This window comes from Struthio camelus, chromosome 5 (genome assembly GCF_040807025.1).
Source record: "Struthio camelus isolate bStrCam1 chromosome 5, bStrCam1.hap1, whole genome shotgun sequence".
Lineage (NCBI taxonomy): Eukaryota > Metazoa > Chordata > Aves > Struthioniformes > Struthionidae > Struthio > Struthio camelus.
Genome location: NC_090946.1, coordinates 44,702,884 through 44,907,202, shown reverse-complemented (window position 1 = coordinate 44,907,202; position 204,319 = coordinate 44,702,884). Strand labels below are relative to the sequence as shown.

The 204,319-nt window shown below is 41.7% G+C and overlaps 5 protein-coding genes across 10 annotated transcripts; all 5 read right to left on the bottom strand.

The window, feature by feature from the left end:
* Window positions 1-7,252: 7,252 nt before the first annotated feature.
* Window positions 7,253-54,521, bottom strand: COX16 (cytochrome c oxidase assembly factor COX16). Its single transcript, XM_068946140.1, has 4 exons — window positions 54,148-54,521; window positions 41,649-41,726; window positions 20,320-20,382; window positions 7,253-7,599 (listed from the first exon to the last, which is right to left on the bottom strand). Exons 1-4 carry the CDS (start codon window positions 54,205-54,207, stop codon window positions 7,483-7,485), a joined length of 318 nt encoding a protein of 105 aa, XP_068802241.1. The 5' UTR covers window positions 54,208-54,521; the 3' UTR covers window positions 7,253-7,482.
* Window positions 54,522-58,766: 4,245 nt separating this feature from the next.
* LOC104153826 (deubiquitinase DESI2) lies at window positions 58,767-121,580 on the bottom strand. The gene is made up of 6 exons (XM_009689874.2): window positions 121,562-121,580; window positions 120,043-121,384; window positions 82,722-82,794; window positions 79,271-79,364; window positions 78,103-78,244; window positions 58,767-61,589 (listed from the first exon to the last, which is right to left on the bottom strand). Exons 2-6 carry the CDS (start codon window positions 120,079-120,081, stop codon window positions 61,347-61,349), a joined length of 591 nt encoding a protein of 196 aa, XP_009688169.1. The 5' UTR covers window positions 120,082-121,384; window positions 121,562-121,580; the 3' UTR covers window positions 58,767-61,346.
* Window positions 121,581-128,663: 7,083 nt separating this feature from the next.
* Window positions 128,664-161,428, bottom strand: SYNJ2BP (synaptojanin 2 binding protein). 6 transcript variants are annotated; one of them, XM_068946136.1, is made up of 6 exons: window positions 160,803-160,960; window positions 159,718-159,871; window positions 158,910-159,022; window positions 156,661-156,797; window positions 155,042-155,137; window positions 151,163-154,028 (listed from the first exon to the last, which is right to left on the bottom strand). In XM_068946136.1, the coding sequence occupies exons 3-6, from the start codon at window positions 158,914-158,916 to the stop codon at window positions 153,888-153,890; spliced, it is 381 nt and encodes a 126-aa protein (XP_068802237.1). In that variant the 5' UTR covers window positions 158,917-159,022; window positions 159,718-159,871; window positions 160,803-160,960; the 3' UTR covers window positions 151,163-153,887. The 6 variants fall into 6 exon arrangements, with proteins under 6 accessions (XP_068802236.1, XP_068802237.1, XP_068802238.1 ...); XM_068946137.1 differs by having other exon boundaries at window positions 159,686-159,871; window positions 160,803-160,957; XM_068946138.1 differs by having other exon boundaries at window positions 159,714-159,871; window positions 160,803-160,957.
* A 3,061-nt stretch (window positions 161,429-164,489) lies between these two features.
* LOC104153841 (disintegrin and metalloproteinase domain-containing protein 20-like) lies at window positions 164,490-167,395 on the bottom strand. Its single transcript, XM_009689901.2, has one exon. The coding sequence runs from the start codon at window positions 167,385-167,387 to the stop codon at window positions 165,177-165,179; it is 2,211 nt and encodes a 736-aa protein (XP_009688196.2). The 5' UTR covers window positions 167,388-167,395; the 3' UTR covers window positions 164,490-165,176.
* An 8,446-nt stretch (window positions 167,396-175,841) lies between these two features.
* On the bottom strand, window positions 175,842-187,454 carry MED6 (mediator complex subunit 6). Its single transcript, XM_068946133.1, has 8 exons — window positions 187,391-187,454; window positions 182,870-183,029; window positions 181,767-181,858; window positions 179,106-179,188; window positions 178,318-178,426; window positions 177,749-177,864; window positions 176,945-176,972; window positions 175,842-176,330 (listed from the first exon to the last, which is right to left on the bottom strand). The coding sequence occupies exons 1-8, from the start codon at window positions 187,410-187,412 to the stop codon at window positions 176,200-176,202; spliced, it is 741 nt and encodes a 246-aa protein (XP_068802234.1). The 5' UTR covers window positions 187,413-187,454; the 3' UTR covers window positions 175,842-176,199.
* Window positions 187,455-204,319: the final 16,865 nt, after the last annotated feature.

The window sequence follows — 204,319 nt, the reverse complement described above, 5'->3', positions numbered from 1 at the left end:
GGCATATGATAAGGCTCTTTGAACGTTTAATACAAAATGACACTACTTAAGACGAACTACCCAGAAACAAACATATCTTGCAGCATTAGAGAATGCAGGAAGAAAAAAAAGGCTTGTTTTCAGAGGCAACTTCATCAGTTTATGATACAAAAGTTATAGTGTCATTAGCTGCAATAGCTAATGGGGTAGATCTCTTCTTCTGATTTACTGAGTAACAAAATCCTATCTAAGTTGTAAGCATGCAACTTATAAATACATGCACGTGCATCTACTGGAGACAGCAATGTGCCTGCGTCCACAGCAACAGAAGTGGGCAATTCACCAATATCTGAACATTAAGGACACAGGTTCACTAATTGATTAAGGAATTGATCGGTACAGCTGATAAGGATTTTTTACAATCAATTTTTTTGAATCTAGTTGTTTGACACTTTCCATTCTGTTCATCAAGAAGCATGTATTTTGATAAATTCCTCTTATTGAGAATATTTTGGGGAAAAGTTTTGGAAACTGCTGAAATAGTGTTTTGACAGTCTCTAAGTGAAAAATGTGCTTTTAAGATCACTGGTGTTTTTTCATTTCCAAAGTCAAGCTACCTGAGAAAAAAGAATCAAGAAAATGGAAAAACAGGAAAAGCAAAATCAAATATCTCCATTCACCCAAATTAAAATATTTCTGAAACGATGAGCTTGCAAAATATTCTATTTGACTTTTCATTCTGATTTGGGACAACAGTATTTTTTGAGCACAAAAATGTTTCCTGAGATGGAAACAAATTTTCCTTCCCACTCTATCCAGAGGGAGCAGTACAGAAAGAACAATTTGTTTTACGATTTTTGTCCCTAAACTTTCTCTTTTCCACTTCTTCTTTTCCGTTATTTCCTTTTTTACTTTCATTTCCCTTCCTTTTCTTTCTTAAAATGTCCCATGTATTGCAAAATAGAGAAGAAAGTTGAGACTAGAACCCAAGATTCTTTGCTCTTGCTCTCTTCTTTTCAACCCTTTATTTGCAAGAAGTATGAAAAAGAGCTATATTAAGCTGAAATCTTATTCTGCTGTCCTCTGTTCAACAAAAGCCATTAAACCACAGGTAACATTCTTCTGGGAAACGTTATTAGCAGCTGACACCTGGTGATGGATTAAGATCTCTTTTTTTAAAGAAAAAAGTACATTTAATTTCCTTTTTACATAGAATAGAGAGCACAGCATTGTGTATTAAGAGGTAGTAAGAAATCCAGTGTACACTAGGTGCCATACATAAGGAAATATAATACCAGGTCTGCATTTCTGAGCTTGCATTTTACAGGATATGTTCAAATTAATTTAGAAACCACTGTTCTTCAGCTCTCAGTAGACAACAGACTCTAAAAAAAAGAGGGGGACACTTTACAGTCAGCTTCATTTGGGCTGAGGAGCTCAGGAATTGAACTGTCACTTTTTAGGAAAAATGTAAGACAGGGGACCAAGAAGAGAATGGAGTTACAGGGCACACATTTGGGTTTCCTCCCTGATTCTTCCTGGGGTTAAGAAATACTCTTCGGAGTCACTGGGTCTCCCTGAGATTTAATACCATAATGGACTTGGTACTGAACCAGCACAATGGAGTTGGTATTGAACACCAAAGATTTCATCAACTACCATCAAATTTCTCGTTCCTATTTTACAGCCAAAGTGCAGGAGATGGGGAGATTACTTGCATGCACCATGAGTATACAGGTATGGAAGAACAAGGCTACAATTTTTGCATGTTGCTGTCCTTTTAAGACTAAAAGGTCTGTAGAGACTGTTCCATTTTGTTGTTAGAAGCGGGGTCACTGCTCTCCCATGCAGAAATTTTTATTAGTGTTTATTCTTTTTCATCACAGAAATGAAGAGTTACTCAATCTAAGCCAATTTGCTTTTTTCCAGGCAGCAACAGACATGATGCTATGGATAGATTCTTGATAAAATATGGAAGAATTGCAAGATACTGAAGGTTTCTTACCAAAACTAGAAATACTCCTACTCCCACCCATCCCTACCCACCTCCACTCCAACCACAATTTAAGAAACAACCAGTGACCTGGCCTTATTGTCATATTTGAAGAGATATGTTAAATTAAATATGGTAATTTTTCCCTCAACTGAAGCACAAGAAGCCAGACTCCAGAAACACTGGGTGAAGGAGCATACATTTCTTGTACACAGGCACTAGCAATTACTATATAGTACTCCCCTATTTCTTGTTCTCTTTTTCTCCAGTGACTTGTAACTATGACACATATTGTAGTTTTCTTCTCATATTTGCAAAGTATATCCATATTTTACATGTCCTTTTTTGCAGCAGTAACTGCTGCTGCTTTGGTTGAATTTAATTTTAATACACCTCCCAGGCAGGATGGAGATGGCAAGCGTGAAACTTTAATTACCTGTCGGTGGAAAGTAAGACTTTAACTGTACATGTTCAACAAGAAAATATGGTTGGTCTGATTCCAGTAGTATGAAAGACTGCTTTGGTCTCCTGAGGTGAGGAAAAGTTTAAGAAAAACATCTGTATGGAATTTTTGTTTCTAAGTCCAGAGACTATTTGCGCATTGGGTGAGTCTGACTGCAACCTCTTGTAGGTAAAGAAGGTTTAACACTGAGCAAATACCTTTCTTTGAGTCTTAACTTCTAGTTTAAAATACAGTGGCATTTTTTTGCAAACCTTACCCACTGAAGGACAGCAACAAAATTTCCACTGCAAACACTGACAAAAAGTGGCCTTTCGAAAAATAATGTTAATGGAAAATTCTGTGACCATCTTCACGTCTTTCCTAAGGTTTTTGATCATTCCCTTCTTTTCTCTTTCTTTTAGATTTTTTTCCAGTGGACATAAAAAAAAATGAGTTAGTAGCAAAGGATATTTAGGCTCTCCTGTTTCTTACAGAAATAAAACCCTCTGGAAAATTCAGGAAACGAAAATGAAATTTGCCGTTGACTTATGCTGGTAATTCAAAGGCAGCAACTCAAGAGTAAATGAAAGACCACTGAAAAGTACAAGAGACTGTGTAATTATTCCAGAAGGTGAAATCTGCTATTTAAGTCTCACTTTTACACAGGTACATACAGTTCAGCAAGAAGTGTCCATACAAAAAATCCAAATGAGCAGTGGCACTTAAATCCCTCCAAATTGCTTCTTCTATGTGAAGAAATGGATTTCTCTTGATCTAAGCGCTCAGCATTGTGGATACATATCCCTGCACGCCCATCAGTGTTATCAAACCTCTCTTTGTGGGATTGCTCCTCAGCTGACGATGGGATATATATCAGAAGCTTCTCAAAAGTTCCTTCATTCTCTGTTCTGGACAAAAATTTCATCATTCCTCCCTCACTGTGCCGCAACCTGCCTTTTTGGGGTATCTGGAGCCATTTTAAAGACCTTGGAGGACCACTATTGGCAAGCTACTCATCCAGCTGTATTTAGGAGCTTTGAAACTCAACTACTGAGCAGGTTTGGAAGCCTTTTTTAGACCACAGTAGCTACAGCTTTAAATTCCTTCTTCATCTGTGCTACAGCTGAATTAAGATATGGAGCGTTTTCTCCTTTTGGTCATTCATGAGTCTGAAAATTCAAAGCACTATAGGACCAGCAAACTCAATTAGCAGAATCTACAGGGCAGATCTCATGCAAGGAGCTGGTGTCCATTTTGGGCTGCAGAGAGCAGAGGCTGGGAACCCACTGGCAGTATACTGAACTCTCCCCATCCTTGGAGGCAAGTGCCCCCGGTTCCCACATAAACAGCTACACTTTTACGCCCTACTCATTTTCTTGTTATGCAGGACCCCAAGGACCAGCCTTTCCATACCTTCTCTGAAAGACACACTTTTTCCTTTAGCACTGTCAAAACAGGGATTTTAAAACTGATTGTTTAGTCCCTACGCCCAGAGACACCTAGCCAGACTTCCTTCTGTCTTCTATTTTTAATTTCAACAATACTGAATTGAAGAGCATGGCTTCTTCAGTCCTCTCCCTTTACCCCTTTAATACTTCACAGCTCTCACTAAAGCCTTGTTTCCTTTCCCCTCAGACTGGTATGCCACTTACCAAAGTGGACGGAAAAACATCAGTCAGTGACTCAGACTGACAATTGTAATTCATTACCTCTGACCTCCCAGCCACAGGTCCTGCAAACCATCCAGAACATTCTCTCGGGGCTCTTAATAGCTTTCCTTTGTTCAATCATTCTGTTTTTATCTTATCTTTCTGCTGGCTGCCAGTGAGCTTCCACATTGATTTTACAGTGTTGCCACATAACTGCGTTTAGGCTGATACTATTGAAACTGCTTACCTTCCCAGCTTGCTTTTAAATTTCACATAGTGATTTTTTTTTTTATGACAATTCAGGAATTTAACAAGGTTGCCCACTAGTGCCTTAGAAATAATCAGAAGTGCTATAACAGGGCTTTCAAAAGGATAGTTCAAATAAGCAGTTAAACTAAGCACAAGTCCTGAGCCACTTCAAGTTTGCCTCTCCCTAGTGGCGTGAACAACAATTCTCCATACTTCTGAAGTGCCTTCTACTTGGGGATGAATGAGAACTTAAGAAGACCTTAATTAACTCTCTCAAGACATAAGTAATATTTCCAATTTTGCAGCTAAGAAAAGCACAACAGGAAAGGTTAAGCAGTTGTCCAAGTGCAGGACAAAAGGAGAAACTCCTGAAACAGCTCTCCCCATTTTATGAAGTACATAATCTCTGTACTTGCCAAAAGTTGTTGCTGTTCTTAAATTATAACTGAGTCAACAGCATAAGAAGAAGGTGGGAAAATTTCTCAACTGACTGTCAATAAATAGTCTCATTGCGGGGATATCTCTTCATGGGGCAGTTGAAGAGATGGTGCAAGTGGAACAGATCTCCACTGCATGTCAGTTTTTCTCAGAGATGCATAGATAATTCCCTCCCTTTCCAGAGACACCATTTCAAAGGCAGTTGCAAATATGCCCTCAGAAACTACAGGAAGTTTAGTGCCTGAGTTTTAGAAGGGAAGCTACTAACAGCTGCATAGATTTTGCACATGCAAAAAAAAAAGAGGGGGGGGGGGGATGGAGGGACACCCACGACCAGCAGGCAAGCAATGAAAAAATATCAAAGGGCAAAACTGAGTCCTAAGTTGCTACAGGAAAGTGTTTTCCCTAGAACCAATTATTTACAACCACATCCCAAGATTGTTGAAATAAGATGACCATCCCCTAAATAGTCTTTGAAGAATATCAAATCGCTAAAATAGAGAAGTTAGTTCAGTGAGTGTTTCGTTCATCAAGAAAAGTGATAAGCATCAGGGCTTCACCAAAGAGAAACAGGTAAAAATATTTTGGCTTCTTCCTCTAGGAAGAGGGGTGAATTTGCCCACAGACACTGTTCCTAGAAAGCTGTGTGTTTACTTCAGGAGCAGTGTTGGTCCATATTGTGAGCCGTTTCAAGACTAAACATGCCTTTCCCTATAAAAAGTCATGGCAACTTCCCTTCTCCTTTAATCAATGCTGGGAAAAGGAACACGTGTATCCTTTGGGAAAGGAATAATGAATTTGCCGAATCCACACAAAATGGATATATACTAGCGAATTCAAAGGAACATCTCCAGTGGTCCAGCTAGTACCTTAACAGTAGCAGTGATACTAGCATCAGCGAGAGCCCTAACTCAGAGAAGACTTTGTCAGTGTAGTTAATGCACTGATGTCATTTGAGCAATCATCACGCTGTTGCCAGTGAGTGGCACTGCACCAAAATTTGAAATAGCTAGAACCGAAAAGATGATTAGCAAGGTACATAGGAACAATAAAGTAACGAAACCCACTCACCTCTTCTCTAGTTCTAGCACAGCTTAATGCTTCCATATTCTAATTTTTCAATTGTTTCATTATAGCATTTATGGTTACATTGCTGCTATATTGCTTCTCTTGTTCCTCTCCTAGATGTCTGAACTGGTCAGCTTTTTTTTTTTTAGAACCAAACATATATATAACACTGAACAGGGAAACACACACACACACACACACACACACACACACACACACACACACACACACAGAGCTCCAGCCTCAGTCCAGACTAGATACTACATTTTCTGATGATCTTCACAACCCTAGCAGGAGAAAGCCTGCACAAATATGGCTAAGATATTTCATTTAATGCTGTATGAATTACTTTACAACTTCTCTAAAAAACAATGAAGATTCCTCTTCCTGAGCAAAGAACTGGACCTCATAACTGAGAGACTGAAGAAAAGTAAGTGCTGAGGGATGATTTACATGAGGACCAGGAGGCTACCCTAAATAAAATGTCAAAAAGGATATTCAGATTTGCACGTGACACATCTCTTGTAGAGAGGAGTGAGACCACATATCTGTGAGTTCCAAAGCGATTTACATATAGGTGTCACTGCTTTGAAACTAGCATCTACTGTTAATCTATGCTCTACTACTTCATTCCCCAGAAGAGCAGTTTTAGGAGACTGTTGAAACACCCTGTTAAAAGATTCATTTTATCTGAAGAACTGGCTAGATGTATCTTTACGGACTCTCTGAGCAGAACGGTACTGAATGTTATCATGGCTTCCTCTAACAGCAAAGATTTAGCACAGAAAGCCAGACATGAAAAGCCAAAGATTACAGAAGAATCCATCAAAGAGCAAAAAACCTCTATGCATGTGTACAAATATATACATAACAATACTTATAGAAATACGTATTATAATAATATATAAATAATATGTAGAGAGAGCTTTGCCACTAAACAGAGAGTCAAGAAGATGCTCACACAGAAACAGCATAGCTTTTAGTGAGGAAGAATTCTTCCAAATCAAACTGAGAATTCCACCGCAAACATCCCTGCCTGCACCAGGGTATCAATAAACTAATTACAGACATCTGACCATGGCTAAACAAATGTTATTGAAACAATTACCGCCTGACACTCTGCATAGGCCTGTGCATAGGCAAGTTCCTGGAAATGAAACACCAGACCATTATTTAGCCAAAAATGGGCTCACTGTTCCTGAACAGCTCATATCCCTGCGGAGTCCCTTCTAAGCTTAAGAGCCTGAAGTCATGCAGGGGCTCTCTGAAGCAGCATTTATCTGGTCACACACATCTAGTTGACAGCACTGTTATTCTCATTAGGGTGACAACTTGTGGTACTGACAAGCTGACTCTTGAGATGTCACTCCTTGCTGAGGCATCTTAGTTTTGAACAATAGCTGTCGAAAAACAGTGGGAAAGGAAGACTGATAGTTTCAGTGGAATAATCAGCTATTTTTTTAATTGAGAATTCATATATACAACCTGTGGAGCTCTGTCCAAATGGATGCAAAGAACTTCATAAAATACAGTGTCTTTCTGATTGATCTCACAGTTAATTTATGTTTATATTGGCATGGATTGCTCAGTGCAGATTCCTCTTCCCCCCTCCCATGTCTGTTCCTGACATGATTTTGCAGAAACACCGAAGGAGGCTTGCTCAGTCACTCTGTCTTCAGACGGCCAGCCTCCCGCCGTTGCTTCTGAACAGTCTTGGAATCTTCCCACGGACGGGGTCCTCTGATGTTCTCCCAGTTATCCAAGTCAGACTTTTCCAGTTTCTGCAGGTAAACAACAAAAACAATTGTATCAGCTTGAGTGTCCCCTGATTTAAATTATATATTATTCTAATTTGTTTCCTTTTTGCACAAGAAATTCAGTAGCACCACTGGGCTGACCAACTTTCACCCACCCTGAATGAAAAGTTCAATAACAAGGAGAAAAAAAGTGGATGTTAGCCAGATAGCTGAATAAACGCCTAAGGTGCACATTACTGTAACTGCCTATCCTACATGCCTAACACGCCTATCACGCACCTGACCATGACCGGAAAGTATTTTGCATTCAGTCTTTCTTTCATTTCTCACCTTGTTTTCCAGATCAGTTCTTCAGCTGCAACTCTGCCTGGTACCAAAGTAGAAGGAGTGATAAGCATCAGTACAGCTCAACCAGAAGATTAGAAATTAGTGACCTGAAGTATTCTGCCTGCACATATGCAAGGCATCCTGGAAACGAAAAATTACCTAGCACTAAGAGAGTCAGTTACAGCACAGTCTCCTTCAACACACACTATTTTAACTTGAGAGAGGTATACAGTGCTCTCTGCTGCCTATTTTCATACGGCACCCAACCGTCAAAGATAGGTCTCTCACTAAGACACACACGGGATATGCTAACTGCTCAAACTGCTTAAAAACTACCTAAATTGTAATTACCTCCTAACCTGTTCCCATTATCCTCCCTCCAGAGTACCAACGGCTGCGCTCTTTATCCAGCCTCAGAGGTGCACAAAAAAGAGGAATAGGTGCCCTCCTGACCTCACCTACAAAACGTTGCTGTCAAAGAAGACAAATGTATAGCACGATCCTCCAAAAAGTATGTCTGAGGAAACACTCAGAACAGCTTAGTTAGCCCAGCAGGCAGCACTATAGCTATAGAGGATTCAGGTAGATTCTACTGCAATTTCTTAAAGCTGTACAGTTCCCGTTACAGATCAAAAAAACAATAAATAAGAAAAGCAAAACAAGATAATATACATCTTGCGCACATAAAGTCTTATTTTAACTCAGACACACTGAAACATGATGTGAGAGAACTGCTGAACTTGCTTTCATTTAAGAGCAGCAGAGAAGGACAAAGGTGCTTTTCCATCCCAAACCTAGCTCCTGATGGCTACTAATATTTTCCTTTTTCCTGGAGATGACACACTCTGCACCAAGCTCCGTGGTTTTTTGAGTAGGTGGTTCTCCCATATGGTGCAAAATGACTTATATTTTCTTGCACAACAGCTATACCTGAGCTAGTCCTGTCTTCACAGTCCAACTAGCAGAGATTTGGAAGTCTCTTTTCCCACCAGGCACAGACCTCAAATCTCTTTGAACCGACCTGAAGAATGTAACTTCACATGAGACTCAACAGGACTCTGCCAGCAGGAGACAGATGAGGGTGGCTGTGCCACTGCTGGAACTAGGGACATTCTAAGTCTTACTGAAGTGGACAATATTGCATATTATTAATGATACGTACTGCAGTGGGTTTAAAACCCTGATCAGGGGGCGATTAGGGCCTCATCTCAGAAAATGCTGTGAAAACACGCCAGAAGATGCTTAACCCTCCCCTGAGCCTGCAGTCTAATTTGCCTACTATCAATCATCCAAACAAACGACAAATTGAAGGACTGAGGGACTTGAATAATAGTTGCAGAAAAATTCAGCAGCTAAAATAGAACAGGCTTGGCACAGTTTATGCTATGTAAAACTTTTCTGTCACTTCTGTAACGAGAAGAAACTGCAATGAGGTTAGTCAGATATCAAAAGAAATTAGGCAACATTTTGCAGAAGATGCCTGAAAACACATGCACAAACACAGCAGACTTTCATAAGGTAAGAGCAGCTGAATTTTCCATACAGTGGAGTTAGCACAAGTATTTCTGAAGAATTGTCTTTGCTACTTCATACATCTTACGATTAGTTGGTCCTTCATTTCAACTGGAAGGGATCGAAACTGACACAGGAGGGGAAAGGACAGTGTTTAGGGAAAGTACACATCATCCCATGCATCAGCAACTACCCACTCCGATTGCAAATTCAGAATTTAACGCCTAATTCAAATGGAAACTTCAAGGAAACTACACAGAAAGTAACCTTGTGCTTCAACAGAAGGAAAGCATCCTGTTTTTATGAAACACAAAGGCATCATGCAGCTTGCGAGGATCTAAACTTTTATCTTCCAAAAACTGCTCAGCTCTCAAAGTCTGAACAATAAGCAATATTTAAAACATATACAACAAAACTTGTAGTAACCAAAGACACTACCTAAAGGAGTCTACCAAAAGAGAGATGCATAGTGGGGATAATTAACAAAAGGCCACATTAATCTGTTCCTGAGACCTCATAGAGGCTTTTCAAAGATCTTTCTAAGACAAGGTTTGTTCAAAACAGGAAATATTTCAAAACTATACAATCGAAAGAAACTAACACAAGATGCAATATTTTGTCAGTTTCAAACAGAAATGCGTAAAGGTGCCTGGAAAAGGCACCACGACATACTGACAGAACTATACAGCCAAGGGGTATGCTTTGGAAATGGAATTGCTGCAAACTACAGAACAGATGAGATCTATTTACAGAGTAAGTTTTTGTCAACTAAAAAAGAATTAAAGATTCTATTGAATCCACAGAGATATTGCACTTTTTTTTTTAACTCACGGTATATTCACAGAGATCATTTACATTTTTTGACATCTGTAAAGACTGTGTTTGATAACTTGCTGCAAAATTTTGTAGTTCAGATGGGACAGACAACTGTCCAGTCATCAGAATGCAGAATGATCAGACAATTAAATTTCCTAAAATGATGCTGCCAAATTTTTGAAAGAAAAGAGGACTCCTGTTGCATCAGATAAACTTAAGAAGGAAAATCACTGGCTAAAGAGGACCTGAAAATTCCAGTTCTTCAATGCTTTTGTCTACTTCATATTTATTTTCACATGTATCTACCCCACATACAACTAAACAAAATCTAACCTTTCCACTTAGTCACCATGATATAAATTCTTAAAATAGTGTAATTCCAGCATGAATGATTACATTAGGTGTAGACCAAAACCTATGTGGCTACATTTTTAAGTAATCTTAGTGCTGAGAATAAGGTCAAGCTGATCGTCCCAAAAAGGGCTGTTTTCTTTCCCTCCTCTGATTAGATACAGCACAGGCAGAAAAGTTACAAAGTTCTTTCACATTGCTCAAACTATTGTATACAGTAAGAGAAGCTAGTACAGCTCCCAGATTAAGTCAACCGCTTTCATTCTAACGGAGAGTGCCTTTCTACTTTTTTCTTTTTAGCCACCTGGACTGAGCCCACATTATTTCACAGAGGTATCACATAATGATGGTAAACTACTTTCAGCTTCTACTAAATTGAAATCCATACAAACTGGCAGTCTTACAAGTGAAAAGCTTTGTCTCCTAGATCAAATGTACTAAATAGTCAATCATTGGAGACTACAATGAAATGTAATCAGATTAGACCAGCAACACTTTTCCTGCTTGTCTCAAATAACCCAAAGGATATTGCAAATTAGCTTTGTAAACTAAGATCAGTGTAGTGCATTAAATCTACTGATTCACTTCCTAAATCAGTGCTTCTGTCAGTCCAGTACTTTTAAGAGGCAGTTTAACTGATTAGGCACAGAGAACAAAAAAGAACATTCAACTGCTTGCCACACACTTGATTGTGTTAAGATTGTTGTTAAACAGCTTGCCTGGCACAAAGGGACCCATAAGGATGTAGACAGATCTTTGCTTCTATATTGCTGGTTCAAACAGATAGTTGACAGGAGGCAAAAGTCACAACCTGTGTCAACCTTAAAAAAATTTCTTTACTGAGTTCTACTCTTGCAGAATAACTATTCATTTCACAATGAACAAACTGAAATCTTCAGAAATTAATTTACAGCTATTGGTACTCAGACTGAGTTAATTCAAGGTAGTCACTTGCAAAAATTTTTGGCTTTAGTCTCTGTTTCCTATCTGTGAAAGGGGGGGTAAGAAAATCCTGTTTACTTCGTGGTTGGACGCAATAAATTCTGTGATGAGCACCACTGAAAGAAATTCAAAAGAAACCATTATTTCCCATTATTATGATAAGCATGCCCATTTGCAGCTAAAACATTAGCTAGGGAAGAAAGTCTTCAAGGCTGAAAGATGCAGGGAAAGAAGTGCATCAAAAGAGTCTATACTTGCAAGAGTGTCAAAATAGGTTCAAGACCATAAAAGATACATTGAAGAACTCTACTATGACATTTGGACGCAGAGGTGCAGAATTAAGAATCTGCTGTATGACGGAATATCTTCATTTTGTCATCACACTAATCAGCCCTTATTGGGTTTTGTGCAACTCTTTCCCAGAGCCACCACTCTGATATCTCAATTTCTTAATAAAACCTTGCTGCTACACACTTTTTTTTTAGAATCTGGAGAAAGGAAGGCTTTCCCTTAATTGAGGAGGATTGGGTTAGAGATCATTTAGGCAAACTTGACACCCAAAAGTCCGTGGGCCCTGAGGCAAAGCACCCAGGAGTGCTGAGGGAGCTGGCAGAGATCATTGCTAAGCTGCTCTCAATCATCTTTGAAAGGTCATGGCAATCAGAAGAGGTGCCTGAGGACTGGAAGAAAGTAAATATCACCCCAGTATGCAAAAAGGGCAAGAAGGAGGAGCCACAGAACTACAGGCCGGGCAGCTTCACCTCAGTCCCTGGAAAGGTGATGGAACAGCTCCTCCTGGAGGTCATCACTAAGCATGTGGAGGACAAGAAGGTGATCAGAAGCAGTCAGCATGGATTCACCAAAGGGAAATCATGCTTCACCAACCTGATAGCCTTCTATGATGGAATGACTGCCTGCGTAGATGGGGGCAGAGCAGTGGATGTTGTCTACCTGGACTTCAGCAAGGCTTCTGACACCGTCTCCCATAACATCCCCATAGGCAAGCTCAGGAAGTGTGGGCTGGGTGAGTGGATGGTGAGGTGGATGGAGAACTGGCTGAATGGCAGGACTCAGAGGGTTGCGGTCAGTGGCACAGTCTAGTTGGAGGCCTGTAGCTAGCGGTGTCCCCCAGGGGTCAGTCCTGGGTCCAGTCCTGTACAACTTATTCATTGATGACCCGAATGAAAGGACAGAGTGCACCCTCAGCAAGTTTGCTGATGATCCAAAACTGGGAGGTGTTCCTGATATACCCCAGAAGGCTGTGCTGCCATTCAGAGGGACCTGGACAGGCTGGAGAGTTGGACAGAAAGGACCCTCATGAAAGTCAAGAAAGGCAAGTGCAGGGTCCTGCACCTAGGGAGGAAGAACCCCATGCCCCAGGACAGGTTGGGGACTGACCTGCTGGAAAGCAGCTCTGCCGAGAAGGACCCAGGAGTCCTGGTGGACAACAAGTTGACCATGAGGCAGCAAGGTGCCTTTGTGGCCAACAAGGCCAACGGTATCCTGGGGTGCATTAGGAAGAGCACTGCCAGCAGGTCAAGGGAGGTGATCCTGCCCCTCTCCTCAGCCCTGGTGAGGCCTCACCTGGAGTACTGTGTCCAGTTCTGGGCTCCCCAGTACGAGAGAGACGTGGCACTACTGGAGAGAGTCCAGCCGAGGGCGACAAAGATGATGAGGGGACTGGAGCATCTCTCCTCTGAAGAAAGGCTGAGAGAGCTGGGCCTGCTCAGCCTGGAGAAGAGAAGACTGAGGGGGGAATCTCATAAATGTGTACAAGTATCTGAAGGGGCGGGGGTGGGGTGTTGAGAGGATGAGGCCAGTCTCTTCTCTGTGGTGCCCAGTGACAGAACAAGAGGCAACGGGCACAACCTGAAACACAGGCAGTTCCATCTGAACGTGAGGAAAAACGTCTTTCCTGTGAGGGTGACTGAGCACGGGAACAGGTTGCCCAGAGAGGTAGTGGAGTCTGCTTCCCTGGAGATATTGAAAAAATCCGCCTGGATGCGATCCTGGGAAATATGCTCTAGAGGACCCTGCCTGAGCAGGGGGGCTGGAAGAGATGATCTCCAGAGGACCCTTCCAACCTCAACCATTCTGTGATTCTGTGTTTATCTACAGTATAGTTTGAGCATTACATAAAGATGTTTAACCATCATTTGAGAAACAAGCAAAGAACATGCTTGAACTATGTAAGAATCCTTTAAAATTATTTCAAGTACTGCTTGAGAGTCCATGTGGGAATCATCAGAAAGTACACTGGCAATCACAGAATGAACATTCCAGATAGCGTTTATGGAATTAAACCCCTCCCCCCCCCCCCAAAAAAAAAGAGAGAAAACAACAGGAATATATTCTTGTAAAAAGCCATTTACTGAGTTGCTGAGACAAGAGCTTCCTTGGAAACTATCTGACTGCCTCTTAGGAGGATACACCATAACAATGAGAGGAATGCATACAGCCTCAACTGTGAAGCTAGAATCACATACACTGCACTGAAAGTTTACTTCAGAGGTATTTCATATTAAAGAACTAGCAACTCCCCACTGGGGGCCCATTAGTGTGACAGATGTGCTTAACAATTCTACGTAGGCAGCTGCATAAGAAAAGGTTCCCAGTGCTGCCGGGCAGAAGCTAGCAGCATCCCTTAGGACAACAAATGAAATAATTCAGTCACGCTGTGTGGATGCCATTTTCCCTATTCAAAGCTTTGTTTCGTGATTGAGAAAATGCAGGGTTGGCTCTAACATGTTAAGAGTTGGTCAGTTCCTCTAGGATAAAAAAAAGCACGGGGAGATTATTTATTGCAGGCATTTGTATGGCCTGATCACATTTGCTGTCTGTTTGCACTGTTAACTTCCTTTCTCTGTTTTTTTTAAAATCAATGTGAAACTAGTGTGTTCTCTTCATATCTAGGACAGGGACAAGAAAAGTGCAGAAGCAACATAAATGGAGGAAACAGCTCAAAGTTATAGAAAAATCTGTACAAAGAGATCTGTTATAATCGTGACCAGAAAAGAATTTATGGGACTATTTAGTAGTGATGAATTCCAGAAATAAGGCCAGTAAAAAGTGATGTCTTGTGACCTTTTGCTTGGAGGGTATCCTTCTCCCTGCATGAAGGCTTTTCTACTAGAACTTTTCCTAAGATCCTGTGCCATACCTTCCAGCCAATTCCACCTTCTTGTGTTTCTTTGACTGTATGTTGAACTATGACACATAAGAGTTTGAGAGGGTAAGAAAAAGAGGAGCAAATGGTGGACTTCAGATTGACTGTAGATTGTATATGCACTCAGAATAAAATGTCTAACCAACTATTTTAACTGAAATCCTTCCCCCTTTTACCCATGGCAGCGTCTGTTTGTGAGAAACTAATACCACTCTGTCTTCCTCTGCAAAACATTAACTGATGAAAACTCACAGTGAAATAAAAATTCTCAAGACCATTTTACATTTGAGTAAACTGAGGCTCAAGAAACTTCCTGTTGGACTTGTCCCAGATGCAACCTGAAGAACAGCCAACATCTAATGGCTAGCTGTAAACAGCATTTCTTAACAACACATTAACAAAGAGGAGGAGAACATGAGAAGGGACAGAGTGATTAAAGGAGGAAAAAATAATATCTCAACCTCATTCAGCACCACAACAGTCACTCAGGATGGATTTTATTCCAACATCTTTGTCTTCTCCCAAACAGCTCAAGTTGTTTAGCTGGTAGTATTTTGCAGACATCGAAGTAAAACAATTCAATAAGCTAACCTGTTAGTGGCAATTACTAAACAACAAAATCAGCAGTCTTCTGGTACTGATAATGGCAAACAAGATGTTTGCAGGTTTCAACTACTGGCATTCAGGAATTATCTTCCAGGATATTTCCCATGTCTGCACACTCTGATTTATCTTTTCTAAACTGTAAATTGCTACGCTGCTCCACTGTCACTTCCTGAAAAAAATGTTTTGCCCATCCTGCTGTGCCTATAATCCCCTAGGTCACTTTAAATTAGCATTAAGTGGCTTGCATCAATTTTAGAAGAGCTTACTCAAATTCCATTTTCTTTTACTCTTAAGACAATAGATATACAGGTAATATTCCCACACCACCTGCTTCTACTTTTTGAATTGTCCTGGATAATCATTGCAATTCGGCAATTCCAATACTTCTGTTACAATTCTCAGAGTAGTTACAAGATGTTTACCCAGAGCTCACGTTGACCTCTTGGGAGCTATCAAACTGTAAGAGCAAAAACTGACTGTAAACACTTTAAGTCAAGGAAGGACTATTCTCTAGACTGACTATTCATAGACCACTCACTTATCCCATGCTGAATCCAACAGTTTGCAACAGGTCGAAGAATGTGAAAGTTTTGAAACAAATATGCCGAAAGACAGAGAACCCATTTTTCTTCTTGTTGTGTTCAAATGATTAATTATTTTCTCTGTTAATATCTGGGCTTAGCTTCTAATTAGAATGTCTTTGTTGCATTAGACAATTCTTCAATAGCTAGCACTCACTTCTTACAAAGGTATTTATATACCATAATTAAAGTTTTCTTTGTTACCTTAAAAAAAGATTAAAATTTTTAAGTTTCTTCAGAGGCATTTTCTCTAGCTCTGAGTTAATACATTCAGCTTGTTCTGCAGCCTATCCCATTTTTAAAGTCCTGTTCAAAATGTGGACCCCAGAACTAGATCCAGTATTTCAGTACTAGCCTCATCAATGCCACATTCAGAAATAAAATCACCTCCTGCTATTTATCGTTCCTTTTTTATATGTATAAAGATGGAATTAGCTCTTTGCTCCACACCATCACAGCAGATTTGAATTATTTATTCACCAACTCCTAGATCTTTCTCAGACTTGCTACTTTTCATGATGCAGTCCATTCTGGCCTGCGTTTTCCATTTATAAACAAATAACTTTGGCTATTTTAACAGGCACTTTGCTCATTTGCCTAGCTTACCAAGTAATACCAAGTATTCTGTGTGCCCGCCTTTCTATGCTTTTACCACATCAGTACCTTTGTGTCACTTACACACCAGGAATGATTTTACAATTCCTTCCAGATAACTGAAAGGAAAATCCAGCAGTGCCTAGATATGATCCAAATCTCACAGAATACTGTTAAAAATCTCTTCTTCCTGCCCACTGATAATTCCCAAGGACAACCACACTTTGAGATTTCCAGTGGCCATAGAAGTCGTCCCACTGTTTTCTTGGAACTCTTGAGTATAAATCACCAGAGCCCAATAGATATTAACTAACATCTTGTTTGGTTGTTTGGAAGTACAACCCTTCTCTTCTGATATGAATATAAAGGATATTTTCTTCTCTAAATAGAAAAAAATATTTTTTTTGGAATGTTTCTACTCTGTCAATGTGGTTAGTAATGATTTTACACCCCTGCTAAGATTTTATTCTTACTTTACTGCACGAAAATCTTATTATCCATATCCTTGTCAGCCCTGCTACCAAACAGCTCTCTGGCATCCTTAGCCTCCTTTATCAAATTTCTCTGCCTTATAACTTCTCACTTACTGTTTTCAACTGTTTTACATTTGTTAGTTATTGTAATTTTTTCTGCCTTCAATTCCCCACTGGTTAAAAACATAGCTGATTCAAAGTTAATCGATTTTTTTCAGTGTAAAATGTTAATTCTTTAAGTTACTAATAAATGTTTAAGACACTTTTTATTTGGTTGAAAACTCCTAAGCAACAATTATTTATTTCAGGGTCTGATGCGACCTACTGAGGCCAGATGTTTTAATCTGTACTAGACCACAATCTTCACAAAAGTACAGAAACCAAGAGCTAGAATAAGTAATGTTGAGATTGCATTTAAACCAATGAAAACAAACGTCTGCAATCACTAAACATCCAGCAGAATGTTTGTTATTCATCAGGATAATCATTTTTTTATCCTCCTCTTTCAAACAACATTTTTGTGCTTTCAAATAAAATACTGTAGACTTTTGCCTCAGGTCAATACCTCACTTTAAAAAAAAAAAAAAGAAAGAAAGAAAGAAAGAAAGAAAGAAAGAAAGAAAGAAAGAAAAATCTGTTCTACAAGGCCCAGCTCGGCAGTAGAACTACACTGATATTACTACCCGTGCCAGTTGCAGATAGAGCCATGATTTATTAGGCAAACGGGAGCAGCATGGACTAATTGGCCATATGAGGATATGACCATGTGAGAGGAATGCATAAACAATAGGGAACACATGCAAAGGCAGCTTGCTGCTTTGGCACATCCCAGGGCACAAGATGAATGGCATCATTAACAGATCTGAGATAAGAAATGCAGTATGTATTACACATGCAAATTTTTTCCTTCTCAAAATAATATCCTGGCCAGAAATACTCCTGTATGAAATAAAGTAAACAGTGTATAGTTTCAGATCATAATATTTAGTGAACCAGAAGATGAAAATATCTTTATCTAATTTCATCACAATAAATTAAACGGTTGATTACATGTTTTTCCATCCTCACCATCACATTGGAGACAAGTGAACTCCAGTATGTTCAGAATATCAGAAACATCTTTATCTTTTGTAACAAGCCCAAAAGGGTGTAAACTTTTAGTAGAAACTCACCTTCTAAATTCAGTATGCACTCAATATGGAATCTTGTCTTATTCTATAAGGAGAATAAGGTATTTTTTGAAAGTCTTGGGAGACCAATGGGAGTTTTGCATGCGTCATGTAACCATACTTTGAAAGGGTAGGCTTCCTATCCTCAGTAACAGCTGCAGAACTAATGCTAATAATACTGTAAAATAAGGCTTTTTCATATCAAAATAGCAACATTTTCTTAAACTGTCCTTGATCTATTATCATAGTACATTTATTAACAGCCACTAGTGTAATCCTCCAACGTGACCTATATATAGAATTCCAAGATGTTCTTAAGAGCTGTATAAGCTGTATGAGCTCTTAAGTATCGAATAAGTAAGGGAATAAAGTAAGGAAAAAAAATCCACTCTGGAACACACGGGACCCAGAAAACTATTGTCCTAAATGTCAGCAGTAACTCAGTGATAGGTTAGGTTTCAGAAGAGAGAGGTATTGTTGATTAAAATTATCAAACGCTCACACAGAGCCTGTTAAGTGCATGCCTGCTGAACTGCTGGTGGCTCCTCAAGTTTCACTGAAGGAAGAAATGAATATGCCTAGCGCTTGCACACCAGTGCTCATAGTAAAGCATACATGGAGGTTACAGTTTAAAACAATCTGAATCTATTCTAACTATGTGGAAATTCAGTTACGTTTGAACTGCTGAAACGGTCTACCCTCTCTACCACCCAAACTGTACTTCGGTAATGTTTCCACCTGGGGACTCTCTGCAGTTTAGACCAAGAAAAAATAAGTTGTTTCTGTCATTTCTGTCCATCAGGAGAAAGCCTCATTACATAAGTAGGCTCGGAATATGTTGTTATGCCAATTGTATTTTATTGCTATTGATTTCCCCATGAAGCCAATGCAATTATGGCCATTTAAATATTATCCTTCAGCTATTTACTTGTCTTGCTGGAGAGAAAACAAGGCATTTCGGAATACAGAGGTTAGGCAGTGAGTAAAATGGAGGTATGTGGTTCTTTTCACTGCTTGCGGTCCTTCCATATAAATAAATCAGAGCAACCTTACACAGTATGTTCTACGGAAAGTGAGACAGAAGAATCCCAGAGGTGATTAGAACTTAATGCTTTTGTATGTTTTGAGTTCCAGTTGAGCTTTCCATATGTACTCGGAGAATAAATCTTTTTATTCCCTACACTATAAATCACAATTCTTAGTGGAAGGGGGATACCTCAAAACTTTCCAATAATTGTAGATCACTATCATAAACCTGACAGGTAGGCAGATGTTCTGTGAAATTACATATGTAAGAGTGCAAAAGGTAAGTTATTTTTATTTCATAGACAAGTCACAAAAGAGTAATGCAATGGAAAAGGTTTAATTAGCAAAACCATGTATTGCCATTTGGACAACTAAGTGTAAGAGCTATGGGTGCAATCAAGCTCTTGAAAGGCCTGTGGTAGTAAAGTTGAATTGAAAGAAAAAGAAAACCTGTGTTCAAGATAAAGAGCACAGAGATACACGAAGCGTTAGTTGGACATTTGATCCAAATAATTTTAAAATGTTGCAAGTTATCTAAAATAGCTCTCTCCTTCGTTTCTGGATACAGGGAGGTTTTTTCCAATTTTCCTAACAAGTTTTTTTCCAGGCCTGAAGATTTAGGAAACTGGATATTAAACTGGCCAAAACAACCATTCTGGAGCTGAGTAACATTTGAGGAAAATGCATTGTTCAGAAAAGGAGTAAATACTTCTCTAGAGAGTTTTCTGAAATGGAGAAAAGGGAATGACAGCTGTTTGAGAGCTACACAGAAGCCTGAGAAGCAAGAAATAATAACAGGCAGCATTTAATTGTATTGTTCTGTAATTTGCTCTAAAGATCGTTACAACTCATGCAATAGAGGCGTTAACATAAGCACGTACACATTCCAACTAAGGGCAACATCAGCTCTACTTTATTACAGACTTCGTTACCCACAGAACTAGTGGATTTTATTTGTACCACTGTACTTGGCACCTGGACATCAAAGTAAAGCTGTGTTAGAAAGAAGCACTACATGTTCAAAAATGTTTCTTTACATAAAAACTTGTTTTTATTGGACATCAGTGAATCAAAGGCAGATGGCTGATCTAATTTTAGTTAGGGACAGACACACCCCACCAGCGGCCAGGGTAATCAAGGGTAGACAAGGTTATGAGCTCCGAGCAACAGATTTATTGTACCTGATATTCAGATTCCAGTGTCACATTTTTCTCTTTTAACTTTTCTTTCAAAGCGGGATCAACCTGTAAGACAAAAATATAGCCAAAATTTTTGCTTTTAAGAAAAAAGTTTTTTTTTTTTAAAGAAAAAACCTTAACCTCAAATAAACTAAATATTGGTGCATGCAGACCCTCCTCTCCTCTAAAAAAGCAGAAATTGAGAGAAGAGTTTATGTACCGTTTGTTCAGATGCTATGATGATGAACACAATATAACAAGATGGATCAACAGCCATTCTTCTCAAATCAAAAAGGAAGCACATTTTAAACTAGAGAATACCCTGCACTTCCATTACCCTAGAACCGTTTAGTTTGAATCTGTCAAACAAAACCTCAGACAAATAAAACAAATAGATCAATAAAGAGAAAAATGCAATCAAATTGAGTATTTTATTCCTGTATGGTGTGTTCAGTGAATAGACATGCAGTATATTCTGGTTTACAAATACTTAACATGAGTCATACTTCCAATTTTTTAGTGAACAGACTGTTCTTTCCTACTTTTGATTCTGTACCAGAAAACGTTGGTGATTCCTGCTACCTTCCAGAGAACAAGGTCTTCCTTTGGTCTTCAAGGAACAAATCTAAGAATATAAATATCAGTGAACCACAGCAGATGAATTTTGCATAACTGAGCCCTGAGGAAGTTATGTTCATCCCTCCATTTGCTAAAGTCACGTCTGTCCTGCACCGGCCTGAGAGCAGAAGCAAAGGGAAGAAAATAATTACCTTTCTCCTTCATTAGAGAAAGCATCTTACGTTATCCTCAGACAAACAACAGCTAAATATGCAGCATCTCGATACTGTCTTTAGGCTAATCAATTGAAATATCAAATAGATTTACCAGGAATAAACATTCTCATTTTTAGACCTTAAAAACCAGCAATGTAAACAAACTAGGTGTGTAAGGGCACTGTGTGTAGTTCACTAAGTACAACTATGACTAGTTTAGTGAACAAAATCTGTTATTCTTAATTAGCTGCTTCTTGATCTCTGTGAAAAGGGCTCTGTGTTTTATCTAGTTTTTATTGGTCTGGTATCCTCATCACAATCAAACTCAAATTTCTATGAGCAGTCTAAAAAAGAAAAAAAGAGGTGACATGAGTTAGGGAATTTCCCTGGGCTGTGGGAGAATCCAGCTTGAGATTCTGCCCCAACATAAACATGCAACTATGTGAAAGTCGCCTAGCTTCTGATCCTCAGAGATACTTAAAATATATATCTACCATCTTATATTAATGGGAATTGCTCTGAGGAACTTCGCTAGGCCATAATGCCCCTCTTGATCACAAACACTTGCCTGCTAGTTAGTATGCAGCCTGTGGGACCTCAGTTCCTAAGGATGCTCAGACAGCCAAGTCTAACACCATCTGTGCATGGCCAGAGGTCGGATTTCCCTATTCAGCCAGAAGTCTGGCCATAGCAACACATGCATTTGCAACTCTCCTGCAACTCATTATGCTGGGTAAATAAGCCAGAATGCCTACAAACGTTTAAAGTTTGTACAGAATACAGCTCTCACTTTCTCTGCAATAAAAAGTTTTGTAAAAAAGGTACTTCTGTCTATATTAGCATGTCATTTTTGTTTGATGTGGAGGGCCATGTCTCCGCCTTGGTATTCAAGACCTCCACAGAACTGCCCCTCCTTAAAGACAGATTGCCTCTCTCTTTCTGGGATCATGACCTCCAACAACGGCTCTGCTTCGGCAGAACAGTGAACCCATACATTACAAGTGCATAAATGGGAAATCTCTGGGGATGCAGACACACTTTGGGACATGCTTCACACAGACCTCCACGTATTCAGAACTAAATGCAAACACTATCATTACAGTTGGCATTCTTGCAATAGACATACGGACAACGGGAAATAAATGATATAGATTTTAAATGCTTCAGCAAGTACAGAAGTGAGTGTCAGTCTTATTTCCTCCTGATGTTTTCCTTTCAGTTAATAGTAAGGCAACCAAGATAACAAGGTTGGAGCAGCATTTTTAATTAATCAGTCACAGCCAGAATTTAACTTACACAGACACCTCAATAGTCCATTATCAGGTTTTATTCTAGCAATTTTGAGTGTTTATTCGATGTGTGGTGTTTGCATGGCTGCACTTGTACAAGCTAAAGGGAAACAAGCAGGGAAGTTACTGCTGCCCTCTCCCTCCCCTCCAGGCCCTTTTGTTCTCACCCCTCTTCCTTGTGTATTAATTCTCCTCTGCCTGCAAAAAGGGAGGAGACTAGCTAAAACTGACACACAGAATCCCAATACTCATAACTATTTCATGCTGTAGCTGTAATATTGACAAAAATGAACCTCAGCAATCAAGGAGGCTAGTTGAGAATTAACAGGGTAACCTTTTTCTCAGAAATTTCAATGAGAAATGAAGAACAATTGCTTTTTCTTCAGAAGCACGAGTTTTATCCAGCAAAATAACCTGAAGTAAAAGCCAAGTTAAACCCTGTTTTTAGGACAAACCATATGTGCACCTTGGCAAGCTCTGAACATTTACTATACAGACACACGAAAGACCTAAGTCCACTTTGCAGAACATTCTATTTCGGTTGAAGTTCCACAAAAATTCCAGAGAGGGAATACATATTCCTTTTTATTCCCTACATACTTAGCCACACAGAAAAACTGAAACATGCTCAATCCTGCACAGAAATGGAGTCATCTCCATGTTCTAACCCTTGGTTGCAAAACCCTACTTTTCAGTTGCCAAAACTAAACAGTCAAGTTACAATTTATTTTCAGAATCAATATCATACTTGAGAAAAAAATACATTGCAAAGTTCTGTCTTCAAAGTTTGTGATCTTTGCAACACCACAAGAACAAAAAAGAGAAATTCAACGGTCACATTTTCATTCAGAAAAGGCAGGCAAACAAGTATCAGCCATGATCACAGACCAAAGCAGGGAACACTTAAAAGGTAGGCAGATCCAGGAAAGTGACCATGCAAAAGTGGTAACTCCTTTACCTTACACATCTGCCACATGATCCAAATACAAACATATGCATTTTGCTTCCATGATGACTGCCATGTCAATATACATACAGCTGAGTGAGTGAAAAGTATTCACCTACATACTGGCAAACAAATCATCAGATATATTATGAATACAAATTTTATTATTAGTGATGATGGGGGGAGCAGACAAAGACCAGAGACAGAAACAACCTGGCAGCGTCCTCTGCACCGTTATTTAGGAGGCAGGAAGGAGTAGAAGACAATATTCCTATTCTACTAGAGGAATACCTCTTGTTAAATAAAATCTCAGAAGCTCCTTTAAGATCCATTTAAATTCAAGCTCTGCCTCTAAAGATGGAATTCAGGGATGTGTGTCTTTTTTCCAATTACAGCATAACTCCACATTAAGCTCTGAAAAACTATTGAAATACTTGATGCAAGTATTTGGACAGCTTCCATGAGAAACTGTCTGCAAGGCTTGGACCACAATACTGTAAATATCATTTTTACTTTTTTTCCTGTTTTTTTCCTATGTGGCACTTGCAGGAAAAAAAAAAATCAGTGAAACACTATCTTCAAGATCTTTTGCACTATATAGGTTTAATTAATATTACATCAGTTGGAGGTGTGAGGGTAGGTATACAGACAAGCCTCAAAAGAGGTTTAAGAACAAGTTATTTAATTAGAACCCTGTCCCATTTCATCCTTTATTATTCCCTCAGATTTACCCTTACTAAATTTTCAAAGGTTCTCAAGGTTCCTCCCCCTCCAAAAAAAGGACTTAGGAAAAAAAAATTATCAGATGGCTAAATTTAACGGAGCTAAGCACCAAAATAGTCTTTAAAATCTTGGTAGGCAGCTGCCTGAGGCTCTAAGTGCCTAGAATCCTTTTAAAATGTGGCTGTCATTTCTCACCTGAAGGCCAACATTTCAGTTTTCCAATTAGAATCTTTTGACAAATTTACTTCTAAGATAGACTATGTGGTGCAGAAAAGGAGTATCACTTCAGAACAAAGCAAGAATACCTTGTGCTGGCAGGCCCCATCAAACCAGGGACTCATGCAGTGTGGTGTGATGAAATAGTGGCCTCTCAACACTCTTTTGAGTAAAGGGAAATTTTCTGTTTGTGACACATATTTCTGGCTCACTTATAAACCAAAATCTGCTGCTGCTAAGAAAAAAAAAAATTCTCTAGCTAACAATTTTGCGTCGCTCCTCAGGGACCACAATTCATTTTGGTTTAGAAGCAAATAATACAGACAGAGGATGATTGTGAAATTTGTGAATGCCACTAATTTTACCTCAAGGATATGAAACGGATAGTTTTTCAATGGAAGAACCCAAAGTAAAACAACACTATCACCTTTAGACACTAAACATAGGAATACATGGCAGATTAGCGCTTGTTACTCCCATTCAGCATTCAGAAAGGATGGGCAAGTTGATTCACATTCTGATTTTCAGAGTTGTATCCCAGTCATCAACAATAAATACATGCCTGGACTTGCAATTTAAATAGCCCACTATTACAAGCAGTCACTCCCTCTCAGTTTTAACTGTTACTTTTTATTTGTCCACATGTACTTACTATTTGTGGCCACAGGTTTCAGCACAAGCCTAATTTGGAATGTATTATATCTACTAAAATTAAAGGCTCACCCATACTAAAAAACAGAACTGTCAGGAGACAACTATATCACGAAGAAAGGACTATGCTAGTAACAGTCTCCTCTCACACAAGTCAGTACAATAAATTGCATACTTGTGTCACCAAATACTTGTATGACAAAGTCTTACAGCCTACAAAACTTTCCCTCTGATAAACATTTCCAGAAGGCAATAGAAGTTTCTACCCTAAAACTAGGTTAGTTACTTCTATTAAAATATAAGTATTACTATACACAAAATAATATCCCACTGAGAAAGATTTCAGCTTTTCCTTTGAAAATGGAAAAGGGAGACGGATTGGTGCATTTCCTGAACATGAATTAAGCTATGTTTTTTTTCTTCTGCTTACACCAGCATAAACAGATGGGATGCAATTCTCCTGCAGTATCCACAACACAAAGTCCACAAAATGACTACTTACATGAAACTCTCTGCTTTGCTCTCCCCACCCATTTTTAAAATCTAAAATAACCCAGTGCCACAAGTTCTAGTTCTCTCGATAGAAGAATACCTTCCTTGAAAACATTCACCATATGCCTACTCCTCTGAATGGAAAGTCAGCAATCTTGCGTGGACCAGTCAGCTTCAATCTTCCTTGAGAAGACTCCTATAGATTTTTTGTAAAAATCTGTGTCATAAATATTCCAAGCTGTGGTTTATGAGCAGGTTAAGAAGCTTTAGACAAGAAGGGATGAATCCCAGGAGTATGGAAGCGCAGTGCAAACTACCGCTAAACCAGGTCCCGTTTTACTTAAAGAATTAAGGGAAGAAACATAACAGGGAAGGGTATGGCAAAGCATTCCATTACATGCAACTTCATTCACAACATCCTTTGACTGTATTATCTAAAATATTTAAAAACTTATAAAACACTGAGGTAAGGCTACTGCATAAACTTGGATAGGAATGCTTCCGAACACTGGGGAAGTCTGAGACCAGATCTGAAATCTGGGTTTACGTCCTCAGGCCCTTTCCTTTTTTAAGGTCTACCCAGAACAAACACTGCTGTAGTAGAACAGAAAAATATTTTATCCAGCCTGACAGAAATCAATGCAGACATTTCCAAAGGAGGTATATAAAATTCTTATTACAGCAGCAATTCCTAGAGTATGGTAGATACCTAGATCACTGCACCAGTGATCACTCAACATCCAAATTTGCTATTTGTTTCCAGATAGATTAAAAGACTAAAAAGAAAGAGGAAAAACAAAAGAAAAAGATTTAAATAGACCTATATCCCACACTCTGGACCAAATGTTTGCACATGATAATGCAAGTTGTTACAGAACTTATGTTAAAGGCTGCTATTACAACCAAACCATCCTCTGGTTTCTCATTCTAATGGAAAAAACAAAAAACTGTGCAATAAAAGCTAGACACTCAGTGTTTTCTAAAAGATCCTGCAAGAAAAGTTAAGCTTGCTGCATGCCTGAAGGTGGACCAGTTCTAAATATAGACCCAACCATCTATCTCAGCTTAGAGTCAGGACACAGCTCTCCAATACAGGATCTCAAAGCCAGCATTCCTGAGCTTTGCTACATCTTGATTTCCCTGCAACTCAATAGCACAAAGGGAGGAACTTACTAAGTATCTTGTGCAATTTTTCATCTATTTCTAGATTCTTCGAAACACGAAACAAAAGTTTAAGATCTCTCAAGTCGATTAGATAGAACTTGATTAGACACCCTTGGTGTAAATTGTGTGAGAAAGGCAAGAGTGGCTCAAGCCTGCTTTACCATCAAAGGATTTAGTGCTTTCGTTCATCATCACAGAATGGGACGAAATAAGGCAGTAACATGTTCTTTCCTCTGGGCCAAAACGTGGCCCACTGATTACAAACTCACCCTGGAACAACAGAGTTGCAGAATTTGCTGTATCAGGATACCACAAAGCATTAACAGGTGGGTGAAACAGCAAGAGGAATAAGACACCTATTTTTAAAGTACTGGAAGACCATTTCCCAAGGTACCTTTTTAAAGCCTCTTTAGGATGCTATACCTGTCCTGTTACAACCACGTAAACATCCTCAAGTACAGCATATAAGCTAAATGCCCTTAAGGTATCAGTTCAGAAAAAGGAAGCGTTACAGAAAGCAGTACTTCAAAACTTCCTTTTGTTCTTCTTCTCTTCAAAGTAGGTACAGCTTATGAAAAACTCCTAAAATCTGCTAGAAGATTTTAAGTCCTTAAATATGGTCTCATCTTACCCTAACGTATATGCAAGTACTTTGAACTAATCTAAAAAATTTCTCAAAATTCTTTATGATGCTTCTGCTATTAACATGTGCATTTGACATTTACATTTTCAAATGTTTTCAGCATACTTCAATTAGCCAATCATCATGTTATCTAGCTACTATTATTAAGGTATTAACTAATGTACACAAAATAAAAGTTCTTAAAGTCCAGTTTTACACTCAAAATGTGGAACTCCTGCATTTAGAATTATATGTGATCTTTGCTGACAAAAGCAAAAGCTTTTACTTTGGAGAAAAGTTGCATAAATACAAAAGGAACTGAAATAGGTCTTCCTGACCATTCACAAAATAATCATTTGCTATATCCTAATTATAAGGTTAATTGGTTCCATCTGCATAAACCTTCTGAGAGCAATGTACATGCTACTGAAAGCATAACATATATGCAAGGACCTTTGGAGTGTGACTTTGTAAGGCTGATATTTAGGGGAAAAAAATTAAGCATCTTCCATTTAGAGGCAAAAATAGTTGCAAATAATAATGACAAAATGCAACGTTTGGATATAATTATTGCAGAGATACCATTTTTTATTTTATTTTTAAAACACTGCTTTTTAATCGCTACATGCCTGCAACTCAAGTTAAAGCTGGAAAAATTGTGCATGTACAGTTTAAGATTTCCTTTCCACTCCCTTAGTCACATCCTAGCTCTGGATAGAACCAATCTCTCTGCGGCAGCTCCAAAACCCATAAAGGTCATTTAAGTTTATGTTAGAAGCAAGCAACCTCAAGACAGAAATTGTGAAGTGGCAGATGAAGCCAGCATAGTCCAAGTTCCTCTCTTGGCTCAAACCATCTTTTTATTGCTGTACTAGCAGTCAAAATAGGATCACAGAGGGTGCGCTCCTTATTAGTTCTGTGCTACTGCAGAAATATCTCTGTTTTCAGGTGTTCGCTTATTGTTCCATTAAGCTAGTATTAGTAAGCTAGGACTGGTGGTAGCAGCTTACATGAGCAACACAGCAAAACCAAAGGCACTGTACAATACCTAAGCCACTGTCTTTTGCGCTGCATATCAGTTCAGAAATGCAAAGGAATTCATTTAAAGGGAAAAATTTAACAAACCCACAGAAGACCAAACTTCTAGGGTACTGAAGTTTCAATTAGGAAGGAAAAAAAAAAAAAAAACGCTCCCCCCCAACACTTTACCATTTAGGAGGAGGGTTAGACTGCTTCTTCAAACATCAACAAATGTGTACTAAAGTTATATGTGCACAAGACAAGCACACCTACAGATTATATCTCTATATACATATAACCAGTGTATATATATTTTTTTTTTCTCTAAATGAATAAATAAGTGCCTAAGCCCTACTTTGAGCAATGTGAAAGTATACTTGCTAATTAGGTGGGTAACAAAAATAATTTTCTGCTGTCCTCACATGAAAGATTCCAGCTTTCAGAGAGCAATAAGAAGAAAATATATATAAAAATTTTTGCTCACTGGAAATATTCAGTTGAACAAAACCAAAATATTTTGGGTTTTTTTTAACTCTTCAGAATTGTTTTAAAACATCATCTTGATTTATAACAGAAATCTGAAAACTTTCAGTAAATAGAGAAACAAATTTTCACTTTTATGTCTATTTTAACAGAAACAATTTGCAGAATTTTATGTGAACTTAACAAAATTCCTTTGGTTGTCATGAAACTGCTTTTTTAAAAATGAATTATCTATTGAAAAAACCCAAAACATTGAGTTCTAATAACTGCCACCCTAAATCTGTATATTTTAAAGGCATTATACCTGTTAATAAACCTTCTCACTCTTAAGCTTGCATAGTATTTAAGTAGAAATACTTTCTACACTGACATCTAGTGAAGTTTTACAGCAAGAGGAAAAAAGCTATTCTAATAGTTCACACTTACAGAAAGAAAATTGCCAGTTCTGATTTGCCAGGGGGTGTTCCAATCAGTTGGATCTTAAGCCTAAATCTATTGTTTCTAGTGCAACATATCTATCTATAGCAAAGAAAAATAAAAAAGAAACATGCCATACTTCCAGTATTAAAAACATAACAGATCCTTATGCCCTCTGGCTATTACTGTATTTTTAAGGGCTAAATGTCTTAACACCAAGCAAAGCAACTCTACCAAATTCAGTGGGAGTTTTGAATGAAAATGATTTTAGTTCATAGGTTTTAGATATTCATAAGACAAATTAATCTCTCTACTCTGTGTCGTACCCACAAAGCTTATATTCCTACACTCTCTCAATAATCAATGACGAGAGAAAGCTTTCTCTGGGAATACCTAAATGAGCCTCCTGTTCTGAATCTGAGATGACACTCTCTAGGGTTTATGAATAGCATATAGTCTCTGAGGGTTCAAAAGTGGAGGAATTGTTAGAGTCTCTGAATTTCTTGACCCCAAAAATGCCAGTCTATCCACACAGGGACAGCAAATAAACAAATACCTTCTCTCCTTCCTGAGCTGTACTCCAGGGAGGCAAGACATGATGTGGTACCAGCCACAACACTAATTTCAGGACTCATTAAGGTTCTAAAAGCAAAGCCCCAATTTTATACCTCATCAAAGAAAGGCAGTTAAGCACTGCCTGACACAACGTACAGGAGGTTAGCATTGACTCCAGGGGAAACGTATCACATACCGAACCGCAAATGAAACTATAAATGCTTTGTATATTGACAGATAATTTGAAGAGAGACATATTATGTGTTTTCCTCTCTCATTAGTGATTGCATTCTTAATATGAGTTTGCATCCTGCTATTTCTAACTGCTGCATAACTGTAGGCAGTAACAAAACCCATTTACTTGAGTCCTTTTGAGTAGCCTCAAAACATAAAGAAGAAGAAAGGAAAGGTCCATTAGACAAGACATCACACTTAGAACAGCAACATTCCAGGGCAAAGGGTTTTCAACCAGAGATACTTGGGCTACTCTGAAGAAGTCTGTAAAAGGTAGCTGCGGAAGAACAAGGGTGTCAGTAAGTTTAAATTTACACACAGAAGTCCAAATGTTCTTGGTAAAAATTGTTGATATCTACAGTTGAGAGTTGAAAATCCTGGCGTTTGAGGGAGGTAAGGGAAAAAACAATGGGATATTAAATTATGTTTTTAGCTAAAAGCTGTCTGAAGATAAATTACACACTTGTAACCGCTTCAATTGCGAGACAAAAATCCTAGTAATTAACTGTGTTGATGTGACAAGATTTAAAACAACTAAACAAAATTCTTCGTACTGTATAAAACATAAAAATTTGAAATCAACATTTTATATACTGAAATTAGATCCACTTGCAATGTGGAAAATAAAAAATGAACACCTCCAGTTAATAACTTTCTCTTGATCTGAATCTATTCTTGACAACAGAAAAAGGCATACCATAAAAATTATGAAATGAAAAAAATTGCTTCTGTTTAAAAAAAAAAAAAAATCAAGAAACTCAGAAGAATTGCACTCTATTTTGAATTCTGTCACAGTGTAGCTCAACAATCTGAGGTAAAGCTGCCAGATGTTCAGGTTTCTCCAGACATGGCCCTTCCCCCCCCCGAAATTCTATCTCTGTAGAAAAAGATAAATTTGGCCATTCGCCTGGAATTTCCAGATGCTAAGCAGCACAGTCAGGTAGTAACTCTGATGCGCCTGCCAGATGCTTGGAAATCCTGGACAAAGTATACACACAGGGAGTTTACTGCATCTGAACAAAGAATTACTTTGCGTACAACTGCGCAGAACATCCTAGTATACCGAGCACGTTGGTCTTACTGAGTACATCTGAGTAAGATATGCCAGAAAGAAGCCAATTTCTGTCCTGAATTTTCTGGACAGAAATATGAGAGCCCTCACATAAAGCACTCACTCTAAGGCAACCTTCTAAGTGCACCCACAGTTTGTGTATGCCTGTGAGAAAGCTGGAACAATGCATAGGGCCACCAGGGTATTTACTAGTTTGAGAGAGGTAAAACAGCAGTGAGCACATACGTATTAGTAGATATGTCTGAAGATTCAGAACTAGATTCACAGCAAAATCCACAGCCCTAAATTAGAGGCCTGGACTCTAAAAAACGCAAGTGAAAAATCAGATGCTTAGAAAGAGGGGGTGGGGAAGATATACACACTGGGCAGCAAATAGAGCAGCAGTCACTACAGAAAGACAACAGGAGAAGCTGAAGAGTTTAAGTCTTCCTCCCACATTTCTTTTAATTATCAGATAAATTATTCTGGGCTTCAAGAACATGCCTCCTTTCAGGCAGGATTCATAACCTTGAGCTGTCTCAGAGGGAGGTGGCCAAGGTTTTTTGCTCGTTTGTGTTAAAGAAAAAGAACAACCCTTCATCTCAGAGAAGGGTCAAGTTGACCTCATAACAACAGCATTGCCCTGAAGAGGAGGCCCAGCTTCAATACAATTAATATCACATACTCATTTGATAAAATTACAGAAACTCTAAATAGCATAGGAGTTAAAAGCCGGGTTTCTTCTGCTCCACATATATAGTCTAACCTCCGGTCCACGATCACACTTTCTCTCTCGTTCTTTCAAATATATAATCATTCCACACAAAGAAGAGTTTTAAAAAGGAAGACCATTAATGCCTGCAATCCCAGACAATTTACATAGCACTTTGAAAGCTGAAGCAGTAGAGCGCGTGGCCAAAAGCAGAATTTTAAGCGCCTAAGGGACCTATAGTTTGAAAGTAATATGCAACCAGGCAGCTGCTGAATGGAAGTTTTAAGAATCAAAACTTTAGATTTAGACAGACCTTAAGTATCCATGCTTCCTTCCAGGCCTAGCCCCTGAAACTTAAAATGCAATTTGTATAACAGGCACGTTACTCCTATGCCTCTCAGAGATGTACCGCATTTCATTCAATAATGTTTGTAAGGTTTTTCTGATATTCTAGCATGGATGGTAGAAAAAAAACCTGTGACTACTACAGTATCAGCAACTACTGCATACATGAAAACACTGATAGATAAGTTTAGGGCTTTCCTTCATAAAACTTACAAAAAAATTTTTGATAAGGGTTCAGTGAAAGACATCATCATGGGAACCCTGAAGGTTATTATTTAGGGTCTCTATCCACATTAAGTATCATTAACGATACATCTTTATATTCACTGCCAAAAAAGTATGCTGACCCAATTATTACAAGATTGAAACTAAAGATTCACACAAGCCTGATATTAACAATATATACAACTTTAATTCTTCCCCGTTGAACACATATATTACCAAAGGAATTTCAATATGATTATTATTATTATCATCACCACACCCTAGCTTAATGAGATTGTCTCAACTTTAATAACCATACTGGGATTTTAAGATGCCATATCTGCTTTAGGTTATTAACAGAAGTCTTCAGGTACTGCCAAGTCTCCTAGTTTCACCAGGACAGGCTAGATGGCTTTGGTCTGTCTTCTTCCCCCCGCCCCGCCCCCAAACTTGACATAAGATAGTATGAGGGGGCAGGGATGGGGCAAAGTCTCATCTCCAGATTGTGCTACAGTGCTTTGAGCTCTTTGTGGTGATAATAAGCAGCAGCTCTATGTGGATCGAATCATTGAAAACCATTCGATAGCACATACACAAGATCAGCCTCAAAAAACAGAGCAATAACATCTTATTGAACCTGAGACTAACTACATATTGGCCTTGTACAGAAGAATGCTGGTTAATATGCTAAAATGAAAGGATGTCTAAAAATGAAAACATACACCTCCATCCGGTGTCAGAGCAAATTCAGTAAGCAGCTGTTCAGAGACAAAGCTCGGAAGTTATCTGAGGTCAAGCAAAATGGATCAGTTTTTGCAGAAATCAATGCTAAATACATGAATCCAGCAGCTGAACCTCAAAATCTTTAAGGACAGCATAGATAGAAAGTTTATTTCCATACAATCCCTCTGTGTGGAACGAGAGAAAACTGATGTCTGAACAAACATCTGGTACCATCATAATACACACTGTGGAAAGCTCTTCTATCCTTTCATGTCTGTGCCACGTTGTAAAATTGAAATTACTGATTCTGAACCATGGTCAAAAAGAAGTAACAAATTCAAAGTTCCCCCTGCCAACAGAAACAAAGCTAGTATAATGGCACCTGCTTAGACATTAATCAGGAGCCAAGCTGCTTCATTTTATAGCTAAACTCTAAAACCCTCCACTAAGCAGGCCATCCTTGAAAGCAAGGTCTGGTTTAATTCAGTAAAATGTGCTTCATTATATACAGATAAGTGACTGACAAAGTTTTTTTTTCCCCCGCAAGCAAACATAAATGTATGCTTCTCAAGCTCTTAAAGCACCAAACAATATTTTAGGGTATTTTTTTCTTATTTTTTGGAGGACCCAGGGCCAAGCTTATTAATGAATTCAGTCTTTGAGAAAAAAAATCAACTTACACAAGGAAATTAACCAAAGTTTCTGCACATTAGACTGGAGACTCAAACCAACTTGACCTGCTGGGGCGAGGGGGAGAAAAGAACAATCATCATCATCAATCCCTTGCTATGCAGTGCTAGTTTAATAAGCTTACTGAAACCAATTAAATGCATGAAGCTTGGCTAGATGAAAAGACTTAATTTTTCTTCTGAGCTCAGTGACAGATACTACAGTGATTCCATATTCCCCTGCTGACAAGTTTAGAAAAGATACATTCCCCATCCAAAGAAATTCTACCAAACACCCATTACAGAGATTTTGATTTAATTTTGATCAAATCCAAATCAAAGAGAACTTTTAATACTGCTTTCTATGAAATCATGGGAGAGGCTGAAAGAAACTCTTTCCAGAATCATAGAATATATCCAAGAGAAAAGACAAATAACGGATTAATTAAGAGTTCCTTTACCTTCTACGCACCTCTACTGTTTGCCAATAAAGCTTCATGGAAAGAATACTTATAGTGTGTTTTATCTTATCTAATTTTAGCTATTTAAATTTCTGACTTGGAGTATAAACTCTCTGTTTTGGCTCCTCCTACAGTCACTGAATAGAGACAGGTATCTCTAAATGGCAATAAATCCCATTTTAAGATGTGTGTCCAAAATCCTAGATAGCACTTCTCCACCTAAAGTTAGCTGGAGGCTTATCTCACCTACCATTCACTGGTCAAATTTAAACTAAATTTATTCATACACTAAGGATGCCACTCATCTCACTGAAATGTTATAACAATCAAGCGATGAGCTCAATCTCCCTACTTTTCCTGTAGCCAAAAGAGAACAATGCCTTTCTCAAGCATCTGTTTCAAAATGGAATAAGGCATGCTTTGCAGGAATTTCTCACTCAAACCACCCATACAGGCTGCCTGGACAGCTATCTCAAACTAGTTACTTCATTTAAGATAATGGAAATGTAAGCAAGATAAATCCCAGACTTAGTGCACAGCAACACAATCATTTAGATTAGATTCAGCTGAGTGGGTATCAAGTGTGTAAATTTTACTTACGTAACTCCAATAATATAAATAACTGAATTTAGACTATTTTAAGTACTAACAGTGTTAATTTGTATTAAACTTAACATTCATAGCGGGCGTTGGCATACCAGGGAGTCCAGAAGGTAAGTCTAAGTCGATTTGAAACAAAATCAAGCGGAAATTCTACAGAATATAGATGATAACTGAGCATATGGAATGACCTGGGCTCTGGCAGTAACAGAGAGTTATGTCCAATGGGTATCGTTAGGATAAACTATAACAGCATGTGCTTCTCCAGTTCAGCCCAATCTAATCACAATTACCTGGCCTATACAGATTACTCCTAGATATGGTGAACTCTGTTAAGTTTTGGTCAGACTTACGATCTTGGGCAACACCAAGGTGTAATCTGATTTCAAGCGTCTACCTTTACCTATTAAGAACTGCAATAAAAATATCGTGCAGTTTTCAGTCACTGATCAGTGAGGGGGTGGGGGAGGAGGAAACAGCCCTCTATATCCGGTTACAATACTGTGTGCTATTCCAGCTAATATCTTTGTTAGTTTCAGTTTATATAACAATGCGCAAATAGCATTTGCTAACACAGCTGCAGGTCCTCACATAAAGAAAGACAAGACAGCTTGGAGTAAAGTAGCTTTATCTAACATTAGCAGCTACCAATATCTTTTACGACAGGAACAATCTGTTGATATTCTAGAACTATTATAAAAAATAGCGTTATTTATGTAATTTTAAATGCTATAGACCTTCAGAGATTTAGGTGATTTTTAAAAAAAATCTTCATCTCACATGAAATACATGATTTAAAAGAAGACAAACGGCATGTCTTACAGAAACCTAACTGACTGTTCAGAAACCATACAAACTTTACTATAACTACTTAAAGTACATTTAATTCTTTAATGCTTCTTTTCCAGTAAAAACAACAACAACAAACAAAAACAACCCCTTCTCCTCCCCACCAAAAGCCACTTCTCTTATTTAGAGGATAATTTCAGTCTGCTGGGCACAGAAATTCTATCCAGCTCTAGTTCATAGTTAGGTAAGACAGAAGCAATAACCAACAGACAATTTTAGTGGTGATACTTTAAGGCATGCCTGTGACTGCAGTTCCTGTAGACATACCTGAGCTAGTTGATGTAATGCCAGCAAGATGAGCGTGGCAGCCAACAAAACAGCACAGTCTTGTCCAGTCACTTGCAAATTTATTTCCCTTTTGGGTAAATATTTCAACCTCATTCAAATACTGTGCTGCTGCAGCAGTCATTATCTCAACTCAACAGTTTGTTTCAAGCTACAGTATGTCTGTGAACTGGAGCAATATGTTTGACTACAACATAGATGCATTCTAGCAGACAGACACCACTTACTTTTTGGCACTCCACTTAAAATAAATAGAAAACGCTGGACCCTCCTGAGGCAAACCCTACATTCTCACCAGATATAAAGGCCTCATGGAAATGAATCAATTTTCTTTTCCCGTTTCCTCATTAACTATTTCACCGTGGCCCAAAACATTTGAATTAATGGATCTCACCTGAGAAAAAACTTTTTTAAATACTTATTTGAATTTAAATAATGCCTTCTATTTTAATTAATTAACTTTCCTGTTCCCTATGAAAAGCAGAGCAGCAGATTAATTATCTCCACTTTATAGAGAAACTAAGACTCACTGAAATTCAGTGACTCCCTGACACGCACAGAGGAGTTCCATGGTAGAGGAGGGAATAGAAGCAAGAACCTGAACAAGACACAAATAGGATTTCCAGTTCTGTCCACAGAAGCTGTTTAAATCATATGCTGCTATGTGTCCCCTGACACCCATTCTTGGGCTTCAAACCACAGTAAGAAAGGCCAACGCTGGGGACCCATCAACAACATTCTAAAGCTGAATACCAAGTATAACCAACCAACCAGTCAATACAATTAAATCACTATCAAGCTCAATTAAGAGAACAGTTGTAAAACAATAAAATGTCACACTGTCATCAGTCATAATATTAGTCATCAATTCTCTTCTGTTTGGATGGACTACAGAGCTCCCAGGAGAATCCTCCACCCATCACGTGTGCTCTTCTTCACAACTCCCAGGAATAAGATTATAAAATGAAAGCTGAGCTCTTCACAATTACATCCTTTCATGAGTTAGGACTTCACAACACCAAGTAAATACAGTAAAAAGAGAACTGACAACGGCAACGCTAACTCTTTGCACGTGCCTATGAGCCATCTCTCATGGGTAATTATATGCCAATCAGTTGGTCAAAAGAGATTAGCTGAGGAGCTTAAAACATTGCCATTCCCTTTACAGAAATTTTAAGGCACTCTATTGAGACTGCATAAAGAAAGCTTTATGCTCCTAGCACACTTCCTAACGAATATTCTTCGCAACATCACCATCACTCTGTTACTAAGTTAGGCTTCCGTTACACTCCTTTTGTAATCTTTCCAGGTTTGCTGTTTTAACGCTTGTACAAGATGATGTTTTGAAAGAATAGGTCAATCCTTTATTCTCATGCATAGTACACAACTTGGATTTTAACTTCTAGAGTGCCACACAGTGGCCACACACATTCGAATGCACAGCAAATGATTCAAGGGTAAAAATCATACAGGAGAAAAGACTGCATTTCTGTCATCTTGACTCCGCCTTTACTTTCTGCAATCATTTACACCTCAGTAAGACAGAAAACATTATTCTTCCGATTTGTTTGCATTTCACTTTTGGGGTGCCACTCACTTTGCAGAGGACAAAGTACAAGGAGAAGTTGATCAGGATCTACATATTTTGTGAACACTGAAATGTCAAGATAGTGACATTATTTTACACTCATACTCCACACTAGGAATTATTTGCGGACTTCCAAGGCTATGATATTTCGCTTCTTGCCAAAATGATGTTGAGATTCTAGCTTTCTTAGAAGTGGCTCTAGTGCTCAGAGCCATTCCATCTCCATGTTCTCCAAGATTCTTCCTGGTAATAATACTTCTGGAGCTTGAAAGTTCTGTTTTATTAGTCAGAAGGTTTTGCTGATGGCCTTAAAGCACAGATTTTCCCAGATAGCTAATATCCTGCTTCACTTCAGCCTTCTGCAGTAACTAATAGGCCAGGAGCACAGACAAAGACATTCCCCATGTTAGACCAAAATTTGATCAAAATAAGTAAGCCTCTACCATGCTTTGGATGACAATAACGGACACAAACAAAAAATTTGGGGACTATGTACTTCTCCCTTTGGAAGGATTTTCTGTAAATTTAATAGAAGTTAACATTTCTATTTAAAAAAAGCTTTTTAAATAGGCATCTCTGTTCAATTACATATACAATGCTAAAATAAGACAAAGGAATATAGGCTTTTAGAATCATCTCTAATACAAACCTACTCATTTTTTTTTTTCATTAAATTTTACATGATTTTTCCCATAAGCATACCTGGCTTTCTACAACCAATTTTGATCCGCATAAATTCTTCCCAGAAAATGAAACAATTACCTACTTAACGATTTCTCCATTAACAGGCATTTTTGCAATAATAGATAATGGAGAAGTCCTTGACTAGCTTGAAGAGAATTCTGACTAGCATAAATAGGCATTTACATCAATAAAAATCTCAGCATAAGTTCAATGTAAATTTAGAACATTCAGTGTACTGAGAATATGATTGATATAGGTATCCTGGGTAATTTAAGGTACACCTGAAATATTTCTTGTTTTTGAAAGAGATGGACATATACTGTGCCCTGATATCCAACGATGGTATTCTAAACAGATAAAACATCTGTTCTTGGGATGCTAATAACCCCACTCCAATTGCATACCTAGGCTGTCTCTCTCCCAGCTCAAGCCCTAGTCATCAGCAGAGCCCTAATCCAAAACCTCCAACCATGGCCCAGATGAACAAGTTATGAGGGCAGAATACTTTCTGCAGCCTGCCCTTGGCAACCACTTCCCAGCCCCACTCCAGCAGAACTCCAGAATCTCTCTTCCAACCCGAATGCTAGCCCCAGCCCTATGCATTGCCACCAAACCATACTCTCGCTGTCATCCAAAACACCACTTTCTCTTGAATTTTACTTCTTTATCAAATGGTCATCATGTCACACGGCAAAATTCTTCAAAACATTCTCGTTTTGTACCAAAAAACCCCCACAGTTTGACATTAATAATATGGGCAATATCACTACTGTGGTTATTGCTCATTAAGTCACAAGACTACAAAGTAGCAATTAACCCTACTAGTCACTGAAACACAGATATTCATTCTACATATCACTGTCAACTGAGAATTGGCCTACTAATCTGGTCTCCCTCTCAGCACAGTGCAAATGGTTAGACTGAAAAAGGAAAAGGAAAAATATTTTTGAACAGACAGGATCATAGTTTAGCATTTGAAATGTACTAGAGATATACCACAAAAGGAGCATCTAAGTCTTGTCCATCTAACAGCTGAAGCAGCTAGGAAACAAATCTAGTAGCAAGACTCACAGAAGGGAGTATACTGGAACTTGCACATTCTTAAACTCAGTCCAAAGGGATGGCCTCTCAGGTATTTTGAATCCTCGCTTGCATTTGGATGAGTTACTTAACTTTTGTAACCACCATTTCTTCAGCAGTAGAATAGAAATGATAATCCTGCCTTTTCTGACAGTGAGGCTATGAAGTTTAATTCATTTAAATTCTGTGAAAACCTTTTGAGCTCTTTATAGGAAAAGCGTCACTTAATTAAGCTTTGTTATTATTCCAAAGGAGCAACTGTCACAAAAAATCCTATTTACTTCATTGTGTCTATTCCAATTTGCACATTACTGCCCGTTGCCCCAGAAGGAGTGCTTGTCCCTTCCTTTTCTGACAAGGACTTACGCTGGTCTAAGTGTGTTATACAATAATATACTCTACTTAACATCAAAATGTATTTTAAATAGTGACAAATGGATGTTATGCTCATCAGGATTTTCAATATTGTTTTTCATTACACAGCTTACTGTTCTTTTCCTGAGTTCTGTACATTTTATACCAGGTTTGCTTCTCTTTATCAGTTGCAATATATTCAAATCTCCTCTCCTGTCTTAGTTTATAAATTAAAATGGTTCTTAACTATTTTTATGAACACAGAAAAAGAACATATAGCTTTGATTTGTCTGTCTACAACTAGGCCAATGTTGGTGTTGCTAGTTCTCAGCCAATACTGCACTGTTCTCTATTTAACGTCCATCTATTCCTAAATAAAATAATAATGGAAAGAAAAAGAAAACACAAGAGAGATGTGGCAGCCCTTAAGTAATACAGGCTATAGTAGAACCCACCTGTCCTCTTTTAGATTTTCAGAGCTTAAGAACTCGGGTGTAGTAGCTTCCCCTCAGAGCTTTCATGTAGTACTGTCTAATTCGATGATGCCGCCCCTGATTATAAACGCTGGGACAAGGAGCCTCATATATCTGAACAAGCACAACTATTACCACTATGGGCTGTGGACAAACTGCAGATCATAGAAGTCAATTCACAGAGCATGAATCTGAGCAAGGAACAGACTAAAACACAATAGGCAAGTTCTTGCCTCTGCTGTGGTCCCTATCTGGTTTGAGAAAAATCTAAAGGATCCAACTAGTCCAAAAGGCCCAAGACTGGCAGAGAGTAACTTCTCAGAAGACAGCCACTGGAGAAAAGAGCTGTAAGTACCCTCACCTATCTGACAGCTATGCCAAATGCAGGCTGTGAGCAAGAGTGAGCCACGTGGCGCTTCAAAGGCCATAGTTATGCATGAAACCCAAAGAAAATGGAGAGTATTTAAAGGATTTTGGCAGCCAACTACAAATGTCTAAGACAAAGCCAGGGGTTCCCCAAACCCTGAACAGCTCAGGATTTGACAAACTCGACCACAGTGGAAAGCTACAGTAAGCCCACTGCTCTGTTGGTTACAAACATTGCAATGGACCGCTTAAGCACTCTGTGTGGAATTTCACACAAAGACTTTTTATATGAAGTGCTGCGTGGTCTTTACAAGTCAAAGGGCCTTGTATCTCATGGCTCCACGCCATCTGAAAGGCAGCAACACGGAAACCAGAAAGCCTCTGCGCACAGCAATGGAAGACTCAGATATTAAAATGTTAGAGAAAGCAAATCAGTATTACTTTTTGCTGAAATGATATACTCCTAGAAAATTTCATAAACAATTTGGCACATTAATCAGATGCAACAAGATTAGGTCATTACTAGTCAGACTGGTCATAACAACACTAAGTTGTTACGTTCAACTCAGAATGAGAACAAGGGCCCTGGAACTGTAAGTACATCAGTAAGGAAGCTATTTTCCCCAGTCAGAAGGTTTCCAGTCCATCTAAAGAAAGGCTTCTTCCTTGAGAAACAAAGAAAGGCTTCCTCATTTTGGCATACTGAGTAAAGATCTGATGAAGAATGGTAGGAGAAGGCAGCTCCTGCTTCCTTCACAGAGCTTAAAGAACAGGATATAGCACAACATTAAGGAATCTGTTTATCTCGGGCAACTCAAAGCCATCTTTTCAAGCAGACCACAACTACCTAGCCTCAACACCTGGCCATCCCCACTAACCCACTTTTAACCTTATCTACTTAAGATCCCAAGTGTTGTTTGAAAACAGAATTGAAACATTACTGGGCACCTTTTAAAATATCACTGTTATCTTAGTCCAAATCACATATGAAAACTTTGTAATAACCTCATTCTAAATGTGACATACCTCCTTTATCTGGATTCAGGATCGCCACTTATAATCAACCAAAGGGACAGAACTTTTGCAGTATTGATGTTCATCAGTTTCACAGACAGTAGAAAGATCTATCACCATTTCAACCTCTTTATTGTTATCTACACTACTCACTACCTAAGAGATCCGGCAGTGAAAGGCAAATCCCCAATACCAATACTTTGTTTGTTCTCGCAATTCTTTACAAGTCACAATATATATGGAAAATGAAATGAAGAGAAAACAAAAATAAGAAAAGCCATTTTAATTACCTTGCCGTGAAGTTTGTGGACATCATATCTTATCTGAGCAAATTCACGGAGTCCAAAAGATCCACCAACAAGATACAGCTGAAAAGCAATAAAATAAAAACAGATGCATCTGGACTATTTAAAAAAAAATAAATGCTTTGCATACTGACTGCACTGCATTTACAAGGGACCCCTACTATTCTTCCAACAGAAGCACCAGGAACTAAAGATAATAACCTCAGTGGAATACGTGTATAACAAGGAGAAAGGGGAGTACATGGGGTGTGAGGGCTCTCTTATACTTTCTGGGCCTACAGATTTCACAAATTTCTTCTTTCATACAGAAAGAGCTGCTTCATGACTCGAATTTTCCAGGGACTTCCTCCCCTACCCCCTTTTTTTTTTCTTCCCTTATGGCTTCCTGACATAACTGCAGCACGGGAACCTTGACCTCACTGCCATGGGATTTATTCTCACTATTTTCAAACTTTAATGGAGAAGTAACAACACCATATTGACTTATACTGATGTCTGTACATAAAAGATCCAATTAAGCTTCTGAAACAAACTAGCTGATTGGAACTGTGGTTCAATGACACATTATGTAGGCAAAGAAATCAAATCCAGCACATCTGCATCTTTAATATTGCCTCATTAGCTGCCTTACAATTACCTCCGCTCCCGTGATGCTTATGAAAAAGAATAATAAAGGGAAAAATGGGAGAAGGCAGAAGTTCAAATCTGAATAAAAAAATTCATTAAACTATTCTTTCTTATGACAGAGGGATATCATAAATCTGTCTATGTATCTTTATAATTAAAATGCACAGATAAACCAAAAGATCAAGTATTGTTAACAAATACCATTAAGGACTTAGAAATTAGCTTAAAAATCTAGCTACTGTGTTGAAGAATTGGGGTTCCTGCTCTTGCTCTGATAGGACAGGCTCCATCTGCTGTTCTCCACTAAGGCCCCCTGGCAAAGGTACAGAAGGCCAAAAGGCTTCAAAGAAATGCACATCTACAGAAGGTGGAAACATGAGAAAGCTTTAGGGATCTAAGCTATTAAAAAAATACCCTATTTTATCACACCACATTGCTGCTATGTTCCTTCATCACAGGCTGTTGCTGCAACTGCTAGGTGTTTTCTACAGAATACTGGCTAATTACATGAAATGTGTAAGGCTATATTATAGCAACAGCCTGTGTTCGGTAGCTGTTATAATTATTCTGCACAGAGAGTCAAAACGTATGCTCTTTCCCAACAGCATGCTATCCCAAGTTCAGGTCAGTGAAGCCACAAAGCCTCACAAAGCCTACGGACTGGCACCTCAGAAACTAATGTTCTCTGTTCACACAGTAGGGAACCCTTGACCAGCAGCCAGGTGTTAAAGGCTCCACAATCTCTTACTATCTTGGCCATTTGGACAAGACTGAGAATGCAGTTAACCATTAGAAACAAATAGACCAAAATTTTGTGATATGAACATCTAGCTGCTAGGTCATAGAACTGTAATTTCATGTGACAGCAAGCAATTTTTCGTGATTACAAATTTGACCTGCCCGAAACTGCACGGCACCATACTGGTACTATCATTATTCAAAGAATTAATGGTGCTCTTGCATACATTCAATCACCAAAACACAGAATTGAAAAGAAGGTCTTTATAGAAAAGAAAAAAAACTCTCCCTCATGTGTCAATATTTTGATAAGAAAGAGTAATAGGAGATAGAAAATAAAAGTATTTAAAATTGTTAAAATGAACCTGAATATTACTCAAGATTTATTTAATCAAAGCAGAAGATTTGTCAGCTGAAGATACGGTAACACAAAATGCTCAAAGTCTCAAGGATCAGGCAATAATTGAATCCTGATATGGCTGACATCTAAGCATAAATTTTCATTGACTGGTCTTCTTTAATTGCTAATGAGTACTATGCTAATTAACAGCCTAAGGGTTAACATAACTAACGTCATGCCCTAATGAACAGAAATCAGAAGTAGTAGAGAAAAATTTATAGCTGTCACAAACTACAGTTTATTGTCTCTGTGTGTATTAGCATGTTTTCATAGAATGGCTATAGCAGGGCAAAAGCAGCTGCGCTAGAAAGGGTTTCAGTACACAGCTATCAAACTAGGTAGAAAGCAGTAATTGCTCATGACACCCATTAAAAAATAGCTTGCCCAAAAACAAACTTGCATCAAGTATACCATTCTGAGATGCAGTATGAACAGACAGAAGATCTTTAACTGAGGATCCTATTCCTCATAACCAGCTATTATTTAACATAATGAAAAGATCCACTGTTGCTTAGGGAGGCCACTTTCCAACTAATAAAGAATTACCACATTCTTTAGCTTTGACCATTCAAAACCATGTTAAGGTTGTTGCATGAGGTAAGTCATCCCCTCCCTGCTCCAGGTATTTTTCTCATCACATCCTGTCACTTGTTTGACAACAACTTATTATATATTGCATTTCACATTTGTAGCTATATACACGATAAAGAAGTTGATACACACACACACACCTCTGTTCCTTAGGACGGGTTTTGGCCTGAAACTGTAATTTTACTCATACTACCTTCATGCTACTAACGGCATAAAAAGCTTAGATTCTGATTTACTTTTACTCTTCCTATCACATAGGTAGTCTTCATAGCCTGGTAAGTTGCACATTTTGCTTACTATGCATTATGAGTATGGTTGCCTTTACGCTTTACTGCAATGGGTGATTTTTATTACGATGAAACATCAGTTTGGCTGTATCAGAATCAAAGCATATCAGTGCTGGAAAAAATTACACCTATCACTAAAATATTACACAGAAAATGCTGGAAGGTCAGAATTACGATTCTGTGATACAGTATAATTTTCAAAAGCACAGAGTATGTATAAAAACATAAATAATGTTTTGTAATTGTATTTGACCAATGCTCTGAAGAACCAAACATGATGTCTAAGATTTTATTGCAAAAGGGTATAAGAATCAGCTGTATTCAACGCTTCTAATCAGCCAACAGCACATCAATGCAGTTAGCTGACAATACTGAACAGGAATTGCCTGGATCTACACAAGCTATAACAGCAATGGACAACTATTCAATCAATTATATTTTTGGAAACTGTGTTCAAAGGCCATTAAAAAGAAATTAAGATAAAATAAAGTTGTATCAATGAGTTTACGCATTAAAGGTATTACAGGTAAGTAAGGTATTAAAGTACTAAAGGCAATTAAAGGTATTAAAGGTAATACAGGACTTGGTGATATAATTTGTCGAGTGGAAATGCTTCTCTTGGTTTAAGTAGTTCCTCTTCCTTTTGCATTATGAGGGACGATGTCCTCATTACCTTCACTTTACGTTAGCTGTATTTTATGGAAGAATAAATACATACAAACAATATTGAAACATTAAGATTCAGCAGTCAGAATAATTAGAAATGCGTTAAGCCTCAAATGAAATATTCCAGCAATATTATTAGCCTGTCAGCTTTATATATGCTGTATGTTCACATATATTTCTAGTTTCCGTATTTGTAAGATGGACATAACAATTTCTAAAACCTTTGCAAAACCCTCTGAAGTTAAAAAAGCAGTACAGGGGATGGATTTTCCCAATATCTCATTTTAGGTCAAGGACAAAGGCAAAGTCCAGTATGTTCCATCCACTAGTTCAGACATAAAAAAAAACCACAGGACAAATCCTCATAGAAGTTATTCAGGATGAAATACAAATAAAACAGGCCGAAAAAGCTGTAATGAAGCTGTACTGGACACAAGTTAACACTCCAGTTAACTGAAACTGGAGGAGTAATTCCACGTATGATGAATATTAAGAAGTATTTTTATTCACTCCAATGTTAGAATCATACAGATAACCTTACTTCATAAACTGACAGGACATATACATCTAAAGACTACCCAACATGGAAGGGTCAACTATACTCATACTCTTTACTGTGAGGGAACTGCTACTGTTTTATACGATATAGAATATGGAAAGAAAAAATGTTATTAAGTAATTAATATTGTCTGCCTAGTTATTTGAATGCATTCAGCAGATGGATGAAGTGATAGCATTTTTTCACTTTTTCCTTTATACCTGAAGTTTACCTTAAAAAGGTAAAATCATAAAATTTAGTAGGCAGTCAGCACTTAACACTATATAGTGCAAACAGCTTGACAGTACTGCTAGCACAACCCCATTAAAGACCTTACCACTGGATTATTCCTTTATGTCTCAATGAGTACACAACCCCCCTCCCAATGTTGTAATGGGATTATGCATGCATGGAAGACTTGCATGTTGCAAAATAAAATGAAAGATAGGATGTGACATAAGAGTACCATCTGTCACATATATTCAGCAACCTCAATAAATGTTTTATATTAAAAAAAGACATAAAATTCTCTTTAATAACATTCTTCTAAAAATTCTCCACTGGGATGTATGTTATGCAATCAGTCATGGATGGCATCAGACTGATAACTTAGACGCACCTTAGACTGGAGAACACTCGTGTTTGTCACCAGCTGCAATGAGCTGTTCACTGAGGACCCCACAAGAACCTGCATTTACAGCAGATCCCTGCTGCTTTAAGTTTCCGGTATAATCTGAAGCAGCCATCTTCAGCCCCTTGGGTTAACAAAATAACAAGAAACTATTTCTCTAGCATCGCTAGCAATTTGCTGTATTAGAGTATCCCTGTTGCTAGAGAGACTCATCCCTGCTGTAGCGCTGACTGTGAAAGCCAGATTACAAAACTGCATTACTTTCAGCATAAATCCCTAAATTAATCATATCACAATACTCAGTGCTGGTAACACAGATTATGCATGGGTGGAAAGAAAGCAGGAAAACATTACGATATATATCACTGGAGAAGGAACATGATAATTTTCTAGCCTCTTCTTCAGTATGGCTGCAGCAAAACCCTCCAGCTATTCACCATGCAGCTTCAAAACCATAACAGTCACGTGAATGATTTTATTTTAGTTTGCAGTGATCACAGTTAAAAGGTCTTTGGCGTTTCCTTTTTAAAGAACTGTCATATGTGCAGTTCAGGGCTGGTGAAAGACGCCAATGTGAATGCCCAGAAGACTGAAGTCTCTTATTTATTCCCTAAATAAAGCAGCTTGGGCAGTGGCACTGCTAACTGCGAGTCCCGCAAAAGACCTAGGCAAGCAACTTTGACCTGAAGCGCCCCCATCAGAGAGTCCTAACTCTCAGTGCTTATTTTCCACAGCCATTTCCACACTTGGCTCCAACACTGAAACTGCTAAGAAAGGATTAAAATAGTGCAGAGTCTTTTCTCAGAAACTTACTAAATCCCCCCCCTCCCACTACCCTCTTCCTCAAGCAAAATAGGGTCTCCTCTTTCTTTTGGGCAGCAGATGGAAATTATTTTCAGTTCAAGTCAGAGGCCTCCTTTGGAGGAAGAACAAAACAAAAAACTACAGATGCCTTAATATTGATTTGGTTCAAATACAGGAAAAAATATGAGATCGCACTGACTTACGTGTATGATAGAATCTACAAATTGCAGAAGGACTGAACTGTATTACGTGGCAAAAGCAGCAAATATATGACCACACTGATACCATGCTGGCAACCCCAGGAGAACAGCTGGTACAAACTGCAGCCACTGGTAACAGCATGGTAGGAGTAGAATAATGCAGTTTTATAGAATATGGGACTTTGTGCAGAGTATTAAACTTGATCCAAGGTATCAGGTTATTTGGATCAATACAACGTATGCTCAAAACAGTGATGATGAAGACTGCAAATATGAATGGCTACAGGCCACAGAGTAAAACAGAAACAGGCCATATACTTTCAGTGCTACTATTCCACGTCCTAGGAAGAAAACAAAGCCCTTGTTCATTAAAATGTCCATTTCATAACAGGTTGCAGAGCACAGAAAATGCATTTAGTAGAAACGAATCTGAGAACAATGCAGAAGAGACCAGAAGAGACAGCAATCCATATGTTCCTTAGTGTGAGAATTAGCAAAAATGGGCATTTTCAGCCAGTGTTGTCATTTTGCATTACATACAGCACTTGGACTGGTCAGATGACAAGGGAATTTCACTCAGCAGCTGCAGCTGTTTGAAAACCAAGTGTGTTATGGCAGCCAAGCTGCAGTTTCTGAACACCACTATCCCCTTCATAAAATTCTAAAAAGCAAGAGTTCCACTCCTTATAAAAATTATTGTTCCCATTACTCATAGGTTCGAATCTAGCCAAAGTACACTGTGATGAGAAACCGTATTCATACGATGGCAACGTGATGTTCTTTCTCGAAACAACGATACACTGATATCTGCATTAAGAAACACAAAAAGAAACTACTACTGGTCAAGAAACACCTCCCCGTTGACAGCGCTGGTCTGAGGCTGCAGACTCAATGCACCATACAATTAATGTTAACCTTACAACTTTACATTCACTTGCCCCTTAAGAAGGTAGAGACTTACAGCAGGACTTTACATATGGAGTGGAAAATAGGGAACTCCGTGCTTATGTTTCTTTTCTGAGGCTCAAAAAGGAACTTCAGTCCCCCAAATGCCAGATTAGTCCATTCTAACAGCACTAAACAACATGAATATATTTTTATGCTTTAAAATGAAATAGAGAGGAAATCTGGAGTACTAAAAAGTGCCTATTTGTTCATCAAATGTTTATCTGGAAAACAGTACTCGAAGACTAAGAATAGAAAAAAAAATTAAGGCATGGATTCAAAAGATAAGCTCAAAAATTTGAAGACCTAACAGTCAACTGAAAGATGGAAGTCAGCTAATTCAGATTGCATAAACCAGAATCCACAGAAGCCCATTCAGCTTGAGCATGCTGGCTTCCACTCTGACACAAACAGTTCAGAGGATGGTTTTGTCTGGAACTGTTCCACACTCCACTATGGATTCAAATGCACACAGATGAATAGATGCGAAGCAGAAGCACAGCAGAAAATGAGGACATATCTCACCATAAACTTAAGCAGTATTTAGAATATAAGTCATAGAAATATGACACAGACAGTAGGTGTATCACTGATCGGAAGTAACTATTTTAAAATTCTAAAAATAGTTTGGTATTTATTACTTTTCTAGGCTACGGATGTAATACTAGTGGGCTTCTACAGGCGATCACAATTCATCTTCAAATATTAGAAGCCAGAGTTTTCTTCTCATGGGTAAATGTTAACTTCTACTTATCTCTCAAAAGCATAATAAGATTTAAATTAAGCATTCTCAATACGTCAAATTTTATTGTAAAGTTACATGAAGTAATGCATATTAATAAAAATCTTGTAATTCAACATTATGAATTGTTCAAGGTGATAATGTGAATGATGTTAACAATGATAACACTGACATCTAAGAGTGAAAAATGCTGACTGTAGTAATCATTCTTCATATAGTATCAGAAGATAATGTAATAGCAATCTTTATACACTGATGGCAGCAATAGATCTCAGAAACATGATTACTCCTAGGAAGAGCTTTCCTTATTTCTAAGTTTTCTTATCTTCTTTTACGGCCAGATCCTCCAAAAACACTGGGAAAAAGTATGCCTACTATTCAACAGTAAGCAAGGATTGAGAATTCATCAGCTTTTAATGAAATGAATTAGGAATGTTAAATTTAAAGAAATCTTTGGGCACTCAGTTATTTAAATAAATTGAAATGATAATAACCTAATGAGTTTTCCTACATACTAGCCATGTAAGACTTTCAGTAACACACAGCAAAACAAAATACCATTTCAAAACATTTTTAAGCATCAGTCATTGCTTCCAGATGACCCAGACTTTACCAGCGAACAGAATGAATCCAAAGACATAATATATTCAGGTTCTGATGTTTGGGAGACGCTTTTTTCTTCCCTCTGGTCAAAAAAACTGAGACAACTGGATCATTAACAAAAGTGTAAGATGCCACTGTCATTCTCTAATGGTGCCTGGGAGCACTAACCACATTGCTGCAGCACTGTTAGCGTTTCGTTCTACTCTGACCTTTCTTCTTGTCCCATATATGACATGCACGAGGGGCAAAAGGCTGACTGAAGTAAGCTTGCATTGTTCAAGCAGTAATGTAGATGGCAACGTAGTACAGTCTGTGCAAATAAACACTGATGGAAATAGATTTTAGAAACATACTTATTCACAAAAAAACTTGATGCAGTTCCAAACTAGCCAGTCTTCTCTTAGGGCAACAGTTTGAACAGCACTTAAAATATCAAAGTCAAGATCCTAATGGAGAAGAAAACACATGACGGAAGTACTTCTAAAAACATGTTCATTACAGAGTGAGGGAAAGAAAATAGCAAAATGAAAACAAGTCAAATCTACAACTATAGATATAGAGACTGCTGCAAGATGCTGCAAGTTTGAAACTTATGACACTACATATAGCAAAACATATTTATTTCATTGCGTGCATAAAATAAAAATCAACAACCAGTATATTTTCTATCTGCTAAAATGCCACTTTAGACCCTAAAGATTCAATTTTTTCCCTTATAACATGTTCCAGTAGAACTGGAATGGCATTTGTACGTTACTTTTGCAGCTTAGAGAGTCTTAAAGACCCTTGGCTGGAACAGGCCAAACATGGAACTACAAATCCAAGTGCTGGAAAATGCGAGCTGAGCAGATAGGGTCTTTCAATGCATGCTTTAAAAACTGTTATTGGCTGCAGTTTTGAAGCTTAAACAGGTTTCCTCAATGATTTGGAGTCACAATTTATACTTGTCTGAAAGAATGACTTCCAGCCACCTTCAAATGTTTTAACTGCACTACAGAAGTAACCTTACACGTTCAGTGTCTCAGAAGACCACTAAGACAGCAGATCCACCAGCTGCAATGCCAAAGGGCCTTGTTGTCTCAGGATCTTACAAAAGAGTAACAGCAGTAACAGGACATTGGTAGACACATCCCTTTTGGGCAGGCACAGTTGATTGTGGAATGTAAAGCAACAGTGCCTAAAGCACTCCTTCTGAAAAAGAAGCAAGCATCCTTTAAGTCTAGCTTCAGGTAGTAAGGGAAAAGTTCACATTACCATAGTAGGAAACAGAGAAATGTGAGTATAGCTGACACAAAGATGTGCAAGTTACCCTATCACAAAGACAGTACTGCCCTCCAACACCACAGCCAGTTTTACAGATACATCTGTAAGGTCACTAGAGTTCATCCCAACATCTACACAGATGTCATCACCTTAATGCTTTAGGATTACACACCCTGCAGCGCTCAAGCTGTTAAGATATTCCATGCCAGGTTACACCACTCTCCTACATGCATCCTGGTATGCCATTCAGAGATACCCTATGTGCAAAGTTTACAGAGTTAAAGAAAACATCACTCATTAATCAAAGTTTCTGGCAAATTTAATTCCTAGCCTCTACAGTACTGTTGGTACTCATAAAAAAACCACTCTTACCTTCTGAGAAAGCATGACTGAAAACTGTGATTTACACATCTTACTCTGAAAGCTGTTGTCAGTTGGAGGTTTTACAGATCAACTAGGAAATTCCCTTCTACGCTTAAATATTCTAACCATGCCAACTCAAATGAATACAGAAAAAAATGATCAAGCTAATTTACACTAAAAAGGAAGAAATATTTTTAATATACATTTGTGCACATGCTCACATGTGTGTGTATAAAGACACCCTCAACTGTCTTTGAACTACAAACTGTTTAACCTTGGGGCCTTTAGAAAGAGAGGCACAGAGATTTTTCATTCTAATATGCCATGGAAGTAAGGAGGGCATGAATGCTGTTTGATTTTTTTTTAATGTTTTTAGTGAACACAGTACAGAGGAAAAGTCCAGCAATACTGAAGAATTAAGTCCCTTCCCCACCTAGTGAAGAAATTCTGTACAGGGTGCAAGAATCTAGTAGAAACTAGTGTTTATAGTACTATCAACAAATTCAGCAAAATTTAAACGGAAAAATCACAAGTTTCTATGCTTTTTGGTTACAAAGGCATGCTCCTTCTCTGACTCTATGCACAGATTCAGTGCCTTTTCTGCTGTAATTGATCTTTCAGCATGATTCTGTCCTACTTCAGAGATGCTTTCAGAACTCAATAAGCAGCTGGGCAACTGGTAAGAACTGCATGAATTTTCTTCTTTCTTATGCCTGGGGAAGCCTTTGGGCAGCACCACAGAAACTTTCTGGAATATTCACAGAGGAAAATAATCTTAAGGTAGGACATGAAACCTCAGAAAGAAATATAATAGAATATTTCTCTAAATAATATTGTCTCTGGAGGAAATAAGTCTGTAGTAACTGGAATAAAGTGAAGCATTACAAAGTCAAAAGAAGCTAATGTCAAAAATTTCTGCTACGACCTTGGGCAAATCACGTAAAAACATCAGAAGGGCCAAAAGGACAAGCATAAACATACTTTGGACCGGAAGGTTGAAGTCCTAGCTCCAGCACCGAAGCAGAACTGAGAATATATACAACACCTCTGACAGACAGTTGTTTGACCTCTTCTTGAAAAAAACTCAGAAGCATGGATTATGTGTTGTACCCTAACAAAAAGAAGTGTTTTCTTAATGTCTGAACTAACATTGATTTATTTGGGTACTTCTTTCACAGGATATGAAAAAACAATCATAACTCTCCATACATGAAGAGTTGTACCGAACTTTTCAAACTTCTCTAAAACAAACTAAGCCAATTCCTTCAAGCATTCCGTCACTGGTAGAATGCCTTCTACAACTTTTATGTTGCTTTCCTCTAGACTTTCCAGAGTCTGTCATCGTTTTCTTTACAACGGTACCGCAAAGCTGAAAGATAATTCCAGCTGACAACTTCTGAGTAGACTAGAAGAGTCTTGTTCCATGTTTTATTTTACTTTTGACATCAGTTTCTATATCTTACAAGGACATTTCTATTTTTTCACAACATTACAACTCAAATTATTTCCTGCATTCCTGCTACCTATACCTTCCCTATTCTTTCACATATTCTTCCTCTCCTTAAGTTTAGCTCTTTACACTTGTCTTTGCTGTATTTCATCTTAATTTCAGAATTTTTTCAAAATTCTTCTGATCATATCTACCAAGCTGCTTACAGTACTACCTCTAAAATTTATGCCATCATCCAAGTTGTCAATCCAAGAGAAGCAGGCCCCCAAGACAGATTCTGCCAAGACCTACAACACACAAGATGCCTTCTCAATTTGGAAGACAATTAATAACTACTTTTTATAACGTTGTTTTAACCCTTTGAGAGCACAAATGAAAAGAAGTACCTCTTTGCCATACTTTCTCCAGTATCCAATTCTCATGGGGAAGGTAAAGTCAGAAGCTTTATCAAAGTCAAGAGCTAACACAAATTGCCTTCCCTCACCTATTTACACTAGTTAACCTATCAAATACCAAATATGATATACGATTGCAAAACTATGGTGACTTTTTTCCCCACCAGATCATCACATTCTAAGGACCTACAATTCAATCATATAACGGATTTTTTTCCAAATCCTTTACAGAATTAAATTGAGCTGAACAGTATTAAATCGCCTGAGTTCTCCTCATTTTAAAAGATAAGTAGTGAACCTCAAAAGAAGAGCCCATAATAATCTGGCAAAGAACAGGACTGTGCCCTAAAAATACATTCAGTATTAAACATCCAAGCAGGGTATTATTAAACTAAATAGTGTCAGATCACTCAAAAAAATGCACAAAAAATTAGAGAACAAGCTAATTTCATTCTAATTATCAAAGAAGCAAAGTTCTGGACATTCTGTTAGGTATACATACACACAGCAGGGTATCTAAGCAGCTTTCACATTGTGCCTGGTCCTGTGAGCGACTTACATCACTTTGGAATAAATAACCTTAATCTTTTCAATGCATACTTAAAATAGGATGGTCCTAACTTTAACAGGTGCCACTGTGCCACTGTCATTCCTTGGACCGCTTTATTTTTCTGAGGTGTCCTGCTCAAAATTTGAGGATGCCATTAATTTCTATAACAGTATTGTGAAAATAGTGGAATTATTCTTTGCCCTATTCTTCATCCACCTTCAAATCTGCTTACTTTTTATGAACAAATTGTTTAACAGGAAAAAGGCATGAACTTCAACAGAATCTTGTCACCAAGCTGTCCTTGCTGCTGCTTTTACTTAAGAGCATCTGAGTTATTTAATTTTTCCTCTAATATGCATACTGAGTTATTTAATTTTTCAAAACACCAACCTACGTTTTGCGCACGGCACGGGGCAGGTCCTACCGGCCGTTGGGGCGTGGCTGAGGGCGGTAACGGCAGCGCCAACGACTCCCCGCCGGAAGCGGCCCCGCGCTGACGGCAGGGGGCGGGGCCTGCGGCCGCACGGCGCCGCCAAGAGCCGCGGGGCGGGGCTCGCCCGCGGCCACGCCCCCGCCTCGCCCCCCTTCCCCCACCCCCACCGCGGGAGGAGGCGGCCGCCGCGCCGGGCAGTCACCGCCCCCTGCCGGCCGGCTGGCCGCGTCGCCCCCCTCCCCCCCCCCGGCTGCTCACCAACAGGGGGATCCCGAAAGTCATCGTCCGGCCCCTCCACAGCCTGCGGAGCCGCTCCATGACCCCTCCCAATCCATAGGCCCCCAGCGGCTCCTTCACGCCTCCGCCTCCTTCCTTAGCACTTCCGGGAGAGCGCGAGTCCGCCCGCCACAGCAGTCCCCCTCCCCGTCCCCGCCGGGGCAACGTGCCCGGAGAGCCTTGGTTCCGCTGTCGGCGGCGGTCCCCGCGGCGGGGGTGGCGGGGGGAGCCCCAAAGCGGGGCGGTAGCGGGAGCTGCTCCTCACCCTCTTGCGGTTGAAGCTCTGCGGCGTCCCTCCTCTTCCTCCATGCCGCTGGACGCAGCTGGCAGCCCGCGGCCGGGCTCTCCAGGGCCGCGGCTGGGGGGCCCCGGGAGCGCGGGGCGGGGCCGGGCGGGGCCGGGCGGGGCGCGAGCCGCCGCCAACGGCCGCGGCGCCTCGGGCGCCAGTTGGGCGCCGCTCTTGCCCGCCCGCTCGCCCGTCGGGGCCGAGCCGCCGGTCCCGGGCCCTTTGCCAAAATGCTTGTGTGAGGGGGCGGCGGGGCGACGTGTAGCAGCCGCAGCCGCAGCCGCAGCCTGGCAGCCGCTCGGCAGCCTCCCCCTCGCTGTTCCTGGCGGGGAGGCTGAAGCCAGGCCTAAGCTGTGTGCCCAAAGACGGCCGCCCCAGACCCTGCCGTCTCTGGCCTCCCCTCAGCCGTGAGAAACTTTGAACACAAGCTTTGTGAGCGCCCTCGTTCCCTTGTAACGAACTGAGTCAGGTCCCCAGATTCAAGCACTGCCAAAACACCAGGAAATTTCAGGTACAAAGTGAACGTTGTTCCTGAGCCAGAGCATGCACTTCTGGAATGGGTCAAATGAGAGCCGTTCACACTAGTTTCTAACTGACTCCCGTTTTTAATCTCACAGTTTTCCTGTTTGGAGTCAAGTCTCTTTTAAAAAAATCATTCTGCCAGACTAACTGGACTTCTCTGCGTTACACACACTCATCCACATATATATATCATAAAAGCTGTTTGAAGTGAAGGACTTTTTTTGTGCATACGCAACAGGTGTGCTGGGTACCTAATGGTAGCACAATGCAGTCCATGGACTGGTCCGTGGACAATTTCATCCCCCCCCGATGGCTTTCCTCAGGAGAGACATGGAAGGCTTGGCTGGGGAGCACGTCCCCACGTCCTACAGCAGGCATAGCTGAGTGCTTAGGTCATATACACCTTCCACTGTACCCACGGGAAAGAAAGGACAGGTCTGGAACCACAGCATCTGCTGCGTAAGTAAGCAGCTAGGATTTAGAGCCAGGAGATGCTAGTAACAGCGTATGAATGTTGAAAAGGGAAATGAGTCTTGAAATGAGCTGGCTGCAAGGTTGCCAGACCTAGACTACCCTCAGAGTTTTCTGCTGCTTTTCTTGCTTTCTTTATTTGTCACCTGTGGCATGTGGAATGAAATCTACCCACCCTTTATTTCTCCAGGAAACTTGTTTGTTCAGAAATCCTATTCTTGCTATGTGTTTGGACCACAGCTAGCACAGTGACATCCTCATCTTCGCAGGCTGCTAAGCACTACACTAGAATTCTTAGTATTGATTATTTTGGCACCTATGAAGACCTTATTACTAATATCACAAATCATTGTGTAAATATACTCTACTATTATATTATAGGGAATGTAATGCTGCAGTAATGACTGGTAGTTCAGTCTGTATTCTAGGACAGTGAAAAAACAGTTACTCACTACAGCATAATCCCTAAGGGTGAGATGGATACCGTCCACAAAACTGCAGTAACTCAGGCCTGACTCTGAAGTATCCTACTAAGATAAAATTCCTTTTGGATGTGTGTGTGCAGAGAGAGAGAGAGAGAGAGAGCGAGAGCGGAGTTTTCTGTCCGTACAGACACCTTTGAAGCCATAGAAATTAGAAAACAACAACAAAAGACTAGAGAGAAAAAGACTCTCCAGATAATCCCCGAGGCTGAAGGGGAACTCAGTGTTACCATGTGGCCAGATGGTTTCTTGCAGGGAGTCCCTCAGAGAAGCTCCCTTCAAAAACCTTGAAGGTGAAAGAAAGAACACGTTTCCCCAGGCAGATCCAGGTGACAGAGAATGGTTGTCAAAAAAAAAAAAAAAAAAAAAAAAAGAAGAGGAAAAGCCTGCAGCAAATCATTTGGGAAGAAACAAAGGCTCATGCTGTGCACAATGAAGAAAAATCCCTGTGAGCATTGAACGTTGCGGCAGTGTTCCCAGCAGTGAAGGGAGTGCTGTTCCATCTGTCAGCAGGGTGAGGATTGCCTTTTCTTATTCAGTGAGCTCTAGATACTGTGGTTTGGGGGCCAGAGAAGATTGAGCACTGTACATACATACATACTACGTAAAGACTTCCAGCAACAGAGACGTGTTTCACACGTGTAGGGTTAATAGTGTCTTTCATTTTGTCTGGTTTCCTAAGGAAATAAGACTGCCACGGTCATACTGTCTGTTTGCTTGCGTCGTTTTCTCTTATCCCAATTACACTGGATTCTCTGGTTCATTTCAATTGTACAACAGAGGAGTCGAGCTCAAAAATCATAACGGCAACTGGATAGAGGAAAGAGCCTGCAGATGGACTCTAGGAAAGGCTGCACTATGAGTCCTGCTCTTCCTGAGCAGCCAGGTTAATCAATTGTGGGACGCAGACACAGCCTTAAGAACCATAACCCCATGCATGAAGCGCAGCCCTATTTAGCCTGCAACCAGAGACTGTCAGAATTAGTCACTAAAATAAAATACTAAACCAACAGGTGCAGAAGCTTTTATAGCGCCTTGAAAACTAGGTACCTATGACAGCGTTAATGGACAGTCTACTCTGAGACTCAGAACCGTAAGTCATTCCTTCCTGGTTGTAATTGTATGTGCCCTGTCATCCTCTAAAGCGCTTCTCAGCCACAGCTACATGCACAGCTGTAGAGTGCTGAAGTTTGGAGGATAAGAGGAAGTATCCTCCAGAAGCAAGTTGTGACATTTTCACATATTACTGCAGCCAGAGGCTCTGCCATGTGCTGGTAGCCTGTGGAAATGGCAGAGTAGAACCGGGAGAATGAAAGCTCCCCTTTTAACAAAGTGGAACGGGTCACCTGCTGCCTCAACACAAAGAGTAATTTAAAGCCTTTTGGAAAAGGAAACACTGATGATTACTTCCTTTGGTCTTCTCCATTAATCAGGGGTACAGTAGGGCTGCTTTACTTAAGTTTTTTGAATATGTCAACAAGCCACCACACATACACAAACCAAAAAGGAAAGTCATGCATACACACAAAATAACAAGCCAAACTAACATTGTTGCAATCCAGGGACCGCTAACTTTTTATGGAAGCCTCTCCACACTACAGACAAATAAACAGAACTGAAGAATAAAAAAAATAATATAGCAGGAGATGATTGCTTCTTGCCTACATCAATAACATGAAGCCAATATGGGTCTGAATTACAGAAACGTGAACTCAGCTGGGAATGATGACAGCTCTGTGTTCTTCTCTGCACTGTGCTGAGACTGGGATGAACTCATCACAGAGCATAGGTTTGGGGACTAACTCACACAGGAGCTTTGAAAGAAAAGTTATTCCTTTCTAAACTTTGTAAGCATTTGAGAGCTGTAGGTCTCAAATCACACACTCAAAAGGAGGAACCCAAATGACAAAAACATCCCCATAAGAATAATATCCTGAAATTAAGAGAGTTGCTCTTATAGAAGTGTTAAGAAAAGAAGTTATTACTTACATCTTTCCTCTCAGTCTAACTTTCCCTAGAATCAGTTTGTATTTTCTCATAACTTTAATATTCTGCCTTACCTTCATTCTTACTGTTTCACTTGGATACTGTTAGCTCTCTATAAGTACAATAATCCACAGCTGCTCATGCCCATGTGCAGAGTCAACAGCCTCCCCCTCCCCTTTTAAAAGGGCACAAAAAGTCCTGGCAATGGGAAGAAGGGTTGAGTGTGTATTAATGCCGTTGGGAGCTCTCTTCAAGATTCACAAACCGCTCTTTTATTTTCATTGATAACTGTTGATATCTAAAACTCTCCCATGGTTTTAGAATCTAAAACAGCAGAATTGGAAAGTGTAAGAGAAAGGAAATGTGAGGCTAAATATAAATAGTCCAATCAATGTCATGTTTGGAAGGATGAGAGAGGTGCCTGAAACAGTCTGTGCCAGAGATGAACAGTAGATTAGACTTTAAAAATGTCTTAATTTTTAATAATCTAAAATGCTGTTAAATTACAGAGATAAAGCTATTATCAATGTATGTTTTACTTCCACAGTGTCCCCTTGTTCCTGTCAGTATTGGTCAATAACCTTGAACACAGAGGAGTGGGGAGAAACTCTTGTGAAGATTGGAACATATTCTGGTTTTGACTTACAGCAGAGGTTTTATGTTCGCCCTCCTTGTTGTGGCTCCCATTGTTGTAAACACTGACAAACATAGAAGAAGGCAAACAAACGTCTGTTTTTTGTGATGCTGACAGCTTGCCCCAATGGTTGCTCCCAATACTTCAAGCGCATACTCCATCTCCCCAGGGGTGCTGCGTGCAGCTTGCCTGCATGGGTTACAGTATAGCCAGTTAACTGCTTTACTTTCTGAAATACTGTGAGAGACTTTTCCTTGTGAAACACATGCCCCTGGAGCCCTAGTTCTGCCCTCAATACATTATGTTTTTTGGAGCTCAGGTGCGGAATGGAAACGTTAGGGTGATGGCCGGCTGGCTTTTGTTACATCAGGTGCTAGCTGTTTATGAGCACAGTTTTCCCTGCCTACACAAAAGCTCTGGGAATGCCTCTTCTCACCTCCCTCCAGAGACGGACGTAAAAAGACATTTTAAAAGTCACGGCACGTGACGCGCCTCTGGTTATTGGCAGGCACCTGGGAACTTCAAAAAGTGGAGCTTGCACTGCTGGTTTAGGCTACAATGGCCATGACTGCAGGGATATAAAGAGTGCAGCAGTACGTTGTGTAATGTTGTTTCTGGGCAGCAGAATGGAGAACAGGAGGGAAATCTTATTAAACTTCCCTGGACAAGCCAGGGTAATCAAGACAGGTGCTGTCGATACCAGGAGTTGCAGAATTACACATAATGCAGTATTGGCTGTGAGCAGCCAAGGTTAATAAGGAATATCATTTTCGTTCTGTACAGAACTTGCAGCAATTTGTTCACAAGATGAGAATTGTAAAGGTATATTGTAAAGGTTTTGTTGCACAAACAGGCATTCCCGCAGGAGGAGGTGGTGTTTGACCCTCCTCTGACAGTTGTATTTCCAGCCAATAGATCACTTCAAAGCCTCTGGCTTCACTAAGATAGCTTTCTCTAATTCTACTTCCAATCACTTTCACCTCATGCTTGAGCTTCCTTCATTTCTCTGTGCATGTGTATACATGCATGCCCATGAGCATACATGCACACGCATAACAAACCATTAAGCGTTGTCTGTGCAGATATGAGTACGTCAGGGCTGCGCATAGCCCTCTGCACGCTCCTCTGCATACCTGAGCTTAAGAAACAGGTGATTTGACTTAGCACACTCTTGTTCTCATTGCGACTGATAAAAGGAAACAACCACCCACCATAAGGGCTTGGGTTTCTTTGTGGATGGAAGGAGGAAGGAAGGAGGAAATTCTGACTTGGTAGGTGCTATTGAGAACAGCATTCCTAAAATGCTGTCAATGCTCTGTACGTTCCTTTTCCATCCTTGTTTGTGTAGCCAAAAGAGTTGCAAGGAAGAAAGGGGGCCTAGATTTTCCCCTTTGGCACTCTCCTGCACCTTCTGAATAGAACTCCTAGTTAGGTAACTGAGTAGAAGAATTGCTGTATCTGTCCTTTTCTCCTCCTCAGCTTTCTCCTCAGCCATCAGAATGAGCGTAAATACATCCAAGGACCAGGCAGATTCTTCTCAAGAGCTAGCCTAGAGAGACCAGTAAGCCAGCTGTGCCCATTTTCATGCCACTGAAATAGTGCACGTTACAGAAGGCACCTTGGTGGCCCACGCATGGGAAGGGTCCTCCATACTTCCTGACATGGCCCTAGGTTTCCCTCTGCACCTCAAAGGAAACAGGTGGACGTTCTTTGGGTTCACCAGTTAGATAGTTTTAATCTTCTTGGGTTGGCTCAAAGATACCCTGGGGAAAGGTGGCTTGTTTTAGGTCTATGAGTGCAGGAGGAAAAGCTGAAGGAAGTACTGAACCTCCCAGCAAATTCCTTTTCCTCATCCTAATGCCCCAGAGAGCTACTTCCCAAAGTGCAACCTGCAAATGTCAACTAGGAGAGAGGTTCCCCAGTCTGGGGAAAGGGAAAGAGAGGACATGAGGAACGCTGCCTAGAAGTAGGGGAACTAAAAGGAGGCCGTGCCAAAGAGCACTGGTATGGCCAACAGTCATTTCTGCACCTACTCAGTAGCTGCCTCTAAGCACTAGCCCCATCCTCTTTTCTGATCCCAAAGAAAAGCCACAGTAACACATTCATTTTCTAGGTTCTTTTTGTTTTCAAGAGTAGAGCAGTCATTCGAGGTCTTAAATTTGAGTACTGAAAACTGGTAGTTGTAGAACAGCAGCACCTTTCATTTGTCCTTCAAATGATTAAGAAACTTGGTAATTACAAAAGGGTGGGAGGGGGCTGACTGGAGCTGGTTGCTGGTCTAAGAGATAAGAAAGTTGAGCTCTGGCTCTGCTTCCTTCAGTGGGTGTGGACAGGAAATATGTCTCAGGGGAATGGCAACCCCAGCCAAAATGGAGAGGAGGCTGGTGGGCTTAAGTGGGGCTTAAGTGGGTGGAGGAAAAGATAAAAAGATAAAACAGTTCCAGACAAGGAACTTCACAGTATGGTGATCTCCTGCCCATATGCATGCTCTCATGCCCTAGAGAGCCAACAGTTCACTGTGGATCGAGGGGCATACAGGCCCTGGGAGGAGAATCCAGTTTAGTCACCACACTCCTCATCTCAGTGTTGGCGTTCACAGTCATTTTGCCAAGCAACTACCACGGCAGCCCTTTGAAAAGGGACTGCAGCTTCACCACCTCAGTAGAAGGGGACTTTCCTCCCACTGCATTGTCAGGTGAAGAAAAATAGGAGCGAGAAACCAAGGTGTGCGAAAGGGTGCATCAAAAATAAATAGTACTAGAGAGAAGGGAATGGTGCTCAAGGGCATACTGGACACAGCTTAGACACGGGTATGTCTACAGGTTCGCGAGGTGCCTGAGGCTGAGGGGGTTGCAGAGGTGGAGGGGGACTCCTCATCTGTTGTGTCCCCCTGCTCCTCCTTGTGGAGGCCGAGGCTGATGTGGCTCTGCAGGGCTGCTGGGGTCAGCCACTCCTTGGGGAGGCAGCTCTGGAGGAAGGGGATGCACGAGCTGAAGTAGGCCAGGCGGTTCACCCAGCGAGGGATCTCTTTCCCACATAGGATCTGTGGAGCAAACAGGAAAGGAACATGGTTAATAGTACCAAAACATGTGTGTGGTGGCAATGTTATCCCCATCAGAACCTCCATCTCAGCGAGGTGAATACTCCATTGCTCAGAAGAGAGCTGTTTGAAAGCAGGGCATATATTTTTGCAGTCAGAAACAGCTTTACACTCAAGTGACTAGGCTACTAGACGCACATAGAGAGTCATGCCAGCCATAGCCTTTGATCAGCAACGTAGAGGAAACAGGGGAATATGGTCCATGACCCTCAACCCCTTTGGCCGCTCCGTTCTCCAGGCAGTCCAGGAGTGAGAGGAAAGGCCTGTCTGGTGCCTCTCTAGGTAAATGGAGATGCCTGAAAAGCTGTTATTCTTTCTGCTCACTTTTCTTCCTCATGCTGAAACACCAGGTCAGTCAAGCCACAGAATAGCTTTAATCACAGTATCTGAGGGTCCTTTTCCTATTGTAGCACATTGCCCTTTAATTTCCCTTTGTATACTATTTCCTAAACGTGAGAAAGAAAGCAACAAACATAAATACCTAGCATCTCACAAACTCTGCGTTTCATCGTACATGCTCCTGGCATTGATTTAGGTTACATGCTGCTAGCATAGATATTGTTTTCCTAGCAGTCATATCACATTCAGTAGAATGAAATGATTTGGTGCACACTGCAGACTCTTTCTTCTCTAACATTTGGCGACATATATGCACAGGTGCCAGATTTTAGTAGCTATATCTGGGTTAGGCCACATAAGGAAAATTTCCCTTGGCATTTTACCATTTCCCTTACTGGACACAGAAGGAGCATCTGGAACTAACCAGCTGGGGTGCTTCAAGAATCAATCTGTAGTAAATAATACTGCCTGTGTGGCCCTACACCAGCAACAGTCATAATACCTGAACTCTCCTTCCCTCCCACAACTGTCCCCTCTAGAGCAAGACAGATAAAAGAGAAACTTCCACCCTGCAGACCTTGCTTCACGTTTTATGTGGATCAGTGGTCCCAGAGTTGTCCATACTGCATTTTATGCTGATACTAAATTCCCTTGCTCTTCCTCCCACCCTCCCCCAGTTTAAAACTATACTTAGTTAATTAAATACTAATTGCTGCAAAAACCAAGAGGGTGTTTGTTTGTCATCCACTGAAGAGAATATTTGTTGAGATGTCTGCTGTTGACAATGGAAATTTATTGCTTAGACATTTAAACAAGTTTTCAGGTTTTCTGTACGAGCAAAGCAGTTCTTGAGGATAGGCAATGTGGCACCGTAAGTCTTATAGCAGATGACCAGCAGATCCTTCATGTGTATGTCCTCGACAGAAAAATATAAGTCCCACTCCAATAGTCATCCTGAGTACAAGGAAATTAGCTTACTCTAGCAGTGTGGAATTTCCAGCAAGGTATGGAGAAGACAAAACCATGATTGTGCTGATTTCACTAGGGAACTCACTTTACTTCAGCATGCGTTGTTTCAAACTGGAGAAATCAATGTGTGAAATTGAAGACATTATTATTAGTCATCAGAGAGTGAACAGAACGATTTGACTGCTTAAATTACTTGCAAGAATAGACCCCTGTTCTTTACCCGATATGTTGTAAATTACAACCTGAGAACTTTGGTTGCAGTTCTTAGCAGTGCTGCACTCTACTTAACCTCAGACACAACCATATGTGTATTCTTAAAATTTGTATTCTGGGGACAATTCCTTTATTAGCAGCCCTAATTAGAGTCTGTCATAAACATAGGTCCTCTCCACCTGCATGTTAGACTCGTTCATAGAAAACTTGCTGATCCATTTGGTTTTCTCATCAGATACATCTGATCATTTTCAGAAGAATATTGCTGAATCGCACATTGTTTTTAAAGCTTTATACAATGTGTTCTACTGAAGCAGCAAACTTGAGCCAAAGCCAACAAATGCAGTAGAATTACCTCTGGGTTTTGTAGCGTTTCCCTTTCTTCATCGCCAGGAACTTAGGCAACGTACTACCAATACAGAAAGTGACTGCGTTTAGACTGCTTGTGAAATGTGCATGTATGTGTGCATGTGAGTTGAGTTCTCAAGCAGTCATAAGCCATTAAGAATTTCCCACAGATATTACTATATCAGATATAACAAAAATAGGGTAACAAAGCTTTGGAAAATTAGCAGAAGCAACAGAACAGCACAAGGTAACAGTGCCTGGAATGGCAGTACTGTTTTAAGATTTGGCTTTCTTTTCTAAGCAGATTGCTAGCTACTGAAATAACACTTCCCAATGTGGAAATGATGCTGAGAGCTTCTCTTTTTGTTTATGGGAGCCTCTTCACCCAGAATAAATCAGTGAGGCAAGGAAAAGCCATGAAAAGAACTGAGAGATGTGTGGGCATCAGGCTATCAATCAGCAAAGGGCATTTTGAGGAGCTTAAGGATAATGATGAAGTCAAAGTGGTTTCCTTTTCCTCCTTTCAGGAGTCTTCCTCCTCCTTGTCTCTTGCCAGTTCAGCTTCAGTATTGCTCTACAGCAGAAAATGACGCTCAACAGGAGCAAAAGGGCAACTGTAGGGAATGCCAATAACACTACAGCCTGCTCCTCTGTTTTCAGCTCCTTACTGTAAAGTCTGTTGTGCTGGAGCATCCAGCAGTACTTAGCTAATGGAGAAACATCAAATAAACCTGACTGTAATGGAATTAAGCCAGCTGAGCTTAAATAAAACAGCACAAGCTAGATGAAGTGGGTGTTTTTCCAATTTTATCTGGGTCCACAGAAAATCTACCTACTGCAGCTCTTCAGAGCAATTCTCAAATTAAAAGCACACTGGAACAACAACTCGCATAACCCTGGGACTGCCCATTGTTTCCACCAGCAGAAGTCTTTTTTTAGGTATCACACTTGCCAAACAAGTGTTTTTCTTCAAGGGGGCAATGCGCTCCGTTATGTGCATGTCCTTTCAAACTCAGCAGATAAACTGTTATAGGTCAGAAATGACTGGTCTTGACCATCACGTCAAATTAACTTGCTAACATCCTTTCAGGAAATACCCAGTTACCACTCTAGAAAACGTAATACACCTTAGGTGGAGCCTGACCCTAACACTTCACAAAAATGCAATGGAGCCTGTTAATATCTGGCTGACTGGAGAAAAAACTTTAAGAAACAAATAGGGAGACAGAAAGGCTAAGCCTATGTGAGATACAAGTCTGAAAGGTAGCTCAGGGGTTAGTTATAGCTTAGTCCTCTACCTGAGGCAGAACAGTGTTTGAGATGGCCAACCCTGAGGAGTATGTGAGAGGCTGGGCTGCTAGCAGGAAAGCCTGAAGCACTTCAGCCAAGGTGGGGATTCCCTAAGCTTTACAAACCTCCTATGAACAGCATGCACCCATTGTTGCTGAGCATAGCTCTTCCCCGTCTTTCCCTCACTGTGAGGTCCCTGAAGATGCAAGTTCTCTACTTAACCCACTGGGACCCTCACTGCCACAGACTGAAATCCAGCATTAGAGGATAGTGAGTGTAGATTCGAATTACCCACTGAGAGACCAGTCCCCATTTCTGGCAGAAACTTCTCTGGAGGCTGCATGTACTTACAGCTTCCACTGTGCGGCACCTCATGATAGAGAGACGAGTCTCTCATAGCTACAGTTTCTTCTGTGGACTCTGCACAACAGCTGCAAATGACCCAGCTGGCATCTGTAGAGTCAAGTGGAAACAGCAGTTCAGACATTCATGGCAGAAGCCAAATGTGAGGGAGAAATGGGACCTGACAGTTTGGGTGCTATTTCTGGGCAGCTGTCAAACCCACACCAGCATTTCAACTCATCAAGAAACAACTAATTTGGGATATAAAAAGAGACTCTGAGCATCTTAATCCACGCCATTTTGCACTCAACAGTCACTAGCTAAAATGTACAAACAGCCCTGGGAGTAAGGACTGCAACACATGACTCTCTCCTCCCCCAAACGCCCTAAAATTCACAGTCACTCAATGAGACCTTAAAGCTTTGCTGTAAAGCTTTACGATGGCCAGGGGGCGCACTCTTAGCCTAGCAACTGGGAGATGGCTTTAAATCTCTTCCAGCAACAGAAAGAGCCGAGTCTCCTGCCGTCTAGAGGACAATGCTAATCAATGACCTGCTGTCCTCTTACTTCTCTAGCTATGTTTTAACAGAGAGTGAAAGTCTGTGTTCTATTTTGTGAGCAGTTCGAGGCTATTAGTATACGCAAGTCGTGATCTGAGATAGTCCAGCAGACTGAGCCTTCAAAAAAAAGTGAAGGACTGATTAGTTCTAGATCCTAAGAGAAAGCTCTTGTATGCGATAGGTTCTGAGCTGTGCTGGATGACACAATAGGGGCAACTCAGGCCATGCACAAAAGCGTTAGCACAAAGCACTTAGGAAAAAAAAGGGTTTGTCAAGAGAGCTCTGATGGAGCTCAAGGGACTCTAGCAGAGCAACGATTTTAGAGATGTCCATTTTGGATGCAGATATCTATATTTCTCCTAAATCTTAAATTCCTTCTTCTCATCCTACATTCTGCAACTAGCACTTCTCATCCAGTTCAGTGTTTCCCTTAAACAGTAGTGATATATTCAGGTTTATAAGAATATCCTCAAATTCACCTTGGACATTTGATATCCAAAAAATAAACTGAAGATGAGAACATGAGACAGAGGAAACGATGTAGTCCAGTTAGCAATATACGGCAAATAGATCTCAGGCTCTTCTACAGAGCCAAAGCTATAGAGAACAACTGACAAAACAGCAGTTAGTGAAGTCTGCATAATACTAGGGTTACAAACTATGGTCTGAATAGCACTCTCTCCAGTGCTTGCTCACTCTTCAGACATGCAGTGGAAGTTAATGGCTTCACTAAACTCACTGCTACAGTGGGATTGCCAGAGCCCTAAACTACTAGTGGCAAACGAGTGTCCTTTTCCCATGGGGGCAGAGCTCTAAGGATGATGTGATTGGTAAACTCAGGCAGGCGGCAGAAAAGTAGGAGTGCCTTCTAGGTCTACTCTACTCTTCATCCATTCTTTCTCCCACACCATGCCCTGCTAAGAAAACACAGAATATTTCCAGATATACCAGGACGTTGGGTCAGAAGGGCCCAGCTGTTCCACTAATGTGCCAGCATACTTGTAGTCAGATCCACCCCTTGCTCATCACTGTCTCTACAGCTGTCCAAAGTCTGAGGGAATAGCAACCTCTCCTGAAAACCTCAGGAGACTTGCAAAGGGCCCTTCCTGAAGAGAGCAGGCAGCCTGAGTTTTTGTTCTGGTCTGTCAGAACCCCAACCAGCTGTAATACACATCTGGGGCAGACAAACCTCAGCAGTCTCTCCCAAAGGCACCACATAATGCTCCTATCCATTAAAATCAAAACATGCAGAGGCAATGTTATGTCTGTCAAACAAAACATGTGAATTAGTCCAATTTTTGTCTCCACACTAAAGCTCTGAGAGTTCAGCACTGAACATCTACTAAACTACCCACTGCCACCCCCACTTAGCAGCCTTGCTAAAATTGAGGCAGCCTCCCCATGGGGCATGTATCCATTGTGCTGCTATATAGTATTTCCCTTGGTCTGTCTTAGCAAATGCAAAGGGTTTTACTGGCACCTGAGGAGTGTTAACATGTTTCTCGCAGCACTGCAGGAGCAAAGCCTTTAGAGTCCCAGGGGAGTCTTTCCGTAGTCTTTGCATGAGTTGACTCCTATGAGGCCTAGGCAGTATGGCATAGATGATTCTTATCAGAATTTCAGAATAAGGCCATTACATACAAGCCAGCACATCTGCCCAGGCAAAGCTTGCAGGCTCTGATAGGGCAGCCAAAAAAATATATGTAAAAACAGAAGCATAGCAACGTAATGAAATTAGTACTTGGCCACATATGGAATAAACCATAAAGCTAATGCACAGGAAGGCCTTTTTTATCACCTTGCAAAAGCTAAACTGTTAGCACTGGTGCCCAGTGTTGGCAGAGCTAAGGAAATTTGAGTGCCTCAACAAGGAGCTTATATAACTCTAGCTTTGCGTTCCTGATTGGCTGATGCATAGGGTATACGTACTCAAAATAACATTCCTGAAAGAGAACAGACGTGCAAGCCTTTGCAACACACCTGAAACCACAGCCTCACCTTAGTAGAGTTGGCTTGCTAGGATCAATTGCTTAAAATGGATTTATTGCATAGTTCCTGGGTAAATTTCCACTTTAGGGAATATAACTAGCCTGTGGAGATCAACAGAATAGATTAAGTGGCACTGGGCCATGAAGCTGCATGCAATGTGCATTCAGTAGAGCCAGGAATGGCTTCTATCTTGCAGGGGAAAGGGAACAGCTGAGAAATAGTAGACGATGATGAATGAGCTCAGTAATGAGGCTGTGTTCCGGGAGGTAGTATCCTCAGGCAAAGGGAAGGAGGGTAAAAGCCTTCCAAATGAATTCAAGCAGCTGTCTGAAATGCGCCTGTTCTTCTATGCAATCCCTTTTTGTTCCACAGTGGGCAGGGCACAGCCACTCATACAAACCCTCCCTGATATTGCTGGCATTTCTTCCACATAAAACAGAAGGAGCATCTGCACCACCTTATGGAGACTAGCCAAGCATCAGGAAAAGGGAGCGGGCTGAGACGAGTGATGGGTCACTTATACCCACAGTCTTGCTCCCCTTGTGACGCTAGTGGGAAGGTGTCAGACACATCTCTGCACCCCCATGCCAGAGGGACAGAGCTGCCTCCATGTGGAAGTCTGCATGCAGAGAGATGCCAAGATCAGAGAAGATGGAGTAGATAACTCTGGGCCAAATGAGACAGGTGGCTTACAGCACCTCAGCATTCACAGTGCTGTTTCACCTTCACTGACCAGGCCTCCAGTGGAAAGGCACAGTGGCTGTAAATGTGACTGCATGACACCTTGATGAACCACATTCAGAGCCAAGCTATGGCTAGCATCACTATTCAGTTATGTACCAACACTGCAGCAAGGCTATACTCCCTCTGAGCATGGAAGTCCTTGAAACCAGCACTTATAAGTACAGCCAGCAGTTGCAGAATGACATGGTAGGCAGCAGGTGGTCTCATAACAGATGACCATTTGGGGAATGCTGCATATAATTAAGTCTAGGCTTGTTAGTGACATTTAAATTAATGGCTCTCCCACCAAGTGAAAGAACAACCGTAATTCATTCGTATAATCCTGCCATTCTTCATGGCGCAAAGACAAACTCTCTTTCCCTAGCAGGTTCTGTTTCCAGAGCAGTGACTGAGAACAGCCATGCCTCATACAGTCATCCTTTCAAGTGTTATGGCCATGCTGAACGTGACTAGGCCAACCTTGCCCATAGAGTGATGGTCATCAATAGCATCTTTTTTCTGAATAGCTAACCAAGAAAATCCTGTGTTTCAGTCCCGAGCATTGTTTCCTAACATTAGCAAACAGCAGGTTATTGAGGATGGGTACACAATGAGAAAAGAGAGAGAGGCAGACTCCAGGAACATATAGGATCACAGAAAGACTTTCTGCCATGCATAGTTTGCTGAACTACTAAGCAAAGCTTCCAGTCCTCAAAAGCCTATCAACACACCTAGGTGGTTCATTTACACTTCTGACACGTTCCATTTATCAACTGACATCGGTGAAAAGGACAGGACTTTTCCTTGCCATCTTCATTTGCAAAAAGGAGGCATCTGTTCTCATGCAACTGCACATACATAGACTCAAAGGATTCATGACGATGTGACTAGAGATTAATTCCCCAGATGGTATGAACTGACTTAGCTGCAAGGAATTATGTTTGTTTATAACAGGTAAGAACACAGGGCCTTTGATTTTGGGAAGAGAGCTGCAGAAAAGCAGATGAAGCAAGCTGCAAAATACATAGTGCAAAGTATCCACCTTGACACCAGCCCCAGGGAGTTTGAAATGTTTTTTCAAATTTCCTCTTAAAATATCTTCACATTTCATCTCCTTGGCTAGATAGACCACTTCAAAGTAAAAACCTGAAGTAACTGCAGAGACACGTGTAGCGAAATCAGGCCATTTTCCAAAAAAATGAAATGCTGTGCTAATAACTTGTCATTTGGGGGGCAGTTGATTTCTGTCTCAAATTACTTGCCATCTAGTACCATCCCCCTGTGCAAGTAGGTCGATGGGGACTAAGAGATGGACTAAGAGCTAAAAAGTGTTTGAGTTATTCCACTAATCATGTTTGTTAGGCTAGAATACTCCTTCAACGCAGTAAAGATAGAAAGGTTAATGATAGTAAAAGAAGTTTATACTTTTATAGCAGCCTTCATTCCAAGGGCTCCCCAAATACTTCATCAATGTGAACTGGTATACAAGCTACATCTAGAAATCTCTTTTCTTCTACTGCGAATGAGCCACATCTGAAATGCAATATAGCAGTTGCTTAAATAGCATGCAGTCAAACCATGCGTACTTACAAGCAGAAATGAGAGAAAAGTGACATCCATCTGAAACAATGGGGATAATTTATGGATGCTTGATGTCTTTATTAATAAAATTCTTCTGAATGTGTGAGGTATTTAAAATATAGAAAACAAGCACAGCTTGTTTAGCCCCATAGAGCTAATGACATTCAAAGGCTAGTGAAGTCTTTCCATCAGTTTCAGTGAGGACTGACTCAGGCGTCAGGAAATAAAGTTTTCCTGATGTTCTTTCATGTCTTGAGGCTGTTTTGCTTTTTTTTTCCCCCCTTACTGTCTGTCTGAAGTGTTCTGTCCCCACTGCAATAGCACACATGCTTTTGTAGAACAAAACACCTTTCTCTCAAAGCTAGCCTCTCTTCTCATCACAAAAGAGGCAACTGAAAAGGAATTCTTGACTAAGGAACCATGGGTAATACTTGGCTACTTAGGACATGCTGAAGTCTGGTTTGTAAGAGCTGCTGCCTCTTCTGAGTGTTATACAAATGGCATCTGAAGTTCTCTTTTCTCGTGTTTCAACCTTTCTCTCCAATAGCTTGCAGGCTAAGAAAGCTTTCTAAGTTTTAATGACATTATGGCCACAGCTCACATGTGTCTGGGGACAACCTTGAAAAGCTTTAGGCTTGAATTATTCATTGATGGTTAAAAAAGGTGCCCTCTTGTTTGGTCCATGACTCAGCAAAACTGCTTCTTTCAGAGATTTTGCTGAAAGTCAAACTCCTTTAAGGAAAGCAGGACACCAAGGTAAGTGTGTTATAGGCTGACAGTTTTCCCTTGGTTGAGAAAGTAAAAGTGAATAGCTAGAGAGAAAAGAACATGCTCTGGCTCCCAGCTCCTAGCACTTCAGTACAACTGCATGCCCTCTGCCACTAAAGTAAGTTCCCTTTCTTCCTGCCAAGGCTCCAGCCACTGTGCCAAAGGACAACCAAGGCAGCCACACCACCAAACAAATACCTATCAGACATAGCTGTAATACCAATTGCAGAGATTTCTTATGCTGTAGGTCAGTTATAGTGCAGGTCAGTTATAGGAGATGCGTATTTCCCTGGCTGCTATCACACTCACACAATGACAAATCCTCTCCTCCTCGCCACCCCCACTATCAGCAAGACAGCTCTTTATCCATAATATACAGAGAAGGGGAAAGAAACCCTAGCATCCAACCTAGATGTGATGCACACACAAGCCTGATAGTACCAAGATCACTCAGTGCTTCCTAGGAAGACTAAATTTATGTGGCTTTCCCAAGCATTTCAATCCAATCTGGCCTGCAGGTTTAATAATCCATGGTGTCAGCATTAATAGTTGGCATGCCAAATGCCTCCTTCAGTCTTCTGTAGCCATCAGGTTGCAGGATTCACTGTGCAGACTCCACCTGCTAATCACCAGGGTATTTCCAATGGGAGACCTTCTCTTAGGTTATCGGAGTTGAGAGAGTCCTGCTGCCTTCAGGAGGTTGTCAGCTATTTACTTACCAGGGTGAGCATCTCAGTAGAGTGGCACTAAGACCTCTCAACCAATCTCGGGCTACAAAAGTATTTCGTTGTGACAGAGTCCATAATCCCTACCTGCAGTGACCAGCCCTGTTTAGGACGTTAAAGAATTTTCCAGTGCTGATCTAAACCACCTCAGGTGCTTAGGAGACTCTCATCCCCTCCTGTGTCAAAGGAAAATGAGTCTAAGCTCACTTTGTTAACTTCCAAGCCTATTTCCTAAGGCCACCTCAGCCCATGACCAAGACTCCCACCTATTCCCCAAAACACGATTTTTCTCTCCGGAAACTTCCACAAATCCCATGACTTTAAAAATGAGATTCTAAAACTGCAAGCCCACTAAATCGGATTTAGAGGGTCTGTCTCCTGCCAAAATGTATTATCTCCCTTTATGTAAATTACTGAAGTGGGATGGTTCCTACAGGAGACACTAAGAGTTACCCTGCTTCAGAATATCTCATGGCTGGTATTCAGGAGAGTCCTTGCTGGAACCTAGGAGAAAAGGTGAATAAATCTTTGGTCCAACTTGTTCTCCCACACCCCAGTGAGCTTTTCACCAACCAGGGAGCTCTCTGTCACCTGAGGGCACATGTGCCTCTCCAGCTAGAAGTTCAGTTTGAACCCACAAAACTTCTCCTACTATAAGTTTTATTAAAAGTGGCAGATCCCTCTAAAAAGTTCTACTGTAGATGAGGTGGTATTTTCAACCAAAAGTGCTTAGTCAGAAAACCCAAATTCAGCTCTAACAATTGGTTCGAATTCTAGCCATTTCCCAAAAGGCATCTCCTGGGTCCTTTGGATGAGAAAATGCTGAGCAATGAGGGAATGGATCCTTTAATATGTAAAGGAGTAAAGGGGTGAAAAGAATGAATGAATACAAAAGGAAGCTGGATAATGAAATGCCAATCTGTTTTCCTCAAGGGATTGTAATCCCTCAAGTCCAGATGGCCTTAAAGAGCCTTCTGAAGAATGATCACATGTGGGTGCATACCATGCACTAACTTCAGGGTTAGTTCTAGTCTTTTTAGATAGTTTTCTCTAGACAGAAAAGAAAACGATGAAATGAGTAGGGACATTTAACTCTGCTTCACCATCCCTCAGGTCACTTTTCAGAGCAAGTTTAGCAGTTCTGCGGCCAAATTCAGCTTTTACTGACTCAAGGGGAATTCTTCCCAGTTCACCCAAGTATTTTGGAACCATATTTTGTCCTGGGGCTGCTAGGGATTCTCTGGCCATACTTTTAGGGACCCAAACCGGTCCTACTAACACAAACTCAGCCTTCTCCTGCCTGCCTTCTTCTTTAATATATATGTAGAGCAGTTTTACAGCAGCTGGAAGTCAGATGAGTAACTCCAGGCTGAGAAACAGCTACAAGATACAGAGGGCTATGACTTTTTCTGTGGTGCTTACAATAAATTATGCATACAGATCAGAAAGAAATCATACCCCTTTCAAGAACAGTGAGCAGAGATGTGATAAAAGAGTATAACATTGGTCTTCTGTTGCTACAGTCCTCAGGTAAAGTTCCAACATCAACAGTCTTCAAGGTGAGTCAAATCAGTGCTTCTCAATCCATTTCCTAATTAGGATGAACATCATATTTTGTCAAAGGTCCCATAAGACCCATTGACATTATTGCTGTTCCATCCCTGTTAAGGCTACAGGAGAATAAAAGGGATTGTTTCCTCTGGTGCTTGAAAGCCAAACTTCTTTGATAATTGTGCCATGTGGCCCAAAGCAAGGTGCTGAAGAGTTTCCTTAAATAGCGATCATTCCGGTTGCTTGGCAGTAATCACACTGATGAAGGGAGAAAGAATGGTTTCCTTGAGTCATTCCACTTATCTTCAGTTCAGGTGCTGTTTCAAGGGTGTTCTTCTCTGTTCCCATGGTGAGTTGCCCTTTCCTGAGAAATGCTGTAACAACTGTCATCACTCTGGTAAGAACAGGGCTCCATGGCTTATCTAGAACAGAAAACTTTAGAAGCATGGAAAACTGCTGGTGGGAAATCAAATGAGTGGTCTTCTGTTTGTGAATGGGCTGAGCAAGGAAAACTTTTTCAGAATCTTTTAAGTTACAGTAACATGGTGTGATCCTGACACTCAGTACTGGAGAGTATCACCAGACTTGGGAAAAACCTGGAGCAGAAAACTTTCATAGAAGAAAACTCTTCAGACCTTCCTCTGATCCTCAAGCTACTGTTATCTAAGCATCACTGCAACCTGCTGCTTCTCTAAAGAACCTATCCTCAGGCACTGTACAGTCGCCGTATGCCTATGCATCAGCAGGGCTTATATTTCTATATGTTTGCTTTTGAACCCCTGACAGTCAACCTCCCACCTTTACATTTGGGGATACAAGCCTCACCATGTATGTATTTGCCTTGCCTACTCTCTGCCTTCTACAAGTTCAAATTGTGTTGTGGATTTGCAGGGCACTCAAGAGCCGTGCGCCTGCCTTGAAAAGAGCCCCCCGACAAGCAGTTTCACTATTCCCTGTATCTGCATGCACCTACCCTTCTCTATGCCAAAGAGCACCCTTGGTGACAGCGTGTGGAACTGCATGTCTTTCTTGGTACCTCTGACATTATTCACAGCATACTTACCTGTTGCCCACTGCTGCAGTGAAGGGCACTCCTGCAAAGCATTGGTATGGTTGGGACCTGCAGTTCCTTGCAGAGGAACTTATAATTAGCCCAGGAATTACTTTGAGTTTGGGTTTTTCATAAGGGCACAGGTGAATTTCCCTCATTTAGCATGTTTGTTACAAGTTTGGAACTTCTGTCATACTGCTTATCTTACACCTCCTTGTTCTGAAAACCAGGATATTCAACAAGAAAATTACAAGTCATGTTATGGCAGGAACTAATTATTTTAGCTTTTTTTAAAAAAAAAAAAAAGATTATTCTAATGTTCAATAACCAATTTTTTTTCCATCTGGCAGAACTTAAATACCCTCTTTTATCAGCCAAGGAAACTCATCGAGAACATAAATATTTTGCAGTTCCCTGAGTAGCCATTTGAAGGTGTTGCCTGTAAGTATACGTGGGATATTGTTAGGAACACAGTGACTTCACAACAGATGCAAACAGAAGGGCTTTCACCGAATATTGATGTGATCTTAATTAAATTCCCCACACATGCATAACGTTATGAGACTGCTAAAATCCCCGCTGCATGAGAAAGATGCCAACATTACCTCCCTGGAGTGCCTAGAAGACCAACATGCAGAACAGCACAGCAGCTCTGAAGAGCATGGGAAGTTTGGCCTCCGCCACTGACAGCCTGACCATTTTCCTCTGCAGAATTTGCAGGCCTAAGTCCCCCAAAGGGATTGCCCATCCTCCTGGACAGCTTCTTCAGAAAGAGTGCTAACACAACTTGATTTGGGGGACTGCCAATATAAACAACATGAAACAAAAAAACTCCGTGTAGGCAAATTACTATTCCCAGTTTGTTTAACCTCTTCGTTTTAACCTTCAAACAATTTGTGGTTAAGTGGTTTATAAGAATGGGTACCATGGGATCATCAGTAGTCAGAGTAGCTGAGGCAACACTAAATAAATACTGATTTTTTGGATTAAGCCCCCCACAGATCAGAAAGGGGTGCACACTCCTTAAGTGGTGTGCGTACCAGCTTTCATAAATTGAAGATAGGCATACGCCCAGGGAGTGCATCTGACTCCTCTCATTGACTATCCACTAGGAAATTCTGCTCTGCTTTAAAGTAAAACTTCCTTCAAAACTCTAATGAAGATGGTGTGGAGTACTTACTAGGCAGAGACTCATGCTCTCTGGCATTTCTCCACTGCTGAAATACCCCAGGAGTCCCTAAAGAAGAAAACTTCCTCAGGAAACCTGCAGGAAGATGTAGCATGTTCACTGAATCACTCACTGAGAAAGCTGCCCTGAAATGGCATTGGAGGAGAGGATGTTTGAACTGTTCCTGCTGACACCATGGTGCTCAAAGTTTTATTTCCACAGGAGTTGCTTTGCAAATGGATCCAGCCATGCTTCTTTGATCCAGTAGCTGCACCTTTGAAATCCATGGAGGAACTGGCAAAGCAGGGAAAAATGGAAGCCCTGAGCAAGTATGAACATGCTTGACAGTCTGCAGCAGCAAGCAAGGAAAATTCAGAGTTAAGTGTGAAAGACAGAGTAATAAAGTCCGTTGTAGCTTACAAGCACATTTGGGCAGGAAGATCAGAAGAGATGCAGGAAATTGTAAGGAAGAGACTTAATGCCATGGTAGCATGCAATTAGACTGCAATGGCACTGCAAGGTGAATTTTTCCAGAGGTGGGTAGCATGCTCAGTGACTGAGTAGAGCTTATCTGCCTGTGCCAGATCCACTCCAGTCCAGGGATTTTTCAAGGTGCACAGCCAAATGGTATAGCCTGGACGTGCCCCTGTCAGAGTCAGTCTGGCTTACCTACCTCGAGTGCAAATTTTATAACCGCCTAAGACAACAGCTCAAGATGTTATCTAACAGCATAAGATAACATGGTGGTGCCATGGAGCTTTCTAGTGTGATGTTTGTTTTTAATGGGAAATAACATCTCAAAAACTACAGCAAAAAAAATTAAAGCTGTAACATTCAGCAAGCATTCAGGCATTAGGAAATGACAGAAATTAAGGTTGTCTTTCCTGTATGTCCTTCATTTGGCCTCCACATGCATATGCATTACAGGAGAGAAGCATCATAGATGAGAATAGAAACTTTTACTGCTTTCAGTTCAGCTAGACAAATTTCAAGCACTCTTTCCCCCAGGGATCAGAAGCGTCCCAACCTAAGCTGTGCTACTTCTCATCTATATCCAAAACACAGTGCCAAATTATTGTTTCCAAAAAGAGATGTAGACATCTGTCATAAGATTTTCAAGCACCAATTTCTTTATCTGGATGCTAGAGACCATCCAGGGCTTTCTACTCTTGGGGCTGGAGCGCACCTCCTGTGTTTTCCCGTCTTTAATACTTTGGAGTGGGACAATAAACATGGGTGTTTATGAAAAGAAATAGCAACAAAAATATCCTGCTTGCTTATGAAGGATTTAAACTGACCTAAATCCTTCTCAGTTCCATGCTGGATATATCAAGCTGTTGAGATTCAAGGTGCATTTCCCACCTGGATTTGCCTATATCATACAAGTAATGAAGACTATCAGAGCAGAATTGTTCAAAACCAGCTATTTAAGCTTTTTTTTTTTTTCCCCAACTGGGAAACTTTAGAGGGGCAGTGACAAGTCTAGGCATATAAGCACACTAAGAAGGCTCTTGCAAGAAAACTTAATCCTAAATTCCACTCCAGAAAAGATGCTCACTGAGGGTGAATTTTGCATTCTGTGTAAGTCCTAAGAAAGATTTAAAAGCTGTCAGTAGTTTTATATTAAGATCTGCCTTATTTGCATTGTGTTTCTGCACAGTTGGGTGGGGGAGAGGCAGTAGGGAGTCCACTAACATGTAACAGCAGAATCAAGGAAGAATGGTTTTAAGTTTATGGCTTCGATGCAAGACAGGAATTGTCCATATCGAAATATGTAATGAACCATGGCCTGATTTCACTGCTGCTGGTGAAGATTTTGGAGGGGGTGGGAGGGGGGAGGAAATTTCATTAACAATTGCACAGCTATCTCATTCATTTCCTTTAAAATTTTAATTTCTTATTTTCTATTGTAGTAGTTTGATGATTTGACTCCAAAACAGTAGTGCAGCTAACTTGATTTGATCATTGTACTGCTTGAAAATTCCTTCTCTGTTTATATTGGTACAATTTCCTCCCATTTGTTTTTATTTAATAACATTTATGGAATGAATTCATGTCATTTTCTCTTTCTATAATTCTCTTTCTATAATTTCTGAAATCAATCAAGAATTTTTTTCTGAGAGGTCCCTCCTAAATTAATTGCTATTTCTCAGAATCTCAAGAGATTTTCTTACAGAATCATACAGTATTTTTTCTACAGATATCCCAAATTGGTAGATACTTTGAATAAATTTGTGCTTCTCTGTTTCAGTTCTCTCTAAAGAGAAATAACAGCTCTATTATAGTTCACAGTGGTTTTTTGACCATTAAAATGTGTAAGCACTAGAGAAAAACATTTATATTTTTTCAGGGTTTTTTTCCTCCTTTTTTGTGGGTTTTGCATGCTATTCATTAAATGTGGAAAAGGGCACTCACTTCCTGAATATTGCAAATTTGTATTAACAGAGCGTTGATAAGCCATTTTTATTCCTTTGCTATTGAAGACTTTTGCAGATCATACAGAGTTGTTTGTGCCCTTGCTTTAAAAAGGATGCACATTTGCATGCTAGACAGGCCTGGCCTTCGAATTCCTGCTCACAAGCCTATTCAGTGAGCCAAAATGCAGACATGCCTGATTTTCCCACACAGTTTAGACAAAACCTGCAATCAACCTGCTGCATTTCCACCATGCTGACCCCATCCCTTTAAATAGCAAAGGGCTTCTAGAAGTGTTAAGGGCAGAGACAGTAGATCTGACTATGAGCTCTAGCCTGCAGGCTGTGGTGACCCCAGTTCCCCTTCTGTGAGCACTACTGCAGACTTGAAGTAGCAAAGATACAGAGAGAATAGCTGTGCCAACCTCAGCAAGAGCAGCAGAGAAGTGATTGCAGTTCTTGTGCATCAGGTGGTATGCGTTGCCTTTGTACTCCTTGCCCAGCTCTTCCATAATTTTATCCACATCCTCTTCTGTGAAGTCTGTGGTGCCCAAGGCAATGGATTCTCTAATTGAAAACACAACACACAACAGGAGACATGGAAAGATATGGTGAAGATGCTGATGTGGACCCAGGCAAAAGGAGATAACAAGGCATTGGCAAGAAGGTTAGGCTTAAAACATGGGCATGCCTATCTAAGCCTGACAAGGAGATCCTAACTAATAAAATGGCAGACTAATATCCTCAAATTATCCAAAAAGCAGGTACAACACAAGCAACAGCTTGAGAGCTTTCTGCTCACCACCTGGGAAGTCTCAGCCCTGGAGGGCTGCTCACTTCCCACCCTGTCCTTAGCCCCTCAGCAGGAACTTCCAGTAGGACAGAAGTGCCTATGACGGTGAGGGTTTTCACGGTGGGGGCAAGGAATAATCAAGCTGAGAACTTTATACATAAACATGTATCTTAAGCCTGTCATTTCTCTCAGTATTCACTCAATAGTGTCCAGTCTTCTAGAAGGCTAACTCTCCAACATCCTCTAATGTAAGCTGGCAATCTTAGAAGGTCAAGCCCCACCTCCCATCAACAGTTTCCTGAACCACAATCCCAAAGCCTGAGCACCTTGAATAGTGTCTTAATGCAGACTCCTCTCAGACTCCTCCAGCAGCTAATCTGTCCCTTGTGACACAGTAGCAATAAACACAGGAGATGATTTCCAATACTTCATCTCTATGCAATATCCATAAGTAGGTGGTACTCATAAAAAGACTAGCTCTATTTTCCTGTGCTCTGACTCTGCATAACATACTGTTGCTCCCATTCTTGCTGGCATGTGAAACTGGGAGCACAGAAAACAAACCTAACAGGGAAAGAGAACTACCTTCATTTGTAAGTATACTTTTAAACCCTGCAGAAGAGAGCTCACCACTATTTCCCCCCTGGTGTACACTTTTAAAATCCCTGCAGGGCTGCCTTTGAACCAGGATTGTGTGAGAAGGCAGTGAGAACACGAATTAGGAGAAGGAAAGTGAGGAGAGGACTTCCTCTTAACGCTGGGGGTTACGAGGTTGGGGTGATGTGGAAAAGTGCCCTTACTTGAATTTAAAGGTCTCGCCAAGTTCTACCGCGCTGCCAGGTGTGATCTCGAATATCCCACTGAAAGGGTAGGGATGCCCTCCATAGGCAAACTCTGACAAGGAAAGAAACAGACTGTGAGTAATGAATGAAGGCTACGTCAGGAAAGTCTATGGCAGCTGTATGCACGGCTTAGTATCAGCAGCAGGGTCTGGGCTATTGCCAAAATCACTTTCAGCCAGACTCTAAAAAATCCATCTGTCTGGTTACCTATTAGCCTGAGCACACCCTTACAACCTCAGCTCCAGAGCAGACTCCATCAATGCTAATAATACTGGTTTGCCACCATTCCTGGAAAATTCTCACCGCCTCTGTCTCTTTGTGCCTGTCCAAATGGCTTCCTGTCAGTGAAAAGAGGATCTACAGTGGACGTGTCTAGAAATACTATGGAAGGGTATCAGTGGTGATACCTAACTGAAATAAATGTTTTCTAGAGTAGGGAGAAATCAGTCCTCTTCCAGAGGGATTTATAGGCAACAGCTGGGAATTCTTTGCAGAAAACCAAGCTGATTGCACTTCCTTAGCACACGAGTCAAGCCTACAGGCCTCACCATGCCTTGTGATGGCCTTCACAGGCCATCTCGCATGGCCTGTGAAAGCTTCTGCGTTCAAGAGGGAACTTAGCACACTGGAGCTTTTATCTGCTACATGGCGCTGGCTAAAAATAACAAGAGTGAGATATCCCAAGTTATTCCCATTTAATGCTGAAGAAGGAAATTGAAAGCCTGTGATGCTATTCTGTCCTTTGGCTTCACTGCACTACAGCTGTTTTCCCAGATCCCTTGACTGTTTCTTCTGCAATGGGCACTCAAATTGGCTTCAGTGCCATCCAGTAGGAATAGCTGGTATTCTCCAATATCCTTCCTCATCCCATATTTTTAAGCACTAGGTCTCCCATCTGAAGGCAGAGATGCAGCATCACCCTAAAGAAGGCCTGAAATATCACAAATTTGTTTTCTGTCAGCCATAATCTGTGACATGATTCATCCTAAAGACAGCATGAGGAATCCCTGACATAGAAGGGCGTCTGTTGAGATTTTACTCTTGTAAGGGTCAGAGTGGGTTGGCAGTACCACGATCAAGATAAAGCCTTGCAAATATCATTCAGGCATCTTGTATGGTCTTATGGTTATAGAAAGCATCACTTTCCATTTGGGGTTTGAGATGCAGACAGCCCTCTGGAACAATGAGTTACAGCTTTCTGTCCACCCCTATGAAACTGAACCAGCTCCCTGTTCTGATGCCATCTGCAGAAATTGATGTAGATTTAAAAACAATATAAATATACCATGGCTGAGGGCCTTCCTGGATTCCTCTGGAACTTGCTGTTGTACTTTGTCACTTGTCCATACAGGAGCCTGGTTTAAGCAGTTCATAAAGAGTTTGGTCTTTCCCACACAGAGTAGATAGGACTGTGCTATCATACTGGGAAATCGTATGGAAACTCGGAGATTTTTAGGCAGTGGTACTTCTAGAGAGCCTTCTGCTTTTTCTAGATCTGTTCTCACGTTCATGCCTGTGCACCACAAGCACCAAAATTATAACTAGGTTTGTTTCAGTGTGCAATTGTCTCTTAATTTCAACCCTGCCGTCCCAAATGACATCAAGTTTTGTTTTATTGTTCCAAGGCTGGCTAACTTTCCTGACCTCCAAAATAAGATGGAGAGTCGCATGGAGATTCTTCTCAAGACAGCAAGCAAGCAGTGAGGGGATAAAAACAGCTCTGCAGAAAAACAGCTCTAATGGGGTGATGCAACATGCCCTCAGAAATCCCTCATCACTCCATTGCAGTTTGGAATTGGGCTAAAAATGCAGCTATGTGCCTAAGTAATGCAGGGATATGAGCCTTTGCAGTTCTTGCATCTTATTTACTTCTACTGCGAGGGATTCAGATAACTCAGTGACCCTGGCGCCAGCATGACCTGGCTGCTGTTCAGAGTGACATAGTCCCAGCAAAGGAGCCGCACTCAAACTGGTCACTTCCACACCAGTTAGGAGCAACAAATCAAAGGCTATTTAGAAGATACCAGCTTGTTCCTATCAGTGTAGAGCAGAACTTATGAGAAAACCAGTGAAGAGTATATCATAGTGGCCCTCCCTGCCTTGAGGGAAAGCGTTTCCTTCTTCCTGCTTCAGTCAACACCTTGGCACAACCTGGGTTATCTTCCCACCTATTTTCAATATGATACCATGCAGAAGGGCCCTTCTTCCTGCTCAACCCACCTCTTCCTGTCTGAACAGTAATATCATTTTCTTCCCACCAGGACTGAGAATAACTCCTTCTCTAGGTCAAACCAGGCCAGCTCTTCTCACAGGCAGGTTCTTTTTGTTGGACCCTGTTCTACCTGCTGCCCAGACTGACCATGCTTGGGTCAGTTTACTTGTGGCACTCCATCTGACACTGTCACAGCCTTGTGCCATTGTGTAGCATTGCTTCCTTTTAGCTACTCTGATGTAGTGACTAAGCCAGGCCCTTGGGCTTTCAAGCAGTCATAGGCAGGTGCAGTAAGATTAAGATTTATCTTTTTACAAGATAATCACCCCTGTCCCTGAATCAATTTCAAATTTAGCAATGCTACAGCAGATCTTGAGGCGTGGGCTGAACTTGCTCATGACTGCTCCTCAGGAGAGCCAACATCAATACCTCTGTGGGGCTTTTTATATCTCTGCTTTTACATGTAGCTTTTACTTCTGGCTTTCCTCCGAGAAGGCAAGTGACTTATAAATGAATACCTAGGGTTGACACTGTCTCCATTCCATAAGTGAACTGATTGACTTTTCTGATCTCTGCAGGAAGCTTGGCTTAGTTCAGCACTTAGTAAAGCCAGATTCTTCCCCTCAGACCATTTTAAAAGTCTCATTAGAAGCTTTCTTTTCCTTATAATTCTGCTGTTTCAAAATGAGAAGATCTGGAAATCCAGATTCCCAGATTTCTAGATCATGGGACAGTGGCAGAGAATTACAACAAAAGTGATTTTTCCTAACCCTGAATCAGCACAAATATTCATTTAAAGGACTTGAGAAATCACTGATCATTCTCTTTCTTCCCCTTCCCCATTTGTCCGCTTCTCTCTTCCCCTCCCTTCACTGCGGAACATCTTTCCAGTGTTGATTGATCCCTTTTATCTGACATTCTGCTACACGTCTGCACAAGCTCTAGAGGCTGCAGTTACATGGTGAAAACAAGACAGGCGACATGTTCTTGACAGAACTGACAGGCGACATGTTCTTGACAGAACTGTATGAGTCCTAACTGGATGCAGCATTAGATTCTAAAAGAGAATTGGTTGAATTTTTCATTCCTCAAAGCATCTCTTGCTAGAAGCTATAAATTTGAGACCCTTTTCTGTGTCAGACTAGCCATGCAGTTGTCTCCAGGTTCTACAGGTAATGAAAAGGAAATGCTTCATACCTCTGCCGTAGATCTCAATGCCAGAGTGGAAGACACCAATCCCCAAGGTGGAGGTGTATTCATTTATCCAGTACTACAGTAAGAGAAGAGCCACATTTGGAAACATTAGTGGAAAAGAAAAACAGAATCTTGGCCTATGCTACACTATGCCCCCCATCTCCCTTCCTCAGGGCAACTTCTGTAACGCCAAGGATGATTTTGAAATTGTCTCAAGCCAAACAAACAGAGAATTCTCATAGATCACCAGAAGTGGGTCCTGTATCTGCACAGCTGGCAGCAATTAGGGCTCAAAAAAAAAAAAAAACCCTCATCTGACCCTCTCCATGCAAAGCCTTTCCGCATATTTATATACAACTAGACCTGAACCTACGTAGACCCAGCTGCTATAGGAGGGATGTCTAATTTTTTGTATCTCTTCTCACTGAATAGTTAACACTAAACCAATTTGACCAATTTACTTGTTTTATGTGATCATCAAGATCTGAAGTTAAAGAATGCCAAAACGTTTTCTGCACACCGTTTTATATGAAATACCAACACTTCTTTTCAGTCAGTAGCTTTTAGGCAGGTATATTTAGGTGATGAGATCTTGGAGACAGATAGATTCCTCTCATAGGCCAGAGCAATAATATGCAGTACTTACCTGCACGACATCAGTGGTTGCTTTATAGAAAAAAAAGCTTTGAGCAGACTAGTCAACATTTTGCTCAGAAGCACCATATACTGTCAACCACTGTTTTCAGAAGAGGTGAGGGTTTGCAGCTCCCAAATTAGGTCCAAGGTGATCACAACTTCACCCAAGTCAAAGACAAATTTTCAAGAGGAGCTGTTAAACGATTTCATTGCTGTGAGGTCCAGCACTTCCCCTTTACATTAACAGCAGAGGACTATTACAGTCCAGTGCATGCATATGCCCCTCCTCCACCAAGCACTGCTCAGGGCTTGTCTCTACGATACCGTGAAGGACAGTGCAGACACCCAAACAAGCCCCAGCTAAAATAATTCTAGAGCAGGAAGCAGTAGAGCCATGCCAGGGCAGTGCTGCACTGGAGAAAATTAGCCCTGCTACTAAGCACAAGCATTTATTAGATTGGCTGCAGAGCTGTGCTGCTACAGAAAATGTGTTTTCAGGCTATGAGTGGAAACCGCCTTGTGCCAGCTATGTTTACAGTTCACTAGGGACTAGTGTGGAGTGAAGATGCATCTTTAGTAACTCAGAGTGACCAAAATCTTATTTTCGTCAAGTGCTGCAAGGACAGTGTGTGTTATTCACTTGTCCCCGTGCAGTGACATGATGGGTTCGTTAAGCTAACATGAAGCAGATTCTCTTCTGGGTCTCGTAGCAACTTCTGGTGGAGCCAGAACATCGGAGCTGCTCCTTCCCCTGTATCTGGCAGCTGTGGCACAAGAACGAACCCCACTCTGTCGGGTAAACAAAGGTCTTGCATACTTCATCCACTTTCCTCATGCTGTTTGCTTATGTATTTTTGATGATTGCATTGATTGTAATAGCTCCATAAATCATCTAGAAATGCTTTCTTTGTGACCACTGCTACTTTGGAAAAACACAGTAACTTTGATATGAAAAGTGTAGTCCCAAAGGTGACTTGGTGTGGGCCCAGCCTTGATATCCTAAACCCCCCTCTCCAAAAATGCTTGCCTGTGACAGTACAGCTTGCTGTTCCCTTTCCCACCAGAAAATCCCATAATGCTTCTTGCTCTTTGTGAATTTTGCCAGTGATTACTGCAGGAAGCCAGCAAACCACCGGACCCTGGCTGGTCTCCTGCTCACTGCTCTCTTCAGATCTTATGTAACCCACTTATCTCCTCCCTTGAATTCTACAAACTCTTGCTTTTAGGATTGGATCAGCGTTTTGGACTGGAACTAGTTCAAGTACCTCCCAAATTCTGCTAAAGCCCTGCCTCAACTGGCAGTGAACACCCTTTTTGAATACCGTACCTAATATTTTAGGGATAGGACATACCCTTGCTTTCTATTGCCTTTCCCTGCATGTTTTCATCGCCCTGTGCTCTGCAGCAGGAACATCATTGCTCTGACTGGGGAGAAAGGGGTGGAGGTTGCATAGGGGAGCCCATGCTATGCCAGCCACGTCTGCTGAGGAGACCAAAGCACTTCTCCCACTGACACATGAGCCTCACTTCAGTTCTTTTATCTCCCAGATCTCATGGGTTAGCTCCTCAAACTCTCAGATAGTCCAAGTTAGCCTTCACAGAAGCACTGGTTTCTACAGAGTCCCACTGAAACAATTCCCAGGGGACATGGTAAGTAGGTCATCTTCTCCCCTAGGACTGAATTATTGTCTCACAGCAACAATACAAGCGCAACATTCCTAGGTCATGCCAGCTGCTTTGCTTAGGGGAGTAACTAACAGGAAAAGAAGGGAGATTTTAAATTAGAAATGCTTTTGCCAATTATGAAAGTTAGGGCCATCTGCAGAGGCTGATCTGCATCAGGCTTTGTATTTCAAACAAGAAAGTTAAACTGAAGAACACTTTCAGCTATGGCTTTTTCTTCTTCCATTTTAAGGTCTATGTTGGATCCAAACAACAACCAAGCAGAAGACCTCCCCTTGATTATCAGATCAGAATAATGCACTGACTAAAAACATCCATTCCTTAGCAAGAGTTTTCTCACCTCAGGTCTGCAGAGCACCATCAGATCACAACCTCTCCCTGTCCCCTCTCTTTTTCCCCTTACCTGCCTTGTACCACTCCCATTCCCAACACAGAGCCACAACTCCTGCAACTCACCCTGTCCAACCTCGGGAGCTGAGAGACAAGCTACAGGACAGCTCTGGAAATACATACGATGCCGTGGGCTCCAGGAGAGAGGAGCAAACTTATTTCTCTGGCTGACACCAGGTGCTGCAGGATTATGACCATCGTGTGGACTTTTCCGTTTTTAAATGGTGTATTTTTCAGTATGAACCGCTTTATTGAACTAGTATGGACTGAACAGGAACAACCTCAGCCATACCTGAATTTGAACTAAATAGACAGTTGTACTACTTTAGTACTTTCTTTCAAATACCTTCAATAGCATTGGGGTGTTATTGACATGGGATTTGATTTGGGTCTTAGTTCACTGAAAATGCAAAAAATCATCAGTATTATCTATCATCAAGACCAAAATGCAAAGCAGCTCTGAATCATGGCTGCCTCTGTCCTCATCTCACCCCTGTCTCCAGGGTACTGCAGAATTTGCCTCTGGTATGTGATTGAACATGCAGCAGATGCCTCATGGCTCTTTGGCACAGCCCTTGGGTTTTCTCTAGAGGAAGCTCTGCTAAACTGAACGTGTCAGTCACTTGCTGAGTTAGAAGACAGAACCCAAGCCAGATTTGAACCTTGGTTTGTATACACATACACGAGCTGGCCTTGTTCTCCAAGAAGTTTGCAATTCTGAGCATAAGAATAGCAGCAAGAGTCAGCAAATACTCATCTCTTAAGAAAACTGGTTATTGCTTAGATTGAAAAAATAATTATGTAGCCTATTCTGAGTCAGATGAAAGACCCAGGGAATAGGATTCAGCAGGATCTCAAAGGCAGTTCTGTGATTTATGCCTGCTTGCATGATGTCTGCAAAATCGTGCCATAAACCCTATGCAGAGGGACTTGGGGCATTCTGTCTCACTTCTATCTTCAGCAGAGACAGAGAACAGCTCAGAAGTGAAGAGAGACAAGCAGCAAAGCTAATCAGATTGCATCTGCTTCACAAAAGCAACAGAGAGCCCGGGGCTCAAAATGCAAACCCAAAGAGGAACTTCCTCTCATTTACATTTTGCAATCTATCAGTCAAGAGTTTTTAATTTAGGTTCCTGATGAGGTAGAGTTTCAAATTCTCCAGTTTGTATTCAAGCCTGCCATGATTTCATGGTTGCTTTTGTTCAGAGCTTAAAATGTCTGGTGAGATAGTTTAAATTTCAGAAGATACTCTGAGTCATTTTTTGTGTTATCCACTTCATTTATCCATCTTTCATATACAGAGATAGAAGTGAAAGCCTGACCGGGCTGATGAACCATAACCTAACTTTCCAGAAAAGGACGAAACTAAACAGCTGCAGTTGCTGCACGTTCAACTACATACCAGAGGCAGATTCTGCAGCACCCTGGAGACAGGGGTGAGATGAGGACAGAAGCAGCCATGATTCAGAGCTGCTTTGCATTTTGATCTTGATACCAGATAATACTGATATGCTGCTGATAGGTCTGGGATGGGCAAGCAGATTATGTCATCCTATGACTTTTCAGAACATTAGTTCCTGGGGAGGTCCCGCTTCTCCTATTAGAAACACGGGTTTCCATTGCCCTCAGATACAACAGCCCCATCTATGTAACAGCTAACTTCTACCATCAATTAATATCATGCTGTAACATTAAAGTTTCCATCACTAACTTTTTCTTTAACTCCTCACTTCAGACCATTATTTTCCATGGTGCATCAACAAAAATCTCTCCTGCATTCCTGTGTTGAACAGCAAAATCAACCAACTCCCTAGGGGGCAGCTGCTCCCTAGAGCCATTGAGACTCTAAACAATATTCCATTCATCACCCCTCTACAAACTGGATACCCACTCCACCACATCCATCCATTACTGAACAGAAGCTATCCATCCTTTTTTATGATCTGTATGAACATATGGAAAAGAAATCCACTGGGAACTGCTAAACAAATTTGCTTCAGCAAATAGTTGCAAAATCTGAGAGTACTCAATGGAAGAACCTTGCCTTGCTCTTTCAGTGTTCCCTAGGGATCCACACATGACCACCATCTAAGCCAGGATTCCAGGCTAGATGAACCTTTGTTTTAACCTACTTTGGTTGCTCTGATGTCCTTGTATGACTACACACGCTACTTTGAACAAGACACTTTACCAAGGATGGGTGCAGATATGAACCAATAACTAATTCCACTGTATCTCCTCTCAAAGCACCATCTGCATATAATTCGGTAGGACTACTTAATTTTTTCCCCCGCTGTGAATCAACTGGCTAAGCTTTGCATAGGAGTGGCAGAAGAAAAGTAATGGGGGAGCAGAGCTACAGGTGGTACTCTGACATTGCTAGTGAGCAAGGAGCACATCAAGGGACTGAAGAGAATGGCTAAATCACCACCCTCTGCTAGTCTTGGGAGCGTGAAGCACTCCTACCAGCAGAAGTCCTATAACAGACTCTACCTGCCCTGCCACCTGGTAATCCTTTTTTCTCTGAGAGCCAAGTCACACACCGTAACACCAAATTCTTCTTTGTAGAGATGACGCATCCTCTTGGAGAATGGGGCAACTGGCTCATTGCAGGAGGAGACCCATGGCTTGACAGATCAAACAGAGGACATCAAGGGCCCCAGCTGCTTCTAGAGTGCTCCATAAAAGGAGTCAGACCAGCAGGGAGCATTTCTTCACATCTTCTCCTCCATTAGCTACACAGTATAAAGTCTTTTCCTGGAGGCTCTGGCCTGGCCTGGGCAGTGCTTGGCCCCTGCTGTCAGTTTACCTAGAAAGCCTCATGAAACCATGCAGATGAGTGCATGTAGTCATGAATGTACTGATCTGTCACATCTCAGAGACTAGGAAAATATGCTGTGACATCAAGGCTCAACCCAAAAGGTAGTATTAAAGGCAATACCTGACCGATGCAGCAGATCAGCCAGGGGAGCAAAGTGACATCTCAGCGTTATTTTTCTGAGATGTATTGATCCAGATGTGAAATACAAGGACACAAAAGACAAAGCTAGAGGGAAGGCTAGAGAACATCACTTCAGGAAATCAGTGAGTGAAATCGCAGTCCCATATGGTCAACAGCTTCAGAAGAGCTTTAGTTTTCCCTAATACATTTCTCTAAAGCAGAATCTTAGACCCATAGAGATGGGAGGAGAGAGCCCCAAACAAATCACAGACTTCATTCCTAAGTATTGCTTGCAGTGGTGAAGGAAGGTTTACCTCAGCTACAGGCATGAAAGACAGTACCACAGAACTTTTCCAAGACACTTCATTCATATTGCAGCAGTACCTACTAATGTCCCACAGTCCTAGGCACTCAAACGGTTCTGCCAATATGTCTCAGTCCTTCTGTTCTTCACTTTTTCTGGCCTGGAGCTCTAGTAATAGAAACTCATTATCATGTGGAATGACATCAAATTATGCAGCATGGCTGCTGCTGTTAGCAAGTTTTCTTTAGGAATTGGATGAGACGCAAGCTCGTTTCAATGACCTGTGTCTCCTTTACATTCAGTTCTCCAGAGGTCAAAGGCTTGTATGTTAACTAAGCACAAAATGCTACCTTCCTAATATACTGCGAATACAGATTAAGCGTGGAAGGATTTAAGCACATAGTAACAGCCACAGGTAGAAAACAACTAAAAGAGAAACTTAACAGGATATTAGGAAGGGGACTGATGACCAAGACCTATCTTTAGTACTTCATACCTGGGAAAAACTGTATGGGTGGGTGCTCACTGAACAGCACACACAGACCATGACTCCTCCTGGATAGAGGAACACTTCCTATGCCAGCTTCTCTTCACTGTTGGCAAAAGGTTTCAAACTGTAAGGCCTCTGCTGCATGGATCAGAGCTGTGATAGCTCATCCAGTTACACCAAATCCAGTTAGCCAAAAGTGCCTATTTTAGTCAGTTACGCTAACTTTCACCTAAAACACTAGACAACCTTAAAGAAACAAAATAGTGCAGTAAGTAGGTCCCTGTTTACCAACCAAATCCACAGGTTCAGCCTCCAGTTGCGACGGCCGCTAACTGTTAAGTCTCAAGAAAAACAGTTCCCAATGCGCCCTTGGCATCTGTGCAAACATCTCACATCAGGATTCTGACAAAACTGATCAAAGCTGGAGGAACTATGGGGTCTCTTCCAGGAGAGTATTCTAGTGCTGAGAAGTCTGCGCTTTCAGTGCAGCCAGACAGCTTGATGTAGCACTGAGATGGAGCAGGGATAAAGGGTCATACAAGGGAAGACTCAAGGATCCCACTTCAGACTTAGGACATGAAAATTTTTTAGAATAACTGACTGGAGAATCACAGTATAGAAAAAGGAAAAAGACAAGTCATCTCTTGGCATGCAATTCTGACTCTGCTCTGCTGAATTTTGGGTGAAAGAAGCTTTAAATTCCTGGACCAGCCCTTCTCATTTTCTGCTGAGAGCTGTTCTTCACTCTTCATGTTTATATGCTTTAATCATCTGAGAACTTCCCGGATGATGACAGGCTGAATTTACTCATTGTCCTGTTAAACGTACTCCTCCACACAAACCCACAAATGTTACAAGGAGAGACACAAGGCAAGAAAACCCAAGCACTTCAGACAATACCCATTTGCCAGTACAGCACTCAGCAGTACCCTTGAAAGGAATGGTAGGCTAGGCCTCTGTAGGACTGCAAGAACCAACTCCATCTCAGCAGGTCTTCTATTTTTTAGCCAGGTTCTGCTCTGCAAAGGATCTTTTCCTCTCAGGTTGGGCTGAATACATTCCTTAGCTGCTTCTTCAGGAGGATTTCTTCGGAGGTTGCTGTGGCTTTTCAGAAATGTATAATGTGTTTCTGAATTGCCCGATGCATGAGCCAGCACTCAAGTCTTAGCAATCATCAAACATAAAGAGCTTATTTCTGTGCTTTCTAAATGTTTTATGTGGATTAAAAACTGCTGCTGCTGCCAAGGAAGAGTTGGAAATCTACTTATGCTGCAGTGTTGTGATGTAATGTGATTTTATTGGAAGAATAGTAGGACAGAAGAAAATATTAATAACTCCACAGAAAGGAAACAGTATGCATTTTAGCAGTTAACATTTCTCTTATATTCTGAATATTTTTAATTGAATATCATCAGTGATATTTAGCTTTGAGAATGGGATACCATTAGTGTTTTCACTTACTCCCTCATCCTAAAAGTGGGCAGGCTTAGCCCTGGCTCAATATCCCCATAATATTTGAAGTCTTTGGTAATTTGCTGCTTTCTCCTTTACCATTCCACTTTCTATCCTATTCCGCTTACAGAGATGTTATCCTGAACGTAGCTTCTTTCCCACAGCTAGGTAGGGGAGGAATTTCACTACTGTGTGTCTTTTGCCTCAAGCCATACATATTTGTAACTTGCCATTCAGAAGGTATTAAATATTAATATTGCATTATTAATACTGCATTAAATATTGCCAGCTGTTGTGGGGGAAAGTGAATACTCGTCCAACCTCTGTTTCAGTGCTTGAGTGGGGAGCTGCCTCATCAGTGGAGAGACAGGGCAACTAGCTGGCTAAATTAAGCAACAATTTTCTGCCCCAGCAGATGAACATCCCTGTGTCTTCTGATGTTTGCAAGTTCACACCGAAGCCAACAGAGGCTAACCCCCTTGCCCAAGGGTTTTTCACAGCAGTCACGACACTAATGGCCCACTTAGGTGACTGTTTACACAGCATAGTATTTATAGTATATTATTTGTGCCATATGAGAAGCAACATGCCATTTTTCCAACCCCGCCTGTTTCGCTCAACCTCAGTCTTAACTGTGACTGAAGAACACAGTGTGGGTTTGGGAGCGTTATACATAGAAACCACTGAGGGCAGCTTGCTGGAAATGGGAGCGGTATGCGCCACACTGACAGCTTCTCCCAGACTGTGGTCATGTAATGAGCCCTGCAGGAGGACTACTTCACAAGCGGCATCTCCTTAGTTTTGAATACTTTGATGTACAATCTTAACCTCTCAAGTGTATGGAGCCAGAAATAAAAACATCCATTCTCAGGATTACATTGAAGTGCATTAATTCCTAGGCTAGCCTTAACAATTTTTCCATTATGCTGTTGAGTGTTAGTATATATTTATCCTGCTTCTCATGTGATGCAGTCTCTACTCCTGGGACTAGGTTATTGCCTGTCCTCAGTCTTAGGGTATCCATATTTCTAATCAAGGTTTTCCTGGTAGAAGTATTATGCACAAGAAATCCTCAGCTTTTAGCATGCATCTTATTTGCTGTCTGTGTGCAAACCAACTGTACCACACAAACTCAGGGAGCCTAACCCTCCTGAAAAACATCAGACATGCTGTACACAAGCTATTGTGTACATGTGCTGTAGAATTATCCTTGTGTGGTAGGCCTGAATGAGCTGCTGGATGATTCAGATATATCAGACAGTATTATAGTTATTATTTTTCACTCAGACAAAAACAGTGAGTTTACAAGAGAGGAGGAGGCAGGGAATATGCCTGGGAAACTTGGACATGTGATAAACTTAGCACAGTGCCAACACCTTTGCCTTAGATACCTTCACAATGACAAATTGGAAGGAATTCAAGAACAGCAGCAAAATGATCAGGGAAATGGTGAGACTGACTTGCAAAAGAATTAATTTAAGAGAGTTAATAGTTTGGCAAAGCAACAACTACAGATGACAAATTTGCGAACATTTGAAAGGCTGACATGAATTATAGGAGAAGACTTAAGAATGGTACAAAACGATTCAGGTAGGAGTAATGCATTCAGTTTTTAAAAAGAAAAGAGATTTAGGCTAAGTATTTAGAAGTTTGCTGGCAGTAAGAAAGGGCAAGAACACATTTGTATGATTGAAAGCCAGAAATCAAGAAAGTCTTAGCATGTCTGTGTGGGACAGCGTATTGAATGGTCTGAAATGTTTTCCACTGCCAGTATCTAGGAGGTGGTTAACATCCTCAGCTGAGCATATTTCTGACCCTGCACATCTACTATGTACACTGTAAGCCCTCAGCCCAGTCTACAAAGCATGTCAGGAAAGTGATTGAACAGATTTCCCATCAAAGGTCATTCAGGTGGCCTAAGCAAAACCATAGGGGAGGCAAAGACACTACAGCCCAGTTTACCAGGAGATATCTGAGCTCAGCCACTCAGTGCAGATGCTTTGAACCTGGAGCTACCAGGCATGCGTAGGCCAAGCTAAAGTCAGTAATATGGATTCAGGGTTCTCTGAACTTTGCCTTGCAGGGCAGACATAATTTAGGACTGTCATAATTAACAAATACGGCTGTTAAATGATTTCTCTGATGTGGAGCAAAGCTGTGGCCAGGCCCTGCTCTGGCCAAAATCATTAGCACCTTCTTCTCCCTGTTGGTAAGGATCCTTGCTGGTATGGATACCACTTACCGCCAACACAGAAGATGGTGGGTATTCCCCTGCCTTGCTAAAAACAGGCACTAGTAGATTTCTCTCTATATTGTTTGGCATCTGCTGGCTCACCTTGTCTCCAAAATGCAATGCTGAGAATATTTGCTTGCTAAAATAACTGCAGGTGGGAGTGAATCTCCCATACACAGTGAGCCACAGACACAGCAAACAGGTAGGTGTTAAGGATCCTCCCTGGAACTTGTCTCAGGTAGCAAAACAAATCCTTGGAGAGAACAGAGATAAAGTCAAGATAAGGATCGCTTTCCTCCATTTTAGTTTAACTACATCCACAGTAAGAGAGTTGATCTGACACAGACTAGGAGATTCAACTTGTTACTTGCCACTGAGTGTTATCTTTGTGTTATCTTGCCACTTGTGTTATCTTTGGATCTCAGTGTCATAGCAGGGGAGAAGAGAGGCAATCAAAGCTTTCCGAAGCACACAGCTCTTTGCTTGTGTTCAGGAAATACCTGCCTAGACTTCAGAGAACGCAATTTACTTTTGCCACAGCTTTTTCTTAAGAGAGGATGCATCTTCAAGACTGCCCAAACCCAGATCCTGTGGATCTCTACCAGTCTTTCTCTCTCAAGAGAGAGAGAAACCGATGTCCAATATTAGAGAGGACTCAGCTACCAGGAAAACTGACTTTTAGCACATCACTTAAAAACATGTACTCCAGTCTACATATCAATCTTGCCTAGACCAAAGCATCTGCCTTTGTTCAGAGAATCAGGCTGTAGGTAATATGTACCCCAGGCCCTCCTCAGAATAGCTAATTGCCTGACGGCTGGAACATGTCCCTGAAATACTGAAAAGCACAGTTCCTATCTCTGCCTTGACAGATGCGTAGCAGGGATTTTAACTTTAGATTGTCACATCCATGCTGACCATCCTAATCACAAACTATAGCTTCTCCATCAAAGTGCTACATACACATTTAAAGAGTCCCAGCAGGAGAAAGAGAGAGATCCATGCCACCACATAAACTGGTGGTTAGTACTTTTCTACCAGTGACTGATCTAGATACATGTTCAGATATCTGAATCTTTTTTCTCTCCCATAGTAGCAAAATGCTAATGGGACACAGATTCTTCTGGGCTGGCTTTCTCTCTCTTAGGGTGCTCCTGCTTGGCCAAGCACAAATACCTATTCGTGGCCAGTTCAGGCACACCCGTAGTCTATGCCTGACCATCTAAGGCACGTTTCTTGGGTTCTCTTCTCAGGTTTCCAATGAGAACACCAAAACTTTAAAAGTCTATCATACTACAAGGTACCGCTAAATCCTCCACCATTCAGTCTCCATTCAGGTACAAAATATTGCTCAGCAGGATCAGATTGGTAGGTACAGCCATCAGAGCCTTTGTGAGAGAAAGTTAATACCTACAATAAAGAAGTCAGTCTGCTCATCCTATTGACAAGAGGCAGAGCTCCATGACTCAGTGGACTGCAGAGTCCACTCTTCTTCCTATGTTTTTTCAATGATGCTCTGAAAGTTACTTACACCTGCCAAGTGATCCAGACAAACAGATTCAATCCTCACTTCAGATCCTCAGCCTTGTTCACCTGCCAAGATCAGACTGCCTTTCCTCCAAACTCTATCTAGTTAGTAAGATGTGGCAGGAGAAGGGGGAATCGTCTCTGAAATGCTAGGTTGTGACTCTCCTGAAGAGATTAGCACACAGTTAACAATAAAATCCCTGTTGTCATAGATATAACCCTGAACATTTAGATCAGCTGCATGCAGGTCACTTTCAACTTTATTTTGGCAAGAACATTCCCTGAAGTGCTGCCCTCTGAAGACTTATTATGCTGAGGAGCGAGGGAAAAACTCTCAGAGAGATAACTACCAAGTGGAAGGAATTAGGCAGCAAGCTTAACTCGGAGCAAGAGCAAATGAAGCCCAGGAACTGAAGAGAAACAATGTGCACGTTCATCATCATCATCTGGCTTTTTGCCTATCCCCATAGAAGACAAAAACTTCTCTGATGTAATAGCAGAGGGGACAGACACTCAGGAATTGCTAATCTGGAAACCATGAGGCTGAAAGTTGTTCCCAGGCATGGTAGAGGAGACAGCTATTGAGGTATACACTATATACATTCAAAGATATACTCAAAGATTTTGTTGCACCCAGTTTTAGGATAGGCGATTTAACAACACTGCTTTTCTATTTTGCAGTTCCTCTAGGGTTTCAAAGCAGTTTACAAGAATTAAGTTATTAGGCCTCACAGCATCTGGGTGAAACAGGAAAACATAATCTTCATTTTAGAGGCAGGAAAAAAAAATATCACAGACAGCTTGTGCTTTGACTATGGAGATGCAACAAATCAGGAGCAGAGATTAGCTGCAAGATCCTGGCTCAGAGCTTAACAATCCAGCAACACTTCTGTACTGCCCACCAAACAAAAGTAACATCACCAGCACAGGAGTATCATGATGTTTGTTAAAGTGAAAAAGAACAGGGTTAATCTACCATAGTTCCTCTTCTGAAAAGGGTTATCACAATGGCTTCCTTTGCCAAAGACAAGATGAACTGCTGATGAAGAGCTTGTATCCTATCTGACAAACAGGCTTATAAAAGGAAGGAGAACGTGGAGAAGTTCTTTCTTTTTTTAAGTTTCAATTGTTAATTTCAGCTTGTACTTTCTCCAGAGGAATTATAGCGTTAAAAGTCAAACCTTTTATTGACAACACTGCATTGGCCTCATTTTCATGTTACAGCTCAAATTCATTAATGTTTTCATCAAGGACAATAGTCTCCTACATACACAAGGGGGCACTTACTCTCTTGATGTCAAGAAAGTATAACTAGTTAAAGCAGCTTCTGACTTCTGCCAGGTTCCTACATGGATAACTGCTTGGAGAAGACTGAGGTAGTAACAAAGTTGTTGTAATTGCAGCCATCACAAAGGGATAAGAAGCCTCTTTATGATGTCGCAGAAAGACCAAGAACACCAGAGACAATGGAATAAACAGTCATTTTGTTCCATCCCATTAATACAGAGCCCAATAACATACTGTTTTTAACGTGTTGTGCAGAGACCCGTGGGGGACAGTAGATTACTTCTGGAGTCTGCAGGCTGGCAGGCTTAAATTTTGTTGTACAAAAGCTATATCTTCAGTAGAAAAAAAACTGAGGCATACAGACTTTAAAAGAAGAAAAAATTATTGCCCAAAATAAAACAGAGAAAAGATGTTGGGATCAGGAGGGGGAGGCATGTTCAAACATCTGTATACAAACTGTTAATGAAGGAAAGCCCCATAGGTAGGGTGTCAGACAAGGTTTTGTCAGGTTCACGCTGTCCAGACTTCTATAGACTTTCTACAAGTTTACCATGGACTAGATCTAAACTAAAATTTAATGAAGATAGTACTGCATTCAGATCCAAAACTGTGATCCCCCCAACACCTCTTCAACTTCAGTTTACCCTGAAATGCTTAACACCATCAGTATCAGCAATCTGAATGGAGGACTTTTCCACTCCACTGCAGCTAAAGCAGACGGCCTCCTACTCAGATAACGGGACTTCCCCACAGAGACCCCATCACTTGGGATCACAGCTCTCCTTTCCAGTATGGGTTGTTTGCTGCTGGAGCTCCTTAGAAATAGGCCTGACCATAGAGTTCCTAACAGCAGCTATAGTGCCTCTTTGCCAGGAGTTAAACCTACCCACATATGAATGACACTAAATAGAATTTAGATCGCTACTGTCAGCACTGTAAACAGAAAAATGAACAGAGTACTCCCCTAATCTCCTGTCCATGCAAGTGCTACTTACGGCTAAAATCAAGCCCACTGTTTACACGTCATATACACCAATCTCTTTCTCTCTAGTTCACTCAGTTCTCATTCCCTTACTAGCAAACAATTTTATCTGCCCTGTGAGCCAACAACAGTAATGTCAGAAAAGAGGTGTGGGGGGCCTGGCAGTACCTAAGAAAGCTATGCTCCATGCTAGCTTTGGTGGCACACGTTCAAAATACCTCACTGTACCCATGAGGCAAACTGGCTGGGTGCCATTTACATTATTTACTATTGCAAAATCAATATTTATCTCTAAGCTTCTGAGAAGGGAATCTCTTCTCCAGCACGGATGGGGGAAACCCATTAACAATGTGAAAGGAGATTTTTCCTGGAGAGGTTCCAGAGACCATGCCTGGCTGGCAGTTTTTCTAACCAGCTTAGCTTAGAAAAAATACTAGAAAATATGGATTCCCTCAGCTGGTGACTTGTCCTTTCTTCCTCCAGTGTTGCATCCTGTCTTGGATAAAACTCCTGAAATACAGTGTCAATTCCAGACAGTCTCACATCTCTCTGCATTGCCTTATTTTTCCTGTAAGAAAAAGGATATGAATACATTTTTGCCATAATCATTCACTCTCTCCCTGCTGTTCTAGCACAATTACTACAAAGGTGAATTGCAGTGGTGTATAGATTAAAATTTTTGGGATAAAACAGACAGGAAGGAAGTCAAATATAGCAATGACAAAACATTGCTGTGCCATGGAGATTTAAATACATCTTCCCCCAAAAAAAACAGCTCATACTGGTCTTACGACACTAAAAAAGTAGAGCAAGGAATATATCCTTGAGAGGGGAATTGTCTAAAGATGTGGTTGCTGTATAGTCTAGCTGAAAACTAAACTGGAGTTTTTGAAGAATTATCTTCTATAAAGCACAAAACTGGTATAAACACAGCGATCAGGAAAATTCAATCAGAATCCTCACTGCACAGTATGACCCAAGGACTTCTATGCTAGGTGATTTTAGCACTGTTTAAAACAGCTGGCGATGATACTAAACACTAATAGTTTTAGAAATCTGAGTCATCATTTCTAATTGTTGACATTTAGTTATTGGACGCTGACAAACTGATTTGAGGATCCTTTTTCCCCCACATGAAGATACAACAGGATGATTAATATGTGCAGCGTGCCACGACGGCTAGGAAAAAATTAAATTTTGTAGGAGTATCTTGACTCTGATGTAACCTGCTGTATTCTGGTTTGTGTGGGGGCTGCAGAGAATTTTTTTTTTTTTTTCCATTTCAAGGATTCCCACTGTCTTTATTTAATGAGCAGCCCTGCATGTGCAGCTCTGCAATACTATTTAGCCGCCTGTCCATCACTGAAAGACAAAGGCAATGCTTAGCAGCAGTGGCTGACCACAAGTCATCAGCATTTTGTATTATGAAGATATTGCTTCAGGTTAAAACAATTTCAGATTAAAATCATAGGTATTTGTGTAGCCCTTCTAAAGGGTAGCCTGTGTGTTCGCTTTACACAGAAGTTGCATAAGGAGAGGCACAAACCTGCCATATATGCAGCTTCATTAAAAAATGCTAAATCTATCCTTTCTGTTTTTTTCAGATAGCACAGCATGCGTGAGACCAATCTTGGAATACCATTTGAACTGCCCTAAATAATTCCCCTCTGTTGGCACAGTAATAATTTTAGACCTGTGCCAAAACAAAACTTCCATGCGAGTCCGCTGTGTATTGCATGTGTCTAGAAATCGGCCTGAAGTGACTGTAGTGATTCATCCAACTAGTTTCTTCATGGACATTCATCTAATGGTGTCTCCATGTCTGAAATACACGCAGGAAGATCAAGGGTGGGTGGATAAGGAAATACTCCAAGATCAAGGAGAAGAACTTGCCTTATGCAATAGGTTTCACTGGGAATATCCCTTTTAACCCTCTCATATTTGTATTTATCTCTATAAAAATCCATTAGATATTGCAGCTGCATCTTGGCTCTTATTTATTTTAGTGAAAAGGGAAGTGATTGTATACTTGTACCATGGCATGCAAATGGTACCATCTGCCAGATCTCTCAGAAGCCTACCAAAAAATTCTACTGCATGCAGAGTAGACAGCTAGTCTCAACTGTAGCCAGGCTAATGTAGGAGAAAGCGGTAAGCACTTTAAATACCTCATCTACCTCAGAATATCCTCCAATATCAAAGACATCTGCTCTCAGATTAAACTAGCCCTCTGATCTGGTCTTTCCAAGGACCTTCTAGATGCCCAGGTATCTACTGTAGGAAAACAAGGCCTTTATTCAGTTCTAGCTGACAGTGGCCCACCATCTTTCGAAGTGCAACTTACTTCCGAGAGTGACGGAGCACACTCTGAGCACACCCCCAGTTTGATCAATACCAACAATAAAAGCCCATATTCTTAACATACTCCCCTGAAAGTGCTGTGCAAAGAGCCAAAGACCTACCTGACCTGAAAAATCCCCACACGCTTTCCACAGTGCTCCATTGGCCCTAAGCAATGTTCAGTCAATAGGGCAAGCGAACAAGGACAGAACTCCATACAATTGGACTCGGTCTAGACTATGGACATGACTCCCACAAGAGACTCCCGCAACAGATGCAGACATCATTTCTTCTGCGTTGCTTTTCTTCATTAAGTTCCCCCAACAAGCTAGGGAATGCAAATGCTCTCAAAATATATAAATTAAGCAAACTAATTATCCTGCAGACCAGGAGAAAAGAAAGATTTCTATTCTGATATACCAGAGAAGTATCCGGACATGGCAACAATGAAAATTATGCAAGTTGCTTGATAGATGGATAGATCTGAGACCACTCAATTCCTGCTCTATGCATCTGCCTTCTCCCAAGTTAGATGGATGCATGAAAGAGGTAAACAGATTCATCAAACAAACAAGATCAGCAGCCCAGCCTCCTGTATTTCATCTTATGGGAAACTTCTTTGCTCTCAAGCACAAGTTTGGTAGCATTTATATAACTTCTTTTACTGTGCTTCACATTAACACCTCAAAATCTTTTGCTCAGCCTCACTTCCAGCGGAAGAGACAAAAAATAATTAAAAAAAATTTCCAGTATAAAACTTTATAGATACAAAGGTTGTATCTTACTGGACATTATGACCAAAGAAACGTTTGCATCTGTGGGAGCTATCTGCTTGCAAGGAATTGGGGTTGTCAGATAGCATTAATAAACCAGTCACTGTTTGTAAGCATCATAGGCTCTCCTATCAGACCTAGTAAAAAAGTAGCTTGTAATCTCTTTGGAGCCAGAACTACGTCTTATTCTACTTTACACAGTGCCTCCATGAAACATGGTATAATGACAGTTCATGGCTAGGACTCACAGTTGCTATGAAATAATTAATTAATAGCAGGACAAGGCAGATACCAGCATACTGTAAGTAGGAGAGGATTATCTCATTCTGCAGGAAAAAAACAGATAAAACTTGCACAAGCAAATGGTATATATTTGCTCATATATCACATATACAAAAACACACATACAGTCTGCACAGATACAACTAAGTCTTAAAGGACAGACACATTCTAATTTTCTAGTTTACACGGGATGCCCTGCTAGCAATAAGCAAACATCCCTAAAGAACGTGTACAAAGCCAACCGTGGAGACACTAACAATAAGCCTCCTTTCACATACACCCTTTTAATCTCCAGTAAAATAATTTCATTGACTTTAATAATCTCGAGTACAACCTCTGCTGTGTAACCAAGGCTAGAATCAGGCCTGGTGCTGTAGCAGAGGTTCCAAAGGTGATTATTTGTTTTTAGCAAGCATCCTCATAGGAACAATTTTCGCCTAAACATCCTCCTGCATAACCTGGTCACTCGCACAGCAGTGCTGCAGCATCCCCGGAAACACCTACACTTTCTATCTCAACAGTTAGCCCACTCAGAGGGTAGCCTCCTTCATCAAGAATGAAGCCACAAGAGAAGAAAAATCTTAACTCTCCCTCCTAGCTTAGTTTATCCTTCAAGGTGCATTCATATACCGTGAGCCATGAGAACAAGTACACAGCTTGGTCTGCTATACTTCATCAGTTTCAGCTTCCTGGTAACCAGGCATGCAAATGATGCTGAATATATAAATGCCAGCCACCAACGGATCTTTTTTTCTCCTTAACAGAATTGGTGACAAGAGCTTCATTTCTATTTTGTGTAATCTTGTAACCATGGTTGCTACCTCATTTGAACACTAATACTAGTGGGGTTTGGGGACTTCTTTGCTCTCCCTTCCAACTCAGTGCTACCCAGGTAGAGGGTCTTTTTCATCTGTTTGATCAGACGGTAATAGATGAAGGATGTGAACAAGACCAGTTGGATGCTGAATCACTGTGTTGGTGCCAGTTCTAAAGAAAAAGACTCCCTCTGAGAGAAGGAATATTGACTATATTCATTGGAGGGATTGGAAGGAGAATAACATGCCCCACATCACAAGCAAGCGAGCACTTGGAAGATGCTTGAAGTAAACATGAACCAGTCGGGCAAGGACCTTTTAAGGTCTTGATAGTACCAAGGCTTTTGGAAGCACCCGTACACTCAGTTTATTTGGAGTGTGCAACTGTTTGTCATTATAGCACTCAAGCCGTAGCTCAAGCATAGTCATGTAAAAGGTGAAGACTACCCGGACCTACAAATGAGGTGTGGAAGAACTCCAGTGTATCCAACAGAGAGCACTGCAGGTAAAGAGCTCTCTTTCTGACTATTGCACATGCAAATTGCCTCAAGAGCCTGAGCTTTCAAGAGCAAATGAAAACATTTTCTCTTGTGGCTTCTAGTCAAACCAGCAAAAGGTAAGAATAGCCTAATAACATTTAGTTATTCCTTCATTCCTTCCTCCAGCCTATCTGAAAAGAAAAGTCCATAGGACTGAGTGATGACAAAGTGGTAAGAGGAGAACTCAGAGACTGGACATGGCTACTGCAGAGAAACTAAATGAAATCTGTGCATCAAAGCTTGCTTCTTTCCACTAGAAGAAAACTGATGAGGTTCCTGTGCCTGAATCTCTCACCTTTATTTTTGGAGGAGGAGTAGGAAGAGTAGGGTAAATCAGAAAAGGCTCTATCTAAAGCTGACATTGATAAGTTTATGATACAAATAGACAGAATCAGCCCTAAAGAATCCTAGGGGTAGAACAACATTCACCCAATGGATGAAATAGCTGAATTACCAATGATCATGGGCAACCTTTCATGCCAAATGTCTTTGGGACCTGAGCACAGGAAGGCAGCAACTATAATACCAAACTTTAAATAGGGGTCCATATGTGATCCAGGGAATTAACATTCTATAAGCCTGACATCTAGACTGAACTAAATAGTAAAAGGTATAATAAAGGTTAGAGGTAGTGGATAGTTTAATGAATATGATCTTTGGTGTAAGGGTCAACATGACTGTGAGGGGAGGTCCCGTGACACCAACCTCTTGGAATTCTTTGGAGAAATCAATGAACATGCAGAAAAGGCTGATCTCATTGACATAGTGAACTTAGATTTCTAAAAGGTTTTTGATGACATTCCTCAGCAAATATCTTCAAGAATACTAACCAGTCATGAGACAAAGGGATATAGTAGGGGTCTGCAGGATAAGTGACATGAAAAGCATAGATAGGAATTGACTATTCACTATCTGATACAAGAACCACCAAAGGAAGCCAACAGGAACCAGTCCAAAGCAAAAGAGATTGCTTTTCACCAGTGGGCAGACCTGCAAACTCCTTGCCGAAGGATGTGGATTCAAAAAGTTACATTTGTTCAAGAGAACTGAATGGAAGAAAGATCCACCAAAACTTAGTGAAGGGACAGAAGTAAAGCTCAGAAAAGCTCCAGAGCTGAAAATATTTGGAAGCTGGGAGAGTGTTAGATGGAAATATCATATATGCTTGTCCTGCTCCATCTCCCATAGTGCCCACAAGCAGACCCCAAGCGAAAAATAACAATCTTAGACTACATGGATCCTTGGTCTGAGCCAGTTTGGCCATTCTTATGTTCGCATGTTCCTGTGTTTGAAGAGCAATGAAAATATTGAAAAGAAACCTTGGAAATGAGTTCTCCCGTAACAGCACTGTATTTAAAAAAACAAACAAAGAAAAATCAGAGAGTTTTTGGTCCCTCAAGAGAAACAAACAGAGGTGACCTATTTCAAACTCCCATTTGAAACACTCTGGGCAAGCCTTACGAACAGCTGGGAGGGAATCCGCCTCACTCTTTGATAGTCAGGATACAGTTTAAGCAAAGGTTTCAAGATTACATTGTAATTGCCCAATTAGCTCTTGCATGCAAAAGGGATTCTCTTGCATTTATCCATATCCAGCAGGGCAGAAATCCAAAGCTTTCTGTCCGCTGTGGATTTTCTCTTCCAATTCATTAGGATTAATTTCTTTACCACCCACACAATTCTCTGAATCCCTTCTCCCCGCCCAGTTGCCACCTGTCAAAGTTAAAGATGATTGGTGCTTCTTAAAAGCTGCACAGAGCATCTTTATCCATCTATTTACTGACAGATGCTTTTTCCCTTCCTTTGCTAGACTACTTCTCTCCAAAACCTTGCAATCTGTTGAGCTGTCCCCAGAGCACACATGTACACGCAGAGTTTAACCTCGTTCTCCCAAGTAACGCTACTGTGTAATGTAACTGTGTTCCAATCCCCCAAAATGCTAGGGAGGTTTTATTTTGACAAGCCCCAAATAAAACATAAGAAGACTTAAATCGGTTAGCCATCAATCTAAATGGTAGCCTCTGTAATATGGCCTGCATAAGGACTTCAAGCAAGCCCAGAACAGTCTTTTTCACGTCTAATGCAGAGGATGAGTTTTAGTAGATTAAAATACATGCAATCCTGCTGTCTAGTTACTGGGCAAAACCAGTATCAATTGTTTCTCCTCAACTCATCTTATTTCAGTCCAAGGCTTGCCCAGAGTCATGCGAAACAAGTAAGGCATTAATCCTTCATGCTGTGGCCCATCTACCCCTGCTCACAAAGTGATATGTCTTCAGAAGGCCTCTTGAATTATATTACCAGAGCTGCTTTGTGAATTAATTGGTTTGGGAAGAACAAACTCTGAATCTGTTGATGTCACAGTACAACATGAAATTGTTTGAGTTCTCTTTCAAATGGAAAAATCAATGGTGAGCCTACATTTTCAGTTTAAGAGGAGTAGGCAGTCGAAGAGCTCTCCTGACCCATAATCCCCTCCACTGCTGGAAGCTATTTGAACTACAACAAAGGGAAGCACAGGTAAACTTGGGAAGCCTCACTGAAATGCTTTGCTTTGAGACATCTATCACAGTCCTTAAAAGGAATCCTGAGCATTTTCAGCAGCCACAGCTGGAAGAGCAGTCTCACGAACAGCTCTAAAATCAAAACCTAAGAGATTCAGCACAACTACCGGACACGTAAGAATTAGACAAGTCAGTCTGTCTACATTCCAAGTCCTCAGCTATAAGATGGGAATAACAGCTTTTTCCTTCTCCCAGAGAAGTTCTTGAGGAGAAGTACACTGAAGAAGACTGAGAAATGACCATTCTCTAGGATGAAGGCTTAGCAGATCTCTTGGGTACTCTCCTGTTACAGTGCCTGCAATGGCCACACAGCACAGAGTTATTCAAACTTGCTTTAGACTGGCAAGTACCATCAGCAGCCCCTGGAGCACAGAACTCAGTGGCAGCTAACGTATCCGGGTAAGAAGCATGGCACACAGCCCGCTTTTGCTGCACTATTTCCTTTTCAAGAGCATTCACCAGCTATGCTGTTCCTGCATTCTCAGTCCCTTGAATAACATCCATTGGGCTGCAATAGGCATCTCTAATTTGCACGCAGTCATCTTGTGTTGCTTGGGCTTTTCTGACAGAATTAAATGCATAGCAAATCGAGTGTTGTCTCCCTCCCCGCTACTTCACTCTCCCATTGCTTTTGTACTTGCTGAAGTAAAAAGCTCACTCTGAGTCAGATTTCAGCTGTCACAAAGCCAGTGGTTTTCTCCTAGGAAGCCTGGATGCTAATGACAGAAATAACAGCTGCCTTTAAATACTCATCTGCCATACGTGGTCAGCAGCTACTAAAAGCAAAGGCCAGGAGCAGGTGTACGGGCTGCCTGATAAAAGAAACCTCCCCGCCCCTGCTTTAAGCAGAGTCTAGTAGGGGGAAGCGGGGGAGAGACGTCCCGATTCCCATACAGGCCAGGGACAGCCACCGAGGCAGCAGGAGCGAGGCTGCAGCGTGGCCTGTGCTCCCCTGGGCACAGGTCAGGCAGGTGCCATCAGTGGGGTTCAGGGCTACTGCCCCTTAGCCCATCACCAGTAAACCCTGCTGGGGTTCCCATTCCTGTGGGAATAACATGAACTCAGGCACTTATATGTCAGATATCATAAAACAGTGTTTTAACCTCTCAAGCATCCCACAAGCATCTCCTCCCACCCCAACAAGAGCACTCTCTCCCTTCTCACAGATGAGATGATCCAAGGCAAAGAGATTGAAGTGACTTGCTGGAAGACTGGCTGAGGTGGGAGCTAGGACTAAAGCTTTGGTATTTCTCTTTCTCAAAATCCAGCAATTTACTCAAAATGAAGGTTTGGTTGTTCTTGGCTAGGGTCCAAGGACATGATTTGTTGGCAGCACTACACAATCTATTTAGAGCTTTTGATTCCCACATGTTCAGAGCACTTGTACTTTTCACAAAACATTGTGGTGTCATTGAACATGATGTTGTGTTTGAACTGAAGGGAGGAAAAGCATATCTCTTCATCTATTATTACACATAAATAAGAGCTGGTATCCTACTATCATGCTCTATTAATAGAGGATGAAATATGAGCGAACTGGGCCCTGGCTGTGCTAATTAGTGATAATCTATCATCAATTTACTGAGAGGGAGGGAAAAAAATGAAAAAATCCTATCAGATCATCATTTCTTTCACTCTGCATGGTGTTCTGGGAAAGGAGGAAGGATGGAAGAGAACCTATGAGTACCTGAGGCCCTAATCATTTCAGAGGGACAATAAAGAGCACAGTTTAACTCATGTATGATGCTATTTTAATAGGTTAATTTACTTATATCACCCAAGACTTCACACAGAAGGATTTTAAATGGTGGCAGAGAAGTATAACATTGCCCTCACTTGTCCACTGAAGCAGCTTATTAGAAATGTGCTCTTACTAAAGAGACATCTCAGAGTGCTCTGGCAAACTTCTGCAAAGTGCTCAAAGGCTGGCAGTGTTCAAAGAAAGATAGCACTGTGACAAGTGCAGACTGCAGGCTACAGGACTGTTTAGAAAAGGTGAATAGATTGTGCCACACTGAAAAAAAGAGATAGCAGGATATTTCTCTCTTTTTATTTGGATGCTCCTTGGAGTAAGATGTTATTTTAAATGCTTCTTGTGCTGAAGACAGACAGAAGGAAACGACTTTATTTCTTGGAAAAACTACCCTATAGATGAACGGAAAGTAGCTAGGGTTTTTGTTTGTTTTCAGATTTGCTCCAGTGCATGTTATCAAAACTAAAATAGAAGTAAAGTGTTGGTGCCATTCACTTTCCACTAGAGTAGTTCCACCTGGAAGAGTCTTGGGGTCAGGTTCTCATGTTTGAGATTACACCCAATATTAAGTGCCTTAAGTCTCCATACAAACTGAGTAATTATTTTCTTCTTTTGTGTTTATTCCCTGATTTCTCTATCGTCAATCTCTGTCTTTTAGACTAGCCCACAGGCTGAATACAGATAGCAGGCAAGTCCTAGAGCCACATGCAAGCTGATATTTCTCACCGTTTCTAGTGGAATGGAAAGCAGCAGCATCTCAGAGAGGCACAATGGACAGCTAAGAATCAGAGGCAATTAATTGCTCCTCCCAGGATTGAAGGGGCCTGCCAGTGTCTTTCAAAGGAAATAAATACTTAGCTGCTTTTGAAAAACCTAGTAGGTGCTTATAATGGGCAATATTCCTATACTGCAGTAGCATTACAGTTTTAAACATATCCAATGGCACAACACCAGTACTATTGCAGGATCCATGATACAAGGTTTATCTTCTACTATGGTTTCTATGTTCCCGATGTGTATTGCCCCTCCTGCCATGTTTCTGGTGGTACCAGGTCATCTGGTATGGGACGGAATAAGCATCGCTTCTGGATGGTTTTGCTCATCGCTGAGCACCTACACTCGCTGGGAGAACAGCAACTGTACAAATAACATGAGTGGCAGAACAGTAAAACCTTTCTGACCTGACTGACAAAACAGTTCTCCATGCTTCATGGGCAGTTAAGAAGCTTGACATAAGGGATATTGTGATGATTAATAATTAACTGGCTGGAGACACTAAGAGTCCAAGGACAGATGTCTCCCATCTGCAAGCTCTGTGAGCTGAGGCTGCACTTCGCACGGGGAGAGAGAGGAGCTGTTAGGGTAAGAAGGTGACAAGGTTTGTCTCTCCCTAGGAAGTCAGCAGCCTTTTGTCTCCCAATACATAAAAAGGTATCCTGCAATTCTCCAGGTGGCTTTTGCTACCCTTGTCACTGTGGGATCCGAGTAGCAATGATCTCTGCCACTTCCTGGTGACAACTCACCTAAATGAGATGCATCATTAGAAGCCACATTCATGTATTTAATAGGCTTTAACATCAGCTTTAATGAGACACTTCTGAGACCTCATGAGAGGTAACAGACAGCTGGAAACATGCTTCAAAGTCCTGTGGGTATGAGAGGTAGAATTCAAGTACAGATGCACCAAGTACAGGATTTTTAAGCACCTGATATGTTAAAGACTATAAAGTTTTTTTTTACCTTAACTTTAGTATTCCCATCTGCATAAATTTGTTTGATCCAGTGACAGCTTTAACTGTATCAAGATTATCCAAAACAGCAGCTGCAATAGGCACTGAACTGCATATCTCAAAGTAATTACACATTACAAAGGGAATCCTTGGAGCAGTTCAATGACATACTGTATTATGAATGGCACTTAAAAAGCCACAGATGCACATGTTTGCCTCCTAGCATAACTTTTCTGCAGAGATGGATTTGGCAGACAGGATGTCAGTTGTATTCCAGCATGCTTCCTGCTCCCCTGCCCTTCCCCTCAGAAACACAGGGAGCTGCTAAAGAAAGTGTGGAAAATGTTCAAATTCTGATTGGTCCTGTAGACAAGAAGAAAGACTGCTAAGGAGAGAAGCTCAAGGAGCATCTCCCTCCCTGTCTCCTTTTCCCTCCCATTAGCTCTACCTGAACAGTGAGGGACAGAAGCGTGTGCTCAACAGTACTGCAGTGCCAGGATGTGTGACCAATCCAATTAAACAAAGCTCTAGGACAGACACCTTTCTCTCCTCCCCCCTCCCCCCCCGCAGGGGGAGAGAAATCCAGTCCCTGCCTGTTTGCCCAGCTTGGCCAAGGCCTCCAGCTGCCATGACACAAAATGTCTCCAGACAGCAGCATTCTGCCCAAGGGAAGAGCCAGAATTGGCCCAGATGATAAAACACAAGTAAAATCTTCACAGATCCACATGGTTTGCATTTGTTTATCCTTTCTGAGGCTTTTGCTCTGTAGAAACCACAGCTTTCTTATGTTCACATAAGAAGTAGAGAAAGAGCAAAGTTTCACAGTACTTTCTTCTGGTCCCAAGAACAACATCTGAGCTTGAAATACTCATTTAGTTCGCTTCTCTGATCTGTTTGTCTCTCTGTTTTTGCTTTATGCTGGAAGTAATCTCCACTGTTTTAGTTCAACACAACCCTAACCCGTCCCTCAATGCATTTGTCCCCAATATCCCCACACTAACAAGCACAAAACGCACAGTGCTTTAACAGCAGAAAGTTGATCAGGTCTATTTTGCATCCTAAAGAGCTGCCAGAGAGAAGACCTCCAGCTGTCTTGGATAACAAGCACCCATAAAAATTGGAGAGAACAAGGGCACAGCAGATGACACTGCAATCAAGAAGAATGAATGTTAAAACTGGAGACAGAGCTCAGTCAAAGCAGGTGGGTGGATTTCAGCCTGACACCCTTTTCTAGGTCTGACCTCTGCAGATCTGGAAGCTTCCAAAACTGCCTTCCTGGCTTTTGACAGTGCCTCCAGTATAGGGGTACTCTAAAGGTGCATTAGCATGTGTGCATTCAGTGCTGGGACAGATTCAGAAGAAAGGCTGGGCAAGTAATTGCCTTTCTCAGGTTAGGTAGCCAGTTAAGGAGGAGAGGGCGGAAGAGATCATCTCAGGGCAAATAAAACCAGACATCTGTCTAAAAGTGCCCTACACGAAAACAAAGCAAAGGGAGCAAAGGGTGAGGCTTGGCCTCTGCTTACAAGGGAAAGCAAGAGCTTCCTGCTCATACCTGATAACCAGGAGTTCAGACACTCATCCAGGAGAGGAAGAGACCAACTTTCTAACCTCCTCAGCCTGCCAGAGGAGACTTGGGTCTCCACCTACCTCAGAGGGAAGCAGCCTAGCCACCCTCTCATAGTGTATCCTGGATTCAGGCTGTCTCAGTCCTTCTTGATGAAGCGCTTTCCTTTCACATAAAAGGAAGGGAAGATTCCTACATGTGAAATCCCTACATATGAAAATATCTACATGTTCAGTGGGCCAGAGAACACTGTGAATAACACTGTAATTTAGTGCTGAGGATACCCAGCTGGAACAGCTAGAATCCAAAAAATCCACCAATCCTCTGCTGAATGGATATTTCAAACAAAAATTAGATGCTTTGACACAACCAATGCAAAACAGCCAGATCCAGAGTGCCCTGCTACCTGCTTTTATGGCAGACCTGTGCAATGAAGTAGAAGTGTTCAAGTCCTTCAGGGATTTTAACATAGTCTGTGTCACTCTAGATGAATCAGCATACTAGACGGTAAAAGTAGAAGGCAGAAATACCACTGATCATCCTCCTCCTCTGCTTAGCACATGAATAGCACTCATGTCAAATCGCTTGGGTATATCATGCCATCTGAAGTGCCCTAATATTTTCAGGGCATCTCTCCAGGGCTGATAGTTATGAAATAGGACCTATGAGAGAAGAGATCTGGACCCTTCCTGAGAGAAAGCCAGAGGTTAGGTGGATATCCAAAAGTAGCCCTTGTGGTCTGTGTTTAGGCAGCTAAATGGAGCCCTTCTTTTTCTAGGGGAAAAGTGATTTGCCAAGAAAGCACCCCAGGCCTTTTCTCATCCAACTAGATGATGTGTGCTGAAGATCTTGCCCTATATACTGTCCAAGATTGTAGGTTAATGACAGAGTGAAAAGCAGAAGATGACTTCTCAAGACACTAATCCCATGCTTGATCATCTCTTTCTGTCACTTCTCACATTCACCAGGCTAATCCGGAGCTGGAGGAGAGGACAAAAATAGGGAAGTTATAAAATAATCTGCTCCAAGGAGACGGAAACAGAGAAAGACACACAGATAAGCCAAGAACAGATGTCTAGAAGAATGTAAGTTTTCTTTTCTAGGGAAAGCTAACCTATGCTAAGGCCTGTAATGGAGTCTAGGAGGCATCCTGAGCTCCTCACCCACTCTAGACCCTGAAGCAGGGGTCACTGTATAACAAGCTTTTTTCTTACATTGATATCCAGTATAAATCACTAGCAGAAGATACTGAAGAGAGCAGCAAAGGGGCTGATACTTCCTTTCAGCTTTAAGCAATACCATAGGAAAAGCACAGTGAAAGATCCAGGACTGAAGTTCAGCACACTTATCAACAGAGCCTTCCCTGTGCCAGGTTTCTCTCCTGTTCTCAGGTCTCAGTCTCCCAGAGATGTGGATCCTCCAGTAGTCACATGGCATCTGACCTATGAATGTGTTGACCCACGTGATGAAGACCGCTTACCAAACAGGCTGAAATGCTTTCAGCATTTCTAGCACCTGGCACGTGCTTCTTCAGATAAGCATCCCTGCCTATCAGTTGGAGCACGAAGAGATCGTTTGTAACCCACAGCATTTCCCTTGCCCTTATCTTTGCTTTTACAGACACCTCAAAGTTCATTGCTGGAAGACTAAGTTGCCAATTAAACAATTTTCCACTTTTAGGACATAGCTTCACATTTTGCTCTGGGATAATAAATCTCACTGATTCAGGTGTTTATTAGACAAATCTCTGAAGTAAGGGGTGCCTATTTTAGGCACCTCTCTAGGTGCCTAAAGGTCTCCTCTAGGTCTGTCAGACTCAAGAACATCCAGTGTTTATCCAGAACAACAAACAGTTTTTCTTTCCAAATAATTTGAGTCAGTTTTCTGGAGTCACCAGACTTGTGAATTTTGCTGCTCTTCATCTCCAGCAGAAATATAAATGTAATGTACTGATTGATCTCTGCTTCCCCTAGCTTCAGATACATCGTCTTGGCATAATGACAGGAACAAGAGGGACTGAAATAAAGACTTAAAATAAGGGCAACCCAGGTCACTAAAGTACCTTTCAGTCCTAGGACATCAATTTAAATTCAGTCTATCTCACTAATGCACAAGTATATACCTGCCCATCACCACACTTAGAAATAGATCTGACAGCTGTTCCAACATAGCAGCTTTGTTCCCACTGCTAGTGCTCAGCTGCCCACAGCGAAAGTCCCCACTACATGTATAACTGGTCCCCATGGACTGCCTCATTAGGAAGCTAGAGGACCAAGTGAGCCATGGCAGCAGAGCAGCTCTTACCTGTAGATCAGCATTGAGGTACCTAAGGCAGAAAGGTCTGCTTTTCCACTGCCAACATGGATTTATTTGGTAAAGAAAAAAGAGTCAGTCTCCAGCACCATCAACCTACCAGCTTTCAGTGCTGAGAGTTTATTTCTTTTAGATATCCGAGTGATATTAGGAACCTTGACAGCCTAATAAGCCAGAGGCTAAATCCTGCTGCCAGAAGTGTCATGTACTAAAAGGAATCTGTTTTGATGTTTGGGACAAACCTAAAAAGCTTGAAAGAAAATTCACTGGAAAACAACTTCCGTATGGTTTCAAGAGGAAACAATCATTTCCTCTCAGAGTTGCTTAGAACCATGCCCAGAGACAGGTCAATGGATTACAATTTTACCTGTAGATGAGGTTAAAGGATAAGTTCCAGTAGCAGCAAATATTTTCTGTATCTCTAGGATAAAACTGACTTTGCTGCAAGTCCCTGGATTTACACCTGCAGTCTTGCCCATAAACAAGTCTACTCCTGACCCTTCAACCATTCAGGCTGGCTTGAAATGATTTTTTTGGAGACACTAAGTCAAACTGTCAACTGCAGGAACTGATTCAAGGGCATTGGTGTGGGAGCTGCATTGATGACAGGACCTGGGCAGCTTTGCTCCAGATGCAGAGTTCATATATTTATATATATTTTTAATTGAGTAAATAGAACTTAAGAAAGCTTACACATCAAGGTTTCTCATATTTCCCAATGCTGATGTAAAGGAGAGTGAGTTATGAAACAGGTTTCCTAGTACATGGAGGACTAGCAGAAGTGAGAATTCCCAGGTTGCCCTGGGATGAGTCAGTTCAATTCAGTCCACTGGGCAACAGAGCACTGTTTCAGTGAACTTACAGATGGAATGAATACTGCGGCTAGAGACAGGAATGCTCGGTGTACCATCAAGAGAACAAGCTCATAAAACATCTCCTGCATAAACTTAAGGTAGTCAGCTAGAGAACTGCAATGCTGAAGGATATCAGCAGTAACACGGACAGGTACCCAGCTTGTCACCCTGACAACATCATAACAGACTGTTACCCTGATGACACATCTCCATACTGTTGCTAAGATAACGAAAATCCATTTTATTATGCATAAATGGACACATTTCATTGCTAGACTTTTTAACCCAGGCCATACCACACACTCTTTAGCTTCTTAATTGGTTTAGATTGGATGCACAGCATATTTTGATTCCTTCTTCCTGAACTACTGGACCCAGCCGAAGTTCAATGTACTAGCTGCTTTATCTTCTTGTCTTTTGATTGATTTCTACGTTCCTTAAATATAAGAGAGAAGGGATGCCTAGTTTCATTTCATCATTTTCTCCTGGGCTTGAATCAGGCCCTGACTACAATCAAGTGCTCTGCATCACCTAACTGCTTTCCTTTCCCTTCTCCCAAATTCAAACAGGGCAAGTGAGCAATCCCACTCTATGACTGACCTGCCTGAGGTCAGCCTGTTGTCACTCAGGTTGAACTGATGCAGTCTAGGAGGAGAAGAGGAGCAGAAACAAAGCCCAGTTTTCTCCACCTGCACATACTGCCAGGTTACTCAACCAGAGCTTTGATTAATTTAAAAATAAAAACTCAGGTTTTGCCGTAAGAGGATTTTGTTTTGTTATTTAAGGTAACAGTCCTTTACATTGGGAAAGGTTGTGTTCAAGAAAAGTGAAGCAGTCTGGATAGTCCACTGTTCACTTTTGCAGCTGTTCCTGGTTGCAAAGTCTTCTCCTTCTCACACCTTGGGCTCAGAGCTCTGCTGAGATCCAGTTAGAGCAAGTTTTCTCTGCTGTGTCTGCCTCCTCTCTCATGCAAAACAGTAGGCTCTCTGCTACTAACCAAGTGTCTTCCCAGAGAATTCTGGGGCCCATAATAACAAGTATCATAGTACAATGCTAGAGATTTTACAGTGAATGATTGTGAACCCGACTTATTATGCAACAGAAGCTTAGTTTAACAGTTTAAACCCAGTCCCACAAAGAAGCCAGCGCAGAGGCCAGTTACAAGCCCCAGAAAGGCATAGAAACAAGCATCTGAGATCCAGCAGGTCCTCCCCTCACTTACAGCCTTTAACCAGCAGCATGTTCAATTACTCATAGAAATAGAAGCAGTTTAGAGCTTACATAACAAATATTATAGCACTGTGGAGAAATCCACTACTAGGCATCAGGCAACTGTTATCTCACTGTTCGGTTTTATCATCCAGTATGATGTTCTTGATGTAGTACAAAGACAGCAGAACAACGTTCTGGATAAATTAAGTCAGGGATAAAGTAAGATACCAAGATCAGAAGTTTTGCCTTGTTCTTTGAGCAATTTAAGGATCTACCTTTAACCTTTCCCCACAACAAGCCTGTTGAAGAGCAGATGAGACCCCAGTTCTTTCTTAGCCCGAGCTTTCTTATGGAGGAAGGAATTCCTACAAGCTTGCAGAATGACACAGGAAAAACAAGAATACCATACTCTCACCAAGCCCTTCTAAGAAGAACATGGCAAAACTTGTAAGTGAATACTGTGTTTTAGAGAACTGAAGTGATTCAGACATGGCAAATAGTCTTGGCCAGAACTGACTGGCAAACATTTTTAGGAAGAGTCAAAACATAATATTTAATTTTTTGTTGAAGTAGTGATTCTGTTTCAGAACAACATTTTTATATATTAGGAGTTGCCAGAATTTAATTAAATTCTCCCAAAGACAATATTTTGTGTTTTATTTTCACATTGTTAAACATATTAAATTTGGCCAATATATGAAAGAAGAAGAAGAAGAAAGAAGAGATTCCTAGTGGCGCTATTATTTCATTTTTAAGATCAGAAGTTGCTCTATTGACTTAAAGCATCTCTTTAGCTCATCGTAGCAGGAAACCCCACAGCTATCAACCTACTTGATGAAAAAGTCCCTTTACTTCTGCATGGCTTCTTGGCATACCAAATACAGTCAGATGATGCTGTGCTTCTCCACATATAGCAACTAACAGACAACTAATGAGCAGTGCAGAAGGGCCTCCACCTGCAATATGATTTCTCACCCTTCTGACTAAGTGAGCTGAGAGCATCTGAGGCCTCTACTTAAAGTAATCATAAACTTGACATTTTTCTGAGTAACTAGACTTATTCCTTCCTCCAGAGAGATAATAAAGTGTTCCAAGATCCAGTCACTGCTTAAAACATTCACCCCACAGAATGAGGTGCTCTGTTTACAATCCTGCTGTTTCTAAAATAGATTCAAAGGTTCCTTGTGTACTCAATCTCGAGGTACAAAGGACTTCTATTTCTTCAGTCCCAAAGCATTTAATTATAGTGGCCCAAAGTCACATCCTCCTGTTCCATTTGCATAGGAAGCCAATGAAGGAGGCTAGAATCTTAAGTCTGTGCTGGTTTTCAGTGATACACATAGGTCATCACCTCCAAATGAGATGCAAGTAATGCATGTTAAAGCAAAATGCTGAAAGCAACACAGCAGGAATGAGCAAAAGCAGGAGAAAAAGCAACTCACACCTCCATAATATTACTCTGTATCAGAGCAACTGGCTTAATGCTGTTATGCATTTCCACTACAGCCATACAGACCCTTTAGTTTTAAGCCGTTTCTCACAGGTCACTCTCACAATCCTCTTCTCAGCACACAGAGCAAACATAATCCAACCCTCACCCTAACCCAGGGTCTGCTACGAAGTTCCCCATGCAGGTTCCCATACTATAGCCTGCTTGTCTGAGAATCCTACCTCTCTCCCAAGCTTGATAGAAAAGCCAGACTGCTTCTTGCAACTTCTCCTCCTTGACCCAGCATCCTCAAGCTGGCTCTCATTCCTCAAACCTTGACTTGAGCCCAGCTCTAACTAGAAGTAACTCTGCACAGCTGTTTGTAGAGCTGGAAAAAAACAAACTCTTCAAAGCTCTTTTCCCCACCAGATTCACAGGCTCTGATCATCCTCCATAGGGAGTCCACAAGCTGATTGGCTACACAGAACCATGGTCAATGTTTTCCAGTACAGCTGAAACTAATTCTCCCCTCCCAGGGAGGAGGACAGACTTTTTACAACATACTCAGCCCTGCTGAGCCATTGCAACATTGCTAACAGAGAAAGGACAATCAAGGTCAGTCTTCAGCTTCTGCCCTTTATTTTGTTCCTTTCGGCAAGACCAGCACCTACTTGCAATGCCTCCCTGCCCCCCACCCTCGACCCCGCTCCAAATCATTACGAGGACACAGATTGCAGCAAGCATAGAGTAGAGCTCATGCACAAGCAACTGGACTGTGGTTGCCCCGTGTTGCAGCTTGTTTCACCACAGACACTTGTAAAGAATGAGGGAGCTGCTTTGCCACCCCACAATATTTCCTCAGCCCTCATTCTGCTGCTAGAACCTCAGTCCATCTGGCTAGTGCCAAGAGCCCACCCTGTGGTCACGTGAACTGAATGTTATTTTCCCTTCCAGACTCATGAGCTATTAACAAACTAAGTAACAACATGCAAAATGCAATGAGGTTTGGAGCCTACTGTGGTAATGGAGCCATTTGTGATGTCTGAGGCTGATTATTGCAATTTGGGGCCCTAAAATATGAAAGTACAAATCTTAAGAAAAAAAAAAGCAATCAGTTTAGAATAGCAGCTCCTTTGCTTAGCAGCACAGGCCACCAGCAGCACTCCAGTGCTAGGACCTGCCTGTTGCACTGCACTTCCTTCTGACCATTATGTTGAGGACAAGATACAGATTTCCTTCCCAGTGAGTGTGTCACTGCCCTCCTTTAGAATTGTTTCCCTCCTGGAAACAACATACATGACCATAAACTTTCACATCCTCAGACCAAAATGCCACCCCTACAACAATACAGGCTGCTCTCAATAAATACCATGAACACAAAACACAGGCCCTTATCACTTCAGCAGAGACAAGAATGTTTTTTGTATTCAGGGCCACTTTGATAATCCATTCAGTGGTGGATGAAGAAACCAAAACAAAGACACTCTCCCATAATCAGTCAAGCAAGAGAGATCCCAGTCGGTCATCTGCAGGGCCACCCTTTGCCATTAGCCATTTAGACTGCAACATAAATGATTACATTTTCGGCTACCTCTCTGAAGTTAGCAGTCACAGAAAAAATTTCAGCGCTAGGGTGCCTGCAGTAACCTGAATCCTATTGTCCTCTCATTCACTCTTGAGACAATTACAAATAATTTCAGTAGCATCAATGGAATAACAGCAGGACAAGGCTGAGAAAGACACACAGCCTACTTGCCACAAACAGACCCTACGTCAATGCTCCCTGCTGATTGGGGCTCACATTCTCCTCTGCAACATATCTCACGGGCTCATTTACACCAGCATAAAGTGTAAGCAAAAACACCAGCAGATCAAAATGACAGCTTAGTATGTATCAGCTGCAAAGGCAGTGGAAATTCAGGACAACTATACCTGTAATAAAAGTAGGACAGCGATAAGATAAATATCACTGCTTTAAATTTCATAGCATAAATGTGCTGTGCCATCAGCTGAAAATATTACAAGAGCCATCAACTTGAATCTCTGCCAAATGGACTATTTTTTAGTGGAAAATGTTTAGCCAGTTAGTTAAAGATTTTTAACTTAGGAAATATTTGGAGTTACTCTTCTGTCTGATTTAAGGCAATGACGTTCCTTAATGTTACATTGATTTAGTTGACTATTCCAAAACAAGCCACAACGAATTAAAGCAATAAGAAGACGTGATGAGATGCTGGCTGAAGAAAGTCAGCCCTGTGATCCAAGTAAGATCTGGTCCACGATAAATAGTTTGGGTTTGAGGGGGAGAGGAGTGGCTAATTATGAGGGGGAATTTGATTTATCCTCCCAAAGGCAAAGTCATAACTCATCAGAGCAACCTCCATCATGAATTTCATAGATCCAGTCATTTCATATAGGTCTCCAAATAGCTGCTGACTTAGAGCAGGTCCATGTGAGAACTGGATTCAAATTCGGCAAGAGGTTCATCCGTGATCAGACTCCTGGCCCATGCCGTTACTCTGTGTTCAAACTCACAACTTAAATCAGAATTCATTAACCTGGCTGAGCAGCAAAGTTCTCCATCTTTCTCCTTTTTGAAAGTGTGTACAGGTGTATACAAGCTCTTTAGCAACAGACAAAAAAGGATATAGTCGCCCTGCTGGTGGGGAGTGGAATTGCTTTTAATGGTGGTATCCTGCTTACTCAGAATACCCAGTGATTTTTGCTCAACTATTTTATGCTAAATAAAAAAAAAAACTAATAAATAGATCTACCCATTTCAGCTACTTGTTCAAAACACCTCATTAAATACAAGCATTTTTTTTCTAAAGAGGCCTGCTACATATCCAATGGGTAAAAGATAAATGGCCATAATCTTTGAATACACAAGGCTACACAGAGCGGGTATTTCATAGCTGCACAAAGCCCATAATTGAACTTCTGCCCTAAGGGTAAGCTTTCCTGTAGTGTAAGTGCTTCCAGATGCCATTCAAGGGTCATATTCCTTGTCAGGAAAGCAGAACTTTAAACTCCAGTTAATTGTTATCTCCAGCTGTCTTTTTTTTCATTGAGACTAGTTTCATTTTTCTTTCATTGAGACTAGTTTTCCAACAGTCATTCAAGCAAATGTGCTCATTTCCCAGTTCCCCCGCAATTCCCCACCACAGTATAACAAAGTGCAAATTTTGCATGGCTACATTCCAAACTCTGTGGTGTTAAAATCATAGCAGCAGTGGAAAAGTATGTAGCCTCAATAATCATAACGTAGGACTTGAACTAGAGGTGACTCAGTGGCAGCCAAACACATGCCATATAAGAGAATGGTTTCTACGTAGAGAACATTCACTTGAAGGAAAATCATGGGGTTAGTACTGACACATGAAGGCCTTCACAGCTTGCTAGGCAGAAAAAATTACTCAGTCCACATTAAACTGATGACCTCACTTCAGGTCACTATGTCCGGGTGCCCTCCTCAGTACACATCAAACACAAATAGTGAATCCCTCCTCCCCTGCTTCCTTTGGGCCTCATCTTTGGTGTCAATCACAGGAGAAAAAGGCAAAGACTGAGTCTATCACAGTATCCAGATCTCTTCAGCTCAGTAGTGGTTCATTCACTGATTTGGGACATCTCAAAAGCGGCTGATGGAGGAAAGCTTAGACCACAGGCTGCTGGAGAATAAACTGAAAATGTAAGGAAAGGATATAACGTAAGGGCAACCCAGTCTCTGTCACCATCTTCAAACTATTAGCTAGGAACTCCTGTGTGTGCATTTGTAATGCCACCCCTTTGTTACCAACCACTGGCCACTAGCCACTTGGGTTACAAGAGCTATTGACTGAAGGACAGCTTTGGAGAAGTTCACAGTTGAGGCTGCCAAGCAAATAACCATTAACCACTGATGACCGAAGTTCAAGAAAGGAATTTACACCAACTTGCTCAATTTTCCCAATAGTGGCTCTAGAAGAGGCAGCTTCAAGCTGTTCTACTTGTGCTTTTCAGACAGTCCTTCAATACCATTAGATATAGTCCTACCTAAATAGTCCTTACTGCTCCCTCTTCCCTCAGGAATTACCTCAGCTTTTAAGCCAATGAAAGATCACTTAATCTTTGCAATAAGAAGAGATTAGGCATTTTCAGCTACCCGCTCCAAATTTCTTTGGTGTCTATTATCAGGATTCCCTCAACACAAAAACCCACACTACTCTGTGGGCTTCCTGGTGAAAGCTGTCATGGGCTGGTGACAAAAAGCAGATGTATGCCATAAATCTTGAAGGTATGGAGCTGGATATTTATAGCCTAGTCAGCACCTGAGCCTCATAAAGTTGTATTTTTCCCCAGTAAAGTTCACTAAACTTTCCGAAGATCTGAAAACTTTTTTTTTTTTAATCTTTGGCTCATAAAAGAAATCAGGAGGGGAAATACATCACTATCAAAATGTTCCTTATTTGAACACAACTCTCCTGAGCCTGTCCAGGTTGTACCAAGCTCTCTACTCTTTAGGGGCTTGTGCCAAGGATTGGATTTGGATCTTTTGCTTTGTTAGCACAGGTAATTCCTATACACACTCCCCCTTACAAGAGGAGGGCAAGGAAAGCCACTTGCTACACTGTGAACTTTCAGGAAATACATCCAAGGAGCATGTTCCCATGCTCCTTCCTGCGCTGAAACCTTGCAGTGTCAACTGCTGTCATTACAACTAATCTTCAGAGACAACAATTAACTATAATCTCATGCATACAAGGGGCTGACTGAGATTGTTAGCCTGGAAACCACTTCCTTACTGTGGTTCTACAGATTTACCCTCTCCCTGGATGATACCCCTGACCCTCTTCTCCACAGCCTGGAGGTGCTTGCTCACTCAGAAATGAAGGACAATTAGCTTCCACAAAGAGAGAGGTGATCACATCTCCTTCCCTAACTGGGACACGGTAAATTAAAAAGTCCTTCCCCCACCCACTGCTGCTCATGCAAGATCCTGCAGAAAATCCATCACAGTTTTACCTGTGTGTAATCTGGCACAATGTGCTGAACATTTCAAAGAAAAAAGCCAGGACCAGCATTATCTCTGACTACCAGAACATGAAATTCTTGGATGAGAAGGTTGGGGGAGGGGGAATCACCCTTGCTGGAGATTTGCACTTTGCTCCTCTTCTTACAATGTCCATATCCAAGCGCAGGCTCCCACCCGGCCTCACTGCCCCCCATGATCAGAACTGTTTCATACTCACCATATCATAAACATTCAGAATCACCGGTTCGTTTGCCATTGTTGATTGCAGTGGAGGCTGGATTTAAACCTTTCAGTCCTTGCCAGATGTGTGCCACTGCCCCCAGGGTACGCTTTTACCCACAGCCAGATAGAAGGAAATGCTTCATCCTACAGTCTCAGAAGGAAGGAGCATGGAGGGAGGAGGAAAGGGGGATTCTCGCGGGAGGGGGGAGGAGGTGAAGTTTGTTGCAGGAGGCAGAAAGGTTTGAGCTGGGTTTGCCGTTTGTTTGGGGCGGGGGAGGGGGGGAAGAGTCACCCCTCCACAGCGCAACAGATCTGATGTTTCTTTCTAACTCTTTAGTGCACCTCTGTAACCAGGCACCGTCCAGGCTTGTAAATCTCCATCCTCAGAAGACGAACAGACTCCGTGCTCGGAGATGAGCCCTCTCCTGGCTCCCTAGGAGAAGCGGGTGTGTGTGGAGGGGGGAATCTCTCGGCGTCCTTCTCGGGAGAGCAGCGTGCTGTTACAGCGGAGGCTGCCAGCCGACGTACGCAGTAAACCGAGTCACCGAGGCACGGAGCAGGTCCGGAGCCGGCAGCAAGGTCACCTCGGCGGGGCACAGCCTGGCGGGGCGCAGCGCGGCGGCACCCCGCGCCCCGGCCCGCCGGAGCCGGGAGCTGTCCGCGGTGCTGGGGCTCGGGCCGCCGGAGCTGTCCGCGGTGCTGAGGCGCGGGGCGCCTCCCGGGAGCCGGGAGCTGTCCGCGGTGCTGGGGCTCTGCCTGCGCTCAGGCTCTCCGGGGGGGGCTCCCCGCCCCTGGCAGGGCAGCACGGAGAGGCTGTGCCGTGAGGGCTCCAGCGCGGGGCTCGGCCGTGGGAGGACGAGGAGGAGGAAGGGGCTGGCTGCCCCGGAGGCAAAGGGGGGGTGCTGCAACCCCCATCCTGCCCACTGCCGATCAGGCAGACCTGGCGTCGGCGCTGAAGTTAGTGGGCCCGGGATCACCCGTCGCCGGGGGGGGACGGAGGGAGATGCCGAGCGGGCGGTGCTTCCAGGCAGGATGCGGGGCCGGACACCCCCCTGCTCTCCGTGTCTGCTCTCCGCCGGAGCGAGTCCTTACTTCGGGATCAGCTCGTCCCGGGCTGGGCAGCTCCTGCTGATTGACAGTCTGGGGGACCCACCCCGTCCTGTACTGGCTGGATGCATCTCTGCATAGCCCACGCTGGGACGGCAGGGAAGGGAAAAAGCCACCAGGCAGGGCGAGTAGTTTCACTTCTTGCAGCGGCAAGGTCTAGAGTTTCTTCCGTCCTGGAGCTACTTTACTCGTGTGTTAGGCTTGGGCAGCTCTTGCCAGCAAACACTCCCCTGGATGCAAGAGTCAATTATAAAATCCATTGCGGTAAATTCCTCTTCCTTTTGCTCCTCCTTTCTCTTTAAAGGGAAAGCAGGGTCTATGATGGTGCTAGGAGGGGGTGCTGCCGAGGGGAGGAGGAGGTTCCTGCACCCAGAGATTTGAGGTGGTGTGGGAATTAGCACACTGACCTTAAACGTTGAGACACCGCAGATCCTTTCTGGAGCAGCCTGGAGGAAAAAAAAAAAAAAAAAGCAGGAATGACCTCATCTGAGTTGGAGGCGTATCTGAGGCTCTCTGCCAGCTCGCAGCCAACCAGATCTCAATGAAAATTGCAGGGAGCCTGTTACATCAGCAAAGCCCAGCATGCCCCTGCCTTTCCCAATACTGTCTTCAGCCGTATGGGAACCATCCCGTCCAGGAGAGGAGCTCAACTCTCTTTGTCAGGAGTGGAAGGATGAGACCTTAGAGCTGAAGCCCTTCAAATGACTTGTTACAGGGATGCAGGAGGATTTGTGGTGGGGGCAGGTGGCATGAAAGGAGATCGAGCAGGTGTCCTATATGGCCAAGTACTAGCCCCAGAGAGCCAGAGATGAAAATTTTCCCCCACTTGGTGCCCAAGGAGACCAGGATCTGTTTCACCTAAACTGCATGTATTTGCATTTTGCAAGGGCAGAGCCATGGCTCAGGCCCGGTCATGTGGAATCGTCATTTCCTTGGGCTAGTCAATTTCTGGCACAGGATGCAGCCCGTCCTGGGAAGGCAAAGGAGTCCTGAGCTGCACAGCAAGGGCCAGGGCCACGCCCTGACCTGCCTCCCAGGCCCCTCTAACCAACTCAGCCCAATTTCCCTATGAGGTGCCTTTAACCATCTGGCTGCAGTGTCCTGGGGCATGCAAGGAGCAGTGTGAGCAGATGGGAAAGGATGCCTCCTCTCCCTTACCATCTCAGAGTCCAGATACTGTTCAGGGAACAGATTTATACCGAATCATCATTTTAAAGCTGTGAAGCAACAAAAGGCTCTCGCTGCAAGGGGCTAAGTACCATCATTCATGCCTTAACCTCTAAGGAAAACCCTGTGCTGAATCCCACAGGCCCCTAACTAACTGTCAAAGCTACCCTGAGATTACTGGGTTTGGGTGCAATACCTCCTGTATCTGTGTTGCTGTGGTGATGATTTAAAGGTACAAGCAAGGGAAAGGAGAGGGAATAGCTGATATTAGACCAACTGATTCAGCTGAAAAAGAACAGCAGTACATGAGCTCTACCCACAATTTATCTACATGCTTACTTGCTAAATTAACTCCAGTGTCTGCTGTGACCATATTCACTAAAATAAATGAAGACACTTAAAACAGGTCCACATTGCAGGGACAGACATCTGTAAATACTTATGATTTTGGAAAGGTGACAGACAGGCACAAGCTTAGACATTTTTGTCCTAAAAATATTTTTTAAATAATCACCTAGGATGAAAAAAATAAAAAAAAACAGCTATAGATAAAGACAATTCTACTTTCAAATTTGAGAGATAGAAGAGGAAAAAGATATAAAGCTAAAAGCTTGTATTTAAACTCATCTTCTTGCTTTAGAAGATCAAAGCCAGACTAAATGTGCATTTGCTATTTAGAGGACTTTTCTTGTAGACAGTAAATGTCACTTGCACACTAAGACCTGGATTCACTCCACCTAACTCGAAACATATAACTGTGAGAGCTACACCATGAATGTGTATCCCTATAGATAGGGAGGCTCCCTATAGATTCACGGAAAGAAGCTATTCCACAAGGTGACTTAGCCTCATCAGTGCTCTGAGCGAACCTTTGAAGGATCCTCTTTCTATCTCACTACATGTTAGGAGACATGTGGTCTCTTTGTGACTCCAAATAGAAGGGATCAGTCTGGATATAAACATCCTGACATTAATTTAAACTGTTTAACAGTAATCTAAACTCCTTACAAAGCTTGCTTTGTTTTGGACTGTGTTGAAGTGTTTCATGGACAAGTCAGACTACTTCAGTTTATTAACTGGTACCCGCCTATTTCTGGTGCATGAGTACAATTCTGTAGCTAACCCTGCTGTCAACAGGCACTCCAGTCCAAATTGAAAGTTTAATGCTTTTACAGGGCAAAATGAATTGCAAATGCAGAGGTGCAGGGGAATTCCTCTTAGCATTGGTTAGAGTAGCTGGAACTAGAGCTTCAGGATCTGTACAATCTTCAATAATTATCTGATATATTGGCCGAGGCTGTAGCTGAGAGACAAAGAACAGCATTTCAGCCACCTCCTTCAGGTTCCCAGTTATCAAAGTAGCTGTGCTGGACGCTATAAGGATTTCTGTGACATTCCTCTAGAGACAAGAACAAAAGAACAGCAGTGCAAGAGAGAACTAATGGATGTGTTAAAGACGGTGGTGGTATGCAAGGATTTGTCTATGTGCATTGCTGTTCATGAATTCTAGTTCAAATTAACACCTTTCCTTAATTTACTGTCACATACTTTAAAAGGCCCCTTAGCAACCCAATAGACAATGGGGCTTTCAAACATGTTTCACAGCTGGGCTGCCAAGTTTAAACTTCAAGACACATAATAGTCTTCTCTTCACATCAGGTACGCCATCTCTGGCTGTCCGTTATGCTTTTTGACAACTTCTCATTTTGGATTCTGTATAGTGCTTTTGCCCACATCAGGTTGTCACTATTATCCTATTCTTCGTACATTAGCCAAGACTCCATCCTTTTTAAAGAAGTATAAAATGGCCTTTTAAAAACTAGAAATAGTATTTTATCAGGTCCCTGAGGAAGGTGGAGGGTGTTCTGGAATGCAGAGAGAGTTGCATTGCTCTTCTTCCATCTACAATAATAAATCACCTCCCTGGTGGATACTGGAGCTTTGTAGCCTTGCTCCTAGAGGGTCACAGGAGACATTTTGATTGAAAAAGTTATGTCACTTCCACCTGAGAAGTTCACACAGAACATGGAGCTCACTGATTTCTGGTCTGATTGTCAACTGTGGTATGTGGGAGAAACTGGGGACAGGAAAGCAGCACAGGAAACTTTCAGCCAGCAGAGGAGAAGGGTTGTGCTGAGCCCCGTATAAGGCAACATGTGAAATCCTGTAGCTCCAGACTGCACCACAGAGGGAAGGAGAAGTAGTTAGCCTGGGTGTTTCAACCATTTAAAGGATTTTATCCAAGACAATGGGGATTTGTAGCTGAAAGCTAAGTGCAGGCTAGTAACTGAAGGAAGCAAAATTAATGTTTGCATAGAATTCATAGAGTCACTCTTGATTATGCATTTTGTCTCTCTTCTCATTGCAGCTGTATTTCCCAACTTGTGAATCTTCGGTCATTTGAGACAGCGAGCAGCAAGAGCTGGCTGCTCCCAAAGGGAGCAGGTTACTGAGGGACCTGGTTACTGAGCACAATAACACTGCTAGCAGGGCAGATACCTCACTAGCCCGAGCCCATCCTACTGCCCCTGAGCTAAGTGAACAAGGCAGACCCAGAGATGGTAGTAGCCAGGTTCAACCAAGACTCTAAATAATCAGGCAAGTTTGTAGTGATGACGCAGGTCCCAGGTCAAGCGAGGAAGTCAGCCTGCAGGTCAGGGTAAGGATCAGGTCCAGTGAGGGTAATCAAGGTCAGACACAGCCCAGTGATTGCCAGTCAGGTCTGTAGTGATGAGATAGGTCTGAGGTAAAGCCAGGAAGTCAGTCTTTAGGTTGGTGTCCAGATCATCAGGCTCAGGCACAGGCATGGCTGTGGGTGAGCTGGAGACCAGCACTCCTACAGTGTAGCTCAGGCAGGGGATTGGGTGCCTCAGCCTGAGCTTAAATAGAGCTCCTAGGCCAATGCGCAGGGGTGGGGGGAGGCCCCAGGTGAGGTTGGTCAGGGCCAGTAAGGCCTGTTAGTACATTCAGAGCCCTGACAGTTTGGACTGTTACCACCCCTGTTCACCTAAAGCAGCACTGTCAACCTACAGTCAATCAACACTCATAGAAACTTTCAGCCTGGAAAGTGGGATGAAAATGCTGAACATACATGTTCATTCTGACACTCAGGACTAGGCAAGTAGTTATGAACATTATTACTAATACAAATTCATGGCACGTTACAAATAGTAATGGCTCCAGAGCAGCCAATGCTTGCAGTTAAAAGGCAGATTACACAGTAACCATAATTTGCATTGTATATTACAGAAACTAAAGATTTTTTGTTTCAGAATTTTTTAATCAGCAACATCCTCAGATTATTTACTTGCATCAAGTTACAATAATGTTTAGAAACTGTAGGCAAGAGCAGGGTCCCTCATTACTAGACCCTGTATGAACACAAAGGAAGATCCTGTACCTGCCCAGTGAAAAGTGGTAATTTAGAGATAGCAGAGGTGAATGGCCTGAAAAAGGATACATCAACAGCCTTGCATCACAGAGATATGGGGAAGCAAAGTGACCAGACCTCAGCCAAAGAGAAAATCCACAGTTCAGTCAGGAACTGAAGAGAACTCAACTGAGGTTCAATGCCAGACTTATAAAAACACCCTTTCCTATCTCAGCCAATCCCAAAGAAGGGGGTAGGAACCGACACTATAAACTGTGATCCAGAAAACCAGTGACAGGCACCACACAGACAAGCATGGGAGTCAGGATGGTGCAGCGCACAGAAGAGGGGTTTGCTCTGGGCTGTTCCCCAGGAGGATAACGAACCCCAGGTGCACCACAGCCAGAGTCACCCCACCGTGGGGTTGCTGTAGCCCTCCAATGACCCCATGAGTGCTGAGCAAACCTAGTCAGCAAAAGAGAAGTGACATCGCAGACTCACTCCATAAGCACCTAAGTACCGTGAAATTTTGCACTGGGTTACTTGTTGAACATGTATACTGTTATCTCTTCAATGTCCGTACTGATATCTGTTGATATGTGTACTGTTATCTGTTGAACATCCGTACTGTTCTCTGCTGGTATACGTACTGTTATTGAGTGAAGCCATCTGTCCTATTGTGTAACTGTGGTCTGGCATCATTTGGTTGGATAATGAACTAAGCCCAGAAAGGGAAAAAGAAAGTAAGCCACATACCTCTGTGTGGACTCAGACTCATCGTCAGCTGGCCTGCGGGGACGCTCCTGATGCCAGCTGCCAGGGAGAACCTGAAATCACCTTGGCCCAGCTCAAGCGTGGTCAGAACAATCGGGGGAAACGATACTGGAGGGGTGGCCCATAAGGACAAGGAAAGGATAAGAATGATCATTGTACCATGCATCCGAGAATGACCATTGTACTGTGCGTCCATGGCTTAACCGTAGAGCTCTGCCTATTCTATTTTTGGTTCTATTTCTAGCTTTATTATAATTTTTAGCTTTGTTATACTTGTAGACTTTTTGGTGTTAATTGTTTAGTGTTGTCCAGCGTCTGTCATGTGTAGAACCGCTCAGCTCTAATAAATTCTTATACTTGACAAATGCTGATCTCTTGTGTTCAGCACAACTAACCCCAGAATCTGAAAGAATCCCACATGCCCCTCTATTGGCTCGTCACAGCCAGCTGCTGCTTAATCCTGAAGGTGTCTAAATGCCTCCATCTTGGACCAGGACAATTGCTGTGCCCCTGCTTAGCAGGCTCAAAGCTGCTCTGACCAAAGCAGTGTTGGATCTGCACTCCTGTTGCAGTGGAAGAGACCCAAAAATCAGCATAGTGGCACATAGTGCCCCAAGGAAACTCAGTCTGCTAGATGTGCTCTGATCACTCCTACCATGCACTGCCAGTGGAATGCAGAATCCAGAAAAAAAGGCCAAGCTCCTTCACAAAACACACAGCTGGGGCCAGCCGTGTGTTTTCAATAATCACCTGCTAGAGTACGTGATGAGGGAGCAGGAAAATTGGGCTCTCTTAGTCCTGCAGATTTAAAGCTCTCCCCCTTGCTAAGGAGAGTGCCCAAATCTCAGGTTACGGGCTTGGGGTAGGCACTTTACACCCTTCTTGGTGATGCTGCCCACTGAACAGCAAAGAACATAAAAGTCTGATCTCCATTCCCATGGCACTGCATGCATTTAACATTGGGTAAAGACAGAAATAATCCACAGAAAAAGAGATGGGGAAGTTCAGGCACCTGCTCCTAGATATGCTCCTTAGAGACTGGGTTACACCATTCCAGAGCCCTCAAACTGCCTGTCAGTAGTTTCCAGTATTAGATCTCAGGTGTTTTTTTTTTTCCCCTGGTCTGGCTGACCGCAATATTTTGTAAATGCGCTATAGCTGCAGTCCAGTCCTAAAAAAATTGTTCAAGCTTAGTGGCACAGAATATTGATGAAGGAGATGCATGCAAGCATCACAATGTGTTCACGGAATTTAGGTATTCCTTATTCTACATCTAAGCCTCTCTTTTCAGTCCCTTCATAGAACCTGAACATAAAGGAAATGAAGAGATCACAAAAATTTTGAAAGTTCTCTCAGAACTAGCCCTAATTTTTAACTTTGCCCTTGAGTTCTTTTTTTTTTTAAATTCTGTGTGTGAAGTAGGGTAAAATACAGCTTTGTAAGCCAGTCTTATAGCTCAGTAACAGTGGCTGGTAACTACAAGTGCTCCTCTGTCTTTACTTTGATTTTATTCATTTTTGTAAACAAATCACTGGTTTTTTTCTTTTTCCAGAATACTAACACCTTAATTCCAGTTTCTTATTTTCCCTTCCACAGTCTCGTGTCAGATAACTAGCCAGCTGATAGAAGAGCATGCTGTGATTCCACTGGGGCTATCATACCATCCAAGCAACACAAAGAACCTTTTTGCTCCTAGAATAACACACACACAAAAAAAAAATCTGATGAATGGAAGGTGCATCCACAAGCACCTTCTGATACATTCAAGACTGCTATGTTGTACTGACCAGCACCACCTATAGGCACCTCCAGGCCAGTTTAGTTGATACATTTTTCTGCTAGTTTTACCCCTGCCACTTGAAAAGCTCTGTTAATTTTAAAGAGCAAGATATTGATCTATGCCTAGGCAAGGATGGTAACTCTGTAATCCTCCAAAGGGAATACCACTTGTTTAGTTAGATACTGAGAGCAGACAGCTCATTTCCTCAGAAGAGGGGAGAGTACGGCTTCATTTTTATATCCTTGAGTTGATTCACAGGATCTCTTAATGCGTATAGCACTTCATAGCTTTACAAGGCTTTGCGACGGGTTTTGTTTAGGCCAGTATACTCTGTAAGGCCTTTCCTGAGGGTTCTAACAGGCTCTTGCACACAATCTGTACGAACAAACAGGCTGTGGCTAACCATTTGACACGAGTCCACTACTTAGCTGGTTCTTTATTTAGACAAGCCAAAACTCACTACAGTACCTTCTCAAACAAATTTTTTCGTATATAAAAAGATCACCAAACACAGAAAGAAGATCTGTTAATAAAGAGGGAAATCTAGCAGGATTTGGGGATGGAACTTAACAGAGTTGTTTCCCCTCACTCCTCCTCCAAATTTCATGAAGCTTGTTGTGGTATGTTGCTATAATATAAGCTGGAATCCATAAAAAAGAAAAGCAGTAATGATGTCCCATCCCACTCATATTCCATGAGCTCAGTTTGTGATCTTACTTGGTAGCGGCAAACTAATTGAGAGAGTCTGCTGCACAAAGGCAGCCTGCGGCAGTGCACATTTTCTAGTTCCTGTCCATTTTTGTTTACATCTTCAGCGTAGCCCCAGGTTTAGTTTTCACTGCAGTCTTTGACAGAGGAGTTGTATACTATCCTCTTTCAAGTCTAAATGCATGGAGATTCTGCCTAATGGCACCAAAGAAAAAGGTGTGCGTTTCCATTGATCTACAGAAAACCAAAGCTTCAAATTAAATACATTTGTTATTCAGGAAGGCATAAGGTATCACACATGCATTGGATGAGTAATGAACAGAAATGGATCATTGGAATTTATTTTCCCCATCACTTGTTAACAATCCTGCGACACAGAAGTCAGATCCAAGTCTGAATAGCAGGCAAAAAATGTGAAACTAGCTGCATTGAGGGTGAGGAAAAAAACAATTCTATCTGGCAATAGTGATGGAGCAGGTTCAACTGGCAGGTAGGACAGAAAGGCTACGAGACGCACGGAGGCTTCTTAGGAAGTCAGTGGAGTTTATGGATAAAATGACAAACTTCTTCCTCTCCATTAGGCTCCTGTATCCAACCCAATTGTGGGATGCTGTCCCCACCCTGCATTCTTGCTAACGCCTCATTCTCTTCCTCTGTTCTCCTGGAGCATGGGACCCCACTAAACACTGCCAAACTCCTTTCCCCCCTGCAGTAGCTGCTCTTCAGACAGAAATACCTTCTACTTCCCCCCATCCCATGAAAAATCAGGGAAGGAGGAGGAATGGGATAGCAGCAGTTCTGGCTCCCCAAGACGCATATAGGCAGAATAGGCAGCAGAGCCTTGGCTGCCCCTTGCCAGAGCCATTTTTCCCCTCTGCAGTTTGCCCAGAGACCTACCTCCTGACTGAAGCCAGTCCTACATGACTTCTTCTGGTAGCAGGGATGCTAATGTCAGTGTCTGTGCAGAATTTCATTCGTCTCCTTCATTTCCCCCCATATTCTAACTCATGAATGCTATGAAAGCCACAAAGCACTACCAGTATGCTGCTAACAGGCCACAAAGATGGCACTTCTGATATGACTACTATCAACAGTCCGTGAATCACTTTGAGATGAATCAGACTGTTAAAATATTTAATAGTCATACACCAGCTTGGCTGCTTCCTTACCAAGCTCAGACTTTATGGGTTATGAGTAATACTTGCATTGAGCAAGGAACTAATATTAGGAAGAAAAGGATCTCTACTTCTCCTCTGCTTTTCCCCGCATTGGCTAGTAGTGGGGTAACAGTTTTCAAAACTCTGATGAAAATTTGATGAGATTAAACTATTACATCTTTAAACAAAGGGAAAAAGGGATCATTACATGAATGCTTTCTTAGTTATTTTTTCCTTCTAAATATTCACACCCTACTTATCTGCTCTCCAGAGGATGAGGAGGCTAGGTGGCACTGCAGGCTAATGAACTAGCTTATTATTATAGGAATTAATTAAGAGAATGTGGTGTTCAGCAAGCTCCAAGGCTAACATGGATATCTTGAATCCTGCAGTTACTTGAATATTCAAGGCAATAGGCCTACATATACAATTTTGCAAGGTCAGCCCTGGAATGAATAGTCAACAGGAACCCCCTTTGTCTGAGGTACTGATCACCCTCAAAGCTTTGCTTGGAGTAATGGAATAAGTACTTTAAAAGGTTTATAATGGCTGTATTGCTTCAGACATTATATCAGAGTTTGCCTGTTCTACCAGTTCCTCACTGTAGGTGTCATAAACACTAAAGCACACACATCCACACACCTATAGCCATAACCTAACCTAACAGAGAGAGTGATACCTGCTTGCTTCTGGTAAAAGTCCTGATGCAAAACGTACCCTTTCAGAACAATTTTCTTCTTCACGTGTTGCCCATTCTGCCTAAGTAGTTTGCTAGTATCAGAGGCCTATCTGTGTTTCCGTTAGGAAAAAAATGATGATTTCAGTAAAGGTGTTCTGGAGGTCCAGACCTGTTGCCCACAAACCATACACAAGGTCCTACTTCCCCCAACAAAACAAAACCTATAGCAGAACGGAGCTTCCCTATTTCCCTTTTTCCAGGCTTGCACCTCTCAGTGAACTCTGTCACTTGCCCCCTCAGTGTCATTAATGACACTCTCTCAGTCTCTTAACGACAGCCTACATACAATTCTCTAAACACCACCACATCTTTTGTTCTCTGCACTTTCAAACAGTCCCAGACCACGTGTTTCAGCCTTGCTCAGGCCCCATCTTAAGGTGCACTGCCTCTGATGGTCAATCCCACTGTCTCCAGTTATTTTATTCCACAGAGAGATCTCATTTATCTTTCTGCATGTCCGGAAGGAAGAATATACAGTGTCTTCCTTGACCTTACTTGCATCTTTGCACAGCAGTAATCACAGTCACCTGCTATGACAACCATAATTCGCAGAACTGTTAGGAAGGACCTCTGGCCCTGAATTAGGATGAAGATGTTAATTTAAAGGACAAGAGTTTCTGGACTAAAAGCTGCTGAATGATTATTACTTAGAAAGTAACTCCTTGATGAAAAGCAAAATACACACCTACCCTGTCTCAGTTAGAATACTTCTAAGTACAAAACAGCACTTGGGAGGACAACAATAGACTCAGATAGTAAAATCTTCCACTTCTCAAATCTGACACTCCTACTTGTACAATACAATTTTTGTTCCATCCTTTACGATTTACATTTTGATTGTCATGTGTTGAGTCTAAGATTATGACATGTCATAGAATGATATGAGGATTGTAACTTTCAGTCTGCGACAGATCTTGTCTGAAGCACCTGGGTTCTTAAATTACACTATTTGCTCTTTCATACGCTCACATAGGATAATCCTGTGATACTTAAAGCACATTACATCTGCTACCTTGATTTAATATGCATTTTTCTTGCAGTGCCACCAGCATTTCAGAATAGATGGCAAAGCGCTACTATCACGACACTTAAATAGAGAGACAAAAAGGCAGTCCTTATGCTAAGGCTCCAAAAACACCAGCTACATCCAGAGTGTAGTTACATGCTACAGGTGAGCCTGCTACGCACTGTGCCTAATGGATTTACTGGAGCAAAAGGGTCTTAACCCGCCTCAGCCTTCTCCCATTCTCCTGCCAGGCAGCTGTGAATTCCCAGACCAGCACCTCTGCTCTTTGCTAACATCTAATTGCACCCACCAGATGTAGGGAACAGTGGAAAAAGCCACAGTGCTGTGGCAGGAGAAAAGGTGCTGAGCAAAGTCATCTTCCTAGGCAGAATTTGCTGAGTAGGTGGCAGCCTGATGTCTCTCTCACCGGCTCTGTAAAAAAGCCCTTAGGAAAGAAGCTTCTGCTTGGGCAGGAAGGAATAGCTTCTAAATACAACTGCCCTCCCCCAATGCCACTACTGCCCTTTCTTATCAACCGGACAAGACAATATCCTTCAGCTCTTGTTTTCTAGTCCTATCCATCTTCTTCTCATGTTCCTCTTGCCTCGGAAATGTTCTGTGAGCCCAACAGGAAATCCTGGACAGAAAGAGCTCACACAGACATGGGACAGGACTCAATAGCTCCTTTGCTTCTTTGATCATGAAATGGGTGGAGGGAGATGACTTACAGAAAGGCTGATGGGAAAAGGGGAAGGGGAAGCGTGAGGCAGCAAATAAAAACTGACATTTTTTGATTCCAAGAGTTGTGACTTTCACATCAGCACATCCTATCAGAGTCCTGGCACACCTGTGTCTCAAATTTTAAGAGGAGAGGGCACACCAGGCTTAGCTTCTGGCCTGTTCCCAGCCTCTAACAATTTGTATCAAGGACTTAAATCAGTTCTTGTTTTCTACTATTTGATGAAGGATAGGATAGGGAACTCATGTGGCCCCTAGCACAACTACAGTTCTCTATTTTTAGATGTGATAAAACATAGTGGGACTACAAATCAATTGGATTGCAAATCATTTGGGTTGAACGGGTAGGGCTTGGTGCTCTAGAAAACAAAATATGTCAAAATAGTAGTGGAAATAGCACCTACAACTGTTTCTGGCTTCCCCCTGCAACAGCTAAAACCGCAGTTATAGCAGCTGCAGCAACACCACCTGTATTCTTCATGAAGATGAAGCCCCATGGGATACAAAGACATAGATAGACCCAAGTGGTACACCTATCTTGTTTCCTGCTCACTAGTAAATACAGTAGATAAAACTAGCTGGCAGACAGTAACAGACCAGTGCAAATCCTTGGCTGGCTAAAATATGCAGAAGTGACAGATGATAATTATGCTGCCTTAGCACTATTAGCAGAGAGCCTTGGCTTGCAGACGTACACACGAGCCTGCTAGTGGCTGGGACACACCTTTTTAAGTGGAAAACATTGAAACCTGTAATTAATGTGTTTATACCAAAGGAAAACATTGTGAGTTAGATGAGAAAGCAGAGGCAGTCAGTTCTCCTGGTGCCAAACTAGCTGAGCGGAGCCATGCAAGGCTCTGTCATCTATAACACAAAAGGCATGCTCCTGACACTGAAAGCCTGTGGTGTGACTTAGCCAAGGGTACAGCCTAAAAATGCAGAAACAAAGGGAAAAAAAAAAAGGAGAGAGAGAGAGAGAGAGAGAGAGACTGAAAATCGGAAGATCTCCTATATTGAATGGGGTAGGTGGAGTGTAATGAACATGACTTGAATTCATCAGGCCTCCCCAGTCTGCCCTGGAATGACCATGTGTAATGCTCTGGAGGCCATTCTGGGATGCCAGACACTACTAATTTTAGTACAACAAGATGCAGAGGCTATAGGCTTAATGCTTCATTAGGGTAGCAAGGTGAGGAGGGCTAGTCAACGAGTTGGGCTTGGTCCAACATAAAGACTGAAGCCAACTTAAGGTTGAAGTCCCAGGGGCAGATTTTGACCATGCCTAAAAGAACCAGGATTACTATAGCTGGTCCTGAAAAAGTCCTGAAATTGAAAACACTGACACAGATATTTTTCCTCAAAAGAGTTCAGGTCTTCATTAATTATATAATATATACGTGTGCGTGTGTGTGTGTGTCTTATTTATAGGTAGAGATTAATTCATATACATATGAAAAACTTCAACTTTTGTCAAGAGTTCAGCACGTTATTCTTCACAGTTTGTTGAAACTGCACGCACACACACACCCCCCACACATACGATCTCTCCAAGGAGAATGAAGAAGAGAATTTGCTTCTTTTGGTAAATCCCACTGAGACTGAATGGGAAACTGATGTTTCCTGGAAAAACAGCCTTTTGGATGAAAAAGTCAGCTTTTACTAAAAACATTGAGGCATTATGAAGAAAGGAACCACTGTGAAATGGAATCCCAGCATGCAATCAGCCTTTCCCCTCCCCAACTAAAAGCATTCCAGCCTCATCAAGCACCAAGGCATCAACAAACTCATCCTTACAAATGTAAGCAGCACAACTCCACCTCTAGCCTCCAAGTCACACGCATACACATCCTATCTCTCCCACTCAGAGAGCTGTCACGCTAATAAATGCAAGGGGGTTAGCTGTATTTTGTATTCCAGGCATACTCCAAAGGGGCTCTTGAGATCTTGCTATGCTGATGGAATTCAGTACGGCCTCATTTGTTAACTCTGCAGCTGTTACTTAGATCCCAAATGGAATCAGATATAGATCAGGTGCTTTCCATTACCCTGAACTGCATTACTCTTGAAATCTCTTTGCTGTTCACATCTCTTGTACATGGTATGGGAGGAGAGATACAGATGCTGGATTCTGAAAAATGTTAGTTTAGGAAATTTCCTAAAATTTGCCTAGGGGCATCCCCTGTCTCTGCCACTTGCTCTTTTTCAAATCTGCAAATGTATCCTGATCCCAGCAGCTGAGGGATAGTTAACAGTATCATTTGCACCATTTCAGCTATGTTTCTGCCAGCGTATACCTATAACAATTCAGAAAAATTCAGAACACCTGAATTTAGCATCTATTAAACTCAGCAGTAGCAGTAAAGACACTTTCATATACAAGTTCTTTTTAGGTATATCTGGGATGTGTATCAGCACAGGAATAACCCTACCTTCAGTTCCAACAAATTTTTTGTCTGGGCTATTAACTCATCTCCCTTGTGCCCACTCCTTTACTTCACCCCTGGCCAAGGAAGAGCTTACCTCCACAGGGACTACAGTGGAAGAGGGGATCAATCAATCATTCCCATAGGCATTCAAGAATCCACAACAGAACAAAATCTGAAAAGCTCCCTTGTATCAGACTGGTCTATGTTGTCTCATCACATCGGTAGGAATCTGTGCTGTGATTTGGAGAGAAGGAAGGAAGCAGCATCTAGGGACTGAAAAAGCAGTCTAGTTCAAAAACATCATACAGCAAGGCACATGGAGTTAAAGAGACTGGCTCAGGCTCACAACTTATTTCTTGTGCACAGCAGCAGGGCAGTGGCAATCAATGGCAGCAGGTACAGCAGATAGGCAGGAGGCCAGGATCTGGAAGGAAAGAGAGAGAATATAAATCCCCCTCCCACTTGGATAGGAAGTCAAACTCCGCAAGGGCAGAGGACATGGCCACAGATATTTTGCCTCTGGCAACTCAGTTCCAACCCAGCTCGCTGTGCCTCTGAATTGCACACATGACAGATTTGTTCAGCTTATTGCCTACTAGAAGAGGGCCAAAAAGAGAGGATGCACTGGTTATACTTTCTCCTTCCTCCACTACCAAAGAAAATGCTATTTACTCAAACAAGGAGGAGGTATTCAACCACCAGTTGCAGGATGGGTGTTCAAAGAACCAACATACTCAGTTGAGCAATGTGTGTACGTGTAAAACAGAGGCCTATTTTCTGAATAAGCCATACCTGCCAAACAAAGTATCTTGTTCTGATATAGGGTGTCTTTGAGATTCACCTTCATTCGTGAAGAGACTTACAATCTACAAGTGCCGTAATCATGTGTGATTCATCAGCTGTCTCCACAGGACTGAAAAATAAATGTCATATCAGACTGAAACCATCATCTATTTTATAAATGCTTATTAATACTTTATTTAAAGTGCAAAGTTTGTTTTCCTTTGTGCAGTTGGAGGATAGTTTTAGGATTATTTTTGTTTATATACAGCTCTAAACCATTTTTACACAAAAAAGAATTACACTTTTAAAGGTGTTTTACTGCTTAGAACTCATGTTGTTTGCTTTGCTTTTTAACAAGAAGCTATGGACAAAAGTCCCAGTGAATTCAGCAGAGCAAGGGCAGATTCAAAAGACATATGTATCAGAACAGATTTTAGTGATGAGAAATAGCAGCAATTTCATGGGACTGAATCATGGCATAGGGGGAAGAGGAAGCGTTTTATCACGCTCAGAGAGCAGTGCAAGACATAGGGAAAGAAGGAAGACCCCACGTGCTAGTCTAATGCGAGTGATGAGCTTGAGTCCAACTCCTCAAGGTTTTGAGGGCTTCTCAGACAGTGATGAGAACACTAGTACCTTGCAGTGCCAAATCTCTGATCACTTGAAGCCTAAATGCCCCTCTAATATAACCTCTTAGAAAGGTATTGCAAAAGATTTCCCCCAGAGGAAATGCTCTTCTACAGAAAAGAAGTAAGAATGCCCCTATTCTCCGTCTGTTTTTGTTTCTTACTGTTTTTAATACATGTCCGCTGACGACGCTCTTCTAGCAGGCAATAAGTTTCAATATGATGCCCACTACGCTGAATTACCTGGTGCAGATGGAGTCGTGTCTTATTGCAGTTTACACACATACAGATTATATAAGATATACAGTACAGATATACAGTCTGCATTTACCTCCCCCAAAAATTCCACAGTATTTTGCACAGTTCCTATCTTCAGAGCTTTTTTAAACCTTTTGTCCTCTCCAGACTTCAAATCATGTCAGTCAACTCTGTCTTACAATCAGAAGTAATGATTCTATTAATGGACAGTTATAGTGCTATTTCACTATGCAACATCATATAAAAGCAATTCAATGTCATCTGTTTAATACATCCTGGACTGCTGGAAACATGATTATCTGAAACTCTTATTAGCTGACGTGGGGTTACAATCCCCCAAGTTTGTTAAATACTTTCAACATTCCTTTGGATATATACATCTCAGTAACCCAAGTGATATGGAGATCCATGGCTAAGTTACTGATCTTGGTGAAAGTTACAGAGGAACGGATCTGCGGAGAAGTACATTTCAAACAGTCTACCCCAAAAGCATACAAAGAATTCTAGACCTACTTGCCATCCCTACCTGAAGTTAAGGTAGATCCCCATCAAGAGATTGCTGTGAATCCCCCTTGAAATGACTTTCCCCACCAGGAAGGTCACTTGGAGAGGTTTTTTTTTTTGGTGGTGCTTTTTTTTTTTTTATTTTAATACTTCATCTTGTCACTGTTTACTGCAGAGAAAAGCCCCTCACTGCTTTTCCTGGTGTATTTAAAAGCTGCCATGATTTGCAGGTTCCCAGTCCTCCAGTCACATGCCAAGAAGAAAACACAGTAAATAACAAATGCAGCACATCTAAAATTGAACATACACTTTCAGAGCTGTTGGCTGTCTGTTAGACTTGAAACCTGGAGCTTGCTGAAATGATAGCCCTGCTAAAATCTGCAGAAAAAGCAATACTTAGAAAGCTTCCTCTGAAAGTCATTATATAACAAGCCTTGGACCTAGCCTGGAGGAACATTCCTGCAGGGACCATGAGGTTTCTCTGGAGACCAGGAGGGAGTGCTCATAGAAATCCATTTACTCCTTCACCTTTCTGCCAACAGCGAGATAATCAGGGCCCTCCATGTCCTAAAGCCAATATACTGTGGCATGCCCTATACTTGCACAACTGAGTCAGCATGCTGTCTATAGACAGTCACAAAGGCTAGATGTGGCCACGATTTTTTGAAGGAGCAAGAAAGAGGCCCGGAATAAGGCCCTGAACAGCAGCCCATCTACCCACATGGCAAGGAGCACATACTGCATCACCATGCACACACTGCTCTATAGAGGCAGACAGACTCCTAAGCGCCTGTTTGAACCTGCCCAATGATTTATGCAATGATTTATGCAATGATTTATGCCCAATGATTTATTTATGATTTATAGCATGGTGTCAGCTGCTCACGCACTGAGCAACACTGTGGACAATGGGATATTTAGTCCCCAGTTGAACTCTTCATATGTTCTTCCCCTTTGTCCCATTGGTAGGATCCAGGGTCCAAAAACAGTGATTTCTATTGTCTCCTACCCTGCCGGTGCCTCTTACTAATCCCCAAACCACATAAGTGCTTCCTGTGAGGAACTCTGAGCAGCTTTGACTGTAAGAGAGCTGCATTGCTGCACCTTTTGCATAAGCTTATAAAGACTGTAATTTTCTGAAACCCCGGACCACAGTGACAGCTTGCTCTGAGCACCACAGAAACTCTGTTCGGTAAAATTTCACTGGCACGTAAGTCCAGACAGCCCCAGTCGCTACTTCATCTGCCCTTCGTACCCCTGAATGCTGTAATGGCTCTTTTTATTTCTGCTCTGCTTCCAGATGGCTAGATACCAAAACCCAGGAGGGCTAGGTGTAATCTGCTAGATTGCCATCCCATAGCCACCCTGAACACAGATATTCTTATTGCACAGGAAGAATGAGAGATGCCAGGAGCAGAAGCTAACAGGGACCAAAATAAAACCCTTAATACCTTGGCACAGTCAGAGACAGCTGCAGCATTCTGGGATGCCCCAGCACTAAAAATAGCGCTACAAGTTGTGACTGCAGAAGACCTGCTTTGCCGACACATACCACAACATAATTTGACACATGCTGAGCTGGTCTTACCCACTAGTGCTTACAATAGCCGTGTTTGTAGCTGGAATACCGGGGAGATATTCAGGGATTAAATCCAAAACCTGTCACCTCTCTTCGGACAGCTTCAAAAGGACTTGAATACAGACACATACTCTCATATCTTGCACATCTAAACACGGACATTTAAATTCGTCTCAGACAAACAGGTTTTGCAGGTAATCCATGTACACTACAGGTATACAGAAGTCCATATATTTAAGCTGTAACTTTGCAGAGGAAGCTTATACACACAAAGCTGAAAGCGTGAAAATGGAGATGAAGTAGTTGACAGCCAGAAGTGACAGCCTTCAAATACTATCACTCCTGGTTTAACTTCCATTAAAAGTGACAGGCTAAAATGCTCTCACACGACTGTGATGCTATGAGACGTATCTCCTTTCAGTGCAGGTATCTCCTAGCAGACAGCGATATTCTAAAGAGGAACTCAGATTATCAACCTCATGCAACTCTGTCCCACTTAATTAAAACATTGCTAGCAAACAGAAAATGCCCACCAGCTTCCCTCCTCTATCCCCTTCTCCTTCCCCCACTCTGAAACTCAAATTTGAGCTTCCCTGAAGTATAGACAGTATTTCAATCCTGCATTCATTTCAAACCAGTAGGTAGAAAAAGCCAAACAATGGAGTTTGGATTGAAACATCAATCAAAACTTTGTCAAAGTTGAGGAGAGAGACTAGGACTAAGATCTGAAGTTTGGAGTATTCACCTCCATTCACAGATTATAAGGCCATATTCATCCCTTCAATGCCATGAAAGTCACAGTAAGAACGAATTTATCCCATTAGACCTGGTAAAACCAATCTGCAAAATCCAAATCTGGGGCTGTATAATGGTAACAGTTACCAAATATTTTCACCTTATTGGCTGACTTAACTATAAAATATCTTTTTCTATTCTGTAATTAGCAAACTCTCAGCAGACAAAGAACACATTGAAGCATAACACAAAAATGGTCTTCAGAGTAAGGATCCAGCAAAAGATACCAAGAGCAAGAGGGATCAGATACAGATATACTAGAAATTGAAACCTGGAACACTAATAGCTAACTCGATACTCCCATACCCACATTTTCAAATTAATTTCCTTCCTTCTCTCTCATTTGTGGAAAATTTGGGAGGCTAAAAGAAAGACTGCATTAAAGCCAGACAAGAGAGGCAACTGGGATGTCTCTTTATATTGAAATAACCCAGAATCACCAACTACACAGCACTCTCAGTCCTTGTTTTGCAATCCAGGCCATCTTTTACAATCCCATTGCTTGAATGCATTTCATTTTGCCCTGGAAATAAATAAGTAAATAAATAAGTAGATAAATAAATAAAAGGAAAACCTCAGACCACATTTCCTACATGAACATGTGTCACACTGTTCGGCTCTGGCTTAGCATGAGTAATATCTCACCTCATTAAATCCAGCTACCCTGAGAGCGCAACATGTACTCTGTGCCACTGTTAGCAATTCTAGTGTGATTCTACCACTGTGCTGCCGAATTCAGGAGAGACTGCAGCTTGCATTTCTGCCTATTAGGAAGGTTGCCAGCTGCTTTTTGCCTCCAGCCTTCCTGTTGCTGTAACTGTAGTTGAAAGAGGGGAAGATAAAGACAAGAAAAGGAGGGAGAATTCTGTGGATAAAAGAACCTTATTTGATGGTATTTTTAGGTGATCTCCAACTCTGAAAAGGATACAAGATTGGAACTACCTGGAAATGGAAGGGAGCTCTTAGAACAACCCTAATTACTTGGTTCTCCACAGAAATAACAGACAACAGTACTTCTAAGGAATGCGCATATTACTCCCCCAACTCTATAAGGCTGTTACAGCTTTATTAAGTTGTCTGCGAAGACAAAGCACTACCCGTTATATTGGAAGCTCTTGTTCTTTCTTTGCTGTGATATTATTAGATCACAACTTACTGGATCTTTGTGGAAGCTGCCAAGCGTAGAGGGTTGGCTTTGGCTGCTCTATAATTTCAGAGGTTGTGAGAATCTCAAAATCTCAGTTAGCGAGTTCACGATGAGTTTGCCGACAGCTGCTTGGACAAATCCCTTTATAAGAAACACACTGCCTTTCAGGGGGAGCATTTTGGGTTGGCACACTTCTGACCTTCTGTAAAACACCAGCAGAAACACAAAAGAGTTAGTACAGTTTATTTCGGTACCTCAACCGAAACACATACTCTCTCATTAAGATCAGCTCCAGTTCCAGAGGACTGAAGGGTAGAAAATACCACACTATGTTCCAGAAAGGTACAGGAAGGAATTTGGAGAACCATTAACAGGGCAAGTCTTACTTCTCCTCCTGATAAATGTTAGTGATGAGAGAAGAGGAAAAGTGAAGTTTATGGAGCAGTGAAGCAACTAACAGTCTCTACCCAGAGCTCACTCTTGGAACAACTTTAGCATTCGGTGACACGTTTCCAGCTACATCAACATCCGAAAAATATCTCCATATGTGGAAGCTCATCAGAAGTTTAGCTGACTTGAAGCTTCATAAAAGAAGGTAAGGGCCTATCGTAGTCAACATAATACATCACTGAAACTGAGAAAAATAAGGACTTCTTATTTAAGGACAGCTATCTGAAAGAGTTTTGCAGCCTCTCCACCAATTGTAAGTATATGTCACTGCCCAAAACAAAGGCACTTCTAGAGCTGCCCAGGGACTCTAGAAGAGGAAATGAGGTGGGCATTGCTTTCGGTAGAGAGCTGTACGTATGCAATTGCAGGAGAGTGAGAAAGGAGTCATGAGAAACACCACAGGAATCAGCATTGAGTAGGAGCAAAAAGCAAGTAACTGGCATAAACATGGCTCAGAGAAAAGTTTTGCAAGGGAATTTTAGGGGTGAGATGTGGGTATCTCCTTGAAAGAGACAAGGAGTTGGAGCACAGATGCTATCTGCTGTAGTAAAAGAGAAAAGGACTCTGAATATTTTTGTGAATTGGAAGGTAACATCAAAAACTCCTAATTCTGTCATCAACTTCTTTAAATTAAACTGCCTGAAGGGACTTCAACCCTGAGCAGCAAAGGATGAGGCCCAGATGTTGAACTCTCATGTGACTGGACATACAGTAAAAACATGAAGCCTTATGAAGATCAGCTTCTGTTCTGGAGAACTGAAAAACAAAAGATAGATTTAACTAATTATCTGGGCAAGTTGGACCTTGCTTGCCTTCTTAATAAATCCACTGAATAGCTAACAGAAAGTAGAATTCTAAAGACACCTGCAGGATTAAGGTACAAATAATAAGTATCCTCTATAACTCTTTGAATGGGTCAATAAAACAGTTAAGAAGAGAGGACCAGTGACCAACTTTCATTTTTGCAAGACATCTAACAAAATCCCTCATGTTGAAGTAAAAAATAATTATTGCTTGAGCTGCAAGTTGAACGTAAAATTTCTGATCTATTACTAAGGGCAGAAAAAATAGGAATAAATTCTCCTCAATGACAGGCCAACAGCAGTATCTATCATCTTTGAATACCTGGTTGTATTTCGTTTAAAATACGTTCTAGTGAACTGGAAGGGAGGATGAGCAATATGATAGTAACATTTCAAGTGATACTGTTACGTAGAAAAGCAAATTTTGTACAGTGAGGTGATATCTTTTATCTGACTAGTGGATACAGCTGGTAAAAAACAGCCAGCATCCAGACATGCTAATTCTTGTCACACCCCTCTGTTTTCAGTTCTATTAGCTGATCAAATAAAAGGATAGTAACTTCTCCCCACAAATCCTGCCCTACTTGTATCCTTAGACAAACATGTTTACAACAGTACTACCACCACCATTTTTTAGGAGGAGGATTTTCAGGCAGATCTGGATGTTTCAAAACATAAAGATAATGGATAACGACAAAGGTTTAGAAAGAAGACTGTCTCCTCACCACCGTCTGTAGAGTCCAGCGTATCTTTATCTGAAACAGCCAACCCTAGTCCCAGACGCAGGCTGGAACTAGAACCAGTCCTGAACTGGAAGGCTCTCTAAACTTCAGAGCAGCAATGACTCTCTCCCCATTACTTTCACAGTAAGCACTATACCCAGATCATCGCTTATTCTGCTTCTACCATAGGTCTTTTAATATCACTTTTTATGAAAAGATTTTACTTAAGAAGTACACTCACTACCACATTTGTTTGGGCAGTAACAGAAGTAGTATTCAGGGTCCAAAACAGGAATCCACCACTTAGCAGAAAAACACAGTCTATGCTGACAAACCTCACCTGCGAGATGAATTCCCACAGCTCAGTAATTCAGTTCACTTCTTTATTAAGCAATCAGTTAACTTTAAATTCAGTACAGATAAAAGCGCAGCAAGAAGAGGACAAATGATAGTGAGGACTTCAAGTATGTTCAGTTCATTCTGTAAGCAAGCTTAAAACATACAAGTGACTTAGCAGGTTTTCTAGTTAATGGCTTAATTTTCCCTTCTGCTAAGCCTCTAGTCTAATAAAAAAGTATCACTTAGCTATTTCAGCCACTAGCTCTCCTGATGGGAAATTGTTCAAGTATCCAAGAAGTGTGAATAACCTTCCCCGTTAACTTTCAGAATGTATAATGCAGCTTTGTATTGCTAACAGCAGTGGGTTGTAACCAAGAGCTATTTGGGAAGCTGAGTACATTTCCTTCTGCAGCATTTCAGAGATCCCCTGGTAGGAAAGCTAGTAGCTAAATTTTGTTTCCATTCCAGACAAATTTACTCCAGAAAAGCGGTGTTTCATGAAATGGGGAACTAAGGCAGAGGAGTTCATCTTGTCTTCCAGATAAGAATTTGGCTCTGGAAGACATCAAAAGCTCTAGATCTTCAGTGTGTGTTTTTATAGCCTATGCTACTAATGGGCGAAAGAGTACCTAAACATACTTTCATACTGATGACACTTCAGTGGATTCAGTACTATTATAGTAAGGTTTGTGGCCACAGGCATATGCTATGGGAAACAGTAAAATCTCTTTGCACTTGAGAGGAGACCCTCATTCCTTCTGTGCAGCTGTGCCTTTCCCAGGGCCCCCATAAGCACTTGAGACACCTTTTGCAACAGCTGACCAGAGGCAAGGCTATCTGCGTGAAGGTCCCTTCCATTCAGAGACAGGGCAGTGCTTCAGCGGGAGCTCTGACAGTCAGAAACCAGCAGGGACTTGGATACCAAGACCAGAGTACTAGAATATAGTTGATGTCTATGAACTGTTGCTAAGAGAGCTGTGGCACTGTCCACTGAGATAAGTTTTCAAAAGTCTCCACTCTGAACAAATACTTGGTTCAGTTTTATCTATTTGAACTTGATGAGATTCACTCCCTAGTTTGGAGTTGGCCCTCTCATGGCAAAGCTGTTATCATCCCAAAATGAGCCCAATGAATGCAGCCTCTTCTAAAAGGGGGAACTGCAATTTAGAGAAGGAAAGGAGTGAAAGGCATTACACCATTATTTCACTGGCTGGTGAATTTTCCTCCTGGTGTGCCTAACTAGATACCTCTAACATGCCCTTACCCAGATTTTCAAAGCTGAAGATGTGATGGGTAAAATACTAAAAACCTCCATTCTTCTGCCCTTTTCCTGCTCCTTTAGGCCATTTCAATAATCAACACGTATCACCTTAGCCAGTCACTAATTCTGGCACAGATCATCTTGCCAGAGTTTTTCATCCAGCCATGTGTGCAAGCAGCAGTGAGCAACTGGCTGTGAGCTTGAGCTCTTGAACAGTTTGTGTCGTTAAAGTCTGGGGGTAAACACACCGGCCCTCAAATGATAGCCTTAAACCATGCTAATGGCTTGAAAAAGAGCTCCTTTGAGAGTAACAGCTATTAGCACATCCGACTCTGACTCATCTATTTCACCATCTGTGACAACATTTCATTTGCATTAATCCCTTATTCTTCCTTGCTCCCCATTCTTAATATTCGTGCTTCCCAACTTGCAGGAACATTTGCCTGACCATACCCCAACAGAAACAACCATCAGCACATGTATTTATATGAGCCACTGATCATAACGAAGAACTCTGTACTGATTTGATACTGTCATCTTTGGAACTAATGAATTGGGATAATGCTCAGTGATTGCCTATCTTCAACAGGCAATGACTGTATAGATGAATAATTTCAGTGTATACACAGTATTATATAGTATTTTTCAGCCCTACTTTACTACACATTTTAAAATATGTTCAGATAAAGAAAGTATATCAAGTGCCCTCATGAAAACCACGTAGGCTAAACTAAACAAATACTATGCATCGGAAAGAACTTACCAGGGCAATTGCTAAATAACAGAAATACCCCATTACTGGTGCTTTGACACTGTATTTTCAACCCCTTCGACTAAATCCATAAGGGAGATATGCACAGTAACATTAAAAGGCAAGCCAGGAAATTCAAATTCACCCAGAGACAGAGGAATCAGGCTCTCAACAGAGCAGCTTTGGGGCATGCTAGGATTTTCCCCCTGCCCCACAGGTTATAATTACCTCTCAGTACTGGAAAATAGAGATCTCTTCTCCACAGGGGAAAGCCACTCCTCTCTCCCAAGCTGTCTAACTGATTAACATAATAGTTTAACTCAGACCAAATGTATCAGCCTGTGTTTAGTCTCAAGTCTGTGGTTTCCATTTCAGTCTCGAAAAAGTTCTTGTGTCCCTCCAGCGTGTGGAGGAGCTGGTCCTAAGTATAAAACTTTCAGGATTAAGATGGGAAAGGTGAAGTGTTTTCCTTAAAGCCCAGCAAAATGCAGTGCATTTTGGGCACTGAAAAATCTCTAAAAGGCCATAGTGAAGCAAAGTTTTAGAGAACAGTTTCCAGTTTAGTGTTCTTAAAATAGATTTTCATTTGACAAGCATGAGAGACAGCTCTTTACCATCCTCCTCCTCTCACCTCCCCCCACTCCAAACAAAAGCATGGTGGGAACAGAAGCCCAACATTGCATTCCCTTCCACAAAGCAAGCGGTTTGCCCTCTGTATCCCCTGTTGTTTAACTCTGAGTCAGAAATGGCTGCCTCTATTAAAGGCCAGCCTGGAATCTCTCCTTTAAAGTGTTAAATGTCATTATTGTCAGAAACAATTTCAGTCAAAGTGGCTGAGAGCAAATCCCTACATCTTGAACCACTTCAAAATCAAGGGCACACTGACTTTATGCAAAAAATAAGCCTGCATGTAGGCTGAAAATAGGGTCTGTTCCTTGAAGAATCAGCACAGATGTTTACAAGACATTGACCAAGAGGTACACAAGCAATACAGAAAGGTGGCCCCAAACCTGGTCCTTTAGCAATACCTGTCGAGTCCTAGGTGTTGCGATGCCTCTCTCCCTTTCCAGTAATCATTTGTAATCAGTGACTTTCAAATCATTCCAGCCCCCATCTTCACACTGAACAACAGCATACATTTTCTGATGCTCACATTTAAAATGGCGTTTAGAGATAGCAGCATCATAGAGTAGTTTCCCCTGAAGCGAGTATTTTGACTACACATTTTTACCACAGTTACATAAGACCTCGTGTTGGATTACGTTTATCTTCCAGCTCCCTACTGCAACTTTAGAACTGCTCATTCTCATTCAACTGATCGGTGCTCTTACATCCTCCATTTAAGATATTTATAAAAAATTTATACGCTACAAACAAATCCAGTAGTCAAAATGGGACACACAAATACTTAAAGGAGAGATATGAAAGTTTGCCAAGGAGAAGGAACTTGAATACGCAGTGGAGAGGTTTTTCCCCCGCTTCACTCCAGTATATCTAAATGTTCACAAAAGAACTTCCAAAGACCTGTTTTAACCCCTGAGTGAAATGCAGTGGAGCCCATGAACCACTACACTGTGTAACTTCAGTACAGATTCAAACGCTCCTCTTTTGATCATGTTTAGAAGGAAGTTAACAGTTTGATCAGATTCCTTGCAAATGTCTATGCAACACTTCTTCAGTAGTTTATAGTTAAACAGCAAACCTACTATCACGTCTACGGGATAAAATCCAAAAAATTAGGAAAGGACAAATCACTAGCTACCTGATACTGGAATTTCTTTGCAGAGCGGTTATCTTCAAGTGCTAGGTTTGGATACAAACTGGCTTTTTGTGGCACTTTTGCTGCAACTCAGCCACATGGCACGTGACAGCTCAGCTGGGACTCAAGCCCCACACTGCTGCAGGGGCTCGGAGGCCAAGCAGCTTGGTTCCCACACTGAAGCTTCCAGCACGTACAAGGACTGCTAAGCCAGACAGACCACATCTGTGCCTTGAGTCCCATCCTGCTTCTGCAGGAACTTCTCTGCCCTTCGTTTCTTTCTGGTTTCGGCTCCCCTCCCATGCTACCCCAACATGGCAGAACCAAAAATATGTGAATACTTCCTTCATATAGGAGCACACTACAGCCTCTACTATTATCTTTGCCACAGAGGGTGTGACCAGCGTGCCTTTTTGAGCATTGGTTGACAACAGTCTGTGGAGGAGCATAAACAGAGCTGCATGAAGACTTCTCTAAACCGCCTAGGAACCCTGCTGAAGTATATTATTTGTACAATAAAAGGAGGAGAGAAAACACCTCCACCTACTCATGGATTACTACTCACTTTTTAAGACTAAATTTCTGAAGTATATTCCCAAATTTTATATTATACTTGCTACATTTAGAAAGAGAGGAAAAAAAGCCCTTAATACTACAATTCTTGTATCCCCTTTCCTTCCATATTTCATTGTTTCAGTGATTCAGAACTTTACTATGACATGATGAGAAGCAAAAGATCCTTCTGGGTAACTGTGAACCCACTACTTCATGCTGTTGGATCTGAATTCCAAGATAGCCTATATACATAAGTGAAACACTTCACAAATATTTCACCAGTTAACCAACAAATTTCTTTCATACGATCTCCAGTTCCATCTGGAAATCCTCACACTAACGTCTTCTAACACCAGACCACTAATACCTCAATTATTCTATTTAAAAAAAAAAAAAAAAACCACTACTGCATGTGAAATAGCCTCCATACCATCTAATTTAGGCTATTTCCAATTTAACAGCTTCATGTCCTTCAGTTAACATCAACAATCTACCTTGAAAACTATCTATCAACTTTAAATTTTAAGTGATTCAGGAAGTGAAAGCTTCTAGCCTATTTGCATTAACATTATTAACATCCAGAGTAGTTCTAAAGGTGCTCCAAGTGCTTATTACTAGTAAGAGCTAAAGTAGCTGAAGCAGGCTGTTGTGGAAAAACAGCCTAGCTTATACCTTACACTGCTACTTCTCCATTCTTGGAGAATGCTATGTTCAAATCAGCCATGCCCAGCTGTGTTCCCGCTGTAATCATCACTCAACTTTCCCCCACCTGAAACAGGTCTATTGAACCAGGCTGAGCCTTGATTTCTTTTAAATTTCATTTTTCTTCTCCAGGAAATCATTTTCTTCTCACACTCATGAATAAGAACAAACAGGTTTTCTTCATCCCTTCTTTTCTCACTCACTTTGAGTCTCTCCCAGAAGCTTTTCCCAGTTATGTTGTTAACCACAGATATACAGAACAACCTTGCTCTCAGCCTAAGTACAGCTGTCTTTCCAAAACTTTGCCTCTCCCAGTATATATTCTTCCTCTCTTTGTCTTCATATATTTGCTCGGACTATGCTGCTCCAGCAGAATAATGACATGCTTAGCACACATCACACCTCTTCTAGCTGCTATGCTTTCCCAAGTACCGGTCACATTGTCATCTGGCTGCTGATCCCTGGCCAAGATCTGCTTATCCTTCCCATCCAACCCACTGCAGAAAAACTGAGCACAGCTGTAACGGCAACTGCCATTCTGTAACAACCAAAAACCTTTTTTCTCCCAGTACCACCCATGGCTAGGAACTTGGAAAGATGAGTAACTGACTCAGCGAATGGGTGAAAGGGGCAGGCCTGGAGCTGGGAGTCGTCATCACAACAACAGAGCTCTTCAAAGAGATTCCCAAAAATAGAATCCATTCCTTACTGCTGGAGAGACTGCAGCATCCTGCTTAAAATATTGACGCCCAGTGTCCCCTAAGTCCAATACTGTGTTATTATAGGCCTTTTCTGGGCTCAGTTCACAGCTGATCAGAGTTTGTTACTGCTGTAAGTATACAACCTCAATTATCTCAGATGAGAGCACACCCATGCTTATTGTACTGTTGATTATTCTCCAATGCCTGATGTGCCAGTCAGAACAAGAGCTGTCACAGAATTAAGTGCAACGTCCATGTGCACAGGGAAGAAAACAGGGAAGGAGCAAGTAACACTAAGTTTGATAGTTAGTTCAGAGCATAGGTCAGAATCTGGCAGTGCATTTGACATAACTTCTACCGACCTTAGCTGACACAGATGAATAAACAGATAACAGTATCTGCTGACTCAAAGCAAAAAGCAGAGCAATTTTTCTGCAACACTTGCTTTTGCGTCATGGTAAGAAATGCTAGTCAGGCACATATATTAAGCTGCTGCGAGGTGGGGAAGAGGGAAGGTAGAGATGAGAACTTTACTAAAGGGAACCATGGCTGGAAAACCTGTGCATTTAGTGAGAAAGCAGAAGCAAACACAGACAGATGTTTCGTCTTGCACACAAACACTAGCACGAAAACTTGGTGAGTGATCTCCAGTCATCCACATGGTAATCTGAATAATTATCTTGCTTGCTTAGCACAGCTATGCTTCTTCACTAAGAATGCTAGCCTAGGAGAGTTTATTTTGGCAGCCAGGTAAGACATATATAGCTCTCTCCACAGCAGAGTTTGCCTGTTACCAGCTACAACCGCAGCAACATCAACAAAAGTTCTCAAATTTGACAAGGAAAGTCACATTTTGAACCCACACGGCATCACTCTTTGTTTAAACCAGTGCGCATTCTCATCATGGGTGGATCCTTCTTTAAGAAAGCTTTGAAAGGCACGGAGTCTCCCTCGGCAGCAGCACCCGGGGAGAGACAGAGAACTGCAAAGAGGGAACACATTGAGCGAGGCAGCGCGGACACAGCGTGCACCTGCCTGAAGCTAGGCACAAAGAAAACCCTGAGCACAAAGGCATAGTTAAGGTCCTCCCCTTCAGTTGTCTCCACGTAACCCTTCCCTTGCTTCCACAGCCTGAGGGACCATGTCCCATAAGTAAGTTACCTGCTCTTTCAGTCTGAGCAAGGGAGAAAGACTTTCAGATGTAAAATCCACACCAGAAAGTAGGAAAGAGGAGGGAGACTGGCCCATAAAGGTCAGCTGAACAAATTATTACTCTTGTATCAGCACCTTCCAGGCACAGAACTGATGAAGCTTAGTCTGAAAGACATTGAACGTGTGTGTACTAAACCAACAATTGCCAGAGGAGGAACTATGGCTCCAGCTGAGGTGGCAACAACTACGAATGAGGTCAAAAGCCCCAGGGAACTCTGAAAGAATGCAGGCTTCACCCACACAACGCAGATCATATCTGGGTACAAAGAGGATTTGGAAGCTGGAATAGACAGGCACATAACAGGAGCTCCTAGTGTCACACTGTGGCCAAAAGGGATTGCTCTTTTGATGTATAAACTGAAATGAAGTGAATTTACCTCTGTATGTGGCAATGGCATTGATATTGTGGTTCACAGATTCCTCAGGCACTCAAGAAAGCAAAAGAAGAGGGGGGAAAATTGTACACCACTCCTAAGAGGTCCATAAAAAGTATGCAAGACAAGACAGCCGTTAGGAGTTGGCTTAAATTTGCTATGCAGGGGTCTGCTCCTTCAACAGAAAATTTTTAAAGGTTTGCAGATAAAAACAGTATTGAAAATATCCGGTATACGGCACTGACATGTTTAATAATGAAACTCTGCACACCTTTGGAGACACTCTGGAAAACTCTGCATTTTACAAAATGATACTGAAACTAAAAAGGGTGCAGTAAAAGGAAGCCACAAACTACTCTAAGAGAGAAAGTATCTTACACTGAGGATCTTAAAGGGCTCAGTGGCTTCATTTCTTAGAAATAATTTGTAAGAAGAAAGGCAATTACAACACACAGATGTCCTCACAGGGAGAAATTATCAGTTATTACAGACCTCTTTAATCTAGCACAAAAAAAAAAAAACCCTAGAACATACAGAAACCCAGACTAGACGGATTTGACTTTAAACTATGGATTATGAAAATCCAGGCCTCAGCAGGTCAGTAAGTTCACAATAAGCTTGAGGGGATAGATGAGAACTGGAAAGAAACAGAAGGATTTAAAAGTATCAGCTGCCTTAAGTATTCAACGGCAAATGAGTTCTCAAAAAATATGATACTTTTTTGATGCTTTTTAAATTTGTCTTCAAGATTTCAACTTTACAACTTTTCTTCAAAATCCCAACTATATGATTTTTACTCATTTACTTAGTAACAAAAGCTGAAATTCTCACTGATTACTTGAGCTTACAAGCTGTCCCCATTAGATTTTTTTTTATTCACTTCATCTGCAGAAAACATATATACAGTGTTTAGATGAAACATGTAAAGTTTTCTTTACAGTGTAAAGATGAAATTCAAGGCTACAGAAATTGAGCGGAGGAGACTTTGAAAAGCCTGTAACATTTAGGTGGCACAGTCCAGCCGCTGGCAGACGATAAGTGTCTCTCATAGGAGAGTTTGGAGTTGAGGTGTATTTTTCACAAAGATTGTGCCAATAAAGGGGACAGGAGGTGGCAAGGATTAGAAAAGAGACTGCTTGGTACCCCTCAGACACTGGTTTTAAGAAAATAGACACAAAAAGGTGCTCCTGAGGGTAGAAGGGTTAGACTGGATGATTTAAATTTTGAGTAGACATCACTTTCCTGACTTCTAGAAAAGCCACTGAGTAGCAAGATATGTCATCTGCCCCGATATTAAAATTATTCAATAATTGTGAAAAAGAAATCTAAAGCAGTACGCACCAAAAGGGCCTTTCCTTGCTCAGTATGTCACACCAGTTATCTGGGCATACGATATTACCCTTCCCTCATAATTTAATAAACTGCCTGCAACACAGACAGCAACCATGTCTGAACAGTATCAAAATCCCAACGCTGAAAGGAAATAACAAAGGCTCAACTTTTTCCGCTTACTTAAATGGGAAAAAGAGTGAAAATAACTGTAATATATTTATTCCTCATCCTCTTCAATCTTTTCTACACATGCTTCCTCTCTTGCGGATGAGGGCATGAGGGACTACATATAGCCAAGGGCTAACAAACAAAGTTTGTCACACACAGACCTCCTTTCTTTACTGTCTACCTCCTTATTCTCATTGCTTAATCACATTTGAGTGGTGTATGTGGACACCAAAGCCACTTGGAGCAGGTCTTAGACAAGCAAGCTGGTTCATGCTGCATCTGCAAAAAGCTATCTGAACAGCTGCCCCTCTGCTATCAGACTTGTTTTGCAGAACAAGGCAACTCACTGCATGCATGGGTCCAGACCATCCGACAGCAATATATCCTTCCCCAAATCTCAGGTCAAGTCTCTTCCCAAAGTCCCCTAAGAACATAGGGCAAAATTCTTCCTGTTCTCTCTCTTTGCCTTACAGTGGAGCAGTTTATTGTCAAAGCAAGATTTCACGTGGTCTAAATGTTCTGACGCTCTTTGTGGTGACTTAGGAATGTCATTTATAACATCATATCACTTCTACCTCCTCTGGACAACAGGAATGCAGCTCTGAGCAGACACGTAACTATTTCGAATGCATCAGAAAAATCATGCTAAAATAACAAAGAATAGAGACAAGTGAAGCATTAAGAGACCGATTAGATTTCTTTGTTTGAAAACATATATTGCATGTGGGTTTTTTTTTTTGGCATCACACAGATCAGACCATACACTTTGCTCTTCTTTTACAAAAAAGAACGAAAAAAGCATTCTTTCTCAGAGACAAGAGAAGTAGGTCTTACCCCACAGAGCTCAGGTCAGTTGAGGCATATAATACCATACAAATCACAGTGAGGAGATAAGATCCTGCAGGCAAATTCAGTAACACTCTTTCCAGAATAAGGGTTTCTCCTTTCTGTTTTATTTACTAAGCCTTACCTGGCTTACACCTGCCAGTCTATCTCCTCAATACCACATCAGTCTGAGGAAATAAGTAATAGCCAAGATGAACTTAGACTGCTGTGGGCTCTCCCACTTCCATCATTCTAAAATTTTTGTGATGGAAAGCTGGTTGCTACAAAAAACTTTATCTGAAGTACTTCCCATGCAAAAAATAACTCCCAAAACAAAGCAAAGACCTTCAACCTGAAAGATTCAGACATCAAGTAGCTTGATAGATGGAGGTGCTATTGCTTCATTGCCACTTCATTGACCCTTCTGCAGTCTCAGCATGACCAAATCTCTTATCCTTGTGATTCAGCTGTCTGCCTGTCTCTCTCCTGTATACTAGCACTTTGTAGAAAGCTTCCTCTTGCAACTCTGACTCAAGAATGAGCAGCTCTTCTGATAATCAAAGTTTCTTTCCAGTTGCAAGCTATTGTCCGTCTTTCCAGAAATGGTAGAATACTTCACCAATACTGTACGTTAGCTTTAAATCAGCAACCACACTGATAATTTTACCTGTGAAACTACAGATCAGATATTATACATTTTTCCTAAGGCATTTATTTAGCAACAACCAAAAAAATTTAAACGGAAAAATAAGATACCCTCCGAACTGCTTCTCTTTATTCATGCTTTAGAGACAGGGATCATTGGTTGCAAGAAAAATTCAGTGGGAACAAGGCAAAGTCTCTAGTAAAAATTTTTGCTTTAAAACCACCCTACCCCACCCCCACCCTCTTTAACAGGAGTCACATCTCAACACACGGAACATATGAGCATGTTTGAAAGTTCACATGCAGAAGAGAGGGATATAGCCAAAAACTCCCTCAAACCAGTCAAAAATACAGCTATCCCACTCTACACGTGAACACAGTCACCTCCCTTCCTCTTTTCCTCTCTGCTTCCATCTACCCCATAAGAAAATCAATATATAAAGAACATTAGCAGCAGCTTTACAATAGGCAATGATGCTTTTGGACATCAGTCTATGACAAGATCGTTGATTCTCTCTTTCTTTAAATTACATCCTAGCTGTGTAAAGTACGCAGTGACATCCAAAGCGCGAACTCTTCACATCCGCTGTCGATACCTCAGCACGATCCAGACTGCTGCCACAGCAAGCGCCAGGCCTGGCACAAGAATGGCTGCTAGAGGAAGCCCACCTGATTCTCCATCACCTCGATGACTCACCGGGCCATTCTGTGGCTGCAGCTGGAAGGGAAAGAAAAGTATTTGTGTGAAAGAGCCCATGGCAGGAGAGTCCCCAATCCCATGTCAGGACCAGGTGGTACTGTAAGTATATGCAAGATGGTTCCCCAGTTACCTGTGCACTCCACATATGGGAGGGTCAGAATGGCTTTACTGAGCTGAGCTTTACTACGGGGTACCCATTCACTACAAGTCACCCTCATGTTTCTCTGCCAATCTATGGACAAATCACCAGGTAAAAAGCCCAACAGCTGGAGCAGGTTAGGTCTCATGCAGCAGAAACAATGATATACACATAGCCAGTCATCCCTCAGTGCCCTTCCCACCATACCGTTTTCTGCTGTTATTCCCAGGAAAAGGGCATCACTAATCCTCTCCGTTTTTCTTACTTGCACTGTGCACTAGTCCAGATTTACTCCTTTACTGAGGGAGTAGAAAAGGGGCACCACCCCACCAGCACACTTTAAGTTGATCGCTATTTCCTTCATCCACTTCAGTGCTGGCCAGGGATGTCCAAACAGTAACAATGGTTTAACGATTCCTCTCTTTCTATATCCAAAATGGTACATTTAAACTGCAGCAGCACTCATTTCCCTTGTGCTAGGCTGCAAAAGCTTCTCCACACCAGTATGAAGCGATGACCTCTGAAACAACAGGGGAGTTTTGTCTCCAGTAAATTTTGGCCTCTCAGACAAAACTGGAGAACTTGAGGCTTTGCCTTCACAGACAAACCTTTGCCTCCGAGAAAGGAGAACTGTGACAAAACACACCATATTCTTAGCAGGAAAACAAAGTCTTTGGAACTCTTCCAAACTCACGTTTTCACCGATACCGTTACGAATGAGTAATGCAAGGGATGCATACAGCTGATGGTCAGCTAGAGGGAGCCATAGTTCACACAAAATCTTTATATGCACAATTTGCACTGAGTACTTTGACTGGGTGTTTTTCTGCCTCATAAAATACACAGCCACCAGCCATAGGAACCAGTCTAAACTGAGCTAGGAAAAGCATACCCTGCGCTGAATTTTCAGGGACACATCATAGCCTGCATTCTGGAACAGTTCCACAGCATCCTTGTGCCGTAAATCCTTCAAGTCTCGGCCATTGACCTAGCGAAAAAAAGGAAAAGGAGAACCAGTTGCTGAAGGGTAAAAAAGCAAATTTTTAATGACACAAGCTAACACTGAAAGAAAAGGAGACAATCCTTCCTCCTATGAAGTTTGACATTTAGAGCATGATACTATAATCAGCAGGATCCAGATTTATCCGCGCATATTATAGATGTATTTATGCTGACAGATAACATGAGAACCTTCAGGCCAAGAGAGAGAGGTGTTGAGAACGCTACCTAGCAGCAAAACCAGCATATAAGAAGATAGTTATGTCAATAACAGCTTCTTAGGTTGTTGCTCTACTGGAAAAGAATCCAAGGCATAACTGTGACAGCTAAACAAAAATAAAAGAGTAGCTAGAGCAAAATTATTGTTAGGGTAAATTAATAGCTTTTCCCCTCCACTGGTCTACCTTTGAAACCTTCTTTCTCTTGGAGAGTGCTGTAAACAAACATTTAAAGTGACATTGATGTAGAAAAAGACTTATATGCACATCCGGCATCCACTTAGATGTGTTAGGATTTTCTTTCATTTTAAATAATATCTCATGGCAGAGGGTTTTATATCTACTTGACTTCATGCACTACTACTGATATTCCTCCTAATTTTTATGTTTCATCACTCTTACCCCTAATGGTATCCCCTGAGGGTACACTCTGTTCTTCTCGCCTCTTGATATTTAAAACTGCCCAAACACATTGCACAGGAATACTAAACTGTCAAGAAAAGATAAGATAGTTTTCTGCAGTTTAGTTTAATATCATTCTCTGGATCAATAACAGGCTCTAACTAGCACAAGTCACTATTTATAGAGGCTGAAAAGTTTTCATATGGAGCACAATAAGCAAGTCCAAAATAAAATTGAAGAGTATTAAATGATTGTGTATCAGATTAGAAGAGGCTATTTCTTCACCCCATCACATTTTAAAGCATATCGTCTTGTAGGCTTGCTAACAGCGAGCAGAAAAGAAACAGGGGGACTGTACCTCAGCGACCTTAAAACATTTTTCTACAAGGAAAAACAGCCTACATTGGAACTCATCAGGAATAATAAAGTAATTTATGGCCTAAAAGTTCAGATCATCCTGAATAAAAGGATCAATAGTCACTGACTATCATGCAAAAAGCCAGAAACTTAAGAGGTAAAAGATCAATACCTTTATTTATGTGTTGGTAGATGACAACCCAGTGAGAGCAAGAAAAGGTCTAATGAATCCTAAAGCCTTAGGGAGGCAAGTCAGAGGAAATACAAGTGCAGCACCAAGCAACACTTCTGAGAACAAATCAAGAAGGCAGATGAGATGGGCCCTTGCATAGAGGCGCTCCCACCTCATTTCCCTGGTTCTCAAAGCTCTCCCCATAACCCCAAGATAGGTCCTCCATGGAGTTTCCTGAGGGTCACCTAATTGTATTCATCACATCCTTCATCTCTGCACTCTGATGGCAAACTTACATCTCTCATCATGTCATTGATCACAGCACTTCAAGAGTACAACAAGGTGACAGAAGAAAGGGCTTACCGCTAAAATTTTATCTCCTTCTTGTAATCGGCCATCAAGGTAAGCTGCCCCATCCTTTTTGATCCAGCTGACATAGATGCTGCTGTCATTGGAAATGTACTGCTGATCTGTCCCACCAACAATGTTGAAGCCCAGCCCTAAGGTAAGCCAAAGACAAAGCTGATGAGAAATAACTCAAAGCTTAAGACATTCTGGCTGTTGTGGGGGAATGCACCACCCGCCCCCACTGTTCTCTCTTCTCGTTCACAGCGAGACTCACAGCCCACACATCTGCATCATCCTTTCCAGTCATCACTGTCTAGAGAAGTTTGTCTCATCAAACTGTTCTTCAAAGCAGAGGAGAGACCCTGGATGCCTTAAAGGCCAAAACTTCATTCCATAAGGTATCCATGAGCTGTTGTCCAGGGGGAGCTGGGGAACACTGAGGGGCATGCTAACGTTTCTGAAAAGCTGATTCAGCCTTTAGCAGGATAAGCCTGGAATAAGCCTCTTAAGCACAACATGAAAGGAAAAGAAAGCGTTTTGCATTTCACAGGAGACTACTGTAAAGCATTACCCTTGAGCAACTAAGAATCACGCCTCAAAAGGCCTTCATGAGCTGGGACAGAGTTAGGAAAGGCAGGGGACATCAGACCCCTTCTATAGATGAGCAGACAGGCAGGAGGAGCTGTGCTACCAGCTCAAGGGCACCTACAGCTCTGAGTGCTCCGCTTCCACATCTAAGGAGCTGCAGTTGCCATTCTTTGCCCCTGAGAATAAGATTAGCTCAGGCACGGCTACCTCAAATTTTATTTAATCATTGTGTTCTGTTCCAAGAAACCAAAACCTGCCAGGAAATAAATACAAAGTTCTTGGATTTGAAACAAAACAAGAATACACATACATTAAACAGAACTGATGTCTACTGCATGTTTCTAATATGTTTTGCATCGTTCTTTTAAGTAAGCCTTGATTACAGATCTCTAGGTGGAACCGGTTGCTGGATTAAAGTGCAGTTAAAGTTTAAGTCTTCCTGCTTCATCAAAATCCGGAAGAATAAATTGAACTCAAAAGTCTGGAAAAATACATGTTACAAGACCACATTCCCTATCGCACACACAGCCAAACTTCTCTTTAAATAATAATACACGATAAGGGATGGGAAAGATTCCCTAACAAACAGCTTGTGATGAAAAAAGAAAGAAAAGTCAAGGAAAAAGAAATATATCCAAGACACAAACAAAGCCAATAGAGAAAAAATAATTCTGCTATAAACCAGGCATCCAAAACCTATTGCCAAGTATAGCTGAAGGCAAATCCTCCCCACACTTGGCCAGGCTGATTTATTTATTTTCTCTCTCTGCCTCTCCTTCTCTCAGGGCTGGAACTAGAAACGGTGGGAAGGCAAGTTATAAAAGAAAGAGTAAAATCACCTTGTGCCTCCTGGGAAGTAGATTCTTAAATTAGTCATAAGAGACCAAAGGATGTACATGACGAGACACGGTATGTTAACTGGGCACCCACCGGCTGGGAAGTAAAGAAATATTAACAGCAATCTTGCCACACCTGTCCTTTCCCCCCCAGCAGCTTCAGACAAACGAGGAGAAAGATGGGAGGGGTAGCAGACTGCAGAAACACCGACGTTTCAGCTGGACTAAATCTGTTCCAAAGAGGGACACTTGTACAAGTTAATGAGATTAAAACACACACTTCAATGAGATTAAAAAAAAAAAAAAAAAAAAAAAGAAAGAGAAGATTCCACAAAACTCAGAATGATTTGCCATGAGGCCAATAACCTGGGGACAGAGGGATCAATACTACAGAAAATGTGAGGTTTTAATCAACATCTGGCTCTTTAATAAAGAGTCAGAAAGAAGGAATCCCAGTTTCAGGGTAGACTGATTCTCTCTCAATTCATATCTCTAACAATAATATGCGTAAATATGTATTTTGCAAGATTTCACTAGTGAGAGGGAAAAGAAATCAAAGTCACGGTTTCCATCAGCAGAAGCAACATGAGGCAGGAACAGATCTTTGACAAAAAGAGGCAGCAGTTTGTGCTAGACCAAGTTAAGTATTCACAATACTTGCTGCAGGGCTTTTTCATTGCGTCTTGCCCCCAACATTTAAACAAATTTCCAGTCTGGCTAAAAATATCTCCCCTGCCATTGCCTCAACTCTTCGGCTATTCTCTTCCTTCCAGCTCACGCAATCCTAACAAAAGACATGGCAGATCTAGGAAAAACACAGTAAGGGGGAGAAGAGAGCACCTGGCATTAAATCCCTTGTCGACAAGTGACCAGAAGTGGAATGACAGAATTTAAAAGCAGGCTTTGGGCTAGCCTTCCAACTCTCCCCTGACGCAACAGACCGAAACCAACTCCTTAAAAAAAAAAAAAAAAAAAACAGTTAAAGGATCATGATTTGCAGGTTTAGAAAAAGAGATATCAAACAATACAAATCTCAGATTGAAACTACAGTCATTTAGTTTTCCATAAAACAGAGCTTTTCAGCTTAATTTATAAAAGGAAATTTTTTTACAAGACGCATACACAACACTGTTTTGTGATTGTGAGTACATTCTCCCACTCAGCAAACTTTTGCCAGGGATGTTTAGGATCAGACCTTATTTTAGATGGCCACAAACACGGTCAAAACTCAGATTAGAGAACTATGGGACTACGCTGTGCTTTACGGATAGCTGCGTTCTGTCCCTTCAACAGAAATTAATAATTATTCATGTGATAAATGTTTCAAGACCATAAGGACCCACAGGAACCTTCAACCCCACCGACTACGATGTAGCTAGAAACCTAACGCTAGAAAATACGCAGCCCATCTTAACGGTGGGACGAGCGCTGCTCAGAGTTACCAGATTTAACTTCCAGTGGCCACAGTAAAGACCTCCCAACTCTGCCCTTCAACAGCCCCGTCCCCGTCCCCGTCCCCCCCTCAAAATTCTACGCCAAAGCGTTCCCCAACGTAGGGAAATGCTTCCAGTCAGAACGGGCTTCACATAGCAAATAACTTTTGCTGACAAACGTGCTTTTATTAGCTTAGGCTCATGACCGCACTGACGTGGTTGCACAGCTCTCAGGCTGGTCACTTCAGGCGCGGGCAGTCGGGAGCGGAGGCGGCGGCGAGGTGGAGAAGCGACTCTCCGCGACACCCTTCGAATCTCCGCGGCTGCCAGCAGGGCCAGGGCCCATCCCGGAGCGACGCTGCGGAGAGACTGCAAGGGGCACAGAAAAGGGGAGTCCGCTGAACTCACCCGAGGCAGACCGGCAGATTCAGATCATCGGGGGCCGGTCACGTTTAAGCTAACCGACTGCAAGCATGAAGCCAATCGAAAGCTCATCCAGGTGGAGGACGGGACAAAAGCGTACTGCTGTTCGCACACCCTCCCTGGGAACAACTACGTGTTCACAGCTGTCAGTCGCCACCGTTCACCACCCAGGAACCACAGTCACCAAGAAGAAAGAAAAATGACACCGACTACAAAGAGCGTGTGCGCTGCAGTCCCCGGAAAGGTGCCAGGAGCCAAAGCTGGCCAGGAAGCCCGCACAGCATTTGCGCGGACAGAAGGCTTGGCAGGTAAAAGCACCAAAGCATACCCAGGTCTGAAGGCCTGGTCGCTTCCACCAGAGCGCGCGCTGCTGCAACCGGAAGAAACAAAACCAGAAGACGTCCCACAGACTTTCCCTTTCAACCAACGCAACTCTCGTGTAACCTCCAGAAGCCCTCTTCAACGGCACAGCAAGCAAAACAGAGCGCACAGGCACACGGCCCCCCTGACGACGGCGTTCAGGGGTGCCCCCTAACCTCGGGCGCCCAGCGCACCGCTTGCCCTCTCCCTTGAAAGCAACGGCAGCTCGAGGCGCCTGTCAAAGCCGGACCCGAGCTGCTCCCAGCTAAGACACCAAAAAAAAAAAACCAAAAGCCCCGGGCCCTTTCCCCTGGCACAGCTCCCCTTTGCTTAGGCAGCCCGCCGGCACGGGCACCGGCAGCCGGAGCTCGCAGTTGCCAACCCCTACGACTGCGGACGGGGCGGCAGCCCAGGCGGAAACCCCCGGCTCTACGCGCCATTTCCCGGCAGCCGGCCCGGCCCGGCCCGGCGGCGCAGGCCTCGGCGCGGCTGCCCGGGCGCGGGGCGGCCGCCCTACCTGAGGGTCCCCGCGTCAGACTGATCACCTCCTCCGCCACACCGCCGCCCGCCACGCTGCCGTTCATGCCGTCGCCACGCCGCCGCGCCGCCTCAAGGTGAGCTCGGCTCGCCCCCCGCGGCCGCTTTCGGTTTCCTCCGCCGCGGGGGCCGCGCCGCGCCGCGGAGCGCTGGGAGTTGTAGTCCGCGCCGGCGGCCGCCGCGCCCCCGGCTGCTCCTGTCCTAGCCCAGCCGCCACCCGCTCTACCTACCAGGCAGCTCTTGAGCCAACCAGGGGGTTTTTTGTTTGTTTTTTTTTTTGTTTGTTTTAAATATGACAAAACCCGCTGCAATGGCTACTCTAAAGCACTCTTCCTGCGTGTCGCGCTAAGGAGTATCAGTCCTTGTGAGCGTGTTCCTTCCAAGACCGCCGGCGCTTCTGGATTCCTGAATTTAACAGGGAGAGGCCTCTGCTGGGTGCTCCGGGTTACAGAAGGATCACGCCGCTTGCCCTGGTGCCGCACCGTTAATGCCGCATCCTCTACGGAGCGTTAGGACGGCAGCCTAGGAGGTGGAAGATGGACGTTTGAACCCCCGTTACACCTGCAAGGACAAGCGAAACCGTGACTTCTGCGTCTCAGGAGGACTTCTTGAACTGTTAAGTGCAATTTTTCCTCACCTGTTTTTGTCCAGTTTGCACAATTATGCTGCCCTGGAATACATCTCTGCTGGATATCCATATTCCAGTCCTTCGGTTTTTGATAATGGTGAAGAGCACTGTAAAACGAAACCTTGTACGCTGGCCGTCATAGTTGTTTTATGTTTTCTCCTGATTCAAGTTCTGCTAATGCAGTGCTTAGCAAACTCCTTGAAGATGCATACAGTTCCTTTAGCAGCAGTTTTGATGTATTTTAAAGCTTACAGTCTTAGTTCAGAACAAAAAAAACATGGTATCTGCTGGTCCAAAGAGGACTGCATTACTAAGAGGTTCTGTAAAGGTCCTGTTTAGCCGGGAAGAGATTTCAAACAAGAAACATGGGCAAAGCATCATTTTAGCTTATTCCTAGCCAGCTCTTGGCTTCACCCACCGCTACTAGTTCTGTACATGTTAACACCTGCTTAAGAGTTGATAAATACCCTGCTGTTCTGGTACAGACTGTTTCACGCACCTTCCCCATCAGACAATTTCCTCCAGCATTGTTTCTTATAACAGACTGACCTCTATATAAACTATAATAGACTCTATAATAGACTGACCGCCCCTTCCGGGAAATGAAGCAGCAGCATTTTCAGGCTGCCTCTTCCATGTCCAAGCAGCTCAGACATTTGCCTGGTTCTAGGAGGAGAGATTAGACAGGGCTCAAGCTGAAAGCTCAAGACTCGCACTGAACAACATGCAGGGAAGAGGGCTGACCTCTCGTCAAAGCTTGCATTGAATCTCAACATGGTAACTGGGTGACGGACAAGGCATATGACATCTGGTCAAAGTATAGGTTGGCATATCATGTTTGGAATTAGCCAGAGGGGACTGCTGAAGCAAGAGGATCCTTGCAAGTAAAATTACCGTAGCTGTGCCTTTTTTAAGAGTCGATATGGGTAGTGGTTTACTTTGGGCTGAGTTTAGGCCTCCAAGTCTCTAAATAAGCACCTAAACAAGGGAGCAGATTTTCAAAAGTGTCCAGCACTCAGCAGCTTTCATTGACTCTAACGCTTGCCAGTTCAGATAAAACAGGACACCTATTTAAATAAAAAAGTTACAGTACTGGCTTCTCATATCCGTTTAAAACATTAAAAAAGGCATTTAAAACTAGAGGAAAAAAAAAGGTGACAACTCCAAAGATTAAGACTGAACCCTCACACCACAACAGAGTAGTAGCACACCTCTAATAAACCACCAGAAATATCAAGTTATTCACTGCTATGTCGAAATCAGAAGCAACAATTTTTTCAAGGACAAAAATCTAAGTGAGGGAGCATATGTATTTTATAAGACATAGACTAGGTTTCTGGACTTATGTTTGACTTGGTTTATATGGACTAAGCAGAAATAGAAGAAGGGTGTGCAGTAACAGTCCTGTCGAAAGCTGGATGAAAGCCTCCCGTTTAACATTAATGTCTTTTAGATCAAGCTTTAAACAGCGACCATGGAAACAAAGAGCATTCTGTTGCTTTGTCTCTTTGAAAATTGCATTTGCAAATAAGCTTTCTAGCCTAAATTCTACTTTTATTATGCCTCTATCTCTTCAGTGGTACTGCGTGTCTGTAAATAAGAGCACTAACTGCAGAGGTGTTTTTTAGGTCTCAGCATGGGTCTATGCTCTGCAATACTCATACACTCAGTACTCATACTGTTAGCCAACAACAGCAGGATGTCAAGGTGGCACACTAAGACTTTTGCCACTGATGTTTATCTGTGTTAAAAGGAAAACAATCTGCCATTACTTACAAGTTGTCCATAGCTGGTGAGAAGGTGCTGGGTGGAGTGCTTGTGTTACTTTTATCTACATCTTCACCTAATCCACATCCCCCTCTCGTTTGTCACAATTGAAGTGCAAGAAGTAAGGGATATAAGATAATTATTTCTCTGGGAAAAAGATATTCCCTCCCTCCCTCCCTCCCAAAAATGGGTCTCTGGTTGTAAGACATAAGTTTGGGGTGTCAGCCTAAGAGTGTTCATCTTGCCTTTTGATTTTGACATAAACACAGGATTAAGTTTTCTGCATCTAATCAAAACCATCCCTGTTGCATCAAGATAACGAGCGTGGCATGCTCAACAAACAACGTGTTACCCCTCTCCACCAGACAGAAAAATAGATAGCCATTTAAGGACCCTCTTGCTTTAGACAAAAGCCATGGCAAGTTGTAAATCATATCCTTTACATTTCATATCCAATCATATATATGTAAGCAGTCCTTTTTGGATGCAGAACACAATCATTTTTAAAAACATATAGGAAAAGAAACCATAAGCATCACACTTGGGAAGCTGCAAAAATTTCTAGAGCCACCAACATCTTTCTTCCCAAACATTGCAAGTGTGGTACTTATCCTGCCTTTACAGAATGTCTGCTAAAATACTATATTTGCTTTATAAATAAGAATAATTCTCTTTGTAGCAGACAAATGCATTATAGCCCTTAATCCAGAAACTGTAATCCTTTAAAATAGAGTTTTTGCTTAAGTCTAGACTACAGACTCCTCTTTACATGGATCTGGTCGAGGGATCTTGACACTGCTATAACAATAAAAGTAATACTTAATGAATATTTCTCTAGATCCCTCATGCTTCTGCATAATTTAGATAATTTTTTCCTCTGGTTAAAAAAGTGAAAATTACAGTGTGTCCTTACCACTCTGTTCTTGCAGCCACCGTGTCTGCAAGGACACGTTCAGCAATAGCTTACAAAGAAATCGCATAGTAAAGTGAGAGAACCCCCAGGATGGTTCGATAAAACATCTGTCGAATATAGAAAGAATTCTGTGGGTGTGGGAGATTTGCAGCACAGTTGCACGTCTTTTAGGTCCCAGCAGTTGTTTCTGCTTCCAGTTAACTTGTGCAGCCTCAGACAGCTTCTCGTAGCAACGGTAAAATACAGAGCACTTTTAGAAGAACCCAACTCTATTGAAAAGTTTCCACAAAAGAAAGACAACTTGTTCTTGTGAGATGTGAGGTATGATGTCACTAAACTTTTGATGTGTTTCTTACAGTTCAGAAACACAACGTTTACCAGCTTGCTTTGGATAGTACTTCTCTACCGTCGCACAAAACGAAGAACCTGTTCCTGAAAATCTACCTCCCCTGAAACACGACTCTCTGGAAACCACTGGAAGGGTTTATAGCATAGATACACAGGCAAGTAAGAAACAGATATTCCAGTCAGAGGCAGGCATCGCTGGTGAGAATTAAATAAAGACTGCAAGAGTAACTTTTTTCTCTCTTTGGTTATTCCTGAATGACAGAAGCAAGATGCTCACAAACATCACTCACTGTGAAGTGGAGAGACCCTTGAATGAACTGGAGCACAACCCTCCACTTCTTCACACCTGTTTCAAAAAGTTTGCATTTGTAAACTGTTGAGATACATGGAGCATAAAGCTGTACCTACTGTTCGCCCAACTACCTCAGTTTAAGTGCTCAAGGTGAAAAGAAAAGAAGAACATGAAACCTTACTGCCTGTATTTATTATCTTAAAATAAAGATAACATTTACCCTGTATTTGATGATGTTTCATGAGATTACAACTATTCAGAACCTGTTGAATCATTTTGATGAATTAGCAGCTGGCATGGCTCAAGGGCTACCAGCGATTCTTCCCTGAGCGTCCAACCCTACTGCTTGCTGGCCTTTCAGTAAGTGCTCTGTGATGGACTTTGACTCACTAGCAGGTGTTCTCTTTTAGGAACTGCTGGGATCTCCAGCATTTGGAGCAACTGCTTGTTTTTTTCTGCGGAATCGAGCTGTTTTCCTCCTAAACCATTCCACTATTTCCTGTTTATAGCATACGATAAGGGTAGCTCCGAGGACACAGAGAACAAGAATGCCAAGTACTATTAGTCCTATTTTTGCTCTATGAAAAATCCCCTTGGCTGGAGGGGGTCCACTGTCAATGCTACCTCCAAGTCCTTCCAATTCGCAATATGGAGGAGCCCAGCCATAATCGCAGTGACAGTTCTTGCGACTGTTGCACACTCCTCTGTTGTGGCATTTCGTCACATTACAGTCATAGTTCAGCAGTGACACATTGGTACACGTCCTGTTGATACAGAGCATATCACTACCACACGGCGTGCCATCATTCACAGCCCCCATGTCAGCCATAGGCATCCCTACATGATAGTCAATACCCCAACACTTTTTATCTCCAATGGGGGTTTGGATTATGGTTATGTGGTTGCGCAAATATGGCAATCTGTGTATGTTTTCACACTGGATCCTACCACATAAGATATTCTTAATACTGCATTTTGTAAATTGAATGTTTTTATGAATACCACAATTTCCAAACCGGTCACCTCGAGTATTCAGTGTTCGGAAGCAATCTGAAGCAGCAGCCCTGGCTTTTTTGCCAAAGAGATGCTTGCATTGTTTACTGTGGGAAGAACATTTTCCTTGATAGCAATAGGCACCATCCTTGCATTGGGCTCCATCTTGTATGTACACATCTGGCTGGCACCAGGGGGAAGTCCCATTGCAATACTCTGGCAGGTCACAGTCACCAGTACTTGTTCTGCAGAGTGTTCCTGCAGGAAGGACCTGACAGCCTTTGCAGCATTCTCCAGAGGCACAAACTGAACCTTCAGTCAACGTACAGTTAGGGTGGCAACAACGATCCCTTCTGCAGTTTGATTCTGAGCCACAGTCACATTGCTCCCCATTTTCTACTACCTCGTTTCCACAATATTCGTTCTTTGTGGTGTAGAAACTGCCGGGTGCTGGTGGCTGACGCAAACAGGCACCACCACTCCCAAGCAGGTCAAAGTAGTATCTGTAACTGCAGTCACTGAATGAATCCGTTTTGGCCTCACTTTCATGCATAATGCATTTCTTCCGTCTACATTTACAGTATTTTTCATCATGGTGCATTCCAAGATTATGGCCCAGCTCATGGGTAAACGTGACAATAAATGCAGACAACTTCCTGTTGGTGAAGGACTCAACTGCTGCTGACCAGTGTTCATCACAAATGGACGACAGATATGCCAATCCCAAGCTCCTTCCAAAGCTCTGAAATGCAAATAAGTGAGCAACATCGTGGCGCATCCGTGGAGACAAATTTGCCCTTCTCCATTTGTTAAATTCTGCAAGTGTCTTGCCAACAGAGTTAGTAATATTTATAAGATTATTTTTGGTCCATATCTCCAGTCCCAGAAGATACAGCTCAACAGAAAGCTGATCGTACAGAGAGTCCCCAAGGTTGATGATTTCCATGACTTGCCTGAAGACTTCGGATTCGTTCCCACCTGACTTCACAAATCGCACTTGATCCACGACCACCACAAGCTTCACGTGCCTGGTGTGCGTCCACCAGCCCTGCAGCGTGTCCTCCTCCACCTCCACCCGGGCAACCTGGAGCCGGGGCAACAAGGCCTTTTGGCGCCACAGCTCCTGCTGAGTCAGTCCGCAGGTGGGCCCCGTAGGATGGGCAGCCTCCTCCATGCGGTAGAGGACATGCCGAAAGGCCGGATCATCAGAGACGGGCTCAATCTCATAGGTGCTGTCGTCCACCCACAGCACCCCACGGAGGCCCCCCCAGCAGGTGCTCAGGGCCACCAGGGAGCCGGGGCTGCCCTGCACCTCACCCTGATAGAGGCAGTCCTCCGGCACGAAGGGCTCGTCATCCTGGCGGGCCTCGTCCTCCCCGTAGGTGACCAAGGTGAAGGACCGGGAGACCAGCCCCCTCCGGGGTCGCAGGTGCAGCACCCGCGGCCGCCCCTCCATCTCCAGCCGGTAGGAGAGGGCCAGGGGTTCGTGGCTGGCCCGGGGGCTCAGGCGCAGCGGCACCGTCACCTCCGTGGCAGCAACACGCAGCGACCCCGGTGCATCTTCCTGGGCAGCGGGGCTCCCCGCCAGGCCCAGCAGCACCAGCAGCACCAGCTGCACCCCCATGGCCGCGGGCTGCCGGGCGCCGCCGCGCCCCGCTTTGTGACCGCCCGGAGCCCGGAACAGACCCGGCCCACCCCGCGGTGCCACCCCGCCCCATAGCCAGGGGTTCATCCCCCTCCCCCCCACGAGGGCGGCCACGCCGTGGCCTCCCTCACCCACCCCCTGCCGAAACAGCACCCCTGCTGCCTGAGCGGGGGGTCCCCTGCACCCCCCAGGTGCGCAGGCCTGGCCCGCGCGCACACAGGAGAGCGCCGCAGGGCGTCCCCCTGTGCTTCGAGCACATGGGCTCCCGTGGGGAAGACAAAATTTGCCTAAAGCAAGCATGCACACAGCTTTTAATATTCTTCGTTTTAAAATTAATGGGCGTTTCTCCTGCTGAGCGTTAAGAGTGCTCAGTGAGGAGGGGCCCTCACTGAGTTTCACGCTTCTAGTCATTGACATTTGTGCAGAGCAAATAGATCGCTTCGTTAGACCGCAGGTGAAAAAGTAATAGCTCAAAGGTTGGCTTTTGTTTTGTTCACTTTTTTCCTTTCTTAAAAGATCATTTGTGACTGGAGATTAGGAATAGAGAATTTCAGCTCAAAACAATATTTGGAAAAAGCTTGGGTCTGAACTGACAAGCATACAGACATGCTGGATATGCGAACACAATGCTCCATTGCCTTTCTTAGTAGGCACCTTACGATAGTTAGAGGCACAGCTATAGAATAAAATAAATCAAAAATAGAGTAGACATAGGGGTGAATTTGGTCCTGTTATGTATAACAGCGCAGATGCAAACTAATATAACAAGTGTAAAAGCACAAAGCCTATTTATGCCACAGTTGCTACATATCTATAGCAATGTACCCCAAGTACAAACATCACCAGTGCAACAGCAATTTTCCTACTTCATGGCCTTTCTAAATATTCGCACTTACAGAGCAGGGAGAAGAGGGAGATTTCGAGTAAACCTCCTGCTTGGCTGCCATCTCTTTGCAGGGAACAGCTCCATCAAGACACATCTACAAGAAAATGATCTGGATTGTGATAAGTCAGCATGTCCTGTCCAGCACAACTATGCACGCTGGCTTTTTGGCATGTAGTACCAGGATTTGACAGACCCACAGCTGTTACCTCTTAGGAACACTTCACAATTTTCTTTTCAGCACCCAAAACATTTCTTGCCTGGAATCCAACCCACTACAGCCCTCACCTTTCTCAGGGGCAGGAGGTGTCCCCCCATCACAGAGATCCTCTTCTGCCTGTCCTTGGACATCAGCTTCTGAGCAGTGACCATCACACAGACCCAAGCGGCAACCCACGTTTTGGACAGGCTCTGACAGGCACTGTCCCTCAGGAGGCTGGGCAGTGAGAGCAGAGCTGGAAGCTCAGGGCCTCCCTCTGCTGCTTCCTGCCTCAAGACCCCTAAGCAGGCAGGTTCCTTGAGCCAGCTGGGGGCAGGCGTCATCAGCTGCTGCGGAGGTCCGCTACCGTCCTCAGAAAGGGCTTCAGAGCCTGCACATTGGCATGTCACTCGTTCTTGGTAAGCGCGGCCAGTGTTGCTAGAGCCCACCTCATAACACAGTTAGACTTAGGTAAAGACAACAGGAGGATGCCTGCCTCTGTTACTAAGTTACGGTTTCAAATAATGTTCCTCAAATAATTCTCCATTAAAAATAACACATTTTCTAGAAGGTTCTACACAAATCTGTTATCTGTCCTTTGACAAATTTATTCAGTTACTGAAGTTGCTTATCACAACATAGGGTTAACAGAATACCACACTAACAAATCTATCCCTATTGTAGCCTTCACACAGCTAAATGAAAATCAGTTGTTTTAGATCAGGAACAGTAAGCATGGCACAATGACCACAAGCCTCCAATATATATGTGGATTATCACTGATGTTTTAACATCTTCCTACATATCCATAACTGTATAGTTTGAAGTTGTTCATTATTGTTTTGACTAAGAGTGAGCAAACTCATAGGCTGTATTAGGCTTAGACTTACTGTTTTTCTTACTATTTCTGATTTTAAAGCTTTAGAAACTTTTTTTCTGTAAATTCTCTCATTTGTGCTTTTAAGTTGTTGAATAATTTTCCACTGCTACTTTTCATGTAGCCCTTTTGCACTCCAGAGCTGTGAACTGTGTCAAATTGTCTTTTGAAATAAATGCAACTCAGGACAGAATTGCTATAATAGAAAAATCCTATTACATTTTTTTTTTTTTACGTGCAGTGTCTGTAGTGCTATTTTTAAATTCATCCTTCTGCTGCGGGACCGTTCCTGGCCTAGGTTATGAAAGAGCCTCTACTAAACCACTCTGCCAACTTGCTTGAGATAGCATATGCCCTGCCCCCAGAAGTTGCCTATGACTTTTTTTTCCCCCCTCAGTTAATTTATGCATATCCATATAGTTAGGACTAGGAGAAGAATTTGGGTTCCACCATTGAATTCATGTCATGGTGGATTTTTTTTTTTTTTTTTTTTTTTTAATAGATGCGCCAACATAGCAGTTCATAACACTGTGCTGAGCACCTACAGCAAGTCATTCAGTGTCGAGGTCACATCAAGACTACATAGTTGTGTTCAGATTAGCAGAGCCTTCCACTTCTGTACACTGATCAGGTAAGGAGTAGACAGGATGAGGGTGGGGAGGGGAGGAACAATTCCCATTGTGTAGCAATGGACAGAAGAAATGGCTGGAAGAAAAGGGACTAACCATACAGTAGAACAGGGAAGAAAGATCACATTAATCTGTAGCTACCTACTCAACAGCAAAAACATCTTTTTAGCACATGCACCTGGCTTTCTCACAATCCACCAGTTTTTCAAATTTTTTTTTTCTGCCATCTTGCAGTCCCCTAAAATGTTCAGAGGGGGAAGCTCCTGTCGAACTGAATCCTGCCAGCAATTGGTTTATACTTTTTTCCACTTACCTTCTGTGGAGTCTTTAGGAACAAGCCACAGATCCCCAGCACTCTTGCACTGTGAACCACAGGCTAACAAGCCAGTGCCCTTGCAGAAATAATTGAAGCCTTCTGACTGTTGAGAGGTCAGCAGCACAACACTATATACTGCCCTACTAAAAAAATCCCCCGCCCCCATCCATCCATAATCCACGTTTGGTTACAGAAGGACACTTGGCAACTAAGTGACCTTTTTTTTTTTTTTGTTCTGTGCATGAATACAAAACCAAAACAACATTTTATCAAGAATTATTCACCTTCCCCTCCAAGAAAAGTAGTCTTAAATGCCTCATTATCACCATATGCTTTTACCACTGAAAAAGCAGAATAAGCACATTTCCATCAGCTTTTGTTCAGGTACCATCTGTCTGCTCAGTAAAGCCACGTTCTATTTGCATAACATATCGTCACCGGGTTTTGGTTTTAATTAGGGAACCGCCAGGTCTCAAAATAAAGTTCAACTCTTCCCTTTCACCTTGTTCCTCCCATTCCTTACCCCTCTAACCTCACTCCAAGTACAGTTTTCTTTGACAAACAACATGATCTGGCCCTCATAATAACATCCAACTTTCCTTGCTAGGGAAAGGTTACCAAAAGATGAGGTTTTGGCAGGGTGGAGAAGAGGATGCACAGCCTAATTGCATCTTACTCAAAGAGTAAAATAAGACAGTATTTCCATTGCATTTCAGATAGCATTAGCTTTACATTAACTGAGGCAAGAAGATTCGTCCTCTTGCTATGATCTAGGCAGATTTCTGCATGTAAACATGTGTGTGTATATATATACACACACCCCTATACATGTATATACATATGTTCACCTATGTATATCCATATTTACACATACACCTTCAGACTGTCAGAGGAATGTTTTCATTAGAATTCCAGATCACATTTGGCTCCTGCCAGCCTGTGATTTAGGCCATGAAAAGCCCTTTTAAAATCTGATCGGTTATTATCTAAGGGCAAAAGCAGATATAAGTGATAGCTCTACTGTACAACCACTACAGTAAAACTTTATGTAAAACAAAAACACCACACAGGACAATTTCGGAACTGCCCTTCCTCTATAAACACTACAAACACTGAATGTTCTTGGAAGGATTTTGGACGTATATGCTCAGGCTCCAGACTAAGAAACACTACATAAATAATAGACAAAGAGAGAAAAAGTCTTAAGATGCTTATCTACAGAAAAGCATTACTTAATAGAGAATAGCTGCTGAACAGCTTTTTGACAGTAAATTACTTGGAGTATATCTATATTATGCCACTTAAGTAAGTTAATATCAAAGTTCACTTGACTGTTGAAGTAATTTGGGAATATCTTGTCATCAAGTAATGGGGCGAGAAAAGATTTCAGTCCCTTATTGCCTTGAACGGTAAACCTTTAGCATTGGAAGGTGGCTGCTAAGAAACTGGTACTCTCATTGATAACACACCCCCATTGCTTTTTATACAATTAGCATTTTTTACAACTCCTGAAAAATTGTTTGTCATGAAGAGATCACTCCCCCAGAAGAGACTACCACATTCTAATTCACTGTTTCACGCATGGAAGCCATTCTCTATCTTCTCAATAGCTTAAATGCTGGCACTTTAACACAGACTGGATCAGACCAGAAGTCCATCTTACACAATGCCCTCTCTCTGACAACAATCAATATCAGATGCTTCTGCAGAAAGTAAAAAGGCTGTTAAAGACAGGTAGATATGAGAACAGTCTCCCAAGCAGGTTTCAACCTCATCTTTAAATCAGCTCAAACTCTGAAGCATGAAGTAGAAAATTCATTTTAAACGCAACCCTGCTAAGCTCCATATTCTTGTATTGCAAGACAGAATGGAGTTCTCTGCTTTCCCATATGCTTCACAGCACTCATCATTTAATTGTATAAAGTCTCTACATGTGTCATTTTTTCTTAGGAACTACAATCTTAGTACTCCCAGGGTCTTCATAAGGGAAATTCTCCTATTCATTTTTATTGTCTGTCTTTGAACTATTCTACTTTGACAATATTCTTTTTCAGACATTGAGCTGTACAACATACTTTATTTCAGGTGAAGCCCAGTTACTGACTGTAACACTTTGTTCATATTATGTGTTCTAGCTTCCTTTTTTGACCACAGCTGTACATGCCTTTAGCAATAAGTAAGACACCTTTCTGCTGCTGGTGTATAAGCAGTTAATTCCCACCCCAACACACCCACAAACCTAAAACAAACAAACAAAGGAATCAATCTGCTTTCTTGCTTAAGTTTTCCCAAATAGCATACAGGTTCTTAGTAATGTGAATAACTATATAGAAATCCAGCTACCTTATTACTTTTCTCTTCTCCATGACCATTTCCAAGAACATTACTCTGAACAAAGAAACCAGCAAGTATTCTCAAGATTCCTCACTATTTACTCCTCCTTTCTGGAGATCACCCTTTCCCTCATAGGGGTGAATGTGATTAAGGCTTTGGTTTGAAGGAAAAGAAGGCAGGCATAGGAGGCCTGTAAACTTGAAACATGTAGCCACAGAACAAAAACTGAGACTCCTCACAGCTGAGAGTCAGGGAAATGAAACAGGAAAGGATGAAAGAAGGGAAGGCTCTTAGAAAGGCAAACATCTGTGTCAAGTTTATAAGCACAATAAAAGTCCATAATTGCCACCTTTATTCTACAATAACGGAGATGCATAAATGAAGCTATTATTTTAGTTACACCTCCAAAAGACAAAAGACTATTTAGCTAGCTTCTTTCTAAAGCAACATTCCTATCTTGCTTACAACTATTAACCATTTTGGAACACACAGTTGATGCACTAAGTTAACCCTTGTATTTTAACTACAAGATATTTAAAAGCAGGAGTCAAAGAAGATTTCCTGAGATGACTTGTGTTGATTTCCTTTTCTTCCATTAAAAGGCCCTCTGTTCCCACTGACATTATGCTGAGCTTGCATTTTTCAGTAAGATCCACTATTAAAAATAATCGCTACTCTAGCAAACATATTGTTATGGAGAACTATTTAAGAGCAAACTGCTGTGACTGGATAGAGAACCCTTAAAAACAGAGACAAAATGTCTACATAAGGTATCTGTTTAACAGGTATCTACTGATTAGACTGCAGTCAAGCACTCCAGGAATTGCCAGAAGTAACTTTTACCTGTGCTCTCCACATAGTTGCCTTATGAGCATACGCTACTATGTTATGATGCCACTTCTTCACAGGCTTTGCTTTTTCTCTATTGTACAGGATTGCTCTCTTCTGTGGTACACAGCATGGCTTATTTTGGAAATAAATCTGAGTTGCAAAGGAAGTGAGATTTCTTTCCCCTTGTGACAGTTCTTACATGATATGATGGCAGTATCAAATACCTTGCATGTAGCTTTAATCCTATGCTCCTTGTTTTGTGCATCTTGGCTCTGATAACAAATCACTAGAAACAAAAAGGTTTAATCTGCAGAAATACGGATTGCTGAAACTGAACATGTTAGGCACAACTTAATGCTGGACTTTCCCCCCCAAGAAGTGTGGTACCCCAGATGTCTCAGACACTCAGAGGAAGTATTTTACTATCTCTAACGTTTCAGTCACCATTTGCAAGCTGTGGATAATCTCTGTATTTTGGAGTGTTTACTGGTGCTTATGGCTGAAATGAATCAGATTCTAGAAGAGGTCGTCTTTGATATTCATCATAAGGAAGAAATTAGTAATTGTTTTCAGAGCAGGTTCTGAACAGCACACATCAGAAATAGCTCAGGATCAAATACCAAACTATTAAGAGAAAAAAAGAAAACACTGATTGGTTTCTTGTTAGCTGAGGACTGCTCAGGGCATTTACTCAAAAAACACACGACTCCTATGGATAAAATAGTTTGATCTGGAAATTAAAAACTATCATAATACAGTATAAGAGAAGGGGCATTACCTGAAGCTCACAGAAAACAAACAAACAAAAAACCCCCCCAAAACTCCACTTGGAGCTTACTAATGCATGTTTGACTTTGTATACCTGCTATGGCTATGTATGATTGTAAACAAATTTCCTCAAACAAAATATCACTCAAACTACACATTTGTAAGTGATACATTGCTGCTGTAAGTAACACATTTCTGACTCAGTATTGTGCCAATGAAATGGAAGAGTCTTAGAGCTCTGGTTAACCAGTCCCACTCCTTGCTGAGGTTCTGCCACAATTCAGCAACCCAGTGTCAAAGTTTATGGCGCCTCTTGGGCCCCTTGTTCTCATGAGAAGTCCTTTAATACAGCAAAGAAGCCATAACTTTTTGTTCCAAATGTATGCATACTATATTGTAATTATTCAGGCTGAATACCACCAATTTGAGAGCAATTATTCTGGAATGCTCAAAACTATATCTTCACTTGATTTAACACTTCATACTAGCTTACGCACTTCCATCAACATTTGGAGAAATAACTGCTCCAACTTTGCTTTTTTTTTTTTTTTTGCCCTCCTCCCTTTTTGCCCATCCCGCCCCCCAACTTGTTTATCTACATATTTGTTACAGCCTTGGATTACAGGACAAAAGGTACATAGGTCTTTCCATTACTCAATAGCTACCCAGTCAGAGCTCTTCATCAGTTACTGAAGCAGGTGAAAATCCTTCCTATAACCTCAAAATAAGTTTGACACAGCAGCCTGAATGTATTTTAGTCTTCTTTCTTATTTATATTTGTCTGCTATTTAGAGCCCTTTTTCCTCACTCTATTATTGACTAGAGGATATTACAAGTAAGCAACAAAGCAAGCAATTGGGGCGGGGAGGGGGAGGTGTTAAGAAAACTGGCTCCACTATTTCTACATTAAAAAAAAAACAAAACAAGTCAATAGTCATAATTTCTTAGTAATGGATGATATCTAAAAATCTCTGTAAGCCTAGAAGTGCCTTGATCTAAAAATCTCTGTAAGCCTAGAAGTGCCTTGTATAAGCACCATAGCAAATATGCAGAGTATACAGCTGTCAGTGATGTTTCTCTTCCCCTTCCCTACCTCCTCAGGTCTGAAAGGCAGACAAGTAATCAAGGTGATCAGATGGAGCAAGAACATGCCAGAAGCACAGAGGAAGCAGTATGCAATCGATTCATTTGAGTTACAATGAAAGAAAGAAAGGTAGACACTTTTGAGTGTATAACAGCAAGATATTTTAGCCTGTTTTATGTCATCATATATCCCTTTGACAGACACTAGCTTTTTATTGTAAGAAAGCAGCTTAGCTGTCATTTATCTTTAAAATGAGCAGCTGAGAACGTTTAGGGACTCGGGGCAGTTTGACATGCCATTACATGGATTTGAGTCTCCAGTTACCACATCTTCCATCTGTATCCCAAACACACTAAAGGCCCAGCAATTTTTAATCAGACAGTTCAACTAACGTGTCTTCCTCAAAACAGCCCATGACATGTTCTGATATCCAAGTAAAAGACTACTGCCAGCACACAGGACATATTCACTAATGAAGTAAGAGTTTAAGAAATGTAACCTAGCACCCAGGATGCAATTCACCAAGAACAAGTCTTTTTATAAAAGTTTTTCTTTTTACATAGGAAACCAAGACAAGGGACACAAGAGAACGTAAGGATTTCAGGAGGCTGCAAAAACATACCCTGAAGTAAAGACCATTCTCAGAAGTCAATGTCCAAAACAGAATGAAAACTGAAAATACTTTCTTCGAAGCAGCTCACATCCTGCCACTGACGTTTCTACAGTAAGTTTCTACAGAAAGAGCTGCTGTAGGGACTTCAATCCCTGAATTGTCACAGTCTTGGTGAAGAGCTTAAATATTAAGGAAAGGAAGAAAGAATCTCTGTAGACTTTCAGGTACTGACTAATCCAGATGTGTAACAGTTTCCTTCACTGGAGTCTCATTCGTTTTTCAGGAGGTCCTTTAGTGCCAGCACTCTGTTGAGCATTCTTTACAGTCTCTTTCTCCTCTGGCTTGATAGGTTCAGGGGCTGGTTCTGGTTCCTTCTTGATTTGATCCACTTAAGAAGTAAGAGCAAAACAAAGTTGTTAAACCTCCAATTTTGAGTTCTAAAAAACTGACCAGGCTATTTAGAAAGTCTGGTTGATTTCAGAGGGGTAACGTTAATCAGTACCTCTAAGAACAATCAAGGACCAAACTCATACCTAAACTCACACTCTTCAACCATATACAGGTTAAAGAGTGCAATGCACTGAAAAGGTAGTTTAGTCTTTTCCTGTTTCAAGGCTGCTTAGAATCAACTCAAAGTCTTCACGCGCTTTCCTGAGCTTGTAGCACCAAGCAAAGACACTAAGATGCAGGACTGACCTAATCATTCTCCTGACCCTTTCCCCCTCCTGCTTTCAAAGAGCCTTCCCTGCATTTGGGCCTACAGACAATACAGTTTTTGCAGACAGAAAGGGCAAGATATCTTCTGGCTAGGGAGTAAAATACACATTTTTCAACTTTATGCTGGTCACCACACTGACCTTGGCTCTTATCTAGCACTTTGCCTAACCATGCAGTACCAGACTAACCACCTCAGTAGCAGCAGAAAGGAGCTCCTGAGGCAACTGAAAAACACAGCAATATATAGCTTATTTTTAAAATCTTTCGATAATAAGAATGTTTTACCTGGGATGGGCTTTTCTCCAGGCTTTTGCTGTGGGAAGCAAGCAAACAAAAGAACAAACATCAGAAGAATCAAAGTCATAATTCTTAATTCTTCCTTGTATTCACTTAGATGCACAAACCAAGCAGTGCATTACTGTACATAGGAGCTGAAGTAAAAGGGAGGGCTGTTCATTGATGACTAAATACAATTTAAACAAAATTCAATTAATGTTTTTAAACATGCAGTTTCCTGCTGATTACTAAAAGAAACAGTAGAAAAAGTGCTCAGCTAGCCAGTTTTTCCTAATCTCTGATGAGTAAAAGGTTTTGTGAGCTGCTGTAATCATCTTCCTTTACTAACCAGCAGAGGACCTGGTAAAACAAAAGGCTGCTAGAGATGATCCAGAGGTAGTTACAGCCACCTCACAGAATGCAGAGGATGTCCACGCTAATTAATAAGCCTCCAGAACAATGGAGTAACTGGAACACAATAGCTGTGTTGGTTTCATTCAGCTCAAAGCAGGAAACTGATAGCAGCAGCAAAATCCAATAGCTGACAAGTACAGATCTTCTATACTTAGATGAAGAATTTATATAATAAAGTCTGCCATCATAGTTTCGCCAAGGTCTTAACTCCTACAATTAGAGAGGAATTCCATCTTCTACTCAAAGCCTTCCATTTTCAAAATTCACTACCTAACAAGCATCACCATTCTAGAAAGCACAGAAAACCCCCATGCACTGTCATTTTCAGTTGTTCAAGTATTTATGACTGTCTTATTTTCCAAGTAAGTTATATAATACTGTGGTTTATAGGTTTCATACCTGAACAAATCTAGGTGGAAACTTTTGTCTCAGGTCTAGAAGCAAAGCATCTACCCGTTGCCTTTGGAAAATAGAACTTGGTTCTTCCTTCTTCTTGGCTTTTGGTTTAGCCTTCTCTGCGAATGACAGAAAATGTGACAGAAATCGGTATAAGTAGTTCTGTGTGTGACAAGTTGGCATCAGTTTCCCCTCTAAACTTCATCTTCACTTCCCTCCAACATCAGTTCTTTCTTTGTAGAAGATAGATTAAGAACATTTTACTTCCTGATAAACTGATCTGGCTTCTGAAAACGTCCTTTGAGTCCCCAGTGGGTTGAAGTGTCCTGTGCTTTTTTGACATGGGGCTCACCATTTTTACCTCCCACCCACACCTCAGTGTTCATCCACACCAGCCCAGAAGAGCAAGTTTCCTTCCAACCTCATGGGAAGCACTAACTTACCGTTCAAACAGAACAGGTGCTAGCACTGAACCTTCTCTGAACCATTACAGTTTATTGCCCTCAATCTTTTCCTTTATATGCACCTTACCTTCCCTCTCAAAAGGGCAGAGGGGGGCCTGGGAATCATACCTCGTTCTTCTTGATCTTTGAAATGCCACCAATAGCCTTTGGATGGGTGATAGCGACAGTAGGACATAGCTTCTTCAAAAGCAGACTGAATCCCATGTACTGCAGTGAGCTTTCAGAACAAATCAACATAAGGAAACATTCAGAATTTAAAGGAAGAGTACAGTATAAAAATTCTTGTAGGCAGAGATTTAAAAATTTCTGTTCTATATTTATTTTTGTTCTGGGAAGGGAACTTGGGGCTGCTAGTTCTGCACCAGGAATGTAATCTTTTTAACACGATCTTATGAGACCAAGTACTTTTCTAAACTGAGAAAAAGTTACAAAAAACAGCACTTCACTAGGACACAAGAAGAAACTAAAACAAAAATCTAATCCGAGTATCCAATTTAGAGAAAAATACCAGGTTAACCTAACAATAAATATTCCAAAGCAAGCTTCACTGCATATGTCATTATTCTTTCATGTGTGTTTTATGTCATTTAATAATTTTATTATGATTCTTTGAACTTCACACTGTTCTACCAATTGTCTAACTTCAGTTATTCAAACCCCTTCAGCCTTAAACTATCAGAGCCCTACCTTTTGGGCCACACTGCACCACACTCTCCCCAAAACTTTCACTTCCATATAGGATACCCACCATGTTAACTGGCAGTGTTTGCGTAAGTTATTGTATACCACAAAAGACCTTTTTTCAAGCAGTGAAGGAAGGACTCAAACAGACTGCAGAACAACCAAAAGTAAAAGCAGCTACAGACCAACACATATCAAATGTGCAGAACACTTACAACTCTGGAGTTAATGACAGACCCCAAGTCAGGTGCCTGATAAATCACACCAGCAATAATATAGTAGTCAGCCAATGGAATAACTGTGGAGGGAGAAAATATATATATGTATATATCTATCAGATCAACTTAAATCTCTATCCAAAGAGCATGCATTTGTTGTTCATTTTCAGTAGTAACACTAAAAATTCCAATATTCATCTCACAGTGAAATTTTCTCTTCCAAGTCTTTTCTTAAGGTACTTTAGTAGCACTCCATCCACAGAGACATAAAGGAGAAAAAACCTAGGTCCGCTTTAGACATAGAAAAGCATTCATCCTGTTGCAAACAAATAGCTGCACTTATGAGAGATGGGAATTTTCAGAGCTACACAAGAGGAGCCAAGCAAACTGCACTGGAAGTAGTTCCCCGAATCTCTGCTAAAGGTGGAAACCCATAAGAAGGCAAGATGCAAGATCTCATTCTCCTGGGCTCAGGTTTCTCCAACTTGTGTGATCCTCTTAACTAGATATTCTAGGCCCAATGGCAGCAAAGCACACACAGAATAAACTTGATTAAATTAACAAGATTCTGAAGAAAAGAAAACAAAAACAAAACACAACCACCTTCCAAATCCATTTGCTAAAACAGGTTAGGGGCAACTCCTACTGGTTGATCAAAAATTCTTTGTTAAAGCTGCAGTGCAGAGGAACATGTCTCCATAATACTTTGCCAAGCATTGCTCAGTTTAGGAACTATTGTGACGATACCAGCTTCAGGTTCCCAAGACTGTCACCCCTGCATACATTTGCTCCAATTCTTCCATCTGTATTAACACGTTCTGTCTCAACCCTTTTACTGACAGGACCCAATTTCTCTAGTACTTGGATTTCATGAAACCGGGATGCCTGCCTAAATTAACACACTAAGACAACTGGGTGCATATTAGAATCACTATCCCTTCCCCCGCCTCCCAAAAAGAGGGAGGAGTTCCTTCTCAGTATTTCCTTGGGGGTGGAAAAGACTCGGAACAGTAGCTTTACTGTCTCACAGCATACTTTCCTAGACAGAGAGCTCTCCTTTGTCTTTGGATCTACAGATTTTTCCAATAGATTTTAACCACTTCAAATAGGCAAACTCTTGGCTTAAGATCTGGCGGGAAAAAAAAAGTTTCTCCCGCAAACACAGAAATTATAAGACAGATCTGCACCAATTCTACCTGAGTACCTAATACTGGCTCTGAGCTCACTAAATTTTCAAGTTTCCCACCCCCTGCTTAATTTGTCTCAAGCACAGCAGTATTTGTATTAAGATAAAATAAAATATATGGGTAAAATGTGAGTCAGGGAACTAAGTAAGAGATCTAGTCCAAACTGTAGGACCACAATGGGAAAGCATTACTAAACAAGTCCCAGCTAAGTTCCAAACATCCGTATTATGGCGAAAGCATGAACATTTATGTTGTGTGAAGAAACTAGGGGATGCACAATATTTCTATACTCACCTTTCAAAAGCTAGATTCAAAACCTTTGCTTAAAAATAAGAGGAAAATCTATTCAAAGAAGCAGTCGTATATGTTCTTTTTCCTTATGGAACTAAAATACAAAGACGCCATTATCTGACACAAGCAAATAAGCAGCATTGCTAGACAAGCCAAAGTCCTATACAAGAACAAAATGCATACGCAGAGTCAAAGTCACTAAACAGAAAGTTAACAAATAACTAGCATTAACCCTGCTTTTCATTCCTGTAAGGTTTATTCTGAAATAACCTGAAGTGTTTTACATGTACACTAAATACAGAATACAGTCCAATTTGCTATAGCAATGTGGTAGCTCTTTTTAATTAATCTCACACACACACATAAATGTAAGGTTAAAAAAGGAACATTGAATCCAGTTGAATGCAAAGGGGGAAAAAAGGCAAAGTTATTTCATTTAGAAATTGGAAAGGCCATCACTGGCACCAGTGCTACTCTTTTTTAGAGTGTCACAGGATTCCTTAACGTCTCGAACATTCAGGTCTCAGATGAACCACCAAGACATAAGACTTCTGTAGCATTATACCATCTTTTCTTGCAAGGATCTCTTTTATTGATAAGATCCTACTTAGCAATGTAACCAAACCACAGCTGAAGGTGGAAATAATGCAGAATTTAAGAAAAGTCACATGATGCAACCAGAGGCACAAATGCATCTTTCCAACCAATGGAACACATGGCTCTCAAACAACAAAAAAAAAAAAACACCCACATACTAGCCACTTCACCACCCCAGAGGATTAACACAAATTAAATTAAGCTCATCAGCCCCAAGCAATTACAAATTAGCTTACTTAAATAATTAAACTGAAAACTCCTGTATAACCTAACATAGCAATATGACATTACATTAATGCTATTACCAACTTTCATAACAAAATATATTGCGGGGCACCACTTTTTCATTGCACTCTTCACATTTCACCACAGGAGGGCAATCCCCGCTACGAGCAGACTAGACATCGCTCCACGAGGCAGACTATCTCCACCTATCTTCCCACATAAAGCCCCATGTCCACGGATTTAGATTTGAGATAAAGACAGGCCAGAGAAGAACCATAAACGCTTAAACACAAGTTAGAAACAGATAGAAGAGTAGCTGTCGAGCCTTTCAACGGTGACAAAAACTGAGAGACCTCACCTTGTGTTGGAGACTGCCTTTGCTGCTTTCGGATAATGAAAAGAATGGGCTCTTGAGCATGAAGAAGGATATACTCCACTCCAATCATTTGGCTAGAAAAGAAGCAACCAGAATAAATATCTTCCTCTCGAAGTAAAAGCTGTGGGATGCAAAGAGCTACCAAAGGCTCAATAGTAATGGGTTACAATTCTGATGCTTTGGAAGCTGTTTTAAAATGTACAGTAAATAGAGGCATACACCTATCTGCATATACAAAGGAAGTTAAAACAATCTGACAACATCTTTTAAGCAGGACAGGTTAGCAAAAGAATAAACAGTGAAAAAGATAACAATCTACCATGATACAGATGTCATTTAAATACAGAAACAAAGGACCACAGTATATGCGTGTGATGGGAAAGCCTCTCTGCAACCACAACCAAGTACAATGAATTTTGCCAACGAGCACTTAGCTTAACTTGCACACTCCCTATCATGTTGAGTCTTTAAACAGTTCTCAATACACTTCGCTTGCACTCAGTGTGGCGGATGGGGAATTGCAAAGAAAGTTAACCTGCACGTTGAATAATTGCACTAGACAGTCATCTGTGATGTTTATTTGCAACACTTAATACTTGTATTATTCATACTAAAAAGCTAGCTCTTTGGAGGAATACCCATACTAATTATGGCACAAAACCAGTGGGACATGGAATCACAAACTAGTTATTTATGAACCTAAAGTATCCTCCAACATCAACCTCATTCATCACAAGAAAAACATTTAACTACATTATTAATATCATTATTCAATTTCTGTTGAGCTGGGAAGAAGAAAGAAGGAAGACAGCCTTTTGAATTCAGAGAGTATCTAAGAAGTGATTTACTGGAATCTCAAGATACACCTAGAAAACTTCATGGCTACAATTTCCTTGAAATGGCACTAGAGGAAGTAGAAGACATCTAAATATAAGAAAGAGTGGACTCCATGGCAAGGAGTGGGCCTAAAAAACCCACAGAATAGAAGCAGGTTCCCAGCAAGTTTCCATTAGACCATCAAAGCCTCTGGGTGCAGGGACAGAGAAAAACACTACACTGGAAGCAGCTTCAAATTAACAACTTACTTCAAATGGTCCAAGGTCATCCGCTGCATTTTGACAACTTCATTGTTGCATGTTCGGTCATAGAATGGGTTACTTCGCTCTGAGAAGTAGTCCAACACACTCCCATTGTTTAATATTGGAATCCAGGAGCTATCAACCCAGGAAATTCCCAAGAGATTATCTGGCAAGAGAAACCTACTTTGAGTACAAAATGGCTAGAAACAGTATGAAAACTTCCAAAAGTAAAAAGTCATAGTAATAGTTAATGTTTATGGCATGGGAACAAGGTGGAACACAGCCCTACACAAACCACTTCTATTTAAAAATGCATTTCATGGAGGTCAAGTAATAATCCATATCATTTAACTTGCTGTAGCTCTACTGTAGAAAGAGAACAATGCAGTCTGTTATTATTACACTTTTCTTTCCTTGACTACTAGTTGCTGGTTCACCATTATGTCCTGAGAATGCCAGCAGGGCGTGTGTGTTAAGGAGGTTAATTAGCTCTAATAACTGCATAATATTACCATAATACTATGTATGTGCATATGTGTATTATTATATACAATTTATATTACGAACCATAGCAATAACTGAGTAGAAAAACAATCCAAGACATGGTTCATTCTGAAAGCTAGAGAAGTAGAGGAGTTGAACTTAAACTGTCAGTTAGAATCACTTTCTGGAAAAAAATCTGAGAAGTGGGACACCTTACACTAAATCCAAGGCTGGTCATGTTTATTTCTTACAAAAATAGTTTCTAAACTGTAAGCCATGGTACTTAAAATAGGTAAAACGCTACACAGACCAATTAAAGTAAGATTTTTCTTCTGTTAAAGCCAATGAGTAAACTACTAAGTGAAACAAGATAAGGGACTTGTCAATAACATAGTATCTTAGAAATATTAAAACACTTATCTCAGATACAACAGCAACTGATATTGTTATGTTCCAAAGACGATTATGTTTGCTATGGGTGAAATCCATAGCAAACAATTCCCAAAAAGACAAAGATGCTATCTTTGGGCAAATGCTTCCCAGCAGCTATGCATACTAGATTCTGTTCCCAACTCTACCATCAGTATCCTAAATTGCCCATGGCAAAATACTTATTTTACATCTTGGTGAGTACTACAGAAACCTAATATGTGAGTATTCAAGTCTGAAATATACTCTATAACATACAAATTGTTATATGCCAGTTAAGTACCTACACATGTAGGGATATTTAAATTAAAACCTCTAGATTTAATTATCACACTTCAGTAAAATTGTGTTCCTCATGCACGTAAACAGTCAAAATTAAATGCACACCAAAGAAACCAATGTCAGCAATTGGTTCTACAGTCAACAACACTGCTAATGCCAAAGACATACCAGATAGATGAATTTCAAGATACTTTTGAAGCTATTTAAATGACAATAGCAACAAATAGAATTCCTAATACCTGAGAAAGTAGAAAACAAAGGCATACATTGTTTAGATTTTTTTAAGCACAAGTGGTGCAAAGTCTTTGAAGAATGAATGACAAAAATTGACACACTTTCTTATAGGAACCACGCCCTTATGTTCATGCATTATATGCATATCCAGAACTCCTGCTCGTCATTCCACTGTGAATAAATTCTGCATGCTCAGGGACAGCAAGATCAGGTGCAAAATGTCAGCTTATACATTAGGAGCAGCTTCTTTTATGAATGGTTAATAAAGTGAGACGAGACTAGGTGCTCAGCAAACCAGAATAACGCAGAATAACTATGAATAATTCATTCTGCCTTGTCAATCTCAGAACTGCTGATCTAGCTCTTCCATAAAACGGACAAAAAAACGTCTAGAGGCATTCACATTATATCACATGCACTGTTTTCTCCTCTCTCTGTAAGGAGAGAGTCTCAGTAGTACAGGAGTAAAACCCATTAAGCACTTGATCAGCGCTACCACAGCTTTTGTCTTTTGGTTTTGAAAGGCAATTAAGACAATCTTTCCTTCCAAAGACAAAAAACAGCCCAGTTTTACATTCTTGCCCTGATAAAGTCCCATTTTGTGTTTCAAATAGAGACATGTCTTACCACTATAACTAATAATAACCAAATTTCTCAAGACAACTCTCTGTTAAGCTCACGATGCCAAAGCCACAATGATAAATATATCACAAAACTGAATATAAAGTTTGGGTTCTAAGACTCAGTTATCCTTAGCTGTTGTTCTATAAGTGCAAACAATTATAGTTACCTTTAAAACTTGCAAGACTTTTCTCTCAAGCTACTCTTGGAAACAGGGAGAGCAGGGAGAACAAAACCAACCATGGACCTGGCGTGCCCATTACTCCTAGGGAGAAGGGAATACTTCCATTTCTTAGCATCAGACACCTTTTTCAAAGTATTTATGTGCAATCTGCAAGATATGCTCACTTTAAGTGCTTGTGACAGCATTGTCAACCTGCCATGAATGTCTTATGCAAGACAATTCAAGAATAGAGATAAGCCATCAAACCATGGCAAAAATTAAGCAGAAAGCGATCCACACAACATGTTGTACTTGGACTTCTAGACCAACACTAGACTTTGATACTCAAACTATACTAAACGTATTGAACTAGTTTAGATAAAAAACTTTGAGCAACCTTAAATGAACCAGATTGAGAGAGCAGGTTCTCATACCAGCTAATAATTACTTACAGCACTCCTGTCACTAATTGCCAACATTGCAAACAGCTGTTTGAAACAAAGCAGTCAAAAAAAGCAAAGAGGCCTCTAGAAATCATTTTTTTTTCTTCACATTTTTCTTTAAAGGTAGAAAACTTTTGTGGCATTATCAAAATCCATAGAACGATAGTATCTGGTTAGTATCAGATCTGATAGGATCTGATTTTTCTTATGACCTCAAGTAGAAGAAGCTATAGAGAAGGATTACAGAGTGATCAGATATCAAACAGCTTCCTCTCAAAAGGAGAGAAATTGGACTAGAAAATTCACCTTAGGGAAGTGGTGGGAAAGGACAACTTGTGAAGGCTACAACACAGGGTCTGTAAAGTCCTGAATGGTAACCTGAAAGGTTAGCAGGGAATGATTTGCAGATAATTAGTCAATTCAGGTTTAAAGAGAAACACAAAGGACCTTAACATACAACACAAACTGTGGCACTTGTTTTCGGAGAGCACTGAGGAAGCAAGATGAAAAATCATCATCCATTAGTCACAGCGAGCCAATTGCAATCTTTGTTATAAGAACTCCTTTAAGTATAGATTTCTGAAAAGCTGGAAGTTCATAGTAAAGAAAGGCTCAATCTACACTTAACCTGCCTCTCATGACCTTCTCCTAAATATGTGCTCTTGGACATTATCTGAGACTTCACTAGACAGTCTTTTGGTGCGACTCCATCCAGACATTCTTATGAAAAGCATAATTTATTTTCTCATGCCCACCTGTACCCAATTTTCCTCTCTCAAAGTCCTATCTCTTCAAGCATTTAACCTCTATTGTCTATGACATAAGCCTTCTTTAGACTTAACTCAAATATAGTCCTGTCTTCAAGACATTCTATTTATACCACTGTATACTCACCCAAACCCTTCTCCCTCTATCACTCTAACTTTCTTTTTGGCTTTTCTAACACTCAGCCATCCTCATAACATCTACCCAAACTGCTGTTAACATTACCTGCCCAACAGTCTGCTTTGGTCTCATGCTACCATTCCAGTATCTTCCACTTTCCTCCACACTTCACAGCTTAAATTCTCCTTCGTAATCAGTACTGTACCTTATTACATCATCCTCACATCTCCTTATTCTGCCTGCAAAAACAGACTTAGCTGTCCCATAATTAATGCTTATTTCTCCCAGAAAACCCTTCACACACTCTCCTAGCCTGCTTCACATGCAGCAAAATTGCTTTTTAGACATGTTTTTTTCCTCTCAGTTCCTCCTGCCGATATAGGCACAGTAACAAGGTTACTGAACTCCCTTGCTCATTGTTCTGAAAACATACAAACAAACGCGAACTTAACTATCCGCACTAAGCACTGATAGAGCTTGTAGTTCTATAGCCTTCACATCTGCACTTGGCCTTCTAATAATTTATATACTCCTTGGGGCAGACACTCTCAGGGCAGAAACCTCAAGCTGGCAAGGACAGTCAACCATTACACCAGGCTCCCCCTCCTTCCTCAGCAGACCCACTGCCCGCTGGCACTCGGACAGCGAGGCCGGCCCACCGCGCTCTGCCCCGGGGCCCGACTCGGCCCTCGGAGGGACGCGGCTTTCCCCAGCCCCCGCCGAGGGAAGCTCGGGCCGCTCAGCTCTCTCCCGCCGCGGCTCCTTCCCGCTCCCCACAGCGAACCACCCCCGCCGCGGCGCAGCTAAGCCCGGCGAGGAGGCAGGGCCCGGAGCGCGGCCTGGGGGTCCCCGCGGGCCCGGATCCCCGCGAAGCGCTCCCCGCCGGCAGGGCGGCTAGCGAGGAGGCCCCGAGCACCCGCACAGGCTCCGCGCCGGCCGCGGCACAACCCCAACCCGCGGCGGGCGGGCGGGCGGCAGCGCTCCTACCTCGGATATCCACCGCCGCCATGGCCCCGCGCGCGCGCTTCCGCCGGCGACCGGCCGCAACAGGAAGTAGGGGTAGAGCGGCGCTCACCATAGAGATGAGAGGCGAGAGCGGCGCCGAGGGCGGCGGCGGCGGCGCTTGTGCTCGGAGGCTTTCGGCCGCGCCGCAAGGCTGAGCGGGAGCTGACGTGCGCTTTGCAGGGGGCCTTAGGTCTGCTTCACCTGCTCTGTATGCGATCCAGAGCACGGCGCATCTAGTCAGGCTTTAAAAAAACAACCTTTATTTCTTGACTAACGTCTCACATCCTCTCTCTACCCTTTGACAGAAGGGAGCGGATGGGAATCTCGGCCGTGCCGTGGAAAGGGGGTTTACTGCCTCGCACGCGTGCACACGCACACGCGCGCAGAGGAGCGGAGCTAAACGATGGTAGCGAGACTAGTCCGTAAGCGGAGGCTGGGCTTTGTGCTGCGTGCCCGAAAACGCGCCTGGAGTACCTCTGCGCCCAGGCACGGGAATGAGATAAGGGAAGACGACTAGCCTGAGCGTGCGTGACGCTAATAAAGCTCGGCACTTCTAAAATAGCTGGGATGCAAGGTACTAGAAGGACTGTATAAACAATAGTTAAATCTCTCTACGTTTGTGTGAAGAGGGCAAGAATGACTAACTCATGGCTCTTAGGCGGCGCAGCGCGTTTCCAGAGGTCGGTGCAAGCAGGATGCGAACTGTGGGCATGGGAAACCGCAGGAGGAGCGAGAGGGAGGATCAGCAGCCCTCTGTGAGCTCGGGGGGAGCGGAGCCTGAGGTCACTCTGCACCGGAGGAAAACATGCTTCATGCCAGCCCTTTCTGCACCTTTGAAAAGATTTAGATGAGTTTTCCTCACTGTGATTCAGTCTGTGCTTGCCAGAGCGGACAAGAGGTTTTATCTATATTCTCACTGTGTCCCCTTCGACTTGCTCGTTCTAGGAGTCACAGTTGCCTCCTGCTCCATGTCTCCTGTAGACAGGTGCAGATAGGTCCCTGTCTAATGCTTCCACCATAATCGGGTCCTATCCAAATGAGCTGCACAGCACCCCACAGAGCATGCATTACCCCATCTACTGAACAGCTCTGAAAAACAGCACAGAAAGTGACCTTCCTGCCATCACCCCACAAATGACTCGGAAAATACAAGTGCTGAGTTGAACTTTTCTGCTGTATGTTCCCCTGCTTCTAAACCACTAGATGACAATGCTCTTCACCTCTGGGGACCCAGGTGACCAGGACCACAGCGTTAATGACAAAAACTAAAGGCATTTTTAAGGCTAATTTTAGGTTTCTAAACTGTTTGTTCAAAAACAGAAATACAGATGTTTTACAGTGATTTTCATCTTGGCTTTGTCCTGTGGTAATTGCTGGTAATTTTTAAAGTGAAAGAGATGTGGCCTGCACATTCTAGTTGAGGATCACAGCAATTCTGGCTGAGGTAGGTCTGTTTTAGATTAGCGTTTCAGAATAATGGTGTCTACAGACTACAGCATTCCTGTCCTGAGTTTTGGTCCTTAGCATTTTGACTCTTTGGAGAGTATTACTGGACATTCATAGGGTGAAAAATAAAATTTTGTAGGTGGAAGAATATAAACTAACGTACACCAAAGATAAACAAAATTTTCATTTAGACTGACAGCCACAAGCTACCAATCTGCTGTACAGAGCACCAAATCTCCCTGCGTTCCACCAGCGTAGCTCCCCGTGCCCATCTCACCTGAGCCTTTGTAGGGGGCTACTGAGATCAGCCATTCCCTCGGCCGAGCAGCAGAGCCTGTGCAGTGAGTCTAGAAGTTACAACCTTCCTGATGGCACTTTGGGGAGGTAAATCATGATGGAATTTCTTCTTCAGACAGAGAGAAGAGGATAGCGTGTGTAATAACTATAGTAAAAGAATATTATTACTGTACAAGAGCAATCAAGAAGTTAGGACAAAACAGAATTAAATTGCTTATTTGCTCTTTATTCAGTCCTCTTGTATAGATGCATTATGAAATGGACTTTAATTGCCTAACCACATACGCTTTTTTTTTTTTCCAAGACTCCTGTCTCATTCAATATGTAGGAGTCAATATATGACTTGCAGATACACTGGAAGTGTTTTCTGTGAAGGACAGCTGTGTATCCTTGCCTGTGATACAGTCTTACGTGATGCTAAGTTTTTTCAACATAACTTTTCACAGATGTCCAGTAATTTCAGTTCCTCATTTCTTGGAGATTTACCTGGCATCCTGAGATATGATTTACAGATATGCTGAGGACTCACTGCAAATAAAGTTCTGATGCCATGTTTTTTATATTTTATAATTCTCTGTACTCTGAAAAGTCTTGGTTTCAGCACTCAAAATTAGATTTTTGTCAACTCTGTGCCTCAAGGCTGCATCTCTAAAATGAGGATGATAACAATCCCTTAACTCAGAGGGGTTTCTGAAAATTAATGAATTAATGTCTGCAAAGCACAATGGCACTGGGGTGATGAGCGTCATGAGGAAATTAATAATTCCCTCTTCAGAACAGGATTTGCATAGTGAACAAAAATAAATTAGTAAGGTTGAGCAGGGGAAGAAAACAAAGCATTGAATAGATGAGCATCATCCATCCTGAACACCGAATGCAAAAGTAATCCATAAAAATACGGCATGTGATACAGTCTTTAATGGCACAACTACATTAAAAATCACAGAACTAACCTTAATTTTTTAATTTTCTCATTTCTGAGTGCTTGACATTACTACTAAGATAATATTGTCTAAACATACTTTTCTCCTGTGTAATTCTCATGTGCATACACACTGCAAATTCCCATTCATTAGCGCTAACTGTTAGCAGTTTCTGTCTTCGTCAAATACATCTCTCTTAACCTTACCTGCAGCAGGGCATTTCCGAATAATATCACGGTAGGTGCCATTCTAAAAACAATATTTAGATATCGTGTCATGAACAATCCTCCTGGAGAGTAGAAATGACAAAAGATATAACAGCCACCCTTTGGAGCTTCTCTGCCACCCTGTCTCATTCTATTTCTGTGCAAACCATTTCTCTGCAGTGGCAAATGTGAACTCAACCTCCATTTTAATTATTTACGTTGTCCATCTTTCCTGCTGACTCTGCACCTCTCCTGAGCAAGTATATTTTTGGATGAGTGAGGGACTGAAAAGTAAAGACTCCTGTATGGGAAATAATGGTGTTTGATGGCTTACAATAAATCTTCAATTACATAATGAGGCTAATTGAAGCACTGTTGAGAAGAGTTGTTCATCTAGTAATGTGTTCACCTTCTACTATAACATGAAAGGCTAGGTTTTTTCACTCAGCTTTCTCTAAAGGGAGTCTTGGTAAGTATTTGTGTTCTGCTTTTGTTGGTTGGGAGGAGGTTTGAGTTACAGGTGGAGACCTAATAAATGCGGTAGGTAAAATGAGGAGTTTACACAGTGCTTTTAATGTCTAAGAGAGGCACCTTAAACAATATCTAAACATACTTGTAAGGGGTCATTTGTGTGTTTTAAACCTGCACAAAATACTTGGATATACATTGGCACTTTTCCATGCAGTCACTGTTTGGATGTCATCTAGTGTCCCCCAGCCCCTGCTGGAATTATTTTAATATACGTCAGTTATCAGAGCTAATGAGGAATCTAGTCCTACCACACTCCTCTCTTATAGCCACTATACATAAATATAATAGAAGAGAATGCCCCTAATCTGAAATGCTTTTTATCTCCAGTGGATGTAGGATTGGTAGTACTGAACACTCCAATCACAGTATGAGTAGGGTGGGGACACTAGTAAGCAAGGACTCCCTTTATAGTCTCAGATAAAAACAGCTAAATTGAAAGGACTACCTATATAAATGGGAGGAAAGGCTGTCTCTGGGCTGACGTTGATAGCAGTCAGCGGAGACAGAACAAATAAACTAGTAATATACCATAAGGTAAAAAGTGTTGTGTACAGACCCTTTTCATTATGTTCTGGGTAGTTTCCAACACGTACTAGAGGCTGCTGAACAACAATCATATCATCACGACTTTTTTGATTCTGCCAATCTAAGTTTGAATTCACAGTTTAATAGTAATGACCTCCATATCTCATTAACTGTTCTGTGCAAATGTAGTTCTGAAGTGAATTGCAGAGAGAGATTTAAGTTCCTCTGCTAATGCAAAATCACAGGGCTTGAATTACTTATGAAATGAGTGATTTGCTACCCGCTTTACAGTAAGTAGGAATGGAAGAATATTCTTAGAAATGCTTTCCCTTGGTTTTGAGAAAAAAAAATTGAAAAAGTGAACAAAGCAGTGATAGAAAATTACTGGCAATGCAATGAAAGCACTGAAATCACAACATTTTCATGAGAAAAATGGAAGGTTTGAGTTGGCTATTATGAGTTTGTCCCCCATGTTTTCCTTTAACGTTTTTGCTGATGAATTTCTCTTCTTGCCATGCCAAAAACGATTACAAAATTAAGAGCAGCTTCAGATGGCGCTACACACGTAGCCATTTACAGAATAGCTTCCAGTAGGCCTCAAATTCCACTGCTGAACAGTGCTTTACAAACCCTAACATGGCCAAGTTGCAAAATTGGTTTTTATATCCTTTAATCAGGCACTTTTGCTGACTTCAAAGTCTGTTAATTTCTTCTTTCCTTCGGTGCATCTGCCTGTATTTTTCCTTTTCCCGGGATACTGTTTTAGACAAACAATTTTTGTAAATATTGCTAATCAGATGCATTGACTATAGAAAAAAAAATGGCCAGGCTTGCGTGCTCTTTTTTCTGCTGGAAAAATGCTACAGAGAAGATCTAACTAAAGTGACTGTGATGATGGTTGCAGATCTTCAAAACAGGGTCCCCCTCATTGCTATCAGCACTGGGCTGCAAACAGTTAGTAACCTCTTCTAACTAAGGGTTGCCTAAGAGAGTGAAGGGTAGAAAAGCAAAGCAATCACAGTCTCCAGCCCACACCACAGACTTCACGTTTAGAGAATACCTTCCAGTAGGCCTTGAGTACCATTGTTTTATACTGCTTTATAAACCCTAGCGTGGCCAAACTGTAAAGTGCTTGATTTTTATACGCTTACTCAGGCACTTTGCTCCTCTGAGAGCAGGTTTTAATAAAATAAGGGTCTCTCTAGTTTGATGAACAAAATCAGAATTTGCTCTCCTGGTTTATTGTTATTTTCGATTAAAAACTGGGCTTTGGTTTGGCAGTGAGCCTTCTGTTAAAAAACAGTGGCACTAACTTACTGCAGCCTAGCAGGAAGATGCAAAACCTGGACAGGCTAACTAGCTGCACGAAGTGAAGAAGAAAATTTAATTGTTTCAAGGTAGGAGAGAGCTGCAAAATCATGTAACACCAGTGGCGGAACATGAACGAAACCTTTAATACCCTCTCTGCTTGACTAACCGCAGGCCTTATAATGGTTAAAATTAAGGATTTTAATCCGTGGAAGAATTATAGTCTCTGCTGTGTCCATTTAGTCACATAAATTTTTTTTTCTTTTCTGCACCTGTCTGCCTAAAACAGATTTCTTCACCTACCACGAATGTTAATGTGCTCACTTCATCACTGTTTCAGACACCTAATTGGCCAGGCAGTTCCTTGATTGGATGGCTTCTTCTCCACTCTCCTTTCATGTTATTCTTTACTAGTGTTGGTTGCCTGGTAACCCTAACACCTATCTTTCCTTCCCAGTAATTTTACATGATTTTTCTCCCCACTATTTAGTCATCAACCCCATCATTTCAATCCTGACTGGTATGTTCCTTCTCCATCTGTGCATTCACACCACACAATTTTGAAGACGCACAAGTGACCAAAATGTTGATCACAGGCTGATCTTTGTGTCTGACTTGGGTTAGAATCATTTTTAATGATCTTCTCTGTTATCATGAATAACGGATGGCACAGTGGGAGAGCAGATGACTTCACTTCATTGTTAACTCCCAAACTTAGTCAGTTCAGATTCCCCAAGCTCAGTTTTCTCTACTGATCCAACAGGGAAGGCACTCGCAAAGAGCATGCTGTGGGACTGGGAAAGCAGGGTAAGGGAAGGATGAAGCAGATGACACCTCACATACTGCCTCTAAGATCAGAAGAAAACCCAGAAAAGAGTGTCTTCCCTCATGTTCTTCCTTACCATTCCCTTCCTTCACCTCTGTATCTCCAGGCCTCTCCTCTGATCTCCTAGCAGCCCCTTACTCCTGAGCTTCCCAGTCTCCACTCACAAATGTGGGACTGTGTACAGCACCCCGGGCCCCCAGCACACTCACAGTGGCCTTATTTTGTAAAGTCAAATAAAAGCTGAAGAAGCCTTTTCTCCCAACCTCCTGACTCTGGTTCTAAACCCAGAGGTCACTTTAGTTCAGCATCTGCACATAGCAAGGACGACTCACCCCAGGACCCAGAGAGAGAATGAATTAACAGTAAGGACTGAGCTAACCTAAGATGAGAAAGCGGGGTGTTTGCTGGGCCTGTGAAACAACCATCTCTGCTAGAGTACAATGTTCCTCATCCCTCAGATAATACTGCATTATCAAAGGCTTACTTGCCAGGTAATTGGATACTGTTTTGGACTGAGGAAAGTTCCAGTTGGTATACAGGTGTCACAACAGAGGCAGGAGTTTAAGGGGCCTTTCAGTTTGGAAGCTAAATGAGACTTTTGGCTGCTTAATCTGTACAAGGTATTTTCAGGGAAGGGATTTACCTGGTCTCTATGAATGTGACGGAGAAGAGTATCGGTTCCTCTTCCCTTCCGTTCAGAAGTCGCTGCAGAGAGGGTCACTATAGGCTTCACCCGATTGCCTCATAACCTCTAAGCTGCTGTAAGATCCTCTACATGGGTAGAAAACTGCTACTGAATGCTCAGCAGGGGCTCTTGGGACTACTATAGAGGCATAAGGAGTCTGTTCAAATAGTTCTGGATTGCAGTTTGCAGAGGAATCCCATTCTGAAGAGTATGCATCCTACCTCCTGCAGGAGGAGCAAAACTCCTATCATAAGCTGCATTAAAAAAAAAAAAAAAGGATGGGTTTTCTTTCTCAAATACAGATAATATTGTCTTTGGCTTCAGCATAGTCCCAAAGAAGCTAGGTTGATCCCTTGTGTTTCAGAAAAATATCATACCATCATGCTGGTGCTGCACTCTCTGTCATCAGAGAATGAGGTATTAGTCTTGCTATGCAACTCCACATAACCTGAAGAGGCTGTAGTTGTGACCCTGGCCTCACAAAGCACAATGCTGGAAATAATCTAGCCTGGCAAAAGGACACTTTCCAGTGCCTTTTACATGAGTGAAACGTCCATTTGGGGATATTCTCTCCACCATCAGCCCAGAATGGGCCAGCTGTGAGTATTTTACAGCAAGACTTTGAGAGGAAAAAGTTGGTTAAATTAATTAAACTCACATCACAGAGATTCACGATTTGAAATAAATGACAGACCTGCTCTTATACAAAAGACCTTCATCTGTATAATTGAAAGTGCCACAGCACCTCTCTGCTTTGCGCATCAGATTAGAGTCAGTAGGTATGCAGCAACTTACAGAATATGCTGTGATAGCTGCACATCCAGCAAAAAGGAGACTTACAAACAACCAAAAGTTCTTATGTGATCATTTTTTTCCTGTCCCTGTGTTTTGAATAAAATCCTTCCTAACAGAGGAAAACATCAGGACAGCAAGGCAGAGGATACACAGATATAGCTGATCTACTGGAGGGAAGCCAAAATCGCAAAGCCTGGCATGTGTTTCTATAGTACTTAGCATACTGGAGCTCTGCTGGGACTCAGGAGCTATCATGATTCAGTGATAAATAATAATAATAGGAACATGAGGAGATGAATACAGATAAGCTATATATTCTACAAATCTGTCCCAAATGAACATTTCCCATCAGGAATAAAGTATGTGACTGACCTTCATAGCTTGATTCGGTGCCAAGAAGTGCGGACTGTTGTCTGAGGGAACAGAAGGCGGTACAGCAGGGCAATGAGCCCCCTCCATCAATAGGGCTGTTTCTCCAGGACGGGCTTCCCCAGTATGGGACAAATCAACAGCAAAGTGTTTCTTCACATAGTGAACGTTGCATCTAACCGCCCAGCTGAGCGTGCCCTTACATAATCAGCCTGGGCTCTATACTAAGAAAGAGCATCACGAGCCTTACCAAGCTATGTGATCTTGTTCACCAAGACCTAAAATATATTATTAGCACTTGTTTATTCTCAGCCTCTTTACTAAAATCGCTCAGTAAGTTAAATGTTTTTTCTGACTGCAAGTTATAACAAGGTTTGGATTTAAGGGAGGTTGAGCTAACTGAGTTTCCTTGCCTTTGCAAATCCACTATCAGAGCTGTAGTTAAAACAGTATCCTTCAGACTTCTCACCTGAGCCCCATGTCAAGACTGGAGTATATTTTCCATCCACATTATCCACGTGTGCAACTCAGTATGGGTGTTCTTTCCTCAAAGTGAGTGGAGAGAAACATTTTATGCTTATGACTTGCTAGCCTTAGAGATGAAACGTTCTACATGCTGGGCAGAAAAACTGATGATTTCAAACCGGCGAGTTTCAATAAAACAGAAGCTGTAGCTTGAATTTTTGTATTGCTCATGGATCTTCTCCCTTCTCATGTCAAGAGGCCTTTAGGGCAGATCAAATGTCTCTGGTCTCTTTGAACAGTTATAAAAGAGGACATAGAAGTATGTATTCCTCACTTATTTCTCTTCCTGTATGAATCTCATTTGTTAAAATTCATATGTCTGTCTATCTTTTATAGCCATTATTCATGATTAGGATTATCAGTGTATTTTTAAATCTCTTTTTCAGTCTGTCTATGGGAAAAATAGGGAATGCACCAAATATTGTACATCCTTGTTTTTCCCCTCAAGGATCTCAGGCCCCTCAAGTCAGGAGATACTGACTTTCTCATTTGTGAATACTACTTTTCTGAAGTTTGCCTGAGTTTCACCGTTGATGGAGTGGAAGTGACTACATATGGTATTTGTCCTCCGGATACTAATTGTACCATTTCCCATACCAATCTTCAATGCAACAACTTGTCTCAGTGACATCCAGACTCCAGTCATTTTTAGGAGCTGTGTTCCTTATTTCTGTAAACCTGAGACCTCAGCCAGCTGGACAGATAAACATTGGATTAATGAGACCACGGGTATGTCAAAATATCACCATCAAGCAGGAGGAAAATTCATCTATGAAACTACACAGATATTGCAGATTATTCAGTCAAACAGTCAACATGAATCAACTGTTTCATGTGTCCTGTGACATGAAAGTGACCTGCTTGCTTTCAATCTATAGAAGACTGCGTGCTACACAGTGTTCTCATTTGTACTGTGAGCAAGACACTACGTGATTATATCAATTCCTATATTCCTAATAAAGTTCAAGTATTTCATTCCAGCTTCCATCATAATTTTACAGCACCTTTAATCCATATAGTAAATATTCAGAAGAACGTTTCTAAGTGCTTGGTCCATGCCTGTCATCCCTTCATTCCTTCGTTAATAAGATGCCAAAAACACAGTATACAGTTATAAGGTATCTTCATATGCACACAGAAATTGAACTTAATCCCCGACCTCCTGTAACAGATTCAGATAAGAATCCTTATCCCAGGAGGTAGTGCTATGTGATATAAATGAGGGGTTGGGTCTGTTTAGAAAAGTGAGGGAGTCAAGAGAGAGAGGCAGAGAAGTAATATGGTTGAGATACACAGAAGTGTTGGTAAGAGATTGGACTTTAATCTTGGACTCTGTCACCTGACCTAGATCACGTTTTCACAGGTTAATATCCTGCCATGCAACAGGGGTCAGTCTGAAATCAGCAGCCCCAGATGTTCTGTGCCCCTCATGAATGTGTGCTCATCTATTCATTGGCAATGGATTTTGTGTTTTCAAGTGACAGATTTGTTACAATGTCTCCTGTTCACCGCGGTACCTGTGCACAGAGGACAGTCCCTAAGAATAATCTGAGTAAACTCTGTGGCTTATGCAGAGCCCTTCACATTTAGTAAATTAACATATATATGAGTTACTGCAGGAAGAAGTCTTAAACACAGAGAAAAAAAGAATGATCAATAAACTACACAAAACATTAAACAGATTAGCAAACACACACCAAGATGACAATTGTGACATACCCCATTACTCCCAGCAGGCTGGCCCGATTCCCGCCAACCCTAAGGCCTTGAAATACACCATGAGTGATCTTGCTAATAAGGTCAAGCGCAGCTTACTGTTCTAACAGCTCTACGTTTTTCAGGACTGGTGTTTCTCAGCTTAGCATGGTGATGACCACACTTAAATAACTGGGGGACTCCGTACAGGAAGGCAACAGTGCTGTGAGAGATTTTTCTAGACTGATACTCATGTGCAAACAGTCTTTAATTGAAAAGCAATGCATGGAGAATTAACCAAAATCCAGACCCTGAAGTCATTACTCATACAGTCCCTGCCTGTCCTGTGCTCCTAAATTAATATGTATTTCCACATATTGCAGAAAATGTCTGAAGTCACTGTAAGTACATTCCTTCTCATTTTACTGTTTTGGTGCCACATAACCCAAAGGCACACAGATAACTGCATTTGTGGAAATCATTGAGAGTTCAGTAGATTCAACCACTCTCAGAGAATACAAAAGGAATGCAAGTTTCGAAGTAATATTGTTGATAGTTTTATCTCAATTCATTCTTACAGTGACAAATCCTAACAAAATACTTTATGGAATATGCCTGTATTCCTTCCGGTCTGACTTCATTACTCTCCAAAGTATCAAAAGAGAAACAGAAGTATTTCTGTTCTTCATTTGGAAGGACGAAGAATCAGATATTCAGACCATAAGTTCAAGCACTGAAGAAATAATTTCTACTTCATCAGTAAGCATCAGAATCAAAACAACGATCAGACACCCACACACAAAAAAACAGAACTACATAGCTTGCACTAAAAATTATTTATAGGAGTTGACTTAAAAGCTTGAGGGACCTCTAATACTGATTTTTCCCCAGATCTTCTGGTATTTTCACAGTATTTGGATATTGGAAAACAATCCTTTTCTTCCTGTACTTAAAAAAGGCAGATATAACTACCAGAACAACTCTACACTACTTAGATTGACCGTGATCTGGGCAGAGTCAGGGCGTACCTGACGGGAGATACAATCAGTGAAGCAAACAGAGGCATGGTCAATACCAACCAACTTGGTTTGATGAGAAAGAAATCTCAGCAGACAAACTTGGTATTATTTTTAAAGAGGGTCCAAATTTGTCTTAGAAAGGAGATCAGTATTATTTACCACATGTATATTCTGGTGTAGTATTTATGTTTGTCCTTCATGACATTCTGCTTTTAAAGAAATGAATATGCAAAAATTGGTGCTATCTAGAATCAGTGAAACAAAAAAGGTTTTATCTATCAAATGCAGAAAATGATGGTAGATGAGGAAGAGTCCCTTCATACAGAGGGCCTTCTAATATAGTCCTCCAAAGACCTGTCACTGGGTCAATGAAATTCTTTATTTCTACCAATCATCAGATGGGAAATATATTTCAAAAAACTTCAGATTCACTCAAAATTTTAGAATAATTATGAGGAAACAAGGGACAAGTCAGTTATGTTTAAGAAGGTGAGTGTAATAACTAGTCCACAGAACGAGGATTATTATGCAGGATCGGGGAATAATGAGATCACAGCTGAAAACTGAGTCCTGTCCTGGTATTTGTACTTAAAAGGAATTTTGGAAAACAGTTCAGAAAAGAACTACAGGATTGATTAGCAGCTTAGAAAACATCCCTTTTCAGCAAGAGATTAGGGTAACTTGCTCTACTCAGTTCACCCCAAAGAAACCACAAGTAAATCTTGATGAAGTCAACAAAGAGTTGTTAGGAGAAAAGATTTTGTTGTTACCGTAGTTGCCTATACAATCTAGCAGGAAAAAAACATGGCAAGAGTTGTGGATTAGAAGCTGAAATAAAACAAATTGGATAGACAAAACACAAAATAATGAGTGTAATCAGCAACTGGAATAAGCTGTCAAGAACCCTTTAAGATTTTTCCATTCCTTGAAGTCCTGAAATTAGGACCCTATGTCTTCCTAAATACATGTAAGAGCTCAAATGAAAACAATGAGCTGTAATCACAGATCACTAGTTAAGATTATATTACCTGTGTTATAAAAGCCAGATTAGATGATCGCAATAGTATATGCTCTCTATTAAACCTAAGAATATGAAATTCAACCACATCATATTCGCATTTGTAAACAAAGTGGTAAGGCTGCCACGTGGTGTGTTGAAAATAAGTCCGAAATACACCTACACCTTGCTTATTCTTTGGTTTTGTCTGAGTGACATCTTTTGCCTTTTCATCTCCAAGATTGGTAAGGCTGCCAAGTGGTGTGTTGAAAATAAGTCCAAAACACACCTTGCTTATTCTTTGGTTTTGTCTGAGTGACATCTTTTGCCTTTTCATCTCCAGGATTTGACAACTGTCAGAAAACAGTGAGTCTGGGCTGAGATAAATGCTGCTCACTGTTCCTATTACAGGAACACTACAAAATTCCTGACCATTTGTATTAGTTAACTCAGGATTAAACTGGCTTATCCAAAAAAGGCTCATATGAATACCTATTTATGCCTCAACATGGATTTCACTGCCTTTCACATTCACCTTTGTTTCCTCTCAACTGAATTTCTGTGGCCTCTCTTTGTCCCTACTCTACAAGTCATGATGTGTACAAGTGTTCCAGACACCCGCGCACCTTCAAAGAAGTTGCATCAGCTCCACACTGAAACACATCCATCGCTTCCTCACTGAAGTTCAAAGCTACTGTTTTTATTGTAGTATTTCTTACTTTCTTCCTCATCCAAGACATCTTTTCCTCTTTCTGCTCCCCCTTTGTTCTTTCATACATTCTCTCTACCTCTGTAGTGAGCCTCTGTTCAGCTCCTTCTCTGAAGCATCTATCTGATGCTCTCAAGACCACTGATTCTCCACTTTCCAAATCCCTGCTGGAAAGATGTGTTCTCCTTCCCCTAGCCAGCATTTAATTATTTATCTATCTATCTATCTGCCTTGAAAATATGCAATATTTAAAAAAAACACTGAAATGGGATAAAAATGATTTCCAGACTCCAAATCCAACATATGCCAGGACTAAATCTACATTTTCACTAAATTTTGTATATTTTAATGTTCTAAAATATGACACTAAGAAGGAGGAAATACATTACTGATATATCAAGACAGGAAGCTGCCAGCTGTAGCCCAAGACAAAAGAATTTCCAGCTTGAGATGCTCATGATAGCAACTTCTCATAGTTCTCTTATAGCATCAGCTGTGTTTTAACTTGATTTTCATAATCTGATCCTCTGGGCAAGCACAGGGCAGGGAAAGAGGAATTGTGAACATGCCTTTCCATGGTCCTGTTTTTTTCAGAAAATTGGAAACACTGCTTTGGAATACCTTGTCTAGCTGGCATACTCTGACCAAAAGTACTTTATATTGCCCGAGCAGTAATACAGTATTTCAAACTTTGTGTCATTTAACTTTCTCTTCTGAGGGATGCAACCTCTACATGATACTTTCCACAGAGCAAAACTGACCACATTACAGTTTGTCCACATTTTAGTGACCTGTGCATGCTCCCTAATTTAAAAATTGCTGAAACAGAGCTGCATGGGAGTAAAGCTTAAAATGATACTTTGCAATGGCAACTATTTATTTTAAGAACCAAGGTCTTTGCATTCTATTCCCATTGCTGCTGATTTAACTAAGGGCTCTAATTCCCCTGTGTGTGTACGTATACATACATGTATACACATACAGGACTTGCATTTTTAAATTAATCAAAGACATTCCCATCATAATGTTTGAGAATGTTAATCACAAGCCACCAGGCCAAGGATCATTTCAGTGTTACACAAAATGCAGAAGTGATGATCAGTGGGCCACTGACAAGGACTGAAAGAAGAGCTGGTGACTGTCAGTAGCAGTTTGGGTAACAAACAATTCAGTAATTGATGGGACTGGGGAATCTTGAGGCAGGCCAGAGGAAAATCAGGAAAGCTGGGAAGCATAGACTAGCTGAGGAAATGATAGAGAACAGGTCCAAGACAGCTACAGGGAAAAATCTTTGAACACTAGAGAAAAGTCAAATGCCAAGATAGCAGCCAAAATCTTCTCAACAACAGGAAACCTTTCTTTCCTGAGCTGCCAGGACATTCCCGCTCAGGGCTCAGGAATTATTGTGGCAGCTGCGCTCAGACAAGTAGGGCCATAACGGCAGCTCTTCAGATTCTCCTTAGGGCGATCCTGCTAATATAAGCTGTGCTCAATAGCTTAGAGAGAAAGAAATGCCTTTTCAAACAATGTAAGTGCAATGTGTTGCAGAAATCACTAAATTAAACCTAATTTTCTGCAGTGAAATCTCAGTGACCCTTGATTAGATAGTGATAATTTCCACGTGTCCACATTTTGCACCTTACCTCTGCACTGTATCTCTACCACATGGCCCCTCTAAATTAGTCTGAATGGCTTTCATAGATCAAGGCCCAGGGAGTCCATTAGAATTTCTCTCCTTTTCGCAGGGTGAAGCAATGTTGTTTCCTCACTTAGGGTTCACTTAAGCTCCTGGTATACACAAAATTGTACTCATACCAGACTGTACTGGCCAACATCCATCACTGCAGCGTCCTGGGAGATGAGCTCTGGCCTGGAAAGCTGCCTGCATGGGGAACAGAACCACTTTTGCAACAGAAGAACAAAGCCGAGACTCTCGTATGCGAATTGCAGGGCTGATGCTACTAGGATAATGCACAGATGGTAAGCCTGTGACCATACTGTCTGGGGCTTTACGCTCACCAGACCTCACAAATTTGTGTCTGGCAAATCTGGGATTGGATGTCCTCAGGAAACCCCCCCTATGCTACAGGACGATGAATGTTGGTGATAAAGCAAATAGCATTCTTCTTTCAGAGTCTATCTCCCTATGTGTGCTTTTTTAATGAACTGATCACGCATACAGGCAGTAAATGACCTTTAAGATCTCTAGTTTGTACTGCAGCTTTCACTCAAATGGTTTCACTCAAGCACTTCTTTAGGTACAGGAATCCCCGTGCTCAGAAACCGATCTCTCTCCAGGATGAAGTATGCCATCTGTTTAGTTCTGCACTGCAGCACCCTCAGCATGTTAGGTTGGAGAGAAAAGTGAAATAACTATATCCAACTGGAAAAGGAAAGGGGAATGCTTTTACACCGAAATTTGCCAAGGCCATGTGGCTTACACTTCAAACTCAGTTACAGCACAAAAGTGTTAAAGGTCAGAAGCAAAAACAATCTTAATCTCACCTCTTTTCCAAAGATAGCATTGCTAACTGAACTGCAGGGCCTACATCCTGTTGATAGACCGGCTAAGTAATCGTTTCTGGGAGAATACCATATACTGCATCATCAACCATATTTCCTGAAATAGTCTGTGCTTCCTTGGAGGCCATTCATCTGATCACCATCTACAATTTGCACTGACTTCTGAGAACAGAGAGGAAAACAGTGAAGTCCTTCCCTTCAACATGAGTCCAGTCAGATATGTCTAGCAGAGTAATAGCCTTCCTAGAGGTCACTATTTTGCTCTCAATCAATCATGACAAAGTTGCTAGCTAGTTAATCCTCACCTTTGTGAAGGCTGATCCATGACATAAGCCAATAAAGACAGATGCCATGAGTGTGACAATTCACATGAGCCTTGGTTTGCAAAGACTTGGTCAAACTAGGAACTTCCCAGACAACTCTGCTTGCTGTCAAAGACCTTAACTGAACTCCTTCATATATTGCTGGGACAAATATTAAAAAAGGCAACCGCTTTTCTAGTAGGTCTGGCTTGCTCTGTAAAATTAGCACTCACAGTTTTCCTCTTGCAGTTCAGCTGAAAGATCAGTTCTGAATAGCTGTGCCTCACACTATCTGGCTTTCGCACTAAGCAGGCAATTAGAAGCACAAACTTCCCCATTTGCTCCCACGCTTCATTTTTCATCTCATAAACAGAGATAGGATTGATCCGCAAAACCGAGATACAGACTTTTTTTTCAGCCTTAAGGGTAGTTAGGTGCACATGCTTGATTTGTGCCTGTAGCAAACACCATGGAAGAATTCAGCTGAATGAGAGTTACAGCCATACTTGGTGAGTTAAATGCAGTGATTCTGGTGTTAGCTATGTAAGCAATGGGCAAGGAAAGATAATTATGCACATACCCTGGAATACAGTTGGAATTACTGATTCATCCTGATGGTGTAAATGTGTAAGCAGGATGTAAGGACTAGGCAACAGTCCTAATGTAGACACATAAATTGAGCATGCGTTGCTGCTGGTGGTCACTGGATGGCATTTCTTTTTCAAATGCCAGCAATCCAAGGTTTGTGGGTAGTCAGTGAATTTTAGGATTCTTTTTACCTTGTTCAGTAATTCAGGCTCCCGTTATGCTCATATACTCTCTGATTTGACTCAAACCCAAGCAACTTTCTATTTGCTTCTGTACAGATTTGGACTTTGAGCGTCATCTGGTCCACCCAATAGGGTTGTGACCTTTACTGGCCTTGGACTACCTACCATTACATGGGCAGTAAGAGGATGCCAGATACCAGAAGCTCTGCAATAAGTGCTTCTGTCCGGTCTCTCATCCCCAGTAATGGAATATAATATACGATTTTTCAGTGTTCCAGGAATGAGTGGTGAGCAACCTCACCTTCATGGTCAGAGTAGGTGCCCTGCCAGTCACAGGGGAGCAGCTGATGCACAGTAACTTGAGTCCATACTGCTGTGGTGTAACATTAAGCAGTTTTGCAGTTCTTCCTGGGGATGTAATAACTGGGATGGTGGTAAGAGGGTCTGCTTCTTCAGGGTC

Bases quoted from the DNA above. Each gene is read 5' to 3' on its own strand.
- COX16 (XM_068946140.1), bottom strand. From the start codon at position 54,207: ATGGAGCGGCTCCGCAGGCTGTGGAGGGGCCGGACGATGACTTTCGGG. The intron at 41,727-54,147 runs GTGAGCAGCCGG...ATTGCTTTTCAG, and splicing joins CTTTCGGGATCCCCCTGTTG to CTGTATCTTGTTGGTGGATC. The intron at 20,383-41,648 runs GTAATTAAAATG...TTTGTCTTACAG, and splicing joins TCCACAAACTTCACGGCAAG to GTTGATCCCGCTTTGAAAGA.
- LOC104153826 (XM_009689874.2), bottom strand. From the start codon at position 120,081: ATGGCAAACGAACCGGTGATTCTGAATGTTTATGATATG. The intron at 79,365-82,721 runs GTATGAAGCATT...TTTCCTTGTCAG, and splicing joins CATTGAGATCTACGGCAGAG to AGTTTGCCTATGGAGGGCAT. The intron at 61,590-78,102 runs GTTGGCACAGCT...TTTGCTCCACAG, and splicing joins TCTCTGCTGCTCTTGCTGAG to ATCCTATGTGGGAAAGAGAT.
- SYNJ2BP (XM_068946135.1), bottom strand. From the start codon at position 160,869: ATGAACGGCAGCGTGGCGGGCGGCGGTGTGGCGGAGGAGGTGATCAGT. The intron at 156,798-160,802 runs GTAGGGCGGCCG...GGCTTACCTTAG, and splicing joins TCTGACGCGGGGACCCTCAG to GGCTGGGCTTCAACATTGTT. The intron at 155,138-156,660 runs GTAAGCCCTTTC...TTTTTTCGCTAG, and splicing joins AAGGAGATAAAATTTTAGCG to GTCAATGGCCGAGACTTGAA.
- LOC104153841 (XM_009689901.2), bottom strand. From the start codon at position 167,387: ATGGGGGTGCAGCTGGTGCTGCTGGTGCTGCTGGGCCTGGCGGGGAGC.
- MED6 (XM_068946133.1), bottom strand. From the start codon at position 187,412: ATGGCGGCGGTGGATATCCGAG. The intron at 181,859-182,869 runs GTAAGTTGTTAA...CTTCTTTTCTAG, and splicing joins ATGACCTTGGACCATTTGAA to CCAAATGATTGGAGTGGAGT. The intron at 178,427-179,105 runs GTAAGTGTTCTG...TTGTTCTGAAAG, and splicing joins CTGTCATTAACTCCAGAGTT to CTCACTGCAGTACATGGGAT.